At 43.4% G+C, this 286390-nt stretch overlaps 5 protein-coding genes and 1 long non-coding RNA gene across 36 annotated transcripts in view; 3 read left to right on the top strand and 3 right to left on the bottom strand.

Moving 5' to 3' along the window:
* Positions 1-1565: 1565 nt before the first annotated feature.
* Positions 1566-35338, bottom strand: DENND6A (DENN domain containing 6A). 2 transcript variants are annotated; one of them, XM_075714120.1, is made up of 21 exons: positions 35294-35338; positions 35132-35242; positions 31727-31765; positions 31590-31632; positions 27412-27524; positions 25897-25977; positions 25410-25515; positions 24168-24247; positions 22586-22648; positions 21864-21919; positions 21404-21526; positions 21131-21226; positions 16307-16401; positions 14474-14539; positions 14315-14379; positions 13590-13679; positions 6456-6509; positions 6249-6358; positions 5543-5645; positions 3964-4038; positions 1566-3444 (listed from the first exon to the last, which is right to left on the bottom strand). In XM_075714120.1, exons 1-21 carry the CDS (start codon positions 35336-35338, stop codon positions 3313-3315), a joined length of 1746 nt encoding a protein of 581 aa, XP_075570235.1. In that variant the 3' UTR covers positions 1566-3312. The 2 variants fall into 2 exon arrangements, with proteins under 2 accessions (XP_075570235.1, XP_075570234.1); XM_075714119.1 differs by having other exon boundaries at positions 35132-35338.
* A 3790-nt stretch (positions 35339-39128) lies between these two features.
* On the bottom strand, positions 39129-43500 carry LOC142593907 (uncharacterized). Its single transcript, XR_012831197.1, has 2 exons — positions 43277-43500; positions 39129-42626 (listed from the first exon to the last, which is right to left on the bottom strand). It is a non-coding gene; the product is annotated as an uncharacterized LOC142593907 (long non-coding RNA).
* Positions 43501-44548: 1048 nt separating this feature from the next.
* On the top strand, positions 44549-132345 carry SLMAP (sarcolemma associated protein). 28 transcript variants are annotated; one of them, XM_075713473.1, is made up of 24 exons: positions 44549-45638; positions 79668-79821; positions 85235-85307; positions 86689-86725; positions 88207-88269; positions 89706-89801; positions 90085-90156; positions 91022-91162; positions 92800-92937; positions 94230-94398; positions 94484-94534; positions 95114-95164; positions 99482-99562; positions 105780-105836; positions 109255-109335; positions 109601-109660; positions 116019-116141; positions 116913-116987; positions 120892-121212; positions 122482-122599; positions 123979-124150; positions 125620-125754; positions 129292-129381; positions 130417-130454. In XM_075713473.1, the coding sequence occupies exons 1-23, from the start codon at positions 45441-45443 to the stop codon at positions 129373-129375; spliced, it is 2550 nt and encodes an 849-aa protein (XP_075569588.1). In that variant the 5' UTR covers positions 44549-45440; the 3' UTR covers positions 129376-129381; positions 130417-130454. The 28 variants fall into 28 exon arrangements, with proteins under 28 accessions (XP_075569588.1, XP_075569591.1, XP_075569586.1 ...); XM_075713476.1 differs by having other exon boundaries at positions 79668-79815; positions 99500-99562; XM_075713471.1 differs by lacking the exon at positions 129292-129381 and having other exon boundaries at positions 130417-132345.
* A 44688-nt stretch (positions 132346-177033) lies between these two features.
* Positions 177034-249115, top strand: FLNB (filamin B). 3 transcript variants are annotated; one of them, XM_075714611.1, is made up of 47 exons: positions 177034-177397; positions 201047-201295; positions 202267-202364; positions 203269-203416; positions 206527-206645; positions 207400-207477; positions 208278-208440; positions 209734-209931; positions 211648-211785; positions 212993-213119; positions 213675-213811; positions 214186-214379; positions 214734-214847; positions 215381-215524; positions 215872-215995; positions 216254-216414; positions 216963-217053; positions 217311-217480; positions 219701-219818; positions 220538-220800; positions 221407-222004; positions 222233-222406; positions 222800-222962; positions 223349-223509; positions 224640-224807; positions 225416-225505; positions 226331-226454; positions 226723-226879; positions 229006-229195; positions 231080-231327; positions 233058-233132; positions 233854-233956; positions 234854-234994; positions 236579-236707; positions 237206-237379; positions 237529-237687; positions 238077-238280; positions 238888-239040; positions 239365-239487; positions 240053-240319; positions 240757-240894; positions 240985-241100; positions 242937-243069; positions 244137-244313; positions 246769-246987; positions 247938-248141; positions 248851-249115. In XM_075714611.1, exons 1-47 carry the CDS (start codon positions 177049-177051, stop codon positions 249036-249038), a joined length of 7959 nt encoding a protein of 2652 aa, XP_075570726.1. In that variant the 5' UTR covers positions 177034-177048; the 3' UTR covers positions 249039-249115. The 3 variants fall into 3 exon arrangements, with proteins under 3 accessions (XP_075570726.1, XP_075570724.1, XP_075570725.1); XM_075714609.1 differs by lacking the exon at positions 225416-225505 and having other exon boundaries at positions 177049-177397; XM_075714610.1 differs by lacking the exons at positions 225416-225505; positions 233058-233132 and having other exon boundaries at positions 177049-177397.
* Positions 249116-260997: 11882 nt separating this feature from the next.
* DNASE1L3 (deoxyribonuclease 1L3) lies at positions 260998-266611 on the bottom strand. Its single transcript, XM_009491603.2, has 8 exons — positions 266480-266611; positions 264686-264774; positions 263955-264047; positions 263541-263653; positions 262911-263023; positions 262380-262537; positions 261385-261481; positions 260998-261123 (listed from the first exon to the last, which is right to left on the bottom strand). The coding sequence occupies exons 1-8, from the start codon at positions 266609-266611 to the stop codon at positions 260998-261000; spliced, it is 921 nt and encodes a 306-aa protein (XP_009489878.2).
* A 17181-nt stretch (positions 266612-283792) lies between these two features.
* ABHD6 (abhydrolase domain containing 6, acylglycerol lipase) overlaps positions 283793-286390 on the top strand; it is a 10107-nt gene continuing 7509 nt past the window's right edge. Inside the window, exons 1-2 of the mRNA XM_075714367.1 lie at positions 283793-283819; positions 285482-285629. Of these exons, the coding sequence (XP_075570482.1) occupies positions 285511-285629 (119 nt within the window). The 5' untranslated portion in view covers positions 283793-283819; positions 285482-285510. The remainder of the gene's footprint in view (positions 283820-285481; positions 285630-286390) is intronic.

Genomic DNA, 286390 nt, shown 5'->3' on the forward strand with positions numbered 1-286390 from the left:
CTGCCCTGAACTTAGCTGAGGATAAGTGTACTTACAAAATATTTGATGGACATTGTGAAATAAGTTACTGTCTAGACCTCCAAGCTGACATAGTCTTACTATAGCTAGGTCATTAATAGACACCTTTCGTTATTTCAGTTGTTTGAGTACAATCTAACAAACATTTGTTTTAGAAGTGATTGTCAATAATCAGTGTTTCAACATTAACATAAGCGGTTGCTCTGTATAATCATACACAACTATTATTCACAACATACTTTTGATTCATTCTCCTCTGTTCAGATCATGGATGTTAACACTGTTAGAGGACTAGCTGCACCTTTACTACATTTGACTGCACTTTCATGTTTTGGTTCCTGGCATTATTTTTACACTGTTTAAAAGAAATCTGAGAAGTCCCAAAGCTCATGCATGTCCGGTTTACTCTCCTGTTACACTAACTGAAGCAGTTTTAACTTCTTCTGACGACCCAATTGGGGCCCTTTATCTTTAGCATTTCTTTACTGAACAGCTGCTACCTCCTTTCTAGAACCCTTTCTAATCATCCAGGTATTCTCTCCTTCACTTAGGGACTTTTTCTCATCCTGGTCCAAACAACGTGTGTGTGTGTACATACACGGGGTTTTTTTGGGTGGTGGTTTTTTGTTTGTTTGTTTGTTTGTTTAAAGTCAGATGAAAACTGAGGCAAAGTTACTGAAACTAGGAGTTTTGTGCACTGTCCTTTAGCCATCAAGCCTCAGATGAATGAGGGTTAGTACAAGTTCTTTACCTGTATCTTAAGCACATTGAGTTCAGAACAAAACCAAACCAAAAAATAGGGGTGGGAAAATTCCAGCTCACCAAGCTGCCAACTACTTTCTGCAGCTGATGCAATTCCTCTGCTGCAACACTATGAAAGGCTGAAGGATCCCTAGTCAAAATATGCATGCTCGGTGTCACTCACTCAAAAGAAGTGCAGGGAGATCAGAAACCTGCAACAAGGAAAGCCTGTTCCTGTTTTAAGTGACTAGATTTTGCCTAGACTTGTAGTTATAGGTTAAGGTCCTTTTGAACCACCATTACTAAAAGCATTACAAGTCACTGATGAAGACAGCAAACAACCCCATACAACTTTTCTTTTTGCCTTTCTTTTGAACAAGATTTTAATTCTGTTTAAGCATCTAGTTATTCAGGGATTTAAACTAATACCAACTCCATTAAAGAAACTTAAATTGAGCTTTGCTTGCACTCTACTTCCCACTACCATGTTTCTCAAGGGCCTCTCAGATCTGTACAGGAAACAGACTGAAGATTGGATAAATTTTGCTTGGAAGCCAGTTCCTGCCATTTGCTTGCTTGAAGATCCTGCAGTTCTATCACATTACAGCCATGATGCATGATCAAACTACAACACCACTCCATCACATCAGGTATTTCTGGTCACCTAAGGGGTACAGCTTCATAATGTCAGACTAAGCAGCAGTCTCTGCAAGCTGCTGAACAGCTTTGCATACAAAGGAGACGGGAAAAACAGACAGACAAATCACACCCATCATCTAGAGTCACATAACTTCCAAAGAAAAAAATAAAAATCAAACCCTTTATTTCCTTTTACAAAAATACATATTTGCAGTCATGGGATAGTTATCATAGTTGTTACCAGTTTACATGGTTCCAAGAAGCTACACAGTGTTCCAGGTTAAATATTTAAGATAATTTAGTTTAAGAATGGCCACGTATTAATTTCTGGATTAGAAATGCTATTTACCAGGGTGTGCAAAAAAAATTTGCAAGTTAGAAATTAATGCTGAAGTGGTGTAGTTTAAGTAACATAAGAGGGGCATTAACCAATAGAGACATATAAACCATAACAGTATTAAAATACATATTTTCATAAAAATACCATTGTGACACTTTATATCTAAATACGACATTTTTAGAAAGATGGTATGAAATATTTATCATACAAAAGCATATTCTTATAGCAGGATTATGTCGTAAGTTTTAAAAAATTCCATCCAAGCACTTAAAAGCAGATTTTTTTAATTGTGATCCACTTGTCATATAAAAGTGTATGCTGTGTGTACACTATAGCATTAAGTTTATTCTACTTGAAACTGGTCAAAGTACAACACTGCATGTGAAGCAGCTAAATTCTTATATACCGCTGAAACTTGTTCAAGGGCATAAACATCACATTCTTGTTGCTTAATATGCAAGAGGAAATTACTCTTTATGCATGTCTGCTATATGCATATACTGAGAATAATTTCATGCTACAATCTTTTCTTGCCCCAGTTTGACCTTTCCATAGGGTTTTTTCAGCTGAAGCCAACATCATCTTCCTCCAGCCCCATTACCACCTCAAACACCCTACTGGTATAAGTAAAAAAAAAAAAAAACAAACCTTAAAAATATAAAAAATTTATAACCGTAGTTGACTGCTATGATCTCCAACTGAAACAGACTGTGTATCAGCTAACTCTACTGAAATCACTGATTTTAAAATCTGTATTGGAACACCACCGTGTTTATTTCCTGTGATGAATACTGCTTATTTACATTTACACAAGTAATCCACTTTAAATCCTGAATGTCAGCAGTTTAAAACCACCAATTAGTATACAATTACTTTATATTTAAGGCATGTGAGTAAGAGCACCTTAATTAACTGACATTGAATGGAAGAGACTTCTCTTCAGGAGATTTTTGCCAGCTGCCTTCTCTTCTTTAAAGATGCTAAATTAATATGGTTTTGAAAAGATGGTAAAAAGGAGAAAGGAAGAAAGTTAAGAACGAATCTGAATATTTCAAGTGTCCCTGAAACAGTTTTGAAAGCAATGGTTTACCGGTAAAATACCTCAACTATAATGTATTCTGACGAAGTCACATAGTATGCCAGTTGGGCTTATCACTAGATGAAAACTAAAAGGAAAAAAAAAAAGCAGTCAGATACTACATCAACAGGACAGTACAGGATCAATATTGCTTACCCCTGAGTTAACAGGATTGGGTGTAGCAGCACCAATTAGAAAACATTCTGCAATGCCAGCACTGCACTGTGGTCCTATACTGTGGTATAGTCTCATATGCCCACAGATTTTTCTTTAAGAGCACTTATTTCAAACATTATTAGACACAGGAATTCCTTTAGTTGCATTGGTATTTAAGTGGAAAAAACAGTGAAAATAGTACAGTGGGCTATACTATTAGTACAGTCCATTTGTAGTGTTAACACACTATTTAGAGCTGTGTTCCGAAGTTGGTAAGCCACTGCCTTCTGTGAAGCTACATTTGCCTTTTGTTTTCTGTACAAAAAAAGCCCAGTAGAAATCATGTTGTGCCAGTTTTGAGCAAGATGTCCTGTAGGTCATCTGGAAGTGCTAGTATAATATCATTGATGTGTGTCTGCAGCTTTTTCAGTGTGTCAGTTTTCACAGGAAGCTGTTCTCTGTCAGCCTGCAACTGCAAAGGTACAACAAAACATGATTTCTACTAAAAATGCAAGTTTACCTCAAGACAGACCAAAGCGACATATTAGCGAATTTGGCAAATCAATTCCTCATTTGCCAACCAAGTAGGAATTTGGACAATAGCAGGTTTCCTCAAAAACCATGCAACAGCACGACTTAACACTGATTTGGACTTTCAGTAATCACAAGACAGTTTGGTTTTCTGCTTCCCTGCAGATTCAGCCTTGCTCCCACTCAGATCAGTCACAAAGTTCCAACCGTTTTTTTTTAAAAAAAAAAACCAAGATCAGTGCAATGCTTCCAACCTAGCTGGACAATGTTGGGAAGTGAGCTAACTCTTCAGTCATGGCTGAAATGAACCGGTTTTGTTTTAAAAACCTGAATGACCAATTCCTTGAGCTACCTAGATCTTAAAGAATATTTTCATTTAAGTACCTGTAAACACAACTATATAATACTTTTATCTAGTTAAGTCAGGCAAATTTGAGCCACGTTCAATTGAGTTACTTACCAGTTTATTCTTTAACTTTAAGACAAGATCCACCGTTTCTACTTCAGTATGCTTTTGACTCCAGAAAACCAAGTTCTAAAACAATAAAAATTAAGCATTGAAGTATTTATGGCAACAGATATAGTTTTCAAAAGTAGTATTAATTTACACCTACTGTTCAGAATGGGTCTTCTCCTTTTCCTTATTCTCATGCCATTTACTAAACTCATTTTACTCATGTACTGTCTTTACTGTAAACTGCAAAATCTGCCTTATTTGCATGTTTGCCCAGGACTTAGCAAAATGGGAGACTAGGACACAAACACAATACAAAAAAAAAAAAAAATCATGCCAAACAGGCTTAGTTTCAAAACCAGCACCTACAATGCAAAATGGCAGTGAATGTTTACCAAATCAGATCTGCCAGCACAATGAAATATTAAGATAGTGCCAGGAAGCATTTCTTGTTTCTAGGGTATTAAAGGAGATCACATAGTCGATAACTAGTAAAATATATTCATTAAGTGAATTTTCTTATGGAAGTTCTGCTCTTCTACCCCTTTACTATTCACCTATTAAAGACATTTCCTCACATACAGAAAGATGTTAACACTTGGATCAAAAGAAAAAGCTAATAAGGAGCAAAGTCAGTAATATATTTGTGACACATCCCCTTTTCTTTGCAGTAAGTTAGTGTCAAATATAGTTAGATAGATTCTAGGTGATAAAATTGACCTAGCTATTGCCCTGCAAATTATTTGGGCTGCTCTATTTGAACAATCTATTTGGGTTGCTACAATGTACTGTTTGGGAATTGACAGGGCAAGGGATAAAAATCAATGGCTTTTTAAAAATAACCAGCACAATTTTTTTGTTTGTTTTAAAGCTGTGATGTTGACTTTTTTTTTTTGTTCTTCCTATTCCCTCTTTAGCTGTACAATCTCTTCTCCTCTTGCGATACCTTTCTTCATCAGTTGTTCCGACTCAAATTATACTCATACCCACTTCAGCTTCTTGAGTAAAGAATGGATCTTACAACATAAAATCGTTTATGTGGCATTTTGGTTTTTATATATATAAACAGATTTCACTTCTCAGCTTCTAATTACTATGGATCAGTTGTAGGCTTATCTACTATCCGTATCTAATTAGTTATCAATTTTCTATGGTACTCACTGAGTTTATACCTTCAAAGCTACAAACTATATACAACTAAAAATGTGTTAGAACACCAAGGAGAGAAGCTGAATGAAGTAACACTATCAAATAAGAAGAAAACCCCTTTTTGGGGGGAGGGGAGGGGGAGTGCATATTCAATTTCAAAATAAACAACAGAACAAAAAAGGACTAAAGATATATTTTACAAATTATGGCAGTCATTTAAAAAAACCTGAACTGTATTTCATATTGTTCTCTTTTGCTGTGTTAGTTCTAGCTTGTACTTGGTTAACAAATTCATGTTTTGCTAGATCAAACTTGAGAAAATTGTCAACATTTTTATGTTCAACCAATGAAAACAGCAGGAGTAAAACTGACTTGAGGGGGAATATATTTTTGTTACAGGATAATGAATATAATCATAAGCACACATTTTTCTAACCTCATTACATAGTGCTTCTAAATGAAGGGCCTCCAACTTCTGTGTCATTTCTTTCTGCCGGCTCCTAAACCAACCATCGAAGTTGGGCGATTTCAAAAAATGCCTGGTAAAACACCAAAGCAAAATACATTTTATATTTTAATTACAATTTTGGTAACACTCTGTTTGCTATCTCATCAAATGTAAAGTAATTACATTTTCAGTTTGAGGCTGAAGAAGATATTAGGACCCTTTCTCTGTTTACTTTCAAAAAAATGTAATATTCTGAAGTGGAGTATAACAGGTGCTTCTATTAATCAAGACAAGGATTGAGAAAACAATGTAAAGAAAAGGGGTCTGAAAGACAATAAAGATTAGGAATTTTGTCAGGCAGAAAGCACGGCTCAGTTTGAAATATCCTCATTTTTATCTTTGTGCTTGATTGGAAGGAGGAATCAGATTAGAACCAGAAATAAAACCACAAATAATACTAGTATACAGAGACCTGTAGTGTTAGTAGCCTCTTATGAGAACCATTAACAGGTTACAGAGAAACAGATTTAAGCGAGTAAATTATACCAAGTACTATCAATTCCTATTAAGCATACGGTCTAAAAGTAAGTCTTACCCAAATCAATACTGATAATAAGTTTACTCAGGAAAAGAGCATTCTTATTACTGATTTGTCTTCATTTATTTAATTTTTTATGCTGATGAAAGAAATGACCTGTAAAGTCCTATCCAGTCTCCTTTTAAACCTGATGTGAGCTGTGGTCCTGCTTTTTCCAGTGACTTCATGAAGTCATCTTGGCTGAACTGCCTCAGCTGTGGTGGACTCTATGGAAAGAAAAAAAAAAAAAAAATCATCATTAGCAGACCATAATTGTTTTCTCTAATCACCAATTTCCAGCTCATTCAAATTATATTTCCTTACCTTCCATGGTGATATGCATTTTTGCAAAGGCATTAGGCTTGCCACGTAACGTTCCTAGGGAAAGGAAAAAGAAAGGTTGTTTGCATAACCAGTATTAAACATACACAGTCCACGTGTATGTTTACTTATCACTTGTGACCATAGCATTTTCTCTTCTAAGTATTGGTACAGGGTGGGGTCATGCATATTTACCACAAAAGCATAAGAAGGAGCTTATCTAATGCCATTTGTATTTCCCAACTACAGAACTGCACGTCAGCAAGATTCAAGAAGGACATGAGGGAAAGGAGGACAGGAAGCAAACATATACATGGAATATATATATACTGAACTCCAGCCACTAGTAAATAATCTCTCTTTTCTTTGGTGACAGTCCAAGGGAAGAGACCAGCATGGCTGAGTCAAGACCTGCTGGTCAAACTAAAGAGTAAGAGGGAACTGCACAAGCAGTGGAAGCAGGGACAGGTGTCCTGGGGGCAATACAGGGAAACGGCCCGGTTGTGTAGGGAGGGGGTCAGGAAGGCCAACGCGAGGATGGAGCTGAATTTGGCAAGGGATGTAAAGAATAACAAGGGCTTCTACAGGTATATCAACCAGAAAAGGAAGGTTAAAGAAAGCGTACCCCCCCCGATGAACAAGAAAGGTGAACTTGTATCAACGGACAAGGAGAAGGCTGAGGTACTCAACAACTTCTTTGCCTCAGTCTTCACCGGCAACCTCTCTCCTCACCCCTCCCGAATCGATGGACCAAAAGATGGGGAGCAGGGGGGTAAAGCCCCTCCCACTGTAAGGCAAGATCAGGTTCAAGACCACCTGAAGAACCTCAATGTACACAAGTCTATGGGACCTGATGAGATGCACCCCAGAGTCCTGAGGGAATTGGCTGATGTAGTTGCCAAGCCACTCTCCATGATATTTGAAAAGTCATGGCAGTCAGGTGAAGTCCCTGCTGACTGGAAAAAGGGGAATGTTGTGCTCATTTTTAAAAAGGTTAGAAAGGAGGACCCTGGGAACTACCAACCTGTCAGCCTCACCTCTGTGCCTGGGAAGATCACGGAACAGATCCTCCTAGAAGCTATGCTCAAGCACATGGAGGGCAGGGAGGTGATTTGAGACAGCCAGCACGGCTTCACCAAGGGCAAGTCCTGCCTGACCAACCTGGTGGCTTTCTGTGAAGGAGTGACTGCATCAGTGGACAAGGGAAAAGCAATGGATGTCATCTACTTGGATTTCTGTAAAGCGTTCGACACAGTCCCCCACAACATCCTTCTCTCTAAATTGGGGAGATATGGATTTGATGGGTGGACTGTTCAATGGATAAGGAATTGGCTGGATGGTTGCATCCAGAGGGTCATGGTCAATGGCTCAATGTCCACATGGAGACCAGCGACAAGTGGAGTCCCTCAGGGGTCCACACTGGGACCAGTGCTGTTTAATATCTTCATTAATGACATAGACAGTGGGATTGAGCGCACCCTCAGCAAGTTTGCAGACGACACCAAGCTGAGTGGTGCAGTTGACACGCCAGAAGGACGAGATGTCATCCAAAGGGACCTGGACAAGCTGGAGAGGTGGGCCTCTGTGAACCTCATGAGGTTCAACAAGGCCAAGTGCAAGGTCCTGCACCTGGGATGGGGCAACCCCCGATATCAATACAGGCTGGGAGATGAAGAGATTGAGTGCAGCCCTGCGGAGAAGGACTTGGGGGTACTGGTAGATGAAAAGCTGGACATGAGCCAACAATGTGCACTTGCAGCTCAGAAAGCCAACCGTATCCTGGGCTGCATCAAAAGAAGCGTGGCCAGCAGGTCGAGGGAGGTGATTCTGCCTCTCTACTCTGCTCTGGTGAGACCTCATCTGGAGTGCTGCGTCCAGCTCTGGGGCCCTCAGCACAAGAAGGACATGGACCTGTTGGAGCGGGTCCAGAGGAGGGCCACAAAAATGATCCGAGGGCTGGAGCACCTCTCCTACGAGGACAAGCTGAGACAGTTGGGGTTGTTCAGCCTGGAGAAGAGAAGGCTGCAGGGAGACCTTATTGCGACCTTCCAGTACTTAAAGGGGGCCTACAGGAAGGATGGGGGCAATCTGTTTAGCAAGGCCTGTTGTGACAGAACAAGGAATAATGGATTTAAACTAAAGAAGAATAGATTTAGACTAGACATAAGAAAGAAATTTTTTACAATGAGGGTGGTGAAGCACTGGAACAGGTTGCCCAGAGAGGTAGTGAAGGCCCCATCCCTGGCAACATTCAAGGTCAGGTTGGACGGGGCTCTGAGCAACCTGATCTGGTTAAAGCTGTCCCTGCTCACTGCAGGGGGGTTGGGCTAGATGACCTCTAAAGGTCCCTTCCAACCCAAAGCATTCTATGATTCTATGAAACATTCAAGTCCACAGGTACCTTCATATCATGGGTGATTCCAAACAGTAATCCCACTTTGTATCAAGTATTTGGAAGTGATTTTCAGAGTCCCTCATACAAACATTAAATACAGAACTAACCTACAAAACGCTGTATCAGCTGTGGGCATCTCTGCAAAGGCATGGCTAGAGCCCCCAACGGGCTATCTAATGTATGAGTAGTGGAGACATTTCTCAGCAAGGCCACTGCTGAAGCTCAAGGCCTGATGAGATGACAGGAGGCAGCTCCGCCTTGCCAGATCACACAAGCACATCAATACAAGCTGCTATACATTTTCAAAGTGTTTGTATGCAAATGGCCATACATTTTGATCTGTGAACATAATCAGCTTTGGTAACATTATGAAAAGTCTAGTTCTATCTTTTGAAAAAACAAAGGACCCCTCATATACTTTTTCTGGTGGCAGAGAATGTAAAGGGTGATCTCGCCCTACAAATTCAAGATTTATGACAGAAAACATATTAAGTTTCTCACTTTAAGTGGAAGTTTGAGCAAGATAGGGGGAATGCCAGGGAAAGGTTTTAGATTCACCCTACATGTCCATCCTGTCTCAAAAGAACACTAGAGAAAGACAAATTTTAAGGAAAAACTCCTCTTAATGGTTAATATCCTAGGACAAACAAGTGTCTAGGGATGTCACCATTCTTGCAGACAAAAATTGGACCTGATCATGCATGCTCTAAAATGATGAAAAGTTCAGGTCATCCACAGAAGGTGTTCAGAGAGCTCAGAATGGGGCAGCTGATATGTAAATATCCAATGTCTGAGGTATCACTTCCCAACTTTAACCGCTTGCCCAGAGAAATGACTTCACTTCACCAACCCAAAAAGTTCTGTGTGAAGTCCATCATTACTCAGACTTCATACCTCCAAATGCTAGGTAAGAGCATATTAGAACATATTTATCATTATCTTAATGCACAAATTAGAAAGCAAGATGACAAATTTCCATTTCAGTGCAAGTCAAAGGCTACTAATCTGCATGGATTCAGCAACCTAAACACAATATTAATTTGCCACTATAAAGGTATGTCAGGAGCCTGCAAACGCTACAGCAGGATTTCAATTTACAGGACAGTATTATCTATTACATTAGATACAAATTCCTATTTTAAAATCTGTTTCAGCAAATTGAGATCTCTGTCCAGACAAAAAAAAACCATAAATCTGTGAACATTAAGCATTCCAACAAACTCTGCCTGACTGGTTAGAAATGAGACAAAATTTGCCCCCTAACTCTGGTTTAGAGATTTGAACAGATGAAGTACCATGGTTAGAAAGCAAAACACCAGGTATCTGCCATTTCCAGAATAGCATGATGCTGTACAATAAAATATTCTGATCCAATGAAAAACTATTCTCCATGTGATACCCTGATATAAAGTAGATGTATCTCAACATTCAGTGATAGTCTCTCCTTTGTAAAATTGTAAAAACATCTTCTAGAGTCACCTGAATTTGCAGAGTTTCCTCAGAATCTATTTTATTGCACCCAAAAACAGAAGAAAGTATCACCTGATAAATCAAACTCTTGTGAGAATCATTCTTTTACAGGAACAGCATATAGAAACTGCAAGGAGGAAAACAGAAAGTCTTGATATTTACTCTCCTGAAACCATTGTCATGAGACTCTGAGGAAAAGCAAACCAGCTTATCACTAACAGACAAAGATAAAACAACAAAATCAGAAGGAAAATTCCTGAACAGAAATTATGGTTGAAGGAACTAGATTCCATTAGTCTCATCATGAACCTTCAGATTGCTGGACTCATCTCTACTACAGTTTAGAACAAAAAATGGAGGCTCTTTGCTGAGGTTGATTTAAAAAAAAAAAAAAAAAAAAAAGAGAGAAGAAAAAAAAAGGAAAACATAAAAATCTGAAAGCTTTCAATCTTGTTTTGTGATTTCCCCCTCTGGATGTAAAGCTGTATCAGGTTTATGGCCAACCAGAGCAGCACTGAGAAATGGCAGATAATCATGAAAATGTCTTATACTCTAAAGCCAAGGCTTGGGGAAAGAACAGTACTGTGCGTGATCATTGCAGTCACCAGTGATCTAGAAGCTGTATTTACTGCCCCTGAGGAAGACAAAGCATGAGGATAATGAGCAAAGCCTTCTCTAGAATCAGGGGACATAAGTGTGTTGAATTGTCCAAAAGTTTACACCTATACTTGTAAAGCAAGGTTTGATATTTACCTATATATTCAAATTGGCCTTGTTTTGAGCAGTGGGGTTGGATCAGATGTCCCAGTTAACCTACATTCACCTTTGATTTTATGGTCTAGCAAAGAGCTCTGTATATGCGATTTTTCCCCAGGGGTATTTAAGTGTTTGAAATAGCCATCCACACTAAATTTCATTTGCCCATTTTTTTCTGAAAAGCAGTAATAACGAGGAAAACTGAGACCAAGTAAGAGAAAGCAAATTCTGTAGCCCCTGCTACATCATGTTGGCCATTTCCTGACAGAAAATGAGACGAAGTTGAGTTTCATAATAATCCTTTTGCCAGTTCTAGATGCTCTGAATCTAAGTGGAGACGTTACCTTTTTCTCAAGTCTCTTGTAACTTTTGTTTATGCTTGATGTAGGTGCAAGATTTGAAAATCCTGCAAATACTGCAGTAATCTGAGGAAATAGCTGCCTTGAGGCCATGAAACAACTGCCCAAGGATGTTTGACTGCTGAAAGTTGTCTACTGTAGGTAATCCAATGGCAAAAACACTCCAAAAATCAATGAACAAAAAAAGAAAACCAAAACAAACCCCAAACTGTCTACCTTCGGAGACATTGTTCTTTGAAAGTCAGATAGAACATAGGTAAAAATGGAGTTACAAAGATAAATAAGTCTGCAAAGAAGTAAGAGAAGTAAATTAATTGCCTAGAGGACAAGTAATGAAATGCTCTGTCTGGACAAGGCAGATGAAAGGAACAGAGACGTGCTAGATACAGTTTCTCATGCCAAGCATAACAGCAGTGAGTGCACAAATATAACTGGAAAAGGGAAAAACTCTCTAAAAACTTTCATGATTTACATGGAAAAGCACTACCGCTAGAAGACAAAATATTTAAGAGAAAAAATTTAAGCCAGTCTAATTTACCAGTTGAATTGGTTGATCTTTCACATATTAATAGAAAGATTACCTTGTAGTATCCCCTCAGCTATCATAGCAAATTGTTACGAGAGTATACGCTTATAGAGATCTTCTCATGACAAAGTACTTTCCAACTCTACCTTTCCGATATTGACATTTCTTAAGGTCAGGGGAAACGCCCTTACGCTTAAATGAAAAAAAAAAAAAAAAAAAAATTTCAACAGTGGACAAGGATTCCAAGTGTTGAGGAAGGGTTAAAGAAATTTCCTTCTTACCTCATGCTAAAATACACACAGAGTTTTGCTTTGCATTAATGCTACACAGTGCATTGCAAACATCTGAAAATGCAGTCTAGCAACATATACAAAGACGCATCCCTTTTTGAGATCTGAACCTTTTGTCTAGGTATATAAATATTTCACTTTTGACATTAAGCTGTGGCCTTCATAATTTTTATGCTAAGTATGGTAATTAAAGAAATGTAAGACTACAGTATTTTAGAAAAGTCAAGATAAAGCTTCATGGTAAATTTCTGTAGCTCAAATACTATTCACAAAATCACAAAATGGTTGAGGTTGGAAGGGACATCTGGAGGTCATCTGGTCCAACTCCCCTCTTTTCCCCCCTGCTCAAGCATACCTGCAGGCTGCCCAGGATGATGCCCAGACATTTTTTTAGTATCTCCAGGGATGGAGACTCCACAACCTCTCTGGGCAACCTAACCTGTCCCAGTGCTCAGTCACCCTCACAGTAAAAAGGTGTTTCCTGATGGCTGACAGACCGTCCTGTGTTTCAGTTTGTGCCCATTCATTGCCTCTTGCCCTGTCACTGGACACCACCGAAAGGAGCCTGGATCCATCTTCTCGACATCCTCCCTTCAGATATTTATAGACATTAATGAGATCCCCCCAGAACCTTCTCTTCCCTAGGCTAAACAGTCCCAGCTCTCTCAGCCTTTCCTCATATGAAAGATGCTCCAGCCCCTCAGCCGTTTTAGTGGCCCTTCACTGGACTCTCTCCAGTAGCTCCATCTCTCTGGCACTGAGGAGCCCAGAACTGGACATGATACTGCAGGTATGGCCTCACCAGTACTGCGTAGAGGGGAAGCATCACCTCCCTCAATCTGCTGGCAACACCCCTCCTCATGCAGCCCAGGATATCATTGGCCTTCTTTGCTTCAAGGGCATATTGCTGGCTGACGTCCAGCTTCGTGTCCATTAGGACCCCCAAATCCTTTTCTTCAAAGCTGCCTTCCAGCCTGGTGGCCCCCAGTATATACTGCTGCCTAGGTTTATTCCTCCCTAGGTGCAGGATTTTGCACTTCTCTTTGCTGAACTGCATGAGGTTCCTGCCAGCCCATTTCTCCAGCCTGCTGAGGTCCCTCCAAACATCAGCACGACCCTCTGGTGTATCAGTCACTCTTCCCAGTTTTGTACCATCAGCAAACTTGCTGGGGGTACACACTGCCCCATCATCCAGATCACTAATGAAGATGCTGAACAGTACTGGACCCAGTGCTGACCCCAGAGGTACACTGCCAGTTACTGGATTTACTCAATCAAGCTAATGCCAAAAAAGCTACTCCATATTACATATGTAAAAAACCCATTAGTCCGAGAACTCACTAATGGAATAATGAAACTTTCCGTCAATTCCAAAAAATACCGCCGAAGAATCACACTCTGTGCTTCTGTAGGACGTTTCTGTTGTACACCCTTAAAAAAAGAAATAAAATATCACAATAAGTCTGTTACCCCAAAATATGTAAGTAGTTGTGGGGTTTTTCTAAAGAATATTTATTCCAGTGTTTCTGTATTCATTTCCCATAAGCTTACACAGAGCACCCCGTACCCTGAATCATGAAAGGAAAGCAACAGCATGAAGTCCTTTTTGCACAATATTTATCCCTTCAATTGCTCATTTTTTATTTTCATGTAAAGAAATTCAAGGAAAGAAAAATTTCTATAAACAAATTTGTGCAAATCAGTTAAAAGTTTGGAAGCTCTGATTCTTACGCACCTCACGCGTGACATTTCTAGACCAAAGAGACTAGAGGGTGATGGTAGAGGGTGGAAAACCCAAAACAGATAAACTGATCAATCACTTCAATTCTCTGAACTATTAAGCTAACTTCTTGAGTTTTACCACTCATGTTGTTATAGAAACTGCTAACAAGGCAGCAGCCCTTCTTCTACAATGAGGGTGTATACCTACCTATTCGGTTATGAACTGGGGCAAAGGAATCAGAATCCAGTTTCACTCCAGTTATGTAAACAGCTCGGCCTTAAATGAAAACACCATACAACAGTACATAAAACAACTTCCATTAAGAGGAGACTTGCAGCATTACCTTTTGTAACTGTTTAACAATTTCTTCATCTTTGTTCAAGTATGGCTTGTAAGAGGTATAAACACCTAAAGGAAAAAAGCAGCATATAACCAAAGGAAAAATGGCGTATGCTTTTTAAAATTAAAATACTGGTAATTTAACTCTGGAGCAACTTATTACCAGGTTTGGAGTCCAAAGTTTTTAGGTTCTTCAGTTTTTTCACTTTCACCTGCTTTGGAACTTCACCTGCCAAAACATTTAAAGCCATCTTACTTGAAATCTCCATCCCTCTTACTAGACACTACAGTTAATGTGCTATATGTTTCACTGATTTTAGAAACAGATACTTTCATTTATAAGACTATCTAATATTGTAAGAAGCATTAGAAACACTGACAAGCATCCAAGTATATAATCAGAAACATCCAGTAAACATATGAATAACAGAATACAGGTTTTTCACTTTATATAAGGGTTCCCTGTTGAAAAGAAAAAAACCCAACCAAAACAAAAAAACAAAAGGATGACCTTCTGAATCAAAGCAGCCAAAGAAAAATACTGACTATATAGCAGTGAATGACTGTTTCATTAATTTCAAATATTATTCCATCTTCCTTTGTTCCCCTTAGGGTAAATGCTTTCAGGAACAAATCTTCAGTTCCTTGGCCAAAATAAAAATTGCATACAAGAAATTAAAACAGTAGGAATTTAAGTCTCCTTTTCCATAGGCCAAACTAAGTTTTTTTGTTTTGTTTTTCAAATATATCCTTCTCTAGCCAGAAGACCCTAAAACCCCGTTAACAGTTTTGCAGCCTCAGCAGAACCTTCCTCTTAGATCTAGTTGGATGTTCAACTTCAGAAAAGATAATAGTATAAATTGCTATTGAAACCGCAGAGTGGGGAGAAAAGGAAAATAAAAAAACCCAACAAACAAAAAAAAGATCACAAGCCCTCTCTTTGTCCCTAAAGAAATAAAATTTAAATTTTTAAAGGCAGGTCAGACATATCTCTCTAGAACTTCCTGACTAAGCATTTCACATAGCTGCACCAAAACTTTAGAATTTCATACTTGAAACTGTATATCGAATTTGAAGCCAACCTGTGTATATGGCTTTGCAGAGGTTTAATAGTTTAATTAAGATTCTATTTTCCAAACCTTAACTACACAGCAGCTACCTAACTCCTCCCCACACAACCCCAAACCCCCACAAGCATTCTGAAGCATGGACAGGCACGATATTTTAAAGTAAAGCAAAACCTTGCCTAATTATATTGAATACGGTACATAATCCTTAAGCAATTTGGTGTATTCAGAAATTGAATGTAACTTATTCTACAAAAATGAATTTCATGGTGTATTATCCTAACTGGATATTTATGCATTCCCACTTTCAGAACAGAATAGTGAACCTGTCACAGCAAAAAACTGCATTCAGGAATTTCATATAATAAACAGAGTACTGCAGTATTTTATTACAGGCTAGCAATTGACATGTTATCCAAAGATGACATTAAAATTCTACTCAATCATGTAAGGAAATCATCAAACTTGAACAATTAATAATTACTGGAATAGTGCCAGATTAGACATATATTATCAAAATACTGCCAACAAACAACTCTTTATACTATTGTAGCATTCAAACTTAACTTTCACATGGGTTTTACTTTCTGTGCACTTGCTGTGCAGTGCAGATTTATTACATTCTACTCATCCTAAAATTAACATCAGTAATAAATGATGTTTCTCATTTTAATACCTTATTGGTAGAGATACAAAAACCGGACTGTGCAAAAAGTAAAACATTATTACTAATGAGTATTACCACCTTTTGCATTTAATATACTAGATTTGGCAATACAACACATACAGTACTCGAGCCTAATTTCACTTGACAGATTTACATCCATGAGGATTTGGTTAGTATTAAACTAAATTACGTATGTTTATAAATAAATAAGCACACAGTTAGATCTTCTCACACAGGATTGTACAAGATATTTGTACTTTACCTGGAAGTTTAATATCTCCAATTCGGATAATGTGAGGCCAGTGCTGAAGTGTTTTAGCAAAAAAAGGATTCGTCACCCCTAGAATGACAGATGGTCTAGAAAAATAACGACAATGTTTAAAATATGACAGTAAAGGCTTCTGTCTTAATGAATACAAAAGGTCAACTTTAATTCTTAACTTGAAATTATTTTCCTTTTGTATTTAAGAATTACATTTTAAGTTGCATGTAAGAGCACAGTCTGTTTATCAAAGTTTTTAAGTTTTAGAAAACAGCAGGACAGACATATCTTAAAGTCCAAATGGTAGTGTAGAATAATAAGTGACCACATCTGCTTAGACTCTTGGCTCAATTCTGCCCATTCGCAATGATGAAAACAGGGTATTACCTGATTTATTATCTGTCTGTTTTTTTTTTTTTTTTTTAAATGAGCAGGAACCTGACCCATATTTGAAAGACAAATTGCTACTTTTCAAGGTTTGATTATAACAAACTCTCAGGACTTGAATGTGCATGTCAACATGACTGCTGTTTGTATGAGACTTCTCAGTAGAGCTACTGCTCAGATAACATGATTAAGAAAGAGACACTTAATATCCTACTTCCTTTCCAACACTTTAGTGTTCTTTGTTAAAAAGCAGAAGTACAAGCCCATTGTCCTGGTTTCGGCTGGGATAGAGTTAATTTTCTTCCTAGTAGCTGGCATAGTGCTGTGTTTTGGATTTAGTATGAGAATAATGCTGATAACACACTGATGGTTTAGTTGTTGCTAAGTACTGCTTATGCTAGTCGTCAAGGACTTTTCAGCTTCCCATGCTCTGCCAGGTGCACAAGAAGCTGGGAGGGGGCACAGCCAGGACAACTGACCCAAACTGGCCAAAGGGCTATTCCATACCATATGACCTCATGCTCAGTATAGAAACTGGGGGGCAGCGATTGCTGCTCGGGAACTGGCTGGGTATTGGTCAGTGGGTGGTGAGCAATTGCACTGTGCATCACTTGCTTTGTATATTATTATTACTACTACTATTTTACTTTATTTTATTTCAATTATTAAACTGTTCTTATCTCAACCCAGAAGTGTTTCTCACTCTTACTCTTCCGATTCTCTTCCCCCATCCCACTGGGGCAGGGGGAGTGAGTGAGCAGCTGCATGGTGCTTAGTTGCTGGCTGGGGCTAAACCATGGCACAAATTAATAGCATTGTGCCCAAGCTCATAACCTGTCACAGATTTTTCTGTCTGTGCTTAGAATCTGGCTTCGAGGATGCACAGGAGCACCCAGGGAACAAGAGGCAGAAAAAGCAAAGGGCTGCTGCTACAGCACAGGGCTGCAGAATTTGCGATTTATAGAACTAATATGATGAAATACCAACATATTTTTCAGTATAGTGGCTGCCATTTTACAGGCAAACATTAGCTAAGGAGAGTGTGTAACTGCAAGCCTCATTGGAACTGCCATATTAAAAATAGGTTCTCATAATTTCTTCAGAGTGGTTTTAAAAATCCCAAATTTTAACACTTTCTGTACACCATCCTAAAGTTTCCTGTTTCTCAAAGCAAGGTGGGGCAAAAACCAAGTAATCCTTCTTTAAATTTTTATTCAATTCTTCCAGCTATATCACGATGTCACCTGGGCATCAATTCCTATGTTATCCTAAAAACATTTCTGACTTTCATCCCTCCCTCCACTTGCTAAATATAACTATATTTATATATATAAAAACTCATTAGGCATTCACAGATAGAACAAAAAACTGATCACGCAGCTCTATAGCTTAGTATAATGTCTGGGCTGTGGAAACACCAATTTTCATCTCTCCATTCCATCTCAGAATGAGCAGTACCAAATTTTATCAGTTTCTGAGAAGTCTTTTCTTGCTTGTCACTGACTCAGCCTTCACCAGAAAAATCACTTCTTCCAAGTCCTACTGCTGTTCAAGTATGGCTTGACAGGCTGGACCGATGGGCCCAGGCCACCTGTATGAGGTTTAACAAGGCCAAGTGCCGGGTCCTGCACTTGGGTCACAACAACCCCATGCAGCGCTACGGGCTTGGGGAAGAGTGGCTGGAAAGCTGCCTGGCAGAAAAGGACCTGGGGGTGTTGGTCGACAGCCAGCTGAACATGAGCCAGCAGTGTGCCCAGGTGGCCAAGAAGGCCAACAGCATCCTGGCTTGTATCAGGAATAGGGTGGCCAGCAGGAGCAGGGAGGTGATTGTCCCCCTGTACTCAGTGCTGGTGAGGCCGCACCTGGAATACTGTGTCCAGTTTTGGGACCCTCACTACAAGAAGGACATTGAGGTGCTGGAGCGTGTTCAGAGAAGGGCAACGAAGCTGGTGAAGGGTCTAGAGAATGAGTCTTATGAGGAACGGCTGAGGGAACTGGGGTTGTTTAGCCTGGAGAAGAGGAGGCTGAGGGGAGACCTTATCGCTCTCTACAACTCCCTGAAAGGAGGTTGTAGTGAGGTGGGTGTTGGTCTCTTCTCCCAAGTAGTTAGCGATAGGACAAGAGGAAATGGGCTCAAGCTGCGCCAGGGGAGGTTTACATTAGATATGAGGAAAAATTTCTTCACAGAAAGGGTAGTCAAGCATTGGAACAGGCTGCCCAGAGAGGTGGTGGAGTCACCATCCCTGGAAGTGTTCAAAAAACGGGTAGACGTGGCACTCTGGGACATGGTTTAGTGGGCATGGTAGTGTTGGGTTGATGATTGGAATGATGATCTTAGAGGTCCTTTCCAATCTTAATGATTCCTAGTTTTGACTTTCATTATAAATAATCCAGCCACCAAGCCAGGAAACATGAAATTGCTACTCTACCCTTAATTGGTTTAGTGATGGACTTGGTAATGGTAGGTTAATGGTTGGACTGGATGATCTTAAAGGTCTTTTCCAACCTAAACGATTCTATGATTCTATGTTCACCTGAAAACACTGTATTCCAGATATTATATATTTTTCCCTACTCATTTGAATTCAGTTTCACTATTTTCTGCTGCTTCTATAATCCTGTTAATTGATTTAAATTCATTGGGATTTACAAACGTTGTTCATGATTTTTCAGTGTTATCATACATGATTTACAGTCTTTCTTCCAAAACAATGACAAAGACCACTGTCCGTAAAAAGGTCTCAACAGATTCCTTTGTTGTACTCTGAAAAATCAACTTACGTTGTTTTATCTTATGTTCTTTTCATGGTCATGTCATAAGAATCAACATAAGAAACAAACTGAGCCTCAAAAGAACCCAAACAACAGGCATTCTCCTTCTCCCCAGGAATGGATCAAGTCTAGCCTAACTTAACACAACTATTAAATCTTCTTATGCCTATTTTGTGGAAACCAAAAAGCAAGTTTCACACACAATTGGTTTGGACCAATCTATGCAAACTGACATTCTTTTACTAACTGGAGGGTTAAAGTCAAGTAAGGCTTTCCTTTACACACACAGAGGAAAAAATTCTCCAGGTCAAGGTAAACTGGTAGCAAATCATGAGGAATCTTGTTTCACTGTTACTGCTGATATAATAACAAGACTTGGTAAGCTACTTAGTTACTTTTAGGAGCCTTAATCTATCATATTTATCAGAACCAATTCTGGTTTTAAACCACTGATTTCTGAAAAGGGAGGATAAATCAAAACATCAAGATGAAAAATACCGCTTGCTCCCCTCTTGCTAAAGGTAATAAAATACACAGAATCTGCACCATCTGGGTTCCCCTTTCTTAGAGCCACTGCTTTAAAAATTGGAAAGACTGAAATAGGCTTTTTTGTTTCCCATAAGAAAGCCAGAGCAATTCTAGCTCTATTTCAACCTTTCTATTTTGCTACAGAGGAGCAGATGCAATTTTTAAACATGGGTTACTAAAGTTGAACCAAATTCTTCACAGAATTATTTTTAGAAATTAAATTACATACTGCATAACCATTCCCATGGAATACAATCTGAAACATAATGTCTATGTTTGTATGTTTTTCCGCTGCTGTGTCTCTGGCAATACTTTGAGAGGAAAAATACAGTAAAAACCAACAAAAACCAAAAAGCCCAAAACAACCACTGCCTGCTCAGACATTAGAAAAAAATTGTTTATAAAAAGATCAGCGAATCTAACACATGTACTCCATACCCAAATCAAATTGCATTTAAATAGTGTATAATAAGAAACATTGGAGGTGTATGCTCTCAAAGAGTAGGATTAAAAAAAAAAATATATATGAAGGGGAAAAGTGTGTCTTTAAAGCAGTTTCAAACAGAATTGGTTTTGTAGGCTCACGCTCCTTAAAAAAAATAATCTTAATTTCTGAATTATTTACCACATTTTTCTAACAAATTTAGTGAAGAGATATTTACTTTTTAAATTATTGTCTCAACTAGGACACCGATGGGATTAACTTTACAAAACAGCTGTATGGATGTTGAATTCTACAAGTCACTTTGTTTAGCAATTGCTTAAAAATAAAAACAACTATAGAACAATTTCCCAAGGAGCTACTACAGAGCTGGTATTGCACAGACAAAACCTTATGGAAAAGGAAAACTTTTCTTGCTTTCATATTTGCAGTTTTACTTATTCTGTACACAAGTATCCTATGAAGCTCAAGTGTAGTTTAATTATGATGTTTCCTAACTTCTTTATCCTATCTAACTGGAGTGAAAACTTAAAACAGCTAATTACTGCACTCTGTAAGATAAATCTTATAAATAAAGAGTCTAAGTGTATTCTCTTATGATAGAAATTCAGAATAGTTAAGCAGTATCTTAAAACAAATTTATGGTTACGAGTAGCTTTGAGCAACACCTTCACAACAAAGTTTGATTTACTTACGGGGCTTGTGTGCGAGTTGTATATTCTTTGAATTCACTGTCATGTATGGTAAAGTATGGCCTGAAATCACTGCAGTACTTTAACGGTGAAATACAACTGCAAGGCAGAAAAAGCATAAGCTTGTTGTACATATACAGTGCAAAATTTCATGAAACAAACAAGCAAATCTAAAATTTGTAATACTTAGTTATATTCAGATCAAATGAAGTTGCACTCAGCTGCAATCTACAATAACTCACTTGGCCATTAGTTAGGAAGCTCCACTACATTTACCTAACAAGTGCCAACACAGTTTCTGAAGATTCTGATGGTGATGGTGCCATCACGACCAGTGGTTCTCCTAGCAGTACTAGTTCCCAAAGCATCTGAATGTGAAAGAACACTGGACAGAAACACCTAAAAAATAGATTGAGGTATTTTAATACACTTAACATAACCAGAAGAAATATGTACTTGATTAAGAACTGGATAAAAAGGAAGTTTGCAGTAGTATTTTATAGTAATTTGAAAAATACTCTTGTAAAATGGAACATTTAATGAACTTGCCTATTTATTGCAGTTCCAGCCTGCATGTTATCCAAATTGTTTTTTAGCCAGCTTTACGGAAAAAGAATATGAAAAACTATACTAATAAATGTTAGCTTGCAAGCTATGAGAAATGTGTTACAGAACTGTCATAAATCTTTGACCTGTGGGAATACACAATTAAGAATAAATCAGTCCAAACTCCTACCTGAAAAGATCTACTTCATGAACAGTCGGTAAAGCCATGGAGATCTGAGCATCTGCCTAAAAGACATCGCAATGCTTGTTTTTTAGTCATCAGAATACCTAGGTATTAAATGAAATAATTTCCCTTAAATGCTTACAGACAGTAGATGGTATATACCCTAATTATTTACCACTACTGTACTACTGCAGTATGTACTACATTATCTCCACAAGTAACTGTTCTTGTGTGCTAAAAGCAAGATTTCCCCCAACACACACACCACGTATAGGCATGCGACTTTCAGTCCAGGAAAAATATAAAATACTGAAGCTGTTTTAAACAACAGTCAAAAAGCATGTGAAGGCACAGATAGATTTGTTTTATATCCACTCTTCTATGGCTAAAGATTTTTAATTCAGGTTTCATCCTCAAAAAACCCTGGCTTAGTATAGTTTCCCCCATTAAAAGTATGTTAAAGTTCAGTAATTTTGTCAGCCAACTATCCTCTTCCAGGAGCTGGACATCCCTCTTCTAAAGTACCTGGGGTAACTGGGTTAGAATACCTTTTCGATGAAGAATCCAACTCTAGACTCCTCCACTAAAAGTTTCAAAGACTATGGACTTCATTCTTATCAAAGTATATGAGGATTTGCTACCAATCTTTTATGAACAAGTTTGAAGAATGAAGGCAGGTATTTAGCTTTGTCTTGGGACTATATACAACAGAAGTATCTAATCTCTACCTGGTGCATATTCTGTACTATTGGCGTTGTTCCAGGCTTGTCACGGTATGTTGGAATCCGCAACTTTGAAAGAAAAAGAAAGATTTTTTTTTTTCCCCCTTGTATCGAGTTCAGCAGAGAATTAAAATGCTGACTTACAGACAAGATGTAACATTTAAAGAGGATATACCACAGTATGATGCTTAATTTACTCTACAGAACATCCCCATTAACAGTGAATACATAGCTGAAGACTACAGATCATTGCTACAGGAATCAATGTCACACTATGTAGTACTACATTGCAAACTGAGTATTATGAAAATTATACTTCAGTTAAAAAAGACTATTGATAACATTAGTCACACCTATTACAATAATTTCAATAAAAATGTTTAAATGTTGGAGAGAACGATCTGAAATATGGTTATGGGGTTTTAAGGTGGTACAGAATGACTTTTAGAAAAAATCCTCTCCTAAAACATCAGTCATCCTGGTGGGTGTAAGGCAGAATCCGAATAGACTGAACAACATAAACATATTTTTCTGACCTCACAGCCTGCATCTCTAAGGCTTGAGTACTACAAATTTAATCATATTGGAAGCTGGTGTGCACAAATGGATGTAATTTATACACAACAGTTAAAACGGACTGCCCAAGCAGTGTAAAAAAAAAAAAAACAGGGGCAACGTCACTGAAGATGTTATTTACGGCTTTACTCAATTTAGGAATGCAACTTCAACTCTCATGGATAAGAATTACCGATGAGATAAATGCAGGCAACAACCAAACAAGATATATCTGACACTCATCATTATCATCCAGCATCCAGAACACTGCTTTATTAAATTCGTACTTTCAGAACAGCTTCAGAAACTTCTCCTTCCTCTCCCTGGTGATGTACTTGTGTCTAGCCATAAACTTGAGAGTATCTGCTAAGAATGTACTTCCAACTGCAACCTCTGGATTCATCAAATCCATTTACTTGCATTTCAGATGAAGATGCTATGGCTCCCAGCGGCCCTGTTCTTAGCCGCTATTTAACCTCTACAGTTCCTCCCCATGCACTAGATACAAATTCTTTAATAGCTTTCTTCAGACATATTTCACTTTCATTGAAAATTATCAACAGACCAAGAAATTAATTTCTGGGGTGTGTGTCAAAAAAGATTTTTTACTTGCTGAACTTCAGACACAAGAATGGTTTTCATCAATATATTTAATTTGCTTGACTGGAACTTAATTCTCAGTATTTTGAAGTGTTGCTTAATGTTTGATTTGACAAATATAATTAGCATTAAAGTCTTCTAGAATGCATTTTACAGAAGGATAATATAGACACTGCAATTAGTAGTTGTATTGAAATATCACTTTTCAGTATCTACAAAAATTACATGTTAACCTATGCACCATAAAAGATCCTCCCATCCTCCCCGCAGTCAAGGAACCTAATCAAGATCTTCCAGACCTTCACTCTGAGTGGAGTATACATCTATTCCTGCTGTGAAGTCTGAGACACTGAAAACAAGGCAGAATACAGTGAGTACCTATACAGTAAATGGAAGAGAAAACACCCTCAGAGACAAGTGCAGGAGTATTTACCTTCATTATAATACCCATAATAGGCAAATGCAGTATTTTCCCTGGAATTGGTGGTGGCCAACGATCAACATCACTACAAACTTAAAGGGAAAAAAAAGTATAATTTATAATTAGTTGATATATGCTATAACCCATGATATTGTAGTCACCTCTGTGCAATTTAAATTAGTGCTGATAGCCCACAACAGTTCTACTTATCTCTTGATCAGTCTAAACACTAAAGACATTTTACAGCCTTTTTAACATTCTTACTGTATTATTTTGTTAGAACTATAAAGTTTTTCATTTCAAGAAAACGGTATCTTCTTGTCTCCATTTTTTGCAGCAACTAGACTTCAATTAGTTGAAGAAATGTTATATGAGAAACCATGAAAGTGCATATTAAGAAACTTTGAAAAGAACACACACATTTACGTACATTAGCTACTGTAGAACAGATAAACACAAGTAGTTAAGGAAAAAGCTGGCTTTCTAGCTTGCCTAGAAAGTTTTTCAACATTTTGTTGTAAACAATTATGAATATCATTACTAATTCTAGTCGTTTCTGCAGAGCTTATTTTGTTCATGATACAACCTATCAAAAAACCCTATTTATCTACAGGTGATTAAAAATACAATTCCTTCATCAAGAATGGTTTCCACAAATTGCTGCTCAGTGAAAGCACAAAGACACTGATGTTGTACAGGGCAGACACGATACAAAGAACACAGCATTTCTAGGATAAAGAGCAAATAACTTTCCCATTTGGTCCTCTCTGGCCCTTAAAGTTCTACAGTAAGGCTGAGGCACCTGTTACCAGTGCTGCTCTGCTGCTTTTTCCCTTTAGTCAACAAAAAAAAAAAAAAAAAAAAAAAAAAATTCCCGCCCCCCCCCCCCCATGCAAGATGACATTTGTACAGCTGCTTAACAAAAGTTGTCAGAATGCCCAAAAGGACTCAATTTGTGAAGAGTGCAAACTAAGGAGTGCCATCACCTACTTGTGCTGAACAGCTGGTCCTGAAACATGCAACAAACCCCTAGATGTTTTTTAGGGGGGAGCTTCAACTCTCCCATGGAAGATCCAAAACTAGATTTGCTCTGTTCAATGATCTAGAAATCAAGCCAGTTTGCTGAAGTTTCAACCCTCTACCCTACGAGATGACAAAACTGCAAACTAGAATGTGACAGTGTTGTCTGTTATTTCTCCAAAGAAGAATGTGTATTATAGGAGCTCTTCCAGAACAACATAATAGTTCCACTACCTGCTTCCAGGAAAGCTTCACTTTTTTCAAAATATTCTGGTGCTATTTGCTTAAGCATGGTGCGAAACAGATGGACATAAGGTAGTTTGCTGATGAGGACGAGCGACTGGAATAAAGAGGAACAAAACAAAAATATAATTTTAAGTTAACCCTTTCCCTCAGTTCTACTGGAGTTCTACTGGTTATTCTCAGAGAACGTCAAGTGGGATTTTTCTCACACATGCACGCCAAACACATGTTTGACTACAGGCAACTGCAAACAAACAACTCCCAAAATTTCCCAACTTTTATTTTTAAACACAAAAAAAACCCCTTCTGTTCTGACAGTGCAGCTGGAACATAGCATAGCTGATGTAAAATTAGACCAATTTACTATAATCAACAAAGAATTTAGTTAAGAGAGCAAGATACTCCTTCTGTCTCCTCTGAGGTCACTGAAAAACAATTAATTTCTGAATTAATATTTTCCTAAAAGAACTGAAATTACCTTCTGGAAATAGCCTCTTTTTAATGATTTGTCTCGAACTTGTCTGAAATGTACATAGCCATAGTAATATGCTGGATCTTTCTGCAAAAGAAAGGAAAGAATTCAATACAACCTGATACTGTCCTTCTTTATGAAGCATTCAATATGGATTTTAAAACCTTATTTCCCTGTAAGCTCCAAAGTTGATTAGATACAATAAACTAGAAGGATTACTCTGTTTATTGGCATTTTATTTTAATAAGTACTTCAAAGAGAAAACACCACTGTGTGGAAACAGCTGTGCTTTCTGGCTTTACTATTTTCATATCTATATTCTCCTGACACACCATGAAAGCAAAAATAGAATTAATTTCCCGAGGAATAAATCAACAGTCATAATTTTGCAAAGTAGCACTAAAAAGATTTTAGCAGTTAAAAACCTTAAAGCCCTGACTTGAAAAGATAAAACCTAGTCTTTCAATGTATTAGTTTTATAAAAGATTCTTGGAATATTAAGGAAGCATGCTCTCACATTTCAAAAATAAAACATCAGCTTCATCCTTCATACAAACAGGAATTCAAGTATTTGCCACATGAACAGATCTAAATTAATAGATCTAAAAACAGAGAGGAAATGGCCTCAAGTTGCATCAGGGGAGGTTTAGATTGGATACTAGGAAAACTTCTTTACTGAAAGAGTGGTCAAGCATTGGAACAGGCTGCCCAGAGAGGAACCATCCCTGGAAGTGTTCAAAAAAACATGTAGATGTGGCGCTTCAGCGCGTGGTTTAGTGGGCATGGTGGTGTTCGGCTGATGTTTGGACTGATGATCTTAGAGGTCCTTTCCAACCTTAATGATTCTATTCTAGCTTTACTTTCATTAAAAAATAATCCAGCCACCAAGCCAGGAAACATGTAATTAATTATTACTCTACCCTTAACTGGTTTAGTGGTGGACTTGGTAGTGTTAGGTTAAAGGTTGGACTTGATGATGTTAAAGGTCTTTTCCAACCTAAACGATTCTATGATTCTACAGAATCGAGTTCGAGAACCAGACTCCCACTAGCATAGTTTAAGGCCTCAATATTCCATAAGGACATGCTGAGAACAACTTTTTGACCACTACCTCTTTTAGATAACTGCTCCATCTTCAAAAAATGAGGGGTGAAAACAGAGAGAGACATCTCAACTATTTTTTTTTTTTTTTAAAGTTATAAAGCACTTCAGATTTCCATAAGGTAATGGTTTTTACAATTCTGTCTACAGGCTTCTAGTCAGTAACAAAATAGGTCTGCTCTTCAATTTAATTCCTTGCAGTCCAAAACTCGTAGTAAGAAAACTTAAAGAATACTTAACGGAACTAATTATTAATTAATTATTATGACAATGACATGCTACAAAAAGCATTTACTGAGCTTTGTCTTTCAGGACATCCAGTTCAGAGATTTTGTTTTTTAAGCATTAAATTTAAGCGTGAAGACCCATAAATTAACATTACCCAGAAGATATTAACTTAATTTTTTTCTTATTTCCAACCTTTAAGTAAACTGGTAGATCTCTATCCAATTGGTCCAGAAAACAACACAATGAGACTTTCCTTCCAGGAGACCGTCGAAATCTAAAACAAAACTGTGTGTCCCCAAGACAACCTACATAGGGGGAAGAGATAAACAACAAATAGACAGTATTCTGAGTTTGAGCCTTGTTTAACATGAGGACTTGTCTACAGCCAGAGAGGTAAAATAGTTTTGGTTCATTTATCTTGCACTGCTATTGTGCCCTGCTATTGCAACCATTTACATATTTGTATTTTTATAAGTGAACAATTTGGCATCTTTGGCAACAATTAATAGCCTACCTTCAACTAGGAAAAGAAAAGTTCACTCTGCCTCACAGTGAATTTTTCAGACTGTCATGTCCTTAAACAGCTCTACTAATGGCTGTCCTCCTACTGTTTTACACATTTTATTGGTCTGCCCGTATAGTTCTGATTATCTTAACCGTATGTCATTTCCCCATTGAATGACTGCACTTAAGCTTGTTTTGACACCAAACAGTTCTACATAAGTCACACCGTAAGAGCATATTACGCTGATCTCTGGTAACTCCATGTGCAGGCCTAGGACTCAGTATTTTTGCAAGTTGCAAAACTAACTGCAGAAACCTGAGCGAAACTGAGCATTGCTTCCCAGTTATACTGCCAGGGAGTGAAGTTTCCCTTCATTTCTATCAAAATTAATTTCTGAAAGAAGAATGGAACTAAGTATATTGACTGTTTGCAGTCCGAAAATAAATTTGGGCTAAGTTTGTATCAGGTATCAAAGAAACTTTCTCCAGGCAGAACATGAGAACTGAAGTATCAGAACTTGTATCACCGATACTCTCGTGGCTACGTTTGCGCCATTACAAATGTTCTCTGCTGTTAGAAGAGAAGACGCTCCACAAACCCTTTAGCTCAAGTAGAAGCTATATAAGCCAAACAGAATGTGCTGTTCATGGGAACAGTGACAAGGGGGACTGCTAGAATCTTAAGAACATGCAGGTACGTTACTCATTGTAGCAAACCTGTGGAAAAAAAAGTGCCTTTGGAATGCAGTGTTATTAACAGGAATACAATCAATTGAAAGACAACCTTCTGAGCATTGCCAGCCTGTGGTAAGCAGACTGTCTTCCCCGCAACAATATAAACATTCATGTAAGTGACTATAAAAAAAAAAAAAAATCTACTATTAAACTTACAGCTACTGTTATAGCAGTAAGTTTCCAGCTGGCAAAGGACACTTGCTTCTCCATACTGAATCTAACTTCTTCATTAGTGCTTTGCCCTTACAGCTTTTGGATGTAATTTGCAAAGACCTCCAGGAAAAAAAATCATGAAGTCACTACTGATCATCTGGACTCTTCACAGCTGTCCTGTTTTACATCAGCCAGTGCTAACTGACTGAACAGTAAGGCAGAGCTCCATTCTCCAGATAACTATTCTACAGACGTAAAAGCTCAATTTCACCTTCTTCTCTTTCAGCCACATACATACTGCTACAGCAACCACAGACAGCCCAAACCCTCAGTCAAATTCACCAGCTGTGCAACTGGCAGCGTGGCACAGGTGAGGCCACACCTGGAATACTGTGTCCAGTTTTGGGCCCCTCAATACAAGAAAGACATTGAGGTGCTGGAGCGTGTCCAGAGAAGGGCAACAAGGCTGGTGAAGGGTCTGGAGCACAGGCCTTATGAGGAGCGGCTGAGGGAACTGGGGTTGTTTAGCCTGGAGAAGAGGAGGCTGAGGGGAGACCTTATCGCTCTCTACAACTACCTGACAGGAGGTTGTAGTGAGGTGGCTGTTGGTCTCTTCTCCCAAGTAACAAGCGATAGGACAAGAGGAAATGGCCTCAAGTTGCACCAGGGGAGGTTTAGATGGAATATTAGGAAAATTTCTTCACGGAAAAGGTTGTCAAGCACTGGAACAGGCTGCCCAGGGAAGTGGTTGAGTCCCCATCCCTGGAGGTATTTAAAAGACATGTAGACATGGCACTTAGGGATATGGTTTAGTGGTGGACGTGGTAGTGTTAGGTTAGTGGTTGGACTTGATGATCTTAAAGGTCTTTTGCCAACCTAAATGATTTTATGGTTCTATGATTAATACTGGCATGATCAGAGCATTCAGGTCTGAGTCTTAGAACCCCTTGAAGTTGCAGCAGGAAACCCCCACAATGCACCAAGACAAAACCAAAAGTAGCAAAACATTGTATGACGGGATAACCATCCAATTCAAACAGGTACTAAAGCAAGTGCTTAGCAATATGGATCCAATCATAACAAGAAAAAACACAGCACATGCCAATAACAAAGCACTAAATATTTGCTCCAAGTTTTCATAGCTAGTTCCCTCCATCCAAAGCAAAAAAAAAAAAAAAAGCTATTAAAGAGCTATACACAGAAGACCTAGAAGTAAATCACCCTTAATCATTAATATGTTGAAATATCATTCGGAATATGACAGCTTCTTATGTAACAAGCTATTTCGGTATGCAGAATTTGTAAAGATTGGTAAATGTCTATTCTTTCTTCAACTATCCATGAAGAAAAGGCAAAAGCACTATTTTAAAGATACCAGGAAACTTAAAGCTTAAAAACCACAAAAAACATCATGATCTACTACCTGATTCAATCCATTTTCCCCCCTACAATCATAGCCAGTACAGGTCCTAGAATGGTATCTATCCATACTTGTAAAAGACAAAAAAAGTTGTTGAATTAATCTTTTGAGCTATGAAAACCTAAGAAAGACTGACGGTAAATTTAGCTGCAAGCTAATAACTTCCTTCACTGTTATATTACACAAAGATTTCATTTTTATATTACGGCTTACGATGAAAAAATAAATTATAACAGCATACACTCATAGCTAATTTCTAGAACACAGATTTTACGTAGGTAATCCCTCTACAGAATTTGAAACCTCAGCCTACCAAGAACGATCAAGAACCTTAATATGAACATTATAAAAAGCAAAAAGGTGGGGTGTAAAGTTGCTGAAAGTAAACCCTACTTACATATGCCTATTCTGCCCAAAATAACTTTACTGCCAGTCTTATTTGAAAAAAAAAAAAACAAAAAAATTTTAAAAAATCAGCCTCTGTCCTAACACATTATTTTGTACCTTCAATACACCTTTTGAAGGTCGGACAAGATTTATAACCATTGACAATGAGAGTAATAAGGAGATACAGTTAACTCATCTGCTCTTTCAATAATGGAAAGCAGCTCTTCCTCTATTTACGTACACGATATCGAGAACAGAGAAAATACATTAATCTTAATGACATCAAGACAAAGGGCAAAAATTAGGCAAGATACTTAGTAAAATTATGTAAGAGAGAGCTCGTACACATCTTAAAAGCACACATCTGCATCACGCCATATCAGAGTTGTTATGCTGCAGGGCAACAAAAAGCATAGAGTTAAGAGCAGTATAGGGACAAGTCTGTTACTACAGGGTTTGACTTTTCTAAAGAAATAAATGTGAAAGGAAGTGTCTGTACTTCTGCCATATCTTTTTGCAGGTGGTCCAAGTCACCAGCTACATGCCTGCAATTTCTCTTTGGCAGCAGGGCAGCGTAAGTGTAGATTAAAGAAGAATTTAGCAAGCAGAATCACACATAGCAACAGAAGCTTCAAGAATAGAGAAGATGTAAGATAGCCTAGGTTTTCCCTTCACAGCTGTTCTTTCTAAATGCTTTTGAATTTAAAAGTCAGTTTCACTGTTATGAATTTAGAAAATATACATTTACTCCTTCATGAGAAGATGGTTCCATATCCCTTCCCTTTGCTTTATTGAACCATTCAGATTCTGTGCCTATACTTCTCTCTGCAATGACAATACTGTTATTTTGTTTAAAAGTGAGATTAAGATGTTCATTCTTTCTTGCAAAGTATTCTGAAACGTGCATGTATGTCATCTGGAAGGTCTTATACATTCACATGCCTGGTGTTTCATTTACATAAAATAAAAAAAAAACACCCCAGTTTTCTGACCTTACTGCAACATAGTTTTATATTTAACCTTATTTGCAACTTTTCTGTATTGTAATAACAATGAAGATATATTAATATAAGTATTTAATCTAAACCCATAAATTTATGCTGTAAATTCTATGTTTTTTAACATAGCTTAGTCCAACAACAGATGACTACAAAGTGAAGGAAGCACGTACCTGAATTAGAATCTGGAAAAGACAAATAGCAAATATTGGTTTTCTAGAGGATGGGGAAAAAAAGAGAGCGCCATTATATTTCCTGAAATTACAGAACTAAAACCAAATTATATACTTATACAGCAACTATGGCTTACCTCTTTATCTGTGAGTTTTGAATGTGGAGGATATATTACCTACAGAAAAAAAGTATTATTTTATTTAAAAATAAACTGGGTATAAGCAGTAAGCTTCTATTAACTATTTTTATGATACAACCTTCAAATACCTGCCTAGCCTCAGGCTATTTTCAATGGTAAACTATTAATATTATGTTTCTCTTCTTACTTTTTGTATGCTTTTAAGCTTACTTGATCACCTATCTTTACAAGGTATTTTGGATGCCAGTTGGAAACCATACACATACATTAAAAAATTAAGAGTATTTGAGGTTTTTGGTGCAACAGGTCTCAAAGGAGAGCAAGATTACACCCTTTAGATTTAACCTGTACATACGAAAGATGTATGTAGATGATTCCATAGAAAGCCAACACCATGTTATTGTCTGAAATGTGTTGCAATGGATAGTTAGGTGGGAGTAATCAAAATTCAATCACAAAACACCCTCTATATTAATACTAAATCTTGGAGGATGAACATTGGCCCCAAATGAAAGCTGGGAACTATGAAAGCTCAAGTTAAAAAAAAGCCATGACTTTTGTACCAACAGAAAAAAAGTACATTTCTTTCATATATTTTTACAATGCAGAAATCAAAAACAATGCCACACAATGTAAGATATGAAAGCAGCATCATTTAAAAAAAAAAAAAAAGGATGTACAAAAGCAGTGATTGTGCAAGTAAGTGAGAAAAGAACGTACAGGAAACAGGACAAACCTCAGATACTTGAATTTCAGCTAAAAGTTCCTCAAAAAACCCTCAAAACTACAGAAATGGGTGGCTAGCTTGTAAGCAAAGGAAATTCAACATAAGTTCAAAGTTTATATTTCAAAGAAGGCTTCAGTGCTTTCATAGATGGGAACCTCTCTAAGAACAGAAGTTCAATGCAAGAACACCAGCTTAGCCTAGAGTCCTCATAGTAACATACTGCTAACATCCAATTATCTAATTTAATCTTGTTTGACAAAATATAAGTAATGTATCTCCTGATAATGTAACACTATCCACTCTATAGAGAACAACAAATATATCCACTGGCTAGTCTCCTGGCCATAAAGTCCCTCATTCAGTTCTTTTTCCCTCAGTCCTCTATCCAATGATTCCAGGCATACAAAATACTATTAGTATAACTAAAGCTAAAAATAGACATATGGGCGGAACACCCGCATACTGCATTTAGTAAGCCTATCATTATCATCTTTTTTTATTCTCTTAACATTTTCCTATGCTATCTTATGCTAAGCAATACGCTCAAATGTAACTTCTCCAGCAGCTGAATGACGCTGAAATGATCTGTGTCTAGCCAGCCGACTGGAGTACAGACCAGACTTAAGGTCATACTCCTTTTCCTCGCTAGCCGGTGTATCTTCCCAGAAGTCAAAGGAAGAGGAGTAAAACCAGTTGTAGCTGTTACCTCTATCCTGTCACATCCACCCAGTCTTTCTGACCTGCATGGATGGCCATGTCAGAATGATGCGGTGATAATGAAAGTAAGCACAGCCCAGGTGAAGTTTTACCAGATTTCACAATGTTCTGAACAACCTTACTAAAGAAATCCAAATTGAAAACAGCATCAACACCATTCCTGTGAGCTACTGCTATGCCTGCTGTTCATCACCAGAAGGTGTTGAAGGTGAAGCTGCCTATCAAAAGCACAAAAGCAAAGGGGAAAAGACAAGACTGCAAGGTAGACACAAGGCAGCAGAATTAGTGGAGACCATTTGTCTCCATAATCTAAATGTCCTTTACATGTATTTTATGTCCCCCCAGAAATAACAATCTAACTTGCTGGACAGGAAACAAAACAAAAAAGCCCGCTTTGCAGGTGAAAGAAAATTAACTTGAAAAGTGTGGTTATTGGAGGAAACGTAACTTCAGTAACTACTTAGCAACTCTTCCCCTCAAACACAAGTTTGAGTCATAAGAACTTTCTTCTAGAATTGCACATTTGGGCAAGGAGCTGCTTCTTTCCGTCTAAGGAGTTTCCAAGAAAAAAATAAAACATCATCTTTTGTGTGTGTGTGCGCAACAATAGAAATACTTGCTTTGCATTTCCATTTTAATATTCTGTACTGTTAAGTAACCTAATTGTTAAGGGTTCCAATTGAAACTAAAAGCTAATTATTTTTCCTGCAGCAACATAACTGAAAAAACTCTGGCCTTAGTCATGTAGACATTTTAAGTTTCATTTCATGCATCCATTCAACTAAAGTTAATGGGACTGGTACAGACAGGGCAGATGCTACTCCGTGCTTCCCTCTGCCACCGAGCACATTATCTACTTAAGTTATAAAGAAATTCTCGTCTTTGTTGCTAACAACATCTTATAACATCAAGCAAATATAACTTAGGTAATTAGCACACTATGCTGGTTTCTTATTTGCATTTGTCTTGCAGCCAACAATGCATACCAGTTATGTATTTTAAATATTGTGATAGCTAGCTTAGTTAAATTTTAGGCCAGTCTGCCATACACTTATGCTAACACCACTTTAACAAAAAAAAAAAAAAAAATTAAGAAAGAGACAAGAGATTTTTTGCTGCAGAATCATACGGTGAATACGGTGAAACGGGATGTGAAACTGATCCAAACAGTAATTATTCCTTCTAGTTTATTTTTCAGCCCCATCGGTTCCCTAACGCAGTTCCACCACGCAATTTCGTAGATGTTTGCCTGTTGCACAAAATGGCAAAGAGCAGCAGGGAGTTAAAAAAAAACCCCTGCAGACTGCGGCAGCGTCGCTAACGCATCGCCACCGTTTGACTTTCATTTAACGGTGCGAGGAAAACGCTTCCAGCACTGGGATGATTTCGTTGCATACCTTAGCGATCCGGAGGAAACCGAATGATGAAGACTACTTGCATTGACACTATTATTACACCCTTTTAAAAATCTTTTAACACCTAGATGCCACGGAAATTAGCGCTAGTCGTACGTAAAGCAAGCCGGCGATGTATGTCATACACGTCTCGGCACGGGATGAAAACCATTCACAATGGCACGCTGCCGGGACAGCCAGCGGAATGAAAACAGCTGCTTGGAAATAATTCGGCTCACCTCCGGCTGTCGCCGGCGAAGGCTTTCCCTTCCCACAGGACCCTCCCCCCCGCACGCCCCGCCAGACCCCGCCGGAGCGCGCGCCCCCCCCCCCCCCCCCAGCCGCCGTTCGGGATCCCGCACAATCACGCTCCCCTCCCAACACCGCCGGGCTTCCCCCCGCCGCTGCGCAACACCGGCACCAGAGAGGAAGCGCCCGATTCCGGCGGGGCCCTGCCGCGGAGCCGCCCGCCCGCCCCCGCAGGGAGCGCTGCCCGCGAGCCCACCCCGGCGCGCGCGGCGCCCCCGCGCCCCGCCCCCGCCGCGCTCCCGCCGCCTCGCCTACCTCCACGGCCTGGCCCAGCTCCAGGTCGAAGCCCACCACGCACACACAGTGCAGCCAGGCCGAGAAACGGTCCCAGGGCAGCAGCGACAGGCACCCGTCCGGACCGTCTGGCTCCGCCAGCGCTGCTGCTGCTGCTGCTGCTGCTGCTGCTGCTGCTGCTGCTGCGTCCTCCCCGGCGCCGCCCGGGCTCCGCTCCCGCAGCGACATGGCGCTGCCGGCCCCGCGCCGCCCGGCCGCCGCCGCGCCGGCTCCGGCCTCGGCCCAGCCGCGGGGAGCCACGTGACCGCCGGCGCACCGCCTCCTCCGCGCCCCCTCGGGGACTGGAGCCGCCCGAAGCGGGAGAGCCCACGCGGGCGGCGGGGAGAGGGGGCGGGCAGCGCCGGAGAGCCCAAACCATTGCCGCGGGGGGGGGGGGAGTAGGCGCGGAGCTCCCCCGGCCGGGGCACGCAGCGCCACCCCGCGGCCCGCAAGGGACGGGACGGGACGGGACGGGACGGGACGGGACGGGCGGAGCCGCCGCCCCGCAGCGCCCACCCGCGGAAACCCGCCTCGTCCCTCCTGCCTCGCCCACGAACCCGCCTCGTCCCTCCTGCCTCGCCCACGAACCCGCCTCGTCCCTCCTGCCTCGCCCACGAACCCACCTCCTTCCTCCTGCCTCGCCCACGAACCCGCCTCGTCCCTCCTGCCTCGCCCACGAACCCGCCTCCTTCCTCCTGCCTCGCCCACGAACCCGCCTCGTCCCTCCTGCCTCGCCCACGAACCCGCCTCCTTCCTTCTGCCTCGCCCACGAACCCGCCTCGTCCCTCCTGCCTCGCCCACGAACCCGCCTCCTTCCTCCTGCCTCGCCCACGAACCCGCCTCGTCCCTCCTGCCTCGCCCACGAACCCGCCTCCTGCCTCGCCCACGAACCCACCTCCTTCCTCCTGCCTCGCCCACGAACCCGCCTCGTCCCTCCTGCCTCGCCCACGAACCCGCCTCCTTCCTTCTGCCTCGCCCACGAACCCGCCTCGTCCCTCCTGCCTCGCCCACGAACCCGCCTCGTCCCTCCTGCCTCGCCCACGAACCCGCCTCCTTCCTCCTGCCTCGCCCACGAACCCGCCTCGTCCCTCCTGCCTCGCCCACGAACCCGCCTCCTTCCTTCTGCCTCGCCCACAAACTCGTCTCCTTCCTCCTGCCTCGCCCACGAACCCGCCTCGTCCCTCCTGCCTCGCCCACGCACTGCGCGCCCCGCGCAAGGCCGGCCCGGCCTGGCACCGCATCGAGCTCTGAACGAGCGATGCATTGCCTCGTGCGCCTCGCTGTGAGGGAGAACGTTGGCGTTTCTGTCACCACTCCCATTTTTATATATTTTTTTTTAATCAAACAAAACATAAGGAGGACTTTTTTTTTATGAGGAGGGTGGTGAGGCACTGGACCACGCTGCCCAGAGAAGCTGTGGATGCCCCATCCCTGGAAGTGTTCAAGGCCAGGTTGGACGGGGCTTTGAGCAACCTCGTCTAGCGGAAGACGTCCCTGCCCATGGCAGGGGGCTTGGAACGAGATGGTCGTTAAAGGTCCCTTCCAACCCAAACCATTCCGTAATTCCATGATTCTCCTGGCGGGGGGCTCGAGGCAGAGCAACCTTGCCCTAGAGAGCAGGTTGCCCACCTGCGCTGGCGCTTCAGCAGGGCGCTAGCGTGCGGGAACTTCTGCAGCAACGTACCGGAGGCAAATAATCACAACTGTTTTTTCCCGTTTGGCACGTCAGTCAACGGCATCTGGACAAGGTTATCGCTAAGTAATTAATAGGCGTGTCTTACGTCATGTCCTACACGACGCTGAGCATCTGTCTGGAGTCAGATGGAAACATCCCACAGGCTGATGGTTGGACTTTACCCTAGACTGCGCAGGAAACTGGAAAAGTGAAAACATCCAAATCTCTTAAAACCTATTTTAGTGCCTTAGCCAAAACCCAAGCCCTTTATTTAATAATGCAAGATCTTTCAAATATTCTTTTAGCACAGTCCATGTCCCATTTATATTTCAGTAGGAACCATTTTGTGGAGTTGAAAGTACCACATAGCTACTTTATTAAACAACAACAACAAAGTCACCACCACCACTCCCCTCCTGACCTGTAACTCTTCTTACTTAGTTATTTGCACTAGACTTTTGGTTGACTCCTACCAGAACAGCTTCAACCGTAGCAGATGCAGACGGGCTGGCTGCCTGAATTACTACATGCCGGTTTTTCCCAATAGAAGTTGCAAATATTAAAACCAAGATACCACACCTATACATACCTAATAGAAAATTTACGACTCTCTACATGCACTGTTTCCTTAAGACCCATTAACAACATTTGTTTATCTATCAAAACCAAACTGCTGGAAATTAAAGTATGCTTTGATCAAGACAGTAATTTCTGAGACAAAGGAGGAACAAACATGTAACTCAGAAAAAAATTACAATACACAAAATTATCATTGTAATAATTTAAGATATAGCAGCCTTCCGTTATCATAAACCATTAGTGGCAAAGTCAATTTTAGATACAAACGAAGATATGAATGGAGTTAGGTAGCGTGCAATGGGAGTGGCTGCACAGCCAGGCTCTTGCTGTCTCTACTTGCTTCAGGTATTTTACTATGATGGCATGTAAGACTCACGAACTTTTCCAACAGTTAACTCCTGAGTTCTGTAAAAGATTACTATCCAAAATAAGACATGACTAAGACTTAGCTTCATCAGGTTAAACTCAGCAATGATTCTGCAGTGGTATTTAATTTGCTGTTTCCATTTAAGAGCTGAAACAGGGCCTGGCCAAAAGCTTTTATCACTTGGTTTAAGAAAAAGTATCATCTCACAGCTTTTTACGAGCCTTCCCTTGCCTATATTTTTATACTTTCCCTTGTTTACATTCTTGCTATCATGGGCAGAACAAAATTTTAGCTATTATTGTCATGCATTCCCTTCCAGTTTTTGTTGGCCTCTATTTGTAAGTTTTCAGGTGCATAAAAAGTATAAACATATGCAAATAAAAGAAGAGTAATAAAGTACTTGGTAAGACTGATACTCTGCTTATTTTGTTAAATAATAACCAATAACTTAATTCCACTTGATGCTTAACAGAAATAATCTTTTGGCAGGAGAAAGTTTAGAGAAGAGAGACACGATCTTTGAGAAAGAAGTCACTGAAAAAGAGAGGATTCTCACCTACTGGAGATATTTCTAATTACTAGGGAAACATTAGTTCGGGAAGATTTTCACCTAGCCATTTCAAATACATTTTAGTTTTGGTAAAATGTGATGATCTTCCTCAGTTGAGAAAGGATGTCAGTTGTTTAAGAAAAAGAAAAAAAAATATTTCTGCATGTATTTTAATATTGTAACATTTAGAACAACTGAGACTGCTTTCTCCTTCAAGAAGCATAACAGTGCAGGACAAAATACAGACTTCAAAGTTGGGAATTTATTAACTGAGACTGCTTTGCTACAAATTGCAATACAGTCTCATGAAATAGTAGGGCTCTGCATATGGAATTTGGCCCTACAAAGCTCCATGAACTCTGCCTTATTTTGCAGAAAGACAGCAATCTGTTCATATAAATATTCGGCAGGGTTTGGACAAGAGTATCTTCTAGAAAAACCATCCCCTGTGATCTCAGTTGCTGGAATGAGTATAGGCCTATGTGGGACAGCTGGATTCTGAAGAGCCAAAACTGTTCAGCGTTTGAGCCCGTTTTGCTTTCTTCCACCCTCTATCTTCCTCCTACAGCTGCTATCTCTACCGTTCTATCCCGCCTCTCTCAGCGGGATGCTTTCTATCAGGTAGCAGCAAATGTTGGCCAATTTCCATCAGCTTCAGTAGGGAGTGACTGTGCAGACTGTTCATATCCACTGAGTAACACCAAAGAATTGCATAAACATCTTCTGCTCATGTCACCTTCCCCCCTCCACCCCCCGCCTTGAGATTTCAATTTAAAGCAGTACTTTATTTGCACCCAAAAATTAGAACTTGTCTAATAAATACATTTATTTAAAACAAACAACAGAAATGCCACACGTATTTTTAAAACACTTTTCCTTATTTTTCAAACAGCCACAGAAAACATCAAACACTTCAAAAAGTCAACCTCGTATTAATAGAAAAGCAACAAAGAGCTGGTTACATGATGACTATGTTCTACTAAAACGATAAAGCAGTGAAAATGCCAGATATACCAACTTAACTAATTTCATTAGAAATTAAGAAATACTGTATGTAAAATTAGTTCTATATTAGCATAATACTGTATTAATAGCATGTTACTTTATACTTATTTATATATGCCATATACATATATTATCAACACCCTATACAATGTATATGGTATATATACATAGATAGGATATATAAAGTACATTTATAAACAATATGTTATATATAATTGTATAAAAAGAACATATGCATATATTTAATATATAATATAAATTAAATTGTATGTTCTATGTATGCTTACTATGTATATTACATTAATATAACTGCCTGTTATGTTAGCAAGATACTCACTTCTATACTGGGTACGACTATCTCTTAATAAGCTTAATGCAAACTAGAAATAGGAGCAGGGAAGGATCTGAACAAAAACGAGATAAATGGAGAATCCACCTGACAACTGAGGATTAAACCAGCTGAGTTGCTTATTCTTTCAAAAGTAATGCTGAAAGATAATGCAATTGTTCTTTACATAATCACTCAGAGAGTTAAAAAAATCAAGAACAGAAATTAAGTCTGAAACTAAATAGCAATGATAGTGCTACAATAAAAAAAGTTTAACCATCCTTGAATAAACATGGACTGATAATTAGCATAAATTTTCTAATCACTGGAGAAATAAGGTTTTGAATTAATTTTCCAACAAGAGTAGCGGGGAGTAAAGTCCTGTAAGTTTTGAGGAGCTTGGTAAGCTTATAAAGGATTTCGTGTCATCACCGCCACTGGAAGCTGAGGGACTCAGTGCTCAGATACACACATACCAATGTCTCTATCTGTACAGAATCTTTTACAAACTGGTTTACATACAGTGGTTGAAACACTGTACAACAAAGTTCATCGTTAAAACTGAAGTGTAAATCATCTCTTCGATGTGTTACAGGCTTTGTGTTATCTATTAATCTAGGATAATTTGGCTCTTTTTCAATGCTATCATGAAACCAGCAAATAACCTATTAGCAAATACCTGTTGTTGTTTTCTGGTAATGAAAAAAACTCATTCTGAGGACATGATCTTGCTTCATTTACTTCCCATGATACACCAGCATGGACAGAAACACACTGCTAGAGAACACATTTGTAGAATGTGTATGTATTCGGCAGCTCCTAAAAGAAACAGGTATCCAAAAGCTCAAATTGTATTGTTGCTGTCTTGACATACACTGCAACTACACCATTTACGCCTGTGACTGTCCAGCGATACACACTATCATGCATGCGCAGAATATTGTGAGTTTTACCAAGAACTGCAACCAGGTTATTTCAACAAATTGTGGTATCACCACAATGTCACAATAATCTTACCACTCCTTGTTTAACTTACTTTGTGAGAACACTTTTCCTACTTAAGAAAAAAGTGATTACCTTTTCAGTCACTGGGCCTCAAAAGCAACTATAGATCAGCAAATATTTATCTGAGCTAGTTAGTCTTATATGCCATACAGCTAGTCTTCCGCCCCAGTCCTCTAGTGGACACAAAGCGATTGCTGCAAACTACGTTTTTGTAGTGTTAACATTCAAATTGACACATCTAATAGCTCCAGGAAAAGGAGCCTACTGCTCGGAAACTATTCATTACTTTCTGACAGTTCAGATTGATTCTGAATGTCTCAGAAGCTACTTCTGAGGCAAGTTTGTTTGGCAAAAGATAACAACATTAGGATGTAAATAACATCTGCTGCATTTCATCATCCTGAAACAGACAGCAGCTCTTTAGGGGACAAATGTGACAGTTACCTCCCTTCCATTTCCCTTATCCAAGATGGCCATAGCGCAGGCTGTTTCTGCCCTCAGCTATGATGGCTATCATAACATTTTTATGGACTTCCTGCCCGGAAAAAGGATGGCCACCTAAGCAGCACCTTGCTGCCCTTACCTAACATGGCTGCCAAAGCTGACTGCCTCTTCTGGTTGTGTGGCAAACAGTGGTTCGCAGAAAGGAAGCATGAGCTTACACATCCTCCTTACTCCTGCTGAGCACAGTATAGCGGCTGAGCATTTTATACTGAACTCTTTTCATCCACCTGTCGCTTTCCACAGTTCTAAGACGGACATTTTCTGGTAAGCATCAAATACCTCATAAAATACCCATGCAATAATTGTATCCTCATTTCAGAATGCAACCACTTTTAGTATTTTGAACTTAGTCTACGAGTCTACCCCGCTAACTTTTGAACTCATTAGGCAGTTTTGAAATAGAAGTAAAAAAGTCTGAGAGATTACTAAACCCATCCAACTTCTCTGAAAGCTGGCACTCATGCAGAAAAGGCAGGCTCCAATTAATGCCCTCGCTGAAAAGTAGGTAGAACTCTGTTGTTACATGAGCCGCTTGGCAGTGCCAAAAAGTATTAGAAAGGTAGCTGGCACGTACCGTTGCTTCCCCCATGGGACTGTCAAAATGGGATTTCTCCAGGGGATGGAGAAGGGTTCAGGGTACCATAACATGGCAGTGGCTTACAGTTTAAAGGACACAGATACTTAGGGTATTAGTTCATTCTACTGGTCACAGGAAGACTTGAGAAAGATACTGTACAGACCATACAGTAACAAATTTGTTTGAATCTCAATATCTAAAAACTACAAATACTTACAGAGAACAGCAGAAAAAGATATCCACTGCTCCGCTTATCTTTTTTACTTGACTCTTTTAGGCCCTATAGATGGTAATGGTTCTCATCTTTAATTTTACTTTCTGACTTCTTTCTCCATTAAGCATGCATACAAAAATATTTTAAAAGTGCTCTCATAAACATTCTTTTCATTCCAACACCTGTAGTACCCTTTGTTCCCACTTTTTACACCTTTGCAACTCTAAAACGTTCTCAATTATTTCTACTTTTGCAACTCTTTCCTTCAAATCTAACTCCTGATGGACTTAAATTTATTCCCCATTTTCCCCATCCTCTTTTTATACGCCTTTCCTTCCCCTTTTTGATTACTTATGGCACCTTGTGTGCTATAAGCAATAGCCATACTGAATTTCCATTTATTTAAAAAATGAGTAAATTAGAAATATATTTATCACAGTAGTACAGTCTCATAAACAAGCTGATGAAAGCCATGAAGTGGCATGCCAGATAATTTTTTGGTTTTCTCCTGTCAGGAGAACTGAACACTATGGATGTACAGTCCTAAAGCTTCCACCTATTAGTCTTTCTTTTTTTTGTCTTCAGAAATCAAACTTGTCTCTCATCTTAGATTTCATTTCTTTGCTTCCCAGATGTTACAGCCTAGTTCTGCTGTCTTTTTCTCATTGGATCACTGGAAGAAAACAGAAGAAAACTAGGCTGTAATGAATCACACACACACACCCCCCCCAAATCACAGTGCAGTCAATAAGAAAGGGAAAAAAATGAAGACAAGCCTGAGATTTTACTGTGCTATAAGTCTTAGCACAGCAATCACGCTTTCTCTCATACACCGCACTGCCTTACCTCAGTTGTTACTTAGTTCCCTCACATATTGCTGGCTAAACTGCCTGGCCCAGCTCCACTTCTCCACGGCTGCCTGGCCTTTCTGGCATCAGAAAACCCTCCCATATCCCTAATCCTAACACCTTGTCACGGGGTAATTATAGTGCAGGCACGACTCCAACATCTATCTTATATCAAACAATCTCCGCTTGTTTGCTTTATAGGGAATGACGGACTTAAAAATGAATTCGGACCGGAGAGACCTGTTCGGCAGTAGCCTAACGTATGACCTTGAAAAAGGAAGAACCTTTTCTTGGCTTCTAGAAAATGGGGATAAATAGGACGTTGGATGATGCTCCAAGACCTCCCGCGGGAAAACACTGCAGCAGTGACCCCACCTCTGCCCTGCCCTGCCCTGCCCTGCCCCGTCCCCGTCCCCGTCCCCTGCCTGGGCCTGCGGTGACCGCTCCGAGGGTTCCCGCCGCTCCAGCTGCCAACCTGTAACCAGAGACGGCAAAACACGGCCAGGATTTCTCCCTCCCCGAGACATGTCGAATGACACTGCGGCTTCCAAAATTTTCAACCTGGGATCATAAAACGGCAGGAGGACGGGGAAAGCAGGAGGGTGTCGGGGAGGCCCCTGCGCTCTCATGAGAGCTCTGCTGACAACGTGTGACCCCGGTTTCTCCTCAGGGCTCCCCTGCTTACCGCCAGAGGAGCCCCGCTCGCTCCTTCCCTCCCACCCCGCCAGGGCAGAGCTGAGGGCAACAGGGGAGAGGAAAGAGACGGCCCCCGGCCCCGGGGGCTCACTCACCTCCGAGACCTGCCCCGCTCCCACCTGCTAACGCGTCCTAGCTGTGCCCTTTCGCAGCAGCCCTTCACCCCTTCTCCCGCTTCACAGGAGGCCGCTCGGCCCCCCACACCCTCGCCCCTCACGCCTCAGCCCGCCGCCCCCCCTCCCCACCCCCCGCAGCGCTCCCCCCCCCACCCGCGCGCCCGGAAGAGGGCGGCAGCGGCAACGGGGCGGGGCCTCGGCCGCTGCCGCAGCTTCACTGGGCGCAGCGCGCCTGCGCGCACCCCGCTCCCGCGCCTGCGCAGCCGCCCGCGCGGGGGCTGGAGGCGGCCGCCGCGCCTTCCCTTTGGTCAGGCCCCGCCGAGGACGGCTCCTCCCTCCGCCTGCCCTCCCCCCCCGACCCCCGCCCCTCTCCGGCAGCGCCGCGGCTGCTACACCGGGTAGGTTTCCAGTCACTATGGCGGCCGCTGCGCTGAAGGTAAGGGAGGGAGCGGAGCCCTGGTGCGCCCCGTGCCTCCCTCGGGGCCGGGCAGCGCTAGGCCGGGGGGAGGCGCGGGCCGCTGGGGTAGGGACGCGTCTGACCCGGTTTGTTTTCGGCTCTGCAGGTCGGAGGAAAGTTTTCGTGGTCGGCGGCTGCCTGAGAGGCAGAGCTACCGAGCGGGAGGCGTCCGGGCCCGGCCGCCAGGCCTCTCCCGCCGCCGCAGGGCCGGCCGCCGCCGGGCCAGCGGAGCCGCGCTCGGCGGGCGGAGAGCGCGGGGGGCTGAGGAGCGGGCCCTCCTCATGCGCAGCCACCTGCGGAGGGGCTGAGCGCAGCGCAGGGGACGCCGCCTCTCCCGGCCCGCCGCTCCCCGCGCCGGGGGCTTTTGGCGGAGACTTCCTGGAGCAGCCCCCCTGCTCGCCTCCCTCCTCCGCCGGCCCCCGCGCCCCCGCCCGCCCGCCGGCCCGCCGCCAGCAGACCCGCCGCGGAGGGACGCTTGCCCGCTGCAGCCAGCCAGAGCCACCGCGGGCACCGCCTGGGAGCAACCTGTCAGTGCACCTCGTAGGCCGTCCCCGAAGGACCCTTCCCACGCGTTAGTTTGTCCCCGAGAGAAGGGGAGTTTGAAGCCCTGTCCATGCCTTATCAAGTTCCTTATCTGAGTGGCTGCCTGAAACTGTAGACCGGTTCAGCTTTATCTGGTGTAGGGGAGGAAAACAGTGTAGCTGTCATACCCCATCCTAAATCGAGGACCACCTATTCTGCTTTGGTTCAATACACGAAGATGGTGAAATGCGGATTGCCGTGTGAAGCGACTAGATCCCTGTTGTGGAGCGAGGGCTTCGTATTCACCTTCCAACTCCTGATCTGTGCGCTTTGAGAGAGGACGCTAATCCTTCTCCCTCGTCCCCCTTCCCTAAACCTTTCCTTGCTTCCATGTTGCATTGGTCAGAATTTTGGTCAGTGTTGTTTACGGAAGGGGGGGGGGGAAAGGCAGTTGAAGTTACAAACAAAAGTACTTGTATGACTCATCTACTTGGATTTAAGATATTCTATCCTTCTTTCAAGGAGCCTTTGCTTCTCTTTGAAGGAATCAGATGCTTGTTCCTATTCTTCCAGAGGATGATGGATTGAAAGTTGTACATTTTAGACTTTTTTTGAGCCACTGCTGATATTATTAAAAGACATAATGGGGCTTTTTCACTGGATTTTTGCCAGAATTAGTTTACACACTGAAACAATGAGTTGTTAGGCCTCTCATACGATAATGTTTGTCCTGCTTTAATATAAAGTTGCTGTGGAGGTTTGGGTCAAAAATTGTGGAGGACAGTCTGTCTGCATTAGAAGAGGCTCTCTTCATCTCTGGTTGGTGTGGCAACCCAAATCTGTCCTCGATGCCTTCAGCCTTGGCCATCTTCACTTGCCGCCCGAACTCTCATCCGTTTCAGGAGCGTCATGTCTACCTGGACGAGCCCGTCAAGATCGGCCGCTCAGTGGCTCGCTGCCGGCCAGCTCAGAACAATGCAACTTTTGACTGTAAAGTGCTGTCCAGGAACCATGCTCTTGTCTGGTTTGATCACAAGACAGGCAAGGTAAGATGTTTTCTTTATTTAAAAACAATGAACTGCACATTTGTTTTAGCAAGTTCTTGTAGATCACAGATCAGTTTGGTTTTGCTGTTATAAATACAGTTTCACATGGAAGGAGTAAGCTTTGTGTTATAGTTAAAATGATTACTTTTCAGGTAAGTTGATAATTTCTTACTAAGCAGAAACTTTAAATAATATTAAAAGTAGATAAAACTAACAGTTGAAAATGGTGATAAATACTGAAAAATTTGCATGTGTATTATTCATTGCTGGAAATAGGTGATTTTTAGGTGAGTAATAAAAATCTGAAAGCACAGGCTTGTATGAATGTAATGGTGCAACAGTATTTTTTCAAATGCTGAGAAATTACTATTTTATCTGAGCATGTAAATCTCATTGTGAGGATTGTCAAAAGCAGATTTAAAAAAAAAGTGCTGGCTTTGGCACTCTTCCTACTTGCACTTCTGAAATTTTCTAAAGAGTATTTTGTTCTTTGGGTGTGATAGAAGGTTTGTTACTGGCGGCAGGAGTGTAACAAATGGCATAGAAGATATTTTCTCATTGATAGTGAAAACGGTTTTAAAATGTATCCTGTGTTGTCTTAACTATTCCTTTCAAAAGGCTAACTATCTTGTGAAGTGAAATTTAGGGGTTCTGTAGTGCATGTTTTGTCCACTAGGGATTGAACTGGGACAAGTAAAGCTATTTTGCTTAATGACTGTCAAGTTAATTTTAAATATCCAGCAAGAAATTAACAAAGTGCAGATTGCAGTTGCTCAGCACTGTTGGTTTTTTTTTTTTTTTTTTCCCAAAATATTGATGTTATGCCCTGAAACTTCACATGCTCAAAATCAGCTCTGGTTTTTAGCTTCGCAGCATGCTCTTCTCTCAAATGTGGTCAGTGTAGCTCTTGATTTTAAGAATAATATGGTCTGTAATTAATGCAGTATTTTTTAGTAGTATGACACAGCATGAGGAACAGTACAACACAGTCAAAGTTCTTAAACCTTCCATTGTTAACTCTCCTATGTTATGCAATACCTGGGCATGATGGGACAAGACAAGTGTTTAATTTCTTAAGGCTGGGTTATGGCATGGCTTTCAAGTTACCTGTGCATAATTGTGCAAACTGCTATCTGTATTAGTGTTTCATTAAGCATGTTGTTTTGGGGCTGTTGTGTATGTGATGTGCATTCTTGGACACTTCAGAAAACTTAAATGCATGACATATTTTCAGTTAAGCTTAGTTTTTAACCTTTCTTGTTTGTCTTGACAAAGTAAAATGTTCCAATTTATTGTACTGTTTTAAAATTAAAAAGTATTATGCATGTAGCTTTTTATCAACATTTCTCATGATTTATAAAGATTTTAAGACTCCCGTGTGCTCTTTTATGGTTACAAATAGTCTAGCTGTATTACAGATGGTTAATTTGACAAAGCATGGAGCATTGAGCAAGTCTGCTAACTAATAGGCGAGCTTAAAAGACAGCTGTGGGAGGTTTTTTGTTTGTTTTTAAACTTCAGTTAGCTTTGGCTTTTCTAATACAGGTCAAAAAATTATATGCTTATTCATTTTATCTAGCTGATCTAAAATAGCAACTTGTTAGTAGTAAATAAGTGGATGGTATGTGATAGTTCTTGAGATACCGTCGTGAGGATTTGGTGGGGGTCTTGATGAAAATTGCCCAGGTGGATATCTGAATCAGTAGCTATAGTGATCAACTAAAGAGGGGGTTTAAGATCATGCGTAGGAATACATTACTGTAAATTTTGCGTGTTAGATGTTGTGGTACTGTAGAAGGTTTAAAGCATTGATACAGCAGTATGGAGAATTTTGGATTCTGTGTTCGTTTCTTGGCAATATGGGCTGGTTTTTCATCTGGTTGAGTATCTGAATGGTAAATTGTGAGAGAGTTGGGGAGGGAAAAATGCCTTGTTAGAGACAGTAGATATAAAATGCTGTTGTGAAAAGGCCGGTAGATGATGTCAGTAAATACAGTCTTAATCTTGAATCGCAAAAACTGCTTTAAAGAATTCTGTGGTGTTTTCAAAGTACAAACAAAACCATAAAACTATGCTAGAAGATTTGCTTGCAGCAACGTTTATTATCACTGTTTACAGAACTTCTTATAAGTACATCTCATTTAGGAATATGTCATTACCCTATCAGTGACCTGTATTTAAACCTGCATAAATTCTTTTTGCCATGGTATTTGTAAACATTTCTTAAAAGCTTATATGTAGGACTTCTATCAATTCTGGGTTTTATGAAAGATGAAACACCTTGAAATGTTAATTTACTAACAGAGAAAAACCTTGAAATAATTCAAAATAGTTCATGAATGATCTGGGGCTGCAGTTTCATAAGTTGTGGACTTTGGCAATACCAGTTTCTGGCATTCCCAGTCGACTCAGTCCAGTCCCTGTGCTGCCTCTTGAGCTAGCTGCCTTTCAGTTATACTCTAATATTAATTTTTTTTTCTTGATCATTTGCAGTTTTGTTTGGTTTGTTTTAGTGAATCATGTGAGTGATCCTGTTTACTACTAGTCTGTAAACAACTGTATCAGCATAATCTGTAAAGAAGGGTAGAAACCGAAGAGAGGGAACATCAGTAAGCAGTGGCGAGTAAACTAGTATACAGGTTTTTTCTGAGGCAGAGGTAGGCTTAAGCTGAAGTATGTCACGTAAGTAGACCAAGTTGAAGATGACATGTTACTTAGAGTTGAAAGATGTGAATGTTTACTTTGTATAAAGGCACTTCACTTATGCATGGAAAAGGTACATGCTCAAAGGAGATAATATCTATGTAACACCAGCATTATTAAGGATAAAAGTAGGATGAGTCTTCAAGATCACCGGCAAATAGCAATTAAAAGCAGATATTTAAAGTTGGATTTGCTTTTAAAAAATATTTTTAATGTAATATGTAAGCCTAAATATGTGTAAGATAAAGGTGGAAGGAGGTGGGGGGGGGAATATATGGACTCAGACTTTTTCTGTGCTTAGTAATACTTTTACAGACAGCCAGTGCAATGCCTCTTTTTTGCTTGTGTTTGTAGAAACAGTGTAGTATCTCCTTGTGGATTTTTCATACAGCAATAACATTAGAAGCTTATGCTTAGAATTGATTTTTTTTTTTTTTTGAGTAATTACAACTTAATGAATCTTTTTAAGAGATGCCTGAAAAAGTGAGTCACTAGATATGTAGGAAGTGGATGTTGTGCTGAGCATGGAGTGTTCCAAAAAGTGTGAATCAAAGCAAAAGAAAAAGTGGGCTATAGTTCAGAAAATCTAAATATGTCTGTTCAGCTTCTATCACTGCATATGGACAGAAACTCTGTAAAAACTGCTGAATTGAAACAGTCTTAAACTTTTTTGTTTGTTTTCTTGTTTTTTTGTTTTTAAAAATAAGCAAGTTGAAAACCCTTGAGAATTTGTATGTGACTTCTTCCAGGCTGAAATGCTTCTGGCAGATGTGGTGGAAGCTTTTAGTAGAAATCTGAAGTTTCCGACAGATATCCAGACTTTCAAAAATTGGAATTATTCAGTGCATTAGATTGTTGTGCGTTGCTATTATAAGTACCTCTTGTAGAGAATCCATTGCTACAGTTTACTAAAGGTGCTGAGAAACTGCATGAGAAATAAGTATTTTTGTAGACCAAAAGGACTCCAAATAACTGGTCATTTTTAAGAACTGAGAAAAAATGTGTAGGCTCAAGTTTCTGTGTTAGGGTGGTAGCTAATAGTACTGTTTTCATTTAATTCAACGTGGGTATGAATTGAATTGAGCACATTTATAGTATCTTGGTTACAGAAATGTTAACTAGTAAATTGAGAGCCAAATAGTCCACATGATAGTAAATGTAGCAAATTAAATTTATTAAGGCTGTGCTTTATAGCTTCTAGGCTTAAAAGATGTGAGACAAAAGTGTTATAGAACACTTCCTGCAGGGAGCACTCTCTTTAAAGAAAAGAAAACAAACCAACCCTGTGTCCGCACCTCCCCTCCCCCCCCCCCCCCCCCAAAAAAAAAAAAAATCAAAGAACAACAGACCAATAACAAACAAAAACCCAACACCCCAAAACAACTACCCCAAAGGTACAGCCAGGGAATTACAGACTGGCTAGCTTTGAGTCCCTGGGAAAATCATGGAACAAGTTTTGGAACACTTTTCTGGGCATGTGAACAAGATGATTTGGTAATGGTCAGTATGGATTTAGCAGGGATAAATCATGTCTGACGAGTCTGGTTCCCTTGTATGATAAAATGACTAGATTTGTGGGCAAGGGAGAGCAGTGCACGCTATTTACCTTGCCTTTAGCAGGGTTTTGACTGTTTCCTGTGATGGTCTTCTGTCTAAATTAGGGCACTGCAGTCTGAGTGTACAAGCTACTAGATGAGTAAAATAAAACTAGTTTGAGGATCAAGCTCAGTGGTAGCGGTTAGTAGGTGGTGCTCTACCTGGATGCTGGTAACAAGTAGAATACTGCAGGAGTCTGTATTACAACCTGGCCTGTTCAACATTTTTATCAATGACCTGAAGGACATGGTGAAGTACGCTCTAATCAAGTTTGAAGATGACACCAAATCTGGGAGTGCTGGTGTGGTGGAGAATGAGTTGATATGCTTAGGGGCAGGGCTGCCACCCAGAGGGACCTGGCTTTACTGAACGAATGGGCGGACGGGAACCTCAGGAGTCTGAACAAGGACAAATGTGAAGTCCTGAGCTTGGAAAGGAAGAATCCTTTGCAGCTTGTTAGACCATATCTAGGATACTGCATCTAATTTTTGACCACCAATGCAAGAAAAACATTGATAAAAAGGAGTTGAAAGATTAAATACTCTCTTTTCTTGCTGTATTGTACTAGGGATAAAAGTATATTGACCATGTAAGAAAGAAGAGAAAGAATTTGTAAAAAGGAAATATGTTGTTCATTTAACATCACATAAAATGTTTTGTGGAGATCAAGACTTTGGCAAGATTCAAGAAGTTTAGGACATCTTCTCTGGACATCCTGTTTGTTCAGAAGTATTTTTGTGAATCTATCTTACAAAATTTAGTGGGATATGAAAATGGTATTTGGGGTTGCAGGACGTTAATGGGAGATTTTTTCTGCTGCTTCCTATCGAGATTCCCGTGTGATACTCTGGGCTATTTGGTCCTGATCTATGTAAGGGATGTTTAATTTCTCATATATCAGGAGCACTTCTTTTGGTAGATACCATGTCTTATTCATTTTTTCTTCTATTACATCTTTTCAGCTTTCTGTTACGACTGTTGTCTTTGAGAGCTGAACAAATGTTCCATGTTTCAGTACTTTTGATGTTGCTGTATGCTTACAGTCTGTAGTGTCTGTAGAGGAGATGCTTTATCTTCCAAACATTGAATGTTTATTCCAAGTGCCCTGGGAGACTGACCTGGGATCTGCTGTCATACACTAAGGTGAAATTTCAGTGCTTAGATGCTTTTGGTAAGAGGGTCATGTCAGCCAGCCCTTACATACACCTGTTAATATTTTTATGTAAGTGCTTTTCACCCTGAATGAACTATCCAATTTTATGCTGATATAATCATAAGAGTAATATGGGGTAGATAGTTCTTGGTTTCGGCAAACTTCACCACTGTACTTCTTTTAGAACTCAGTGTAGGAGTGCTGGTGGCCATTTATAGTAGAGGTGAGTTACTGCTGACGAGGATTTCCCTGCAGAGATACCATCTAGAGCCACTGCTGCAGAGCTAATACTGTAATTCTTGGAGCTGATCCATTGCAGTCATGATGCATCTATCCTGAGCCAGGAACACCAACACATTGATTAGGTTTTACAAACAAACGAAAATCCCTTTTGTATTTGCAGTGAATTTTTACAAACCTTAAATGAACCAGGTTACTTAGCAGCAATGAAGGCCAGTAAATGTGTTTTCCTTAGATCTCTAGTGGGATGGTTCGGGTTTGCTCCTGGTCCCATGCTTATAAATGTAAAACCTTGCTTCCCTAATACACTTTCATTATCTAAAATTCTTTTTGACTTTGACTTTCTTTCACGTTAGTTGCAGCAATCCATTGATCATTTGCAGGTGGATTTATATTACACTGGAGAAATATTTTTGATTTGGCTTTGCCCTCTCATTTTTCTTACTGAATTTGAACAGTTTTGGTTGTGTTGTTACCTAATTAAAGTAACTGAATTTATGTATGCTGTAAAGGGCCATGTGGGTTAGCAGTGTCTAACTATGTCAGTGTGCTACTTTGGTTGTGTTGATTTGAATCTGATCTAGCTAAAACTGCAAAATATGTAGACAAATACTCAGCTGATTTGTTGCATTTTGGTGTTTGTAATTTCTTTAATAGATAATATAAACTGAAAAGGATTATTGTTTGTGGGACCTGGCAAGTGAAAGGGAAGGAAGAATGCTGTCTCCATCCCTAAAGCTAGCAATTTTACAGGCTATTGCTACTAAATTATACGATTGTTTGTTGTCTCTGGATTTTCTTTTGAGTCACATCAATAATTGCTTCCTGTTAATGTTGCTCACTTGCAGAGAGTTTGGATTATCCAAGAGCTCCACGTTTAGTTCAATATTGCTGTGACAATGGATTAACATTTACCAACTTGTCTTTCTTTCCAGAAACATTTCTGCTTCTAGGAGAATTGGTGGAAGGGGGCTTGCACTATTGTCATGTTTTTGTTGAGTATAGACAAGTGTTTTTTCAGTCTGCTTTAGGAGTGGGAACCTCAGGCAGAGGGATGGATTGGACTGTACCATCCATCTTAAGCCCCTGCAAGAAGACATATCTGTCTGCCAGAGACCCAGAACAGTTTCCTTTTTGAAAAGGAAAATAATTGTGCTGGAGCCAGACACTTAATCGGATACAATTTTTGTGTTATGTTGTACCAGACACACATGCATGTGATTGAGCAAAGTCTTACAGTTTATTTCAGTCTTGAGAAAGTATAAATAAATGATGAACTTCCAGCAGGCTTATAATAGGAAGTCCAGAATCCTGCACTAACACTGTAGTTGAGTGGAAAAACAGAAAATAATAGCAGCAGTTCAGCCTTTTTTACTTTTGTAAACATGTAAAAAGTAAGTATTAAAAGTACTGGGATTAGTCAAGAGTAGTTAAGGGCATGAGGAATTTATAATATCTTTACAAAGTTAAGGAACATTTCAGTATTGATAGTTGAACTAGGGTGCATACTGGAGGGAAATATGTGCTATTCTTAGACCTTTTTAGGTTATAAAATAACAGTAACCAACCATCAAAAAGACTGAAGAATTGTTGATAGGCTCAATCACAAATGTTCTAAGAGTGCAAAATAGTGAGAACTTGTAACTAAATACAAAAATCTTGACAGTATTGTGCTACTGTTAAAATAAATTTGTCCCCAGTTAGAACATCTTGTTCATTTTTGGTTTTCATATGATAATTCGAATGTGTTGAAAATATTTATTGACAGAAAGACTTCAATATAGGAAACATGCAACATCTGAGATATGGAAGCTATATAAGAACAGACAAGTGACCTTTTGTTCTCATATTAAGAGACTATTGAAAATAAAACTAAGAACAAGTTATGCTGTATATTGTCATAACTACAGTTGCAGTAGTTCTGTAAAAATAAAATGAATGCAAGAGCTTAAGATACAAGAGTTGTGGATGCTTGTAACTGTGTATTGAGTAATAACCTTTTTAAAGGAAGGAATGCAAATGCTTGTGTTTCAAATCAAAGAAGAAAAGCTCTGTTATGGGCCAAATAGGTATTTGTACAGCAGGTTCTTTTGAAGACATTTGGTACTAGCTGCTGCTATTTGCATATGCCATTAGTCTTATCTGATATAGCAGTTTTTGCTTTTAACTGGCACTTTTTCAGAGTTGTTCCTTTTCTGGATGTTGAGCAAGATAAGTTTAAACTTAGATTTTCTAAAACTTTGATGTCTTTGATGCAATATTATTGATGTTCTGTGAGAGGTTTTTTGCTTGTTTAACACACCCCTCCAGCAGATTTTGATGACTCTGCTTTGCTTTCTATTTTTTAATTGCTTTTCTTGAAGTGTAATACTTAACTGTATAGGGTAGAAGACAGATCTCTTGGTTTTGCCGTTCTGGGCTTTTAACCTGCCTATCTGTTTGCCTTTTAAATTTCTGGTGATCTTTCCCAGTAATTCCTGGCAAAAGTAATTGCCATTCTTCTCTTTTTTTGGTGGTTAGCTATAATAGCTGAATGGACTTTTGGGCAATAGCATTGCAAATCAGTTTTGGTGGTATTATTACTTGCAGTTTTATTCTGGCAGTGCTGTTTTCTGCACTTACACTTACTGTTTCCAGGTGCTTGAAGAAATAGAGCTTTTGGGAGGCATAATGAATTACTTGTAATTCTTCACATATTTAATTTTGTTATTAAAAAAAAAATAAAAGCTTTTTTTTAATATCTGGTTGTGAAAGACTCCATTCTGCAGCCAAACTGTTTTTTTCAAGTCTTTGATCTCGGTAGGTAATTGCAACTCCTTGTTGTTTTCTTGCTTATCATTACGGGGATTGCTCTTGCTGAATGCCAGAGGACTTTTAAGGCTATGTGAAGTCAGTATAATCATATATTATTAAGGGACAAAGTATAAGTTTGATGAAGTTTCTTTTGTTTCTATGGATTCTAGAACTGTAAGTCATTATGTATCATAGGGTGGTATTTACTTTAAGGGAGATTACAATACTACGAACAAACACAGGCAAATTCTATGACATGGATGTACTGTCAGAGGGTAAGTTAGGTTGGTATGGACCTGTGGAGGTCATCCAGTCCTATCCTCTGCTTTGCAGCAGGTCTAATTAGTTTAGGTTCCTTGTGGACTTGGGATAGAATTTTGGGTGCAAAATTAATCCCTACCAACAAATAAGCTTCTGAGGCTAGGGTCAGGCATATTTGCTAGGTAGGCTAGCTTGTGTTGCTGTTGTCTTAAGTTTTGTTCTGAACTTTTTGGGTGTGTATGTATATATAAATTTAGTATTATGAAATACCAGGGGTATTTCTTTTATAGAATTCCCACCAAAATGGGTCAGATAGAAATTCTCTTAAAATTTACTTGGAGGAAAAGAAGCACTAAATGAAAGATGTAAGAATGTTCCCAGTTCCACACCTAATTCCATAAGGGTGGAAATAACACAACACTTTCACTTACAGCTCTCAACCACTACTTCCTTTTTAAGAACTCAAAGGGGAAATTTTTTTTTTTCCGATCTTCCTCTTTGAGAGCTTTTCCTAGATGGCATATTCCAGTAGTTCTAAGAGAAAGCCAGGAATACAAATCATCATAGAAAGGGCGTATTTGCTTTTGTAATCTGTGTAACTAGTTGATGTTAGGTAAAGCTACTTGGTTGTGCTGTTTAAGCAGTGCTTTTGGTAGGTATATAAATGTTGTCTGTGACTATAAGTCAATGATTTGGTCTATGAACAGAGGGCTTCCTAGCTAATTAAAGGAAGAACTGATAGACTGCTATTATATTAATAGTATGTTACCTGTAACATAGAAAGGCATGTGGATATTTTAAGTCTATTTGAATGCTCTTTACCCATGGTGTCATCCTGATTTTTAGTTAAATTTATGAATTTGACTTAATTAGCAAGTTAGAAGTATGTATGCTGTGTTTGGATAACTTTTAACTTTGATTTAAACAGAAGGTAAAATGGTTTTGGTGGTTTCTGTACTGGAACAAATGCATAGCATTGGCATACATGGACAACTTTCTCTCAAAACTAATTTTTTATTTTGGAATCTGTGTACACATGCTCCCTCACCTACTGAAATCAGTATAAGTTATACATACATCCTATTGCAGAATATTATCTCCTGGTAAATTTTACATTTTAGCTGCAGGTTGATGTGCTCTGACCCCATGTGCCAGAAATGGGCTTGGGAAGGGTTAGTTTGGCAAAACACTGCACCAACACAGCTGTCCCGCTTTCTTTGAGCCATTCTGGGACATCCAGACTGCATTCCTGTGGGCTCCTTAGGCCATCCTGTACTGGGATTTTGCCCACTTCACAGCCTGGTGTAAATGTTTCTGCAGCTGAACAATTTTTTATGCAGATGTGTGGATAGGTGGGTTGTGTTGGTTTTTTTTGTTTCCCCTGGTTGATCAAATGAAAATGTGCTCAATTTTCTTCTCTTTCCCACATAGCTTTATGTTGAGCCTTCCCAGGATAGGTGTTACTGGATGAATTTTAGATGATGACATAATTTTTATAAACTAATATTAAAGGACCTTGATGACTAGTCTTTTGAGATCTGTAACTTGTACTCTTTGATGTATTTTATAATTTAAACTTGCTGTACGCATCTTCCTTTATAATTGCAGTTCCGTGTTTCCAAAAGATTTACAAAAATAATTGCTTTGTAGTATCCTTTAAAAACCTTTTATGAAGGTGTAGTTTTGAGTCTAATGTTAGGGTACCTGTAATCTTGTAACATTATTTCAGTGACTGGATCTGCTTGCTGGTGTCATGCCTCAAATTAATTCTAGAAAGTATGTTACATACTTATGCTTTAAATATTGCTTTAGACAGGTTTTATACTGGTGAGCAAAGCTGAGTGGAAACTGTTCTCTCCTACCCAGAGCAAAAGTTTTCAGACAGAAGGATTTAAGAAATAGTAAGTGCTTGCTTGTGGACATTTGGAAAAGGTAATAATTTTATTTGACTGCTGCACTCATGCTGAGGTGTCCCAAGTATTCTTTTTCATGGGACAGCTGTAGTTGTGGACCAAGTCCTTGTTGTGATACATGAAAGTGCTATTTAATTGTTGACAGTACTCAGAGTTGGTAATTTGTATAGTATTATAGTGATTTAAAATTGAGGTCCATTGTCTGCATCCAAAAGGGAGGTCTTGCCTGCTTGATGTTCAATAAGGTCACTGTTGTTAGTAATAAGGATACTTTTTTTGATACCATCAGGGTTAAAGCTGTTTGCTGAGACACAATACAACTGTGATTTTTCCATTAGGGCTAAAACTGTAAGTTACTTTGCAATTAGAAATATCTGGTGATCTGAATCTCTTTTACCTTTTCTTAAGCTGGAATAAAACCTCAGGAATTGTATCATGAATATCTGCTTGATGGCATATTAAAAAGAAAAAAGAAGAAAAGGAAATGAAAAAACTGACCTCCCAGAATTGAGGCATTTGCATCTGATTTTTTTTTTTTTACAAAAAAACTTGCTGAATTTTTTTATTTTGAAATTTCTGTTCCTGCTTTGATAAACAAACCTTTAGAAAGAACCGTATGACCTTGCATGAAGAACAACTATGATGGGAGGAATGTCTTGTATATTTATTTTATATAATCAGAAGTGGTAATGTTAGTTAAAGTACAGCTTGTTTAAAATGTAAAGCATTGAGATACCTGTCTACACTTGAGGCATAGTAAGGGTATTATCATTTAAATGTCTGAATTATAACAATTAACGTATTTGTTTAACTTGCTAATAGTGTATTAAGCCAAACTTACAAGTTTTGAAAACATTCTCGTTTAAATACTTGAGTTGTTTGTTTTTCTCAAGTATTACGGCTTCATGTTCTGGAAAATAGATGTGGATGACTGTTTTGTATAAAATAAAGTATTAACTTTTTTTTTCGGACATGTTGATATTGCACTTGGGTAAAACTGTTAAAAATGTCCCATAGCAGGAAGCTTCTATGTCTTGCGTCTTCCCACAATGCTAATAAGAAATTGCATTATGAAAACTGTGGTAGAATATGGAGTCTTTGTTACTTTCTGCAAAACTCAGTGCTGCAATTCAGAGACGAATCATGCTAGTTAGTTTCCAATTCTACTCTCTTGCAGGATTTCATTCCAAATCAAAAGGTACTTCTTTCAATATCGATTTCTACGTTCCTCTGTGCTTTCTAGATCCCTTGACAGAACAACTAAAGCTAATATAGCATGAAACAAAATCTTGTCAACTTGTTCTGCATTGTCCAGTAGAAATATCTTTCAGAAAATCCAAGGTCACTGAACCTACACATTTCTGAAAATGTGGGTGGTAATGCTATTTTAGAACAAGATGCTATTGCTAGTGTTAGGGCAGTAATCTAGCAAGTTAACAGGAAGAGTGAAATGGATTAGGTACCAAAAAAGCACAATGAACCACAACATCGGAGTAGATTGTTCCTTGTTTCATTTATCTAATCCTCATGAGACCTAAAGCCTACCTAGCAGTGAGTGCCTCTCTCTGTGTTGTGTTTCTTTGTGGATTTTTGGATAGTAACTTCCTTTTATTAGTAATGTGTATATATTGCCATTAGAAAATATGGTACTTCGGGTTGTGGAATTAAGTTTCCCTTTATTTTTTTCTACCGAGAAGGTAAAAAATAACATTCTGCAAAATACTGATTCTTAGCAAGGTATATGACAAAACTGAAGAAATGAGAACAAATCTGTGGTAGAAGAAGTCATGGGTGCACAGAACTTTCCCAAACCGGTTCTCAAAAGTCAGATGAGCCCTTCTGCATAACTGGTCCTTCATCCGTCCTATCCTCTGCATGCTAACTCTCACACTTGGGCCACTCTTAAAACAGCTAGACCTTAGACTTCAGCTCCCTTGTCTATGCTCTGTACTGTTGGTCCTGTCTTCTTTCCACTCATTGAGAGGAAAAGAATTCCAAGCTTTCATGAAGAGCCTTCTCCTGTTGTGGTTTAATCCCAGCTGGCAACTGAGCACCACCCAGCTGTTTGCTCTCTCCCCCCAGGTGGGATGGGGGAGAAAATCAGAAGAGTAGAAGTGAGAAAACTCATGGGTTGAGATAGAAGACAGTTTAATAGGTAAAACAAAAGCCATGTGCACAAGCAAACCAAGGAATGTATTCGCTACTTCCCACCGGCAGGCAGGTGTTCAGCCATCTCCAGGAATGCAGGGCTCTAACTGTTACTTGGGAAGACAAACAGCACCAGTCTGAACGTCCCCTTGCTTCCTTCTTCTTCCCCCAGCTTTATATGCTGAGCATGACATCGTATGGTATGGAATATCCCTTGGGTCAGTGGGGGTCAGCTGTCCCAGCTGTGTCCCCTCCCAACTTCTTGTGCACCCCCAGCCTACTTGCTGGCAGGGTGGGGTAAGAAGCAGAAAAGGCCTTGACTGTGTGTAAGCACTGCTCAGCAGTAAAGAAAACACTCCTGTATTATCAACGCTGTTTTTAGCACAAATCCAAACCATAGCTCCATACTGGCTACTATGAAGAAAATTAACTCCATCCCAGCCAAAAGCACATCTACCCTGTCTGGTTTTGAGCACCACTTCCCCATTGGAGTCTATAAGGCTGTCTTCCTGAAAGTCATTGTTATTCTAGCTGCCACCTTCCTCTTACTACTGTCCCTTTCTGCACCGTAAGAGAAATTCCCAACAATCTGTGGTAGCATCCCATCTCAGCTGCACTTTTGATTCCTGTCCTCTTTTGTCCACGTGGGTTCAAGGTAAGTGTCATGTGGTGATGGGGCAGCCTGACATAAGTGATTTTAGGGGCTGGAAAGAGGAAAATTAGGGGAAAGAGTTCTGGTTCTGTGTCTCATTCCTTCTAAATACAAGCAACCAGTTCTTGAGGTCACCTTCTCTGATTTGAGCCTGCTAGCCTGATCGAAAGGTGGTCTGCAGGTGCTTAGGTATCATGGGGGCAGGAAGCATATCTGTATGGTCTGTAGAGTAGAGTTTCTTATCAGCACTTAGGTACAAATCACTTTTCAGTACTAGGGATAAACGATCAGGTGAAAAGAGCACTGAAGATACCATGGAGTTTGCATTGGAAATTCTACGAAGATGGGATAGAGACAAGAGGATTGAAGTTGCAAGTGGATGAAGTGATGCAAAAAAGAATATTGAAACTTAAGAACAATTGAAGTCACGATTACACACTTTAGGTTGCAAGTTGCTCTTTTTTTTTAAAAAAAAAAAAAAAAAAAACCAACAGGAAACATGTATTACCACTTCTCCTTTTTAAATTTACTTGTACCATGAAGCATAGGTGCTTGAAGAGCAGAGTTCTGTGCTGTTGAAAAAAATCATCGTAAAGGTTAAAATTATTACTTAAGGTAACAAAGCTTTTCCTTGGAAATTTTCTATGTTAAGTCTGCTATTTGGATATTTCATTTTTAAAAATGCGTATTTTTCTCAGCTTAATTTCTTACTTTCTATCAAAATATTCTTAACATGTTAAAAAGCCATCATTATGAGCAGTGCAGAAATGGTGGTTGTAATGAGCTTCATTTATAGCAAAATGGATATTTCTTGATCAGACAGATTTTTTTGATTGAACTACTCAGAGTTGGAAGATGGGTCATCTTTCATGAAAGATTTTAGGGAAGATAGTTTTGTCTCTTGACTTGCTAATGGCAGCATTGGATGTTTGCTTTGGTGGTTTTGGTTTGTGTTTTAAATAGCAGTGTGGAACTACTTGTGTTCATTTCTATGGTTCTGTCACAGTTAAAATAGTTTATTTCATACTTAATGTAGTTTTGAACCTGTTGCTTCATGAAGAAATCCAGTAATTCAGTTTGCATTGTAGTTGATACTAATTAGAGATGAAAGTTCGTATCCTTGAACTGACACAGTGGTTGCTCTTCATAGCTGCAGAATGTAAAAGTTCTAGTATTTTTCTTTAAAAATCAATGGTAATTGGGGTTTTTTTCTGAGACTCTGCCACAGTAAATGATGATTTTTATCAGCTAATAATTTGAACTTCTCTGTAATACAGTATCTGAAGTGAATGAGAAAAATTCAGGTAAAGCGTAAGTAGTAAAAATATGATCACTTAAGCGAAAAGTCTTCATTTGCTCTGATAGTTACGTATTTGCAGAGTGACTCTTAATGTAGTATAAGGAGGATTAAGTATTGCTTGGAAGGAAATTTTGTGTTTTCCAAAATGAGCAGTCTTAGAAGTTCTTTATTAAATTCCTTATTTGGTTGAATCAAGTTGGTGGGTTTCTCTTTGTGGGTGTTTTGTTTGTTTGAGGTGGGAGGGTGGGTTGGGTTTTTTTTTAATGTCTGGTTTTTTTCTTGGAATAGTTTAGGGAATGAATTCTTCTAATATGCACTGAATTTTCAGTTGAAATTATGGCTGCACATAAATCTGAGAGAAGATAAGCAGTAATCTATTGCAGTTTAAGTGGTATTGAGGTTCCAGCTGATTGACTCACCATGGGCATGCTTCTTTCTGGGCTGCAGAGCAAAATGTTTGTAAATCACACACAGTTGGTAAACATTTAGAAAGAGGGGAATGAAAGAATAAAAGTGATAGTTGTTCCTGAGTGAAGTTTTATAATAATTATTGTCTAACTGACAAAGAAGTAAACGCATTGCATTCTATCATAAGGCCCAGTGCAAGAATACTTCAAACTGTAACTTACCGTGGAATATTACTATTTAGTCACTTCCTTTGCATAAACAATCATAGTCTTCTCTTAAAGTAATAAGCGAAAACTGGATTAATAATTTGCACATTGGTTATTGTATATATGAATGACTGATAAAATCCAGGGGGACTTTCTAAAATTATAGCAATTTATGTCTGTAAGTTATTTTATACAAAATAATTCAGGTATTGGTAGAATAGTTAGAAATAAAGGGTTAAATTCAGTTGGTTTGAAATGCCTACCATTTTTCTTTCAAAATAATACCTGCGAGTTTCCTTGGGATTTTTCCCCTCTACTTCGTTACTCTGAACTATTGATGTGGTTTACACATTTTTGTTTACTAGTTTACTGTTTCTGGTATTTCAGTTTTCAAGCTAAACCTTTCAAAGGGAAGTGAAGAAAAACATCAACGTTCCTGATGTGCCTATTAAGAAACACTGAGGTTATAAAACTCTTGAGAAACAGAGAAGGCAAGCGCTGCTGGGTGGTGGTTGGTGATAAAGTGTGTCATGCTTTGAATTAGTTCTCGTTGGCGCTGGCTGAGTGGATGGTATTGGAAGTCTAGAGACATTCAACTGCTGAGTCTGGAAGTTGCCAGGCCATGCAGTTTGTGCAGTCAGTAGGTAGATAAGCTGCTCAAGTTGTCCAGCTTTGAATTAAGTGTGAAAAGTGCAATTTAACAAGGTAACTGAGGGACCTTGGTTAACACAACATGTTTATTTTATCTAACTTGTACCTAATTTTAAGAGACAGAAAAGCAAGCCATGGAATAAACAAATATAGTAAAAATAGAGTTTGTTTCTCCCATGAGAACTTATTAAGAATCAAATGATGTATTTGTGTTTATGTCCAGAAATGGAGCACCCCTTTGTTTTTAAGGTACCTTCTGTTGAAGGTTGAAACTATAGTATGGGATATTCTGTGGTGTGCTTCTAGTAGCTTATGTGCTTTGCAGATGTTGGGGTTGTGTGGTGGGGGGGACCAGTCCACACTCCATTCCTCCATGTGTCCAGTTTTTTTTTTTCTTTTCCAAAAGAAACCAGAGCATATAAATGGGGAGGAAGCTGGAGATGTGCTGTGGTGCAACTCTTACAGCAGGTGTTTGGGAGAGTAGAACAGCTGAGTGCGCTGCACAGTATGTCTTTCCTGCAGTTGGGTGTGCTGTGAAATAATACTGCTCCACAGCATAGACCTGGCACAAAAGCAGGAACCTGTTAGGATGAAAAATAGTTGAAATACATAGCGAAGAAAGCAGAGAGCTGACTCCTGACACTTCCCTGAAAACTTAGATGGGAGATACTGACTGCTGTCGAGGAATGTGCTATCCAGTAAAGCCAAGAGATGTGTGCAGGCTGAGTTTGTGTGTACGTTACTTCCCAGGAACTGCCACAGAGTCTCTCATTTAAGAATATCTGAAATACAGCCACTTCTTCAGCCCCTAGGAGCTACTGTCAGGTGGCAGCAGAGGGAGGAGATCATTTTAAGACCAAGTAAGAGAAGGACTCACTTCCTGCTTTTGAAGTCTGGTATACAGACTAATTCCTACCTTCTAACAGGAGCAGTGTGAAAAGGTGCTTTCATGTAAGAGGGTCTTACCTTTTACTTGTTACCTGTATCTGCTAGATCATGTAGCTTCAGTGGATATTCACATGGATCTGTGTATAAGCAATCAGGAGAGCTTTTACTGATCTATATATAAATTTTGTATTCTGTTTTTATTATAACAATAACATCTTAATTGCTTTAAGACTGGGCAGACTTTGAAGTGTTTTTCCTAGAGTGGTAAACACTTCTTTAAAATTGTTCTAGCAAAAGTGTCACAAATTTGTTTGGTTTTTTTAATGACAGGGTTGAAAGAGTGCAAAGCTGTAATAATCCAATGGAGCATTCTGTGAACCTGCCTCATCTACAGGGTTTGATATGCCTGGTATTTGCATAGGACCCCAGTGTACTACTTGGCTGCAGAAGAAAACTATTTTCCAGAAAAGGTTAGAAGAAAGAAGCGATGGGGACACGTTTCTCTTGAATTTGTATTTAACCATGTTGCTCCTAATGCTGCCAATTTCCAGTGGCCCAACCTATTTTCCTTTGAAACAAGCTAATCTAAACTAGCATCTAATCCTAATTCAAGTTTATTAAAACTTTATACTAATACTAGACTAATTGTAGGTAGCGTAAAAGTCTCTCTGATTTTTTCTTTAATCAAAGTATAGTCTTGTCTACAGCCATATTAAATTTAAGCTTGGATGACAAACTTCTTGGTATGTCAAAGCTTATTACTTAACAGCAAACATGTTTTTTGTGTGAAGGCTGTGTTTATACTGGAAGTACAGTTTGAATTTTATGTGAACTTAATTTGAGGGTTCATCTGTTTTGGTGATAAACAGTACAGATTTTGTTTTTTCATAGAGTAGATGGGCCAGTGTAGATGGGACTGATTTGATGCACAGTACCATTGCATTGCCACTGTTATTAAATGTCATTATCACTTTGAATGACTAGAGAAACCAAGCTTGCTGAGCTTTCTTCCGTCTTCCGTTGGAACTGTAGATTTTGAAATATTTCTTTAAATGTTTTTTGCTTTGAGTTACCAGTGCATGTCCTTCTGCCAGTTGTTTTTGTTCTTTTAGTAAATGATTCATTCTCCTGGTTTGCTTTAGTTTCTGGACTTTCTCTTTTGTTCTTCTAAGAGCCTAGATAATGAATTGTAGAAGAACTTAATATGTTAAATGTCAAGAATGTATTTCAAGAAAGTTACACCTTTGTGAAGAAAAAGCCTAACTGTTCTCAGAACAGCAATATTTTTGAACTGCTGATTAGACATGGAAAAATTTGCATGTTAATTCCAGTTCTTTTGCAGCATATGGCCAGTTTCTAGCTAGATATTTTTTACCATTGATTAGGAAGTTCAGTTTCTATATTTAATGTGAAAAGGCTTTGACAGCATTGTGATTTTTACACATGCCTGCTTATTCTGGGTAGAATTTCAGTAACTTGCATAATTTCAGTAGCAGGAACACTGAAGTTGAGAAACCTAATTTTAAAATTTGTGAGGAGTAGGAGAATTGTTGATGTGGATATTGTAGCTTAAAAGTAGCTTGTGTTTGAGGCTCTAGACTGTAAAGATGGGATTAATAGTTTAGACAACCCACAGTATACATGCTATAATTAATGGAAACTTCAGTATGAAAAAAAACACCTTCGTAATGTAAACAGTCGTCAATTTTACTTTCTGATAATGTACTTTTTTATTGAATTGGTTTGCTTTACCAAATCTGGGGGACAGTGTGTATAATTCTGTTGCCCTCTAGTGGTTGCAAGTCAGGTTTAAATACTAAAAAGAAAAAACATTTTCATGCTTAGGGAAGGGATTCAATGAGTCTTGCTTGCAAATGATTAGGTGTGTTGTGTTTTTTACAGTAGCAATTGTTCATTGGTCTGTGGAATGGCATGCTAATTCCATGACAATTGAATAACACCAGGATTGTACAGAGAAAACATAATATGCTGTTACATAATTTGATAGCAGGGAATACCACCTTGTTATCATTATTACGATGGCAATTTAAAAAAATCTTCATGGATTTATTGTATAATTTATTTTTTTCTAATCTTATGAGATTATCATTAATGTCTTATTGGTGTGTTGGTTGCAATGTTTGGGGATGTGCCTTTGGCTACCGCGTGGGAATAATGTAGTGGCACTTGTAACCTTTTGATGAGGCTTTAGATTCAACTTTCAGGGGAGGTTAAAAAAAAAAAAGTATTCAAGTCCTTCAGGCCACCTATGTTAATTTGTTCTTTTATGATTCTTGGTAGGCAGCATTTTTTTCTTTTGCTTCATAATTTTCTCTACAACTGCCCCTTTTTTGTCTAGTTCAAAGCATCACAACTGAGTTAATGAGAAAAATCACTTGATGACCCTTCATTCATGGGCAAACAGTATACCAGGTTTTTACATTGAGCAGAACGAGTTCCCTGAATTGGTGGCTGCATGGAAAAGCTTGGTAGTCAAAGGGACTAGTCATCTTTCTATAATTTTTCATATGCTTTTCAGGATTGAAACTGTCTGTACTTATGTCATCTCTCCCCCTCTCTCCCCATCTCATCCCCCCTCCTTTTTTTTAATTAAATCAATTTGGAATAAAAAACTATCAATGTTATCCTATCTGCTTTGTCAAAAAAAAAAAAAAAAAAGGTGGGGAGGAAATGGAAATAACTTTTGTGATGATACTGAAGTACAAAGAATGACCTAAGTGATTCAGTGTATATAGTATCAGGAACTTTACATGGCTGCTTTTAGGAGGTGAACTGTGGCAAATTTCAGTGTACGTTTCTAGCCATTAGAAATGCATATCATCTTGGTAAGAAAAATGTTATATTGTGCTTTGTCAATTGGACAGTGTGGCCTGAAATTGCATATGGATGGTTGGAGGTGTTTCTGGAGGATATTTCTTCTTAGACTGACAATCTAGAACCACTGGTGCTAGAAAGAGGTTGTTTTTGTACTTTGAAAAATGTTTTCCGTGTTTTAGAGGGAAATATGGCACATTTAGTCCAAAAAATTGCAAGACTTGGTAATGTATTTCTGAGAGGTGTGGGTGACTACTCTCTCAAGCTTTACAGCTGAAAGGGTGTGAGATTGCCAGGAGTACTTTGCAATTTCCTTGCCCCTGCTCCTTGTGTCAACTGGCAGATTGGTCATGGGCACTTCTCATGTGTTCTAAGTACTTTTTTATTGACAAAGATATTTTAAAAGGCATTCAGGTTTGGTTTTTTTTAGCTTGTCTGGAGAATAAAATTCATGGGCATAGTGTTGTCAGTGTAATGTCTTTGATGACTTTGTGGAGATGATGGAAAACAGCTAGAAAAAAGACATCGAAATACTTTTGTCTGTGTGCTATGTGGAAAGCTGTACTGGAATAATTACCTTGGCAAGTTTTGCCATGTTAGCAAGCCTTTTAATCTGTTAACCCGAGGTACCACGTATGTGATTTTTGCCCTGGACTAAGACGGGTATGAATCATGAGTCACTGTGTTTGAAATTGTAATTACAATATCCTTGAAAATCTTGTGTGCGCTTTGCCCATTCCTCTGTGTCTGCTGGGGTTGTTCTGATGTTCCAAACTGGTGAGAAGGCTGCAGCACCTGCCCCTTGTTCTGAAGCGAGTAGGACACAGCTAAAGAAATGGCTGACTAATATTCTCGAAGATCACCCAGCAAAAATCAGCTCATACAATCTTTCACATTGCTGGCAGACCCATCGCAGTATGTGGATGCATGCTGTACTTATTTGTTTCCTTAAGCTTAAAAAAAACCCCATCTTTTTTTATTGTAAAATTGTTGACCTCAAAGGGACACCAGAATAATCTGCCTTTGTTCATGAATATCGGCATTCAGTTATTGCTTGCTTTGAAAGTCTTGACCCAAGAATGAGTTGCAAATAAATACAACCTCCTCCCAGACTATTTTCACTCACTTTTGTTGGAGGTATGGCTTGGCAGTGCCTTGAGTACAAATATTAAACTCCCAATTGTCCAATTGCTCCTCTGTGCCGGAAAATGAATTTTCCGTCTTTGGATGGAGCCGCACCCTTCTTGACGGTGTTTGGTTTCCAGTTAATTGCATTTGCCTCTGTATGGAATGCTGAAGTTCAAAACACAGAATGGAAATAAATTAAATTTAGTATTTTTTTTAAAGAAAAAAAAGTTTTGGTCCTTACTTGATGCAGGGAAGTTCTCAGAAAACCATGGAGGAGCATATTGCTCTGGTGATGCCTTGTTTTCAGTATGAGGAAGTGTGCAGTGAACTCTTACTACACTACATCTTGGTACTATTTGTGGTTTGGACCTGCTACAAAAATATCTAGTTTGATATGATTAAAATTAGTACAATGTCATTTGTACTTAGGCAGTTCTTTTGAGTTAGGACTTTTACTTCTGCATCTTTATTGGCTGAATTCAATTTATAGCACCATAACATTAAGCTTATCCTCAGTATGGTCATTTGAACTGTAGTCTAGAAATGTGCTGAACATTATTTTCCGTGTGACACCTGTCATCCATTAATAAATAGTTCAGGAGCAGATGATGTCAGAAAGGAAGAAATCTTTGCTTTGTGCAAAGGAGAGATGAATTAACTAGGCCTGCTGCAGCTGTTAAAAAACAAACAAACAAAACAAAAAAAAACCCAACCAAAGCTGTAGTTGCATTAGAAAAGTCCTCTCACATGGAATATGTCCCTTGCTAAAAGGAAAGGATACAACTTCTTCATAAATTTTTTTAGGATATTTTTAGAGTTTTTATGTAGTGTTACCGTGATGATACCAAACCACTGTTGCATTTGGAGGTGTTTGTGAAATCTGATGTGGGTGGGTTTTGTTTTGTTTTGTTTTCTTTATCTGAATGTGTGATCACTGGGAGTTTTCTCTGTCATAAAACAGCAGTAGTATGGAATTAATGATAGTAGGTAAACACAGTACCTTATGTGGAAGGAGTAGAAATGAGGAAAGGTTGACATAGTTTCAACAACAACTCCCTTTATTCTCTGTAGAGTTGAAAAGTGAAACACGTGAGAAGAGATTCTTCTTTGCAAGAAGTAGAGGAGCTTTGATGTAATGATTAACTAATTGGAGAAACTTAGCAGTGTGTAGCAAGATCGTATAAGCAGCTTTTGCAGTACTGCACCTGCCTTGATGCCTGGGATTATGGTTGAGAGTTGGAGTTTCCTGATAAACTAACGAGCTGCCTCGCACTTCTTGCTTTCTTATAAGTAGATCTCTTGGTTCTTCACCTGGTGGAGTGTCTGGTAATTTTGGCTTCTGTTGTGGTTTTTCTCCAGTTTGCTTGCAAATGAGAAATGCAATTGTTTGCTGATAGAAGTTTTAGTAATGCAAAATTCGTAAATTTCAATTTCATTTAACTGATTAGCAAAAAATTATCTTGTTAATTCAAGATTTTTGAGGAAGCAGAAGCAATGGATAATATTAGTGTTGGATTTTTCATTCTAAGTATTTACTGTGCCAGATCCTGATAGTATTTTAAGATTTCCTTTTTTTTAACATTTGTTTTTCATTTGTCCTCTGCTTTTTCTGTCAGTAGTGCCTATTCTCCAATATTTTCCCACTAAAACAATTTAGTGTTTATTTTAGTAGGTGTTGTAGATCTTTGGTTTTATTTTTTATTTATGCAAGGTTTTAATAAGGTTAGTCTCTTCAAATTTAAAGACCAGGAGAGATTTATGGCTTACCTCTGGTTTTAAATTAGGGCAAAGCTAGGTTCAAACATGACAAATCTCCTTTTTTATGCTGTACTTTTCATTGCTGTAGTTGGAGACAAGACCACAGTTTATTTTGATCTTGCACTTTATAAAGTTGGTCAGAGAACATAACTGTCAAGTTTAACCACTTCTTGATTGTGAATTTAAGAATAAACAGTTTAGTTCTCTGAATAGTCTTAGCATTTTTCCCTAGCGCAGAAATTTAGTACAGGTGCTTTTGCCACTTGAAGGTAAGAGTAAATGGCAATGATAAATTGCCAACCTTCAGGAACATACATTTGAAGAGAAATTAGAGTTATATATGGGAACCTGCTCTTTGCAGAGCTCATAATTCTTTATTTTTTTTTTTACCTGGATACATGCATCCTACAAATACAGTCTTTGTGACTTTGTACACTTCAAGATAATGTTTACTTTTGTAATTGCAAAATTTGAGTATTCATGTTGCCAAACTCTCATTAAATTTATTACAGAAACAACAGTATTCAGCTTTCAGTCTAGTTTTGGAGGAAAGTATTCATGTAAGGGCATCAGGATTGAGGAGTCATGAGACTGATCAGGATCGACTGATCAGCAGTATTTCACACTTAAAAGTTATTATTTTATGTGATTATCCTGAAGAAGTCTGGATTTCTGGGTAATGGCCTATTAAGGTGTTTTGTTTCTTTATTTTAAAACCATATTAAGTTGTAGTATGTTTCCATAATTGATTAATATAGAGAACACGGTAACATGAAGAGAAACCTCAGAAAGTCACCTTGTCTGTATGTTTTCCCCAGGTTAAATGTTTGATGTGGTGATAGAAGTTGATGTAAATTATACAAAGTAATCACTGGTATCACAGTGATATGTGGTACATAGCTGTATAAATGTCTTGCGTAACAAGAGACTGAGCTTCCTTAATGTAACAGAGCAGAACAACTTCTTTGGAACAAGTACAATATCCTTCTAGAAACCTGTTTTTTATCTAGTTTTTACTGGTTTTATTAGTTCATTACACTAGTCAGGCTTTTAATATGGAACAGGAAATTTTATTCAAAGTTTCGGTATGCTGTGTGAGATATCGTTATCTATGACAGCAGTAATACAAAATAAGTCTCTTCATTATATTGCTTTTGCATTCTAATGAGTCAATTTGAGCATCTTGGGACCACATGTGAGTAATCATTTCTCAGGAATCTTTCCCTTGATTGCACTTTATTGTTAATGTATTTTAGCTTAGCACTTAGAGCAACAATATACCTTAAAAATCTCTCAGCATCTTCAGGATGAGAATTTTACATAGAATGAAAATTCTACTTGAGAATTTGAAAATCCAAATATTTTTTTGTTTTCCTCAAGAAAATTGTATATAATTAGTAGTGAGTTGGGGATTTTTTTTGTAGGAAACTTTTCTGCTTTGTCTCTATTCAGAATGGAGTTGCAACTCCTTTTCTGAGGCTGTTAATGTCTTTAGTCTGTTTTGTGATTTACTTACAAAAGGAAGTTTTAAAGCGTGGCATACGCAAAGGGACAGACTTTGATTCAGCTGTGAAGAGAATAGATATAAAATTTTTCTAGTTGTCCTGAAACCATTCAGCATTTGTAGCAGAAGGCTGATTTTCAGGAATTCTTGTGAACTGTGAGGACAGAAGTTAAGTAAAAGAGGTATTCTAAAGAGTAGTAATTAGTAACTATGGTGACAGATGTCTTACTGTAGCAAGTCAGTCAGCTACCAAATTACTTGTAAATTAGAACTTTTCCTCTAGATCTCTTCTTTTTAAAAATAGCCTTTTGCATCAAAACTAGTGACATTGATGTGGAGAGATATCTATTTTTGTATGGTGGTGTCCTATTTTGTGGTAAAACACTTTATCTTGATGTTTTCAGGGAGTATCTTGTCATGCTGCTCCTTTTGAATGTGAATGTATTTCTGGATTATTTGAATAATCTGTGGATAGATCAGCGCTCATGAGTAACTTTTACTGGTTTTGAACTACTTTATTCCACACCTCTGTTTACCACAGAAAACTTTATTCAGTTAGAGGAATGAACATTGTGTACCATGCCTAGGATTGCTTCAAGTGACATCCTTCAGCGTGAGTCTTCTGCATGAATGTACTTACTGCGGAATTTTGAGGAATGAGGTGTTACTGTGTAATAAAGGGTGGTCAGGACTTGTTCTGTGACTGGGCATTTTACTGCACTTTGCAAGTACAGAATGTGATTATTGGCAGGAGTTAAATTTACAACTGTCAAGTTAGGTTACAAATTGTTTCTAGAAAATAGAGTTTGTGAGGTTACTTGAATGCCACCAGTTCTGCCAGAGGAGGGTGAGGGCAAATAGGTTAGCAAGGGGAACCATCCTTTCTGAAAATGTGTCTTTCTATTCTTGTTGGTTGGTTCCAGGTTTTTTTGTAAATAAAAAACCCCAAACCAAACAACAACAAAAAACCCACCCCAAACTCCCCACAAACAACAACAAAAAAAACCCCAAAACCAAGGACTTGTGCAAAGTTTCGGATGAGTGCACAATCATAGAGTAAAAGCACTGTTTTCAGTATAAGCTGTTACTTTAATGTTGGTATCCTACAGTGATCATCTTGTATGAAAACAGTTTTCCCATATAAATTACCATCACTGTAATACTACTACTGTATTTTTTCCAGAAGTTTTGTTCTTCTAGGTGTTCGGAGTGTTGATAGTTCCTTTTAGAGCAAAGTAAATAAAAGAAATCTGAAAGTGGGTTAGTGACGTTTGTACAGTTCTGTACTGATCATTGAGATGTTGGGGGTTCCAGGAATTGTAATGCAGTTTGTTTACTTATATTTTATGAAAGCAAAGATGATGCAGGTCGTCATGGTTTTCTTAATTTACTCCAACTTCAGACAGGTATCTCCTAATACAAAGAACTCCAAATTCTGGTTGTGAAATACACTTTAAGGCCTTAAGATTCTGACATACAGCAATTGACAGAAATCAGATGGTTGACATTGCAAATATAGCCTGCTTTCTGCCGTTCTCTTCTGGAATGCTGCTGCTGCTGCTGCAGGAGCTTTGAGTATATGGTTTAGCAACCAGTTTCTAAAGTATGCTCATTTTTAGCCCAGATCATTGTTATATACCAACCAAATTAAGCAAACTAAAAATGGTAGGAATTCTGAAACCATGCTGAGTTGTTCAGCTGTCCCTGCCATCAAGCCAACTTTGCTGCTTTCTGTGATGGATAAGGAACAGGTAACTAGGATGGTGGTAGGTTCAGCTGCCTCATTTCTTTTGTCCATTACCACATGTGAGTTGAAGACCTGTCTTTAATGGTATAGTGATTGTGAAAGGTGTATAGGACTATGGTTTGAAGTTGAGAGCAACAATGCAATTACAGCAAACTTTTGGAGATAAGCAGTAGAGATCTTCATCCTTATTCTTTTATATATATCCGCAAGCTTTAAATTGTGACCACGGGTTTTTTCTTTTGTTATAAACTAGAGAACTTGGATTGTGATATGGTTTGAGGTCCTAAACTTAAACTTTTAGCCATCTGCCAATCTCTTTAATATGAGTTACTTTGAAAAATGCAACAGTACAGCTCAAGAATTTTATTTGATAATAAATAGCCCAAACTATTTTAATAGAATGCTTTTAAGCTCCACATAGCTTATTCTAAAAATTCTAAAAAATTTAAAAGTGCTGCTTAGTCTTTTTAGTAGCCTTTCTGTTAATAATGACTACTTCCTAATACAAATTTAAAAATCCTTTTAAAGTAAATGTCTGACATCCTGTTTCTCAGTTTTCCTGATGTAAAGTAGATTATGTGGATAACTGCAAATATTGAAGAATAGTATAGAGCTATTGACTAATAGTAATCTTGAGTCCTGAGCTTTTCACCTTCAGACCAGCAAGTTCAGTTACAACTGCTAGCAAATGTGGGGTTTGAATAGTGGTTTAGAAAGTAAATGCTTTTGCCTAATGGGCATGACAGGTAGGAGGTGGTATTAACCCTGCAAACATGCTGTCATGTTTCTCTTTTTTGTGAATGTTTTCAGTATGCCATTATGTAAAGTTCTGATAGATGTAAGTGGATCTGTAGAACTCGCCATTTAAAACAAGCATGACAATGTAGTATGTCAAAAGAAAGGTCTGTGCTGAAATGTTTGCAGGTACAAAACACCCGGACATGTTTGCTCTGTTGAGGAAGGTGACATTTTGCTACTGAGGAACACACTGGAGCAAGTCAAGGTTGTAGGCAAACATAAGTTTTGTGCAGTTCAAGCTGCTAGTGCCTCTCGGTGTTTGGCATTGCCCCTCTATCTAAGGTGGTTCCTCCTCCTCCCCACAAGGCCAACTCGTCTTCCCTTCCCCATCATAGCTCCGTGTCCTTTAATCGCAAAGTCTGCTGAGTTAGCTCAGACAAAAGTACAGCTGAATGACAGGGCCTGTAGTGAACTTCAAAGCACTTGAACTATCAGGACACCATGGCAAGCACCAGAGGGATTAATACTTTACAGCACTTCAAATACATCCAGAAAAGGCTGAACTCTGTTTATACCCAGACTTAGTTATGCTGACACAAAACTGCTTTACTACCACAGTTTATTTTGCTTGACAACAGGTATGAGCAACCAGCAGGGTTGTCCTGGCAGTACAGTCAACAGAACTTCAAGGTGTAAACAGACACAGAACAACTTGGTCAGCAGAAGTGCACGTTCACTGCTGTCCTCTCCCTCCTGCCCCTTGGAGTTACTGGCAGGTTTGGAAGGATAGCACTGAATTCCTGGGAGTAGCTGAGGATTTTAACCTTTTTCATCAGAGCAGCTGGATTTAGATTAGGCTTGCTTTTTCAGTTGAAAGTTAGGGTGATTGTTTGTTTGTTTGTTTTTGTTGAGTGCTATGTCAAGAGAGGTTCACTTTTTCCTTTTTTATTTACTGCAAAGATAGAGTGGTTAAGTTTATTATCCAAAGAAGTTACTGAAAGCTACTAGCAAGTTGTGCTTCTCTCTGGGACCTTCAATACCTATGGTTCCCTGAACTATGGTCCCACTCCTTCAGTTTGTTCAGTCTAACTGGAAAATCCCTTTACAGCTGGTCACTTCTTGTTCCACAGCCTATGCCTGCCTCAGGTAGCTAGAATAATTTTAAAAAGGAGATTTGCTAAGAACTCAAAAGTTAGTGCACTAGTTTTGTTTCTACGTTGAAGGAGCTGGTGTTTAGCAAGGAAAGAGCTATTAGATCCGTGTGTTTAAGAAATGTAAAACTAAATAGAAAAGCAATTTTGCTTGATGCACCCCACCCTGTGAATTATGCTTGCTTATGGAGACAAATAACTTCTATTTCCTTGATAGGTGGGTGGAGTTAGGCAAGTGAGAGGAAAGGAATTTAGGATGTGTCTAAGCAGACCAGAATGAGGAACTCGATCAATTGGATCTGGAGATAATTTAGGATTTGAACTTCTCTATCTTACAGCCAAAGGAGCGACCTGGAATTCAGGGTGGCTTGCACAGTGTACTCTGCTAGCAGACATGCTGCTCTCAAAATGAGAAAATACTCAGTGTTAACACTTCAAGGAAGATAAAATGATCTTTTAATTGTCTGGGAGAAAAAGTTTTCTGGCTGCAGTGTGATAAATGTTGGCCATATTGGTTTGACCCCATTATGTATTATTTTAAAATCTTTGTGCACAATTCAGATTGTGCAAAGCCAATATACTTCGTCTCCTAGTCTCAGCATGAAACAAGTAAACGAACGCAGTTGTGCTACTCAGTCCAGTTTTGGACTGAAGTACTACTCTAGGGAAAATATTCCAAATTTTAGATCCCCATTTACTTGCTGCATTTGAGTATTAGCTTTAGTACCCAGGGAGTGCATTTGTAATGCCAGCATTAATTGTTTAAGGATTGATCATTTAGTTTGCAGTATGAGTAGGGGAAGAATCTGTCATCTTAACTGCAGCATTTTATGGCTTAACTGCTCTAGCTGACAGCCTTGCTGCCCCTTTGTGGTAGTAAACATGGCAGAAACAAAGCTGTCATCTCCTTAGTGGCTATAGTTCAGAATTTGACAAATTAATTTAAATCTTACTGGTTTAAACTAATGCCTCAAAGCCTGTATAGCAGGGCTCTGAAGCACATGGGAGTTATGTGTACTTCTTTCACACAGAAAATAAGAGATGAGGAAAAGAATGGTAAACTAGGAGGTCCTGACACTGGGATTCTCTTTCTACATTAGTAGTCTAGGCAGTAAAAAGATATTGAATTAATAAAATATATTAATGATTGACTTTCTGTAAAAGAGGCAATGGCCTACATTTTGGTGCTTATTATTTCATTAATTCAGCTATGGAATAAGGCTGAAATATGTTTAAATATATGCTGTGGTCTGTGTCTGCATTTTTAGATGTAGAATTTGTTCCTCTTCATGGAGTGAATCTCACATCTCTGCAGACAAACTGTCACAGTTCTCCAGTAATTCTCCTCACTAATTCTGAGCATAATTGTTCTGAAATGCAGTTCCAAGCTGCGTTAGATGGAGTAGCAGTAATGTGCTCTTAAAATGGAAAAGAACGGCTATACATAGTGATAGCAAATGTTATGTGAGTCTGTCTTGATCACCATTTTTGATTTACCACCTTACTGCAGTACTGGTACAGTTCTACCCTAGAAGAGACTTGAGGTTCTTTTGTTCATTGTCTTGTACTCGGGGTCGTTAGGCCATAAGGGTTTTTGAAAAGAAAAAAAAAAAAAAAACCAACACTATTTAAACAGTCAAGAACTCATTAATAGAGGACTTACTCTTTAAACATTGATTTTCCCCCCACCCCCCATTGTCCTGTATGTGGAGAACTTATTCTCCATCTTTACCTTGTAATGAACACTTACGCAACAGAAAGATCTCTGATATCTTTGGCTTTTGAGCGTGTGATTATTAGGCACTGCTGTTATTTTGAGATTTTCATTTTGTTCTGAGAAGGCTAAAATGTTAAACTAGCAAGTTAATTAAAAGTTCCTTTTCGATTATGCATTTGGCTACATTTTAGGTTAATTCTAGAACTTCATGTTAAATTTCTAGTTTGAGCCTCAGTGAAATAACGCTGTATATTGAGAGATGCTGTATATCGTCAAGATGAAGATGAAAAAAGCAGTGCTAGAAGCAAGTCTTGTAGTAAGATACTAAAACAAAAGCTCACCGGTTGTTTGTTCTACCCTTGTGTTGTACTGCAATTAAATCCTGGTAATTAAATCACTGAAAAAGTGTGCTGCTTTCTTTTCAAGATTTTCTGCGCTTCTTTGAGCCCATCTGCTCTTGAGATCCTTCAGAAGTGTCTGATCCTATACCAGAACTGCATATGGCTTGGGAAACAAAACACTTCATGACTTTCTCACTTGTCAGGCTAAGTAAGGAGTTATCTTCAGTCTGCCCCTTGGAAGATGTTAGAGTAATAATCATTAAGCAGAATGTTTTTTCTTGGTTTTGTTACCTGTTTTTATTTCTTTGAAGAAAACAGTCTACCTACTTTTCATAGGTAAAGTTAAAATCTGTCCTTCTAGAGCATAGCAATTTTGTAACTTCCTAATATCAGCTGGGATTCACACATTGTATGTGCATAAGTTTAATGTACTATAATCTGCAATCTCTAGGGAAGAATTTTTCTATTTCATTAATCAGGAGATACTAGGAACTTGTTATGGGGGGGGCGGGAATTGTAGTGCTATCTAACTGCATGAAAGTAAAATGTAGACTGCGACTTAGCAAGATGTGGTACTCTTCCAAGTCATTGACTTGGAAAGCAGTGGAACTTAAATGAGATTTTTATATACCACAGGTCAAAGCAGAGGTGGTTCTTTTGTTCAGTTTGCGAAACTGAGTATTAACTTGAAATATGATAAATACTAAATTTGTAAAATTAATACATAACTCCTTTTAAAACATGGCAACAAAAATCTGTAATTTTTTGAAACTTCCTTAATGCAGTTTCTAAAGAAGATGGACTGTACTGGAGAAGATTGAGTGTGTTGATGAACTGTAAGTTTGACTTTAGAATAAAGTCTCCATAAATTTTGTGGAAGCAGCATAGTAGGATGTCTGCAGTTAACTGAGTTTGTTAATGGGATAGAAATGAGAGAGCATGCAAACTATCATGAGAACGTAAATTACTAAGGAGGAAATGTGGGCTGGGATTTTTTTTTTTTGTATCTGAGAAGGTGTTACAATACTGGGGAGTAAGTTTCTTAAATAGTTGTATGTTATCTTGTATTTTAAGAAAGAGGGAAAACTACCACTCAAACCATACATACATATACATATATATACACATATATAGTTGTGGTCTGAATTAAGGATGTGATATTTCTTAAACAGTTCTCAAAAGCTGGGGTGTTTTGAACGTTCATGAGCTATCCTCTCTGCTCTATATTGGACTAGTTGTTAATGAAGCACAAAAGGGCTGGGACTTTAGTTTGATATGAAGGGAAGTGTGAATTATAAAAGCAAGTGTAATTAGGTCAGTGTATGATGCCCTTTTTCTCTGGCAGTACCAGCTTAAGCACCTCCTCATATAACTTGCATCAGCTCTCAAAACTGGTTTGCAGTGACTAAACAAATGCTTGAGCCAGTAGAACTAAAGAGGTGGTGGTGCAACTCGGCAATGAGCAGCAGGGAAGGGAAAGATTTATAGTTACTCTTTAAGCTGGCACTGCTGCTGAAGTTTGTTGGTTTGTGCTGGAAAGCAGGAAGAACGATTAGTGCTGGTTTCACAGAAAGCACTGTATTATATATTGCTGTGTAAAAGGTGGTGTTTTGGGAACTGGAGACCCCACCAAGGATACTGCATAATTAATAGTATATTAAATATCAATACACTAGCATAAGTACTAGTTACCATATACATGTGTTTGTTTCAGGGCCTGTGCTTGATTTTGTTTTCTAAAGATAACTTTTAGTAATGATACAAAAGTGATGAAGGGATAGACCTTTAAGATAATTTGAACTAGTGAAGACTAGTATGGAAATAACATTTGAATTTGCTCCATGAAGGGGACCAGTGTTGTGGGTTGCTGACCAATTGCTACATTAAAGACGACTGAATTCTTTTTGCTAAGTGGTGAAGTCAGTGCATTTCTACTTAGACATCAGCTTATTAACATGTTGCTGGTTTTACTTCTTTCTTTACTAGGTGCACGAAGAAGAGAGTATTTTAATCTTGTTCGTAAAGACTTCAAGAGCATCACTTTTCTAAAATTTACTTAATGAAATTCAGTAGCATACAGTTAAATGGACGTCAATTTAATGATATTAAATTTAACATGTATTTTCTATGGCCATCTGTTTCTGGGGTTTTTTTGCAGTTTGAATTTGGAGAGTGTACTGGTATTTTATAAGTTTTGTGTTGCTGATGCTGTGTTGCACTTCCTTTCCTGTGGTCACTCTCTTGTATTTCCCTGTGCTATCTCGTCTGTGCCCCATCTGCACATTCTGCAGAAGTGTGTTTACAAGGAACAGTGATTAATCAAAAAGTTGGAGGAATAAAAGGCAAGATATTATGCATAGGACAGAAAAGGGTGGGGAAAACCAAATAAGCACAAGGCTGTTTGTTTCTATTTGCTTGTGACTCACTTTTTCATAACAGAAGGATTTTCAAATGGAGCAGAAGGCTAATTGAAAACAAACAGGAAGTAAAAAAATAATTCTCTCTGCACTGAACCGTGAGAGGGTTCAGTACTTTCAGATAGTAAATTAACAAGCAAATTAATTTGATTGGCTTTTAAACTTAAAACTGTTATAAAAGCTATTATAATATTATATTATTATACTATAATATGTAGTATTTCATAATATAGGGAGTATTATTTAGAGTAGGGTGGGTCTGATTGTTAATGCAGTGAATGCAGCCATAATTTCTTCATCTATCCATAATTTGTGTTTACTGTTCATCTTTATGAACATATGACTATTTGATTATTATTTTCCTTTTCTTCAATTTAAGATCAAAGGCATATCTGTTGGGGGGGGGGGGGGGGGGAATCTTTCATGTGCTGCTTTTCATTCTGTCATTAGATACACCTAGCTGAGCTTTCCTGTGCTGGCATTCCCCTTGATTACTGTATTGAGTCCCATCTTCTGGACCCAGTGGCACTTAAGCTCTCGGGTTAGGAGCACTGTTCTGTCCTACTTGGGATAAGCACGTAAGATACGCATGCTTGGTGTAGTTTTCCAGTGTGAGATCTGAAGAGCCCTAGTGCTGGTCTCTTGCTCCATTTTAAACCCACCTTTTCCCTTGACACTATTATTTTGAGTTATTTATCACTTTTTTTTTGAGGAGTGTGATAATAGAGGTAAATGAAAGCATGGAAAAGTTTGCATGGAATCCTGAAAAAAAGTCATTTGCTTTTATAGGAAAAACATGGGAATATATTCATTTCTGTGAAGGCAACATCTCTCCCTCAGACTTACACTTGCTTTGGGACTTGATGAGATTCCTTATGAATGCAGGGATTTCTACCATCCCATCAGGTTCCTATAATAACTATTGTCATCTTGAACTACTGAAAGTGACTCATTTCAGTAGTTACGCCTGCCTGGTTAGTAACATTCCAGTCCCCTCTTTCATGCCATCTGCTGATCAGGTCTCTGACTGTGACTCTGGTCTTCTGCCAGGTGATTCACTTGTAACCTCTTCTCAGACGCAGCAGTTTTGACTAGAAGTCTTGTGTCATAAGCAGTTTCAGATTCAGTAAGTTGCTAATTAAATTTAATTAACTCTACAAATGGATATTTACAAAGGTACGTGATGATGCAGCAATCTTGAGATTAACTTAATGCTGTGAACTAGTATCACTGAGAGGTAAAAGCATCCTAATTTTTTTTTTCCTTAGTTTCACCAGGGTCTTATATTACAGTTCCCGAATTCCGTCTTCTGCCAAAGCTTCTCCTTGTGCCCTCAGTGCTAGTCTTCCCTACAGCGTGTTTCTGTCATGGAACGTTGGTACCTTCACCTTATGAACAGTTAGAATTCTTGTGTGTTGACCAACATAAATACAAATTCTTACATATGTGTGGCAAAAGGTGTTGTTGCTGACAATGTCTGATCCTTTCCATGCAGGCAGTAGGTTAAGTACACTTTGTAGCAATTACTTGCGTAGTCTATGGGCTAGAATTCAATCATATGTTAAACAACTAAAAATCAAATACAAATATCTCTTAATAATGTGAAGGTGTTGCATCCTGAGGAGGGTGTTTTGAGTTTGATACTATTAGTCCTCTTCTACACTGGAAGGTCAAGCTATATTTTATAGCAAATAAAAATTTTACTGGAGCTTATGTTTCATCATACTTGTTCTGTTTTTTTCCAGCTACTTTACTATCTTTTTGTTTGTTTGTTTTTACAGTTCTATCTTCAAGACACTAAAAGTAGTAATGGTACCTTTATTAATAGTCAGAGACTGAGTAGAGGATCTGAGGAAAGCCCACCATGTGAAATTATGTCAGGTGACATCATCCAGTTTGGTGTAGATGTGACGGAGAACACGCGGAAAGGTAAGGGTATGGATCATTTTTTAATCTTTTTTTAAGTATATTTATTTAGAACATCTTATTACAATCTGATCTTTAAGAGTACATGGTATTCCTGTTGTAAGGAAATAGGTGGGTTTGGTTTTTTTTGTTACCTCTACCCTTGTTTGTGCTGGCAGTGAGTCCTGTGGCCAAACGGTAAGCTGGATCAAGAAACTGATCTGCTGAAAACACTGACTCTATATCCACCTCCCACCCCCCAACGAGATTTTAACTGGGTTGCTTCCATGGCCCACCTTCCTCTGTGGCTGTATTGGTGCTACTGTGTGTAGTGGAAATGCAGATCCAGAAAAGGAGGCTCAACTGGGACCACGTGTTTAGCTATTGCCTCACTTAAATTGACTGCAGTAATTTTAAAAGTTCACCATGGGCATGTGTGCATAATGCTGTGTGGGGTGTTTTGTGTTTTGTTTATTTTATTTCTGTAACTACCTTTCTGTCAAGCCTATGAACCCTAAAATTTCAGCTAATAATGTGGCAGAAGTATGAAACTGCATTTCTTGTTAAAGTACTTGGCATAAGTTTGAAACAGGCTAATTAATTCTTGTCAAGATACCTACTTTTTCCTTCTGCGACTGCTACTGATTTTGGTTTCTTCAGGTACTTTAAAATGAGGATAGAAAAAAGTTGCTAGCTGAAAAATGAGGCGATGGGGTTTTTGTTTGGTTTTGTTTTCTTGCTGTCCTCTTCCCCATATGCATGCTCAAGAGATCTTTTATTGTGGTAATAGCTATATATCTCTGTTAATCAATTAAAAATGCAGCCTCTGTCTTTTCTTTTGCATTTATCTACAGTGTTTCAGGAGTAATTTCTTTCTCTTTCTGAAGACTGGTCTGCATGTGAATTATTAGATTGTAATCAATATTGTCAAGACTTTTTCAGGGTACTTAATGGGTCTGTTACTTTCTGTAAGCATTGAAGTTCTGGCTGTGTTCTGAAGAATCCTAATCCAGTAACACACAGATTTAGTACTAAAATGGCAGAACTGCAATCACTGCTCTTCCACTTTACTACCTTTCTGAACAAGACCTTCATAGAGCTTATCCTTAAAGAGGGATATAGTAGGAAAGAATGAAATGAAATAATAATACTAAATTTAAATGCTGATAGTAAAGTTTAAAAAAAAAAAAAATTAAAAAACCCCAAACAAGCAAACAACACCCCCCTGGCCCCAAACCAAACCCTCTAAAACCCAACAAACCAACCCATAGTACAACAGTAGAATTTTTAAAGGGCATTAAGCGAAGAAAACAAAAATATGAAGCCTGTTCCACCTTTTACTCACAAATTCTGTGTGCCTTTAGCCAGGTAGGTTATAGTTCCCAAAGTCTGAAGTATCAGAGTAAGGTTAATGATACATCTTGAAAGAAACCATTGTTAAACAGTGGAGGTGGTTAAGTATTTTGTCATGGAGAGCTTCTGGAGCTATAGTATTTTTGAGTGATTCATGGTAGTGAAGGTCACATTACATTGTTTCGCTTTTCTCAAAAATGATGTTGTGAAGACTGAACTCTGGGATGTCTAGTTGGAATTGTCTGGGAGTTACTTAAAATGTTAGTTCATGTGAAGTGATTGCAAATATGTATGTATACTAGCAGTATACATGGAATAAATCAAAGGAATACATTGCATCTAATGAACCTGGAACTATTAATTTGACGAGATGCTGTCTTCCCTAAAAGAAACTGAATTTCTTCATGTGTATTTAGGCCTAAAACAATTTTTATTTTAAGATTTAGTTGGAAGAAAAACTGGAGTTCATTTGGTTTTATCAGCAATTATTTGTTTATGTGAAAGTTTGTGGAAAATTCATTGTAAGCAAATTCTTGCCAGGAATTCTTGCCAGTAGTCGTTCTTCCCAGTGCTTTTATGTTAGTTTTACAAAACACGATCCCAGCGACCTGGCATTTGTGTAATGAGTGATCAGGTTGTGCAGCCTTCCTTTTCCTCTTCTCTAGCTTTGAACATAGGAACTGTACTCAACGTTACTCATGAATGTGTTCAGCTAGCTAATGAGGAAGAGCCTACAAGTTTGCTTTCCTCCCTCTTCATGCTCTCCCAAGCAGTGAATGAAGATAGTATCATCATGCTGGGGCATGGAACAACTGCATCACAGTTAAAGTGTTTACCCATGAATACAATTGGAATGCATATAAACAAACTTTTTTCACCAGTTCATTTCAGTAATCTTAGATGTTTCTCTTAACCTAATCTAGTAATGAAACAAACATGAAAGTGGTTTTTAAATTAGTGATTGCCTTTAAAACCATTTTGCATTCTGGTATTTACAGAAAGCCTTAGTTGCACAAGACGTTTCAGCATTTTGCTGCGTGTAATTACAAGGTAATGACAGGATAGGCAGAGTTTACTTGCCTATGTAAATTCTGGATTGTGTAAATATTGCTAGAATACAATTCTTTTTATTTTATTGTTCAGGCTCTGTTTTAGTAAGTCATTTCCTTACAAATATGATCTTGATTTGGTTCATTAAAATAGTGGCACGTTCAGTATGTGATTTTTAAGGATATCTTATATGAGAGCTGATTCCTCTGCTTTCTGTTGCTGAGCTGGTCGTTGTTAGGCCCGAGAGAAATGTTTCCAACCCTCCCGCTTCCTTGTTTATCCACTTGTTATATTATTCACAAGTGCACAGGCCTGCTCATTTCCCTCTCCTTAGTACAGTACTTAGCTATTAATCATCTTACCGTGCTTTTCTCTGTGTTAGTGTGGTTTACGTTCTTTTAGCCCTTCCTAAATCTCCCAGTGGGTGCCAGAGCATTCCAAGAGCTATGGTGGCGACTTCCGAGAGTCGTGGTGGTGACTTCCCCACATGGAAGGAGGCAGCAGGCTTTCAAGTAGGGACAAGTAATACCAGATGATTTAGTACACATGCAGTTTATGCACTTTCTTCTAGTCAAGTTCGGGCTCTTTAATACGTCTTTTCCCGCACGTGCAGCCTGTGCAGATGAGGAAAGGCCGCGCACGCTGCCTGTCAAACACAGAGCTCTGAAAGGGGGATGAGAGGTGGTTTCTTGGCGCTGTTTTGATTATTGCCATGGCTGCTGTTATCACATTAACAGGTGAAAATAAAAATGAGAGCATCAGTTGCCGATTGTCTCTCTATGAAGCAAAAATTTTGAGACAAAAAATTATTTCTTCCCGGTTTTATGCTCCTTGGCGGCGTAGACCCCTCATTGGGGTTCAGAGGAGCTCTCGTGGTGAGGCGTGTGACAGTTAGGCGTTCCAGGACGATGCAGCGGGTTTGTGACTCCAGTTTCGCAGGGCAGGCCGAGCAGGAGATGGGGTTTTGACTCGGCTGGCGGTTAGCGGCGGCTGAGGCGAGAGCCGGGCCCCGCGGCCCCGACCCCCGACCCCCGACCCCTGACCCCTGACCCCTGGCGCTGCCGAGCACCGCGGGCGGCTGCCGGCCTGGGGCGCCCCCTGGCGGCGCGGCTGGGCTCCGGGCCCAGCTCAGCTTTCTCATTATTCTTTCAATTATAATGAACTGATAGCTAAAGGGCAGAGTGCATGGTTTGGTTTGGTTTTTTAACTTTTTTATTTATTTTATAAACCTATCAAAATATTTGGTACTTTTTCACAGTCACTGTCTATTTGAGACCCTCTGCTAAATCCCCTTTATCTCTTAACTTTTTACACAAAGAAAGCTCCTGCAGCTTTGAGGAGATATTTTTTTTTTTTCAGTCTGAGTGGTGATGGAAAAACTTCAGTATTGTGTAATCTCACAGCAGACCCACATGATATATGACCCTAAGGTAAAGCTGTCTGTTGGTCTTTAACTTCAGATACCCTAATACTTTCTTCTTGAAATCACTAATTTCCTCTTTATGCCTTAAGGAAAGATTCTTCATTATGAAAGCTGTGCGGGTATTACATGCTACAGCTAATATTGTTAATGTATTTTTTAAATGTTTTTGGAAGAACAGATTTGTGATTTCTGGGGATGTAAGTCTAAAGCCAAAAAAGACCACAATACCCATGGATTAATCTTTTTTTGAGAATGAGGTCCTGGCTGTTCTTCCGTGGCATGTAAATCTAATACTTTACCAGGTCAGCTTGAAAAAACAAGGTGCTGTAGCCAAGAGGATACTTCTCCAAAGCGTTAGCTTTTAGCACTGAATAAAGGTTAAGAACCAACTCTGTTTAGTTGGATCATTTCTCCTGTATTTTTAGATTCTATTGAGGTAGCTTCCTCAAAGACCTCTCTTGTTTCCCTGGAGTACTGCCGTTGTCCTAAAACACCCGTTGCTCTTTTTTTTCAAAGCCAGATTAACAGTTTTGCTGATATTAATAACCATGAAAGTAGAGCAGCTATTTGTACGTTGGTGGGTGCTTTAGGTATAGCGGTATATGATAGATGACCATATACTTGTTTGTATCTAGCTTGCGGTAGTATTTTTGGGAGCAATGTCTGTCTCTCTTTTCATATAACTGGAAAGAATTTTTACTTCCCAAATCATAGAACCATACAAGGGAAAAAAAAAAGAAAAAAATGCAATTTGACTGTGTGCAATGTCATTAAAAATGGTATCAGCAACATTTTTGGGAAACATTGTGAAGAGAGGTTGAACTTGATGTAAGAATCAAATATTGCATTTGTTCCTCTTATTCCTTAAGATCTTTCTTGAGTTCAAAGAATCTTGAATTTAGTCCTGGAGAAGCAAACATCCTCCTTCTGAAATGAGAGGCCACTTGTCTAGGGCTGTGCATTAGACTACATACTACAAGCGTACCAAAATAGAGATGTATTGTCTTGAATGATGCTGCTCACAGTGTTCAAGAGGATGTACTCAGCGGTTCCTATACTCCTCCTCTGCGTTCCCTTTTTGATGCTTCTATTTGTAAATAACAATTGCTTGGCAAGTTCCAGATGTTGAAGTGAGTGTCTGGCAACACAAATTGGATGTGTTACATTTTAAGTCCCTGGATATGCTCATAGGAATCTTGTCAAAAAGCTAGCTCATTATTTTGTTTATACTTTTGCATTGCCGTTGCCTCGTGCAGGTAAGATGCATTCCTGTTCCCCCATTTTATGCTCACAACACAGAGTTAACTTTTTTAACTTGCTGCAGTAAAGACATCTTGCAGGCGTTGCTGCATGTGGAAGAATTGGAACTGTAACTGCTTCACAGCCAGGACTGAGTGCACAGCATAACCTCTTCAAGTTTCTAATGCTAAAGTTTCCTGCCTCCAGAGGAGGTCTGGGAAGGCAGACCCAGGCACTAGTGCTTGAAGGCATTCATGCCGCTTCTTGTTTGCCTGCCTCAGAGTTTAAGACAGTTTGCTTGGTTACTGTAACATTAACCATTGAACTTATAATTAAACAGTAACGAATCATGATGACTTAGTATTTGTTTCTTTTCAGTTACCCATGGATGTATAGTCTCCACAATCAAACTGTTTCTTCCAGATGGAATGGAAGCTCGATTGCGATCAGAGTAAGAATAAGTATCTATTCATGTGTAGCGAAATTAAACTACTGTTTAATGAGGATTTTGATGGATATTATGTTTCACATCAGCCTAGGAACAGTTTCTCTTCCTGTGATCATGCAAAGAAAGTAACTGAGAGCATGGTTCTTTTGCAGGCATTATGAAAAAGAAATCTCATTTGATTGTTGCTTTTAGAAATTAAGACAACTATGAAAGAATAAAAAAGTTCTATGAAAGAATAAAAAAGTTCTATGAAAGAATAAAAAAAGTTCTTGTCCAGTTAGGCTTCTCTGACTGGCCGTGGTTTAGTGTACTGGGATGGGTGTTAGAAACTGAAGAATATAGGACAAAAGCAAGCAAATGAGCGTTCTCCATCCCTCTTATTTGGGATTATTATTTTTGCTCCATTAAATGCACATAGACTCTACTAAAGTGAGGTTAATGGTGTCTCTGTGCGTACAAGTGACAACATAACACCATTTATATTCTTCAGATAAGTAATGTGTCATTGTAGTGCAGTTATTTGGTGTCACAACGAAAGAAAGCTTTGCCTGGCATAAGGAAAAAAAAATCATGTAGTATGTTGGATAGAATAATGTTTGGAAACTCAGATGAATATTGAGAGGGTTTTCTGTGTATATGTGCACATTCTGGAGAAAATTTCAAAGAGCAGTAGAAACAAAATGTAAACATTTTGTTTGCAGTAACTGAGTGCCAATTACAAATGATATAAGTTTAATCATCGTTCATCCTCAGCAATTGTATGGTTTTGATTGTTTATTTAAATATTCTTTTATCATTAGTGTCCAGAAATATTTGCATGAAGCTTTAGGGTGTCTTTGCTTCTGGGAAGATAAGTCAGAATAAATTAGTATGGGAAATTTTACATATAATTGCATGTCCTAATAAGAAATAGTAGACATGCATGGTGTTAAGTTTTTAGTTCTGATGAAAATGTGCAAGTATAACATTTGCCCTAGTGAAAGTGTACAAGATTCTGTAATTAGCAATTGCTATTTTACTCAGTTTGCTGAATTTGTAAACGAGAGTGGTATATTCACTCTTTCCATATCTGTTGTTTTGTGCGTGCGAATTGGTTTAAGTCTTAATAAATCAGTTTTAGAAAAATAAAATCTTATGTAACTACTGAAATAAAGTTGGTAAAGGGAGTTTTTAGAATAGACCTTTGATTATAATTTGAAAATAGTTCTGTAACTTTGAAAACATTGTATTAACTGGTTTTGCATGTTTGTATATTAACTCTTCATTTTTATCTGAAGAATGAACTTAAAAATAAAAAGCATCTTCATTAAATTAGGGATCTTGTAGATTTTTGCACTGCTATTCTGCACTTTGTGTTCACTTTTTAAATTTTTTTTTTTTTTAGTGTTATCCATGCTCCATTACCAAGTCCTGTTGACAAGGTAATTCAGCAATTTGGTGTTTCCTGCCTTATTCAGCCACGTGCTATTTTCTGACTTGCTGTAAAGATGAAGAAGTGGTGAAGTCCAGTTACATTTAGATATGTTTTCCACTGCCTGTTTTTTACCTATTTAATATTTTGAGTGATGTTTAAGGTAGAGAAGGTGATGCAGTATCACAGTGTGTATTTTAAGGTAGCTTGACTTCTGAATGTAGTATGGCATCTGAAACATGGCTTAGGAAAAAAACTACTGATGTTAAGGTGGTTAAAGTTCCAGGTACAGGTTGACTGACTAACAGGTCTTGGGTATTGCATAATTTGATACTTTATTGATTCTGTGGGACCCAAGAGTAGCTTACGATTTGGTGTTTGGATGAGGTCTGTTGTCCTTGTGCCCTGTTTTTTATGGCGGAGAAGCTGCACTACACAGGCTGGAAACTGCTCTGGGATGTTCCAAAGGAAGATTGAGACCAGACCTCTCTGTTCCTCTTGTGTAGCCAGAGTCACTCACTGTAGAGTCATGGAGTCAGTGATATCTGGTGTAATTTTTAAACTCAATTTTGATAATGTGGGGGACTTGTAGAAAAGCTGTTAATAGATACACCTTTGAGACAAGTGATCAGGAATTGATTGTCTTTCTAGCCTCTAAAAAGAAGGATTAAGTTAAATAGGTTTGAATCACAGTTTTAAATGTGAAGAACAAAATTTTGAGGAAGCTAAGGAAACTTATTTGTGAAATCAGCAGCCTGAGGAGTTCATAGACTTGGCATTTAAGTTGAGGTTTCAAAACAGCGTATGTAGCTTGAATCCAGCGCAAGGGCAGAAATTCTGAGCGGGGACTGCAGGTATAACTTTGTGAAAAACAGCTTCAAAATTATGTCAGTGTGGGAAGAGCCTATAAGAATTAGTAAATAAATAAATTTGCAAAAAAAAAAAAACCATCAAACAACCCCACCCCCCCAAAGTCCAGAACAGTTTCAGTTATGACTGAAGATAATACAGGTATTCCTCAAATCTGAAATAGATACTTATAAAGGGGAGTGATGAAGTTCATGGCTAGTAGGTCAACAGGAAACGTGTATAATGATGATGACATTGCATTGGAATATAAGAGACTATTTTCAATTCTGGAAACCCCCAATTTCTGTTTGTCCTTGGGTTGAATGGCTTTACTGGTGTGCACCTAACTTTTTTTTTTTGTCAGCTTAATCTCAGCTGAAACAAAAGCCTTAAAGTCTTTGGTGTGTTGGTGGTTCAAGAACTTGTAAAGACATTAACACAGTGGGGCCTCAGTCCAGAGCTGGGAAGTTCTGTGATAAAACAAAGAATAAATGGTAGGAGAACAATAAATGATCGAAAATTCCATTATTAGATAATCTTAAGTTTACCTTCATGACTAGATTTAAATGATGAATTTTGCATTCTTTGAGTTTAATGAAAAATCGAAACCACTTTTGATTCTTAAATTCTCTTATTTTTCAGGTTGCTGCTAACACTCCCAGTATGTATTCTCAGGAATTGTTTCAGCTTTCACAGTATCTACAGGTAGGTTTTCTCTTGACAGCATTTAGTTTGGCTAAATATTTAATCTTTATTCAAAACACGTATCTTATGTTCTGTATGTCTGGCTTGCATTTTGTAAACTGCAGCATAAGCATTTAACTACCTTTTCTGTAGTGAAATAATGTAAAACGTTGTAATTGGACATAGTATAGTTCTATCTAAACTTTTGGGGTTTTGCATGCACAGTATAAACTATGACTTTTATTAAAAAAGCCATGAAAGCTCTCTGTTTTATAGAAGGCTCCCTGAACGCTATATACCTGTTTTTCCTGGCCTTTCCCTTCTCCTGCCTCGCTGTCCCCAATTTTCTTTTGCTCACAATATTTTTGTCATCATCTGTTGCTGTGGATATACTGCATATGTGTATAAAAGTTTTGGTAGAACAAAAGAAAGGCGAACCAAGAGGTCATTTCACGTAGTCAAGGACTAGTTTGTTTCTGTGAATATAATTTCTTAGCGTGAATATTTCTGTCTGTGTATCTATTGGAAAATATAAAGGAGGGGACAGTGCTGGCAGCTTTTCCTCATTGGCACCACCAGCCTTTCTGTGCCTGCTCCTGTCATTTTAATAGGTGTGTTTTTTCCTAAGATGCCATGTCACAAAAGGGTTAGACTGCAAAAAGGCAACATGTTGAAGTGTGTGCTAATACATATAAATAAACTCTTGAGGAAGTATCATAAAATCAGCTTTTTGGAAAAGATATGAAAATATTCTTGCTGGTAAATTCTATCTAGGTTTAATTAATGTATAGTTCTACTGATTTATTTTGCCTGGTTTTGTTTGGTAATGGCAATTTGTATTTGTTCACATCAATGATGAGACTTTTGAGACAGATACTAACTTCATATTTATTTGCTGACATAGCAGGAAGCAGCTCAGGGAGATGCTCTTTCTTGGGAGGACAAATACATACTCACCAATCTGTTCATTCTCTGTATCCTGGAATTATTAACGAAGATGCTCTTCTATCTTACTGTCATAAACCAAAAATCAAACATAAATAGTAGTTCTTCTGTGACCTGATTTGAGGATAAACAACTCATTGCATGGGAACTGCCAAGCTGCCTTTTGGTGTTTACAGTTTTGTTACTCAAATTTTTGACAAAAGTCAAAGTGTTTTAAGTCTTGGAAAGAATAACTTGTTACTATGTGTACTCAGTATGTTCCATGAAAAATTGAAGTTTTAAGGGTAGGATAACTTTAGGATAACTGTTACAGGATAACATTTTCTAATTAAAATATCCAAATAAAAGTGTGGATGGATAAAATGGGATGGGCTTCTTTATAGTTTTGAATGTGTGACAATGTTTGCTACTCTCACTTTTTTTTTTTTCCTTGTATTTTGGTATCCTGTCTGTTGCTTCTGTTTTTCTGAGTTGTTCTAGCTGAACTGACTGGTGCTCTACTCTCTTCATAGGAAGCCTTACATCGGGAACAAATGTTGGAACAGAAGCTGGCAACCCTTCAGCGACTACTTGCTGTCACGCAAGAGGCTTCAGATACTAGTTGGCAGGTATCTGCAGGCATCCTTTTCCTTTACGGACTGAAATATGTAGTGGGCTATGAATTTTAGCTATTAATTTACAAACAATGGGGGGAAAAAAGCAGCCGAAAAAATAAAAAGACTATGGCAGTTCTCTTAAACTGTGCAAAAGATAATGTTTAATAAATATGTACCAGTTTGAAATAACTATTAGTAGTAAGTACTCCAACAAAATTAAAGTCTTTAAAGCAGAACTCTACTGGAACTACATAAAGCACATGTTAATACTAAGGTGATACTTGTTTTCTGCTAGGCTTTAATAGATGAAGACAGGCTGCTATCAAGATTAGAGGTTATGGGAAATCAATTACAGGCATGTTCAAAGGTAAGTAGTTCGCTCAAAAGTTGAATGCTAGGAATGCTGAAAGATAGCTCTTTTGAAGTGTTTTGAAATTAGCTACTTGTTGGAAAGCAGTTAGAATATAAACTTTCCAAAAACAAGCCTGTGCAATTTTGATAATCTGACTAGCATGAAAACTTTCGATCTGTTCTGTATTTCATGGAATCACTTTAAATTGGATTTTCCAATTTTCCAGCATTTTTTTAGCCCAAATGGATTTCTTTTGTATATGCATGTAAACATGACATAGTAAAATGCAGAAAAAGAATTTCTGTCGTCAGTGAGAAGCAACCATTCTGTACCGTTTCCTAGGGATGTTTCTTCCCAAGTAGGGATTTGTAAAAAAGGCATTATCAGTGTGCTGTCTGATATTCAGAGACAGAGTAACAAGTATGCCCTGCCTTGATTGCTTTTTAGGCCACCTATGCCTGCCTTAAATCTTTATTTTATTTTCTTTTTAGTTCTTCTCAACCTACATTATAAGAACTTTTTTTGCAGGTCCTGTTTGAGGTCTTTCAGATGTGGCCTCGTAGGTTTCTGGTTTGTCAAACTGTAGGTCTCCTAGGCTTGACATTGTCTAGCAGTGTCCAAAAAAACCCCACAGTTTTCTTGTAATCAGAGCGCATCATTGGACGTATGCTGCCATACATACACTTCAAAAAAATAACTGGTTTACACCCAGTCATGTCAAGAATCTTTTGATCACTGATTTGTCCATAATATTTTCCCATCTACCAGAAATTGCTAAACATTTTGGAATGGAACAGGTCTTATCACAATCTAATATATCTAATCAGCAAAATACTAATTTATATTCTATCTTTGTATCTGAATTATCTTATATGTACAGAATCAAACAGAAGACAGTATACGAAAAGAGCTTATAGCATTACAAGAAGACAAACACAACTATGAGACAACAGCCAAAGAGTCCCTGAGGCGGGTCCTTCAGGAGAAAATTGAAGTGGTCAGAAAACTGTCTGAAGTGGAGGTACTGAAGTTTCATGCCTAATCTTTTGGAAATACTGAAATATTTATAACTGCTGCTACTTAGATCCCTGTTTTGTTGCCTGTAGTATGCCAGTATTTGTTGTATATTAAGTAGTAGTGTTTATTTCTCCTATTGGACAATACTTAAATTGTTAAAAAGTTAATGAGAAATTATTCTTTAAACTCCTCCTTCTTTTTCTGCCTGATTTTAAAATTCACGAAGCTGTCTTACACAAGTTAGTATGTATGGGAAATAAGTGAGGGGAAAGTGACATACATGCATTAGAAAAAATGCTGTTAGACCTTGTTTAAACTGTAAAATTTAAGGAAATGCAAGCTTAACTGCTTATACAAGTTACACTTAAGAATGAGCTTTTAAGATTACAAAGTGTTGGACACTTCTTTCAAATAAGATTTCTGCCCCTGTAATACCTCTCATTACTATCTTTTATTTTGTCTTTCCACTATCATTATTTGCTGTGTTCCCTTAGGTCAAGAAGTATCATAAGACTTAATTTTAAGTGCTCAAAGCGTCTACCCTCTTCCTGCTTTTTAGAGAATGGGGTATATATAATGCTGTAATAAATAACCTTATGAGATTTTGGTTAAATACCCCTTTTTATATTGTAATAGTTCTTGAGAGGTTTGTTAATGGTTGGAGTTTTATGTTTACTTCTAGCTTTCTTCTCCTTTCCAATCCTATACTAAGAAAAGAATCATCTGACTGACTTACACTTTTTCCTCTTTACTTTGACTCTTGGGGGAGAAACATTAATTTAACTTTAGTAAGAGATACACTTGAGTGCTTCCTGCCACATACTTTCCTCTCCACACAAAAGAATTACTGGCTCCTGGTTGAAAGTTGTCCTTTAATAATTATTACATAATGTAGTTTTGAATGCACATTTGTTTAAAGGTGTTTTGGTGGTGAAGAACTAAGAGCTTTATATAAAAAAAAAAAAAATTAAAATTGTGTGAATGAAGAAACAAACCTTGAGCTATGAGGAGGAAACTCTATACACCATTTAGTTGTGCCGCTATCACCAGCTGATGCAAACTGCCGGAGCATTTTTTGCCTCCTGAAGACCCAGATGCCTCTTGAGTAAGGGGATCTTAGTTTAGATGCCCTTCCACATTATGGAGTTGAAAAAAATATTTAGAACATTTCCTGGGAGCCATTTGGCTTGTATAATGTGTTAAATCTTTTGCTGGGTGAAAGGTATGATGAAATCTATTGATTACATTGAATCACAAAATATTATAAAACTTTCACAGTTTACCATAAACCAGAAGAGAATGGGGGAGATGGATTGCACGTTTCAGTTCTTTATTCCTATTAATCACAATTAATTGTATAACCTACTGTGGGTTGTTTGTTTATTTGTTTGTTTGTTTTTTAACGTGCATGAAGCTAATACATTTTCACATAATCTGTTCTTTAAGTAGAACATTACAAAGGTTTGTATAGGTAGCGTTTTTGCCAGGACTTGATCTGTTTGTTTAGCCTTAATGATTAGGAACAAAGCAGTTAAATATGATTACTTACATATACTGTTTGGAAAAAATAGATCAACTTCAGTGTTTGGTAGATTATTAGTCTCTTTTTTTTATTTATTGCATAATAATTCTGTCTTACAGCGGAGTTTAAGTAATACAGAAGATGAATGTACTCACCTGAAAGAAATGAATGAGCGGACTCAGGAAGAATTAAGAGAATTAGCTAATAAGTACAATGGAGCTGTAAATGAAATTAAAGATCTTTCTGACAAGCTAAAGGTAATGACAGACCTTCATCTGACTTAATGATGATACTATAATGCATAGAACAAACAAATACAATTTGATTTCTAATGCAGCAATCAAATAAAGGTTAAGAAACTTTTTAAACAACAGGTAAATGAAATGCATATCATCTTTTACATATTCTTTTGGCTTACATTTAATGTACCTGAAAGTGTCAGCAGTTAAGTAAATTGCTAAAAAGGTTCCCTTTTCATTCACTTTGAAAGTTACCATATTTTTGGAGCTGCAGTATATTTTAATAGAAAATTACGTACGGTATAAAACTTTACATTCAGCTGCTTTTATATAGACAAATAACTTTCAACCTGAACATCTTGCAGTTAATGGGAATGAAAACTAGAATTAGAAATAAACTTGCATTTCATGTTGCCTCTTTGTGCAGTTACAAACATAACTACCCTACCACATAGTAATAGTATGGTTCAGCTTCCAGGGGGAAGGAGCGTGCCATCAGGTTTGTTATTAAACCAAATATCTAGGTATATTAATATTTAAAGGTCCTTTATGCTGGAGAACAAAATAATCACAGTATGATACAGCCTGTTCCAAAAGAGTCTCCAATCTAGATAAGTACAAGATGCAGAGGAGGAAGGTAGTAGTCTTCTCTTTGTGGACCCGAGACAGTTGTTGCATTTGTCTTAGATAAATACTGGAATTTGAACTCAGGTTCTTTGAGTCCTGGTTCAGCACCTCAGACAGAAGATTTTTCTTTCCAAATTAAAATGTTAAATTGCTGGTCTTAAGGCAGTTGGTTTCCCAGTTATGAGTTAATCACTGATGATGATGAGTATACACAGCAGGATCAAAATTGAAACTTATTACCTAGCTTTGAGGGAGGAGAGTCTGTGAAAATTATTATCATGAAATCCAGCAAGGAAAAAGATGTGGCTTTCAATCAAGTTGGTCTGTGCAATGTACATTCAGTTCAGAAGGACTCTTGGGTTTTGATTGGTTTGAGATGCTGGGAGACTTTGGGTGTTTCTTAGTTCTTGGGCCTTGGTACTGTTCTGTAAAATTTAGGTTCCTCAGGCAAAAAGTTACTTAAGATATTTTGAGATTCTTTCTCTCTGTAACTGTGCTTGAAGTGAAATTTGTAGAAAAATAACAGTAGAAAAAATTTGCATTGTTTCTATTTTCTTTATCTGACTAGCAAAGAAAGTTAGTTATGTACATTTAGTTATACAGAAATCATGTTACAGAAATCATTCCTTGACATGTTAATTTTGATTTGTTTGGCTATTTATTTTTAATCTTTTTCTGAGCAGGTAGCAGAAGGAAGACAAGAAGAAATCCAACAGAAAGGACTGGCTGAGAAAAAAGAATTGCAGCATAAAATAGATGAAATGGAAGAGAGAGAGCAAGAGCTTCAAGCAAAAATAGAAGCTTTGCAGGCTGATAATGATTTTACCAATGAGCGGCTAACTGCTTTACAAGGTTAGTCACTAGTGGGGAAGAAACTTTGATTATTTGTTTTTCTTTTAATCTGTGAAATATCTTTTTCTTGGACTTCTGTTTACAGTACGGTTAGAACATCTTCAAGAGAAAACTCTTAAAGAACACAACAGCTTAGGTAGGTGTGATCAGTTTCTTGTTTCAAGCTGGTTTCCAGATTTTCTGCTCAATTACTTTTATTATAATAATCTTGTAGTCTAGGGGTCTGGCAGAAGAATAACGTTTTACAGTTATCCCAGTAGTACGTTGTTCTTGGTTATCCCTCGTTAACATTGAAAGACATGTGGCCACGACGGAATGCCAGTAGAGGGCACTGCTGTTGTGAGTGTTCAGACTTCTGGGCCATTGCTCACTTTAGAGCTCTGTTTGTGTCCCCTCAGCTCCAAGATTTTGCAGGTTTTTATATACATATACATTAAAAAAAAAAAAAAAAGTATTTTTTTTAAAAAATAATATATGTAATAGGCAGTAATTCTTTGGATGATAGTAACCTCTTATACATTTGAACAAACAGGAACATAATCTGTAGTGCAGGAAAACACATTAAATTTTGCCTGTTTTGTTTGATTAGATCAGCTACTTAGAAGGAAGAGGTAGTATGAAAAGCCAGATGCATTTCACAATGCTCTATTTATAAAGAAACGAAACCCAAACCATTTTGCTTGGTTCCAGAAATAATACCCTTTCTTAATCCTAGGCATACAAGTTGACGACTTCATACCTAAAATTAATGGGAGCACAGAGAAAGGTAGTGTATCTTAAGGCTACCTTTTGTATTATGGTTGATGTTTGAAGTTGAACAAATTCAAAATGTTCTCTAAAGTTTCACTTTGAATAATATTCTCTTAAAAAATGAAATCGAATTTGTCCACTCCTCTGACCAGCATTTTTTTTTTTTGCTTAGACTTTCAGTCTAGGTGGTTTTAGAAAGTTCTGTAAAACATAATGAGCCAACTCGGAAGTCGTCTTTTTTTTTTTTCTTTTTTTTTTTTCTTGTTTTTGATGGGCTCTCACTGGAATCAGCAGGATTCTACTAAACAATGTCAGGTTTGTGACACTAGAAAGTGGAATCCAAACTCATTGACTTTTTCCTTCTTAATTCTACTTTCCCTTGCAACACAGACATATATCATTTTTCTAGTAAATTGGATGTGGTAAGTAAAGTCAGCAAAGCACACTTTTCTAACTAACATATGAAAAATGTGAGTATATGAAATATATAAATAGTGCAAGCTAACTTTCTAAAATTCAGGAGTGTATTTATGTAAAACAGGAATGAATACAGATTGAACTGATGGGTTTTTTAAAGATCAATTAGTTAAGGCTAAGTATTTTAACTAATGTGTCTTAACATACACTTGAAGTTTTTTGAATGAAATTGTCTGATAAGCATATGCCTAATATCGCATATAGCAAAGAATATTCCAGTAATGATACTAAATTCACTAAATTGTTCCATTGGCTAAGATATATTTGTCCTCTTATGTTAATTTTAAATTTTTCCTTGATGTAGCTTTCTTAAGCATTTGCTGTGTCTTGCTGGGTAGTGAAAGCTTTGAGGAATGGTGGTAGTATTAGTTAAAAGGATGGGGCACTTATAGAGAACTTGTGGTTTTAACTAATACTCACAGTGTTTAAGGATTACTGTATACAACTTTGAAACAAAATTTTAAAACTGTAGGCTCTGATTCTTAGCTTTTTACCTTTCTTTGTATTATAAATGAAGAGCTGCTTAACTAGGGAGACTAATAGCAAAATAAGAGGCATAACCTAATGCCTATTTCTTACTTGGAGCAGGAGGAGAGATCTGTTAAACACTGACAGGAACTGTACAAAAACCTCCCCTTAATCTAAGTACTAGTTATCCCTTAATGTCTTAGCATTTTAGGCACTTAGCTATGATGCACACTGAGATTAGCAAGCAGAAGACTTAATATCTATTCCCAGTTCTCTGGACTGCCATACTTTATTCTTCAAATTGATCCATCTTGCTGATGCATAATTTTAGGTTGGTAATACTCTTAACCATTCTATCAAGCATTAAGAAATAAATTTGCTTTTAATTTTTCTTTTAAATCTTCCACCTCAGAAAATAGTTAACTTCTTTACAAAGCAAAACTGAGGTACTATATAGGGATTGTGATCGTTCATTCTAATAATGTAAACTGTAAAAAGACTTTGAAAGTTAGGTTGTTGAAGGTTATTAGAAAAGCATGCAATACTGTGGAAAAAAAAGTAGCCTAGAGCTAAATTGAAACATTTAGTAAAGGCTTTCAAGTTTTGAGTGCAAATACATATTGTTTTATAAAGAATTGATAACATCACACTAATTATGATTGTTTTTCACAAACACTTTTTTGTTTGTTTTAAAATTGTTGGTAGGAATGTCTTGTTACTTTTTTATATACTGCTACCTCTTCTTAGTCTGAGTTTAAAAATTGTCTGAAATATTATTGCAAAATTGAATTAATTATTATGTGATTCTAACAAATATCATTGTATCACTGATACGTTTTTATCAAAATTGAAGAAGCAATCCCTTTTTGACTTATTTTGGATTGCATAAGGGTCAAAATGTCATTGGATGGATGTGTGAAAATACAGACTTCTCCATCCTATCAGTAACAGTAAAACTTGTGCTTAAACTTGGGAGTTTTAGGAAGCTGTCTGCCAATTCCTTTTTCTTTTTGAATATGGACAAGATATAACAGCTCATTCAAGTTGTCTTTTTGTGTGTTTATACAGTCTATCACCTTTTTCTGTCGTGCATCTACCATGCTATTTAATTATTCTGTATTTTAGCATAGTTTTCCATTATTCTGTCTGCTCTACCACATTCTTCTGCATCTCTGCTATACCTGGTCCATTGACATTTCTCTGACATTTTATAGCTTGCTGGCCTGTGTTCTCTTCATGACAGTCTGTGCCTTTCTGTATCTTCCTGTCCTTTATGTAGCTCTCATGTAATGGCAGATGGGCAGTAATTTTCTCTGCCAGATTTTTGATTTTGTTCTCTTGAAAGCAGCAGGAGGGCAGTTACTGGGGTTTTTGCTGAGTAGTCTTGCATTATTTTAGAAGAGCTAAGAATTTAGGGTTTATGATGTAGATTTTGCAACTATGGCAGTGAAAGAAGTTGTAGATATTTTGCGTAAGGAAAAGACTTCACAGTTGAAGGCAGAAGTGAGAAATTCAATGGGTTGGGGTTTTTTTGTTTGTTTGTTTTTGGTGCTAAATAGCCCGTAAGGGAATTAAAAAAGTTTCCTCTATTTGTATGCAAAGGTATACATACCTTCCTTCTCCACCCCCATCAGAGGAAAATGGTAAAACCAAATAAAATCAGTATGCTTTTCAAGATTCCTTTTGTGTGTCTCAAAACTTCAGGTCAAGTCCTCAAGGTATGTTTACAGGCATACTACCTAGCTGTTCCAAGGATAAGGATTTTGCATTACTTTTTTCTGTGGATGTCCATAACATTAAAAGAGCTGTAGTCTGAGTAGAGGAACTAGGAGCTCACGTTATAGCCTCTCTAGAGGCTTTTTATAGCAAAGTGTATTAGGACGGCAATGATTAGGCATTCATTTTTTCTCATTGCACATACAGAAATTCTGGTGCAGAAGAGAGTAACTTGCTTATACATCAAGCCACTGATAAAGGTTGCGTAGAACTGAGTTATTTCAATAAGTGGTATGTTTCTTAGTGAGTTACGCCACACCTGGCTTTCCTATTTAAGTTTTGTGAGCCATATATCATATAAAGAAAGATATGAGAAATTTGTATACAGCCACTTAAAGGATCATGTAAAAAGGCTAAAAAAAAAAAAAAAAGAGTTTAAATATGGAAAAGAAATGTTATAGCCATGGTGCTGTCTTGTAAAAGCCCTGTCCTTGTGGGTAAGAAAAAAAGTTTACTTTTTAAAGTAACTTTGAAATATAGTAAAGCTTAGTATTACATACTGGATCTTAAAAGCTAAGCTTCTGATAGCAGAAGCTAATGATTGAACAATTTTGTTAGAATGTAACACATTTTGCCGGTTTGTGTACTAAAAAGCAGCCTTTTCAGACTGCTAGATTCTTGAGGTCAAAAGATTTTTGAGGTCCTTTAGAAAGGGTTAGCACCTTTTTACTTGAAGAGATGCACGATTCTGATGGAGTTGGGAGTTGAACAAGATCACATAGAAGGACTTGGATAAACCTGGGAATTAAGCCCAGTTTTAGGATCTCTACTGTAGAACTGTCCTTTCAAAAATTGTTGTTTCTGTGCAGTGAAACTGTGTTTAAAAGTACACTGAGATACTGAGCGATACTTTTACAATAAATGTTTTTCATTTCAAGACAATATTGGATATGAAGAAAAAACATGAAGACTAAAGAAAAACTTACTAAATGCCCTTTTAAAGCTAATTAAAAAAATGCTGAAGAATATAGGTTAAATACATGTTTCTTATTTCTTCAATGCTTGGATTTGGTATTTGCAATTATCCATGTCTGATGATGAAATAACAAATGGGAGCAACTAGAGGCATCAGTGCTATGGAGTTGCATGCTTCAGTAGTGTATCATCTTATGTGTTCTAAATTTACTGTGATTTAAATATCACTTACGTGTATTAATCTTTTTGCCAAAAATATTAAGTTGTCAATGGACATTTAGTGGAAGTCATTTGTCACCACCTAATGTGAAAGAGCAATACAGCAAATGCCAAATGCAGAATGTTTGGACTTTTAATAATTGGTTCTTACTAAATTTTGTTTAAAAGTTTGTGTTTTTTTTTTAAAAAAAAGCTTCTACTGAGGTAAGGGCTCTCAGTATGCTTAAGAACTGCTATTAGATTTTAGTATTTAAAAGTACCCTTTGAAAATGCAGTTAAAGTACTTCTGATCAGTCCAAGAGAGTAATCTATTTTCTAATATCAGTCAGACATGATTTCAATTATATGTCTTGTCTGCTTGCATATTAACTCAGATTGCAAAAGTTTGCTGTAAATACACAATTACAAGTATTGTTAATATGCCTTTCAAATTTTTTGTTGCATCAATTTGAAAATGATAAGAAGATGTAAACTTAAGTGTTTCTTTCTTTACTAGAGCACTTTCTTTCAAAGAGTGGAGGGGACTGCACTTTTATTCATCAGTTCATAGAATGTCAGAGTGAGTACAAGAGTGTTCATCACATTTGCTTTAAAAACAACAGAAAACCCAGAAAAGGTGGATTAAAAAACAGAATTTGTCACTACTATTTATTATTTCTGGAGTAGCAGAAATTTTCAAAGCATAGAATTGTGGCATTGTGATACTAAGCAGATGCCTGTAGAAGGAAGAGGATATCTTTGCTCTCGGCAAAGCGATGATCACATTGTCTCTTCTTAGCAGTTAATCCATTATTGTCCTCCAACCAGTAAAAGGGTGGTAATGTTGCCACATGATGTTTAAAACTGAGTGTAATTTTTCACCTGTTATGAATGAAGAAGTTGAAAACCTAACACTGTCAGTTTAAGCAGCATCACAAGCAGCAGTAGGACAGAGATAAGGTAATTATGCCTTTTCTTTATTTCACGTATCTGTAATTTATCTGATAGTTAAAGGTCTTACACATTCTTCAAATTTTTGTTCTTTGTAACAACTAAGGAAAACAATACCCTAAATTTTATGTGGAAATCTAAGAGACTCTTAAGAAAAATAGAACATAAATATGCAATACCAGTCTTTAGAAAGATGTGTTATTCTAGAATGAGAAACATGTTTTTCAAAGCAAATGGCTTTTGAAAATGAGTAATAAAGCAGCGCAGTCTGCATATCTGTAATTAAAGAAAAACTTAAGATCTTAATACTTCTTGTCCACTGAGAGAAAAATATCATTAGGATGAAGAGAGAAAAGTGCTATTAAACTTCAAAGAAAACTCCTTTGTAGCATAAGGAACTGGTTTTTGACTTAAGAGTTTACAGAAATTATGCACCCAAAGTTGAGCAGAGAGAAGCATTTATAAGCAGAAATAAGACAGTATCTTTTTTGACATTATGCCCATTGGACTCTTCCCTTTTAAATTTCAATAAGGAAGTGCAACAGACTTGTTTGATTTTATTCCTTGTGATATGGATTGTAGTGCTATAAACTGAATGACAGGATTCTGCTAATGTTTGTCTAAGAAAATGTAAACTCCATTTATTTGAAAAATGTTTATTTTTAAAAGTGAATGACTGGTAGCTGTTTTCTGACAGGCTGAAGTTTAAAATGTAAATTTTGCAAAGATATTGTATGAATCCTTTTTATTCAGTACATAAAAATGAACTGAAGTTAAATGGTTGAGTAAAAATATTTTTTGTCTGGAGTGAAAATGAAGAATACACTGAGTGATGTTCAAATACACATTGGTTGCCTGTTTTTATTGTTTGGATGTTAGCTTAACCTATTTTAGCAAAACTTGTATTAGTATCACCTCTGCAAACTAAATGTGACCAGTCTTGTCACTACTGAGAAGCAAAAGTGACCATCAGGATCTAGTAAAAGATTCTAACATGCAATTGAAGTAGTAATAACAGAGTAAAATAAAGATCAATTTACTTATGCTTCCCCTTTCTTGAGAGATTGAAAGCTAGCGTAAAGACACTGTAAGGCCTCGACTGCCTCGTTTTTGAAAGAATTAATATGAGTTCCGAGGGTTCAGTGTTCTGCAGCTTTCGTGACAGTATAAGTTTTTACTATCTAATCAAGAACAAAAAAGATTCCAAGTCAGCAGCTCGTATTTTTTTTCTGGACTGAAAGTTTGCCTTTCCCAAATTCAAATATGTTTAGTCAGGCCCCACAAAATCATGAGGTTAAAGAACTGCAAACTGCAGGATCTATTATTTTTATTTGGTATGTAAGTGCTACCCTTCAGTCCTCCTCCTGCTCTTTGCTTTCTGCAGCAGTGAGGGTTGGGAACTAGCGGGGAGAAAAATCACAGTTTCAGAGATCACCAGGAACTGGAGTTCTAAGACATGCAGCAGATACTTAAGTATAGAACAATATAATAAAGATTAGCAATATTGAGAAAGAATATATAGTTCATCATATGATACTATGTTTTTTTGCCCAGGGGTTTAGGTATTAGGAACAGAGCAGGTTTATTATTTAAAAAATAATATGATAAAAATCCCAGAAATAGGAGTCGCTCATTGAAGTTGTGTTATATAGGGTTTGCTGTTTTGTAATAGAAGCAGAGGAATTAAAACTATAGGATCTGCAAATCGTAAGAGAAATCTAAAAAGAAAGGAGAATCAAGACAACCATGCAGTTTGTCTAGAAGAGAAGGTTCTGACTTGTACTGGTACAGTGGGGAAAGCGCGCATCTCCCTATTTTTGGGAAAGCACAAGCAGAGAAATGAGGAAAAACACCTTGAGTCAAGGAAGTGGAGTATGTAAGATAGCATGAGAAGGAAAATTAGCTGATTAAGCAATCTAGTATTCTATACAGTTGCTACAGAGGCATAAGGTTAATTGAAAGTGCTTATCAGTTAAGAGCAATGAAGACTTCTCAGGGTACTAAAGACAAATTTTTTTGGTGTGGGAGAAACAACAGGACACTAAAATCTTACTAAAGCTGCACTGCAACTGCTTAACTTGGGTAGCATTGTTTGTAAAATCCAGCTTCTGTGGGTTTTTTTAAGATATTTTTTATTTATTTTTACATTTTTAACCAGAATACGGCTCACAATATTGTCCAGTAACCTGTCCTGATCTACAGCGTCTGTAGAATGTTATGAAATCTTGCTCTGAATGATCTGGGAAGTGTATTACGTTCTGATCATTACATCTGGTTCACTTGTTGCTCATTTCATAACTTTTTTTTTAGTAACCACTGGTGAAAACGAGTGACATCAGCAGCAAAAGTCATGGTACTTTTTGATTAGTACACGATATGAGTTATTACCAAAATGGTGATGGTGTATAGACGAAAGAGAGATTTGGTGCCCTGCTAGCTTCCTATCTTTTGCTCCAGTCTAACGCTTCTTTATTTGTGTCCTTATTTTTTTCCTCATTTTGTGTTTTTTTGCATTTATGATTTTAAATGCAAGTCAATTTTTTGCCTTTTTACTAAGGGTTGGGTTTTTTTTAATTTATTCATCTAAAATAGAGTAGTTTTTGGATGGATTGAATAGTTATTTTCAACTTTTCCATGAATTTATGACCCGCAGGGTGGCAAGTAAAGTTAAAGCTGCTTCATATCTCTTTTTTCAGATAGTTTTAAATTTGTGTGTTGAGGCTAGGTTTCCTTTCTTTGGTCTTCAAGACTGGCCTCCTTCAAAGACTAATTTGATACAAAAACATAAATGTATTGGGGTCATGTTACTTAAGTAATCATTGTAATGTTAACAGATCTTAGCTATCCTATTACACATAGTGATAGGCAACCTAAATCTAAAAGGGAGTTCTTAAATTGAAAAGATAGGAAATGCCTAAAAACCTAAAGGAATGCTGCCTTTGAACTGCGCTCATCAGCAAAAAGCAGCATAGACTATCTTAAAGATGAACTGAAAGCTTAACTTCAAAGCACATTGTTTCAGTAAAAACTATTATTATTTATGATATGTATCAGTAACTCTGTGCTTTCTGTTAAGTAGTGACTGGATAGCATGAAAGATAAAAATTATTTGTGCCAGAAATTAAAGCTAGGATCCTCACCCTAAGTTATATTTTGCTAGCCAGAAATGCACATCTTGATTCAGGGAAAATGTGGATTTTTTTTTTTTTAAAGTTTGACTTTTTCCGAAATAGTAATATGAAAAGATGCAGAGATCTGAAAAAGGGAATTTTTAAAGATACAGGTATGTCTGCTTTTACTTTCTGATTGTTGTCTGGATTTTGCCATTTTTAGTGACTAGGGTGGTAACACAGTGCAGAATAAGCTTCTATGTAGTTCAATGACATCAACATCCAATTTTCTGTTTATTATCTAAATATACACAGGCATGCTGAAATAAACTATGTTTTGTTGGCTTTGAAGTATACTTCTGCTAGCATTCTTAAAACACAGAGAATGCTTACTTGTTTTGTAAGTTAGGAGAGATGTCAGCCATCAAGTGAAAAATAACTGGCTGTACCAGCTTTGGGTCACACTGGGCAAGGGGACTTGTGTGTTACTGCTGAAGTTCTTTGCTGAAGAAATAGTGTCAAGAAGAAAACTGCTGTACAAATGTTGACATTCATAATGGTCATTAGAAAACCGTAAGCCGCCATGCAGGAAAAAAAAAAAAGTTAAGCCTGCAGGTTTTTTTAGCCATAGGAATTGAGAATTCTTAAAAGTGTAAAGAGCTCCTTTCAGGGTTTCAGTTAGGAAAAAATGTGGGTCAAGAAGACTAGTTAGTTTTTGTACTAGAATTCTTCTGGTTTTAACAGTTACTGAAGTGTGAAAACTCCAAGATCCATCAATTCATAACGCTAAGTTTTCCCCTGTAAACTGATTATAGAAGCCTGTTTTAAGCTAACAGTCCAGCATAGATGAGGTGCTACCCCTTCAGATGAAGCAGGTGATAGCTGCTTTGAGCGTATGGCGTTTGCATTCAGCTAATTTTTTCAGACATATGGGCAGAATTCCTCAGCTGCTTTCTTGCTGCCTTCCTCTCCACCCCTCTTCCACCCTCAGCTGAGTCCTGGAATAATCACATATGAAGACTTTTGTTTAGATTTTTTTTTTTTTTTTTTTTTTTTAAATGGAACAGGGCTTGTGATATCAGTCAATAACTCTCACTTATGGCTGCAGTAACTTCTCTCTGCCATGCCTTCCTCAGTCTACGCACAGTGACTCTCCAGCTCTGACAAACTTGAGACTGTTCTGAACTTGGATGATGAGTGATCTCCTACAGTTGCTTGAGACCTGAAGCCCGTCCTGAAAATCCAGTGTGCTGTTCAGTGTATTTCTGAAACAGTATTTGTAAAATGTTATGTTGTAGATAAAAGTAGATGGAGGGAATATCTTTTAGACTGATTTGTCTGGCTGTGGGGGAGGGAAAGGGACAGGACAAGCTTTTGGCCGTGCAAACCCTTCTTCAGATCTCAGGGGTTTTTGTAGGAAAGCTTGTCTACTATCTAGGGTTGAAAAAGGTATCTCTGTGCAAATGTCCTGCCTCTGTCCTTCGATTGTCATGGTTACAGCAACATGCCATTGGAGGAGTACAGAGACTTCTTAGTCTTCAGAGCTACTTGAAGCTGGAAATGCTGACTAAAGCTTGCTATTTTTTTTTAGTTAAAATTCTGAAAATAATTTACTGCCATCCAGCTTCCTCAATCTGAACTCTCCTGTACGCACTGTTTGTCCGGTCTTCCCTGCGTCTCGGTTCCCTGTTAACAGCACATGGGGTAACCAGCAAACTGGGTTCCCTGCCTGATGGTCAGGGATCCGGCAGGGAGAGCACAGAGCGGAGGCAGAGGCAGCTTCAAGCCTGGTGTTTCAGTGGGTGTTAACAGCTTCCAACATTGTCTAAATTGCAAGACCTACTGCATAAAATTGATTATGTGATCTGTAAGATACGTGACCCTCGGTAATTTTGCATGTTGGCATTGCTAGCCGGCTGTTAAGGAATTTGAAATAATGAAATCTCGTCCAAAAAAGAAATTAATGAATTACTGGTTCAGAAGTTCTTTTAGTGTCTTTGATTAATCCAAACCTGTTCTTCCCTTCGTCTTACTGTTTGCCTTCATGTCCTAACTGGAGTTAGGATGAAGTTAGCAATCTAGCCTCAAATTCTGTGTTTTAGATTTTTATTGTCATACATGAATAGACTTCCCTGTCAATGCTATATGTAAACTCAGTTTTTGTGAACCTGAATGTGATGCATGCACAACTTTTTGGAATTTTGTGCAGCTCTGAAAGTTTTAAGCTAAGAAAAGCCATTGCTGTGTACCTTTCATAGGCACTGTTAAAGCAGTTGTGATATTGAGGTGGCTTCTCAATTGCTGTTTCACTGTGGCATATTTCTAGATTTCTCCTGTGTCTGGTGGATATCTATTTCAGGCAACCAGCTCTTACAATTCCTTTTCTGATAACTATAACTTGAGATATGTATTAATTATTTACTGCTCCCAGTTAGATTTAAAAACAAAGAGTTCATAAAAATTCATTTTCCTAACTTTTCATTAGTGAACTGAAGTATTAATTATGTAAGCTAATAAATTGTAGAAGAAATAATTATGCACTTCACCACAAAGTTCCAGTAGGCTTGTGTGCTCTGTTTCATTATTCCATGCCAGAATAAAGTTTTTGTTCAAGCCTGAGTAGGAAGTAATATTATCAGCTTTTAATTTGGTCATGGAATGTAGTCTACGTAGATGTGTGCAGGGAAAAGCTTGCTTAATTTGAGCTTGAAAAGTAACACTTATTTTGTTTGGCAGACAAGATCATAGATGAAGGACATCTAACCAAAGTGGAAGAAACAAAGCTTTTGAAAGGTTAGACTTCTGGATTATTTAACTTCTTTTGAAGCATGTCTTTTATGTCACTTCAGTGCATGTTCTGTCTTAAACTAGCAGTTTCAGTTTTGTTGAATACTCACTCAAGAAAAAAAAAAAATCAATGAAGGGGAGGTATATTGTTTACTGAACTCTGCTCCAAATACTATTGTAGTGTAAAAAGATTTAAAGGAAACAATTTTTGAAGATTGAGTGCATAAAACGCTAGTCTGTTTTGACTGCGATCTTACCTGAATGTGCATTTAAAAAAAATTTTTTTTTGGTAAAGTTATTTAAATCTTTAGTGCCTGCATAAACTTCAAACAGGTTTTTGTTTTTATTGTAGGACTAAATAGAAATAATGTTTGGTCTCATTTTAACTTCTAAATAAAAGTGTATTTTCATTTGACTTTTTTCTACTTACACCCTCATAACTTTAAAATAACTATTAACCTCCTAAACGTGCCTTTTCCAAGTAAAATATAAATGTGCATCTCTAACTCTTTTCTCTTCTGTATAAAACAAGTGAAATACAAGGTTCTAATTAGAAAAGATTTATGTTGTCAAGGAACAGTCATCCTTATCTTGCAGTGCCAAAATCAGGAATGCTAGAAAGTGTGTAGATCAATATTTCCTATGTGCCTAATAATGTGAGATTGTTTGGACTTGAAGGCTGACTCTACTTTTATAGCTTTTTATTAATGTCTAGACATACTAACTCATTTCTTTACCCTCTGTGCTTCTGCAAAATGTTATTGTATTGAATAAATGTTAGCTTATTAAATGTTCTGGTATTTTAGAGACTTTTCAGTTTATCTTCTCGTACCTCAAGGTATGAAATTGCACCTTTAATTTGTTTTCTGTATGTGAACAAGCTATGTCTTATAGCTATGCTATAAGACAACACGCCATATTTGGCAAAAGAATGCATATAGTAACTGTAACGTAACACTTGCATGCCAGTTATCTTGCAAAGCAGTAGGCTATTTTTAGTGTTTGTTAATGTATTCCAACTCATCAAGTAAGTATGATGTCAACACATTTTAATATACTTCATCATTTTGGCTATATTTATTCAGCTCAGTTTTATTATGGGAAATAGGGACAACTGCTGTGAAATACAGTACAGGAAAGAGTTTTGTGCTTATGACTCTGGTTCGAGAATAGGAAGCAGGTTTCGAAACCATTTCTCTTTTTTGACTTCTGCCATTTCAGATGTAGAAACTGATGCATCTTTCCTCTGATGCCTAACCTTGTTCCTTGTTTCAAGGGGAGGAGGATAGGAGGGAGGAAAAAGCTGGTGTACCCGTGGGTAGGAGGGAGGTGGGGGGAGAGAGAATTAATTCAGTGGTTGGAACTTGCACTGTTCCTCCCATTTCGCACAGAGCAAGAAAGCCGTGTTTCCATGTATGACCAGATATGGTAAAGTTAGTTGGGCGCAGATACTGCTAAGCTTAGGGCTTCTGGATTGGCTGCTAATATAAATGACATGGGTAAGGCTTTTAGGATATATTTTTCTTAATACTTTAGAAAGAACGTATTACTTGGTTTAGTAATTATTACAGTTTTAACAGCAATCTTGTGAGCTTGATTGTATGAGAGACATGTAAAATGCTTTGTATTGTAACATCTTTATATAATAGTCAAAAACCTTATTCCTAAAAATAGGGAAGTATCCTTTTTGTTTTAGCAAAGAACCACCTCCAAACCTCAAGTTTTTAACTACTCCAGTCGTTATGAGCTTTGAAGTCTGCTGAAGTCATATGAGATATGTTTGGAATAGCTGCCAGGACCAAAGCCCTAATGCGTTTTAAATGTATGGGTGCTGTCCCCTTCTCCCTCTCCAGTGATTTCAGTCATATTAAGATAGGAAGAGTCTGGCTCTTGATCAGCTACTTGCTTTGTACTTGCCTTATTCTGTTCCATGTACAAGTGGCTGTTATTCTGGCACAGAGAAATAGAAAACTTTTCATGTTAGATGAAGAAAACTTTTTTTTCCCCGCTAGTAACCTGTCTGTGTTTTGTCATCTTGCTAATTTCCCAGTGTAAGTGTACAGGTTGTCTTCAGTTTCCACTTAACTTCTTTTGTTTGGGGGATGTTTAGTTCTGTTTGTTCTCTTGTTATTTGAAAACACAATGCACGCAAGCTTTCTCATTACTCCTTTGGTTTTTACATATTTTCATATACTAACCGTACTGGTATAACACAGTTTGTTTATTGCTGTGCATCTTTCTTACTGTGTCTTCGTACTTTTTTGTCGCATCTGCAGTATCTATATGTGAAGAAATTATTTGTGTTCACTGTGCTTTTCTGCATGAATGGTAGAAGTAAAGTCTGTATACTGAGAGTGTTGTAATGATGCCTTTTTATATCTTCTGTCTTTACCTGGAACTTGAGACTCAGAGGAAACCTCTATTAATCTGTGGATGGGCAGTGATGCTGTCAAACCAAGGCACTGCATAGTCAGCCAAGACAGGCTTCATTATATATAACCTCATGTGCATATTGGTAACATGGTTCCTTGCTGACAAACTTACTAGATTTGTCTACATCAGAGATGGTGTGCCTTTGTTTAATGGACCCATCAGAATTACACCGCAATGGTTATCTCAAAAAAAAAAAAAAAAAAAAAAAAAAAAAAGAAATACAGCCCCATAAAGTATTTAGACTCTGAGTCAGGGATGCTTCTGTATGGGAGAAGGTTGCACTAGTATTATTAAGTCTCCTCACCTTTTGAAAATGTCTGGTCTCTGTTAAAAATATAGAACTGGTGAAAAAAAAAAAAAGGCAAACCAAAACGAACTGTGTGGATTCACTAAGCTGCATATAATAATGTCGTGAGTTGTGTATGAACAGATATCTCATGAAGGTATTTTTGATGGAAAGGACATAGACTGCCTTCTCTTAATACAATTTGAACTGAAAATTCTTTCTAGACATTAGTGTATTAATTTATATTGCTGTGATTCTTTACTGGTTCATACCACATTTTTTTTTAACAGTGCAGTATATACAAGACTTGTTGCTATTATTTTATTTGTCCAAAATACTGAAGCATGGTTTTATTATTAAGAGCAGTTTCTTTCTGACTTGTTACAGTATCTGCATTGTTCTAGTTTTCTTTTCTTATTTGTTCCCTGATTGAATCAGCTTTTGCACAGTTCCAACTGGCAAGAATACAGCTTTAACAAAAGTTCAAGCTGTGCATGAGACAGTTGCATCCCCTGTTAGATGCTAGACTAGATTAGTGACTTTAGTGATGCTGAATCCATTTTATCTCAGACTTACACAGAAATAAGCAACCACCGGGTTTTTAAGTGTTTCTTCAACTATGTTGTTTTCTGTCGACATTAAGCAATAGAAAGAGACTGAAGAAAGCATTTGCTGATTGTAGTTGATTTTCCTTGTCTCTTACAGAGAGTCAAGCAAGAGTCAAAGAATCTGATTTGTCGGACACTCTTAGTCCAAGCAAGGAAAAAAGCAGCGACGACACTACAGGTAAGCGTTTAACTGAGGTTTCTGTAACACCCAATTAGTTTGCTCATGATTAAGTGATTTAATTCATTTTCTAAAAGAGCGGAGAACGTGTGTATTACGCAGAGCCAAACACGAACTTAGAGCAGTATTGTCTATTTTGTGACTTCATAATTAACTGTTGTAAAGTGAGAAGAACATAAAAGCTTCTCTTTACTTAAAGAATGCATATATGAAACAGTCTGCAGTGTACCTGCTCTCTGAAAGGTGTGGGTTTTTTTTTTTTTAGATGCTCAAATGGATGACCAAGATCTAAATGAACCTATTGCTAAAGTAGCTCTTCTAAAAGGTAAACAAATTTATTTTTGTAACTTTAGATGCATAATCTGTATGTATCTCTTTTTGTCTGCCTGTTTTTATCAAATGTGCATTAGAGTGCTGAATCAGGTGTTTTAATCATGGTAGTACGGAAGAGTTGCATTTAAATATCTCTAATGATGCCTTTGGGTGATATGATATAAAAGCATACCTCTGAGTGTTAGTATAGAAATAATTTGTGCTTAAAGCTAGTTTCTGCACTCACCAACACTGTTCTAAGAATTTACATGTTATAACTTCAAGTAGAATTGAGAATTCAGCATATATTTAAGGCTAATAGCTGTGGGGAGGAGGGATTGTTCCACCACTGATGTATTTTAAGTATTGCTGAATTTTACTTGTACAGTTTCCATCACTGTCAGAAATGCTTCTGTTGGTTTGCACCTGATGGGTTAAAAAGAACATCTAAAATCTTTTTTTTTTTGGTTAACACACTCAAGATTTTAATTTGCTGTTGTAACTGTGTCTAGAATGATTGCTGAGCCTTAGCTTTGAGCTTCATAGCTATAAATTTTTTTTTTACTGCTCTTTGCACTGAAAGAATGTACTTAAAGCTTGATTAGCAAGCTAATATTTACATATTCATGAGATGAAAAATTTTGTGAGATATTAATTAGTAGTTACATTTAGCATCCTAAAAGCTAATTTTATGCTTTATGTACAATTAGACATTTGATAAGATCTGTAAAATGATGCTTATGTTGGGATCACAAGTAAAAAGAATGTCACAGTTCTTCATGGTTCAGAAAGACAGGAAACCATAGTGAAATTTAGGAGACCTGTAGAAGAGTTTTTTTTCTGTAATTGTTTACACTTGTCTAATTTTATGACAGCAGGACTTCCAAAAATTGCATGTATTATATATGTTTCCAAACAGCAAAACTAAAATTGAGTTTGATATTTCCAGTGGATATCAGTTCAGCAAAGCCGTTTAAAAAGGAATGTATACTAAGCATGTTCCATTTGGGTTTTGCTCTAATGTCTGCAATTAATAGCAAGTACATTCCGTGACTTCCTATGTTAGAAGGTAGAATCTGGTAATGTGTCCGTAGTGATTATGATAGTCTTATTTTTGATAATCAATTTGGGGTTGGCAGCAAGTTTTATTTGAAAAAAAAAAAACAAACCCAACCTAACGGTTGAAAAGTAGGATGTTCATTAAGTATCAGAACTGCGAGTCCAGAACAGGATACACATTAAGGAGTTTGCTTCCTGTGAGCAGTGTCAGCTCACAGAGTTCGCAGCTGGAACAACCCTTTGTATGTAAACAGTAGAGAAACTGAATTCAGCCAGCTCACGTGAAAATTATTTTAATTCTACTTTTATAGTTTTAAGATACACTTCTGTATTGGCTAATTTTTCAGCCGCATAAAGTGAACTTTGTAATGAGTCTCACAATAGGCAACAGCTTCAAATACGTATATTGTCATATGGGGAAAAATGTCTCATGCCGCAGACTTGACCTCTATGCATATAACGTTTCTGGTATGATATATTAATTAATCAAAGTAGTTAGCTAAATATTTTAAACACCTATACACTTTTTAAAAAAACAAGCAGTCATGGTAGGTCCGCTGATTTAGTGATTTTTTTTTTTTTCCTACCTTTCTGGATTCTCAAAAAAAAAAAAAAAAAAAAAAAAATCAGTGAGAGTGAATGCTGCCATGTATCCAAGTGAAGACTGCTCATAATTAGCAGGATTTCTTAGGTATCTTCTGCAGACACATTAGAAGTAGTCCATGGACCCCTCAGGCTGAAAACCACTGATTCTTGAATTCTCCTTATATGCAAGTCTTCCTAAGTTCTGTCAGAAAGGTTTGTTGAACAGCCCAAGACCAAGATAAGGCTGCTGTGAGCATGCTGCTTCTTGGATTAGAACAGTCTCATGTCATGGCAAGGGTCAGGTGTAGTTATACTTTCTGTGTCCAGGGTATATTAAACTAGCAGGGAGGGTCAATTGAATTCTTAAAGGACTAAAATCAAGTTTTCTGTAGTAACATGGAAGCAGTCTTTTGCTAATGTGGATGTTCTCATTGCTTCATCTGTCCTTACCCAGTTGAAGATTAAAACCGTAACTATTACTGAATTTTTAAGTCAGTAAGTAGAAAAGTACCTATTTGCATAGACCGCTTTGCTGTTGAATTATATATTGTAATCAACTAAAATAATTGCAATAACTTTTTCTCTTGAGGCTATTTATGGGCATTCCTATTTTGCTCTCATGAAACCATTAAAAAATATCTGTACAGTGAATCATTTGCTCTTGTAATTTTTATGAAGAGCCTGTAAACCAGCAGTTTTGTTTGAGGTTTTGTCAGAGATCTGCTTCATATGTCTGACTTTGCCCTAAAAAGGATCTTATTTGCCACAGAAAGACTTTCAAGTGGATTTGTTACGCAGCCATATAATTAAGGAAGAGTGAGAACATTTCTGATCTGGCAGCTGTTTGGAATGCGGAAACGGCTGCTGGAAGAGGCAGTGTTCCTTTTTGTTTAACTGTTGGAATTTACAAAACAAATTAATGGAACAAGAAGATGATGAGACTTTTAACTGCTGTAGTTTCCTCCGAGTGTATTTTCCATCAATAAATTCTGAGTGCATTCGGGATTTGTTTCAACTTTCTACAAGTCAGAATCTGGCAAAGAGGGGAAGGGGAAAAGCTGTCACAGATTAGAACTGCCTTCCCACCCCCCCCCCATGAGGTAAATGACTTTATTAGCCGTTAATAACAGTTCCCTGGACTTTTCTAGACAGGCTGTTTGTGACTACCTATTGCAAAGTTAAAACCAGGTAAATGTTAAACAGATGGAAAGAAACAATAAATGTCATTGGAAGGTTAGTTATCTTGTTCTTATCAACTTCCTTATATTTTCATAGTGACTACAAGACTGATCCATGGAATCTTAATAAAAAGTGTTTTCAGTTGGGGGTTTGCTGAATAGTGGTAGTTTACGTCAGAAATTTTGAAAATCAGCAATGTCTGATTCAGAAAGTCTGGGAACCATTGTTTTATCTTGCAATAGGCAAATTCTTTAATAGGTGATACAGCTTATGTGGATCTTATGAAGCTGAAGAAAACTCAGGGGTTTAATTGCTTTATCTGATGTTGCCTGAGTACTCTGAAAATAGGCATCTGAATAACCTGAGAAATTCTGCAAAATTCTGAAAGTGAAGTACTGTGAGACTTGGAGGAATACCAGCCTGCTCATAAAGTTGCTTCCACGGGCCAGGCACATACAGATAAGGGATCAATTAAGACCACAGCCTATGTGTGGTTCTGTATCATCTCTGTTACCAAACCAGAAGTGTAAAGGCAAACATACAAGCAGAGCTCTGTTAATATCTTTCTGTTTATAAATATTAATTTAATCTGAGCTTTGTTTTTCTTTTGGTTTTATTGAAATTGTATTTTATAGATCCCTAAATTGCAAAATATTCCCTCACACACCATCATATTCTTTAATGATTTGGAAACGGTCATTTTCCCCCCAAACTGACCTGTGGGTTAGACTCCTTTTCTTGGGCCAGCTTGAAGGAGAAGAAATTTTCATGTGCTTTGGGAATGATCTGCATGGATAACAGTAATTTTTTTGAACAATTTTAAGTCTACCAGTAGAGCTGATATTAAGGAAAACCTCAGTGTGTGTGTGTGTGTGTGTGAAACAAAGAGGTGTTGATTAAGAACCTTTGTTGCAATATGGCAAACAATCTGATCACAGATTAAAATTTTCCATGAGCTAGAATAAATGAATGAGGGTTTTCAAAGTGTCGTATTTGACTTTTTTTTTTTTTTTGCACCTTGTTGTAGTTAATGATAGAATTCCTTAGACTTCTCTGGGAACAGTTAGTCCAATGCTGAATAATTCTACTCAAATACTTTATTTAATTGCAGCCTTCTGTATTGGTTCTCAAATCAGGTTTTTGAGATGTGACTTTTTGCTTCTTGAGGGGAACAAGTTCCAAGCCTGATGATATTCAGTAGTTTTATTATTTCTAAATAGAGCAATCCTACTCACTAAGTAGGGTTTTGAATTTTTTTCAAAACTAGAGTTAGCACAAAAATTATGTTTGCTCTGAACTAAGCATTAAAGAAACTTTCAGTTTGAGGAAGACTGAAAAGCTGTTACTTTCTCGTGCTTATATTTCTTGGCTTTTGATTTAGAAGCATGTCAGGCATATGGAAATTCCCCTATTGCATTTGAGTAGGAAAGAGTTTTTACCTTGATTGTGCCTTGGCGAAACTGATTATGTTGTCCCATGAGTTGAGTTCCTCATCTTCTTTGAAAGCAGTATTATCTTTTATGATGTGTGCTTTCATTGATTGGAAAATACTGTCTGGTATTTTCACTGATTGGAAAAGTTCATATAGGGTGTCTATGGTTGGATTTGGGACACTGCTTCTTTATCAGGCGTGATTTGAGCATAATTTGTCAACTTCCTCATCCATTTCTTCTGAACAGTCTCATTAAGGAGGGTTGAAAGTCTTAATTGCCCCAAGTCTTTATCCATGAGAAGCGAAGAACAAAGCATGTTCAGTAAAGAGAAACTTGAATTTGGAACTCTAACAAGCTATAAAAGAAAGTATTTGGATGAAATATGTAGTCCTCTTTGTTCTTTCTGCTCTCATAATTTTGTTCCGAAAAAGTTTAAAAGCACATGTGTGCCCTCAGCTCCACTCGATCCCACCAATCCATTACTGTGAGAATAGGAAAAACATAGCCTGTTTTCTTAGAGGCATACAGTATGAATACTTTAGCATGATTTAATAAACAATTATTTTAATGAAGAAAGCAAAAAAAATTTTATAGTTACTTTATTGGTGACATATATAGTCAAATATGAATGTCAAAAGTATAATGACAAACTAAACTATAGCTTGTATTTATTTTTTTCTTGTAAGTGAAAGGTCCAGACAACCAAAGCAATTTATCTTTTGGGGGTTTTATTGTAAGCAGTGCGCCTTTATCTTAAATCCATATGGTCTAGAGCGGTAGACATTTATTAACCAGTTAGCTGTGTAACACACCTACGTTTTTGTTCTCCCTCTCCCATGATGTACATCTGGACTTTTTTCACTGATTTCCATCTTTTACCTTTCTCACCCAACTGGCTTTATATGAAGTTTTAGCCCTCTACCTTTATAGTTTATTAGTGCTGCTTGTGCCTATTGAAAGACCTGTTTCTGCACAGACACAACTTAAGGAAAAATTAGTGAATGAGAGTTTTCTGGATCCAGTTCCTGGCATTGCAGATACCTGTAGGCTAGAATGTTGTCTTCCTCTTTTTTACTGCATCTAGTTTCTAGCGTGTGCACATTAGAGGACACTGCTATTAGTTACAAATATTATTTTTCCTCTTTTGAACTCCCCCAAAACATCAGCTTTAAAAGTATTTGATTTGTCTGTGACTGCAAGTCATCTCTTATAAGCCCAAGAGGTATTTAATATGCATTTCAGCTAATAGAAAACTTGTGGGGAAGAGCAAATATTTTTATTTAGAGTTTAAATAACATGCGTAGATATCTGATCATGTTAAAGATATACCTTATATTTTAAGACATAGTGAAAAAATTCTAAAGGACAAAATTTAGATTAGTATTCACTAGGCCACCGAATGAAATAAGGAGGGTGGCCTTCTCTTCATTTTCCTAATTTTGTTTTAGAAAATTTCCCGAAGTTTTTCCTTTCCTTGTAGCTATGGCCCCTAGAGGGAGAGGGGGAAGCCAAGCCTTGCATGGTAGCAAGGCGATTGGCAGTAGCAAACCACTTAACAGCAACCCTTTGCATGATCTCTTGGGCTGACTGGCGTTAACAAGGCTCAGTACAAGGCTGGCTCTGTGTGCGTGCTGCTACGCTGCCTGCCAGGGCTGGTACGTGCTGTTAGGAGCCGGACTGTGGGAGGGTGGGCTTGGGAGGTGGGGGGTGCGCAGGGCCATTGCTGGTAAGTGTGTGCTAGGAGAGAAGGTTAGAGTAGCTTCCTTTTAAAAAAACAGGCAAGTTGTAAAGAAGGTCAAGGATTCTCTTACGCTTGTTGTTCATTTTTGACAATCCAGGAATCCTTGCCAATCTATACAGTGTTCTCAAAACTGTAATTCTTGTTTGGTTTTGGTTTATACTGCATGTTATATATAATGGCTGGTTTAAAGTTTGCATATGTTTTCCTCCTTTTAAAAGTATATTAATATTTTTGCTAATATTTACCTAATCGAGTTTTGAGTTTACTTTAACTAACTTCGGATGATTTGAATAAAAAGTTGCTAGTCATCACATGGCAGTGCAAATTAAACTGTTGTACAAATCTGTGATTTAAAGAAAATGTTCTTTTATCAGATGAATTGCAGGGTGCACAATCAGAGACTGAGGCTAAGCAAGAAATTCAGCAGCTGCACAAGGAGCTGATTGAAGCCCAAGAGCTAGCTAGGACAAGTAAACAAAAATGCTTTGAACTTCAAGGTGAGACCCAGATCAACTTGGTTGTGTAGGGTATCCATGAAAATTATATTTATCAGGTAGTCTTAAAAGGGGGTCCAGTTTTGCTGTCTGTTCGATAAATTTTTTTCATAGAATTCATGTCTCCTGCACAGAATGTCAGAAACTTTTGCTTTTTTTCTAAACTCTATATACAGTCAGATTGAGCTCTGACTTTGTGGTTCAAGATAGACCAACATCTTTTCATAGTATTGAATACATACTTGAACTCCATATATTTCATCCTTATAAAATATATTCATCTTCAGGTATTGATTCATCTGTTTTTCAGTCAGATAATGCACATGATGTATTTGGTGGTAGTTGTTTGTTTAGATCATCCTATCAGATATGTAGCTGTATCATTATTCTCAGCAAACTGTGGTTTGGTTTTGAGAGGTAATAGTATAGTCCAGTTTAATTGCATATTTTTCGGTGTTCTTTATGGGATATACTTACAGCTGCTTTTTTTTTTTCCTCCCACACCAGTTTGCATTTAGCACACATGGAATTTTTGGATCAGGCAACAGATTATATTAATTTCAAATTAATTGTAATACTACCACAATAATGGAATGATGTCTTAGTATTAACTTTTTATTAAACTACTTACACAGTTACTAGCTTTGATAACTTACTGAAATAATGGTTGTTTTAATCTTTTCAGTTAAGGGGAAGTTGTGACTAAAATTAATTAGAGCTGAAATACTTCATACTAACAACAACTTTTGGGCACATTCTCACTTTCATTTATAGCACTATTGGAAGAAGAGAGAAAAGCATATCGAGTGCAAGTTGAAGAATCTAACAAGCAAATCAATGTTCTGCAAGGTAGGAATTTTTTTTCACCCCACTCTTTTAGGGAAAATACATAGCTTTGGCTGTTTCCATGGCATCATAAGCACTGATAAAGGAAAATGTTGAGTGTATATTTTAAATCTGATTTCTTTCACTGTATCTTTGAATTTTATTGTGAAATGTTTGTTGTCGATTCCTATGGTTCTCATCATAGCTTAGAAAATGCAGGAGACATAATCTGTAACAGATGCCTCTTCTTCCTCTCTCTTCAGTCTTTCTCAGCTTTGAATGATTCAGGGGTTCTTACTTTATCTTCAGAGCACTCAGAAGGTTTAGTCTTTTTTGTGCTACTCAGTCTCTGCACTTCATTAGTAGAATCCTCTTACATACATTTTTAATCACTCCAGAACTGCATCTAAGCTCAGAGCATGCAGTAAAATTTCTGCAACAGAGACACTGTCTATGCTTTTTGAAAAAACAGTATGACCAATCATGCTCTTTTCAGCCCAAAATAATTATAGCAGAATGGAATCCTGTAATTTATGTAACTTCTGTGTCATGTATTCTGTATCACGTTAACTTGTCAGCCTGTGCGTGTGAGTGAGCGTATTGGTGAAGAGACTGTCTAGCCTTAAAATCAGTAAGGTTTATATTACAACTCTTCCTTAGAGTAAGCATTAGTTTGAACATCTACTCAGCCTTTGATTGTTATGAAACTTGTAGGAGCTTCATACCTTGGTATCTTTGTCAGCATATCATTTGGTTTGGACCTAAAAATAGTTGGAAGGCAGATGACCAGACAGCAGATGGACTGACAATGCTCGCTTTCTTAGGAGATCAAAATAGCTTTAGCAAATTGCTTTATGGGTGGTAGTTTGTTACGGAATGTGGTACTTGTCATATACCAGTTACACTGAGAAGTTTATATAATAGCACTGTTTTATATGAGTGTCAGCAAAGAATATTTACATTTTCTGCCATTACGCCTGTAAGAAAGAGGAACTTGCATAATACTCATCTTCAGAACAAGAGGAGCAATTTAATTTTGAATCTTGTCCTGCTAATAATGAAAATTTTCCAAGTAGAAAGTACTGCCGCAAAAGTTAGAAATTAGGATTTGATAGTTATTTCTGTGCAGAAAAAAAGTCTTTTTTTCCCCCTCAAAAAAAGAGAGAATCAAAGTAGAAGCTTGACAGAGCCAAACTGAACTGCAAGATGCCTCTTGTCACTACTTTTTTGTCTCCTGAACCCCTCTCAAGTGAGGTCTTGCTTATGTTTCCTTCTCTCTCCATGGTAGTTCAAAACATCTGATGTTCGTAGTATGCTTGCTGCTTCCCAGCTTTCAGGGTGTGGCACATCTTGGGGAAAGTTGTCAGGATTCTCTCTTGGCAGCCTTTACGAACTGTAGTGGAGAAAAAAAAAAAAAAACTGGCACCTTCATGCAGTAACGTTTCTTAAAGTCTCTTCATGGAATGAATGTTTTAGGCCAACCAGTGCTACATGGCTTTATATGTTTGTCATAGAGAAGAGAAGGTGCCACAGAAACAGCTGAGGTCCTGTCTCTACATGTGAAGTTCTTTAGATGAACAGATAGGTAAAGCAAGGAAATTCAGGTAACTTGTCACTACTTATTTTAAAAAAAAAAAAAAAGTGAAGCGTTCAGTTTAGATGAGGTAATGGCTTACGTAAGTAAGAGATGTAATGGAAGTTTTCTTTCTAATTGCTCTTTCAAATTATATCCAGTGCTTCAGAAACCATTCCAATATTCTTGGTAGTAATTTTTCTGTGTAAGTTCTTCAACTCCACCAAACTTTATAAACACTTGTATGTGTTTGTATTTTCAGTCATACCGTGCTTGTTTTCATGCCTGAACGTTTAAAGGGAGAGTTGTTCAGCAACAATGCAGACAGAAGGAAAAAAAATTATTTTAAATACTGCCATTATGAGAAGAAAGAATTTACTTGGCTTGATAAAGAAAATAGTATCAGGAAGATACAGTTTGAAAAAAAAATCACTCCTTTGCTCATTAATGGGTACCTGCTGTGTTAGCAAGGTGGTGGTTTTGGTGGTTTAGAAATGTGGTTTCCTAGCATATTGGTTTGGTAGGTTCAAGGCTTCTAATGTGAGGATGCGTGGAAAGGCAATTATTAGTGTGTTGTATTACTGTTGGGTTATTCTCATCTACTACTTTGTTTGCTATTCTGTTAGTATAACCCTGTAGAACCTATTTCCAAACAAATGAGGTGGTAGTAAGCCTCAGGTTGCTCACATATATTTAAAAATCCATCGTGCTGCCAATGTCTTTGTTATGGAACAGATAAGACTGTTTCCTCTTGTACACAACTGCTGTGAAATCTTAACTTATTGTTGTCTATAATAGCTCTTATGTATTACAATATATAACAACTATCATGTTTTTTCCGATACTGTCTTTTTCCTCCAGAGTGTGGAATTGGGTAATTCATAGGTTCTTTAGTTTATCTAAGGAGCTAAATGTCTTGCTGGAGCCTGTTTAGAGGAGGGGAAAAAAGTTGATTTTTTCTTCTTCACTGTACATCAACTAACAGCAAAGTTTCTAGATTGTACCTGTATATGAATTCTACCTATATTACAGTATACGCAGCTACTGAAAAACATCAAGTATAGTTGTCATGAAAGTGCAAGTTTCTCGAGTAGTTTTTATGCTGTATCAGTTTATGGTACAACTTGCTCACATTCTCCATGTTGTCGTCTGTAATGAATTGACAGAACAAAAACAAATACAAGAAATCTATGAAGGTTACTCAGCCTTGGTTATCTTCCCTGTGCTTTCCACTGCCCTTTTTTGCCCTTGGCTTCTGAAACATACAATTTTAAATGTGTAATTCTGACCCTCTGCAGTATGTTATCTTAGGTTTTCAAGTGATGTTAAGAACTTTGCACTTTTCTTCTCAGAGCAATTCTTCACTAATTTAGTAATTGCTTTTTCCCCATGTTCAAAATCAATGAAATACATGTGAACTCTGATGTGTGTTCTTTAAAAAACAAAACAAACACTGAGCAAATTAAACACTTTGCTTCCATCAGTCAGTGTTTTAACTATAAATTTGTTGTTCTTTCTTTCATGCTTCCCTTTCCTCTGTACTGTACTTTTTTTTTTTGCCCCCAACTGTTTTCACTGGATTCTATTTGCATGTGTGTTTATGAAAAATAGTTGTGTTCAGAGAAGAGATGTGTTTAGTAATGAAACAGTTTTGAATGGGAATAATTTATAAGATTTGCTTCATGCAGAAATGTAAAGTAACCTAGCATGTGACTGCTGTGCATTTACAGTAAACTGTAAATGCTAAAGGACTTCTTAGAGTTCAGTATATTCAGTGCAGCTGTCCTTTTCAATTCAAAATTAATCATGCACTTTGAAAAATGGTTTTTGCAAAGAAGTAATTTTTTTCCTTTACTACATGTTGAGACTGGAGTAGAAATTACACTCTGTGCTTCAAATATTTATAGACACCAAGTTAACTGATGAACATGCAAACATTTTCAGTGTAGCTTTGCAACTGTTTGGCTTGTCACAGAAGCTTTCTTGCTTTTCCTCTTGTCCCTGAACCCTGCAGTGTCTTTGTTCTGTAATACTTGGGTTTTTTTATACTGAAGTTCGATTTAAATCTTGGTTTCAGATTTTGGAGTTGCTTTAGTATCACATACATAACACAACCCTGTCTAAGAAAGCTTTGTCCAACCGTAATTATTCTTTCTTTTTGACTCTCTGTAATACATGACCCCACATACATGTCTCTTTAAGGGTACAGCATTTGACAAGATGAATATCTTTTTTGATTGCATTAGGATTCTTTAGTCCTATTAAATATCAACAAGTTGAGAAAGGGAGTAATGTTTTTGAGATTTTCTGTAAATACAGTTTTAAAAAATATTAACATTAATGTATGCTTTCCAGCTCAGTTGCGAAGGTTACAAGAAGATATTGAGAATCTTCGTGAGGAAAAGGAGAATGAAGTTTCAAGCACTCGAAATGAACTAGTCAGTGCTCAAAATGAGATTCTGTCACTTCAACAAGTAGCAGAAAAAGCAGCATCAGAACGAGATACAGATATTTCTGCATTGCAAGATGAGCTGCAAACAGTGCGAGCGGAACTTGAACGGTGGCGGAAAGATGCCTCAGATTATGAAAAAGAAATTGTCAGTCTGCAAGCCACTTTCCAGCTCAGATGTCAGCAGTGTGAGGATCAGCAGAAGGAAGAGGCTACTCGCTTAAAAGGTACTTGTTTAAAAGGATGTCACAGACCAGTGCTAGCAGTAGCAGCCTTCTCAATCTGATGAATGTCAATTGTTCAAATCACTATTTGTCTGTCTCTGCAGTCATTTACTATGTGTGTATTTATATATGTGTATCAAGGCTTGTAGTGTTACAACAGCTGTTTTGTATACTTCGTTATATAGTAATTGCCAATTATGCCTAAATTAGCTTAGGTACCCTTTGATATCAAAAGTAGACTAAGTATAATTCCACTTAGAAAAGATGGAAAACTTGTACTGTTTGAGGGATTGATACTGCCACAGATTTCCAGAAGGAATTACGTAACTGCTGTATAATTTAAGTCTGTAAATGGGTAGCTTCTGACCTTTTAATTTTTCTACCAAAGCTTCACTTAAGACAAATAACTGTATTTTATGGCTTAATAAAACTCTTGATACCATCTCGGTTTTAACATTAAAATGTTAAAATTTAAAATTAAAGCTTATTATGGACACATGATCTAGAGATATACAAATATGTTGTGCTGAGCCAGCATAGGGCTTCTTTTAGGCTCTTTCATTTGCGTTTCACTTTACCTGTAATGCACCCACATCTCATGAGGACTGGTTGAGAGCCACTACTCCAGGCCTATAGCTTCAGGTCTTGGAGCTCGTGCTGACACTTTGTACATGCCAAAAAGAAACTGGCATATGTAAAATATGCTTTAAATTCCAAATCAGTTAATATTTGTGAAGTTGCCAGAGAGGCCTTTTTCCAGTTCAGAATCCAGTCTCTGCTATTGTATTACTAAGACGCGTGTAACATCTACTTTACCAGGGACTGACTTTTTTCAAAGCTCTCATTTTCACCCTTTAGTTATTGCTTTAAACATTCTGTTCCTTGTAGCAGAGACATGGTATACAGTGATTCTAGTTGTTTGCTATTTTCAAGCGTGGGGAATTATTTTCTTCAAATAGACTTTTCCGGCACCATTTCTAAAATACTAGAGTAGACCCATAAACAGACTGTTTTCTACTCCTTTGTGTCTTAGAAAAAGCTCACATAAAAAAAAAAAGCAGTAGCTTGTTTAGTGGCTCGCAGATCTCATAATAGTAGAAGATACAGTAATGTTTTATAGGTGCTTGTGGGAGAATTCATGTGACATGATTATAATCAAATATATTTGAGATTTACAACTGATATCAGCTTTTCCTCCATTTATTAGTTGGTGATACTTGAAGCAGTCATGAAATAATTTTACTCAATTCAATTGAATCTTACTCGTTGCAGGTGAACTTGAAAAGCTGAAGGCAGAGTGGAGTGCTCTGGAAGCTGAATGTGTTACACTAAGGAAGGAAAATACTTTGCTTACATCTGAACTTCAAAGACAAGAGAAGGAGCTTTCTAGGTAAGGCCACAATGGATTTGTCTAGGAAGGTATCATAGTAGCTGAAGAGGGTTTTTTTGGTTTTTTTCTTCCCAAAAGTGGTACTAAATGTCTGATGGTGCATTGTGGAAGTATTTAGACTTAACAGTTATCCTTCTACTTAAAAGATAATAAACCACATAGATTTCCTAACCTAAAATTTTCTCAGCGTTCAGGGTCTGAAAATGATCTCAGTATGGTGTTTCATGGAAGCCTGTCACATGATAAATAGTAATGATGGGGAGAAACAGTATTCTATATCATATTTTGCTTAACAGAAAAATACAAATCTCTTTATCACCGTAGTATCTTTTGGGAAGGATTTTAGAGTGCAGGAGTACTTGTATTTTACTGTATTTCTTTTGCTATTTGAGCACATGACATTGCTGAAGGCTATCTAAATCTTCTGCCTGGAAGTAACTTCCCTCTCTTATCCGTTCATCTGCCATTCTAATGTTGTTTTTCAGTTTCAGATATTGGAATTTAACTCACAAAGCAAATATGGGACAGCAACTTTGTTTTATTGTAGATCTGAATTTTACCATCATGCTTAGATATCTTTTTTTTTCTCTCTCTCTCTTATGGCTTCTTCACTGTTGTAAGGTCTAATTGGAAAAAATTTCCATTTCCCACAGTAAAATATTTCTAGAAGTAATGTGTTATTTTACAGGAATCAAATCTTTCTTTTTCATTCCATCATGCCCTGATTTCCACTTGTATTGTTTCATACGGAAGGTCACACAAGCAAATACAGGGTTTATGGAGATATGCAGGATCTCTCCTGTATTTTTCTTTGTCTCGCACAGGCACAAATTAACACTACTTGGTTATTATGCTGAAGTTTGTAATGGCTTAATTTAGAGTTTTCTATGACTATTATACAATTGTACTAAAGACTTAAAGAATGTCCTAGCTCTTATGCAACTGGAGTGAGCAAAGAAGTGTGTGTGCAAGTAAGTTAAATACCTCTAACAACCTTGGACAGATTTCTTCTCGTTACAAATTTGTTTCAAAATACTTTGGAGTATATAATAAATACTTAGTGAATAATAAAAAATAAAAAGTAAAATAAGAAACTAAAAATTATGAATGAGAAATTATTTAAATTATAGATTATGATTAATTATACACACTAAGCTGTGCACATATATTTAAAAGCAAGACCATGGCCAGCCTTTTGTGTCAGTACTTTGTATAGGGAGACAATGATGATCTGCACTTCTGTGATTGCTCTAAGCTGATATTTCCATATTAAATAAAAACAATGTGTGAAGCTTTGGAGGATGAAAAGTGCTTTAAAAAAATCTCTTGTTTGTTTAAATGTAAAACACATGAAGAATCAATTGGATTTTGTTTTTCAGCTCTCAGAAACAGAGTTTAGCGCTAACCACCGATATAAGTGTTCTTGAAATGTCTCGAAAGGAACTTGAAAATCAGATGGGATCTTTGAGAGAAAAACATCAACGGGATGCAGCTAGTCTAAAAAGCCAACTCAGTGAAGCTGAGAGTCAAGCAAAAGATGCTCAGAAAGAGGTAACATGAAACATTATTTCTGATTAGGGAGAATATAATGCCCAATGACTTTGACTTTTAAGCTAAAAAGAAAAGGAAAAATATAAGGTATCTAGTAATGAAAATTTTTCATATTTTTATTGCAAGTACTTTTATGGTAGCTAACTATATATAAACTGGGGGTTAACTCTAAAAAGGAAGATTTCAGATAAAATGACTTCCCTGTGTTTTGGGAACTCCCTAAAGTTTACTTTCATGCATTACCGTAGTGAGTTTACTTTTAGGCTGTTCAGACAGGTAAACTTTTATTCAGAGTCTTCCTGAACATCATGGTGTAGAGTTTCATTAGCTGTTATGAATCAAAATTAATTCTTGTTAGTCTGTATGATCTTCCTAGTTAGATTTGAACTCTTTTATTTGACAATGGCACTACACATTCTTTGCAAAGGTCTCCTTTCATCTTCCTGGATCACTAGGCTGCTATGCATAAGGAAAAGCTAGCATTTTGAGCACATATTTCATCTGCCTAGCCTCTAAAGATTATGTCTGGAAGAAGGCCATAGTCTCCAACAATTACTCGCTTTCTCTTATGAGCATTTTGAGTGAAGTTTTCCCCAGTCACTAGCTTTAGTTTCTTTTGCAGTCCTTTGCTTTGCTTTGTCATTAATTCATCCATGTCACATTCCTTACCATTTTCAGAATTTGAAAACCCCAGTCTGGTTAGTCTGTGTTTTTGTAATCAGGTGTATTTGTAAAGATGCCTAATCTTTTAAATTTGTGGTAAATGCCAGTACTCAAAGTCATTGGCTCTGTCCTTACTAATCCCTGTCATGAGGACTGCTAGGAAGCTGTAATCGATAGAAAAAATTGAATGTGAGTTTGAAAAAGGTGAAGCTGCCCATACTGTAGGAACATGAGACACATTCACCCAGTATTGTTTGTAGTTGACCCACACTGAGGATTATGGCATGTTTGTAATAAGGCATAATATTTTTTTAATGCCTTTCTTACTCTTATGTTTGAGTTCGCTGTGTGGGAAGAGTGTGTGTTTTACTTCATACAGAATGTTGATTTTTTGCACCTATTTGATTGGTGTAGGTATTTAAACTACAGCCTAGATGTAAGAGCACTATTTAAATGTAAAGGACTCCTTGTTCCCGTTTCTTGTTCTGTCTTCATAGCTTTTACAGTCCTTTCCAATATGATTATGAGTAGTTGTTTGGTAGGAGAGATGAATTAAGGCTTTGCATTTACTTCATATTTCCTTTTTTTAGTAATTGTAGCTCTTCAAAGTCAGCAACAAAATCTTCATTTAGAAGAAAAGGAAATCTAAACTAAGATTTTTCTACCCTGCTTTTATAAAAAGACAGTGTATTGATTCAAGGCAAGTTAGTCTAGGCAGATGACAGGAAAGGAAGCTGTGCACTAAGCAAATGTAAGCATGTGTTGGGTGTCCAGGGGTCCACAGACTGTTTTCTCTTTGTCTGTAGTATGAAAAAACACAGACTGTGCTCTCAGAGCTGAAGGCAAAGTATGAGATGGCCGAACAAGAAAATCAGTCACTTGCAGAAGAGCTCAAGCAATGTAAAGAAAACCTGAAGCTGCTACAAGAAAAAGGAAACAACGTAAGTCTGTACAAAATATGTGGGGAAGTAGGGTTATGACACTGGCAATTCTGTTGATTTGAGGGAGTGTGTAAGTGTCAAATAGAAAAGGACAGACTTTTTTTAAGAAAAAAAAAAAAAGAACCAAAAAACCAACAAAAAACCTGTGTACCATATTATATGCAAAATTCCATTCTGGTACTATCCGTGCAAATTTGCGGGTCATTACACTGTTACAATTACGCATGCAAGTTGTGTGACAGTTTAAATATGGCCTTAGGTATCTGCTCTCTTGAAAACATCTGGCTTAAATAGTAGTGAACCAGAACTAAGCAAAACGTTTTAATTTTGAGAACAATACATGGGTAAAAGCTGAGAAACCTGTATCCAAATGAATTAAGCAACCTTTTTCAAGATACTTTTCTTTTATTAATGTTTATTACGATAGATGTTCCCTCCTTACTCTTGCTCATGCTTCTTAACAGTGGTTATCCCTGATCGGCTCATACTTTAAACAGCGCAGTTGAACTGTCCTTTCTATTCACTAATGAAAATATTCTTTTCTGTTGCAATTAATTGGAGAGGTTGTATCATTAGAATTGAGTTTACAGCTGGGGACAACTTTTTTTAATACTGAGCCTTCTGAAATCCTCCAAATGTTAAGGGTGTGGCAGACACGTTATAAGGTGGTCATAGCCTTATTTTAGGTACCTTACTACCCTGGGGTGGCTGGTTTATTGTCTTCCTGTGCTGCCTCTCTGATCAATGCAGGGTGAACAACTCCTGTTGTGGACAGTATGAAACAGGAGGATAATGGATGTTCTGTAATAGCCTTTTAGAAAACTGTTTCTCTGATTATGAAGAAAGTTTTACGGGTACCTCTGAAGTCAGCTGGCTGCTAGATGACCGAAGTTTGTGTGAATACTCTTGGCCATAGCCAGCTACTGAATGTAAACCTCTAACATAGTAGAGCTGTCAAAGATGTAAAGAATTCAAAGCCCTTCTCGCTTTTTTCAGCCATATTTTCAGGAATACGATGTTACAATTCTCTTGGAACCTGCTCCCTGTTGAGAATTCTTCTGCAATGCTCAGATAATACTGAGTCACTAAAGTAGGCAGAAGTCAAAAACAACCAACCAAAAGCTCCCATTCTAGTAGAAGAGATCACACTGAATAAATAATTGGGAATGTGAGATTTTCTGCTCTGTTAAAAACATTAACCTCAGGATTAAAATGATCAGTGGAAAAAGGGGGATAGTAGAGGGAAGAAATACTATGAAGGGAATTGGAGCACCTGATGAAAGTGGAAAAGCTTGCAAGGTAAGGGAAATTTTAGGAAGAATTTGAGGTGAGTACTTAAATGAAATCAGGAACCACAGCAGTTGCCAAAATCTACTTCCAGAGGAGGAGTTAGTTATGACAGTGGAAACCTGGAGGTCAGGGTATGATGAAGAGCATCCAGCCATATAAGGACTTGCAGGACAGGCTTGCAGTTCAAGCAAGCATTACTCACAATCAGTAATGTAAAACATATCTATCTGGTGGATTATTTGAAGCATCATGGATACTGGGCGAGTTCCAAGGGTAAAATTTTTCAAGTATCATTGTCCCCTTATGCTGGAATCATTATCTGCTACTTCATTTCCAAGGACAGTGTCCCACAGAAAGTGACCTCCTGCTGTGGGATTTGTTCCTTTCTTCAGCCCATCTGTATCTCAGTTTGCATATCTTCATATTCTAATACAAGATGCATGGTTTTGATGAAGGCACCTAGTTAAATGCTCCTCGACAATAAGGAGATTTGTTATAGTTTGATAAGTTTGTGAGCAGGAAAATGTAATTGTTTGGAGGCAATTTCATTTAATGTGGTGGATATTTATCATCTGTTCCATTTGCCAAGATGCCACAGCCATGAATGCATATAACTTAAAAATAAAAATGAAAAAAATCCATAAAATTGTTCAGTGAACTAACAAATGTTAGAAAAGACAAAGCTTCTGTACTCCATTTGGGATATCATTTAAATATTAGGTTTTTATACTTAAGTTTTACTTTGAAAGAAAAAGAAAAAGTATTGTGTTCTGAAATGCTTAGGAGTGTGGTGTACTACTTGTGCTTGCATGCTTGTAGTCACTTATTTCCTGATATGCTTTATATGACAGATTTGTTTATGTGAATGGTTTGAGAACATTAGCTGCTCTGGTTGACTTAAACTTCTGGCGCTTTTTCAAACACTGCTGTGATTATTTCTACCAACATGCTTTCTGTGGGAAGGTGGCACTCTGATTTGTGGCACCAATGACACAAAAATAATCCTGCATGAAAATTACTTCAATAGTTACACATAATTTGTCTATTAAATATTTGCCTTGATTAAAACAAATTTGAATTGAATGGCAGAGTCTAAAATACCTTCTAAGATTCCTGTTTTGAACCATATCGGAGGTTCTATGATTAAGTGACTTCTACAAATTTATAACAGGATGAGATTTTATGTATGAATCACAATGTTTTAGAAAGTCTTCAAACATGAATTTATTATTTATTTATTTGACTGAACAAAATCAAGGTGGCTTCAGCACAAAAAAATTCTTAGGAAAATATTTAGCATGGTTTGAACTTAACCTCTGTGTGTCTGTGTGTGTGCACGAATACATAGACTAGGATACAGAGAAAGCAGATGTCTTCCAAGGACAGCTTAAAAAGAAATTAGGTTCTTTTTTGCTTTTAATTTATCATATTAAGGATAGAGGCTGTCCATCCAGAATGTGAAGTAGTCTACATTTAATTGAATGTAGCTGAGAAAAGGTGTAGATGGTTCTAATGAGGCCATAAGCTAAACAAACCCTGCAGTCTTGCCCAGCTGGTAGTTTGGCCCAGCTGCAACATCTGATCGATTTTCAGAATTGCATTTGGTCACAAGGCTGATGACCTGTCAGAGATGCTGATCTTTGTGGTATCTCTAATAGAAACGTACTGCCCTGCTTTATAGTAACTTAGTGTTGATTGTACAGTCACGTTACAATCGCACAAAAGTGTTTGAACTACTGGGTTTGCCTGTGAACATAGTTGTAATTGATTCACTAATGGAGGAAAGAGATTGTTTTTCCTGGAGGCTGGTGATGGAGAATGGGAAAGGCTAATTTGCAAGGAATGAAGTAGCTGAAAAACTAAGTATCTGATGTGAGTCTTCCTGCCTTAAGAAATCCAGATGGGATTTCCAGTCACTTAGAAAAACTAAAACCAACTATGAATAAGATAACAGGCAAATCAGTTTAAGATTTATGTTGCTTCTAAGTGCTAAATTCCAAGTTGTGACAAGAGGTTTCTTAGAACATTTTCTGCTTACTTCCCTTTATTTTTAGACATCCCTGTTCATTTGAGTAGAATGGTGTACTAACTTTGTATACCAGATTAGATATTGCTGTATTGTGTTAGATGTCTTTAATACATTTCAATTAAAACAAAACTCACTGACTTATTTTCCCCTCTCTAAATCATCTTTACCTGATTGATTTATAGCACAAAGTGATTTTTAATATCCCTTCCCTTCTTTAGCCTTCCATATTACAACCCGTCCCAGCCGTATTCATCGGCCTAATCCTGGCTTTCCTGTATTGGTGTTACGGCCCATTGTGGTAGCGAAAGGTACAAGCACTACTGTTCAGTCAATGTATGTTTGTCCCTCTCACTTGTTTGTGCCATTTCTGTATAAAATAGTGCATGGTGAAATGCTCACAGGTATTTTTTTTTTACCTGAAGCAAACCCTTCATTTAATATGCCATTCTGTTGATACTGATGAGCTGAGCAATCAACTAATCATTTAACATCTGTGTGATTTCTTTAATTCTCACGATGAATTTCATTCTAACTGGTTCTGAATGTGCCTCTTCTAACTTGGTCTCAGTTTGTCTTTAGCAAATGGGCTACCTTTTGCACAATGCTGCGATGCTAGGGCCTGTAAGAAAACTTAATTGCTTAATTAACTATGAAAAATGAAGAGTTTGCCTCTAATAAAAAAATCAACAAGCTTTGGTTCCTATTTATGGACTAAGAAATTCCTCTCTGGCTCTAAACACTTTAATTTTTCTCGCTATTGCTATGAAGAAGATGGAAAAAAAGACAAGATGAGAAATAGGTGGTTGGTTTGTATTCTGAACTCTCAGCTTGCATTTTCTCTAATGTCTCTCAGTGTGTCCTCCTCTTAAAATGCTATTGTTGTCATGAAATGTTGTGACAATCCGTTTGAAATGATGTTGTTAGGATCTGCTACAAACTAACTTCATAGATCTGGATTTAAACATTCAAAAGCTAAGTTAAAGATGTCAGTACTGCATAAACCTGTGTCTAGCGATTACTTGGCACAAGTGATGTTTTAAACATCTTAAGCCCTCGCATGTTTAATAGCAGATTTTTGAGGTGCGTACAGTAATGAAGCTGGAAATACGGAACGAAAGTTCTCCTGATGATCCTCAGTCATGAAGAGTCGTGGAGCTCCCTTTGCTAGAGAAACACGGTTTACTGTGGTGCTCTAAGTCAGGACTAGCCTGCGGTAGGGCTCGTGGGTAACATTTTAGTGATACCTATCAACAGGTACTCAGGACTTTCAGGAACCATGGGGTAAACTGATTAGTATGAATTAGAACAAATATGATATTGATTTTTTTTTTCTCTCCACACAGAGACAATGGCCTTGGATGCCTGTGATGGCAGCTTTGGTTGCTGTAACAGCCGTCGTGCTGTACCCAGGCCTAACCAGAGCTTCTCCATGAGAACTGTTGTTGAATCCATACACCGTCCTCCCTTTAGAAGCTGGCAACATTCATATACTGAGGGAAAACAGATTAATTCTCTTCCTTTTTACCTCTTAATACAGCACAGCTCTGCGTGAGAACAGCAGTAGGGTCATTTGCTTTAAACTGTATAAAATGTATCTGTCTATAAAGAGGGAATAAAATTGTGATTCATCATACTGTGAGCAATATTTTTGCTTACAATTTCATGCAAGTTTTAAATTAGTATGTTGGGATTCTGAATACTATAATGGTGGCCTAAAGTAGGCTTCTTGGTACCAAATTATTTATAATGGCTAGCATTGTGGACTCTTACTTTAGAATCTGATTGCCAGATTTAAAAGGAAAAAACAGATTTCTGATTTGGACACCCAAGCCAAATAACCTTGCATATACTTGGAAAACAGATGCAGTGTGCTCAGTGCCTTTCAGTACGATTTTTATTTTTATTTTTTTTTAAAAAACTAGTATACCATTTGACTTGCTGTTAGTCACTGAGCTGTTGGGAACAAGACTTAAGAAAACTTCCCTTACCACGCCTTTTGAAGGAAGCACATTTTTCTTCGATAAGGATTGCTTTACTAATGATTTTTGGGAATAAACACAGTTCATGTCCAGCCTTAAAGAGAGAGAGATATTGATGGTGAAGACCAGCCTAGAGTATTTAGTGTGCGCGTGTGCGAGTGTAAGCATGTGTGTGTTCTTGAGTGAACTAAGGTATTTCTGGGAGCAAGTACTTGGTCATTTGATGGACATAGTGCAGTGATTCAACTTACGTTAACTTTAGTTTGAATGTAATTTATTAAATTTCATATATTTAAAGAGATGCATTCTTTAAAAGTATGAATACTTTCTCACATACCACATGTATCAATTTATTTTTTCAATGATTTGATACTTTCTGACTTGAGCTGGAGAAGCTCTTTAGATAAGCTTTTGTTGACGTAACTTTATTAAGAGAACTGCTACAGTACGTCTGTGATTAGCTGAAAAAAAATCTGAGATACATAAAATACTGCAAAATTGGAATCATATACCTGATGATTTATTGTCAGGTCAAGATGATTTTAATTTGGTAGTAAAATTTTGTGCATCCTCATCACATGGCTGTAAGTATGATGCAGTGGTCCCCATTACAAAGTTTATTTTCCTTATCTAAGTACTATAACTATTGCTATTTGCTGACTTTTGGTGGGAATCACTGTAGTTAGTGCTGAATTAAATGTAGACTGTAGTTGTCTTGTTCAGCTCTACAGTTCTGTCAAAAAAGTTTATTAAAGACTTAAATAATACGCTAAAGAATGGTAAAGTAAAATGGCTCTGCTAAAGGAAACTTCAAAATAGGGAGGTAATCTCAGCAATTGAATTGGCTTTGAAAAATGTTATGGCAATTGACAGATAGTTTAAATATTTAAACAAATTTAGCATATAATTTACTTTGTGAGGATTTAAGGGTCATTGTCCTTTAATTAAAGCTTCTTTCTTAAGTTACATGGGATTTACTAATGGGAGGATTATTAGTTGGAAAAAATAGTCCACAAGTGACTCGTAGAAAATATTGTCATTTAGTTCATTCATTTCATCCTTTTCAGTTGCAGGAAGCCACCCAACCACAGAACACTCGTATGCCAGTGGTACTTAGTACCTCTTGTATATAGGTTATTGCAAATATTGTTCTGAAATGCTTAACTTCAGAATTACATTTTTTAAAGTAAATAATTGTTTTAAATCTATTTTGTAAAGATATAAAAGTACAATAGTATTTCTGGAGTACAGATTAAACTATTTGCACTAACACACGTGATGTGCATGATTTAATAAAATAACTTTACTCTCCCTATGCATGTTTGAGTTGAATGTCATTTAAAAAAACCAATTCATGCTAAGTTTCTTTTGCTCTAGATACTGCCACAGTTACTAGGCACAATGTCTGCAGCATGTCCAGTAATAGCAGAAGACTTTTTTTTACCTTGTTTTTCACATTTGCACTGGTTTAAGTTGTTGTCTAGCTGATCTCTCTCCTGGCTGTGGTTCTCAGAAAGAAGGGGGAGAGGAGAGAGGAATGAAAGGCTTGGGAGCATTATTGCCATGGCGGGGGGGTGGTGGGAAGCTGAAGGGGGGATTGTGCCAGTGGCAGGGGTTGTGAGACTGGAGGAGCAGTGGCCGCAGATAGCGGGGCAACGGTGGAAAGCCCTTGTAGGGGAAGGGAGCCTGGTGCTGCCTCCTCTCTGCTTTAGCGTCTCGAACTCCCTGTTTGTCCCTCTTTCAGCTACTGTTTCTTTTCCAGATGGTTCTGCACCTCCTCCCTGTCAGTAGCATGTAGACATGGTGTGAGGAGGTGGAGTGGAGCCTGGTGGAGCAGTGGGCCCTCCTGGCTGGCAGCGGGGAAGGTGCTGAGTTCCCTGGGACCAACCTCGGGGCGGGCCCATGCTGCCTGTAGGTGCCCCATACTGAGCAAAGCTGCCTGTGACATTAAGTTCGTTCTTGTATGAAAGACAAATGTTGTGTTTTCAGAAATCTTTAGAGCATCAGAGAGCTTTTTGAGAGCATCAGAGAAATTTGAGACCCAACATGGCTGCATTAAAGGAGAAAGATTTCTAATTTAATTCTGTGCATGTGTGCATATTTCTGGTGTATACACAGGTGCATAGTACACATTGCATGGGGTTTGTGCTTACAAGTACACCTGTGGTTGGTTCCCTAATACAGTGCCTTTCCCAGGAGTTCTTGATGTTTGCATGTTCAAAATGATCAAGAATGAGCTAAAATGCCCGGTTCACTCTTTCGTTGTGAGAATCCCTGGAGAAGGATTGGGTGACTGGGAAGCTGCTGTTCCTCAGTGCTTTGATACTAAAGCAGCAAGCAGAGTTATTTTGCAAGCACTCTATGCACAAACCTCTCTGGTTTTTGTTGCGTTTGTTTATAGTAAATGTGTGTGCTCTTTTACGTTCATATTTAGGGTCTTTTTAGTTGTGAGGCTTGATTAGCTAAGCCTTGGAATTACTGTAATAGCAGCTTTTCTCAAATGTGTAAGATGTTCTAAGTCTACTTGTAAAATAAGTGCTCTGAGCTTGCACTCAACTTTGAGGTTTTAAAAAGGTTCCTTATACTAGAAAAATTAGTCTGAGAGTTGTTTTATCAGTTGCTAGTTCAATTTGGAAGATATAATATAATAAAATATTTGAACACTTCTTCAGTTTTGTCCTGGTGTCCTGACTGAGACACCTTTTTTTTTTTTTTTTTATTAATTCTAAAAGAATTCTACCTACATGGGGACTACAACAGCAGGCTTCTTATTTAAAAATATAAATATACAATATATAAAAAAATACAGTGTAATTTTCCCGTTCCTTGTAGCTGAATTAAATGCATTATTCCAGAGTCTCTGGATTTTTTGGTGCTAAATGGAGAATTGTGAGCCTGCAAAATATATTGCAAAGTTTTCTCATAAAACAGTCTTAGTGAGACTTAGTATCAAATGACTGATGGCTGAAGCAAAAGTAATCATCTGTGCATGTATTTTTGGGGTATATTCCTAAGATATTTTTCTTTTTCTAATCAAGTCTTCTGAAGTATGTTACCTGTTCAAATTTTCAGTGTGCTTTACATAAGATTTTGAATGTCTCCTGCCTTAAATCTGTAGGGTTCTACCACTTGCAAGAATCATTTCTTCCGCTTGAATCTTCTCCATGACAAATCCACTGCCAAGATTCATTCTACCAGCAGCATCTGAGTGCTTTAAAACGCCAGGTCACCACAACGGCTTTTGGGAAGCTGCTGTCATTTGCACTAGCTCCGCAACTGGGGCTGGCCGCTTTCCACCAGGGGCCTTTTTTCCCTTCTGGCTTTACATCTGCCATTAATATTTCATTAGCAACTGTCTCAAGACTTTGAGTCTCCGCTAGTATAGCAGTTGGTCATATGAAAGAATTAGAAGCCATATTCTCTCCCTCTGTCTCTCAAGCTTATACCTCTAGATCTGAAGGGTGATTGCTTCCAGCAAACAGCTGTGCTGAATTCCTCAAATCCAGGTGATTTACTCATCCCAGTCCCTCTTTGTGTGTGCTTCTGGACACAGAATTCCTTTCTTTCTCCTCTGATGGGGAATTGAGCTGCAGTGTGGGTCTCCCAGTTCTTCCTGCCTTCCTGGGTTTTTAGTTTGTGCCAACTTGTTCAAATTAGTGAGCAAAGGTTTGCCCGTAGAGCCAGGTGGTTCTGCTGGGAGAGAGAGTTGCACCTGCTACTGCTTAAAAAACAGTGGGTGCTACCAGTATTGGACTAAAGGCTCCCAGAAGTAGAAGGCAAATTGGCAATTGAAACAAAGGTTTCAGTGGTAAGGGCCATCAGAGCTCACATTTCCATGTCTTGGTAAAGGTAGAGGGAATTCACAGCGGATCACTTTTCTGGATATCACAGTTAAGAGAACTTCACAGACTGATTTCACCATCAGAAGCATAATGTCAAGAAGTTAAGCATGTATTGTAGAAAAAAAAAAAGTCTTGCTTTAAGAACTTCAGAAAAAGAACCAGTTACCTCTAGGTAAGTTACTCGAGCAACTACTATCCTCTCAAAAAACAATGCCAAAACCGAACCCTGTGTTTGAGTTCATCTTGCTTTGGCTCCCAAGCATTGGATTTCAATATATCTCTCTTGGAGGATGATCTGCTCCTGCAAATGTCCTGATCCAGGAATTTGGCATACCATGATCAAAATATCTTCCAATCTACTTTATATGAATGGATTGAACTTTTTAGGTTTTTTTAATTCTTCCATCTAGTTTTTGTTGTCAGCTTTTTAAACTATTTCCAATTTTCTGAATTGTCTTTTTGAAGAGTAGATGCCAGAACAGAACATGACCTTACTAACATCATATGAATAGATAATAAGCTTTATACCCTGCTCTGCTATTCTTACTTGGCTGTTTACTGGAACCCTTTTGGGGATTCACTGACTTCTAGCATTTGGATTTTAATCTTATGAATCAAATTTGTGCATTCTTTGCATCATCACAGCCCCGTGCTATCTGACTTTGCAATATTGTTTGGTAAAAGCCACTGTAGGCAAGCAGTCCAAGACAGCAACCTGTTCCCATTACTGTTCAGCACTTACCAATGTTTTGCCCTCCCCCCCCATACTTTGAGTTTTAACAGGGATGACTACTGAAGCTTTTCTAGATTATTGATCGTACAGTAGTAAGCCAAAACCAGATCCCTTCAGGACAGTAAGGAAAACATTCATAGAATAATTCCTTCACTTAGTTTTTGTAATCTGTCAGTTTGTTTTTAATCTGGATTATTAGTTACAGTGATCATAAAGTAGTGATCGCTTTTATTGGAATGTCAAATGATTTACAGAAGTCTTGGTTTAATAGCACCAATACTTATTCACATTTTGTAAAACTTACAGAAGTGAAATTTTATTTTAAAATGCTTTGAGACACACGAATTATTCTACATTCTTGAATTCTGTACTGATTGCTTCCCATAGATTACTCTGATTTGCTTAGATCTTAAGGTGAAACAAAACCAGTCCTTTTCCCAAGGTCATACATTGTACTCTCTTCCCTCAGCCCTATCACGTTGTTGCCTGTTAATGATGCTTCCCTCTATAAGGTGTTTCTAATTATAAATTATTCATGTGACGATGTTTAAATTTTTCAGTCTACTCAATTTGGGTCAGCATTATTCACAGTGCTGGAAATGTAACACTTCTAACGCACCGAGGGGGTGTGTGCATGTGTATACATCGCTGTTCTGAGATCGCGCTTGCATGCGGTAAGATAGAACATGATTACTTGCATTTAGCAACCATGAGAATGGAGATGTAATTGAGATTCTCAATTAAATAATTCTCAACTGTGGGAATGGAGATGTTAGTATGGAGATGTGATTCTTTTATGTGTTGTGGTTTAACCCCAGCCAACGACTGAGCACCACGCAGCCACTCGCTCACTCCCCCCGCAGTGGGATGGGGGAGAGAATCAGAAGAGTAGAAGTGAGAAAACTCACGGGTTGAGATAAAACCAATTTAATAATTGAAATAAAATAAAATAGTAATAAGAATAATAATGAAAGAATATACAAAGCAAGTGATACACAATGCAATTCCTCACCACTTGCCAACCCATGCCCAGCCAGTCCCTGAGCAGCGGCCGAACGGACAGCTTCCCCCTAGTCTATATGTTGAGCGTGATGTCATATGGTATGGAATATCCCTTTGGCCAGTTGGGGCCAGCTGTCTGGCTGTGCCCCCTCCCAGCTTCTTGTGCATCTCCAGCCTTCTCAGTCCGTAGAGCATGAGAAGCTGAAAAGTCCTTGAATTAGTGTAAGCACTCTTCAGCAACAACTAAAACATCAGTGTGTTACCAGCTTTGTTCTTGTACTAAATCCAAAACAAAGCACTATACCAGCTACTACGAAGAAAATTAACTCTATCCCAGCTGAAACCAGGACATTATGTCAAGTGATATATTGAATGCAGATGTGCTTCCGAGCATGTCATTTCTTCATCGGATCTGATGAAGATGAACAAATCCAAAGCTTGGGTTAAACTAAAAGTAACTTTTTCTTACCTGATCATATTAATCAGTAACTTGAGAGAAAAGGGTTAAGTGATGAATTCATTCTGTTATATTGGAATAAAATTTATCCAAAAGCTAGCCCGTAATTGTTTCAGTACCCTCTGTTAGGCAACTGATTTTTTTTTTTTTTTTTTTTTTTACAAACACCACACACATGCTATAAGTGGTAAAGTACTGCCTTCAGTATGGAATGGATTTACTATTTTAATCTTTTTGTGATGGATCATTTATGAAGTTTATATTCTATTTATATTTCTTGTAAGGAGTTCTTGCTCTGGAAAATACTTTTATTGGGTATGTCATCAGTTTTGATGTGACAAAACTACTTGTCTTGAATAATATAGTGGCTCTTATTTTAAAATGTTCCAAATATGCAGTATGTCCTTTGGGATGAATAAATGGTAAAAATTACAAGAATAAATTTACAACACAACAGAAAGCTTATTTGTATTGTACATAGTCTTTCATTCAGCCTAACTCCAAATTTCAGCACTCCACAATATCCGAATAACCTGCCGCATTCTGTTTTATTGCAGGAGAACACAAGTTACTAGTTAATGAAATAAATTAAAACTTCTTTTTTTAAATTGGAATCTATTTACCTGTTTACTTTGTACAAATGGAGTTCACAGCCATGTGCCCTTTCCTTCTCCGTGTGATGTGGTAAAGCAGTGCTCCAACAGGTCTGCGTGCAAACCCAGGGAGAGAGGGGCTGGAACGCAGGGTGTGAGTGCAACCTCGGTTCGTGTAAGGGTTACGTGTTTTCTAGTGACCAGATCACCCTCAGGGTATCATTCACAGATATCGTCCTTTCAGAAAACCAACAATCCTACAGTCTTTTTAACCCGCACTGTAAATCAGATGCAATTCTGGAACTCTGCTTCAGTGCTGACTCAGGAGAAGGACATTTACTGAGTCACATAGTTTTCAGCAAGTTTTGAGCAGTTTGAGGAAGGGAAGTGTCCTCCCTGTTTGCTGTGTGGTTTGGATCCACCCCAGGGCGTAGTTTAAGTAAGCATGGTTCCACTCCAGGCGGTGACAAGTCCTGGTGTCACAGGGCTCTCTTCTGTTTCTCTGTTTAAAAAGTTCAAATCAGAGTTATCATTAAAACATTCTACCAGATGCATTAGATGTTGGGTTTGGGTTTTTTTTTGGGGGGGGGGGGGCAAAAAAAAAAAAAAGTGTTAAATGTGTCTGTCTAGCTGGTCTTCATGGGATGCTGTTGGTAGCAGAGATCACTCCTAACATCTACCAGTAACTTCGTCTCGAATTCCTGTCTCCCAAATACCAGTGCAGAGCACTTTTTCTTAGACCAAGGAGGCAAACACTGAATTAGTTTATTTCTGAGTAATGCTATAGGTGAAAAGTGGTGAGCAAAAAGGTTTGCTCATTCTTAAAGATTCAGTGTCAATATTACAGGCTAGTTAGGTGTAATATTAAAGGCGTTTGGTTTTCCTATTGTTCATGTAGCGTTCACAGTTGCTTGGCAGTTTTTCTGTTGCAGAACTTGACTGTTATCCAGCTGTAGCTGGGCATTGTAGTAGACGTTTATTGCTCAGTTTTTTCCACTTCATAATTATTGTAATGGCATGTAAGTGAAAATGTAGCCTGCAGCAATTTCACAGTGATTTTTTTAATTGCACTTGCAGACTTGGGTTGGCCAGGTGTTGGTGTCTCTGTGCTACATGTTGCAGCAATTGTACGCCCTTCCTCTGCAGACTTCTCTGAATTGTAATTCTTCCTTAGTTTCCAATTCTTTCAAATTTAAAGGGCCCTTGTCCATCTGCTTAAACAGTAAATGTGAGGTTGTTGCCATGATGCACCTGCAAGGTAGTATTGTGTTTATACATTCTTTAATTATGTCTCGGCCAATAACAAATTATTAACAATCTCCCTTATTACTTTATGTGAAAGACTCCTTATGCAGTGAGTGAGGGTATTCCTTAGCACACCCATGCCCCTGTTCAGGAGGAGGCTTAGTAGACAAATAGCAAAAAAATTTCTGTTGACTTACATGGTGTTTCTAATTCCAAATCTAGAGAGAGTGGTAAAAAATTATTTGCCCCAAACTGATGCTTCCCCTAGTAATTAAGAAACAAATACTGAGATTAACTCCAGCAGAACGAGTGCTTCTGGGAAATTTCTTTGGTGAGAACTGAATTGCTTTGTCAGATGTGTAGGATGTCGCATCTGCTTGGAATGTGGGTCTGCTGGCTATCTTTGCTACTGACTGTCCTTACAAGGGCAAGGAAATTCATCAGTGAAGCCTCTGATGTAATGTATATCAAGATGGAAGATGAGACTACTGTACTGGCAGAGATCTTTCTCAACTGAGGCACCTCAGTTCTTCTCATTTGCGCACGGATTCATGTAACAGTGGTGTGTGTTTGGTTCATCTAACGTAAATGGTTTCCAGTTCCCATGAGATACATTTCACTGGAGATTATTAAAACGTGGTAAGTTTTTTATTCTAAAATAAAGAACAATAATTGGATATTTAGTCATATTTTGCAGCTGTATGGGTTAACTTTTTAACTTCTTGGACCATAAGTAGGGCTTTGGCTAGATCCTGCTGGCTCAGATACTTTAAAATTGCTATATTATTATTTAGATTTTGAGCATATATCGGAGATCTTCAGTCCTTTTTGTTGTGAAGATACTGTGAAAATATAAAGTTATAAGTGTTTAATGTGAAGGTGGCTTCCTGCAGCCTCTGAAGAGCAAGCTTGGGAAGCAGTCTGTTTGTCTTTATGAGTATTACCGTAGGTGTGCAGTGACCCAGGTGCGAGCAGCCATCTCCAATTGAGGAGAAAGAGGATGATGACTCAGGGTAGAGTCACATCCTGTTAATGCTGGTTAGGGACACCACCACTTCACCCTTCCTGGTTCTGACTAACGGAGCTGAAAAGAGGACCCTTGAAATGTGAAAAAGGGAAAGCCATTCCTTCAGAGATCTGCGGCTATCCAAATCTTGCATGCAGGTAGCTTACCTGCTCAAAAGCAGCTCAAGCTCAGCGCTGTATTTATGGAGGTCTTGGGGTCAAGTGGACCGCTTTCCACTGGTTGTAGCTGTTGCTGCCCCATCATTGAGTAGCAGCCATCTGCAGACTCAGGCAGACATAATGGCTTTGCTTGCATCCAGCTTATAACTGTGGTTTTCTCTGCAATCACACAGGCTGAGATGATTTGCTGTGATGTGGGTTCTGATGGGTTTGGATCTAGGGTTGATTTCATTAAACGGGATTACGCCTGCTCCAGCGTGTACAAGTGTCCAAAGTGGGAGAACTGAACCCCAGAAGTTAGCAGTACTCACGTGATCATGCTTTGAACGCTTGCCCATAGTGAAAAGCACTGTCCTGCTCTTGCATCTCGGTATACTACGGTCTGCCTCATGGGGTTGGCTTTCAGCTGGAGTCCAGCATTATGTTAAGTGTATTTATGCAACTTTTGTTTTACCAGTACACATTCAATGAGCCAGCTAAGCTGTGTGTTTGCATGGCTTCTTGAATCAAGCGAACACTGTAGCAGAAACAAGTTGGTGTAGCAGAGCATTGCATAAAACTCAGCTTATCTACACACTCTGTCTTAGCGGAATGAAGCTTTGTGCTTCTCAATATGGTTTTAATGGGATAGGTTCAGGTAAAACTATTTAAAGCTTTTAAAATTCAGCATGTCAGAAGGGTGAAGTTGGAGTTGAGATGTGTGGCGTTTGCTGTGTGCGCAGATCTCTGCTGAGGCATCTCTTAGTTTGCAGGAGGGAATTTAAAAAGCTTCCCCAAATATATTGGCTGCCTCCCAATAACTTTTAAACTGGCATTGAAGCTGGAAAGGATTTTTTTTCTCTTTTGTTTCCGTGCTGCATTGCTTATTGCATGCAAAACTGATTCTTTTAAGCAAGGAGCTTCTACTAACAGCTTGAGATGTCAAAACACAAATTTCAAATACATTTCTCACACATTTCGTGATGGAAAATATTTCCCCTACAACCTTCTGGAGGGAGTCCTTGCTGGTAGTTGCTGCTTCTGTTTTTCCTCAAATATGTCAGGCTGTTTTTGCTGGAATAAGTTACTTGTCATCTTCAGTGTGTAAAAGCCCTTGTATCCGTAGTTGTGTTGTCTCCGTATGCGTCACCCCAGCAGCCCCGTGCTGTATATGGGATTGTTTTGGTTTCATAGACAATAAGCTGCTGTCCTGGGAAGTGTGGCCTGGCCTGTGTCCCTGTGAGGGGTGGCCGGAGCCGGCAGGAGGAAGTTCCAGGTGTCTTGAGAGGAAGGAAATGAGGGGGAAACAGTGTGTTTTGGGGAAAGTTCCCATACAGTCCAAAGGAGAGGCATGGGGCAGGGGGGCATCAGGAAGGGAAGGGCCAAGTGAGCGGATTTGGGAAGGATGGGGGTGTTCCTGGGTTTTACCTCAGAGGAGAAAAGTACTCTTCAGGCCTTGAGAGAGCATCCCCATGTCCTCTGTTCCTCTGCTGCCTCCCCCCCTCAGCCAGCGTGGTGGTGGATAGCCTCTAGCCACCAGCTGCCCTGGGGCAGGGAGGAGCTGGCCCTGCACGACTGGATGCAGCGAAGTGGAAGGTGGTGTTTAGTGCACAGTGCGGGAGAGGGGCCTTAGAGACAGCATCTGCCTTCCTGCCCTGTGCCTGAACCTCATGGGAAGCCTGCTCCATCCTTTTCCCCTTCCTGGCATTGACCTGTGGGTCCACTATGACCCAAGGCTTCCTCTCACCCATGCAAGGCCAGCACCTTCCACCGCTGCATGAGAGCTGGGCCCGCGGGCTTCCCTCTCCCTGAGTGCAGAAGACTTCGCCTGCTTTTTGCAACACCATGGAGGTGATGTGGAGCTTTGCTTGCAGCGTTAAGTAGGTGAACAATAGAGTAAGTAGCTGCCAGTTACGTCCAAGGGGGTTTAATTAGAGACGCCCTCCTAGTCAGTGAGGTCTCCAGGAAGCAAAGTCTTTTTTCTTAGCACTTAGTGCTGCAGGAAACATTTTGGGGTGAGATTTGGTGGAGATCATCTGCAGAGTACAGATGCGTACGCTGCCATGATGGCGCAGTGCCGTTGCAGGTGTGAGCACAGCCCTTGGTAGCAGCGGCTCTACTGGTCAAAGTGCCAGAACTTGTTGTAGGGCACAATGAAGGGTGGACCCGTGCCTGACTACGTCAGGAGAAGGTAAGATCTGTGGACCTTTCCTGCTGTAGGAAAAATGATGTTGGTCTGCGTGGTCTTAGTTATCGCTTTGGCACTAAATTGTGTATTACGAGTGAGATGCCTTTGACGCATCTGTCGCCTCATTCATTGCCTCATCCGTGGAGCTTTGCTTAAGCCATCCCTATGGCTAAGACAGACAAAGATTCTTTTGAAACTTCAAAGAATCTTTGTTCTAGTTTTGTTTTGTCTAATTCTCTCGTATATAGTAATGTACGTAATATATATGGAAAAAATTATCCTCACTTAAATGCTTTGTTTGCTATACACGTGCAAGTGGAAAATGCTTCATAGATGCTTCCTACAATCCCACAGATTCAGACAATGCAATTCACAGTACTGTTTTAATCTACGTTTAATGTTAAATAAAATGAGCTTGTTAATTTTACCAGAAGCAGATGTCAAGTATAGCAGACTCAAAAGCAAAAAAACCCACAAACCAACAAAGCCCCCCAAAACAAAAGAAAAAAAACTTTAGGCAACCCTCGGTGTGTGGCCTAAATGCAGTGGTCCTTTTGACTATGCAGCCCCCAGCTGCGCTGCTAATTGGGCCCTGCTTTTCACCCTCGTTAGCCCTTGGGGTTGTGTACACTGCTCAGAAGGAACTCCCCATTATGAGGCACTGTAATACTCAGTTGTTACAACGATGTATCTCTGTGGGAAGAAAAATTCAGTTCACACCCTGTAAGTCCAAACTATAAGGTAAAAATAATCCCTTTCTATTCTCTCCTAAACAGAACTGCTCCTGGAAAGCAGAAACAAACCCTAGTAATTGCTCTATGTCCCTGGAGTCCTTAACAGAGCATCTGCAGACATGACAGGAACAAGACCTGCTACGGGATCCCTGCAGTTTTCAGCAATGGCAGAGATCAGTTCATGCATTACTGTTTAAGTGCTGTGTGTGTGCTCAGTGCTGTGGCATTACAAAGAAGATGACTTTATTTTCCTGCTGCAAGGAGGTTGAAATCTTAACATCCTGAACGTATGGAAGGAGAGTTTTCTCTGACTGTCCAAAATCTCATAAAATGTAAGCTGGGGGGGAGAGGGGAGGCCACGTGCATGCTCGGTGTTCAAGAAAAAGCTATTTGTGCTTAGTATAATGGCAATATTTTTCAGTTGCAGCTTTCCTGTGTGGAAGTTTAATCCCCCTAATATGGACAGAGTGAGAGCAATGAGAACTACATCACTTTTAACTTAGCCAGTTTTCTAAGAACAAAAGAAATATGTGTCAAGTATGTGTTTTGGGTCACTTTTGCACCTTTTTCATCTTTCTATGTTTCTATTTATACTCTGGCCAGTTCTTACGCTCTCTGACCTGGTAAGAAAGTTAACGTGGTTCCTAAACTTTAAGAGGGAAGAGACTGGTTTCCTAGATTTGATCTGAGCACCATTACCTTTATTAATATAAATAATGACATCATCTTTTACTGCAGAATGGGAACCTTAAACGGTTATGGGAGAGCAAATTTTAGGAACAGTGTCCCTATGAGACACATGTGATTCATCTTCAAGTGTGCATACTGAAGAAAGACGCTGTATCCTGAGCCAAATCAGCTCTGTGAATCTGACTTTACTGCATTTCAAACTGTGATTTATTAGCAGAATTTATTCTTTTTTTTTTTCTTTTAAACTATGTGAAAATTGGTGCTTGCAGCCTGATGGGGAGTGCTAGGCAAAGCGCAAGCAGCTCTTTTGTCCTCTTCTAGCTTCCTCCAGAAGTCTGTTTTTGCACTCCTCCAAAAGCCTTTTGTAAATGATGTCTGAACCATAAAGTAACGGTAACTACTGTCTCATTTCTGGGATTCAACGTGTTAGTCATTCAGAGTGCTGGTGTTCAGGGCACTGATGAGCTGCCAGTAAAGCGCTTGGTTTCCTACCGGAGAAAAGTTTGCTGCTGTCTATTAGAAAATATCACCGCTTTCAGGTTCAGTTTCTTCTACATAACACAGCATGGAGGAAACGTGCATCCTTTTTGGCCAGAGCTGAAAAAGGAAAATGATACACCACAGCATGGCTGCAGTTGCTGCCAAGGGTGAACATCTGCTCTACAGCTTGTCATTCAGCTTCTAAAGACGTCCTGCGAGCAGCCAAGAGCTGGCCTGGCTGGGTTCTTGCATCTGTTTTGTACCTGAATGGGAGATAACTTGCTCCGAAGGGGAAAGCCGCAGACTGGCAGGCTCCACCTCTGTGAGTTGCACATTGGCAGCAACACACTGATCTGTCTGCTGCCTGCTGGAGAAAGAAAATCCTGTTTTCCCCTCACCTGGATTTTCTATGCCATATTTACTTGAAAGTAATAGGTGCTATAGTGAATTGCCATGAGGAAAGTAGACGTACGCTCCCCATTTCCTAGCACCTGCCTTTGTGCAGGGACATGGTCTCAGTGTGCCTCTCTTCTTGCGGTCAGTAAGCAACTTCATCTGTGCTAGTCATGCAAGGACAGAAGACAAAGTTGTTTGGGCTTTTTGTTCGTTTTAAAAAAGTGGAAAAGCGTTTAGCAAGCACTAGTGACTGTTTTCAGTGAGCTTGTTTTCAAACCTGACCTCATGCCATGTTATCGGCCAGTGTCACAGTGCTCCTGGGGAGAACAGAGCCAGGAGAGCCTGGAGTGAGGCTCACTTGTTCTTAAGCCCCCGCCTTTACCTTTCTCCTTTCCTGAAGCTTAGGATAAAGCTCTTCTGCCACCCCTTCTGCCCGAGCCTTGGGGCCCTTCCCTCCTCAATGCAGAACTTTGCTCGATGCTGTTAATGAGGACCAGGAGAGCTGTCTCCTAGATAAGCTGTGCAGCAGCATAACTGTGCTGGAGCACAAATGTGGGGGTGACATGGTCCTAACATCCCCCAGCTGTGTCATTAGCCCGCATACCTGCTGTCCCCTCTCTGAATTGTTTCCTTGGTACATGAAGACAAATGTTATTCCAGGGGCAGAGCCATGTTTCCCAAACCTTTCTCGTGTAGTGGCTGTTGCCACTTCTCCCTGGCTTTAAGGTAGCGCTGGCTCAGCAAGCTTTGGGGTCAGATTCCTGATTTCTCTTGTCTGGTTGTTGCTTTCTCCCATTGCTGCTCGCAGTGCTGCCAAGCTGTCAGCCAGCGGCGGGAGAAGTGCTCATGGACTGACCCGTCGGCCTGGTGCCTGGCTCTGTGAAGGGGTCCAGTGCTGCCAAGATCCCAAACCAGTGCCGGGATGGTTTGGAGGAGGCCACCAACTTGCTTTTTATGGCTCCTGCCATGTTTTCCTTGCGCTAATGCCTAAGTCTCAGACTAAAACCTGAAGACGACCACATCTTCAGATGTTCTGTCTTTTCAGCTCCCTGTGGGAGGGGTAACTCCATGATGCTTATCAAGTGTCTTCACCCTCATCCCAAAGCAACAGGTTTTATGAAAGCAGATGAACCATGCTGGCACCCCAAACATCCTCCCCAAAGGGCTTGGTGTGCCCCTCTGTTGGTGTGGGTCTGCCCGGGACCTACAGGCTGGTGTCCCAGCTGACATGTAGAGCAAGAAGCAGTTTTTATTCCTCCTGCCTCCCAGACCAATTTTGGAGACGCTTGACCCTCATTTGGAGAATATTTTGGATGCCACCTTCATGTGAAGATTCTCAGGAGTGCCCTTGAGATACCATTTATCTACAAGATTTGCTGTGCCTGGTAACTTTAGGGTTGCATGTTTCTTCCCTGGTCTTACTAAGATCCTGGTTAGCCATCTGGAAATCTCATTCTGTGATTATTCCAGAATCTGGAAGACCTTTTGTAACTACTAATCCCAGAAACAGATTTTCCCTTCATCCTGTCTGTCAACACAGCCTTTAACTTATTTTTATGGGCTTCAGCACATGTTTGAAGCATCACTGCCTTAGGATACAGTCTATGTTTTCCGGACTATTTTAGTGGTCTTTATATCTACATATAGCATTTTCTGAAGAAGGGCTATTTAGTGGGTATTTAGTAGGATCTTTTGTGTCCTTCAAAACTCGACTCAACTCCATTTGCACATCTAGAACAGGAATCAATGTGACTTAGCGTGCCATGAGCATGAAATCCTAGGAAATTATGCTTTGCGATGCAATCTTATTTTGTTTCAACAGAATTGAGTAATGTTTTCATTAATAAGATGTGATAAGATTGTATTCAAAAGTACTGATCCAATTGAAGCAAGGTGGGTAAAGCAAAAAGAATATTCTAAGCTAACTGGTGCCATACTAGACTCTTAAGTTTTTGCCTTTTTTTTTTTTTGTGTGTGTGTCTTGTCCACTAGTTTGTGTTTACACACCAAAATAACTTGTGTATGAAGTTTGCTTTATGTGTCTTAACTGCTTTATGGAGGCAGCAGGATATGGCAGGTAGGAATTGATCCTGTGTGCAGCAAAAGCTGTCTGATAGAGTGCCATCCGCATCAGGGTAGGTTAGGGGGGGTCTGTGTTGCGATCTTGCATTGAATCTTGGCCCTGTGTTCCTGCAAGAACATAAGGCCCCAGGCAGAGGTTCAGAGAAACTCAATGGAGGAGGTTCGCAGGACATTTTCCCCATGGCTGGAGCATGCCTACATGGTGGAGAGGGCAGGAGGATGTCTTTCTGTGTACGCAGACCACAGCAATGGGCTCACTTTGAGTCCACGATACTTCCAGGTTTGTTGGCATATGCCTCTTTGTAGGAGGGGGCCCTGGACTCCATGTGCTCCTTGAGTCCATCCTTATGCATTTGAAGAGCATTGTGTAAAGCCTTGCTCTACAAGTCGGGAGTGAAACACGGAGAGCTGCTCCTTTTTCTCTCTTGTTAAGGAAGAATTCTCAAGAAATTTCTTGAGAACAACAGAAAAGCTTGACCTAATTGCTGCTCTAAATTTATGCCTATGGCCCCTGAAAGGCCCAGCAGGATATAAAGCCACCAGTTCCAGTTCTCGTTTTTGCCAGAACTTCAAAGCGTTTCCTTTTATGCAGTAATCTTAAAACTAGTCCAAGAAAACGCTCACGCGATTACTTAGATATTCCAGTTATGCCACCAATATGGAAACTTGCATGATGATATTTTCCACTGGCAAAGCTTCCATCGTTAAATGCGATGGTCTTCTGCTTGCTTGTAGGAAGAAACAACCTCCTTTCCATGGTCTAAGAAATGGTTGCTGCTCATAAGCTGAGCCAAGATGACTGATGGACTAAGAAAATAGGATCATAACACAGTCACCAAAGTCCTATTTAGGGTTTAAATATTTTTTAATCAGTCATAACCTTCTCTGAAGAGAAGCTTTGTATGGACTAGCCAGTACTTATTTAATAAACACTTTGCTGTTTTAGTATTTGAGATTAGAGTTACCATCTTCCAGTTGTGCATCATAACTGTAAGTAGAGATAAAAGCTCATGTGCCTCCATTGATTAAAAGCAAAATTAGTTGGGCTCCTATCCCCCAAGTCTTAGTCTGTTCTTGAAAATGTTGTAAGCCGTACTTCACCTACCTCTGCCATCGTGGCCACATGCAATCTGGCAAGGCATTTATTTTGTTCACAAGGCCATTGCGTAGGCTTAACTTGTGCCTACTCAATGAGCCACGGCTGGCCTGCTCCAGAGATTATAATGATATGATATAAATATATTATACAACTGAGAAGGACATGGTGTGTAGGGGGGGGTGTTGTTGGCTTGTTTTGGGGGTTTTTTGGTATGTGCAGTTATATGGACAGGGTCTGAGGTTTGTTTGCTGGAATGACCTCACAGTAGCACCTGACGTTACAGTCAAGCCGAGGTAGGTTTGTCCCTTGGCTGCTGGGCCCGGGAGAGCCACAGCCAATGCTGTGGGTCCTGGTCAGGAGGAATTCCTGGAATGCCGAACGGCAGCCACCAGGGTCAGCAGAGACTGGTCGTACTTGAAGTGGTTTCAAGGACTACAGGAAGCGTGGTCAAAAATGAAGAGATCATTCAAGGATCGTTTAGATGTAGAGAATTCCTCCTGGTTAAGCAAATATCTTGCTGAGTTTCTTCTGGAAAAGAATTCGATGTGTAAGGCTGTATCTTTTCCAGATTATGAGGGATGGGATGCAAGAGAGAGAAACTTCTATTTCTACACACTTAGAAAGCATGTGGGCCTCAAACGGTTTTCCCAGTTGGAAAGTTTGCTGTTAAGAAAAGGAAATAGATTTTTATAGGCAGTATTTAATTCAAGCATTTGGCTAATTCTCCTGCTGCAAAGGTTTTAGGTCGAAGTCTGATTCATTGATGTGGAACTGGAAAGAAAGGAATTAGGAGAGGAAGTAGACTCTGAAGTTAGGAAAACTCTCTGGTTTCTTGTCCACTAACCATTTTTTTCCTACCCATCAAATGTATATTTGACCTATGTTTCTAATTTAAGTGTTGTAGAGAAACATATTCCTACATGCCTGCCTTTGCTCTTTTTCTGCCCATTGTCATCAGTTCTGCCATGGGTGTGTTCAATTTTGCTCTTTCAGGAAGGGATCCTGATCTTTCCATATTTGGGAAGTTTCTGGACATGACATTGTTGTACCGATGCTGTGAATTTATACATTTATTCCATTAGGTTAGAGAATGGAAAATGGGTGGTTTATTATTCTTATTACTCATTCAAAATATTTGTTAAAATAGCGCCCTGTTCACAATGGGATGTTCTGCAGTAACACAGGCGCTGGGGGAAGCCATAGCCAGTCCCTTCCTTTTGTTGCTACGTGTATGTGTATTTGCATAGGTGCGTGTGTTTCATTCAGGATTCCTACAAGGATCGCTTTGGGGATCCATCTGAAAACTTTTCTTCTGGTAGTAAGGTCAGTCTCCCTCTGTATGTCCTTGCAATCTCCCCGTTGTGTGTGTGACCCCCCCCAACTCCTGGCAGCTCCTGCTATCCACCGCCCCGCTCCCTCCCAGCCTCCAAAACCTTCCCTTTTCCCCTTGTCGGTACTCTCATTGCTAGGTCTTAAAGACCTGGCGGTCGTCAATCTAATGTCACGATATCCCATAATACCATGAATGGTGGCTGTGAGCGCTTTTCCTAGCTGTGTTCATAAAGCAGCTACAAAAAGAGACTATCAGAGGAGACAGGTCCGCATCCTGCCCCGGCTCTGTTACTCTGGAGCTGTGGTGGATTTACTGCTTTCATAAATGCAGCAAAAGGCATTGCCAAACCCAGTGGTTTATCTGGGGCCACCCGTGTGCTATGCAAAAAATAGCTCATCCTCCAAGAAAAGAATGAGGTGGGTTTTTTCCACTGAGTTTGCAGTGATTACTTTGGGAATAACTATGCTGCTCAAAAGAAAGAGAGCTGCTTTTTTTGTTTTGGGAAAAAATTGAGATAAGAACAAGGGGAGGTTAAATGCGGCAAGTCCGCAGGCTGGCCGCAGGGCCGGCAGGCAGCAGCGGGGCTCCAGCCCTGCCCGTGCTCTGGAGAGGAGGGAGCGTGTTGGTGATGGGTCAAGCTCTCCTTGGGGCCAGTAGTTAGTCAGGTGGGAGTTTCCCAGGAGATTGAGGGTGTCCTGGGAGGTCACCGAATAGGGAGAAAACAGGGGGCTTGGCAGTGCAGAGGGCCTCATTGTTTTTCTCCCATTTTTTACCATGTAATTCATGCTTTGCTCTGTAAAGCATTGTGATATAGTTTGTATACATTATGTAAAATAAGTTGTATTCTATTATATTGAAGAAATATGAATATAAAATAAAGTCAAAGGATGGAGTAAAGTAGCTGTGTGGTAACTGGATCCCCAGTCCCTGGTTGCACTGGTTGTCCCATTCCCCAAAGCTGCAAAGCCTCTGGGGCAAAGACTGTGCTGCAGACCTCTGCCATCCCTGGAATGATTTAGGAGTTTTCAACATGAAGATCCGATGATAAATACAGTCTGTCCTGGATGAAAAGGGAAGCATAGATCAAATTCTGTTGCACATTGCTCACCAGTGGAGCCTGTCTCCAAGATCTGAGGTTTTCCTGCTGTTTGTGGCACTATGCAGCTCTTGTGTCTCAGGAGTTTGAAGAAACAATTTTTAACTGTGCTTCAGTTTTTTGAGGCTGGAAAAGCGCTATTATTCTCTAGGCACGACAGATATGTAGGCCCTTTAGGGGTAGTACATGTTGGTAACGGGACAGCATGTGGCAATTTGTAATTTAGGGAAAGCAAAACCCCAAATCTCCAGGGTTTGTATGGTGGGGAGTCTGGGAGGGTGGTGAGGATGGCTATGAGCACCTCGGAGAGGCAACTTGCTATCACAGAAGGTGGAATCTGCCCAAAAATGCCAAGGTAAGTCTTTTATGGGAGCAAAGATGTCATTGTGAGCTGCTAGACACCAAGGCGAGACCCTGCTTCTGCATTTCATCCCTGAGACGCAAATTGCAGCCTGAACCCCCATCACCCGGCATGCGTTGTGGGAGACCCAGCCTCCAAGGGCAGGCGGGAGGAAGAGCCATAAATCCCAGCGGCTCCCGCGCATGGCTGCTGGGGCGGAGGAGTCGGACGTTTGGCTCTGTGAGGGCTGCCAAGGAGGTCGGCACGGGGGGGCTGCCGGCACAAATCCTTCTGCTCTGTGGGAATTTCCCCCTTGAGCGACTGCTGCACTTTTTGACCAGAAGATTAATGGAAGGGGGCCATGGAAAGGGCCAGAGGGCCGGGTATTAGTTCATTAGTCTCCAAGCAAGCATGCAGCCGGTGAGTCACCAGCACCGCTTCCTGCGCACTGACGCCGTGCTTGGAGCTCTCCCAGCGCCGGGCGATCCGGCCCAGCCCTGCGAAGGCTGGGAACGTGCAGGACCAAATCACCGCATGCTGTGACTGCGGGCTGTTAATGCTATAAAATAAAAACTAATCTAGATTAATTACACTGCACATGTTATTCATCTATAATCCTGCTCCTCAGCCTCTTTCCCTCCCAGCACAGCTCCCTGTTGGTTTCTGTTCCTCTCTTAAGGTGTCCTGGCCTCCCTTTGGGTTTCTCCATTTCTTCCAAGGGGTGGGAAGAAGGTGCCTGCTGCTGGTAGCAGTGTGCCTCCTCTGCGCGTTCTGCTGGGGCGCGCCGTATCTGTGTACGGGGAGGCATAAACAGCTGGTCAGAGCTGCTGCTTGGCTTTGATGGTCGCCAGCCGCAGCAGTGGCTTGTGATGCCAGGGAGGTGCCACAGCACAGCAGGCTGGAAGTGCTCCTGGTGTCACACCAGAAGCGATGGTCCTGCGAGGGGATGCGCGCAGGATGCGTCTGCTTCCATGGTTTTACAAAAATTTGCTGCTACACCCTACAGAAACGTGTTGAAAATTAAATTCAACCGTGCAGGGAACCAGCCTGTAGCTGCCACCATTTCTTACTTAGAACCAGAGTGTTGTGTCAAACCAGTCATCTTCCTCGTGTAAAAGTGATGGTGCTTATGTGCAAGCTCATGTGCTGTCACGCACCTGGTGAGCCCTGGCCGCAGCGCTTTGGGTGAGCCGGCCCTTCACCGCGCTGCTAGGGCCGGGAGGGACGGCAGGAGAACTGGAGCAAAACGCCCGAATTTCTCATTCCTGAAACACGTTATCACGCCTGCGGTGCTGCCCCATGGCCAGGGGAGAGAAAACCCGAGCACGGGTCCAGAGCTGGGGGGCTGGGGGCATCCCGGGTGGCCCCTCCAGCTCAGCCCCTGCCGCAGGGGGTCCCAGCTCACAGCCGATGTGGGGTTTGAGCTTGGAGGGACCCACAGCAGTCGGGACTGGGCATCGTCACCTGCCTGTGCAGCAGCAGAAAGCTGCTCTCTGTCCCGCTCTACTTGTAGCAATGCTCCGCTCTGGCAAATTTATTGTTACAATAGGCACTAGGAAATTAAAAGGTGTCAGCTCGATAGACAAGCACGTAGGATAAGGTCTGGTTGCCGTCTGGAGCCTGCGGCAACGTTCCTGATGACTCGAGTGGGAGAAGCCCCAAGACCCCAATCTCCTGAGATGATGAAGAGCTGACTTGCTAAATGCGGACAAAATAAGCCGTACTTTTGTTTAGCTGTGAGTTGTTGCAGGCAAGAAGAGATTTTGAAAGCATCTTTGTACCTCACAGAGGATTGTTGCGCTTTCATGTGATGCCAGTGGGATCAGTGGATGCTCTGGTGGGGTCTTGGGGTGAAGTGCCCGGATGTCTCCAGCCCCCTCAGGAGCAGCAGTGGGTTACAGGCATCATCCATCTATTTTCCAAAATGTTCTGAACTATTCTCTGCTGCAGTAACTTCCAGCAGGTGTTTTTAAATGTGGCGACCATTTGTTCTTTTTCTAGTCCTTGTTTTTGTCTCCTCTTCACCTGTTTGAACATTGCTGCCAACCCTCCAACCAGGACGGCTGGACCACTGGGCTGGAATAATTTTCCTTTTCTTTTTCTGATTTTTTTTTTTTTTTTTTTTTAAAAAAAACACAACTGCATTTTTAAATGACATGTTTATAAGTATGGAACTTGTTTTCAAAACAAAGCGCAACACTAACTTTGCAAACAGCTGTTACAAAAGAGGGCCTGGACTGGAGACCTTTCACATCTGCAACTCTGATCGTGTCCCCGCAAAAGCAGCGGTCAGTGCAGAGGACTTTGTTCTCAGGGTACGTACAGGAGAGGCTCATGAGCGCTGCAAGGCTATAAATGGCTGTGTTTTGAACTACTTGTTTTAGCCTGGTGTCCCTAAGCAAGCTGGGCCCTAGCTCAAGCAGTCACTTGACTTGAAATTGGTGAAAATGCTGGACCCCTTGGGAGGGAAGGACCCCCTCGGGAGAAGCACCCAGGGACCCCATTAGCAGGGAAGGGGATCCATGGAAGATATGATGGCGGTAGTCGGGGTGGTGAGGGCTAACATAGGGTGGCCGCACAGTGCTGGGTATCTTGGCCTAACTGCATGCCGGGGATGTTCCCTGGTACTGGTTGCAGAGGAGGTCTCTACTCCTGGTGCCCATATGGGGTCAAGCTCTTCCACTAACTCAGTCATCCCCAGCACCACTCTTCCTTGAGAAAACATGCAATTTCTTAAATGGTTTAAATAGTGTAATTTGGGGAATCTGCGTGTTACCTTGGCGAAACAGAGCCTGTCAGCACCGGAACCCCTTACCCCTGTGCCTGCTCCCCAGCAAGCGCCAGCCTTGCCCGCGCGTGCCAGGAGGTTGCGGATGCACCTGGCGTTTACTGGCAAAAATAACAACATATGCGCAGGTAAGTTTTCAGTGGCACTTTGTGCGTCTGCTTTAAATTATAGCAAGGGGTCAGCTATGTTTAAATGGCCTCAGAGGTGAGACCAAAGAAATGAGGCTTAAAATTCAAAGCAGCCCAACCTGCCCTGCCGTGGTGTAACTGTCTGAGTAACTCACTGGCGTCGAGCCATCGCCCCGACTCCTGGGAGAGATGCTTTAAAAGCTCTTCACATGGGCAGTTCAAATGATGTGCACATGGGAGAAAAGAAAATAGGCTTTAATTGAAGTGCTGCACATGTATGTGTTTTTAGGATAAACAAAACAGATTGGGCAAATATTTATTTCTGCCTCTACTGCTACAAGGCAAACTTTCCCAGAGCTCTTGACAGAAATAATCTAGTTTTTAACCATGATGGTGAATTTGTAATGACAAGGTTTCATTTTGAATGTTTCAGAATTTCCTGATTGGTTCTCATGCAATTATTTTGATTAACCATGAGGTTTTCAGGCCAACTTGAAAAGGTCTTGTAGGCTTAGGAAGAACCTGGCTCTCTGTTTCTCCTTTCTCACTGGGATTATTTTCCACAGCTTTCTAGCACTTGAAACAAATTCTTTGGAAATCAAAAAAACCTGCGTCTTAGGAATACTTCATATGTCCACCCTTTCTGAGAAGGGTTTCTTTAAGTTTAGAAAAATTCTTGTTCCCATATAAAAAAAAAAAAACCAACCAAAAAACCAACAAACCCCATAGGGCTGTAATAAGAATGAAAAACCAACATATTTTTTTAATGAAAAGATGTATTTTTAACAAAAAGATGAATGCTTCTCATTTCTGTGAGAAGGCAACATCTGAAAACAGAGACTAAGAAGTATTCAGGGCGTTTCTATTAACAAAGGAATGAGATCTCAAACTAGGAACCTCTGGATGTTTCTCTTTCATTTATAAACATTGGAGGTGGCTTAAGAAATTAGGAGAAAAATCCATTAGCTTTGTTTGCTCATGTTTCATGGTTCTATTCTTATAATTTATATTTTTTACCCCTTTTTTAAAGAAGATGTGGAAATCTCAGCCTAGCTTTAGAGGGTGCATGGCAGCAGATCCCCACTGCACCACCTGGCTCTGTGCCCCAGCTGATGGCATCTTTCTGCAGATGGGAACAGTCCTCTGGAGCTCCCGTTCCCCCCAGAAAATACCATCAAGGGCAGGTAACCATAAGCAAAAGCAATGTATAATGTGCTTGGACCTAGCGTACCCTCGGCAGGGTCCAAGTCAGCTGGGACTGCACCTCCTTGAACAGCCCCCCGAATGCCTGCGGCCCACTGGGCTCCTCCTCATGGGGAGGAGACCTCGCTTCTGCTCACAAGAGATGCGTGTGGAGGTCACCCAATCTCTCTATTTTCAGCTGGGGAATCACCAGCATTTAATGCAACCACTTAATTAACATCAGCAAGGGCTAAGGCCGGGGTGGCCCGGGCGCTGAAGCTGCCTTGTGCCGGTAGCCACAAGGGCCCCGCGGGGCGGCCGGCGCGGCTCCACGCTGCCCACCCCGGCACCCTCCCGGGCCACTGGCACCTCCATCCCTCACCTAACTGTAGGGGAAGATGGAAAGCTGATGTCAACCAGGTGAGCCTAAACGTTTGCGATGCAACACTGTGAGACGGCCGCTGGGACAGGTCCCGTGTTCACTATTCATGTCCTAATTAATTTGTCACCTTATAATAATTTAAATGTAACAGCGGATTTAAGCATCATAGTGGCAGAACCCAGAAAGGATGGGTGGTTTTGATACAAGCTGAGAAGCCCATAAATGGAAAAAAAACCCAGTTTTAGCTTTCTGTGAAAGTGAAGCTTTCTGAGTTCAAGGAGTTACACGACCAGACTATCCAAGCTTAGCAAACATATTAGCTAAAGGTAAGTACATTTAGCAGCATATTTTCTTTCACACCGTGGAAAGTGGAAACATAAGCCGTGCGTCTGATGTGATCTCTGTACAGATGGGTTTGAGACGCTGGCTCCGTTCTGAAACATCATTACTTTTACAGTGGACTTTTTAAAAGCGTATTATTGCTGCTAATACTATGTGTATGTATTTTAAAAGTAATTTCCCTGGACTCCAATAAAACGTTCTAACAGAGTTTTGTTCTCTAAATAATTTTAACCCGTGTTTCGCCTTTTGGGGAGTACTTTTGGCCCCCAGGCAATGCAGAAGAAAAATTGCTGGCTAAGTAACACCAGATGCAGGAGAGACTGCTGGCCGCTAGAGAGCTCCCAGATGAGAAGACCTTTCAGGCTGAAATACAAATATGTTTTGTAATGAAAGCAGAAACCCTCTTTTATTTTAGGACACAGGGACCAGCCATGAAACACAGAAAGGTTTCTTGCTTGCGCTGCAGCAAGAGGCGTCATTATCCATAATTATGTTTTTCGTACTTGAAATCAAAAGCCCCAAAGCTGCCCTCCATCCAGAGCAAGGTTTGAAAAATTATCTTAAATGTTGGCCTTTAATAGCGGGGCTGATCTCAGGGGTGAATGAAAAGCTGCTGCAGCCCTCCGATAAGGGTGTCTGTGTGGGGATTACGTGTCGGCCGTCGTCTCGTGCGCCGTCGACGGTGAAGCCCCAGGGTTGCCGTGTGTAACCTGGAATTCCAGCGCTGCAGTCGGAGCTTCCTGCTCGGGGGAAAAAGGGCAGGGGGTCACCTCTCCCTCACTCAAGCTCCTCTTTCATCGAGGCTCCTGTTATTGGGGACAAAATTCACCTTTTGTGTAACTTGGGGTGCTTGAGGGGGCTGGCCAGGGCATGCACCGATGGTCCTTTGGGAATCACCTGGGCAGGAAGAGGTGCTGATGGGTGCACCCACCCTGGAGGGGCTGGCTGAGATTCATGCTATATGGGGCTAAAACGCACTGGGCTCATTCAAGAGCCTGGGCAAAGCCCGTGCCCCAGGAAGCTCGCAAGTGCAGCCCAGATGCAGGGTGTGGGGTGGGACGTGCTGGCATCGGAGCTGTGCGTTTGCAGGAGCCTCATGTTTGTCGTTTGCTCCGAGCGCTTCGTCACCAGTGATGAGGATCCGTACGGACTCCTGCGGATGCATGGGCTGACGCACTGGAAAGGATGCGGAGGTTAAGCAGGGGTGGGAAGCAGCTGGGCTCAGCACAGCGAGTGCCGATGTGCCTGGGCCAGCACACGCGGTGCCCGCGGCGCACTGCAACACCCCAGGGTGCGTCGGCTCTATGAGAAGACCTCCACCACGGCTTGGCCCTGCTGCCTTCCTGCCAGCCCCGTGACATGCTCCTGTCCCTGCCGTGCGTGGCCTTCCCTGTGATGACCTGCAGCCTGCCCACCCGGCACATCCTCCTGCAGAGGAGGCTGGTAAGCGTTCACACTTGTCCCTTTCCCCCGACTGCCACCGCAGCCGGGCGAGAGGGCAGCCCACCTGTGACAGCAACTCCAAGAGCAGGTTTTCACGGCCTTCAAGAGGGCCAGACTTAGCTTAGCTTCCTGGGGGGCAAGAGCCTAAAAACTCCCACCTGCTAACTCTGAACATGGGGCGCACGTGGTGGCAAAAGGTGAGAGCGAGCCTGCAGCAGGGGACAGAAAGCAGCACCTCGGAATGCAGAAAGCATTTCCATCGCTCAACAGTTGTATAGCGAAGCAGCACAACGGGAACATGGAGGTCAGGGCTGACATCACCATATAGCCGTTCTATGTATCTTGCTGGAAATAGCAGTATTTTGAGTTCCTGGTGGCTGGCCCTACCCCATCCTATGCATTAGGGTAGTACCACACGCAGGGGCCGGGGCTGGTGCGCAGGGAGCTGGAAACCCAGCGGGCTGCGAGGGCCGAGCAGAGGCGGCACCTTCCCTCTGCTCTTGCAAGAGCAAACCAACCCCCTTTTATCTTGAGCTGGACCACCAAACCCTGTCCCTGTCCCCAGGAACGCCTCTCCGATCAAAGCAAGGAGGGAAGTGGGTGCCCAGGAACGGGCACAGCCAGGCCAGGTCTGGCTGGGGGCTCCCAGCGGCAGGCCTGGGGCTGGGATGTTTTAGGGCCACCTCCCAGCACGCCCTCGCAGATCTGGGTTTCTCCTTCGCCAGAAGCGATTTCCACCCCCTGCAATTTCCCAGCGGCTTGGTGAGAAAGGGAAAACAGTGCTGTCAAAGGTTTTCCCCTTCCCTTCCCAAGCGTAAGCCCCCAGGGTCTCCAGCAGGGATTTGGCAGCCACAGGAATGCGTGGGAATACTGGAGGCTTCGGGTCAGGTCTTGGGGTGTGTAAGTTGTTAAGAGGAAGATCTCACCGTGGGCTTCTCTGCAGCAAACTCACCCCCAAGTCTCAGAGCAAACCGCCGATGTCGACCCCCCATATCCTGGTTTCACTCAGGTGAGCGTCCTCGTCTTCGGCAACCTGGCACAAGGGCGTGCTCAGCATCCCCGGCAAGGGACGAGCGCAGCGGCGCAGCCAGCCCTGCCGATATTTCGCCTGCCAGGGCGTGAAGGAGTTAAACTTCTCAGATGGAAAACGAACTGAAGATCAAACCAGCAGCCTAGTGACCTCCCGCTGCTGGGACAGCAGCAACTCCCCAGCCCAAGCCCGGCAGTTTCATCCATCGTCTCGGCGGGCCGGCGGGGAGCAGCAGCCGGTAGGTGCGAGGGCTGGCGTGGCTGGGCACCATGCGGGACCTGCCCTCGGCTCAGGCGGGACCCCCCGGGGCTGGGGCTGGGGGGCGATGGCAGGGCGGGATGGTCCGTGGGACGGAGGGAGCGCCGGGAGGGCTGTCCCTGATCTGCTTGCAGAAAAGGGATTGCTCAAAGCGAGCTTGTCCTAAGAACACCTGGGGAAGTGCGATTTCTTGACTTTGGGGACACCCAGTCAGGGGATCCCGAGGCTTCGGGAACAACATGGTTTTGTAATTGAACTCCTTGCATGCAGCAAGGGAGGATGTTGTGGGTTTATTTCTCCCTGATGAGGAAGGAATGATGGCCATATTCTTTAATCCTGTCCTCTGATGATGGGCAGCTATTTACCAATAAATGCAAAAAAGTGTGGGATGTCGGTTTACGGTTTCTAAACAATGAAAGATCTTCTTGGTATAAATGGAAATTGATTTTTTTTTCCTTGAGCTGAAAACGTCGTGGTCTGATTCTAAGCAATATCAGGCATAGCCTGTTTTGCTAAGTCTGTGTTGTCTCCCTGGCTCTTGGGTTTATTGAATGAGAGCAAACACTCACTGCTTAAAAGATAACTGTGTCAGTAATCTGGATGTTTATTTTGCAGTAACAAAGTGGTGTAGTCTTACCTAAGGATTTGCATAAACACTTATCATATCATTTACATTGTAAAATGTAATCATTTTGCATTATAGTAATAATTCCGCTTGTTCAGAAATCAAGGATAAATCAAGTCATGATCATTTCTGTCAAAGAAACAAGGATTACACTTTGTCCAAAGAAAAACAAGTAGAACCACATCCTTATAAAATTAAAACTAAAGTAGTATATCATTCCCCTTGCTCCAAGAATACCCTCAACCCTTATGGCGTTACATATTTTTCCTTAGAAAGAAACCAGAAAATATATTTCCCTAAAATCTGAGTCTCTCTTCTTTTTTTTTTTTTTTTTAAATTGAAATGATCTTGGGATGGTGTCTGAAGGAGGCTGCAGGCAGATGGCTCCTAAGTGGTAATTTCTGACCAGGCGAATGGAATTGCAATCACCAGGTTTCCGAGTCAGAAAAGCTCAAATTGCTCTTTACTGGCCTCCCAGTTGCAACAACCCAATTCCCACAAGGTACTTTCTGGCCAGAGATGAGGCTCTTGATTACAGAAATGCAGATCTCCTGGTAACTGTGCTTGATTTAATCTGTACCACGGAGAACAAGTCAGTGTTATTCTTTGGAAGCATGAAGTCCTCCAAATGCTAATGTGTGGGGAGAAAGAAAACAGCAATTTTTATTATCTTCTTAACACAGGAATGTGCTTTGCTGCGAGTGCAGCCTGTGAGTCCTCCTGCCTTGGCCCCGGCACCTTTCCCAGGGGCTGCTGGCACAGCCGGGGACCCCTCTGCCGACCGGCCGAAAACCGAGCAGGGGAAGCAATAATCCAAGCAGGGGAAAAGGAGGCTGTGGGATATGTGAAGAGAGGAGCTCTGAAAAGTCATTAGTAGAAATGCAGCAGGGACCCCTGCTCCTGAGGGCACCCCAGCCTGCGGCTGCTCAGCGAGGCCAGTGGGGAATTTGGGGGCACCTCCTGGGGCCAGGCAGCAACTGATGCAGGTGACATCGGATGGGTCCCCGGTGTTTCGTCTCTTAGGACAGCTGGGAAGCGATGCTGGGCGCTACAGCGTTTGCCATGCGGCTCGTTGGCTCGACGCCTTCCCGCGACGGCGGGTTTGCCCTGCGGACGCTCCCGTCTGCCCCTCTTTGTCCAGAAGTGAAGTCACAGGGGAAAATGCCTGCAGGCAGATGGTAATGCATCCAAGGGGAGCACAACCTGCCCAGGCTGCTGGGGTTTATTCAGCAGGGACTTGATGCTACTCCCATTCAAGTGGATAATAAAACTCCCATTGATGTTTTTCATTTATTTATGACTTTCTATGGACTCTTGATTACCACTGCAACCGTGCCTGGAGTGTGCGAGTGTGCGGGGGTGCACGGTGTGGCAGTGCAGAGGAGTCTGCTGTATCCTGTTTTTGTAAAGGGCTTTTCCTCTTAGTAGTTGTAGTGAAAACAAACATGTGGGAGAACAATGGGATTTTTTTTTTTTCTATTTTCCTCTACATTTTTAAATACAATAAAAAAGCCTGTTAAAATTAAATAAACCTTGTTAACAAAAAAGGGATACCTGTATGTTAGTGAGGAAAATAAGCGTAACTATGTGAACATGCAATCACAAGCACAAAGGTCATTTGCCTTCTTGATCTCAGGCTGTATTTTTGCAGCTGAAAGCCTATTCATTAAATACCTTGTGAAACCAGGGCACTGTTAAAGCAGAACAATGCCTGTGCCATAGAGCTGTTACCTGCAATAAAGGAGGGTCAGCTTCACACCCCAGAGAAACCCCCTCGTGCGCCGCTGCCGGACTTTGCAGTCTTCTGAGTCATCTCAGCAGGGAGCAAAGGGGAGTCCACAGAAAGGATTTCCTTTCTTCAGATAAACCTGTGGGTATTCTATTTGTTGTGTCTAAAATATTTTGCAATAAGCAAATAAGAATAATTCTAGTTGCTGTAAAAATGGAAGTAATACGACGATACTAATTCTTTCTAGGAGTAAAACTTGGGATCACTGTTCATAGGATAAATTACCCCCAAGGAAACAGGGACTGTGAAATCACCGATGAGGTACAATATAACAGGTGGGACAACCACCTTAAATTGTTCCTATTTAAATTACTTGTGTTTTAGAGAAACATCTGATGTTCGTTTTCCCATATGCAGTGGTGGAGCACCCACCGTAATAAGGGTACAGCTAGTTGTTCACAATGTCAAGTTGCTCCTGTTTGAAAATATATTTTCCTAGGGCGTGGCTTTGCTTAGCTGCAGCTTTCTGCCAGTGAGTCCTTTTCCCTCTGGGGAGGGAGGACCCCTCGCTTCTGACATTGCTCTTCCCCATGCAGGTGCTGCAGCCTGTGACCACGTCTGGCCTTGTGTGCTGGTTTTGGCTGGGATGGAGTTAATTTTCTTCATAGTAGCTAGTATGGGGCTGCAAACAGTGTTGATCATATAGAGATGTCTTCCTTACTGCTGAGCAGTGCTAACAGACACTCAAGGCCTTTTCTGCTTCTCACCCCACCCCACCAGCGAGCAGGCTGGGGGTGCACAAGAAGTTGGGAGGGGACACAGCTGGGACAGCTGACCCCCACTGACCAAAGGGATATTCCACACCATATGGCGTCATGCTCAGCATATGAAGCTGGGGGAAGAAGAAGGAAGGGGGGCATGTTCAGAGTCATGGTGTTTGTCTTCCCAAGTAACCATTACGCGTGATAGAGCCCTGCTTTCCTGGAGATGGCTGAACACCCCCCTGCCGATGGGAAGTAGTGATTTAATTCCTTGTTTTGCTTTGCTTGCGTGCGTGGCTTTTGCTTTACCTATTAAACTGTCTTCACCTCAACCCATGAGTTTTCTCACTTCTACTCTTCCAATTCTCTCCCCCTTCCCACTGGGGCGGGGAATGAGCGAGTGGCTGTGTGGGGCTTAGTTGCGGGCTGGGGTTAAACCACAACACCTTGACCTTCTCAGCAGCACGTTGGGCTCCCAAAGCCCCTTGCTACAGGGTGGGTTTCCTGTGCCATAGCCATCCTCCTCGCCGCTCTCTCCCTTTTCTCTTTGCTGAGTGGCAGATACCACACCTGGATGCAGGTTTCCAGCAGGTTTCCAGTACATTGATATGGGATGAGATTATTCATGTCGCTAACACAGTCCAATATTCTTCTATAGAGAAACTTGCTCTAGACCCAGAAAAATATGACAAACTTTTCTCTTAAAAGAGATCACGCCCAGGGCTCTCCTGATATTACACACTTAGGTTTGCTTTGTGTTTGGGTGTCACCAGTTTATTAAATAATCCCCTGTTGTGGCTGCTGCCTAGAGCGTGGCTGTGTGTGGGCACCAGGGTGGGGACACCTTCCTGGCCCCATCCATCAGTGAGCAGGTGAGAAAGGCTGAGGACATACTGGTGGGACCGGATTTCATCCCAGCGTGTTTCGTTTTTGTTGAGATCAAAGTGCTTTGTGAAATCAATATGAATTTGAAGAGATTATTTTAAGGGTGGGAAAAAGAAATACCGTGCAATAATATCAAAACACTGCATCCAACATTATTCAGGTGTAACATTTCAGATTTATTTTGAAACAATGTATTCTTTCAAGAATTGGTTTGCTTTCGTTCTGTTCTAACACATAATACAAAGTCAAAAAGAACAGTTTTGAAGTGCCTGAAACTGAGGGGAGCAGCTTTTTACCATCCTCCTCCTGAGAGCCGTATGCATTGGGATTTTGGCTCCGACTCATAGCAATGCTAAATTTTGAGCCCCTTTCAAAATAGGGCTCAACCTTTCTCACAGCTCTCTTCATAAAAAGCTGAATGTTGAAGCGATAATGTTCAGAACAAAGAACACTTAGTATAAACATTTCGTTTGTACTAAATAAATTACGCTTGGTCTTACAGTCACGTTTGGTGACAGCTCATACAGCCTGCGCCCTTCCCCTGTAATGCACCAGAATGAAGCAAATATACATTGTTGGGAAAAATTGCTTGTCTTTTGTCAAAGAGCCCAACTGCTGTCAGCAAACATATTGTGGGAATATGAATCTGGAAACAAACAGATCATTAGAGGGTGAGTTAAGGTTTTGTGATTTAATTCTAAACATGTTGAGTGAGGGAACCAGAGATGTGCAATGCCAGGAAAACTCTGCACCAGAAGGGTTTTTTCTCTAATGAAAGCTCGTATTTTTATTGAATACAAAGTGCTTTGGGTGACAAAGATGGTTACATATGGAAAATATGAAGTTCCGTTTGTTCTGGAGAATTATGAAGATCACTTGATTAGAAGTAATGTTGCGCCAATGCAAGTTTTACGTTCTTTCCTTTGTGGAAATTATTCATCCATTTACAGTACTTTATTAACAATACAATACAACAATTTTCCGATGTAAAAAAGCGAAGGTATACAGAGGACCTCTGCTTGCTCAGAAGGTAGATACTTGGGCTTGTGCAGCTGCATCTCTGGTTGGATTAAATCTGTGCTTTGCCCTGTTGCAATGGTAATGGGGTTGAGAAAATACGACGCCTTTCCCGTTCAGAGTGTGCTTGGCGGGGAGAGCCTACACCAGGGTCGTGGCGCTGCCCAGCCTGCTCTGACTGCCAGAGCCGCTTGGGCTGAGGACCGTCGGGAAGCCAGGGAGCCAGAGGAGCTCTTTTGGAGGTCTCCTGAGAGGACTTGGGAATCATCTGTGGAGTCCTGAGAGGCCCCCACAGTTTTCGGTGTTTTAGAGAAATGCAGTCTGAGATGGTGGGAATGCCGCAGGGGGGGGGAGGGAGCCAGGCCCCGTCCCCCAGCATGAGATGCTGCATCCCCTGGGGTGGAGTGAATGACAGCGACCGGGTTTGTGCCTCTTCTGGGCTTTCATTCTCCCAGCGTATCTTCAATGTCCCCCCTCTGTGTCTAGACACGTCACTGTAGAACGGATATCCCGATCTGCCCCTGCCCCTGCCCTGCAGGGACGGTCACAAGGCAGTCTGTGTCCTTGTGTATTTTGGCAGATGCTGGAGCTTTGCTCTTTCAGGGAAAAGCTGCTTCGGTCTCTCCCCTTCCTATAGCCAGCCAGCTACTGTCTTGGCCCTATAGCTATTCTAACGGCAGCCTGAGCCGCTCCGTTGTACTGAAGAGGAGAAGGTTAGGGTGAGGGAGCAGCAGGACATCTCCACCTCAGAGTGCACCACCGAGCCCACATGGACCTGGAAGTCTTCAAAGGCTGCTCCTCTGTCCAGCACCTATCCCCGGAGCACCTTCTTCAAGCAACAGCAGCTCTGGATGCCTCTGCCGGTAATGGTTTCCTATGCGATGCCATGCTAATGAAAACTGAAAATTCCCTGAGGTGGTCAACCTTGTCCACCTGCTGCTTCCCCTCCAGCACTGCCCAAGCACATCCTGGTTTTCCTCAGAATACAGGGATCTGCTTCCTGCCATGCTCCGAGGATGATTGCACCATTAACCTGGATGCAAACAGGATATGAGAAGAGGGGGGAGAAAAATACTCATTTCCCAAAGTCGTTGACAAGATAGCAAAACACTTCTCTTCCTCGGGAGCACAAACATGTTTTTATTGGAGTAAATGCCCCTGCAAAGCTGGCTCACAGCCCCACAAGCTGCTTGTGGCCAGGGGAGACCCTTCCTGCAGGAACGACGGAGCTCAAACTTGGAGGTGGCTTCAGCTGCCTGTGCTGCTCGTGGCCCCTTCGCTGGAGGATTTCCCCGTGCCGAGAGTGCGTCTTCTCTCGCCCAGCCCTTCGGCTGTGCTGTCTGTGGTGCGGTCAGGCTTTCAGTTATTTAAATGCTGAGTTTTATTTGCTGTTAATTTTATAGTGAGGCAGAGGTTGATCAATATTTTCTGCTATTTCCTGCCTTCTCTCACAATGCTGGTTCAAATTGTTATTAACAAACCAACCCCCCTCCAAAAAACCCCAGCCAGCTCTGTGAATCCAGCTCAAGGTAGTGGCTCTGTGGAATACATGGGACGCACAGATGCTCAGCGCAGGGTGAAGAAGCGGCTTTTTGCTGCCCTTCTTTTCCGCCTAGGAGAGAGCGCCAATGCGGGAGCGGGCTGTGAGAGCACGGGAGCACCGCCTGGAGACGTCGGGCTGTAGTGAGAAGATACCAGACATCGGTTTCAGAAAATCTGAAAAATCCTGTCGGGATCTGAGGCTGTGTTCAAAGTGGTAATGGCCGGGATAATGTGTTGTTTATTGCAAACAGGCATCTGCACTGGCCTCAAAGGTTTGGATGTCCGACCGCCCCGCTACATGCATCAAAACCCCTGTTAAGAGTTTCAGCCCCAAATTCAGCCTCCAAAGCCAAATGGTGATGGTATCACATTCGCTTTTCATTTCTGCATGGGCACTGTGCCCGTGCAGTTATAACACAGCTGATTCTGATTTTCATATAGTTCATTGTTTACTTATGACTTACTATAAAGCTGAGCTTGTCTTATTTATGAGCAGCCATGAAGATATGGGATTTCATCCACTGGGTGATGACTCATTCATTGGGTTGGACTCCTTAGCTCCTAATACGTGACATATTTTGGACTATTGGATGAACAGCATTGCTGCATGAGCCCAAATTAAACGCAGTGAATGGAAATAATTAGTCGTTTGTTTTTAAAATCATGTTTGTAGCTGGGTTTGTGCTGGTTCAGCTCCCGTCTCGTTCCACCGATGTGCACAAGGGCAGGACAAGCGGCCGTACAGCTACAACGGAGAGGTGATGAACAGCGTTTCAGGGTCAGATGTCTAAACACGTCAGGGGCGACTTTGCTTTGTTTCTGGTGCATAAGGAAAAGTTTTGCAGTGCTGGAGTATTTGATACTTTCTATGAACTTTAATGACTGCAACATTTCTTGTGCTGCTGCAAACAATTTGAGAAACTAATTTGTAAAATCACTCGTAAAAATCTCATGTTCTTTCTGTAATAATAAAGCTCCTTGGCTGGAAAAAGAAATACAAATCTTCAGAAAGAGCGGCTCAGCAGGAGAGTACTTTAGCTGCTCTCGTCTCAAGCATGCTTTCCCCTCCCGTGGGTGCGTCATGCCCAGTGAGTTCAGCAGGAAGGATTCATGCACAGTCAGAAATATTGCCCCCAGTAACGCTCAACTACGTATGGAAAATGAAAAGTTTTTGAAAAATCATTTCCCCCTCCTCCTGCCCGCAGCTCTCATGGATGGGACAGGTACATGGGAAATGTTGGAGTAACTTTGTCACAGTGAACGGTTGTCACAGCTTACAAGTTTTCACAGCCCTGCCAGCAGAAATTTATGCCTCCATTTCAGCGGTAACGGTGCTTCCCAGAGCTTTCGGCTGGCGGATGGCTGGGAGGCAGTGGCAGGGCGTGTGGGGGACTCGCCATGACATAACCGCATTCCTGTGACATTAGGAGATATTCCCAGGCCGCGGCAGGGGCAGCACATCCCCTTCCCTGCCTCCCACCCAGCCACACCGCGACAGTTCTCAAAGCTCGGGGAGAGCAAACGAACCCTTCCCCTGCGCCGGGTGCGGGAGTTTTCCCCGCTGCGGGTTTGCGGCTGTGTTTATCGTATCGAACTCCTGCCTCGTTTTGCGGGGGGCTTGCCTCACGCTGGGAGCATGAGAGCTGGCCGGTGCCCTGCGCCGAGCGGGGCGACGAGCAGCCGAAAGGGTGGGTTTGGTGGCAGGGCCAGCCGGGGCCCCGTGGGAGCATCCCACCACCCCGGGCAGGGCTGCAGGTGCAGGCGGGGCCGGCCGGGCTGCTGGCAGCATTGTAAAATGTTTGGGGGGGTTGCCCTCCCCAGGCATGAGAGCCGGGCTGCCCCCAGGGACTCCCACTCCCTGCCCCTTCCCACCACCCAGCTCCGCTCTGGGGGCGCGCGCGGAGAGCCGGGCCCCCGCCGGTCCCCTGCGCAGGCAGCCCTGCATCCGCAGGCTCGGTCCTGCATGGGGCACCCACTCGTGGTGGCCATTGCCTCGCCGTGGCCCGGCCCGGCTGTGCGTACGCAGCAGATCTGCGGCACACGGCTTTGCTTCTAATCCTCAGATAATTTACAGGCTTTTATCTAGCCCTGAGCGGAAGCGCCCTTTGCAGAGCCCTCTGGGGCAGTGATTGCCTTTACCATATCCCTTCACCCTCCAAGGCCGGCAGCTAAATGGACTTTGTGCTAATTAGTGTTTCTAAGAACTGTGAGAAGGGTTAGGATTTGACAGGAAGGGAAACCGAACTGCACCAGCCGCTGCTGTCCTGCCTTGAGCCTTCTAGGCCGGAGTACAAATGACGAAGCCTTTTTCCAGTTGCACTTCACCAGTTTGCAACCACTTCATCACGCCCCCCGCTTTGCTACTGGAAACTTGCTGCTGTCAAGGAATCAGGGAGAGGATTTTTGCTTTGCAGAAGGAAAATTTGCTGCTGCTGTGAGGACTACAGAAAACACAGCGGGACAGTGTCTCTCCAGGCTTGCACGTGGCCGTGCGCACCATTGCCAAGGCTGGCGAGGGAGCGGGAGGAAGGCTTCTGTGGGGCCAAGGCAGCCTGTCGCAGGGCAGGGCACGGCTCGTCCGTCTGTACAGAGCTCCCAGGCCCCGGGCTGTGGCTGCGCTGCAGTACCTGTGCCAGCCGGGCACCGGCAGCACCGGTGTGTCAAGAGCCAGATTTGTGCTTTTCTGACAGGAGCGAAGGCTCTGGCTGCGGAGTCTTCCCAGCAACTGCTCCCAGAGAGATGGAGATAATGCGGATGTGCTGGCACGTGCCCCGCTCAGCCCCGCGCTTTAAGACACAGTCGTACCAGGAGCTTGCCAGCCAGCAATGGCTGGTGCCAAAAGGACCAAAGTCCGTGCAGAACGGAGGAAAAATCTTACATACAAAGTTCAACAAAAAGGTGATATATCCAGAAGACCGTTGCCGTGCGGAAAGCAGGAGAGTGGGGCTTCTTGTGGGTACGCCTGGCCCCGCTGGCGTGTGTTGCAAACCTGGGGGGGTGGGTCTGCTCCCCAGGGGAGCTGCTGCCGCCTCCCTCCCTGGGCGCAAGCCTCAGAGAGGCCAAAAAGCAACCGGGGGCCATCGGAGGTGCGCGGGTGGCCACCGTGCTGTGCCGGTGTGAGCAGCCAGCGCCTCTGAGGGGGCAGCACCGATAGCCCACAGCTTTGCAAGGCTCCCGCAGCCCTGCCCAGGCGCCGGCGGGGTCCACGCTGCCACACCTCCACGGGGCTCCCACGTAGCATGACTGGCCCCAGCTGGATTGCCTCCATCCTGCTGCAACCCGTGTTATCACCGTGGCTGTAAAGATAAAACTATTTACCTGAGGCTGCTGTGTCTATATCTCACTCTTCCCTCTCTCTTCTCTACCACCACCATTGCAGCAATGGGGCAGCTGGGACTACGGCACGGTGACCACCTTCAAAAAAGGCTCTCAAGCCATGCCCCAACCCTGTTCCCCTGTTACATTTTGCCCTTGCTCACTCTGATTAGCAGGACTGGGCTTGGTAAGGCTCCTTTTTTTCCCTCTGTGTCATACCAGCCTCTCTGTTGGTGCTTCAACCCGCAGGGAAGCCACAACGCGTACGGCTCACAAAGACAAGGTTCCTTGCTGGAAGCGCTGCGCCAGCTGGCTGATGCGAAGTGCAGGGCCAACTACTGCAGTACGGCTGAACTGCCCTTTGAAATACGCTGTTCTTTGATTGGAAAGGATCTATTTTTACTTTTCGGTCCTTTTCAATCAGACAGCATGTGCGGGCTCATTCTTGATATTACCTCCCATTTCAGATCTCTGTCAAGCACACAAGGAGCAGGAGGTGGCAGCTGCCCAGCTAGCTCCACCAGTAACACCTTTCTGATGCCATCTTCTCCCAGTAGCATAGTTTTTATTGCTTTTTTTTTTTTTTTTTTTTTTAGCTGGTGATTTTGGACCTGCTTTGCAAAATCCAGGAATCACCATTGTGAGACAAGCAGGAACACGGGAATCACAGGTTTTGCCCTACAAGACAAGGGCAGAGCCAGAGCAGAGCAGGGGTCCCCACGAGTGAATCTCACAGTTTTTAAGAGAAGTTTACACCCGGAAAAGCTCCTGGGAATAGGTAAGGCACAGATTGTGCCATGGGGATGGGTGATCTGCTCAGCTTTCTTCCTGCCCTGTTTTCTCCTGTCTGGGGGCTCAGCTTTCTCCGGACAAACCCCACGGAGCCGTCCCTGGACAGCCAGCCCCCCAGTTCCTGCTGGTGGCTGCGCCAGCATGCACAGCCCAGGGTTTCCCAAGCTGCTGCCTTCCTCCTGCCCACCCCTGGGGTGGTGTCTCCCATTATTTTCTGGGACAGCAGCCAACACCCTGCCCTTTTCCCCTGGCTGGTGCTTCTTGCACCCGCGCACCCGCCTCCGCCTTTCCTCCTCGCAGGGTGTTGCTGGGCAGAGCTCAGCCACAGGACATTCTTATGCTGCAATATATTAACAGCAGAACTGACTAACAGTAGTTACGTGGGGGGAACGGTGGCTTGAGGCTGGTGACTGCTGGCCAGGTCCAAGTGCTTTTCTTCCACCCTTTATTATTCCTAATTCTCACCCAAACCAATGTTGGGATGATTTGGGGTCTCTGCCATTCCTTCTGATTCTGCAACATGTTTAAAAGGTTAGCTCCCTTTCGAGCAGCACAATGCCCCCAAGTACATGGCCTCACACATACAAGCATTTATGGAGGAAGTTAAATTCTCTAATTGCTTGCCTGGATCAAGACCAGGCTGCCAGCGCCGCACGGGGCTGAGCAGCAGAACAATGCACAGCCTCTGTGTCCTTACGTGCCAGCAGAGGCTTATCAGCCTGTGTAGGGGCTAATGAAGTAGCTTTCAAAATGAGTCAGTAGACTTAAGGCTGCTTATGCAAGAGTTCTGTCTGGGAATATTTTTGTGAGAAGTGTTTAAAAGAAAAAAAGGAGAGTGACTTCAGCCTTTTGCAGAAAGCAAATCCACTTAAAGTGGGTTTTTGGTTGAATATTCACCGTCATGAGAACACTGCAATGGGGACGGTAGATACGAGTGCTGCACAGCATCATGCCTTTCTTCTGAAATAGCTGGGATGTGCGTGTTTTCACTCACTCCGTGCACTGGCATTCTCATCCGTGCGGCTGCCGCATCCTGGGGTGCACGCCAGGAGAGCCCAATGACCTCCCCCTTTGGCTGCACGGAGGTCAACAGTTTCATTTATGTCACACAGAAGGGCTTTGGTTTGTTTAAAAAATATACACTGTTCCCCTGGAAAGCGTTCCTTCCTCCGCTTCATCCAGCTGTCCCAAGGAGGAGCTTGGCCGCTCAAACACAGCTATTCATCTGTACCCCAGGTTAAAACAACTCCTGAATAGTAACCAGGGAACACCTGGGATTTTGTGCAGTCCATGAGCTCCGGCAGATGTGAGATGTTTTATTCTGATTTTACACCGTTACTCCTGCAAACTCCAACTCGTGGAGTAAAAGCACAAGAAAAGAAGCCCAAACCCTGAGAAAAATGGGTGTACCGTCTTAGGAAGAGAACCCCGCTTACTCTGAATGCAAACACAAGCAGTAGGGAAAGCTGGAAGTAAGCACAGAAAATGTCTAATGAGGACCGTGCCTGTGGTATCTGATACAGGCAGGAAGCTGTGATTAGCCGCACACTGGAGCATTGTGTGGTTTTGTATAGGATCTGACTTCCCAGGTCATGAAATCAGATCCTGAGTTATTTTAAAAATGAGTTGCTATTTCAAATTATTTTTCAACTTCGTGTTTGATATGTCAGGTCACATTTATTTGGGTAAGCTATGTTTCGCTCGGACACCCACAGCACAGCCATCGCTGCATTCCTGGTGCTTGGTGGGTGTTCTGGCTGAGGGCAGGCGCTGCTGTGGGGATGTCTGCGCTGCCAGACATCATCTTCAGGTACCAACACAACTTTTATTTGGATTTTTTCAAAGAGAGAGATGCCTGTCCGTGGCTGTGAGTATACGTTTTTTCACTTAAAACCATCTTCACAAATCAGAAGTAAAATTAAACACCCTGCGGTAGTTTATCAATCAGAAAAATAGATGTACCTAGAAAAATAGATGAACTTTGCAGCATTTCTGTAGGAACAAGCAGCATGGGTATTTTGGACAAAGAAAGGAGGTGAATTCCTGCATGACGCACACTCCCAGGGAATGCCCTGTCCTTGCTCTTCCAGTATGTGCTAAATGGATTCCAGTTTGGTTGTCTCCCTTGATTTCAGCTGCCACAGGATAGCAAAAAGCACGAGCAGCCTTGCTCTTGGGCCGTTTACAGCCTGTGTCAAAACCGGAGCTTTAAATTCCAGCTGCAAGTTTCCTTGGGATCCAAAGCAAGAGCAGCACTGTAAGTTCTGGCAAAGCACTGTGTTTGCCAGATGGATGGCTGCTTTTGGCACCAGTTTCAGCTTCTGGATACATACATAATGCAGCAAGACATATATATACACATATATAATGCAGCAAGACCTCTACGTACAGAAGAAAAATCATATTCTTCCAGACACAGAGAGATGAAAAAAATGCACCAGACAGAACTGCTACTACAAGCAACTATTGCCTAAATAGACTCTCAAATGATACATTTCAATACAAATTCCAGGACAAGTCTTACAGTTTTCAGTGTATTTCTAGAGATTTCTCTGCCTAAAGACACCCCTCCGTCCAATTTGGACTGAACTGCTGCTGCATGCTCTTGTATTGCTGCCTTCCCTGGATAACAGAGGTAGGAGGAAAAAGAAGATGGAAAAACTCAGAACAAGTTTTATCAAATGTCCTAGCCAATATTTGTACAATGAAGAACTCCTTTGCCTTCCATAGAGCTGCTGAATAAGGAAAATGCAATCCATGACGCAATCCATTGAATTCATGCTTTGACTTGAACAACTTGTCTCGGTTTTGCTTCACTTGGTAGCGATCACGGTAACAAAAGGAGAGGCTTAATGACTGCTTCATCAATCGAGAAGAAACACTTCTACTGTCTTTTAAAACCCAGTAAATAGCGTACCAGGAGAAGAAAATGTGCAGTGTGTTTGGAAACCTTTGACATGGGAGACTGGGTACCGCTCCCGGGGACCTGGCTGTGATTGCTGAGCCAGGATCGGTGCTGCCGGCTGTGCAGCAATGCCATTTATGGTCGCTTGGTCATGAAATCCCATTGAGTTATGGTGTCTGTGGCTTCTGAAAAACCAAACTTTTAATTACTTTGAGCCTCAGCTTCTCCGCCTTTAACGTTACTGGCTGAGTCCTGGATTAGCGGACGAGTCTCCCCGTGGTGCTGCGAGGATTAGCATCTGCACAGTGTTTTGAATGTACTATATTTTGTGGCATTTGTTGCACATGGCTTCTGCTGCAGCGCACAATGCTGTCCTGTGTTTGGATAAGGCTATTACGTGCCAAAAACTTATAAATATTTAAAATCTCCTGATAAATTTCTAAAGCTAGCTGGGTGCTATAGCCCGTGGCCCAGTTATTCCTTTTCTAAGCCATTGCCCTGACAACTCCCAAGCTTCGACAGCCCCAGGGTACAAACCCTCAGGGTGCTGCAGCTTTGACAGAAGCCTCTGGAAAGGATGGAGGCATGATCTTGCTGGCTTTTCACCACACGTTTCTGCTGAGATGTGATGCATCGTCAAAGTCATTTGTGTGGGGCTAGTTGTAGTGTGGGAAAAAAACCCCAGTGCTGCTCGTGTATTAGCAGCAACGCTGAAATCTTTGAAAGACGACGTTTCTAGTTGCACAGATCCTCAGAGAGGCGATAGCTGAACCACGATCTGCCAGTGGTAGAGAAAAGCCCTTCCACCTGTGAAGACTCAGCCCTGAACGCTCAGCCACGGCCGATTCCTGCTCTAAGCAAACTGTGCAGATGTTGGATTAACATTTGATATTAATTCCGATTCTCGTCCTCTTACAATCAAAGCAAGCTGTCACTGAATAATGCATCAAGCAGAGAACACGTACAGTGTCCCAAATGGCTGGGATCTCTCATAAATAGCCCATGATTTGGAGGAATCCAAGAACATATCATCACATGAGACTGTGACAAAGTGATTACCCCGAAGCAGAACTCAGACTTCATTAGTCACCCCCTCATGCGCTGCCTGTCCACTGATGTCAGTGAGGGCCCGCGCCGCTCCCCACACCCCGCTGCTTTTGCAAGCCAGGCTTAAACAGACCTTTCCTGAGTGAAACAGCCGGTGGTCAGAGCTGCTACTTCCCCCTAATATCAGGATGCTCCAAAAAACTAATGGCAAGTGTCCACTGCAGAGTCCCACAGTACAGTTCCAGGGCCCCGAAAGATGTGTTAAATAATCTGTGCTGAGATTAAATTTCCATTAAGGATTATCACGGATTCCAGCAAGAGCAGCAGCAGAACTGTAAAAGTCAGCCAACTTTTATTTACCTTTACAGTTTAAACTGTGCTCCTAATTTTTTTATTCCTGCCTATGAAGCAACTCCCTGTACATACAGAGCCTAACACCATATTCTGGTTTGAGAGACATTCTTCAATGCCTTTTTGCTAAAAATAGAGAAGCCAAATGCCATTACAATTCATTCCGTTTGTCAAGGCTGCATTTTCAAACGCAAAATATTCTGAGCAGTTCTATGATAAAACAGTAAGTATGTGGCAGTGGAAGACCTCTGCTGCTGAATAAACAGGGTCTTTTTAAGTCCAGCCTTGCAGTGAATTATCATAAAGAGGGAGGAAGAGTATTTTTATAACAGTGGAAAAAGTTCAGTGCTGTGTTTTTGCAACTGCTTAAAGAGAACCAAAAAAGCAATGACAGTGTTCTTCCTTCCTTCTATCTGCATCTAGTGAGAAAAGGAGGAGCAGGGATGGAAAGATCCTCATCATACAGGACAAATCAAAAGAAAAAAGTATTTGTCCCAGAGCACAGTATTGAAATCTCCCTCTCTCTCTGCATATATACATACGTCCACACAAACATCTACCCGTATAAATATACACATAAGGTATTTCTGCAAGGCATACGTTAGTTCATTTGTAATAATATACAGTACCAAGATGGTATTCCAGCAAGTACAGCTTCATGGGTTAGCTTGTTTTTACTTCTCTGCCTCCTGATGAAACTTGAAACATGTGTTCACTTGTGCTAAAGCGTCTTCCAACTTCATTTCAAAGGAAATCCAGTTTTTCAGGCCAAACATGTCCCCAAGAAGAATCCAGTCATGGAGTAGCACAGGGGGACTCTCTCATCGGTGGAGGAGGCCAAGGCATTGATGCCAGAGGAGCTGCCCGGCGCAGTGGTCGCTGCCACAGCCGGGTGCCACGCTTGTGGCCAGGCAGCTCCCAGACATGGTGCCTCTCCTGGTCCCATGCAGGCGATGGGGTGCACGCAGGGGCTGCCCCCCTCCACTGCCTGTCAACCAGAAACGTTGCTCAGACCACGGCTGGGAGGGTCATCTGTGAATGGGAAGGAAGGAAGGAAGGAAGGAAGGAAGGAAGGAAGGAAGGAAGGAAGGAAGGAAGGAAGGAAGGAAGGAAGGAAGGAAGGAAGGAAGGAGGGAAGGAAGGGAGGGAGGGAGGGAGGGAGGAAAGAAGGAAGAAAGGAAGGAAGGGAGGGAGGGAGGGAGATGTGTTCCAGAGAACTCCCTTAAAGCAGTCTTTGTTTCCCAACAATCGTAAAAGCAATCAGGATGCAAAAGGCCAAATTCTGTCCAAAAGCCCTGTGATGTGCAGGGAAGGGCAGCTGCGACATGGGCTGCTGCATCCAGACCACCAGCATCCCACTGACCCCGCACGGTCCCAAGCAGCAACAGCCCCGACTGTGCCACTGCCCTTCTCCCGAGGCTGGTGGCGTGAGCTGGGCTTACAGCTCCACGCCAGCGCTTGCCTGAGCACTTCACATCTGGTTTTGTGCCTCAGTGCTTCTGGTGGGATGGATGGATGGATGGATGGATGGATGGATGGATGGATGGATGGAGTGGTGCAAATCACTCAAAGAAACCTGTCCTTATGTGTGCAGAGCATGTCATTGCACAATACGTCGTTGAGATGAAAATTTTCTTTGCTGGGTCTATGGAAAAAATGACCTTTATTGAAAATTATTTAAGTTAAAAATTAAGGTCCTGATACTGATTCTGCCTTTTTCCTGCTTAGTTTTTATTCACTTCTTTTGTTACAGAAAAAAATGGCTGAAGCTTCAACTTTCAGTGTGGTGTGGACACAAAACGATATTAAAGAGAGTGTACATTACTAGGTGCGGGAGTGGAAAGGAACCGAAATTAAAATGTTACAAGCAATCAGCTAATCCGGATGTGAAATGGTTGCTAAGGAGTCCCAACCCAGGCCAAAGTCAATAAGCAATTAGCACCTATTAAAAGATGACGTATAGGATGATGGGCAAAAAAATCCTTGAAAAAAGGCTGAGCTCCATGTGTCCGGCCTGCTTTCCTCCAGGCTGGACCAGCCTGTGCCGATGGCAGAGAGTGGCTCCGGGGGCACCACCTGCCCTGGCTGGGGCACCTCTATGGCCTGTCACCGGTTTTGCTCTGTAAATAAAATCCCTCACTTAAACTCAGTTTTTATTCGAATCCTTCTTGCTGCTTGGCTCAATAATTTGAGGAAAGGGCAGTGGCTGCTGTGCCATGAGATAGACCTCATCATTTCAGTATATCAAAGCTGATCTCTTGTTTTTTTGGTAGTTTTAAAACAGGAGGCGATGCTGGTTGGGGAGCGATGGAAGTTTAGGCTTAACTCCCACTTTACCTCACCTTCATCTTTGCTTCTTTCTTATTTGCTTGTGAAGGAATTTATGTAATATAACTTAGATAGCCCGGGGGAAGCAGCTGTTAGGTCACTGGAGAGAAACCGCAGCGCTACGGTTTAGTAAAAGCATTAGAATAAAACTCTTGAAAGAAAATAACTGGAAATCTGTATTCTAATTTTAGTGGAGAGAGGCTACGGTCATTTAATTAGACTAGGCTTTATTGATGGTGTTTTAATGGCTTTGTTTTCTCTGACAGACTCCCGCACCTTTCAGCGCGGCCGGTTTGATGTAGACAGGTACGCGCGCGTACCCTTCGCTTGGCATCGGCGGAGCGGCTCCCGGCAGCGAAGCCGAGACCGTAAGCGTGCGTGGGGTCGGCCCCCGAGGGGAGGGTGAGCGGGTGGGCGCAGGCTTCCCTCGGGGCTTCCCTCGCAGAGACCACCTGGCCGCAGCTTTGAGATGTCTCGGCAAGCTGCAGAAGCAGCATGCGGCAGCTGCGGCTGGGGTAGTTCTGCGGACTCTTTCCTGTCATCAAATGAGTCAGCGGCAAGTCACAGGCCGTATGGCAGCAGGGAGTGGCACGCCAGGAAATCAGTTACAAAAGTGGGGAGAAAGAGAGAACCCCCTGAGAATTCAAGCCTTACTTGATCGCTTTTTCAAGTTTGTGTTTTCTTTAAGCGGCTGATAAAACCGCGTGTACCAGCACGGAGCGGTACCCTTAGCAGCGTGCCGCATCTCGTGCGAGCGCAATCAGCCTCCGCTGACCCGAGCGGCTCCTTGCTGGCCACAGTGCTCCTAACACCAGGCCAGTGCTCCCCTCCTGTTGTATTGCTCGCCCTAGAAAAACGTTGCTGCTCCAGCTGCCTTCCTATTTGTCTGTGGGACTTCCCAAGGGCTGCGGGTTTGGGAGATCTGGTTAGTCTGCACAGCGCTCCCGATGGCTCCAGTGCTTTACAGACGTGCAGAACCGAATCCCTCCCAGCCCAGGGAGCCCGGGCTCAGCTGGCCCGGGCCGCCCACCCATTGCCTGCGTTCAGCCCCAGCCGCCACGGCGCTGGCGGCCTTGCCTCCGCTGCCTGACGGGTGCTGCGCTGCCCCGGCCGCGGCCAAGCGCCATGGGGGCCGCGCCGCTGCTTGCCCGATGTCTTCCCCTCGTGCTTGCGGTGCAAGGGGGCCGGCGCCCCCGCCCCCGCAGCAGCGCCCCGGGGGTCGCGCCGCGCCCCGCTGCCAGGTGAGCCGCGCTCCCGCCCCTGCAGCGCTGCCGGGGGGCCGCTCCCCGGCGCCGGGGCCAGCTGAGGGTCGCCGCGGCGGGAAGGCAGGCAGGGCGGGCTGGCAGCCCAGCCGGGCAGCCCCGCGGCGGGGCCGGTGCGGCGGGGCGCGGGAGGCTGATGCAGCCGAGGGCGTGCCGCTGCCGGCGGATAAAGGCCGGGCGGCGGCGCGGGGCCCGCGCAGAGCCGGGGAGCGGAGCAGCAGCGCGGAGCGGGCGGGCCGAGGCAGCGGGGCCGGGCGCAGGCACCGAGCGCGGGAGCGGGGCCGCCGCTGAGCGCCGCGCTCCCTCCCCGCAGGCGGGCGGGCGCGGCCGGGCGGGGCGCGGGCGGAGCGGAGCCGATCGCGGCGGCGGAGGAGGAGGAGGAGGAGGAGGAGGCGGAGCGGGGCCGCGCCATGAGCACGCAGGCGCGGGGCCAGGGCGGGCGCAGAGCGGCCGATCCCGACGGCGAGATGCCGGCCACCGAGAAGGACCTGGCGGAGGACGCGCCCTGGAAGCGGATCCAGCAGAACACCTTCACCCGCTGGTGCAACGAGCACCTGCGCTGCGTCAACAAGCGCATCGGCAACCTGCAGCACGACCTGAGCGATGGGCTGCGCCTCATCGCCCTCCTGGAGGTGCTCAGCCAGAAGCGCATGTACCGCAAGTACCACCAGCGGCCCACCTTCCGCCAGATGCAGCTGGAGAACGTCTCGGTGGCCCTGGAGTTCCTGGAGCGGGAGAGCATCAAGCTGGTCTCCATCGGTGAGTGCATCCCCAGCGGGCGGTTTGGGGTTTTTTGGCGTTTTACTGCGTTTCTTCCCTGCGCCTTGCAGAGGGTGGACGGGCTTGGGGCACTGGGGGTGCTGCTGGCCGGGCTCCCCGGGGTCCGAAGCTGAGGGAGTGCTGCTTTTTCTTGCTGTAAAGAGCAAGCTTTGGGGGCGCAGCGTAGCGTTGGTCTAAAGCTGTGCGTGTCGTGGGGCTGTCCCACAGCCTGGGTGTCAGGGCTCCTAATGCTCTCCTATCCTCCTGAGCTTCAATCTTGGTCACTGTTTCATAGGTGAGGCTTTGTTTTCAGGTCTTTTCCTGAAGAAACCTGGTGCCGGAGCATGTTCTCTCCGTGTGCAGCCAGCTTCCCAAGGCACTGACCCCTCCAACAGCCCCAGCAGGAGATGTAGCCGGGATGATGCTTGCCCTAGCCTGCGTCTGGCCGGGGGTTCCTGGGCTCCGGCAGGGTGCTGGAGCCTGGCTCTCGTGGGGCGGGTGAGCTGTGCGGAGATAGGTGCTACCATAGGGGGTATAGGAGAGTGAGGAGACTTTTCTTGCTTGCCAGAGCCCCGTCGATGATGCCAGTGTTCCGATTAGCAGGGATGCTTGTCTAAGCGCAGTCGCAGCTTTTGAATAGGATTGCGCTTTCTCCTTAATCTTTCCGCTGTGGTAGGTCACGGGTAGAAAAATGTACAAGGACCTCCGCTAACTCCAGGAGATAGGTGGTTTGAACTAATGCCCACCCTGGCTGGCACTAGGCTTGACTGTCCATGCCATACCGGAGGGTGCAATTGCTAGATAACTGGTGGTCTGCTCAGGAAACTAAAGCTGTTGGCATGCACGTCAAATTGCAGATGATCCCTCAGGAATGCGTGCGGTGGCTGTTTTGGGAATAGCCCAGGTGTGTCCGCAGTACAGTCTGTAAAGCAATAATTTGAATGCCTGAGAGGTCTCTGGGAAGGAATGTGAATGCCTTTTCTAGCTCTTGGCCAGATAACTCTAATTACTGCCTCCTGACGACTCTGACCTCGATGAATTGCACAGCTGAATTTGGGTGAGTGCAGCTCTGCTCAGTTGTCTAAAACTCTTGGCCGAGGTGAAAGCTGTTTCCCTTCAGAGGCTTTAGCTACAATAGCAAGAAAATACAAACTTCTCCAGTTTGGGTGAGACCTGGCCCTCTCTGGAAACCTGTGGCTGGGTGGAGTAGGTGGGTACCCTGTTGTTCCTCTCTACTAACATGTAAAAGCAGCTTTGGACAAATGGAGACTGTTGGGTCCCGAATGGCTGATGATCCTCCTGGGGCAAAACAGCTAATGTACTTGCAGCTGGGAATGGAGCTGGTGCTAATTATTTACTTAGAGATGCCTTCCCTTTGCACGCAGTGGGGTTTGAGTTGCAGCTGCTGACTCCTGGGCTGAGCTTGGTTTTGCTAACGTTGGAGCTCACCTTTCTGCTTTGGTCACTGGAGCAGCTCCTTACTGGCCACAGTGCTAACACCAGGCCAGTGCTCCCCTCCTATTGTATTGCTTGCCCTAGAAAAACATTGCTGCTCCAGCTGCCTTCTTATTTGTCTGTGGGACTTCCCAAGGGCTGCGGGTTTGGGAGATCAAGGTTAGTCTGGTCAGGCCTGGCTTCTAGCGACTTCCTTTCTAGAAACGCTGCTGCAGCAGCACAGCTCCCTTACAGGATTAGACTGAGCTGCGGGGTGGCCGTAATCATTTCAGACATGTCTAACTGTTTTGCAGCTTACTTGCATTGTGTTGGCTATTAAAAAAAAAACAAAAACCAAACCCAAAACCCTGAAAAAATTTGTAGTTGAAGCTTTGGGAGACTGGAATGGCTGTGGCTGCTAGTGCCTTTGCCATATCCCAGCCTCTGCATGAAGGGCTACATAGCCCCATCCGTGCTGTGCCATCAGAGCTGGAGCCAAGTGGTAGCACAGGAGCCCTACTGTACAGTCCTGGATAAACTGAACCACTCCTGAAAAAACATCCTGAACTCGCTTTCCAAAAAAGACGTTCAAAGCAAGCCTTGCGGTGCTCCACTTGGTTGAAGGGGCTGAAGCCCACACCACCTCTCCTGCAGGCGCAGCGTTGGCTGAGATCGCTACCTGTCCCTGCTGTGTTTCTCCCTGCAGGTTCTGAAGAACTTGGGTCTGTCTCTTTGTTTCTAGTTTTTAGCCTCTTCTTTTGTGTTGGTGACCAAAAACGAGGCCATTACAGGGTCTGGAGCTATGTACCACTAAAGGCTTTTAGGTGGAGAACTTCTGTGACCAGGTTGGTCTTTAGGGCCTGGGGTGTTTAGGGCCAGCTCTGAGCCAAATCAGCTGGGAAAACCTGACAGCTGTGGCGGCTGGATTTCTGGCACTAATAATGCCATCAGACCTCTGCTAAGTGGATGCAGTGCCTGTTCCAGTTATTATTTAACTTCCAGGAACGTTTTGGAAGCCATGTATTATGGCTCAGCTACTGCTGCTATACTACAACTGCACTTTTAAACTTTTTCAGTAGCAAGCTTTTGGCATTCAGTTTTTGACCATTTATAATAAGTCTGCCTGTACACAGAGAAATCACTTAAATTTATAGTGTTTGACCACAACCCTTTCTGGATGCGCAGTTAGGAGTCCAACCTCTCCTGCTGCTGTTAACCCTTGTTTAGTCTCTGCTCAGAGTCTTTTGGTAGCTTCAGGATGCTTTTCTTCTGGGCATGAAGTGCCTTCACCTCCGTGCAGATGCGACTGCATGTGTGGTCTACTGTAAAAACAGCCATAAAGCCCATAGGTGCTTTGTGCCATCTAGCAAAGATGGGATTGAAAGCTCTGAAAAAGCTGCTGTGAGGGCAGGTGATTTCATAGAGTTGTCTGCTCAACACAAGGTAGCTGCTGTGCTACTGAAGTGTTAAGTCTAGCTTTTTTTTTTTTGTCTGCTAGACTGAGATAATTGCAGATTCCTGGGTGCTGAGTGGCATGCAGCGTGACAGGCACTGGGGAGTAGGATGCCAGGAATGCGGAGCACAAGGGCTTTGCTCTTGGCCGAAGGAGCTGATTGACTCTGCAGATTACTTTGTATGGGAGCCCCATCGTGCCTCGGTAAAAGCCATAGCAAGTGGCAGAGAAGCGGGGGGGTTGAAGCTAATTTGGCACTGAGCTTGCCCCCAGATACCCTGATACCAGGCAATAGGAGTCAATTGATTTAGCTTAGAAACAGAGGATTTCAGTGTCTGAAGCTTGGCAGGTGGTTTTGGGCTGCCAAGTTGCACCCAAGCTTGCAGGCAGCAGGTCCTAGGTGTGCGCACCATTGCCTCTCTTGGCAGTGTCCCCGTGGCCAGTGCTCACCTGTCAGCCCCGTGTTGCTGGCTGAGGCAGGATGGGTGCTGAGCAGCTGGCTGACTTGTTTGCTAAAACTGCAGTCTTAGACCGCTGCAATCAGATTGATCAAACTGAGAAACGTGTGGTTTCTCTTTTACCAGGTTGCGCTTTTGCCAGATAAGCGAGCTATCTAAACTGCAGGATGTCAAGTGGCGATGCAAGTAAATGGGTGGGCAGGGGCAGCCGGGGCTGCGTGGCAGCTCTGCTGCTGTGGCACTGGGGTCTGGTGCCAGAGTTGGGTGCTTGGTTTTCAGGTTTGTTTTTGTGGTGGTCCTGAGTCCCACTGCAGTGCCTGGAGGGAGCTGAGCCATGCCAGGACAGAGACGGATGAGTGACGGATGGGGTTATAATCATGGTCTGTTGGTACTTGCCTCGTGGAGTCCTTGGTGGTCTTGGGATGTCCCAGCTGCAGGAGTACTTCTGTAAGGGCTGTCTCTTTCTGACTGAGCCTAACCCATGTATCGGGTGGGGTTTTGGCTAATGACCGAGTACTTGATGCATGCACTGTGCTCTGTAGCGCAGACCTCCAGCGTGTTCTAAAGATAAAAGTATCTTGACCTGTGAGTACGAGTACCTCGTGGAAACTTCATTTTAGGAAAATAGTTGAAAACCAACTTTCTCCCCTAGGCTGCTGATACACTGAAGGGTAACAAAGCAAATCTTAAATTTCCAGAGGAAAACATCTCTTCCAAAACTTGGTAAATGTGTTGTTCTGTAACGCCTAGAGCTAGCTGCTTGAAAACTGAAAAAAAGGAAAAAGTGTTTTAAGCCTGTGTACACTTACGGTCTCTCTCTGTCTTGCTCCAGGTGCTATTAACACATCATAAGGAGGTAGTCAAAATACACTTGCATTTTGTCTGCCACTTACCTGTGACTTCCCTGGAGGCTGTTTTCTGGAAAACATCCAGTGTGTCTTGGAAGCCGGTTTCTGCTTCTTGGAAATGTGACACTTAATCCTTCCCCTCGAAAATTATTTTTGATAGACTGGCAGTGGGCCTCACGGCTGGAGACTGGAGGTCGCTTCAGTTTCTGAGGGTGGTTGGTCTCCTCAGGACCTTCTGTTTCAATAGTTGGACTGCTGGTCTAAAGAAAAATTGGCTTTGCATGAGCTATTTGCTCCAAGTTACAGGAAACTTTAAGGTAGCTTACACAGACTGTTCTTGCATTCTTTTACATATGAGCGGAAACTTGTAAAGTGATCAAACTTCAATAAAATTACTTGGGACCAGTTAGACTAATGTGCTAAACAGCTTTTTTTTATTTAAGGCACTGAATGCAATGCCAGCTATTCAAGAAAGACTGAAGTCTTAACTGCTCCATATTCTAATGCCATGTCCTGTCTGACTTGACATGGGGATGTTTAAATCTAAATGGGTCAGGATAACTCTTTTCCTAGCCTACAACTGTAATCTAAGAACGTGGTTAGCCTTGTGTGTGGCCATGCTTCTGTGTTGCCAGTATTGTTCTGTGTCCGCTCCAAGCGATGGGGAGGAAAACAATGATCTCTGAATCCCCCAAGCCGCAGAGGAATTCTGTTTTCTCTCTGCCCCTCAGAAACAGACTTTGATGCGCAGCTAGTTTGGGACCTGAACAAGGGCCTGCCAAGTTTAGACCACTAATACATGCTACGCGAGCACACCGGAGCAGAGCAGTGCGCTGCAGGTGATGCTGTGGGAATGGACCTCTGCTGCGCTGTGACACTTGCCACGTCTCTGCCACCAGCGTCAGGTGGACCTGCCTGTGGACCTGTCTTCCTTTACTGCCTAGCATGGTACACAGCCCACGAACATGGCACCTGGCCTGTAAGTCGTTACAATAATGAAGATGCAAAGCTTAGCAACGCGGGGTTTGGCTCTGGTAGCGCTTGGTACTGGTGTGCCTGACAAGCGTGTTTCAGCAGCCGTTGCTTACAAAGCATCAGCCCTGACTTTGGCTCTTGGTGGGGTAGCCAGGCTTTCTGTAGAGAAACCTGTAGGTTCCTGTGAGATTTTCTCGCTTTCTCTGTGCGTGCTGATAGTAATGTGGGTCCTGTTCTGGAGCAGCCACCCATGGCAGGGGGAGGGTCATCTCTGTGTAGGTGCACCAAGGTAGTGGTGGGCGCACATAGTAGGTGAGGATGTGTTGCTGCAATCTGCTTGAACTTGGCAAGAAAAGCAGAATCTGATGTTCCAAGTGTGTCTGTGCTGGAGGAAGGAAATGCTGTGTAGCTGAGTGTTAACTGTTGGGGGAAGAATCCAAACCAAAATAGATGTAGAAAAGGCTAAGGGAAGGCACTGTCAGGAGATGTGAGCAGTCTTTGCCACAGCCTTTGCCGAATGGCGCTGCTCACAAGGCTTAGTTTGTTGCAGACTGAATTCACGCTAACAGGAGGGGGGAACAGATACGTGCCTTCACGTTGCGCTTGGAGAAATAAGAGCGGCAGTTTTCGTGGAAATACTGTGCTTGTGAAACCTGTGCTAGCTGCTCCTGTATCTTTTCTTGATTGCTCTAGTAGTGTGTGTGTGGTAGAGGTGGATACTGAGCCCCTCTTCTTGCAACTGCTGCCTGGGTGGGGTGCGTGCAGCTGCCCTTGCTCTTCCTGGGAACTCGACCTCAGGTTCAGACTTGAGTCAACCGAGATCTGAGGTTCTCTCTTCAACAGGCTAAGTGAGATCTGCCTCTTGATTTGGATTAATGCAATGAAGCTGGAGTTAGTTTTTTCCCTAGGTCTTGCTGCAGATTCCCCCCCCGCCCCAAGGCAAAAGTTTCTGTAGCTCACGCTCCTGCCTGCTTGTGTTCCTCCTGGGGAAGGACCAGTGCTCTGTAATCTAATAGGGAAGACACTTTCTTCCAGGTCATCATTAGGAGATAAATCCTAGTTCCTGTACTTGAAAGCCTTGCAGTGAGTGTATGTTGTATCACAATCAGAAGGTTTTCTGGGCCCTGACATGGTTTCTAACCTGTCTGTGAGCCTCCCTCAGCTTTCTATCCCTCCTGCAACTAACCTTGAGTTTTGGAGGTGTCTACATAATATCTGGTACATCATAGTGAGGATTGGATCTGCTGTGGTGGGCTTTGGGTTCAGCTAATGGATTGCAGTTCCTTGTGTAACCACTATTCTGCTGTAAGCAGCTGAAGTCTAACATCCATAGCGAGATGTATGCAATATCTAGTTCCTACTGTGCTAGTACATGGCAGCTGTAATACAACCACTGCAAGAATAAACCGGATTTTTTTTTTGTGTGTGTTAGTGAAAACAAGCCAGGCCACTTCAAACAACAGCCAAATGAAGCTTTGCCCAAGTTTCTGGGGAAGCAAGGGTTGCCTTGCGTGTCCTCCCCTGTGCTGAATAACACAGCAGACACTGCCCTGGAGCTGCCTGGGGGTGGGCAGAGGATGGAGCAGCTGAATCCTGTCTCCCCTGGTGTGATGGGCTGGGGTTGTTTGGACCTCCTGCTGATACTGCTCTTGGAAGAAAGCAGCCGTGGCTCTGTAATAGTGGTCTGAGAAGAGTGGCCACGCATACAGCTGCACTGTCTGGTTGCTAATGGGATGTTTCCTCTGAGTTGGGAGATGGTCCTTTGCAGTTCCTTTCAAATCACAGAAGTAGACAGCTAATCTAATGGGAAGGAACCAATGAATACTGAAGGCAATCTCTAACTTTAAAGCATAAATTCAGCTGATATTTCAGAGTTGTTTTCTCTGGGTCACTGAAATATAGCAAGTTTTACTGATCAGGCTGGTAAGTTGGTGCTGGCAGAGCTTTGAACATCCAGGCTGGGATCTTTCCTGCAAAGGCACAAGCTGTTTTCATCTAACAGCAGCAGCAGGTTGCATGCACTCTTCTACAAATGTTACCAGTAATAGCACAAAAATGGCTGTGGACTACAGTGACATCATGGGCTGCGGCTCCTTCTCCCTTGCTTCAGGGCATGCCGTAAATCATGACGCATTTATTTGTCAGAGCGTTGAATTACTCCAGCATGAGCTGGCCAGGCTGCGTGGCGGCGCAGCTACCAAAAGCTGGGTCCTCTGAGGGTGAGATGTGCCCAGCCAGCCACGCTGACACCCAGCCTGCCTGCTGCGAGGGGAGAAATTGGGCAAGGCTGTCGCAGCAGCACGTCGTGGCGTCGCCCAGGTGCGTGCTAGCAGGCGGTGCGTCGCTGCAGCCAGCGCTTGCGTGGTGTGGGCGCTGTGCTGAGCGACCAGCCAGAGGCTGTCAGCAACCCTCTGCTCTCGCCACGCTGTTGGGGAGGCTCTTGCTGTCTTCTGCAAGCCTGGGTGGGGTTCAAGCATTGCAATGCTGGCCACAGGCCCTCCGTGCCGCTGCTCTGTTGCAGAGCAGTAACTGAAAGCAGCGGAGCCACCCTTCCTGCTAGCCCAGGGCTGGTGCATTTCCACCCGCTTTTTGTGCTGAAATCTGGGGAGCACTTCAAACTGCCTGCGAGATGAGCTCTGGGCTGCTCTGAAATGCCAGCTCCTGTGCCTTGCATAGGTGCTGTGAGCACGGCACGCCTGGACCTGGGGGCTGCTCCAGCCTGCCCTGGGGGTGGGATGCTGGTGGCCAGCTTTCCTCCGCAGCTGGCAGCCCACAGCGATTTCGGGCTACCCTGGGCATTTGGGGCTGCCTGCTGGTTTTGATTAGTCTGTGGCCACTCGTGTGAGGAGACAATGTATGTGTCTGTATTTCTGAGCCTATATTAAAGGGCACTGTCGTGGTCGGTGGGCCTGAAATGAGTTGTGGGTGGCAACTGGTGAGCTCTGTTCTGTAAACAAGCTCTGAAAGTGTCCTCTGGAGCCCTGCAGCAGAGGCACAGTGCAGAGCTGCTCTGAGCAAACACCCGTGATATGTGCATCTGAAGGTTATTCAAACACAGTAGAGGAAATACTGTTCCCTTTGGCTAGGTACTAATGTGCTCTATCTATGCTGCCTTTAATTGGTGTAATTAACTGGTTTACATTCCCTTTTCTGACAACAACCTTGCAGCAGTAGGTGCAGCAGTTTTAGTGGACTTCCCATAGGCAAATACTGGCAAGCCAGGTCTCGGAGTTAGTTTAGGTCTCAAGGTTAAAACACTGACGAGTACGTCTGAGAGGCGGCCTTTACCTTTGTGCAGATCCTCCCTTTATTTTAAGGTCAGTGGTAGCAGCAGGTCCCTCTGGGCTTGGACCATAGGAGCAAAGAGCCTGAGCTGGGAGGTATGTGCAGGGTCCGGCATTTGTCTCTGCATCTCCCTCGCTGGGAACTGGCTGTATAGCAAATATACCTTGTATCTGTCACGGTGTCAGACACAACTCTTGCATTAATCTGACTGCTTTTGATTCTCACTACAGAACAGCGAACACTGGCTTGCTAAACAAAGTTGGTGTCTAACTGTCGTCTTGATGGTGCAAGATACCCAGTGTTACTTCACCTTCATAGCTAGACAGCGAATTCCTCTCGGGTTTCCTTCTCTCTGCAAGACTTGGAGTAATTCTGCTTGTCAGTCTCCCAAATTAATCCAAAACCCAGGCACCCTTGAGCCTCCTCCAACACCTGGATGCTCCTGCGGAGCTGCCGTTTGCTGGTGTCACTGCTAGTCACGGTGGCTCTCTGAGCAGTTGTCACTTGCTCAAATGTGGCTTGTTATCAAATTCCCCTGTGTGGGAAGAGTTGGTGTCTGAGCAGACTTAACGTACTGGCTGTGGGAAGACTTAGGATGCTAATCGTGTTGTTTCAGCTTTGTTCCGGCTGTTGATTAACAGTGTGGCTGCATGCAAATATCTGATAGTTTATGTAACCGCTTGAACAAGATCAATGATCTAATTAAAAGGCAAATAGAAACAGCTTTAGTTGTCTCTGAGGAGTATGTCTTTTGGTAACTCTTTTAGGCTTGTGGTAAAAATGCAGCTATGAAGAAATAGAAAAACTGGGCTGGTGACTGCTGGGAAAATTTGTGGTGACTTCCAGTGTCACAGCCCGAGCTCAGCCGTGCCAGACACCGGGACTGTCGGATGTCAGGACAAAGACATGGAGGCTTTTAAACTGGGACCACGGGACCCTCTATAGTGGTGCCATCTTAACGCTCTCTTAATGCTTCGTGGTTATGTAGCCCCACGGTATCTAGTGCTGGCTGAAGGGAGTTTGACATTCTTAACAGAGGATGCAGCATGTGTGCTGGGCGATGGAACAGCTACATCAAGCACGGGTGGCTGAAGGGAGGAGGGTAACTCTTAACCCAGTACAGCTGCTACTGGAGAAGACCCTGGCTGGCAGAGGTTGGCTGCATGTTTCTAAACCAGCTCCTGTACTAAGAGTACTTCCTAACCTGAGCAGTGAGCAAGAGTGAGGAATGCCAGCTCAATCAAGTTGCTAAAGGCCAAGCAAGATGTCTGCTTGAGGGGCCACAAAATCAGGCGACTGAGGGGTGCCTGCAGATCCCCATGGCCCTGAACCGCAGCATGCCCTGGGGCTCCCCAGAGCTGTGTAGAAGCAGGCGCAGCTCGCAGGTAGCCAGTTATAATTTTTTGCATCCAAAAAAGTTAGAAAAGCCTGAGGTGGTCTTCCAGTGGTTCAAGTTCTCCCTCAAAACGTAAGAGTGAAGAAGCACTCATTGCATTAAGCTCACTGCCATGGTAACGTGGGGCTGGCTCAGCCCTGCCCTTGGTGCTGTCACAGCAGATGATTAGTGACTGCTAAGTGAGCATTACTGAGCACGCTAATGACTTGCAGACATCTGCAGTTATAGAGATAGGAGCATGTGAGACTCCTGGACAAGGGTATTGCAAAGACCTTGTCCCGGAGAATTAACCACATCGCAGCCAGGATCCTCATTTGAGTATATCCCAATATACGGCTTTCTGTGAGGAAGCAGTCTGGAGCTACTCCATGAGGGTCAGCTCATGGAGGTGGGCTTGCTCTGCCATGAAAGCACCAGAGGCAGCGGACTCCAATGAGGAGCTGCTAGTTCAGGCCCTGGAAACTGGAGAAGTCTGGGATTTCTCAGGTAGAAAGCTCTGCTGAACAACCCTGACTCAACCAGGGAAGCCCCCTGAAGTTTGTGGCATGAAACCCTACTTCAACAAATCTACTTCAAATTGTGCTTTGGTTTTGTAGCCTAGCTCTGAGTTCAGTGTTTACAACTAAAGGAATACCTCTTCTGATATAGATTAACTGAAGAAAACTATGTACCTTTAACAGATTTTTTTTTAATTGCAAGGAGGAAAAATTAACTGCTTCACCTGAAATGCTGCAACTATTGGTTGAAAACACTGCCTAAGGCGGAGGAAGCTTAAATATTTTAATTAACCAGCTTTATTACTGAAACATAGGCTTTAACAAGCTGCAGAATATTTCATATTCTACATGTAAGAAAAGTAGCTCAGGCTTCTGAAGCAGTATGTGGACAGCAAGAGTATTCAAGCTTAAATGTAGAAACTGAAATGAGCATCCCAGTCTTTGTCTAGGAGTACAACAAACACCTGTGGGGCTTTTTTTTTCCATCTGGATGGAGGTAATAGCATGTTACTAAACATTTTTCATGGTGAAATGGAGGAATTGATAACAAACAAGGTGGCCTAACGCTGTTCCTAATCTGGTAGGTAACTGGAAGGGGAATGGGAGATCAGGCAGAGCAATGTAGCTTGCAATGTTGCTGCAACTATTCCAGCTCTAGCAAAATTGCCCCTAGAGCCAGTGCTTGATTTTTTTGTGTTGTGTTAAAAATGTGAAATACAATAGGCTTGCAAATATGAACAGTGTGAGACTGCAGATTAAAAATGAGATCTTGCAGCTGGTGAGGATTTGGGTAATTGCCTGCACCCTCTGCAGTCAGCATGTGTGTGGTGGAGTGCTGTCCCTGAAGACTCGGGAGAGAGCTGTGAGCTTGCAAAGTTTGGGAAGCCTTGTGTGAAGCCTTTAGCTGGAAGATTTGAAGTCCAGCCTCTGGAGAGGAAAGGTGGTATCCCTCTGAGCACTAGCTAGTTCGGAAATGCTGTTAGCAGCCAGAGCCTGTTATGGCCAAGCACCTCCTGACAAAGTTGAATTAGGCTGATGGTGTCAAATGAGCGGAGCTGCTCCTGCCTCTTGCTAGGAGCAGCCTGCAGGGGGAAGAGCAGGAGGATGGCTCCGTAGCAGAGCCCATGCATGGCACAGCACCCGTGGTGTGGGAGAGCTGGGGCTGGGGCTGGCCAGCCAGTGGCAGCTGGTGTGAGCCGGGGTCCCGCGGGCTGCTCAGAAATGCAAAACTCACACATCTGAAGCGAAGCTTTGCTGTGTGGCAAGCGAGTTTGGGTGGGAGGAGTGGGTATGTGGTCTGCACAAGTGTGTGTCACACAGCTGTGGCTAATATGTGCTCAAGCTGTACCATTAATCCCATATGGTCCTCTTTAAGGTGCTCAGAGACCACCCGTGCAGACCGTGCCTCTGCAGATTCACCGCTCCTGCTCACGAAGGCTCCCCTCAAAAGAGGTCTGTCTGATAGTGGCTGCCACTGTTGGATGAATTACCTGGGCCTCAAGCCAAGCGTCTATTCCTTATGTTAGCGGCTTGTAGCTGAAACCGTATAAACACAGTGCTATCCTGTGTGGGATGTTAAATACACAGGGCTTAAATCTCCACCGTGCAGGGGCGAGCCTTGTGCTGTGTGCAAATGGAAGTGGCTTTACTGCTGGGTTGCGCAAGTATACAAAAATACGTTTGAACGACTTCACTGCCTTCTCCAGAAAGAGGGGGAAGCTTCTTCCTTCAAGAAGCAGCTGCACAACACTGAATATTTTTTTTTTATTTAAGGATTGATGTTGCAGGAGGAAAGTGGCCTTCTTCCTTCTTGGATGGGGATGGTCATGGTTCCAGGATAGGTGTCTCTATGTGAAAGCTCTAGCTGGTTTATACACAAAAAGCATTAAGACATCTTCATAGCGATCATGGAAAAGCAGCAGTGCCAGCCAGGACTGCAGGGATGCGCAGTGGATGCACGTGTTTGTAGCGACCGTGCAGCTGCCCCGAGGCAGGCGCAGGGTCCTCACTGGGTGCACAGCTGCAGACGGCAGCCTGGCTTGCGCAGATGTGTCACGCTCACATGGCAATGCCGTGGGCTCGGAGGCAGGGCGATGGCTGATCTCGGGCGTTGTGCACCGTCAGCAGTGCTGAATGGCAGTGGCCTGGTGAGAGGTGTTCTGGTGGCAGTGTGTGGGTGTAGGGCTGCTTTCGGTGCTGTGTGTTTGTTGAGTGCGTACTTGCGTCTGAATGTCAAAATGAACTGTTGAAATGGCTCAGATGTTGGAGGGAGGTTTCCAAAGTGGCTGTTCCTATCTGCAGTAACAATTGCATGTTACAGATTAATTACCTTTCCTATTGCTTCTCAGGGAAACGGTAGGACAGAGATAGCTGACCTGCTGATAAATTCTGGAATAACTTTGTCACTAAGCTACAGAGGGCTGTGGAGCATCTGTAACGGTATCTCTGCTTAAATGCTTCAAAACAAACCTGTGTGGAGCTGTGCTGTTGGGTGCTCAGAATCAGAGACTTATCAAAACCGAGACAAACCACAAATCTTTTGCATAGCTAAAGTAACTGGCAGGGTGTTTTCTGATGTGTCGCCAACCCCAGACTGCAAAGTATGCTCCGATCCTGAGCTCTCCGCTGCTGTAGCGTGGAGTGGAGATGGGTTGAGCCATGCGGGGCTGCATGAATGGGGATTTCCTTCAAACAGCCCTGTGCACAGTGAATCACAGTCAGTACAGCAATTCTGTTCTCAGATGGAAAAATTGAATCTTGGTGTATGTTGTGGCCAAGGATTTCCCCAAACAGTAATCACTTCTGATAACTTCTAATGTGTTGGTTTTGGCTTCAGGAACTCCATCCATTGCAGCTTTCGTGCCTGGTGTCTGCTGCACAGAAGATGTTAGACAGCCCTATCTGAATGGGTTCATTTATCTCGGCAGGATTTTATATGCTGTTTCTTATAACTATCTTGACCTACCCCCCGTGTGAGTAAACATGCTCTTCAGTAATGCAGGGGTCATTCTGGCATCTTGAAACCTCTGGATTACTCATTGCGCTTTGGCCTCGCCGAGGCTTTTTTTTTTTTTTTGCAGCCGCATCTCTTGCACTTTTTCCATCTCCAGTGCACGGTGGTGCCTGGGGCTGGACCTTCCTGTTGGTCCCCTGCGCTGAAGCTTGGTAACATTCCTTCAGTAATGTAAGATACAAGCAGTGCTAATGACTTGTCATCTACTGCATCTGCCAGTCCCCAGGAGGTCTTTGCAAGAACTAGCCAGGTTTTTAACCTTGATGCAGCCTGAAGTGACCTGGTTAGATTTAGGATTACCTTAGTCCTGCAGAGGTGGTTACAGCACTCTCATGCTTCAGAGACAATTTTTAGTTTTGTTGTGTTACACTTGCAGAATTCTGACTCTGCAGCCATTTTTATCAGTTCAGCCTTGCTGATCAAGGCTTGGCTTTCTAGTTGTGTAAGCACGTGATGTGTTGTGAGGACGTGCTTTTTTGTTTGTGTACATCTATGAAATAACAACCTCGAGTTTATCAGACTCCTAGGCAAGTATTTCATGTGAAGCTCAGACAATTTTGCATTTGACTAAAGTTTTAATGTCTGTCTTAAAGTGAAACTTGTTTGCTGTGAATTGGGTAGTGGTGTTGCTGACTCGGGCGTAGCTGCCTGCTCTGATGGGAAGGTGAAGCCTTGCTGTGCTGTGGCAATAAATGTACAGACCCCTGGGGAGCAGAGACCTGGCACAGGATCATTCCCCTTTCACTCCCATCCCATGCCCGGAGGAGGGGGGTGTAGTTTGTGTTGTGTCACTGAGTTTCAAAAGCCGAGCCAAGCATTTCTCAGCAGAGCGTGGCAAAGGCAGGAGGACTCTTCTTTCCCCCTCCATCATTTAACAGAAATCCACTTCCCTGCATGCTCACTCCCTGCTGCTGGGACTTTCCTTCATCAGTCATTCCCAAATGATTAATCAGCACTCGGGCAGCTTGCGTTGCCCTGTCCTCGCAACTTCCTGGTGCTTCCCTCCTCCGGCGTTCGACCCCGGGGCTGCGGGGGCGAGCAGCAGCGCGGGTGCAATCCTGCAGCCCTTCCCATGGCCCGATCCCACGCTGCCTGGCCCTTTCCGGGGGCTTTCCCAGGCAGCCTGTTGCCCACAGGGTCAACGCAACCGGTCTTCAGGGTGCTGCCAGCCGTGTCCCGCTGGAGGATGGGGGGCTGCCATGTCACCCCGAACCGGTGCGGAGCAGGAACGTGCTGAGCAAACTTGGGCTCCCTTTGCACAGTGAGGCGTGGAGGGGTTGCAAGCCCGTTCCTGCCCCTGCCGCCCAGCTTCCGCTCGTTTCTCCCCCGAAATGCAGAGCTTTGCAGTCGAGGGTGTGGAACTCCAATGGCCGCGTTCGGCAGCGGCACGGGGCGCTTCCTCCGTCCCCGGCAGAGGCGAGCGGGAGCCACCGTGTCCCGGCTGCTCCCGGGGCCGGCACCGGAGGGGGGTGGGATGAGCTCAGCAGCGGGGAATGCGCTTTGCTGGGCGCGAGGGGGGCCGCGCTCACAGGGCCCATTGTCGGGGCGGTTTTGGCAATGATGTCATGGACGGCGGCGTGCCGCAGCAGGCCCCGCGCGCTCGGGAGAGCGGCCAGAGCCCGCTTCTCCACCGGCAGCAGGCGGGCAGGGGAGCCGCAGGTGGGGCGTGGGGGGTTTATGAGAGCGGGGAGCGTTGCGGTGCCTCCCGCCCCCCGGCCGTGCCGGTTAACGAGCTGAGCCGGGGTTTTGGGGGTCGGAGTGTGGCGGTGGCGGGCTGGCGGGCTGCCCCGCGGAGCTGGCGAGGGGCTCGCTCGCTGCGAACAAAGCCGCACTCATGGAAACTTGCTGCTGTACAAAGGCTGGACGTTCAGGCTCCTTCCCCGCCTCGACTAATTAGCGCAGCGTTCCTGCGTGCGGCTCGGCTGGGTGTCTGCGCTGCAGCCCTGCAGCTGCGAGCGGGGACCTGCTTGGCAGTGAGCAGCGGGGTCTGAAACAGCCGGTGTGAATGGCAGCTCTTATCCTTCCGTGTTGCATCCTCGCCTGCTGCCGGTCCCGTCCCAGCAGCGTGGAGCCGTCCTTGTGCTCGCGGTGGAGATGCTCTCCAGGAGCGCTGGCCGCAAGAGTCGGATGTGCGCTAACACCTCCTGCCTGGGGCTGCTCTTGAACACCAAATCGACACGTTTACCTTCTCATACCCGTAACTTGGTGTATGGCTCTTCAGGCAACAGAAACCATAGGTGTATTCAGACTGAAAGTATTAAGGACTACGATCGTAAGCCACCCGCAGTTTGACTTTTTCCCCCACCCACCCTAACAATTCCTAATTTTGGGATTCTTGACTTCTCCTTCCAGCCCCCTTGGGTGTTTTCAGTTTCTCTTGGACAAGCTGGGTTGGTTGCTGTTGCTGTTACACTGCTGGCTTAATCTTGCTTTATGTTATGCCTTTCTCTTCTGGATGTGAGACGTAAGTGGTCTCTGGGTGCCCATTAAGAAGTTGGGCAGAGCTATTTTAGTCTATATTTCACTCCTGTGAGCTCCGCTGGTTTGATTATTTTTGTTCTTTTCTGTAGTAAAAGTCTGTATGATTTTCCTTTCTTGCCAAACCTACACTGAAAGGACTGGATTTGACCTTATTTTTACAGTTGCCTGTCCCACCTCATGAGAGAGCCTTTCCAGAGGCCCAACATGCACCGGTAGACGGTACAGGGCGATGGATGCAATAGTGGCCTGAAGCTCGCTGACTGATCTGAATGGTTTCAAATCCACTTAAAGCAAAAACTGTTGAAAACCTCTGAATTGTCATGTTTAATCTCTCATATCTTGAGTGCCACAAAGGAATCTTACATTTTTTTTTTTTTAATAACCAGACACCTTGCTAAGCATATAGGAAAATGGCTTCTGTCCCCTTGCAAAAAACCCAACCAACCAACCAAAAAACCCCAAACCTAAACCCTGATGGTTTTTTTCCATCCTCCTATCTGTGCCCAGATCAGCACTCTGTTCTTACAACCCTCCAGCGAAACGGCGTTCCTCTTCTGAAAAACTCGCCTTGGAAAAAGCTTAGTGGGTCTGCTGTGTACATGGTGCATCGCTGGCACCTCCTCAGGTGACGAACGCCCTGGGGCTCGCTGGTGAAGCTGCCCGCTGGCTGCGTCTTGGCCGGGCGCAGGAGCGAAGCTGGGAGCGGGCGAGCTGAGAGCCCGCTGGCGGTCAGGTAAGCTGGGTGCCGAGGAACAGCTCTCCCCAAAGGGTCGCAGCGCTGACTGCCAGCACCGCTGAGGAGCAGAGATGCAGTGGTGCCGGAGCACGTTGCTGTTGGAGGCTAGCAGGTCGCAGCTAGGAATCCACGAAGCTGGCTGGAGGTCAGCTGCGCCGGTGCCAGCGCTGTGCAATAAGCACAGCCTGTGCTTTTCGCTGGGTAAGCCGGCTGCACGCAGCCAGATGACAAGCTATGCGCCGAGTCCCGAGAAGCTGTGAGGTGGACCTGGGCTTAAGGGTCACTGGAGGAAATGGTTGCAGTATGTTCTCAAAGCACAGAGGAACCCATGTAATTGATTTAAAGACATATTATCCTTGCAAAGGATGTCACTAATGTCTTTAGCAGGCATGGTAAGCCTGTGAACACATACTGTATGCTTCAGCAAAGAATTTCCTTAGGCAGCTTGCTCAGGTCCGTCTCATCTGCATACTTCTGTTTGGCATGCACGCAGTGCAGAGCAGGGCTTTTGAAGAGCTTGGCTCAGTGTGGAGTTTTCACTGTTGCAGAAGGTGAAGCCCTAATGAGTACTTAGTTTTTCTGTCCCCCAATTGCTATAGCTGTTTAACAATAGGTGGGAATAATTAGAGGTGGGGAAATGCTCAGAAACTTCAAGACACCAGCATTTAAAATTCCTACAGTCTCTACATAAATGATCCATAACTGAGGTGAACTTTGTGCGCTATACAAAGTGCCTTCCATGTCTGAAAATAAGGAGTAAGGGCTGTTGTTGAGACCGCTCCTTTGTTTTGTATTAAGGAGCATGCATCTTGGGTTCTTCCTCCATATAATGCCTAAAACAAAATTTTAAATAGGGAAGACACCAAGATTGGAGAGGGTGACCACTTTTTAGAGAAGCTGGATGCAAAGATCAGTGCTGGTTGTGGTAGAACTTCCACATGTGAAGATCCACAGCAGAACTTCTGAGGTGACTTTGCCCAGATTGCAGTCAACACGGCTTGTTCACAAGGCTCAGCCAAGAAGCTTTAAAAAAAAAAAAATAAAATTCACTACTCAAAAGCTGCTTTTTCAGTCCTTCATTTGTTTCACAAGACTTCACACAGTCTGTATTACTAGCTCGATTTAGTAAGGAAGCTGTCTGCTGTGGTAGCTTATCTTGTTTCCACTAATTGTGTAGCAGAAAATGACTTGCAGCTCTGCTGTAGGGCAGAGTTCAAGGAGTGTTGCCACACTTCAGGTAGTACTTGTGCTTAATCTGAATGCAAAGCAGACTTGCACATGAGCAAAAAAAGATACTAGTCACAAACTTGTTTGTAACACTGGGGTTTTTTGAATTGTAGAATAATTTAGTTTTGAAGAGACCTAATGAAGGTCGTATAGTTCAAGCCATGTACTCCAGGTAGAGTTCAGGGATCTCTGCTGGAGTAGGTGAATTTGCAAGCTTCAAATCAATGCCAGGTTTCATTTCTGGCGCTTGCTCCTGGGGCAGCTGCAAGCACAAATACAGAGGACCAAGCTCTGCAGCGTTGGCAGTTTTCCACTTGGTAGGTTGGTTTGGGAAGTTTTTTTGTGGCCCAAGCCATAAAAATGACACGTTTGTCTCAAGATGGTCAAATGCTGGCTCAGGCCAGGCACACTGCTGGCTGAAGGCTAGGCACTTTAGTGTCTTTGTGCTTTAAGGAGTGTGATATTAACAGTCCAAGTGTAACATATCATATTAATATTTAGTATAGAGCGACAATTATAAATCAGCTTGAGCAGTTAAAACTTGGTTCCTTTTCAAGACTCAGACTGGTGGTGTGTACTGCCGGCCTATGGAATTGCCATAATCCATCTTTTGGGCTGGTCGCCATCTAGTTAATAGGATAATAAAAGGGTAAGAATTACAATCTAGACTCAGAGGTGTGATGGGGGAAGCAAACGAGCTCTGGTTCAGTCTGTTTTCCTCTTCACCCTACCAGGCAGCCACTTAAATCCTAACAGCTGACTAAGAAGCAGGATACTCCTACATAAAACTTAATGTTGTAGGCTATATATAGGCTTTTTTTTTTTTTTTTTTTTTTTTTTTTTTAACAGAAGACTGAGTGCTCGCTTGTTCAATGCTGGTGTTGATTCTGCAGAACAGCTTAAGTCTCGTTGGCAGGTTTTCCCCAGCAGTCAGCGTGCAGGTCCTGTCGAGCTGCATCCCGATGCCAGGACCTCTCGGCAGCAGGCTGGCTGCAGCCTGTCCCTGCAGACGGCTTCTGCCTGCGTGCAGCTGAGCGAGGGCTGCATCTTGCTTCACAACTGTAGCTATTTTGTTGACATTGGGTTGCCATCGGGTACTTTTAGAGGAGGAAAGCAAGTTAGGGTTGGGGCAACTGAAATCAAAACGTACATTGAACAGTGTAGGTGGGAATGAAGGTTCCTGTTGAAGCCAAACTTGAGTGTTTCTGCTTCTTGCTGGTCCTGGACGACATGTCTAGCCATGATAACTTGCAGGCTGTCTAGAAGTGGTTGTCTAATAGCATTCACAAATTCAGAGTCTGCAGCTGAGTATCAGTAGGACTTGCATGTAACAGCCCAAAACCTCTTGAGTTCTAATGGGGGGGGGGGAACCAAACAACAAACCCCACACGAACCACCCCACCCTGCAGCTGTTCTAGATAGCACCTCTGAAGTTGGTTGCTTGTGTTTCCAGCTGAGCTGAAGTCCTCCTGAGTGCTGGTCTGGGGCAGGTGAGAGGTCCTGTGGCACTGCAGCCATGGATTCCTGCTTTATGCCTGGGCTACGCATAAAAATGTGTCCTTTGAAAGTACAAGTCAAATGGCCGTCAGCAGGTACCCTGCTCCGCTGCTGGTGTGGTGGCGTGACTCAGCTGTGCAGGAACTTTGATCTCCAAAGCACGCATCTCCTGCCGGCTACAGTGAAACAGTGAGCGAGTGCGCTCTGGCACGTGTGTAAGTGCATCTTGCAGATGTTAATGTAGGCATTGTAATGTGAATAAAGCAAATTATGCAGATGACCATGCTGTCTCAAAAAAAAAAAAAAGTTACATTAAAGCTGTCTACAATGGTGCCGTAAAGAATTTGTTCAGCCCTGCTAAATTATCCTGGCGGATGAGATACGACAGCTTGCTTCCTCTGAGCCGCAGGAAGGCGGGGATCAGCAGCTGTCGCCTGCCTGGAGAGGGATCCTTTAATCTGCGGAAACTTGCCTGGTGCCGTGGAGTAAACACGGACTCTCCATCTCAGCTGAAAGCAGTTGGTTCCCATCTACCCAACTCACTGAAGCTGAAAGCCAAACACTGCTGATGGTGGAGGTGCATCCTTGAGGGGCTGGGCTGTTGCACTGTGGGTCTGAAGCAGTGACCACAAGTGTGCATCGCTAAGTTGTAAATTTACTATGAGTTCCAGAGGAGCAGTTGAGAAACATGGCTTGAAAGGCTCCGTAAAGCTGTAAAGTATAGATTATGTGAGTAATAAGTACGCATGAAAGTAATTTTTGTAGCAGGAAAGCAGCGTTGCAAGATCTGTTGTTCATGTAATCTGTTTTCCAGCCTGGGATGGCCAGAACAAGTGTCTTGAAGCAGACCAGGGGATGGGGGGGAATCCAGTGGAGAGCTAGCCGAGCTGGGGTACACGACAGTACCTGTAGCAATTGATTGTTGGTGCTTAAGTGTCATTGGAAACGCATTTTTTTTCACTGTTCCAAAACCTTGGCAGCGTTACACTGGCAGTGTGAGCTTGGACCTGGTGGGGGATGCCTGCAAATTTGGTTGTACTAAGAGGGTTTTGGGGTTCTCTGGGCCAACTCTGTGCTCCTTGTGCAGGACCTGTTAATGGATGCTTGTCTTCCTGGGTGCTGCTTGCATGTTAATGCTGGAGAGACCGTGAGGAGAATGCACTGAATGTTTTTAGTCAGTTAATTAAAAAGGCAGCACTAAAGCGGAGACTTTTCTGGAGAGGCTGAATGGTTGGGTGGAGCTGGGCTTTACACCAGCGCTTGGAAGCCAAGCCTGCTTTGGGCTGGACTCTGGTCTCGAACCTGGAGGGTCCTTTTATATCATGATAGAGATGGTGAGCCCAGGCTGGCCAGGGGCTGAGCTGCTGGTGGGATCCCCTGTAGCTAGGCGCAGGGTGCCTGCGGGAAGGGCGTGTGGGCAGCTCTGCTAGGTTCTGATAAGGTCTCCTGTCCTGCCCAGGAGTTCTTCTCCCTCCCTCCTCCCCACCCCAAATGAAAGCAGACAAGCCCTCCTACAAGCAGGCTTGGAAAAAATTACGTCATGAGATCCCAGTGCCTGTCAGGAAGCCGGGAGGCTGCAAAAGTTTGCTAACTTTGCTAACAAAGTGCAGTTGCGGGGATGGCACCAGCCCCAGGGAGGAAGAGCCATCCCGTTCCTGCGATGGCCTTTTCCCGTCATCGGGGCAGCGGCCCCGCGCCTGCTCCCTCTGGACGAGGCTGATGAGACGGGCTATTCTTGCTCTCGATGCAAAGCTGTCTTGTGCGTGGGCTCGTTTTCCCCAGGTCAAGGACCACCGCCCAGCCGTGCCCTCGGAGATGGCGATGGGGTGCTGGAGGAAACTCGGAGCACGCAGCTGGTCGCTGCAGTAATTGCAGCGCATCCGCGTATAGACGTTATTTATGTGCTGTAAATGTGAAACGGGCCGTTCTTCCTCTCGAGCAACGTGTGTGTAGCAGTGTACTCGAGGTGACTCTGTCCTGCTGGCTTTCCTCCCTGGGAATGCTGGATGGCTTTCCGAAATGAGTTTACTTGTAGCACACTAAATCGTCACTGCATCCTTTCTAGTAAAAACGCCGATGTCAGTATAAATCCGAAACTGAAGCTTGGAGGCGTTTCTGGCGCAGGGATGCTCCAGCGCTGTGGTGTGAGCGGGTGGTCCTGCCGTGGGGGTGCGGGTTGGGGGTGCTGCAGGCACGGGGAGTGGGCGGCCGGGGGGGGCTTGCACCCGTGGTCTGGATTTTGCACACTGTAGCCCTTAATTCGAGCTTGCGGAGCTCAGGCACCATGGTGAGCCTGCCAGCAGGGCTTTGGGTCTCTTGTGTAAAATGCAGCTCTTCCTTCTGCTCTGATAACAATTTCTTTCAGGAAAGCTTTCCCTAATAGGTTGTAAGGGAGCATCTTCCCTCCACCCACTAGTTTGCAGCTAAACTGGAAAGAGGGGGGAAATGGCTAACAGCAGGGACTGTTTATTTGTCGCTAGGAGACACAGTGCTTACATGATGCAGAGTTTTACCTTGGAACCTGTAATTAAAACCCAGCAGGGCTTAATCACCTCATAGCTATCTATTGTATATTTCAGACCGGTTGTGAAATCAGCAGTGAGCAGTCAAGTGGCAGACACTTATCATAACCTTGTAAGATTAGTCAAAACTGATGTTTAAAAAAAAAAAAAAAATCTGAGTAGAAACCAGACCTTAACTATTCAGAAAGGCCAAATGCCATTCAAGGTCTGAAGTTAGTGTTATCTGCTCAGGACATACCACCCTATTGTGAAACCGTGTAAATATTAACCGCTTCGCCTGAGCATTGGGTTAAAGGGAACACCCTGGTGCTTACTGTTCTTGGTCACTATTCTGTATAATCACTTGTTTCGAAAGTCAGGAGATCTTTTTGTATTGATAAGATGGTATTGGGTTGCTGCTGCGGTCTCTCTGTAGCTGAAAAGGAGCAAGTAAGGCATGCCCAGTGGATGCTTGGCACAGTGAGGCTTGGCTTGGAGGACTCTGCCTGTAAACATGCTGAATTTGAACTGGAGAAGGCCATCGAAGTACTGAACACTTTTCCTTTGCTAGCTAGGACTCATTAAGATCCCTGTACAATTATTTCAGTGGCATGAAAGTGAGTTTATACCGCTGTAGTTGTCTTTACTCCAGCATCTGCTCTGGGAGCTGGAGAGCAGACAAAAGCTTCCAGGTCACTTGTAACTTCTGTTGACTAAAAAGGGGTTTCTTTAGTAGTTTTCATTGTAATGGAGGAAAGAACAGAGAAATGCTCTGCTGTAACGTGTTGCTGTGAATGAGAGGATCAGCCAGGTTGAAGGCATCCTGTAACATTGCAGAACAACCCTGGTTTGGTTACGCTTGGACAGACTGGAGCTGTTACAAGTATAATGCAACCTGAGTAGCAACTACAAGCTCAAAGTGCATCTGACCTGTGACTCCCTAAAACCAAAGTAAATTGCAAGAGTATTCACAAAACTGTAGAGGTCACTTCATAAGGCCAAACTGATGCAGAAAAGTATCCTGCCCCTTCAGACAGCTTCTTACAACATTCTGATCTTGATGCCCAGCGGCCGCTGGGGTGATAAACTTTTCCTAGGCTAGAGTGTGACATGGTTTTGCCAGAGCTGGCTTTTCCTTTTCTTCTAACTCTCAATTTGTAGTGTGAAGGGATGACTTGTTGTGCAGGCAGGAGTGTGGTGGTGCAGAGGATGTCTGATGGACCTCCACTCCCTGCTTTGCCGTTTGTACCCAGGTCGTGATATATCTGGACTTTGTTGTAATTCCAAACTCTGGCTTTGCTGGATTTCATCATAGCACTTCTTTTTGCTACCATTTTTAATGCAAACTATTGATGTGTGTGTGTGTAGGCACGTTTGTGTATATAAATGCGGTTTCCTAAATGGTGCTTTAGGTATGCCCTGGGCTGTTTTGCCCCTGTTGGGATGCTGTTCTTGTGAATTCCATTGCATGCTGTTTGGCCTCTTTCATAAGATACGAATGCCATTAAAAATATCAGGTGGCAGTTATCATCCAAATGCAAAAATACAAGAGATCTTAAACTGCTAATTCTCCTAAGCTCGATGTTGTAAAAGGGCAAGTCACACCACCCTTGGAGAGCACTGAGCTCTCAAGACAGCTGCAGAACACAAAGTCCTTGGACTCCTCTCTTTCCTCCTGTCTAATGCAGGGCATGAAGGATGATGTCTCTGCCTGAGTAAGTGCGTGCAGACCTGGGTTGCTTCTCTTGTCCTTGATTACCTGGGCATGAGCACAGGCACAGTATTTTAAAAACATGCCTCTTTCCTTTAGGGTGGGAAATAATCAGATGTCTGTCTTTTGTCTTCCAGATAGTAAAGCCATAGTTGATGGAAACTTGAAGTTGATCCTTGGCCTGATATGGACGCTCATCCTCCACTACTCCATTTCCATGCCAGTATGGGAGGATGAAGGCGATGATGATGCAAAGAAGCAGACCCCTAAGCAGAGGCTGCTGGGCTGGATCCAGAACAAAATTCCTTACTTGCCAATCACCAACTTCAATCAAAACTGGCAGGATGGCAAGGCACTGGGGGCTCTTGTTGACAGCTGTGCTCCAGGTAAGTCCTTCACTCTGATGGTCAGTGTTTCCTTGCTCATTCTCCTGGTGGCTGCTCTGCTGTTCTTATGGGAGGAAGTTTTCACCACTGAGCTGGAGACGGCAATGAGGCTTTCAAGAAAACCTGAGTCCAGAGAGTCCAGCTGTGGGAAGCAGTACGTTGTAAATGACTTGGCCAAGAGAAATACTGGCCTAAACCAGAGCATGTGATTGCATTATTGGAGGCGCCACGTCTAAGCTTTGTATTGGGTGCAAGGGACAAAGGCGCAAATGCTGGCTCCTAAATGCAAGAAATACTTGTTCCCACAGCAAGTGCCAACAACCTTTCAACTTCAGGGCGCAGCAGGAGGCTTCATGTGTTCTCCTGAAATAGGATTGCAGAGGGAGCACAGAGCAGCCAGAAGCCGCACACTACCTGAAACGTCAGTGTTTAGCAAGCTAAGGCTGTGCTACTTAAGGCGAGTAGTGTGATGAAGTGTGAAAAGGCATGGTTTCCTCACCTTCTTGTAAAACAGCCTTGCTAGTGTGCTGGTGTTTGTCTAATGCAATCTGGGGTTCTATGGCAAGCAGTTGAAATTTTCTTTTCCAAATTTGCTGCAGGAGAGCCAATGGAACATAAAGAATTGCTACATGTATTTGTGATGAATTTAGAGTGGTCTCTTGCACAGCTTAAATTTAAAGCAGTGCAGCTGTATAGCTCTTCAGTCAGCCACACATCTTTTGTTGACAGGCTAGGTGGGTGGGAGTCTCTCTGAACTGGCTTTAAAGTCTGTGCCATAAGGGCCCCTGGAGATGATGGTTGATGTCTCAGAAGTGTTTCAGTGAGCGGCACATCCTCATCTTGTTTCGGTTACTTCTGCAAAGCTCTGAATGTCTTTCTGTATAGCAGCATAATGTGAGTGGCTGTGGAGTTTGTATTTGGAAGGGAAGCTCCTTTGCAGATAATACCTTACAACTGAAATGTACTTGCAGGCCTGTGCCCTGACTGGGAGACCTGGGACCCGAAGAAACCCGTTGACAACGCTCGGGAAGCCATGCAGCAGGCGGATGACTGGCTGGGTGTGCCGCAGGTAAGGCTGTGCAGGCTGCCTGCGGGAAGCACAGCGGTTAGCTTTGTACTGGCAACTACCTTGAATTTAGGTTGAGGAAGGCAGGTGAAGTTGCTTGGACACTTCCAAAAGTTACAGTTTACTCATCTGAAATTGCCCGAGAAGGGGCAAATTGTAATGAAACACACCGTTACATTTCAGAGCGCTGGTTGTAAGATTTTGTGTAGGGGTGTCTGCTGAAGACAGTGGGCATTGCAGCACGTAGGGTAGGGGGGAAAAGTGCATGTGGAGTGGTCCCTGCTCTGTTAGTCCATGGAGTGAGTTTGTTTTGCTGCATTGAATTCCACAGAAGAACAACTCCCTGGCTTAGGAAATCACCTGCAACGATGACTTTCAAACAGAGAACAATGTATTTGCAAACTGGATTGTTTTCTTGCTGATGAAGTTGGACAGAAGTCTGTCTTGCTGAAGTCTCTGAAGCTGTCAGAGCAGCTTGTGTCATGGAGCAGGAGAAGAGACTGGTCACAGGTTTCACTTTGCAAGCACTGCAGTTCAGAGCTGTAGCACACAGGATTATGAATTACTAATTCTTTCAGTTTCAATTATCCCCATGTTGCTTTTTGAGGGGAACATAGCTACTGTTGTCTTGCCTTGCTACCGTTTAGTTTGTCGCAGTCTCCTGAGAAGCCCTAACAGTCAAGGCACAAAAAGCCCCCAGACCACATTGGGACCATAATGAGCTTCTTGATTTTCTTGCCATGAGATAATAAATGATGTTGTCTGTGTCAAAGGGAAAATAAATGTAAGCAATGGCGTTAGCGTGCGGGAGTTTTGAAATGTAAGACTCTGTGTTATAGCTCTGTTTCTGTGTTGACATGCAGTAACCAAGCACTGGTACAATATACTTAATTGTGCTGTCTTTCAGGTTATTACCCCTGAAGAAATTATCCACCCTGATGTGGATGAGCACTCCGTAATGACTTACCTGTCCCAGTTCCCCAAAGCCAAGCTGAAGCCAGGAGCTCCTTTAAAACCCAAACTGAATCCAAAGAAAGCAAGGGCTTATGGCAGAGGTAAGGACTCGCTGAGCTTAAGCTGCACAGAGCATTTAACTCTTCAGAAGGCTGGGTGGGGTTTTTTGCTTATGTTGAACTCCAGGCCTACTATAACTGACTTCAAAGTTTCACTTGTATACTCTTGGTGTGGTGCCTAGTTTCAGAAATACGTGGATATAGTCCAAAAGACACTCCTAGTTCTAACATGTAAATTCCCCAAAGTCTCTGAACCTGTTCTGCAAGCTGCCAGCCTTGCAGTCCACAGCTGGAAGAAGTAGCATGATATGGGGCTGAAACAGCCTTGGCGTAAGGTAGCAGTATTGCTGCTGACGGTCATTGATCTAGCAGTGAATGCTTCTCATGATAAAGCACCCCTTTAAAGAAGGAAAACCTCTTTACATCTGTGTGTCTCTCTGAGGGGGCTCTCTGTAGAGGCAGAGTCTCCAGTTTCCCAGGCTTGATGGCAGATGTGTATTAGGGTAGGCTAATTCTAAATAAGTTATTTGAATTGATCGGTAGGTGTGAATACTTTGTTTGTACATGCACAAAGGTGGGTTGATAATCCTTCAAACATTAAATACTACCGAGCCTCTGTTGCAAAGGCTGTATTTGCTAATTGGGATGACTTGTCCATAGATGTTTTTGCAACTGTAGATCTACACAGGCATTATTATTTCGAACTTACCTTTTAAATGGATAATTTCCTGTAACTTCTGATGTGATTCTACTCTAGATTGGAATACAGTCACAACTAAATGAATAAAAGATTTTTACCTTCAATATGCTTGGTATATAGCAAGATATCACTTAAGCATTACACTTTGTTCTCCGTTCCATCTCCTTTTTTTTTTAGATCTGGGGGCTGCTGTTTTCCTTCAAGATTTTTAGAATTAGTGGGTTTCAGAATTGCGTGTACAGGAGTGAAATGGAAAGAAACAAAACTTTCCTTATTTTTTTCTGGTTTTTTTTTGGTTTTTTTAACTTGGTTTTCCATTGAAACTTAGTGGAATGAATGGATATAGACACTGCACTGAAGGGCAGTCACTATAGTCAGAAGTGGGTTTAGCACTTACCCTACTTGGGGTTCCTGTCCTTCGTTGGTGCCTTCCACAGGAAACCACGATACATAGACACGTTTGTCAGACCCCAAATGCGTAGACTACCTATACTCCACTTACTGTGTAAATGACTGATTGGCCTGCCTCAATTTGTCAAGTCTGGCCTTAGTCATGTTCTTATTCTTTCAAAAACTGGAATTATTTTGTTGTCTAATTTCATGCATACAGTGCTCTGGAGCCATTGTAATGGAAATTATAAAGAGTGAGCAGCTCTTCTTGAAAGATTGATGTTTTCCCAAAGTTAATTGCCAAAGCATAGTCACTAAATATAATTGATAATTCTGACTGCTAACATATATCAGAACTGAAAGGTGACTCCAGCACCAACGGGCTCGCTACCAAACTGGGCAGGGTCTTTTGGACAAATGAGTAGCAGGTCTTCACGCTTCCAGAAAAAGGTGACTGTCAAATGTGAAGTGGGTCAGTCTTGGCTTTTTTTGTTACTGTTTTTCCATGTAAGTTGCTCATAACCTCCCAGCATGAATCTTAGTTGCGTACCACGCTGGACGCTGCGTGGTTTGCTCTGAGGGCAGCTGTGTGTAGACCTGATGTGAAATGAGCCTGCAGAGGTGCTGTACAGAATCAGGCGATCATCAGTGATGCACTATGAGTTCTCATTTAACTAGCCAAAGCACATCTCTGATAAGAGTAAAATCTAGAAGATTAAATTCAGTCTAAGAAAGTGCTGTGACTAATGCTGTCTTGGCTGAAGCTGTCTTCTGAGGATAAGCAATCCTTCTTGTTGTGCTCGCAGAAGGAGGGATACTTAAATACCATATCCTAATGCTTGTGTGGTGGACTGAAGACACACAGAGCGAATTTATAGCTGTTTAAACTAGATGATAATCTCGGGCTTAGTTTGAAAGGATGAATATGTCAATTGTTAACACCTTATCAGAATGCTCAGATTTCCTAGTAAAAACATGATCTTCCTTGCATTGCTATCAAGTTATTGTTTTCTCAAGATAAACAAGTTCAGGAATTCTGTTGTTCACAACCACTTCCTTTATAATCTATCAGACGTTGCACTTTCCACTAATTGTGCTATGGAGCAGTAGTGCCCACGGTTTTATGAATAAGCCGAGGAGTAATTCCCTTGGACGGAAGGGTATATATGTTTGGGCTAGTCTGGAACTAGCAACTTTGGGAAGTTCTTCCACCCACTCAGTCTGACACCACCATGACAGGTGTCATGACCTGGGGCTACATATAGGGAGATGATGAAACCCTGCTGGTAAATGCATGCTGTAGCAGGCCCTGTGCTGAGGAATAAGGAAACTCTGATTAAAAGTTAAGTGGAAGTGGCACTGAATTGCAGGATTTTAATGGTTTAAAGAGGTTCCTGTGTGCCATTTTTACAGTGTTCTGTACTTTGCCACTCTGGCAAAGCAGTTTGAGCAGCTTTCAAAGAGTAATAAATCTGAGCAGTGTCTGTATAGCGGAGTTCTGAAAATGGAGTAAAATGGGACAGTATAGCTAAGAACTGTCTTGCTTAAATACGTCTTTCACCCTTGGCTCTAGGGTAATGCCTTTACCAAAACGCTTCCCAAAATTTTTCTGCTGCCTCCCTGGTTGCCCTTCCTGTGGCGCAGCACCATTGCAGCATTTATCTGTGTGAAGCAGAGCAGCTCCTAAAAAGCAACTCATGCACATGCTCCACTCACTGTCAGCATCAGCTGGGCACTCGCCAGCTGTGGGGGCGACCCTCAGCATGTTGCTTAGGCAAACGGGGTAACTTGCTTTCACCTGAAACCGGATGCGATGCCAGCTGTGTTCCTGACTTGGCCAGACATCCTGAGATGAGTTGAGTGCCAATAATTCAACCAATTTTTAAAAATGCTTGTATTGTAAGAGTAGGGATTATTGTGAGCATGATGCTCTGGGCAGCTGGGGAAGCTGGTGCTGGGGGCTCTTGTGGGAGGACAGGTTGGACAGCTTGTGGGTAGCCTCCAAACTACCTTTTGGGTTTTGTAGCAACAGCTAATGTGCTGCTCTGCGTCTGTCTCGCAGGGATTGAACCTCACGGCAACATGGTGAAGCAGCCTGCCATCTTCACGGTAGACACCATCAGTGCTGGGCAGGGAGACCTGATGGTCTTCATAGAGGATCCAGAAGGAAACAGAGAGGAGGTACGTATGTTAAGTATTTTGTACGGAAAAGTAAAGCTGGTCTGAACGTTGAAGTTTTTGCAGTAACCTTCATCTTTCACAAGTGAGGTCTTAACAGGTAAGTAATCTAAAAAGAAGTTGCAAAATACTATCTATCAAAAGTGCAAGCCTCAAACTTTTCCTCATAACTGCCTCACTAGATGAACTTCAAAAAAAGTCACTATCAGCAACTAAGCAACACAACTCCAATGTCCAGTAGTTGCAGTGCTTTAGCTTGACTGGCCAAGTACATTCTGACACACTTTTAGATAATGCACATCACTAAATCACTGTCTGCCCTTACTCATTCTGCAAGAATGGCTAAAGCAGCTATTTAGATGCCATGAATCATTTTGAGTTAAAATGCTGGTTTTAATGTTTATAGAAACTTCTCATCCAAGTGCTCCACTTGATCATGTTACAACATTCCAGAAAAATACAGCTGTATGTTGGACGTAGCGTCTCTTCGGTTTTGGCCTGCCTTAGTAGAGCAATTAACAGCAAGGGAGAGGGCTGGTGTGAGAAAAAGGTAGCTTGCTTTGTCTCATATGAAGACAAAACCAATGGGGTTTTTTCCATATGAGAAAAGGAGGTAACAAGTGTCCCTGTTCCCACAGCAACACGTCTCTGGCATTGCTGACTCTGGAAATAGTTTGCAGTATCAAGTGCTACCCAGAAAAGTCTTAGACTGGTGTGTGTAGGCACAGCTCAACGATGGATGTGTTTTCTTTCCTAGGCGAAGATAACTCCATCCAGTGACAAAAACAAGACCTATTCAGTTCAGTATGTGCCAAGGGTTACTGGACCTCACAAGGTAGGTTGTGTGTCAATAACCAGTGTTCTCCTGCTAAATGAGCTGCTCTGCTGGTTAATGTGAGGGTTGCGTGTTTACTGACGGTGTGATAGCCACTCCAGGCATCCTGAAGAAAAACTAACCTGATGTGGCCTTAATTCTCAGTCTGGGCTATTGGGCTGCTCCCTTCTCAAGGGCAAAGGGGGATTATGTGTTGGGAGAAAGTGTGTGGGTGTTTGGGTATCAAGTACTACAGCTGGCTCTCCTCTCACGTGGGGCCACTTCTTGCGGCTCATGAAGCCAGTTTTGTGGGCTGTCACAGAGTCGCAGAAGAAAGTACCAGGTTGTTTCTGTAAGGCGTTTCTTTGCTGATAATATTGTCTGCCATAGGGGTTTTGCAGAGGAGTTTTCCCCACCCAGCTCTGTCCCCAGGCACCTGCAGAAGCAGGTTTGTGATGGGTGATCCCATTGCTTGGCACTTGCCTGAATGGCTGGTCTCCACAGCCAGCCTGAAAAGGTAAATGCAACTTCTGCTGCCACTTCATTGCTGGATGGTGATCTGCTTATTATTGGCACATCCAGATTCAAGCATCCCACTGGTGTGGCTGGCCCCATGTGATCAGTAGCACTTCAAGGAGGTGGCCAGCAGTTACACTGCATGGACAGGATGAAGGATGTGGGATGGATGGTCTCTCTCACCTCTGAGGCATAGACTCTTTGTGCTAGGAACGCAGGCGCTTGACCCCACGCTTGGCTATGCGGCGGTGACACTGAGCTCTGCCTCTGCCCGGTGGGTCAGAGCTGACGCCGTCTCTCTCTAGGTTTCGGTCCTGTTTGCCGGGCAGCACATTTCAAAGAGCCCGTTTGAAGTGAACGTTGACAAAGCCCAGGGAGATGCAAGCAAAGTAACAGCAAAGGGACCGGGACTGGAGGCGACAGGAAACATTGCCAACAAGCCTACCTACTTTGACCTCTACACAGCAGGTAAGCAGGATGAACGAGTGCCGACATCCTGCAGCTTCCTCAGATGTGAGGAGAACCTAAGCCTTGGAGGAATAAACAAACTGAAAAGTGGATGAGGGATTTGCAGCCCCATCAAGTTCAGAGGTGAAATATTAGCCAGGCTGCTCTGGAGGCTTCAGCTGTGTATGAAGTGTTTGAAGTATGGAACTGAGCTGGTGCAGGAAGGTGCTAAGCATTACCCAGAAATTTGCCATGAATTTGCTGAATGGCAGCAGGCAAGTTCCTGGCTGATTTCTTCCCCCAACTCATTTTAAACAGGAATGTGAAATGCCCACCTCTGAAGGATGAACTGTGAGTAAACTGTAAATGCTTAACGTGTTCTGTATTTAGCTCTACAGAAGGAATCTGCTGCAGTGCTACTTTGAGTTCATACTTGACTGACAAACTGGTTTCAACCTCTCTTGTAATTATTCGAGGGCTACTATCTTCACTAGGGCATCTGCATCATGTGGCTCGCTGCTTGCTATTAGGCCAATGCTGTAGCCTAGAGGAATGAGTCAATAAGATGCTACAAATGCTAATTCATTTAGAACAATGTGAAACTACTCAGGGCAGTTACTTGAAGTACTTAAACACCAAAATATGCTGAGTAGCATATTGTAAATTGCCTTCTGCCTGAGGGCGCTTAGAAATAAAATTAAATGTGGTTATAGTGAGGGGAAGTGTTACGTTCAGCCTCTCATTGCGAGATGGGAGTGGTCTGAATCATGTAAAAACATGTCTGGCCTCTGAAAGTGTGTGGAAAACTGTTTTTGTTGCATGATGAGTTGAATAAAATGTGAGAGGAGCAGGTGTCTGAACAAAAGTGAATATGTATAGTCCGGCAGAGAAGGATCGTTGTCCAGACCAGCATGCATGTTGTCCGAGCTCTTAATCTAAACTGCTTCCAAGCTTAAGCGATTGAACTGACTGGTAAAGTTGTGGGCTAGCCTGTGATAGACGTGCTACAGAGTGGTAGCAATAGGACAACCAGGCTCTGTATGTATTCAGTACTATAATACTGTTATGAAACCCTGTGGATGGAGCAGCAGAGCCCTGTCAGTTTGATGATTTCATGGAGGTGCCACCATCCTGTCTTGCCCTCTCCCCACTTGAATGTCTGGTTGCTTGCCAGAAGCAGCTGAATATTTAGTCTGTGCCTAGGAATGGTAGCAGAGGATGGCTGGCTGAGCCCAGACAGCTGGCTGTGATCCTAAACACGTGCACGTTGCTGTGGGAAAGCCAAGGCTCAGCTGGGCTTGTTTCCTTTTGCAGGTGCTGGTGTGGGTGATGTGAATGTGGAAGTGGAGGATCCTCAGGGGAGAAGCCTTGCTGAAGTTGCAGTAGAAGACAAAGGCAACCAAGTCTACCGTTGCACCTACAAACCTGTTCAAGCTGGTCCTCATGTTGTCAAAGTGACTTTTGCTGGGGAGGCAATTCCCAAAACTCCTTGCACTGTTCTCGTCGGAGAGGGTATGCTTTTTAAAAATGCACCTAAATGTCGATGGCCACTTTTCACCTTGGATATAATCACAGAATATGCTTGAATCTTGCCTTGGACATTCTCTGTACCTTTCAGCATCTTGGACCTGATTCAGTGGGTCACCTGGGTATTCACAGGGTAAAACAGTGATCTCTAACAGTAATATGGCTTTTGCTAGAGTTTCCTTTCTGCCTAGACCTCCGAACATTAAGCTGCCCTTTGTATTTTTTTGAAGTGTTTTATGCAGCTGTGCAGTGTCTTGCTGTTTTCCACCTTTGTTCCTCAAATGACTATATTTACTGTTTTCCTCCTTAACTGACACCTAACTTGCTTTCTGTTCCATCCTTACGTGCTCCTACGCTTTTAGATCTCTGCTCATCTCTCCTGAGCTACCCTCCATTTGTGGAATTTTGGACTTCACTGCTAATGGCTTCATAGTTGGTAAGAGGTGTTCAGGATGCTCAGCCATGTTTGCTTTTTGTAAGCTTCTAGCCTGCAGCTTGTCCCAGCCAGAAAGGTTTTTGGTTTTGTTGGGGTTGGGGAAGAAAGTCGCAAGTGAACTGAAGCGGTGTGTGACCCAGTCAGTGAAACTGGCTTAACCGCAAGCTGCCTGACTCATCTGTGTAAGTGCTCTGCGAGCTGTTCCCATTCCATGTTGGGCACGCTCCTGGGTGCTCCCACCGAGTTTTCAGAGCTAGCAGATGGCATGTGGTCTTCGCTTACACTGTCTAGTGTAGGATGCGGAGCAATGTTGGCTGCTGCAGGGGTGAGGGTAAAACTTGTAAGTTGTTGAAACAAGTAAAAACCTAACAGGCTGCTTGGCAGACTTGTGCTCCTGCTGTAAGCACGGCGTGTTTTGGGGAAATGCATGTTGGGTTTACGCTGCTGGGAAGCTGTGGTTATTTGTAAGTCTCTTCAAACCCTTCAGGTCTCTGGAGTTGAAGACCACATGATAGCTGGGATTGTGTCACGAAAACTGTTCATCAGTGTGTGTTACTTATTTTTGTAGCCACTCTGCAGGCCTGGAGAAGCACTTGGAGTAAAGGGGTCAAGCGTAAGCTTAAGCTCAGCTGTATGTAACCTACTGCCCCTACCCATGGCTGCTGTGGTCTGCAGAGGGCTTGATGACTTTGCTTCTGAAAGTGTGAACTGCGACAAACAGGGGGTTTTGATGTGACATCTCTTAACAAAGCATGTGCAGAACTCGGCTTTGCTAATAGCAGTTATTCCAGTCATGTGATTCTGAAAGAACAGCACAATAATACTGTTCACTGGGGCTTATCTGCAAAGGGAAACTTCACCCCATGCTGCAGTCTGCCTCTCAACACGAAAGGCATCAAGAAGATTGTGCCTGGCACAGTGAATATCTGTACATGATAGCCGTGTAAAAGTTTTGTATTGATAACTGGCATCAAATTGGAAAGCAACAGGGCTTCAGCATTTCCTTTAGTTCTAAGAAATGGCCCTTGTAGGGGGTCAGCGTTGCCTGGCTGCATCGAACGCTACTGCCCAAAAGCCATGGCACATAGACAACAGCTGGGCAGACTCCCGTCTGTCTGCCTTAATGCTATGATGTTAAAACTTGTGCTGAAAGCTAAGCTGTGGTTGCCCTGAGTCAACATTAAACTAAAGGTTGTTCCAGGCTGGCTGGGCTACGTGTATGTAGAGAATCAAAGACAGTATTGATGTCTGAAATTCCCTTGCAGCCTGCAATCCGAACGCGTGTCGTGCCACTGGTAGAGGTCTGCAGCCCAAGGGCGTCCGCATGAGGGAAACGGCTGACTTCAAGGTTGATACAAGAGCAGCAGGGAGCGGAGATCTCGGAGTGACTATAAAGGGACCGAGTAAGTGTTTAAGGGAATTTGTGCTGTGGATGTGTTTTGGAGAAGGGGAGGAAGTGGAGACTGAAAAGGAAGAGCACTAAGGAGATGGTGGCCTCATGGAACTGATGGGATTTCCATCACCGTAAAAAGCCAAATTTCAGAAGCATTTTCTGGTACTTGGTGGCTGGTGGGAAGGTTTCGATCTGCAGGGCTGGGCAAGATTACACCTGGTTTTGGATCTCTCCGTTTTAATGCATATTGGTTAGGAAAACTGTGAAAATCCACGCATCTGCCTGCTGTGGCCTCCAAGCTTTATGGGTTCACATTGCATCTTCATCTGATCTGTGGGAGCAAGTCACGCTCCAGGGTCTCTGGCAGGGTGGAAATCCTGCTCTTGTAAAGCTAGGCATGGCTCAGAGCAGCACTCCTGGCTGCACTGGATGCTCGGGCACATGAGCAGTGGAGGGGAGAGGGTTGAGGGAACCCGTAGGCTGACATGGAGACCTTCTGCCAGGATCCATCCCCAGGTCCTTTGCTGTGTCCTGAGCTCTGGATGTGGCCCTCCGTGTGGACCGCAATGGGAGTGCTGGCAGCCGCTGTGTCGGGCAGCGGGTTCCTGAGGCTGCCAGCAGTGGTGGCTGTGCTGCTGCTCTCGGGGAGCTGCTGTGCTTGTGTTGTACTTGTGAGCCAGCCACCTCCCCCCAGCTGGGACGGTATTAAAAGGTGCATTGTATTGCCTTCACCTCCTCCACGCGCACAGTGCTCTGACTGTGTGGCTTAATGCAGTTGGGGGGGGGGCGGGAAGCAACAGACGTACTGATGTAAATTTTAGTGTATTAAGCTTTTCTCCCTAAATTCTTCATCTTGAAGAAAATGAAAAGTAGGCATTCCCTGCATACTTGTGGTTGCAAAGTCTGACAAATGTTAAGCTTTTTTGGTTTAACATATGACATGCATCATACTGCAGACTAAGAAAATAAAACACAAGGGAACCTATTAAGTCCGGTAACTTAAAATACTTTCTGCTGTATTTCTTCTGGAAGTGTTTGCTGTCTTTGTCCTAGAGGGCAACTAGAACTAACTTCCCTGAAAACCTGACTCTTTTTTTTCTGGTGGAAGAAATTTATTCTTGCAAGCTAAAATAAATACTAGAAAACATGAACTTGTCTGAGTAATTGAAAGCAGGATGGAAGCTGTTACATTTAATGCTGAACTGATCTTTCAACAGAGGGCTTGGAGGAGCTGGTGAAACAAAAAGGCTTTATGGATGGTGTATATGCATTTGAATATTATCCAGCTACCCCAGGGAAGTATGTTGTCACAATTACGTGGGGTGGGCACAACATCCCAAAAAGGTGAGTTGGAAGTAGCTTTTTTTGGAGTTTTTTGCCCTTCTGTGGGTTGTGGAGTTGGTGGGCTTTTAAAGCAATGTTGACTTTTGAAGAAACTCTGGGGGGACAAAGTTAATGGCAAGCAGTTGCTGTGACAGTTTATCTACAGCCTGTCCTAGGGCGGCAGCAGCTTATATTGGGAAAGCTTTGAAAGGTGATTCACATCAGTCTTGCTAAACCCAAAATAATGAATACAAAAGACAATAAAACGTGGTGGATCATGCAGCTTGGACTTTGCTGTGGATTTTTGAAGCGATGTGTTATTTTAGTGTCCAGGGCTACAGCAAGCAGTGCAAGCCAAGTATTTGACACTCAGGATTTGTGGTGCAAGATGTAAGCACGTGATGGGTTGGATGACCTTTCTGCTAGAAAGACAGTCTGCTGGGCCCTGTGCCACCACATGATAGCATCTATTAATTTGGGAAATCCATTGTAAAGCCTCATTAAAATGCCTGGGGGAAAACATGGATGCTGTATTTGTCCTCATTTCTAATCCCATGCTTTGTGTTTCTCTTGTAGCCCCTTTGAAGTTCAAGTGGGTCATGAAGCAGGTCCTCAGAAAGTACGAGCCTGGGGGCCAGGACTGCATGAGGGGATTGTGGGCAAATCAGCTGACTTCGTGGTAGAGTCCATTGGCACAGAAGCTGGCTCTCTTGGTATGGTACTTACTTAGTTTACCTGAAATATTTATATATTGCAATACTAGCAATGAACTCATGAGAAACAATAGCTTTCCCAGCAGTAAAAAAAAATATGTCTGTAAGACGTTTTGGTCTAAACACAAACTTGTATTGGAGTATCCTAGGGGCAAGTCCTAGAGACAGGAACATATGTGATGGAGAGTGTTAATCTGTGGTTTTGTGGGGTGAGATCCAGAACTGAATGATGGGATTATCTTCTACAGTGCTGAAGAAGGGTGATAGAGAGCATCAGGCGTGCTTGTGGCTAATAAAAAGGAGTTTGGGGAAGTGGTGTTAAATTAGCAGCCACCACAAACCTAACACGAGGAACCTACTTGTTCCTTTTTCAGGCTTTGCAATAGAAGGCCCTTCTCAGGCTAAAATTGAGTGTGATGACAAGAACGATGGCTCGTGTGATGTGAAGTATTGGCCCAAAGAGCCCGGTGAATACGCCGTGCACATCACATGCGATGATGAGGACATAAAAGACAGCCCTTACATGGCCTTCATCCGACCGGCTTCAGGAGACTTCAACCCGGATAAGGTGGTGTATAAGAGTTCACCCATGGCATAACATGTCTTGATGTAACTACAGCAGGGATGGTTCTGAAGGCTGCTGGTAACAGACTTCACTCTTAAGCTGCCTCTACTTCAAGCTCTGAATTTGCCATGCTCCAGCCAGATATTACTCAGCTTTTTCTAATAACACTGTTGTGGTTTTGATTTAATGTAATGAAAACTTGCTGAATTAGTCCAAATTCTCAACTTTCACGCTAGCCTCTGCTTGCATCCCATGCTTCATGGGTTTTGTGGGAAGGGGAAGGTCTTTAGAAATAAATCACTTAGTTTTACTTCTCTTTCTGAACTGCAAGCTAAGTCTCTTGGGTTGTTTCTTTAGGTGAAGGCTTATGGTCCGGGCTTGGAGGGGACTGGCTGTATAGTGAACAATCCTGCTGAGTTCACAGTTGAAACCAAGGATGCTGGGAAAGCACTCCTGAAGATGTATGCACAGGTAAAAAGCCAAAGGCAGCTACATGAAACTTCAGCAAAAGGGCTTTAATACTGTTGAGAAAAATGCCTTCAAGTATTTCTACTTGCTTACACACCACTTAATTCTGGGCATGTGTAATTCTCTCAAAGCTCTGTGCTTTGATCTTTGTAATGTAGTCAGGCAACAAACCTAACACAAGACAAGGTGACTTCTCCCTGGCGTATGCAATACGTGGCTTTGGTTCCTTACTTGGAGTCTCCTCAGCAAAGCAAGCTGTAATTTCCTGGAGTTGTCATTTAGAAGCACTCAAAGTGTCTCTGAGCCTGTGAATTTCAGGCGAGCTTGTTAAAATATGTGCTGCAGGATGGTGTTAGGAATGAGCAAGTGTTAGATGAGGAAGACTTACAGAAGTGTAATTTGCATGTTTCTTCAGTATTTCTGAGCTGCAGTTCTGGGAAAAAAAAACCCCACATTTTGGAACAGTCTTGGGCTGTTCAAACTGTACAGACATTTTTAAAATACCTGAACCTTCTGCTTGTGTTACTGCTTTTTAGGATGGAGAAGGAAACCCTATTGATATCCAGATAAAGAACAAGCCTGATGGCGTGTTTGCCTGTTCCTATGTGCCAGTTAAACCAATCAAACATACAATTTCTGTTGTCTGGGGAGGAGCCAACGTGCCCAATAGCCCATTTAGGGTAAGTACAGAGATGGGTATTACTAGTTCTAGCCAAGTAGGACATTTGTGCTCACAACTACTTGTCATTACAGCTAGGATGATAAAACCCTTCTGTGAACTGCAAGGAGAGGTGTGCCCTTCTGCTCCCTTTTTTTAGAAATCTGTCCACTTGAAAAAAACTTTCTGTTTTTACAAGCTCACACATTGGAGGTCTGCTATCAGTCCAGCTGCAGTCTGGGGGAGTCAAGGCAATTCACTCTTACCTTGGTACTGTTTTCCTGTCCTCTGTCCAAGCAATGCTCTGACTTGACTGTGATCTCAAGTGTGACACAGATGTGTGATTCTGACCCTTGTGAATCCATGTAGGTCCTTATAGGTCAAGGGAGTCATCCTCAGAAAGTGAAAGTGTTTGGACCAGGCGTGGAGAGAACTGGCCTGAAAGCGAACGAGCCAACCCACTTCACTGTTGACTGCACGGATGCAGGAGAAGGTAAAGGCAGGCTGGGCTGTTGCTATGGTATCAGAACCACAGGTCATGCAAGGGGGCAGATTATGTACTGTTTCATGCTGGTTTTCCTTGTTTCATGGAAAAACCTTGGGAAGCAGCACGTTGCAATGAATTGTGCTGTGGTCTGTTACATCAGTTGACGCGGTGACTTGAACAACTACTGGAAATGCGAATGTGCTGGCTGTTTGGCTAGCAATGTCTGTACTGGCCAGTAGCAAAACCTCCATTTGCTTTTCCTAGGTGATGTCAGTGTTGGAATTAAGTGTGATGCTCGTGTGGTCAGCAATACGGAAGAAGACATAGATTTCGACATCATCCACAATGCTAATGATACGTTCACAGTGAAATATGCACCACCTGCCTCTGGGCGCTACACTATTAAAGTGCTTTTTGCAGGAGAGGTTTGTAATCCTCGTCTGTTTATCTGCTCTTTGATCACCGAGCACATGCCAGTTCACAGTTGGCTGTAGCAGTCTACAGCTGGCTCCTTCCATTCCAGCTCACATGCACTTTGTCTGGTCACTGTTTCTAAAAACACTTTTGTAGTTCTTGAAGGTACACAAATGAGAGGGATTGGCTGGAGACACTGAAGTTCAAGCATGTGGTGTGTTGGGCTGGCATAATGAATGTGGTCTCAGTGATGGGGCAAAGCTGCTTTCTAAAGGATAGAAAACCAAAGTGACTCTCCAAGGAATATGGCAATAAAAATAAGTTTTAATTAAAAAACAACACCACCACCAAAAAAAACCTGCAAACTGTCCAGCTGTTAACTTTGCCCTAGACTTTGAATGATACTACTCAGTAAGGCAGAGCAGAGTGTTTAAGTGAGGTGAAATTTTACTCAAGATGGTGCTGGAGTTAAAGCAGAAGTATCTTAAAATGATTATCTGTCTAGTTTTGGCCAGCAAAGAGTGACCTGGTTATGTTTAGAGCTGTGTTTCTGTTGCAGGAAATTCCTGCCAGCCCATTCAGAGTTAAAGTGGACCCCTCGCACGATGCCAGCAAAGTGAAAGCTGAAGGACCTGGGCTGAACAAAACTGGTGAGAGCTGGTTTGAGATGGTGTGGCCAGTGCTGGACCGCGAGGGGCTGTTGCAGGGTAGCCACTGCCTGGCTGAGCAGTGCTGGGATGCAGCGATGCAGTCCTGGATACAGCGGGGTGGGGTGCCTGGCAATTGAAACTACTCTGTTCCCTTGGCATTTTGCTTGATTGACTGGGCTTTATAGGTGCCGAATGCTTCTTGGGGAGAGTTTCTGTGTGCAAGCTCTGCATAAATTAGAATTAACATTTTTCTTCAGGCGTGGAAAATGGCAAGCCAACGCACTTCACTGTGTTCACCAAGGGAGCTGGAAAAGCGCTGCTGGATGTGCAGTTCAGCAGCCCAGTGCCAGGAAAGGCGGTGGCAGATCTGGATATCATTGACAACTATGACTATTCCCACACTGTTAGGTACACTCCAATACAACAGGTAGGTCCGACTCCTGTAGGAATACAAGAGTGAGCGGCTCATGTTGCCATAGTGCTGTGGCCTCCCTCCCTGATACCCGTGCACAGAGGAATGAGCAGATAAAACTTGCCAGGGTGTCCTGTTCCCCAGGATCCCTTTAAAGCAGATACCCAGGGTTTGCTTCAGCCTGCAAGATAATTGGGATTGGAAAGCAGTAATGCAGTTTTTAGGTGTAGTTATTGATAGCTTGTCACTGTTTTCTTTTCTGGGAACAAGTGAGATATTGAAGCTGTGGCTCACAGCTCATGCTGCCATTCCGCACCTTACCGGTTAAAGAGGAAGGGTAGCGAACCTTCCCGGGGTCTGAAATGGAGCTGGCTGCTGCACCAGCTGCTCTGGGCTGCTGCGGTCCTGCAAAGCTGGGGCTGTGGTGTGCTGCCTCTCAGCAAGCTGCTGTTGTAAAAGGAGCTGTAGTGCAAACCAGAGCAGGGACAAAAAGCACAGCATTTGGGTGATGGTGCAGCAGCTCCCCAGTAGGAAAGTGAACGAGTTGGTGCTGAGGAGGGAAGCTGGGCTGCAGATTAAACACGTCAAAGTATTTGTCTGTATTTGAGGTTTGCCCTTGGGTTGGAAAAAAATTCAGTCTAACTCATTTTGGTTCACAGACAGATGCTTCCTAGCAACACCATTAAAGAGCTGAAAGTGGAAGCTGCTAGTAACTAGAAGTATTTTTCCTTATGCTGTGCTTGCGTGTTTATAAAGGGCCATTAAATGCTGGAATGCACGAATCTCATGTATTTCTGAAGACGTAGGTGTTATAGTGCTGAGATGAAAGTGCTTTGCTGCTCTTGTTCTGCTGAACAAACACATGAGCTACTCGGTCATCTGCACCAACTTCCTTGAATGTAGCTGTGTAAAAGTGGACTGATAGGGAGGACTGCAGCATTATTTATCTGATAATGCTGGATTAGCATTCTTGGAAGCACCATAGAGCTAGCGTTTGTTTTTGGATAAAGCAGTTGCATGATCTCAGGATGTGGCTGGCGTGCCTATTTGGAGAAGCTTTTGCTTGTTCGGTCAGGGTTGGTATGCAGAAAGGAGCAAAGTTGTCTGAACTCCATGCGTGTGTGTGTGTGAGCAGTACCAGATTGCTATGGCTTACATGAAAAGCAGTGGTGAAACAAGCCCGGATGCCCAAACCAGGTTTCCCACTTGGGTCTCCCATCTGGAAGAGTACCTCGGGTCACGGAGGAGCTGTGGACTTAGAGGAGATGCTCGCAGATAGTAGTAGCAGGAAAGCAATGGTTAAAAAAAGGAGATGAAAATAGACTGCCTCGTAATTAGAGTAGCCTTGTTGTCCCTCCAGGCTGTGAGCACGTAGGTCATTCCTGGACCCTGTCTTTCTCAGGTTTGTAAGCAGTAGCTTACAAATGAGACTCTGGACTCTTCAGAGCGGGGGGAGGAAGGACTAGGTAGTTAAATTCCTGAGGGGCCGCGTCAGCAGCAGAGGAGCCTTGGTTCAATGCTGTTTACTCAGCCTTATCTATCTTGTGGTGTTGCTACAGCTACCCGTGTGTGTGTTTTCTGAAAACAACCGAGAATAATCATGGAAGCTATTCACTAGCTTGTGTGAAACATCCATGATTATTTTCACTTGGGAGCTGAACAGGCCAAGAACGAAAAGTAAGCAAACAGTGAATATAGCTAAAATATGGACTGTGGTAGGAGAGAATAAAAGGAGCACACATTGTGGGCTGGAGTTTGCCATGGCTGTGCGGTATTCCAGCCAAAATACACAAGAGCATTAATCTTTCTGACTTGTAGAGCTTAAACCCCTGGTATTTCAGATGCTGTAATAATACGGCCTCTTTGCAGGCTTGGCTTTGGCCTGGCCTCTCCGTGTGGTGGAAGGGGATACCTGGTCCGGAGCGCTGGGACATTCATTCAGGTGTCGGGTCTGAGCACCGGGAGGGTGGGAGACAGCCTGAGCTGGAGGTTTTGCCAGGCAGCTTGAATATAGTCTAATTAAAGGTTGGAAAGAACGGTCTTTTTCTCTCTTCCTGCATTAAATACAAAACACTTAGTACTTTGAAGGGCTGCAGTGGGGTGAGAGCTTGCGAGTCCGGTAAGTTTGGCTGTGGTCAGCTAAAACAGATTAGGTGAGGTGGTTATGTACTGCTCGGATGTTAGCGCGTCCGTGTGAAGTGAGGAACTGAGCTAACTTGTAAATTCTCCAACTAGGGTCCAATGAAGGTTTTGGTAACTTACGGTGGTGATCCTATCCCTAAAAGCCCTTTCACTGTGGGTGTTGCTGCTCCGCTAGACCTAAGCAAAGTTAAAGTCAATGGACTCGAAAACAGTAAGTACATCTGGGCTGGAAGCCCCATAGCCTGCCTCTGAAGTGTCTCCTGAATCTAGGCCAATGTGTCCCGCTGGAACAGAAGTGGGCAAAACAATCTTCTTTTTAACTTCTTGCTACAGTTGGGGATCAGCCAGCTGCAACTTTGTAGCTTAACCACTCTGACTTAGCTGGTCCTCTTGAGGGCTGAATTTCAATTTAGATTTTTTTTTTTTTTTTTTTTTTTTTTGGCAAAGATTACATGGCAATGTGTACAAAGCATGTGTTGGGGTTTGGTCCCTTGTGGTGAACAGAGCTGGTCTCTTCACCAGGCTGGGCACCTGCTGATGAAATCTGGTTTCCTTGGGGCTAGATGGCTGTTTGTTCAAATATATGTAATTGCTACAGTGCAGAATGTCATTCATATAGTCTCTTTGTTTTCTAAAAGCGGAAGAACTTAGGGCTGTGAAATACTGTTGCGTTCCTGAAATGAGCCTCTTATACTGTCAGGCCATGTCTTACAGACTTGTTTAGCGCTCTAGCTTTGTAGCTCAAATTAACCAAAGCACTTGGGTTTTTCTTTGTTTGGTTTGGCAGGGTTTTTTTGCACGCAGAGGGATGCAGACTGAGCAGGACTCTGCCAGTGCTTGCTCCCTCGGTGGTACGTACACGAGAGATTTCTTGGAGCACTGTCTGATGTTGAGTACTTAATGTAGTAATATGGGGTTTGTCTTTTTCAGGAGTGGAAGTAGGGAAGGATCAGGAATTTGTAATTGATACCAAAGGAGCTGGTGGGCAAGGTAAACTGGACGTTAATATTTCCAGTCCTATGAGGAAAGCTGTGCCATGTCTGGTGGAACCGGTTCTGGGTAAGGAGTGCAGCACTGCAAAATATATCCCAAGGGAAGAAGGACTGTATGTGGTGGATGTGAGTTATGATGGCAATCCAATCCCAGGGAGCCCCTATACTGTGGAGGCCACGCTACCTCCAGACCCCTCCAAGGTAAGTGAATGATTTAGGGCTGTAACAGCAACTGATACTGAAAACTGAATTGTGGGCTATTGCATGAGACTTGGCTTGGTTTTGGCCAAACCAGACCCAGGAACATCCTTACTCAGAGCACTGAGTCGTTCCTTTTGACTCATGGAAGTCATTCCTACAACACTGTATTTGAAAAAAACATTGAACTGAATAAGAATGCTGCAAGCTTCCTGCATAATGTGGCAAATACAAGTATTGCTCCTAATTAATAGAAGCTGGCTTCATGAGCATCTTGACTGTATTAATTGAGATGCTTCTTTCTAAGGAAATAGATTTCAAGAAAAACGTGTGTACAGCCATCAAATATTTTAATGTTTCTACCTTTCATATCCCGTGACTATATAAAAGCAGCTGCAGTGAGAGTATGACTATCCTTGCCTAGAAACCTCTTTGGAGGAGAGATTCCAACTTTACAGTAAAACTCGGAGCAGCAAAGGAGACGTTGCTTTCTGTGTATTTTTAAGAGCTTGTTAATTGAGTCCAACATACAAACAAGTCTCACTAGGCAGTCTGTGCTGGCAATAACACAGAAAAATGAGTTTAGCTCAACTGCATATTCTCTTCTAGGTAAAAGCTCATGGTCCAGGTCTTCGAGGGGGCCTCGTTGGAAAACCAGCCCAATTCACGATAGATACCAAAGGGGCAGGAACTGGAGGTTTGGGTTTGACGGTAGAAGGCCCGTGTGAAGCTAAAATTGAATGCTCGGACAACGGTGATGGAACCTGCTCTGTCTCCTATCTGCCTACAAAGCCTGGAGAGTATTTTGTAAACATCCTCTTTGAAGAAGTTCACATTCCTGGTTCGCCGTTTAAGGCAGACATAGAAATGCCATTTGATGTCTCTAAAGTCATTGCCACGGGCCCGGGTTTGGAACGTGGTAAAGTAGGTGAGGCAGGGCTGCTGAACGTCGACTGCACGGAAGCGGGTCCTGGGGACCTGCGGGTGGACATGGTGTCGGATGCTGGTTCCAAAGCTGAGGTCCAGATCGATGATAACAAAGATGGCACCTATGTCATAACATACGTGCCACTCTCGGCTGGCATGTACACAATCAAGATGAGATATGGAGGAGAGCAAGTGCCTAAGTTCCCAGCCCGGGTCAAAGTGGAGCCAGCTGTGGACACAAGCAGAGTTAAAGTGTTTGGGCCAGGAGTGGAAGGAAAAGGTGAGAGTAACTGTTGTAATCAGAGTTTGTAGGACTTGCAATCCTTTATCCTGCACAGAGTATTCTGAGCATTAGAAGTTGTAATACCCTTGTGTGTTCCCATGGTGACCCTCGGACAGGGCTGTTTTATGTTCCCAAATGAGTTGTTTATCATGCTGGTTCACAAAATGTTTTGTCATCGGAAATACATGTGGTTCTTGAAGTGACTCTTCAAAATGTATCCTCCAGGTGTCTTCCGAGAAGCTACAACCGAGTTCACTGTGGATGCTCGACCTCTAACGAAGGCTGGTGGTGACCACATCAGGACACAGATCATGAGCCCGTCTGGCTCCCCTGCAGACTGTCTCATCCAAGACAATGCCGATGGAACGTATTCAGTAGAGTACACGCCATTTGAAAAAGGTAACCTCGGGGTTTTGGTTTGGGTTTTTGGGATTTTTTTTGACTTGAGAGGGGAAAACCAACAGCAAGCAGCTCTTCTGACACTTTCATTTGGCAAACTGCTGAGGTCTGCCAGTAACTTGATGGCACCTTAGCAAGATTTTTGCCAGTAGAGGAGGTAATTCTGCAGGAAGTAGCTCTATTTTAACTTGAACTGACTTTTACGGTAACTTGGCCTCAGAAGAACAGTGCATAGATGGCATCTTGGTTACAAAACACTAGTGAAGTCTTGTGAAATGCAGGAGGAAGCTCTTACCCATATACTGACATTTAAGTCTGTAGCATCTTGTAGAAGTGATGTTAAGTGATGAGAATGTTTAGGGAATTCAGGGGGTGTTTTCTGCCTCTTAACAGGTCCGCACACAGTCAGCGTAACGTATGATGGTGTACCTGTGCCAAACAGTCCCTTCAGAGTGAACGTGACAGAGGGCTGCCATCCATCACGTGTGAAGGCACAAGGACCTGGACTCAAAGAAGCTTTCACAAATCAGCCAAACGCCTTTTCGGTTGTCACCAGGTAACTGGGCCTACTTGATCCTGAAGGAATATCCGAGACAGGGATGAGCGTAGTGGGCTGTGTGGTGCAGGATGCTAAACACAGTACAAATACTTACAGAAAGGCCAAGCTGTGTCCTTCTGATTACTCTATGTGCTACCTCATCGCGTACTGAGCACTCTGCTCTGCAGAGATTAGGAGTTGATAATGATTGAGGATAAAATTCTAGGAAAATGCAAGTGAGGTTATGCTGAACAGCTTTGCATGCCAGAGCATACTGAAGGCTGGACATCAGAAGTCAGGTTACTGCATTTCAATATGGGTAAAAATGCAGCCAGAGCATGCAAAAGCTACAAAGCTGCTGTTAGAAGTAGGTAATTCTAACTATGTGTGCTTCTGTCTTGCAGAGGGGCAGGAATTGGTGGCCTTGGAATAACTGTTGAAGGACCTTCAGAGTCTAAAATTAGCTGTAAAGATAACAAGGATGGGAGCTGCAGTGCCGAGTATGTTCCTTATGTTCCAGGAGACTACGATGTTAACATCACGTACGGGGGAGAGCATATTCCTGGTAAGAGCTCTTGCTCAGTGCCTTTCAGAAGAGGGAAGGCATTGAGCTAAGGACTCGGTGCCTTGTCTGTAGCTCACTCATGCTGGGGTATGTTGAGGTTTTGACTTTCTGCTTTTCCTGAGAAGTCAGGCAGAAACAGCGGTGGTGTTTGTTCCTCACACTGGGCAGGGAAGTGTGGAGCGCTTTGTGCTGTGGTGCAGTAGTTTTTGAGGAAGGGCTGCAGTCTCTTCTCATTTCTGAAATGGCCTCTGTGGGATGTGGAGGAGCCTCGTTGAGACTGTAGCACCTGCAGGGGGGAACAAAAGAGTGGGTACGGATGGGTGGGACAGGGAAAGGGATGCTAGCCCTTGACAGATAACTGGTATTATGCACAAGTGGTGTGTAATGCATTAGGTCAAGAAAATAGCCCTTTGGTATGTGGATGTTTCTGCAGTAAGACGGTCTAATGGGTGAGCTTATCACAGGGATTATATTAAACACTGCAAGTTTTGGTCACTGCAGAAAGCATAGTAACTGTTCCTAAACCAGATGTTTACCCGTGTATGCATTTGCACTGGCTGTTCAGCTGAAGTGAAGTAGGTTTAAGGAATGTTCCAGGTACATCTGGCATCTGCAGTTCATGATTAAAAGAAGGATATTTTGCTTGATACCAAGAATTAAGTGATCCTAAATGCCAGACACATTTTGCTGCAATGTTTGAGTTCTTATGTGCTGTCATATGGCATACAGCTAGGTATTCTTTCCTAGATGTTGTGAGTGAGCCAGTTCTTTCCCATTGGTCCCATTTGATTTGTCAACATACTGAACTTGGTAGAATATAAAGGAAGCAATTGCCTGCATGACGCTTCGTTTGCACTTCTGGTTTCTTTCATGCATTTTTTTCTGAGGTGTGAGAAGCAGATGGATCACAACTGAATTGTTGATTAGACAGTGAAAATGTAGAAGCACCATCATTACACCTCTGGCTTTTGCGGAAGCAGAGAAGTAGCATCGAGGCTGTGGGATTGTCATTTCTGCCTGAGGTTGAGGGATAGTAATGAAAAAGCCCAAGGAAAAGTAGAGAAAAAGATCTTTGGTTTCCTGTAACTGTTAACTCTGTGGTGTTTAACACTTGCTGCGTTAATTTCCAGGCAGTCCTTTCAAGGTTCCTGTGAAGGATGTTGTGGATCCCAGCAAGGTGAAGATAGCAGGACCAGGTCTGGGAACAGCTGTTCGAGCCAAAATCCCACAGTCCTTCACTGTAGATACCAGCAAGGCAGGAGTAGCACCCCTTGAGGTGGTGGTGGCAGGAGCCAGAGGTAAGAATCGAAGTACTCTGTCCAGCTGTGTCCCCATCTCTGCGTTTGGGTGGGTAACATGGTCCTGACCCTGCTTGCAAAGGTGGTGATACCACTTGAATGAGCATTTCCCTCTGTTCCTCTTCATCTGGCATGTGCACCTTGACAGCTGACCCATGTGTCATGCTGTAAAGGGAGGAGAACTGCGTCCTAGGTAGTGCTGCTTTGGGCAGTGTCTTTGGCTTGATCCTAATCTTCAGAGCTGGGAGAAGCGACGTGAGTAACCATCACTGGTGAACAATTGTGGCTTAGACTTAGACATCACAAAGTAAATCCAGAGTCTCATACGTGAATGGTGACTTGGGAAACCCGTGTCACTGAGTTGCAGGAGTCTCTGAAATATGGTGAAACCTCTCAGTGGTCCCCGGAGAGCAGCAAGGCCCTCACGCTATAGCCTTGATGATGTTTGTATTAACCTAGGAAGCTCTGTCTTGGTGGCACAGTATCTCAGCAGCAAGTACCTTTTGGCTGCAAGTCTCACCTTGCTAGGAGGCAAGAGCTGCTTCCCCACTCGAGTGTCAGGTCATGCTGGTGTGGGTGCCCCTCAGGTAACCCTTCTTTAATTTTAGTGGATGAGACGGATTCCCAGGGATGGTGCTCCCCATTGAAAGCGGTTTCAGATGTCTTTAAAGGTGATCCAAAGGGTGACACTGAGACAGGTTTGAACTCTCACTAACTGATAGCAATTTTGGCTCTCGGAAATCTAATTAGCAATGGCAAGAATCATCTAGAGGAGGGAGTGGGAACCAACAGTGTTGCTTTTAGGCTTTGCATGGCGATTATATGTTTCTTTTGTGCTTGTTTTACTGCTAATCCGTCCTGTGTTTCAAAGCCAACTTGTATGAGACTGCTTTGTGTGATGATTTGAACAGATATGTCGTGTAATCTGCTGTAGATTTAGCTTAATGCAAATTGAAATAATTGATCCTGCTTTCTTAGGACTTTGTCAGCTTGCAGGGGTCTCTTGCCTAGGCTGCGAGCCTGCCTTTCCAAATACCTGATTGTGAAAGACTCAGTTGGTGAATGCTATGCATCAACTGGCTTTAGGGCTCAATTCTGTGCAGTGAATCCCAGTAACAATATGCAATCTTGTAAATGACAGTTCAGGCAATTATAACCATTACTCATTTTCTTTCTCGAAAGATCTTCACTGTCTTTTGAGCAATTGCTCTTGACTGTACAGAAAGGCAGATTTTTCTCCAGTATTTTCAGGCTAGGTTTTATTTACAGCAAGAAGACTGGAGCCCAGAGAGTGGTGGATTGCAAATCTATCTTAAGTCAATGGCTCTTGAATACAATATAAGGGAAACTGATCACTGATCCATGCCCATTGCCTTCATTCAAAAATAAAAAAAAAAAAAAAATGAAATTTAGCTTGTTGCAAATTAAATGAGCAATGCATCTTGGAGCTTTGTGTGGCAAATGGCTGGTGAGGAATTGAGTTTTAATAGCGCAGCTGAGAAAATCGTATGTTGCTTTTTTAGGAGTTGTGGAGCCTGTTAATGTAGTGGACAACGGAGATGGCACCCACACGGTGGTGTACACCCCTACGCAGGAGGGACCCTATATGATCTCTGTCAAATATGCTGATGAAGAGATTCCTCGCAGGTAAGGTGAAGAAGATAAACTTAAATGAACTGAAGATTTAATGACCTGATCATGCTCAGCACATGAGCATTATTTAAGGGCTAGATGTGGTCCTTTCTACTTAACCAGTGCAGCCCCTTGTGCGACTTCAGGGTTCAGCGGTGGTTTGAGCTTGCTGCATCTACAGCAGAGACACCGTAGAGGGCGTGTATCCGCACCTCAGTGTGTACTGCAGTAACTATCAGCCATTGACTTAGGAGGAGGGGGCAATAACGGGTTTCCCTTTAAGTCCCTTCAAGGTGAAGGTGCTTCCTACATACGATGCCAGTAAAGTGACAGCGAGCGGACCAGGTCTCAGTTCCTATGGCATACCAGCCAGCCTGCCTGTGGAGTTTGCCGTGGATGCGAAGGATGCTGGGCAGGGACTTCTGGCTGTACAGATCACTGTAAGTAACTACAAAACCAAGCAGAAGTGGAAACATGTTGCTGTAGGTGGGCACGAGTGGCTCCTATCGGAAATGTCCACAGCTGTACCCTAACATACCCAGTGTCCTGGAGAGTGGGCTGCTGGCTGGACCTTAAGATCTGGTACTGGAAAGCCTTGCTCTCTGTGTTTGTGAAGCTCTTGAGGCTGCTTTTATAAGGCTTATGTCTTAGTCATCACCCATGTTGTATTTGGCTCTTGGTTAACCTTACACTCTGCAAATGCCCAAAGTGAGATAAATAGTTTCTTATAAGATTATGAAAATGCTGGAATTTGAAATGGAGACGGCCTTCTAGCAGTGTAGTTCAGCAAGGCCATGAGATAACATCCACACTGAGCATTATATGATGATAAATTAACAAACAAGTCTCCCTCAAGGTTGCCAAAAGTCATAAGCTGCTTAAGGAGATACTACAGGAATGTTTTTATTTGACTTTGTTTTTGCTTTTCCTGAAATTTCTGGTGCCTGGACTCTGAGGCCTCAGCAAAAAGGTCTCTGGTTAAGTGGGCCATCAAGCACATTTCTCAGCTCTGGCATGCCGAGGTCATGGCATGGCTGGTTGTACTTGCCCTTCTGCATTCTTGCTCCTCTGCTGTCCCGCTGTCTGCTCAGGTGCAGCAAAGCAATTATCTTTATTCTGGCATGCAAGTAAGCTCTTAAAGGATCCAAAATCCCATTTGTCAGAGTTCCCAGCCTGGCCATGGCTTTGAAGATCAACTTCATAGAATCATTTAGGTTGGAAAAGACCTTTAAGATCATCAAGTCCAACCATTAACCTAACACTACCAAGTCCACCACTAAACCAATTAAGGGTAGAGTAATAATTTCATGTTTCCTGGCTTGGTGGCTGGACTATTTTTTAATGAAAGTAAAAACTAGGAATCATTAAGGTTGGAAAGGATCTCTAAGATCATCGGTCCAACCATCAACCCAACACCACCGTGCCCACTAAACCATGTCCCAGAGTGCCACGTCTACCTGTTTTTTGAACACTTCCAGGGATGGTGACTCCACCACCTCTCTGGGCAGCCTGTTCCAATGCTTGACTACTCTTTCCACGATGAAATTTTTCCTAATATCCAATCTAAACTTCCCCTGACGCAGCTTGAGGCCATTTCCTCTCGTCCTAAATCCTGCATGGTGGGAGTGTATAGGTGATCCTCCTCACAGCATTTATTTGCTTCTTGTTCCAAGCTGTTGAATGTCAAATGTTTCACAAGCCTGCCTTAAAGAAGTAAGCTCTTTCACACTGTACCTAAAATTTCAAGTCCTTTGCAGCTTATACTGTACCCCAGGCCATGTTAAGTCATAAAATACAGAATGGGGTCAACATGCAGTTCCTTGTAAGCAGGCCTGGAAGACTTTCTAAAACGCCTCACACTTTGCAGCTGATGAGTTGCACTGAAGGCTGAGGCTGGGAGTAACTGTCGGAAACATTACGCACAGTACTGATCTTGGTTGTAGATATGAAAGCTTCATGGTGAAGCTCAGGTCTGTATTGTTTATGCATCTGTTTAATTCCTGTATTCAGTGTAGAAAGAGTAGTTGAAGGGACTACATAGACCTGCTTTTAACTGTAGACCTTGCGGTGTGTCGGGAGCTGGATGCCTCATCCAGGAGGGTTGACGGCAGACTCCAGTAATGCTTCCCCCTGACCTCAAACCTTTTGGGGAGCAGCTGGCCAAAGCTAGCCAGTGCTTTGTCAGGACAGAGCTGCACAGTCTGGCTCCTGATCTGTGCCTGAGGGACCTGGGAAGTGTTCTTCATTTCCAGCAGCAATATGACGATGAAGCCTAAAACTTCTTACATTTAATATAAAGTCATTAAAATGGCTTGCTGCGTCTTATAAACGTTCTTGTACCAATCAAAGAATAGCTAATGATAGCACTGATTGTTTTATAGTGGTCTGATACCTTTTTGCTCCTAAGAGTCTATTCCTGGTACTAGTACTTGACTGAAATATATTTAACCCTCAAAAAGCTGCAGTTCTGTATCTGTTTGAGACTATCTAAGTATGGTTGTGAACAGATATGCTGCCCTGCTAAAGGAATTCATAGTGCCTAAATCTTCTCTTTTGCATTCCTCAGGACCAAGAGGGCAAACCCAAGCGAGTGGACATTCATGACAACAAGGATGGCACTTACACAGTCACCTATGTCCCTGACAAAACGGGCCGCTATACGATTGGCGTGAAGTATGGTGGAGATGATATCCCATCCTCTCCCTATCGGATCCGGGCATCTCCAGCTGGGGATGCTAGCAAGTGTTTGGCCACAGGTGGGTGTTGGCTCCTCTCTTGCTGTTGTTTGTATTTGGTGTAAAGCTGCTTTCTGAGCATGGTACAGTTGATGTAATGGGTGTAGAAGACGCTAGAGACTTGTGTAATCTGGCTGCTTTTACAAGAGGGGTTTTCCTAAAGATAAAGAAGCATCCACCCTGCGCGTCAGCAGGAATCTCTTGCAGTCTCTCGCAGAATCTTTCAAACTGCCTGGGTTGTTACAAACAGCCAGATGCAACCAAAGTCTGATGCTTAATTTGGCCTAGATAAATACTGCTGAGAACTGCAGTGAGGTTGACTTAAAAATAACACATCTGCGCACATTCACTGGATCATGCTCCTTGCACTGCGAGTGTTGTGAGAAGCTTTTTGTTATGAGTACGAACAGAATTAATTCTGAGGATGTAAATAGCTGGCTGTGTGCTTCTGGATTAGCAAAGCCTGTTCAGGCTGGGTGTTACTAGCGGAGGTTTCTGCTGCTTTTCTGTCTGGTCAAGGTTGGCCAGAGTCTGGACAGACTTTTGGAAGGCGTGGGTGGAAGGAGAGAACCTAAAGATAAGACATTACTACAGCTCAGAAATCATTGCTTCAAGAATCAGTGCCTTGGTGTAGGGGAGGGACTCCAAATTTGTTGCTGTAGGAGAACGCTTATAGCTTTGACCCTTACCTGTTCTCAGGATGGGTGGTCACCATGGCATGCTGCCACCTCCCAGCCAGCCGGAGGCTGTGGCAGGGAGAAGCGGTGACAGGAACTAGTTACAAGAATGCCACTGAATGTTAAATCCCCTGATTTTAAAATAAATACATAAATTGGGCGAGACAAAATTGAACAGGGAAACTTGAATTGAACAGGCAATCTGTGGCTGTAGACTTGTGAGAGCGTCTGGGCGTTGTGCTGACCTGCATTGGGCAGTTAGAGCATACCTGGTGCCCATCCGGCAGCTGGCTGCTTTCAAGCCTGCTTAAACAGAAATATATTCCTGACACAATGGAAAACACATAGTGGCAGGTATCCCCTTCGCTTCAAAATTTAAAAGAGGCCTTAATGGCTGAATCTGATACTCTTCCAAATAACTCAAGTTGCTAACTATTCAAAATAACTGTGATGGAGATTACTCTCAGATGCCAGCTTAAATTTCCCCGTTCCAAGAAGTGTCTGTGACTCTCTGCTGTAAATATGAAATACAGTCATTGTAGGAGTAGATGCTGGAATACTGTCAAGGTATTAAAATGGCAGGTTCATTGCCACTTGAAAATGAGCCATTTACCTGGTAGCAAGTGCCAGTCAAAAGCAGGAGTATTAAATATGTACTGCAAGTAAGACTTAATAGTTCTCATTTAAACACAGTGTTCTTCAGGCTGGTTCTGATTGCCACAATTTGGGCATTGTTTCATGATTTTCTTTTTTTTGGGATGTGTGGCAGAACAGTGGAAAATCATTTGTGGGTAATGTAGGAGGAAACATGGCCATGGCTGCTACTGTGCCCTTTTATAGCTGCTTACACGGGGAGGTTTATGTTAAAGCAGTGACAGCTGAATCGCTGGCCGGGGCAGAAGATAGTGCCTTTGGCTCTGCATAAAGGAGTATGGCGATAAGAGTATGGGTTAAGGCATTGCTTTCTTCAAACTTAGCTTTTTTTCCCCACTCTGTTCTCATCCAGCCTCTCTGATTGCAGAGGAGAAGGAAAGCTGGTGGCCAGCTCTTGCATGCTGCTGTGCTGACCAAAGCTACGAATGTCCCTTGTTGTACATCTGCTCCCAAAATCATGTCTGTGGGTCCCCGGGACTGGTGTTTTGGTGCCATGCTTCCCAGGCGCCTTGTGGGCCGCCTGCCTGGGAAAACTGTCCTCTGAACTCTTTCTGTAACAAAAATTGCCTTGTAGGTCCTGGAATTGCACCCACTGTGAAGACTGGTGAGGAAGTTGGCTTTGTGGTAGACGCCAAATCAGCAGGGAAGGGAAAAGTGACGTGCACCGTCCTGACGCCAGATGGGGCAGAAGCTGAAGCAGATGTTGTTGAAAATGAGGATGGGACTTACGATATCTTCTACACCGCTGCCAAACCAGGAACTTACGTGATTTATGTCCGCTTTGGTGGGGTGGACATTCCCAACAGTCCTTTCACTGTCATGGTAAGCCAGCTCTGCTCTAAAAATACCTCCCACTTGGATTCCCGCTGCCATGTTTTATTTAGTGATAGGTTAACTCTGTGTGTAAATGTTTGTTTAGGCATTTATTAGACTAGCAGGAGCTAATGAATCCTTGTTACTTGCAGAGCTTATTTTGAGCAGGCAATACAGTTAAGTGAAGAGGGATAGAAGCCATCAGAGGATGAAGACTTGGCTTCTCTGAACAAATTCGTGTAGTTCCATGTAGTTCTTTTTCTAAATGATGTAAGGGTGGTGGTAATCGGCTTCTACGACTAATTACTTCAGCCGTTGTTGGATACGGTGCTCTGACTTGTCCGTCTCTCACTCTTTGTAATGTTGACCCCAAAATACGGAACGGTTTGCTGACAGACCCCAGGGAAGCAGGCTGTTAGCTCACACTTAAAAATGATTTGCAAGTGCTAGTTAAACTGTTACGGCCAAAATCCCCTCCTTCTAATTATGTTCCTTCCAATGTGCAGTACTTCAGCACGTTTAGGTTTAAAAAGCAAACAAAACCCCAGCCTTCCTGAGGAGCAGACTAGGTGCCTCTCGGGGCTCACAGAGCCCTTCATGTGAAGAACAGCTCGGTGTTGGCAAAACAAGTCTTGGTATTGTAATCTCAGCCGAGGCAGCCTCCGGCACATCTCAGTCCGTGAAACCACACGGCCGTACTTGTGCTGAGCCTGGCTAGAGCCTGTGGGCGAGTCCTTCGGGCTGGGCACGCCGGCTCTTCCTCCCTGCCACCCTTGGCAGATCGCTACCAGTGTCTCTGAAGATTTCCATGAGAAAAACAACTCCCTTGGTCACTGCTCAAAGCTCACTGCAGGAAATGCCTCTCGAGGTCAGGGAACCCACTCCCAGCCAGCCAAAATTCCCACTTCCTAGCTGACTGATACAGTACGTGTTTGACTTGGGTGTCTCAGCTGGGGACGGAGAACATTGAAACAGCAGTATTTCTGTTTTGCATTGGTTTTCTTAGTGGAGTCTTTCCATGCATATATTTCCAGTGGGTTTTGTTAGGGTGGTTTACAGTGGTGTAAAGGGGCAGGAGGAGCTGGGGTGGCTGAGCCCAGTGGAGCTGTGTGCGTGGGTCTCGGCCCCAGCCACCCTTGCTGGGTTAAGTAGGGGAGGTGGGAATTTGCAAGTCATCCTTTTGGCATGCATGGTGGGAAGGGAGGCTGCGCTGGGGGAAGACACGTTCGCTGTCTTGATGACTCTATCCCAGCTATGAATTGGAAAAATAGCTTTGCAGCTGTGGCTGGACGTGGGCTGGGAGCGCCTTCCCATGGCATCAGGCTCCCCTGCCTCCCAGCTCACGCACTGTGCTGTGCAGCGCTTGGGGACTTGCATCGTAGGTTTAAACCTTTCACGACCCTCCCTGTACCAGTACCATGAAAGAGCAGCTCTGAAATTCAATTTCACCGGTGTTTAGGCACTGCTTTCCAGCTTCCCTCCCAAGTTTCCAACAATGGCACGTACCGGCTTTGTCCCTTTGCTGTGCCGCTGGTGGCTGTGCCCGATGCCTGTGGATACGGGCAGTTTCCCAGCTCCCCTGGCTGGATCCAGGTCTTTGCAATAGCGAGAGGACTGGGAGGGCTGCGCGGTGGGAGGAAGGTGTTGAGGAGCTGGAAGGAGCTGTGCATTCTGTACTGTGAAAGGTGGGAATGCCTCCGTACCAGAATAACACCTAACCTGCCTTTACCCCTGCCCAGGCTGTAGATGCAGATGATGCCACCGTGCAGTCGCAGGAGCCAGTGGGCGCCTCCCCCCCCGGATTCCACCCTTGGGTACACAATTTTTACATTTTTCAGCTGTTTTTCCCCCATCTGTGTTCCATTTCAGATGACAGCCTGCTTCTTGGGACTGCTTGAATCGCTCTGGTCATTGTGTTCATTCTTTCTGTTTGATCAATTGTTCTTGGGATCCAGATCTTGTTTTTTCTTTGCTGCTTGAAGGGAGTCTCCAAATAAACTCTCATTTAAACACGAGGAGGATCATTACACCTACAGCTTCTACTTCTGCAATGTCTACTGTTGGCAAAAGCAACCCGAGTGCATCGCTTTGTTTTCTCAGTAAAACAGTACAGTGTCTTGAGTCCAGAGTCGCGTTGTGAAACTTGTTTCTTTTGTCCATTTTGTGTTGCAAACGCTCTGCCCCGTTCAAAAATCACTTTCTCTTCCAGGCCTTAAGCAACTAAATCCTTTCAGATGGAGCCACTCTGGGTCTTGCGTGCACTACATTGTCTTCCATCCCTTTGTGTTCCATTTTTATCTCTAACTTTTTTCCAGCATGTCTTCCATTTGCACCGTGTTTGATTTGCTCTGCTCTGCGGTGTGGCGGTGTTATGAAGGAGAGCTTGGCCGGACGCTGCTCTGGTTGAGCCGAGTCCTGCGGCTGGCTGCAATAATCACCGCACACTCTCTTCTGCTTGTGCTCACAGCGGAGTTGCTCAGTGCTCATTTGGGTCTACTACCCTTTTTGAAGTGACCGTCCTTTTGCTTCTTTTAGGTCACGGAAGAAGCTTATGTCCCAGTTGGAGACATGAACGGCATGGGATTCAGGCCCTTTGATATGGTTATCCCTTTTGCCGTAAGGAAAGGAGAAATAACAGGTACCCGGAGTATGCGTAGCCTCTCGGGGAGCTTTTGCTTTTTGTTGGCTTGTTTATCCATTTGTAGCTAACAGTCTGGGTGGTCTAGGCCACAGTGTGCGGGGGAGGATTGTATCCTGCCAGCAACTTAGTTGTTTAATTTCACATCAAGTGGCACCCGCTGAGGGTGAGTGGGATACGCCCCGCCAATGGTTTGAGTTAAATGAGGGGATTTTTGGTGCTGCTATGGGCCTCAGTGCTAGGCTGTGAGCTGCTGCACTGTGGGACCTGTTGCTGCTTTTTCCCCTCTGGAGCAGCTACGTGCATCCTTGATAAGCTCTGTTAGTTATTTTGTGCAGATGCTGCAAAACAGTCTAGTCCTGCATTCCTGTCATACACCTTCTCCGAAGCAGGTGACCCCTCTTCCACGGGTCTAGCAGCTGAGAGCATCACCCCAGTAACACCCGGGTTGCACTGACCTCCTGCTCACACAGGCTGTGTCCCCTCCTGCCCTCTAGCTCAGCAATCCCACCCCAAGCCCTGGTCCGTCCCTGCTGAAGGGATAGTTGATCTTTCCTTCTCAAAAGAGCTACAGGAGAGGGAGTGGCTTGTGACGAAATAGATCAGTGCCTTTCCTGGGGCTTGCCATGGAAATTTCAGTGGCTGAAGCAAACAGCCGTGCCTGTAGAGTTTGTAAGGTCACAGGACTGTTTGCCAGATGTCTACCACAGCGTTGTATTCATGTAGTTTAAGTAGAAAACATGTCTGGTTAGTGTTCCCATTAGTCTCCTATTTGTGCCTGTGGGTAAGGAATTTAACAATTTAAAATGCTTGTTTAAAATGGCTAGACAATTCTTTGTGGGTGGGAGAGGGGAAGCAGGCAGCTGCTTCTGTAACTCCCATGGTGGCTTTTTGTAGGTGAAGTACACATGCCCTCTGGAAAGACGGATACGCCAGATATTGTGGATAACAAAGACGGCACAGTAACAGTGAGATATGCTCCTACTGAAGTCGGGCTGCATGAAATGCACATAAAATATATGGGAAAGCACATCCCAGGTGAGTCTGACAAAGTGGGTGACACAAATTCGAGTGCAGTGTCCTGCTGATGCATCTCCTCCCGGACGAGGTTTCTGTAGCTTAGTTGTATACACTGCAGTAAGAACAGCAGCAGTTCATCTGCAAGCGGTCCAGAGAGCAACTAAAGCAAAGGAGTAAGTGCCGGCACATGTGAACTTTATCATGGTGGTTTAATAGTACCAGCCAGGCTTAAAATGGATTTTGGTTTTGGAAGTAGCTTTAGTGGCACTTTATTATGAAGAAGAAACATACAATTTTCTAAATAACGTTTTTTTTCCAGTTGAAATTTACTGCCATAGTGCTCAGCAAAACTAGCGGTTACAGTGTACGTTTATCCTTAAAACTGCGTTGGCATAAAATCTCCAATCTGTGGGGAGGACTAAGCAGCTAAAACACTATAGTTACTCTTTCCATCTCATTGCAGTAAAATAAAACACACATGCACACTCTGCTGTAATCTTTCTTTCTTCCTGGCTGCTTCCTAACAAACAGAAACCACTGCCTTTCATTCCCTTTCTCTTCTCTTCTTTTGTCCTCACTTCACCAGCTCCCCAGCTGAAGCTCTGTCTCGCCTGGAGGCTGGGGCTGCCCCGCAGTTCTCCAGACACGCTGGCTGCGCGAGGCTGGGGCGAAAAGGGGCAGATTTGTAGGAGGATGTGTAGACATGAGACAAAATACCTTCAGCACTGCCTGAACTGGGCTGATGGTTCTGTCAGGGTACAGAAACACAGCATAACTTTGACTGAAGCAGGCAGCTCGATAATGTAATGCATGGTGCTGCTTCAGTATCTTCAGCATTTTGTGTGGATAGAGCACCTCCATAAGTGCCAAACTGTCAGATGTATTGGTTCAGAAAGACTATTACCCTGCACCTGGACAGAAGGATGATGTGCCGTAATGTTACCTTCTTGAAGGCTACCATGAATCAAACTTGCTACTGTCTCAGCCGCAAAATCTAGCTTTGGACTTAAGAGCTATCTGTGCCTATTTGAAACCATTATTGGGTGTTGGTGACTGTACTTTTTGTTCTTGTTCACCAGCTTAGCTAATCTGAGGCTGGCAAATATGTCTTTGGATACCCTTCAAATTTGCTAGTTCAGGTTCATTGAGTCAGACAATGGCTGTGCTAGTTCCTAATTCTGATCCACCAAAATTCAGGATCTGTGCCTGAACTGAAAGCCTGCTTCTGAGTCATGTTCTGATTTAATGTGCTAAAAATAAACTTGTAATGAATAAGACCCTTTACAACACCATTGAAGCTTATCTCTGGTAATTTGAGTAACACTTACTTTGTCATGGCTGAATGTGGAACAAATTGTGGAGAAGTATCTTTTGAAGATGAAAGGGGAGGCTTACTAGTTTTTTTTAAGTGCATTACAGTCACATAAAAGTTCTTCAAATATCAAGTAGTGAGAATGGCATTGAAAAACACGGGTATCAGTAAGCATAAGATCCTGTTGGGTTGGAGCAGCTTGATGTCTGTTTTGTTCTTGCAGTCTAGGCTACTCATCCTTAAAAGTGCTTCTTTCGGGTTTTGTTTTGTTTTTTTTTTTTTTCCTTTAGAGAGCCCTCTGCAGTTCTATGTGAATTACCCAAACAGCGGCAGTGTCTCTGCTTATGGTCCTGGCCTCATTTATGGGGTTGCCAATAAACCAGCAACTTTTACCATTGTCACAGAAGATGCAGGAGAGGGTAAGTCTGTTCTTTAAACCCATCCTACCCTAAGCTAGGAAATTCTTGGAAGTGTAATGCGCATCGGCACTAATTTGTATTCAGCTGTCCAACTGTGAATCACTGGTGCAATACAAATGACTTGTGCAAATATCAGGTAAAATGGATTTCATCAAGCTGTAACTTGCAGTAAAAACTGTCTTATTACTCCTTGCTGAGAGCAGTAGATGTACCCTGTGGTACAGGGTGCAAATGATTCATTTAATTAAAAATTAAGTGAAGGCAGCTTAGATCTAGTGCATGATGACTGGATGTGGAATCACTGTTAGGTAAATCTAACAGACTGAATAGAGTTGTGGTCTTAGTGGATTGGCCTGAGCTCTTTTTGCTGCTGTCCTTTGAAAACGTGCATCTAAACTGCATTTTCAGTACCAAGTACTGGATCTTCCTCTTTGGACCAAGTCTTTGGACTTGGTGTGCACAAAGATCTGCAGAAGCGCTGTTCTCTTAATTTCCTAGGTGGGCTGGACTTGGCTATTGAAGGACCTTCAAAAGCAGAGATCAGCTGCATTGATAACAAAGACGGGACGTGCACAGTCACGTACCTGCCTACTTTACCTGGGAACTACAGCATCCTGGTCAAGTACAATGACAAGCACATCCCAGGCAGTCCGTTCACGGCCAGGATCACAGGTATAAAGTTTAGACTTCTGGAAGCACTTCATAATGAAAACTAATATCTGATAGCATGGGGGACCTTGTGGCAGGAACATGAAGTCCTCTGACTTGTTCTGCACTTAACCTTGTAATATTTTCTGATTTGTTTCTCTTTATGTATTCAGATGATAACAGAAGACGGTCCCAGGTTAAGCTTGGTTCTGCTGCTGACTTTTTGTTGGACATCAATGAGACCGATCTCAGTCTCCTAACAGCCACCATTAAAGCCCCATCAGGTCGTGATGAGCCTTGTCTTCTGAAGAGGCTACCCAATAACCATGTCGGTAAGGTCTGACAGTCTTGATCTGAGAGAGTAGTATAGTAGCCTCTACTCCAGTTTGCGTTGCTATGTAAAGTGGCTGGCTTCTCTGCTCCTTCCCAGAAGAGTGTTGTCAAACCAAGTGGTTGATATTTTTGGTACAGTTGGCCAAAGACAGAAGAGTGTGAAGAATGATCTCTTGTGTTAGCTTGCATGTGACGTGCCAGGTTGTGATTGAAGTGCTTTTTGTCAGCATATGTAAATGGCTTTGTGGCCCATTGGAAAGCAACAGTTCAACATGTGCAAAGAGAGTGTTCTTTCAGTATTTAATTTCTTGGTGTGATTAAGGCATTTAAATCAAAGTATAACATACATAAAAAGTGAGTAAGTTTGTCACATTTCTCTGCTTTGTAGGCATCTCATTCATTCCACGGGAAGTAGGAGAACATCTGGTTAGCATCAAGAAAAACGGGAGCCATGTACCAAACAGCCCTGTAACAATCATGGTGGTCCAGTCTGAGATAGGAGATGCCAGACGAGCAAGAGTTTTTGGACGTGGCTTGGTAGAAGGACGAACCTTTGAAATGTGTGACTTCATTGTAGACACAAGAGATGCAGGTTAGTTCCATTGCAAAGGGTCTGTGAGATGATGTGAGACATGCATCCTCTCTAAATGAGAGCATTGTCTCCCTCAGTGTGTGACCACCAGGTCACAAGCTGCAAAGCATCAGATGCAAATAGTGTATTAAGCACGCACAGTCATTATTGTCAGTTACTAACTACAATGCTGTTAACTTCTAAAATGCTTTGCATTGTCTTGGTTGATGTCTTCCATTACAGCCAACAGGGACTGTCACTGAGGCACTGATGAAGCTTTTCTTCCATTTGATGGTGCCGGTTCTAATATCATTGCATACAGCAAGAAGGAAATAAGGAAGATATTTCCCTGTTGGTTTAATGTGGAGCCTTGGCCACAGTCTTTGAAGCTGACTTTTCAACATTAATGAAATAAAAGGGATATGGTCAGAGCATTTTAGGAGCTGAATGCATGCTGTGCCAATCTGACTGATTTGGACTACAAAAATGTCATTTAAGGCATCATGCAACTCCCAGTGCCCATTATGATATATACCTACCAACTAGCTACTGCTGTGGGTTTGGACTATTTTATATCAAATTTATAATAGCACTATGGAATTCTAAGGCTAACTTAGCTGTATTGTAGGCTATGGTGGGATCTCACTGGCAGTTGAAGGACCCAGCAAGGTGGATATCCAAACTGAAGACCTAGAAGATGGAACTTGCAAAGTGTCCTATTTTCCAACTGTACCTGGCGTGTACATTGTGTCCACTAAATTTGCAGATGAACATATTCCAGGTAAGCAGAAGTGTTGGACAACTTTTTGGTTAGTACAACAAAAGTCTTGCCTAGCTGGCCAGCACACTGGAACTGCAGGTGGGCTGTGTGATCTGGCTCGGACTGTAAGTCCCAAAGATTCAAGGAGGTCTTACCAGTACTCTCCACAAGCAGCAAGCATCCAAAACTGTTCTGGTTGCATGGGTGTATTTCACTTGGACCTGACTGTTAGCTGGCTCTAAAATTTCCCCTGTGATCCACTACAAGTCAGAGGAAGCTTCCACTCCTCCCCTCAATGCAGTGTGTAATGAGCGGAGGAGGAATGACTTGCTGTGGTATTTACAGGCAGCCCATTTACTGTGAAGATAAGCGGTGAAGGAAGAGTTAAGGAGAGCATCACACGAACAAGACGGGCTCCCTCTGTTGCAACTGTAGGAAGCATATGTGATCTGAACCTAAAAATTCCAGGTAAGCAGTGCCCTCATCCTCATAACCATAACTTGCACTTGTATAGCGTGGGTGTACCTGAAGCAGTGGAAATACAAACTTCAGTGTTGTTAAGACATCCTCATATTAAGATAGTCTCTTTGGGGGACTCTGTGAACAGTTAAAAATAAGCATAACCATGATCAACGTATGGAGAAATAAATACCAGGGAGGCCTTAATCTATTCTGTGTACAGCAGGCTGGAGAGTTGCCTGCATAGCTCACCCTGTCTCCAGGGTTTTAAGATCATCATGTTGGCTGTTAAGTGTTTGTACTGCTGTCTGGCAAATGTGAATCATATAGGCCAGTCTTAGCTGGATGCACTTATCCAGCCTCTTCATCTGCCTCCATAGCACCTGGTAAGCTGTAACTGGCCAGGCGTGCTGCTCAGCAGCATGCATCAAGCCGAGCGTACAAACCAGCACCTCCGTGCCTCTTCCGTCATTTGTACTCTGTAATCACTTGAGCTCAGGTCCTGCTTCCAAAACCAAAATGGCCAAATCCTTTGTCACTTTCTAATCTGCATTTTTTATTCTCCTCTTGTTAGAAATTGATTGTGGGGATATGACAGCCCAGGTAACTAGTCCCTCTGGAAGAAACTTCGCTGCCGAAATTGTAGAAGCTGACAAAAACACCTACTGTGTCCGCTTTGTGCCACAAGAAATGGGGGTCCACACTGTGGATGTCAAATACAGAGGGCAGCCGGTGCCGGGCAGCCCCTTCCAGTTCACCGTGGGGCCGCTGGGTGAGGGAGGAGCCCATAAAGTGAGAGCTGGAGGCCCAGGGCTGGAGCGTGGAGAGACAGGTATCCCAGGTGAGTCCTCTGCTGTCGCTAGGCTTCAGTGCCTGCCGCGCACAGGTCTGCAGCGCGCAGTGCTTTGGTTTCTCTTGGCCTCTCCTCTGAGAGCTCGAGCAGAGCTAGATGTAACACTGTAGGGATGCCCCAAGCCAGGGGTGGTCAGTGGAGAAACGTGGAGACATAATATTGCTACATCATGCAGATAGAAATCCACGTTTTGGAAACTGACTGATCTTGCAGGGTTGTAAGGTGTGTTATACAGGGCTGATGGGCTAATTCAAGGCTAACAGGAGCCTCTTGGAGAAACTGCTAAGTGTTATCACCCGGGATGATGGGGTGAGGTGCCGTTCCCCATACACATAAGTATGGGATGCTGCACGCTGTGTTAGGAAGAAGCTGCATCCCAGCAGCAGCAAGCTTACTCTTGTGTGTGCTCTCGTGTGCTTCAACAGCCGAATTCAGTATATGGACACGGGAAGCTGGAGCTGGAGGACTCTCTATTGCTGTAGAAGGCCCAAGTAAAGCAGAAATCGCCTTTGAGGACCATAAAGATGGATCTTGTGGTGTATCATACATAGTTCAAGAGCCAGGTACATACCAAGACCTAATCATACTGAAATAACACTGAATGCTACTTCCAAAGAAACTAAGGAGACCCACTGCTTCTTTTCTCCCTGCAGGCAACTATGAGGTGTCCATAAAGTTCAATGACGAGCACATTCCTGAAAGCCCCTACCTGGTTCCTGTCATCGCCCCCTCCGATGATGCTCGCAGGCTCACTGTCACTAGCCTTCAGGTGAGACATAAGGAAACATCTCCACAACTTGCCACAACAGACTGATTTCGTCCTTGTTCTCCGAGACAAAAATGGTTGTCCTTTCTTCTTAGTAATAGCCTTGCCTTGACTGGTGCTTGTTTTCAAGCTCAGCTTGCAGCCAGAGAGAGGTTTTTGGCAGCTGGCCCCTTGGTAACTTGGGCCAGTAGAGCTGGCCCTGGTCTGGCTAGCCATAATTTGAAAGCAGAAGGCTCAACTGAGTGTGTTATTGCTTCGGAATTAAGAATAAGGGGCTCTAGAAATAGCATTGGCGGAGCTAAAGCTTGCTTTCCACCCCATTAGCTAGGGGAAGGCCAAGAAGAACTGAAACATGAACGTGAGCCACCAGTGATTGCGCTGGCACCGAGTTACTCGGTTGGCATGTGGACTGAAGAGCTGGGTTTCCACGGGCGAAGCAGCCTACATGGTTGGGACATTGCTGCAGCCTTGCTGGAGCATTCACGTGGGCAGATGGAGGGGGCCCTGCTGTGAGGTCAGAGTGCAGATTTGCTCTAGCTGATGTCACAAAACCACACAGTCGCAGCTCAGATGAGTCATGAACAGTAGCAAATCTCAGAGTGAGTCACAGCTTTGTAGTTGGTCTGGGCTCATCTGTTAACCTCACCGTATCATTTTTGTGTGTGTGTGGTTATGTGGATTAAAATACAAGTAACATTAAAGGCCTGACTTAAATCTCCAAAGCCAGAAACTTGGACGTGAGACTGAGAATCTGTGTCTAAATATACTGTACCTCAGTCCTCACTGAGTTGTGATAAACAATTAGTACTTCAGTTGAGGCTTTTTTGGATATTTCCCAGCTGTGGTCCCCAGGAGTTTGCCTGGGCTGCAGGACTTCTCCACCTTGGTTGTGTAAATGAGTCAGGACAGCCTGATCTGATAGTATCTCTTCTACCCAGGAGTTACAAGGGCGTTAATTAGTTGCTGTGGTATTGATGTTTCTCTTGTGTTTCATTTAAAGACTCTTTGACAGGAATACTTGCTTCAATTAAGTCCTGGAGAGGCAGATAAAGCTGAGTATTTGGTAACGTAGTGCGGTATGCAGCACCAGCCTCTGCTAAACCCGCATCAGGGTCTTGCTTTATACATTGTACCTCAGTTCTACTCAGTTGCATTTATTTCCCTCTTCAGGATTTAGTTGAAAACAAAATCAGGTAAAGTATGTTCAGCATAAAATGTTACTGCTGGATAGCTGCATGGGCTGCTCTGTTGAGGACCATTGCAGCACGGATGCTGAGCTGCCTCGCCTTCCACCGACGGCCTGACAGCACGGCAACATCTGGTTTCGTGTTTTAAATTACTTTCTCATGTTAAGACGTCTTGTGGTGGCGTTCTAAATGCAGCCTCTTGTGGCAAATATAAACATGCATATTACTCTTTCAGACAACTGGATTATCAGAGGCTTTTCCCCTGAATGAATCTGGAATGAATGAACGGGCCGAAAATGGAGCTATAGCTTAAACATCCTTTAAATCAAGTGCCTGAATACCAGGGGCTGACCTCAGTGATAACGGGTGACTAGTCTCGTAAACCTGCCTCTGCTTGATTTGGCAGTCATCTGGCTTCCAGAAACGGTCTGTTACCATGGGAAAAATCAGCCTAGCCAATGTGGGTGACTCCTAAATTAGCTACCCCTAAAAGGGAGAGCACTTCTGATTTGAGAGTTAATGCAAGTCACAACTTTACGCCTTTTATTGAAATCTAAAAAAAAAATTGTGCTGAAGTGGTTATTTCCTTGCCATAAATCGTGTGCTGTCTGAAATAAGTTTAAATTTGATAATCCGACTGTTGTATTCTCAGGAGTCTGGATTAAAAGTTAATCAGCCAGCATCCTTTGCTATAAGGCTGAACGGGGCAAAGGGCAAGATCGATGCTAAAGTCCACAGCCCCTCTGGAGCTGTAGAAGAGTGCCACGTGTCTGAGCTGGAGCCAGGTGAGCATGGCTTTATGTTGGTCAAAACAAACTGGGTGACCTCCGAAACACACTTGCTGCCCCATAACGAGGGGGTTTAGTCCCTTTGGCTTGTGAACAGTGTACCCAAGGGACAAGCACCTTGCTTGGAGAATGACTTCTTGGTGTCAAGAGTTGTTCAGTTAGGGTTATGTCCATGTTTTTCCTAGATAGCTCATGAAATGACTGAGCCCTAACTTGTGTAAGATACAGATATTTAAGTCTTGGCTTGCCAGTGAAGGTACAGTGATATTAGTCATAAATGAAATAGAATTCTGTTGTAATGAAATACAATACTGTTGAATTTAGCCAGGGAAGAAATTTATTTTCAAAGCTATGCTTCCATCTTTGACTAATAGTTTATTTTTAACTTGCACTCACTCCTTCATACGAAATGTCAAGGAAGCTGAATATAAGCAAACACTACAGAAAGCTCAACACTTGTTTCAGCAATGAGCTTTTCTTTTTCACTTGAAGTCTGAATGAGTTATGGTCTGTACTATGGACAGACAGCAGCTGTCTGGCTGGGGAAGATCAGTCCCTCCTCTGGGTTAACATGCAATCAAGAATGTTAAATATCAGTAAATCGCTAAATGACTTTAATAAAGGTGCGGTGTCTGGTGTCAGAGCAGCATGCTCAGCCCACTGGTAAGATTTGGCTTGCTCTTACCAGCTGCTTTTCTTCTTTGCACTGCTCCCTCAAATGCTGACAGGTTGGGCTGTGATTAAGCTGTCATGTTTAGCACATGTGCGAGGCAAATAACACTAAAACTCACCCTGCAGACTAGATGACAGCTAGAGATCAGGTCCAGGTAGACAAGGTGAAAATGCAACCCGTGACACCTCCAGTGATAAATACAGTGTTTTCCTGCTTAAATATGAGCTTGGCAGCTTACGTAGCTGAGTTTGCTTAAGCTGGGACCAAAATACGTCAAAGCGTTACAGAAGCCTTGCTTGGGTTGCTAACCAGCCCTGGGTTGGGTTTGATTGCTGGCTTATTGTTCTATTGTTGTCTCTGATATATCAGAAAAGCCATTTCTCTCTTGCAGATAAGTATGCCGTTCGGTTCATCCCGCATGAAAATGGCATCCACTCAATTGACGTGAAGTTCAACGGAAGCCATGTGGTGGGCAGCCCTTTCAAAGTGCGTGTTGGCGAGCCTGGGCAGGCGGGCAATCCCGCGCTCGTCACGGCATACGGATCTGGCCTGGAGAGCGGTACCACGGGTAACCTTTCTTTTACAGCTCTGATACAGACCTGTTTGCACTTTGGCTTTCTGAGAGAGACAGAAGCTGTTCCTAGACATGTTTTTACATTACTGTCCCTGCTAAAGCAGCTGAACTAACCCACATTCTCTGCCAACCTGGGCGCAGGCTAATTTTGCTTTCTCGCATGCTCCTCAAGTCTTATAACCATTGATTAGTGAGTCTGCAGGCTATACTGAGTCTTCATGAACTTAAAACCTTTGTAAACCAGTAAGTGCAGCATGAGTTCACTTTAACTGGTTAGCAGCTGGGCTATGACTCTGCTGGTTGGCTTAGCTCTGTGTCGCGGGTCCCGCAGAGCTCTGGAGATGCTCCATCTCCCTTCCACGTGTGAACACAACGTCTGCAAAGGCTGGAGGCTTTTGTGAATGCAGATACTGAGTTGGCTGTCTAGTTGAAGGAGTCTTGTTTAACTTGCATACCCCTGTTAATTAAATGGGTACGAGGGTGTACCCAGTTACCTTTTCTTCAGTGCTTGCACCTCTAAGAAATTTCAGGTTAAATGTAACATGATGTGTAAACTCTAGGGAGTATGGTGGATTGTTCTGTGCAGTGTGCCTTACATCCTTCAGATCCAGTGTGAACACTGACTCTTCTTGGAAATCTGATGCCTAATTATCTGCTGTGGCTGCCCCATCTGATAGTTCTCAACTCAAGAATGTAGGGTTTTGGGGTTTTTTTTTATGGCCTTAGTAAGAAAGTATGAAAACATTCCAGGATATGCACTTCAATTTATTTAATTGTGTGCTTTCTTGGGCCACACACACAGGTGAATAGCAGAGTAAAACTGATCTGTCTTTTTTCCTTTTGATAGGCAAGGTGATAGCTAGTTCGTCTTATCGTATCTACTGCTGTCTTTTGTGGGTTCCATTTCATACCTTTTTCCCCTGGAAAAAAAAAAATGCTGCAGTTAGTCAAAGCTTCTGCTGTTCTGGAGAAACCAAGCAGTTGGTTTTGGAAACAGGCGGATATACTACGTAAAATAAAGATATTGTAGCCTGTGCTGCTTTAATAGGTGGAAACAAAAGCACTCATTAATACTAGCTGCTGATGCATCAGGGACAGGGGGAATTTTTCTCCATCTATAAAGGTGCTTGGGGTTGTTTTTAATCTAAATAGACTGTTTAACTTCAGCAAAGTTACTCTGTGCCCCCTTGTTGAATCCTGGCTGCTGCCAAAAGCTCAGTGCCCTGGGAGCTGCTGAGCAGCGTTTCTGAACAATGATCTAGTGTAGAGGTTTCAATAGCCAGTGGCTGAGCACCTGAAACGTCCCCTTGGGAGGGGTGCGCGTCTGCAGCCTCCCAACAATGCGAGCCTTCATTTGGGGCATAAGGAAAAAGCAGTGATTTTGGAGCAAGAAGTCTTCAGTGAGAAGCTGTAAAGCTTGTTGGCTTTGGAAATTAATTTTCCTCTGGTTGAGTGGTGCATATTGCAAACTGACGGCTTTACCTCCCAGGCAGGCGGTGCCAGTGAGATTTACTGCTGAAGCGCTGGAAGATGGTACAGCCCTCTGTGGGAGCCGGGTTCTTCCAGCATTGCGACACAGCAGCCTCTTGTGTGGAGAGGCTAGAAACTTCTCCCTAGTTTATCAACGCATTTGCATGCTTCGGTCATAGCTGTAGTAAACTTTCCCATAACTGTCCTGGTTTTGATTGAGCTGGAGCACTTTATTCCTCCCCAGCAGTGTCTGATACAACAGCCCAAAGATCATAAATATTTGAAGCCAGAGTTTGACAGTAAATTATTTAGGGGCTGAAAGACTTGCTTAATTTTTTTCTTGTGTTGCTGGCATTGTGTTATTGGCTTAGTATTAGCAGCAGTAATTCAGCTGTGTTAACCAGATGCTGTAATTAAACAAGCTCTTGTTTCCACAAACTGCTTGGAGTGCTGTTGCCGAGCAGTTCAAACACCCGTCTCCTCCAGGAGATCTCCTGCCCCTTGTCTCTTCTTGCTTTCTTGTGGGTTGTTCGCTGCTGATTTACAGTCCAGGCAGTGAGACAGCTCCGAGCTTTCCCAAGCTTAGCTATGCAGGGGGCTGTGTCAGTGTGGGCTCCGATGCCCAGTAGAAAGGCTCTTGTTCTAAGAGTTTTCTCTCGAAGCCAGTCTTTTGATGCCCAGAATCTTTCCATTTTGGTCCTAAAGGGCTGTCATGACCCCTTTTCCTGCCCACCCTGCAGTCACACAACATGAGCGGAGGAGGGAGCCAGGGTGCCGGTGGGGAGGCTGCCAGGGAGCAGAGCCACCGATTGGGGCTGGCCCGTGCGAGGATGCTGGGGGGAGGCACGCTGTCCCTCCCTGCCTGCAGCCTTGCGCAGCCTTGTCTTGCGCCAAATTACCCGTTCCTATGTAATAACAGGCTGCTTTTGTAACATCAGGTGTGAGGAAGAGTGTGTCTTACTGTGCTACGTCTTTCTAGGATTGCAGTCGGAGTTTTTCATTAACACGACCAAGGCTGGTCCAGGTACCCTCTCTGTTACAATTGAAGGGCCATCAAAGGTGAAAATGGACTGCCAGGAAACTTCAGAAGGTTACAAAGTCATGTACACACCCATGGCTCCAGGAAACTATTTAATTGGAGTTAAATATGGTGGACCTAACCACATAGTGGGCAGCCCCTTCAAGGCAAAGGTTACAGGTAAAAAGCTAACCAGTATTTACTGTGTGCCTGAAGTAGTTTGTGTTATTCAGCAAATATGTCCCTCTGAGATAGTGCGGCATTCGGATTTAGATGCCCAAAAACATGAGAGGCGAAACGTTTTTCCCTATTACCTCCAAAGCCTAGATGAGGGATCTCAGGAGAGACTACAGGACCGTTAGTCGTGGAGCTTGCCAGCTTGACTCAGTAGAGGGCTGTAAAACAGCTTCACAGGGGAACATTAAATCCTGAGCTAGCACTAGGATGTTGCATTGGCAGTGGGGGAAATATGACTTATTTACTCACTCCCCCCCCCCCCCCCCAAGCCTGAAACCTGGACGCCTGTAGCGTGATTGATGCCCCTCTTGGTCTCATTTTGGTGCAGGTGTCACCTAACCAAAGGTCAGTAATGTCTGGGAGGCTTTTAGGAAGGTTTAGGTTTTGGAAGCTCTTTCTCTCTTCAGTGCTGTGTCTAAGCACAGACTGGAGTTCATCTCTCCTGCTGCCCCTGAGCTAGCGAACCCCTTCCTGGTGCCCGTGGGGCGGTGATGTTCATGGGAGCGGACGGCAGGAACGGCGCTCCCACGGGCTGGGACATGCTCTGCTTTCAAAATGGGTTATTGCAAAATTGCACCTGCTTTTCTGCCAACTCGAGTAATTTTTGGCATTTGGTGATTGGAGCACAATTAACTCTTCTTAAGCGGCCAGCTTTGCTTAATGAGTCCTGAAGTTCCTGTGGCCCTTTAACCACTCAAGGGCTCTGGGGTGGGATTGTTGCCAGCATTGCTGGAAGATGTCAGCTTAAATACCCAAGTAGGAAATTGCTCCTCTCCAAAAATGCATTTTTGGATGCAGAATGCATGATAGTCATTAGAAGGGTTTCAAAACCTCCTTGTAAATGCCTTTCAGATGGGGTGAATCTGAATGTTGGAAGTCTTTTCTGTTTCCAGGACAGCGACTGGTTAGTCCAGGCAGCGCCAATGAAACGTCTTCCATCCTGGTAGAGTCGGTGACAAGGTCGTCGACTGAAACTTGCTATAGCGCCATTCCCAAATCCACCTCGGATGCTAGCAAAGTGGTTTCCCGGGGAGCAGGACTCTCAAAGGCTTTTGTGGGTCAGAAAAGCTCCTTCTCTGTGGACTGCAGCAAAGCAGGTATGGGTACAGGAACCGGCTGGATGTCGGGGTGGTTTAGCTGGACATGTTTTGCCCTAAACGAGCTTGCAAAGTTAAAATTCAGAGCTTGAGGTGCTGATCTGGTTCTGAAGAAAAACTAAATGCTACACAGTGCTCACGAAATCAGTCCTAATATAGAGGCTGTAAAGATGCCAGTTCGTCTCCAAATGGTTTTATCTGAGCTAGGTGTACCTGAAAGAAACCACAGGGTTATAGCATGAGAACAAACAGGTTGCTGAACTTAAGCAACCCTCATGGTGCATTGTAGCTTGTAATGCGCGTGTTCCTGTAAGCCTTGAGCACTGATCATCATCATCTGGGAGCTTTGCGGTGGGTAGATTACAGGCCAGCTACGTTCCCTGGTCTCTGCTATTAACTTCTAACGAAGTACTTGAAAGGCAGTGCCTGCTTGCTTTCAGGAGCAGTGCCAATGTCTCCTGTACCCTAGTTAGATAGTGGTAGCCTGTCAGGTCTGGCAAAATGCGCAAATAAACCCTTGCCTCTATGAGGCTGAAGGGTTTTTTAAATAAAATTCCTTCATACACCAAATTAGCTTAGCCATACCTCAGACTACGACTCTGTGAATTACAATAACAAAATCCTTGTGTTATGGAGCTTATATATTACGGTACAGCCATGCTTGTTTATTTAAGCTTAGGAATGCTAACAGTCTGTTTTTTTGCTGTAGGTTCAAATATGTTGTTAGTTGGCGTCCATGGACCTACAATACCCTGCGAAGAGGTGTCCATCAAGCATTTGGGCAGCCATCAGTACAACGTAACGTATGTTGTCAAGGAAAGGGGTGACTATATTCTGGCAGTGAAATGGGGTGACGAGCACATCCCTGGGAGTCCCTTCCACGTCACCGTTCCTTAAACTCGCCGAGTGTCAGAGTTGATCTTTGTGTTTGCAGTTCAGATGTAGAGTTATATTGGGTGCAGTCCTGTTGCAAAATGCAGTATCTAGATACACACGGCTCACATTTCAATACAGTCAGAAGTAAACCCTGTAACTTTATTTTTTACAAGCATTTCACTTCTATCCTACTTACCAACCTAATGTCAATCTATTTAATGTCCTCCTCAAATTGTACCTTTGCAGTACTGTCCGGATCACTGTTAATGTTTGGAGAATCATGTGGATAAGTAGACACTAATTTCCTTTGTGGATGTTAAAGACTTTAGATGTTAATTGAAAACTGGAATTTGTCTTTGTAATTGGGTATCTTAACTACTGATTTTATTTGACTGGAGACCTTACATTTTAGTTATGGAATATGACTTGGGCTGTCCCCAGTTCAAATTCTTTTCTGTAAAGAAATGAGGTAAAACTGGTACTATAATAGGTGCCTTTGTATACTTGATCAATTTTAACGCTTAACATTATAAAAAGCTACTAAAAGTGGCTTTACCACTCAAATTTAAAATGTTTTTGAAAATGCTTTGCTAATGGTTTACATTTAGGAAAAGTTTATCTTTTATAGCAAACCAAAAGCAGACTGAAAATGACTTCCTGGAAGCTTTCAGACTTTCTATGTTAACGCTTTGTAAATCTAGACAGGTAGCTTTTTGGCCATGATGCTAGCAATGTGGTTTTTAATTAGCTTGGGATTCTGGTGAAATTTCTGTAACTTTACAGGCAACTCTTCACACCCTTTGATTTATTTTAAGAACAACCCCCGGTTTGGCGAAGTTAAATAAAGCCCCTAAACTTGCCGAGCCAGGCATAGCTCTCCCATGTGACCCAAAATTCATGCAGGTGAGAGCACAGCAGTGTGTTGGGAAGACGATCAGCGCTTTCCCTGGAGGCTGTGGGCCAGGCGAGTAGCTGAGATGGTGCAAAGCCAACCTGGGGATGCGACCCCACATCTGTAGTTGTGTATGGGGCAGGAGGGAGGGCACGTGTGCGAATCTGCCAACAATAGCAATATGAATCAACAAACCCATGTTTGGTGCAAGTCATTTTATTGTATCTCAGTCCAAGGACATGCCTGAAGCGCATTCATCTTTCCTGAAATCCCCTTTGCGCTGCAAAAGGCATTCCTGCTGAGGGTCAGGGAGTGAAAACTTCCATTATAACTTGTCTGTCTGTCCTGGATTACTCCATGCTACTTCCCAAGTGCATATCTGAATTGCTGTCAGCTCCTGGGGCTTTAATAAACTCTCCAAATGAGCTTTAACTCTGATTAGGAGAAGGTAGGATTTGTTGAAAACCTGTTGAAATGTCACTGTCTGTCCCTAGGGAGAAGTTCACGCTTACAGTTCTGTAGTTAGGTGTGGATGCACTACTCTCCCGCACAGTCATTGGGGAAATAAAGGAAGGTTGGGGTTTTTTTTACTGTGCTTTTTTTTGTGCCTTAATGTGAAATGCTCACTACATTGTAAACTAGGAAGTAAAAACAAAATAAACTGGAATAAAGTGCAGGATTGTAAAATTGTATCTTATAACTTATTAAATAGAAATGTTTGCTTCATTAAAACATGCATGTTAAACCAACACTGGATTCTTTTCATATGTAGTCAGGAAAGTTCAAACTAAAACTACAGCATGCAGCAATTTCAGGCAGGCTGAATAACCCCCAGCCCACAAGACATGCAGGCAGCTGTGAAAAACTTGGGCATAACCTCAGTGCCATGCATTTTTTTTCTCTAAAACTTTTTTTTTCCTTTAAAAAAAACCAAAAAACTCTGTCAAAAGTTTAAGCCACGGCATAAACGTACTGGGTGGCAGCAGGCTGAGCGTGAATGGGGCATGACATGGCTGTGCAGGTTTTTGCCTGTATAGACCCGCGGTACCGGGGCAGTGGAGCTGGGGAGCGACGTGTCCCCAGAGGTGCTGGCAGGGTTACAGGTCTGATCCCCGGGGCACTGCCAGCGGCACCCGCCGGCTCCTCTGGGCTCCCTGGGGTCGTTGGCAGAAGGTGGTTCCTGGCACGGTGCTGCACCTGGGCTGGCCGGCTCTGGCGCACGGCCGTGGAAACCAGCAGATGTTTTCCCAAACACTGCTCCTGCTGGAAGCCCCGCTGAAACCTGAGACACAGCGGCTGCCAAGGACTTTCCTGCCCCAGGTTTATCAGATTATTTCCTTTTTATAGTTAACTGTGTTTCATTAGCTTTGTGCTATGTCAGCTTCAACCTCCTATTTAATGTTTTTAAACAAAACAAAAAAAGCCTGGATACAGCTGTTGGGTTGAGTAAACCGGAGAGTCTCGTGCCTGTGTAACTCCTGTTGTCCAGTAAATCTGCTCTTGCCTGGCCTTCTCCCGCCTGTTACTGCTTGGCTTTTTTGGTCTAATCACCCTAGCTGAAATCAATGAGAGTTGTCTGTGAAGTTGGTGGACCCTGGTTGTTATCTTGTCTGAGGTTACCTCCAGCTCCACTTCACGTGAGCAGTTCTGCCCTGCCTGGGTGCTGAGAGCTGTGGGGTGGCTGCAGAAATTAACTTGCCAAGGCCAGCAAGCACCTGACGGTGTTGATTAGAAGAGCTCTCGGTGCAACTTGGCTGTATCAATCTTCTTTGGCAACAAGGTTCAACCAACTCCACGGGCTCCGGCGGCTGAGAACTGACTTTGTGTTGGGCACAAAGCGGTGCTTTGGGGGGACTGTGCTCTGCTTTTGGTCTTTGGCGCTTTGACAGAGGTTTCCATTTGCAGTGCCCACCTTAGCAGGCAGCTGTGGGGCTGGGGTGTCTGTACCAGCTTACTGGTGTCCCAGTGCCTTTTGCTGGTAGACTTGCAATGGTGTGAGATACGTTTTCTTCATTATTTGCAAAGGACTGGCATGGATTTTTGCCTCTAGCTGTGGAATTCCACTATGCTTTTTTTTGGGGGGGGGGCGGTCCTGCCAATTTGGTTGCACTTAAGTTCTTCTTTGTTTATGATCTCTCTCCTTGGTGGTGGTTTGCAGTAGGATTTGGCCACCTAATACCTGTGTGTCCCACTGGGAACGCCTCCATCCCTCCTCACCTGTCCCAAACTGTCCAGTGAGCACTCGGCTAGATCTGGCAGTGCCCTTGGTAGCCAGCTGGACCCTCGCCTGCTGGTGGCTGGTGACCCAGGGCAGCCTGTAAGAAGCCAGGACACCGCCACATAGAAAAGCCTGCTGGGGCCCACTGCACCTCCAGGAGGTTCACCAGGCATTTTGGTGGGTGGTGGAAGGTAAGTCCCTGCAGCTCTCAATGCCCAGAGATGGTAACTCTCAAGAGCATCCCAACCCCCATTAGTGGTTTTTGATGTCAGGTGTCCTTGTTCATCTCAGTGGGCTGGGGAGGGGTCTTTGGAGATGATGTCCTGGAGCTGGAGCTCCTCACAACCTGCACACCCAGCCTGTCCTTCACTCCACCCTGCTCAAGTCCATCCTGCAGCAGTCCCCATCCCTGTGCTGTACCTGTTTCTGCCATACCCCGGGGTCATGCCTGCATTTGCTGCCCGTTGGTTTTCTCCTTTGGTTTGGGGAGCTGTTTGAGTTCCCCCTTCAGACCCCTCTGAGTGTCCCTGGCCTTGCCCCCATCTGTTTCTGATGGCCATCACTGGAGCCAGCATGGCAATGAAAATACCTTGTATACTTGGGCATCGCTCAAAACAGAATTGCATTTGGCCTTGTGCAGCTCTAGTACAGAAATGCAATCAGGAAAGCATCCACCACTTCTGACAACGCCTTGGAGGCCACTCGTGGCGGGAGGCGATGTGGTTGATGGCCCCTCCGTGCACATCGGTGTACTTAAACCTGCTGCCAGCCCTGCCCTTGCTTTCTGCACCGCTCGCAAACGTGGATGGGCGCCCTTTGTTCTGTTGCGCCCGATACAAAAGATGCAAGAGGCCTCGTGGTAGCTGCCCGAGGCAGCTTGTTACAGGCCTGGCTCTATCAGGTGCCCTCTGACAGCAGTAAAAGTCCTGGTTTGCTGTGGGTGTCCTTCACGCTGGGCACAGAGCTGCCTTCTGCAGGGTTCCAGTGCCCACCTGTGCATCATTTTGGGGGAGAACCCTGGGCATGGGCACTTCTGACCGCTGGCTGATCCCAGGCTGCAGCACACCCACTCTGAAGCTTTGCTTTTAGAAAGGCACTAAAGAGTCACGTAACTCTTCTCTAAATATACCCTGCTGCGTCTTCAGGGCTGCCCCCAGGCTTAGGGGCTGCATGCGCAGCAAAGGGGGCATCTCTTCACCCCTTCTTGCTCTCCCCAAGCCCTCCTTCACACATCCCTCGGGAGCAGTGGTTGCAGAAACAGGGTTTCTCTAGCATTTTATGTCTCTCTAGTAACCATATGGCCCTCATTCCATAGGTGGCCGTGTATGTGCTTCATTTTCATCTTTTGAGTGGACTCATTGATTTTTTTTTTTTTAACCAATTGCACACGTAAATAAAATTAAATGCATATTCATAGTGCCACGGCGTGACTTCTTTGCCCCAGCATCAAACTAGTAGCATGGGGATTCACTTTTCAAAGCTGCTTCAGCCTTTTTGAAATAAAGTATTAAAGTACGGTTCCTTCCAAAAGCTGCAATGCGGTGTTTTGGCTCGGGTCCTTGCCTCCGGCAGGGGAGAAGGTGATCCATCCACGGCCTGGTACAATCTGGTCTTCTCCTTCAGCATTTGCATGCCAGTATAAATAGCTCTCATGCCATTTGTCACCTGGCATACTCTTCTTGCAATATAATAAATGCTGGATGATACTGTTTGGGATGTGGCACCAAGTGCCTCGCTTTATTAATGGGCTCAGCCGTGTCCCCCACGACGCCTGTGCTGGGGTGTGCTGGTGAACTTGCAGCAGCTGGGCCGTCCGGTGACCGGCAGGGCTGAGCGTGGGCAGCGTGGGGGCTGAGGGTACGTCTTTGCCCTTTCCAGCATCGGTGTAAGTGATTAATAAATTAGATATATCTTTAAATTATTTTAATGAAGTGTTAAATCTTTCAATTATTTCAAATTTTAAATTAATCTTTGGTTTATTTTAAGTATATATCTAAAATATATATATCTTTAATATGTTAAAGATAATCCAGTGTACTTAATTTTTCTGGAGGTGTTATTGCAGCAGTGAGTCTCCAGTCCATGCCAGGCCTGGGACTGTGTGGAGTACTTTGGATCTCCCTTCACCCACCAGCCAGCACGGAGCTGCTCTGACGTTTATCGGGTGTATTAGCATTGCGGGGGTGGGGGCTGTTGCTTAGCAGGACTCTGGTTTTGGTCAGATTATGCAAACCCTGTAATAAGTTTTCCCTCTAATTGTCTGTGGAAAGCGAGATTGTGAAGTTTCCAATCCAGAACCTGCTTTTTTCTCTACTCAGTTTTAACTTCTAAATGTATTTGGTTTAAACTGATTCGATTTTCAAATTTTTTTTTTACCCCACATTGAAATGTACTTGCAGTACAGACAGTGCACCTTTCTTACTTAAAAAAAAAAAAAAAGGAAACAAGCTATGTATTAATCACATTTAAAAGCCTGTCCAAAGGAATTATAGACTCATAGAATCGTTTAGGTTGGAAAAGACCTTTAAGATCATCCAGTCCAACCATTAACCTACACTACCAAGCCCACTCTAAACCAGTCAAGGGTAGACTAGAATTATGTATAAACAGACATCACTTGACAGAAACTGGGATGGAGTTGCATGAAACTGTTAATTCAGGGAATGGCACAATGCTTTTTTACCCGGTGGTGTTTATTTGTTGAAAGAAAGACTCTTTCCAAAGCATTTGCTATCGTGACAGCTGGCTGTGCCGCTCTCTCCCATGGGCCAAACGAAACTGGTTACCCAGTTTGGCCTCTGCCAGGTTAGGGACATTTCTGGACATGCTGGCACACAGGGGACGGGGTCTTGCAAAGCTGCTGTCGGCGTCCCCAGGTGTTTATTCTATGCTCTGTGCCAGCTGGCTTGGAGGATCTTATTTTTCTTATTATTTTTCTTATTATTTTTCATTTCCTGTCTGCATTCACAGTAGCAGACAGGCGTGTCTGAAGTTTTGTCACCGGCAGTGGCGGTGCGGGATGTGCTGCCAGAGCACCCAGCCCTGCTGTATTGCTGTGGGCCAGGAGCAAACCTGCGTGGTACCCACAGTTCTCAACATCAAACTCCCCAACTCCTGTAAACAAATGTTTATTTTAAAAAATAATTTTTTCCTGTGTTACAGTAACTTAGAGGCGTTTCCATCCTCATCCTGCCACGAGGTGCCACATCTTCACAGCTCCATCCGAGCCAGAGAGGAAGCAGAAGGATGGGCTACAGCAATTTTTTTTTTTTCTCTGCAGCCTGCAGTAATCGTTAATATTCAGCAGGTCCCTCTGGCAGAAGGTTATCAAAACAACCCTGCTGCCAGCTCTCCCTCTCGAACGGGGCTGTTTCCCCAGGGCCTCCTGGGAAAATGCTTTTAAATGGCTTTTCAGGATTTCTCAGAATTTCAGAGTTAATTTTCATAGTTGTTAATTTACATTGCACACTTTGAAAAAACAGTGTCAGTAAATCAGGCTGGCTCTATAGCTCGTGTCGCTATTAATTTGACCAGGATTTAAAGCACATTCTTTATATAACACAAATGAAAGGCTAATATATGTGATTGAAAAAAAAAAAATTTGATAGGCAAAATATGATTTAGCAGGACCCAGAGGTATGGTGACAGCTCTTTCCTGTGATGAACTGCCTTTCTGCAAGACCTTGGTACTGCAAATATTTACATCCGTGCTTAGCTGGAAGCCTGTGAATCCTTCGAGCCCCAGGGAGGAGCTGGCCTTGCTAGGAGGGTATTTCTTTCTGACAGTGATGTCCTGCTAGGGTATTTTTTTTTTGCAGGGTAGGATTTTGTATCTGGCTTCTCTGAAAATGGCTGGGGTCAGGCCCCCGTCCCAACTGAGATGCACGGAAAACGGTCATGTCTCAAATGCCAGCATTTGCAGAGCTTTTCAGGGAAGGTTTCTGGTTCTTTTGCCAATGTGGAAATTAATTCCTATAAATCTGTCTCCCAACTAACAGAAAATACCCTGCAAACGCCGACAGCTGAGGCACTATATTTAAAATGATAGATGAAGTATTTAACCTTGTTTTTCGCACCAGCTAAAAAAAAAACAGACTGCATAGAAAGTGTGTTCATAGTTTTATACCAGGTGATAGTGGAGAGCTTGTGTCGCTTAACCCTTGGGACGGTAGAGAGGAACGTGGGCTAAACCCGGCCCTGGGGGGTGCAGAAAGAGCCCCCGATCCAAATCGCAGTTTCCCCCAGCACCAGGGAATGGGGTCAGCGGCATCTGCCGCAGGCGGGCACGGCAGAGGGGACAGTGGCATTGGTGCCGAAGCAGCCTCGTATCGCTCTCCAAATCAGGTACAAACCACCACAGGGCGGAAGCGGCATCACTGCAGGACATCCCGAGGGAGCGGGCAGGCTGGAAAGTCCTGATTGCTGCTAGACTAAACCAGCCACCCTGATACTCTTGGTGCAGGTATGGCAAGGGACACCAAGGACGGATCCACCTGGGTGGACATGTCCCGTACCCTGCCAGCACCTGGTCCTGGCATCTGCTGCCTGCCAGCGGGGCAGTCTTGTACAGGTCATCGCAGCGTGTTTCCTAGTTACCTAACTGTGGGCAATGAATAAAAAGGCCTGGAGCCAAAAAACGTGCTACCTCTTTGTCGCGAAGCTCATTTACAAGCACAGTGAGACTGGGACACTCTGCGGTCAGCTGCGGGCCAGCTCTTGGCAGCGAACAGAAAAGGTCTGTAGGGAGGCATTTACGGGGATGCGGGTCTGTGAGCTCCCGGCGAAGGATGAAATTGTGTTTCCCGACCGCAGCTGTGTTTGCTAGCTGCGCTGCGGAGTCTGGGTCCTAATCCCGCGGGCCCCCCGCCCAGCTGCTGGGGTTTATGGCGGTGCCAGCAGAGGGTGCCCTGATAATGTTTAATGCGTGCACGGCCCCGCATCGCGGGCTGGCGGGACACCCTTGCAGGAAGGAGAAACCTGCATTATCCCGGGCAAAGGGCCGACAGAGGTTGTGGAAATATTTTTCATAACCCATAGGCGGAGGGGGGAAAAAAAAAAAAAAAAGTGAATTTTCTATTTGCTTTCCTTTTTGAATAAAATCAGGGAAAAGATGACCGCTGTCTGCACCTTCTGCTCTCCATCTCCTTGGCTTGCTCGGCGGAGAAAAGCCCCACCGGGGACCACTGGGCACTGTGATACAGGGAGGTTGAAAACGAGCTCCCCGTGGGTGCCATGTGAGCACCGCCCAGGGAGCCCCTGCTCTGCTCTTGGGCCTTTCCCGCGGCAGATGCTCCATCAGTGAGTGGCCAAGTCCAGCCTGGGGCACCAAGCTGCTCCCCGCGATCCCTCCGGATGCCGAGGGAGCCAAGAAGCAGCCAGGCTTGGACCAACTGCTGGTTTCGGCAGTCCCACACCAGTAGGCTCTTCGATTTTTCTACCTTTGATATTGCTATCAGTGCTACTGGCTATGCTGTGCAATAGCACAGCACAGCCTTTCTTGGGGCTGCAGCTCAATTGCTTGCTGCACGTCTGTATGTGGCCACACAGCTGTACATGTGCACATCTGTATGTCCAGACACAGGAATGCACACAGGTCCCAGCCCAAACCCCATCAGTGGCAGCTTTGGCACCTGCTTCTGTTTGCCCGTCGCCTATGTGACGGGGAAACAGTGGGAGCTTTGGAGGGTTTTCAGGCTTGAATTGCTTGTGTTTGGGTGTATTTGCGCACAGTTAAACTTTCAGGAAAGCAAAGCAAATGTGGATGTTAAACCCAAACGAGAGAGGCTGGGCTGCACATGGGTATTGCCATGCCAAAGGGCTTCAGAGCCGGGGACACTTGCCCTGATGCAGAGAGGGGACAGTCCCTGGTCCTGCTGGCCCCTACCCTTCTGTGCAGTTCAATAAACAGCACATCCCGGCATGTTTGTCTGATTGATGGTGGTTTAAATATCATTTCTTAATGTTCCCCTAGTGCCACATGTTCAACCACAGCGCGTGCTGGTTTGGTCTGTGTTTGGGGATATACAGATCCCGAACGAACAAGCCGCGTAGGTCCCTGTGGGGTTTTGTACCAGCTCTCCTGTGTCCTCATGGCTGCCAGTACCTAAAACAAGGCAACTGGAGGCACGTAGAGCCTTGCCCAGGGCCTAAGGGTCTCTTGCCCTGTGGCACATGCAGAGACATGTCAGGGCCCTCAGGGGTTAGTGGGGGAGCAGTGCCAAGGCCAGGAAGGGGACACCAGCCCTGTTCAGATGAGACGAAGGTGCCGCTGAGTCGAAGGTACAGATGGACAAACCTAGCCAGCGGAGATGATGGAGGTTATGGAGAAATGGCAGTCCTGCCTCAGGCTGCTGCTCTGGGTTCCTGGGGGTTTCCCTGCCCAGTGACTCGCTCCCCCAGGGCAGCAAAGCCGTATTCATGTGGGTTTCTGCAGGGCGAGGGGCAGCCCTGGCTCCATCCCTGGTGCAGGGCAGCGGGGACCTGCTGTGGGGCTGGGGAGGGGGGGTGTCTGTGGGGCTGCGGAGACCTCAGGTCTGTGGGAAGTGAGGGTGCATCCAGCACCCTGCATTGGAGAAGGGCTTCCCAAGGACTCAGACTTGAGGGATCTCAGCACTTTTTGTTCAGCCGCACCCTGTCTGCTTTGTGTTCTCACCTGGCCAGGGCTGCTGTGGAGGAAACAGTTTTCGGCTTCTGAAGAGCCTCTTTGTTTCTCTCTCTCTGCGCCATGATCTGAGACCTGGCTTGCATGAGACAAAGTCTCTCCAGGCCATTTCAGATTCCCAGTGTAAAACTCCTGTTTGATCATAAATAAAGCTCAAGGAGCCTCATTCATCTAAAGAGAAACTTTGTTCCGGCTGCAGAATACATCGAGGCTCCTGCAGGCTGGAACAATTGAAAAACCCCTTTGCCATTGGCACAACTGGGTAATGATTCCACAGTGGGGAAAAATCTAGAGAAGACATAAACTGTTAAACATTTTAGGATGTATATACAATATTGTCTAATGAATGTATGGAATATACACAGGAATATCTATAGAGACCAACTGTGCTGACTGTACGAGCTTTGGACATCTCCCAGTCCCTATCAAACATTATGAACCAAGAGCGGATGCCGTCTGTCTGCTTTGAGTCCCACAAAAGTGTGTCCCAGCTCTTCACGGAGAGGCATCATTTTGCATTAAGATGTCTCTCTGCTGGTCAAATGCTCAGCACCCCTGCAATAGCATCTCCAGACCAAGAGCTGCTAACATCATGCCTGCGGCTGCAGCCGCTGCAGCAGCTATTCTCTGGCCACGTCTCTTATCTTCAGATGCTGGGTAAAGGATTATATTCCATGTCACATATAAGCTTTTTCAGTAAAACTTAGTCATATTTCTGTATTTTTCATGATTGAATGTATCTTTTATTGCTTTTCTGGAGCGTGATTTATTCCTTTGTGCATTGCTTCTTTCTGAAAGCCAAAAGAGAGTAGGGACTTATGTAGGACTGGGATGTGAGGCTAGAGACTTAGACTGATTTCAGCCTTCACATGGACCATTGCTGCTGTCAGCCAGACAGTGGCATTTCTATAAAAATCCCAATGTAAATATTTGTTCTAAATCAGGCTCTTTCCTTTTGCCTTGGCTGGAGTATAACCAAGGGAGCTTATGAAATGCTCTATCGTTTCAAGATTAATTGCTATTGAAAGTCAGGGTGTTTGTTGTCCGCCCTGCACGCCTTCCCCTGGGGATAATCTCCTCTTTATTTAGTTTCTTTTCTCAAATTCTTTCTCCCCAGACAGTGAGTTTTGCAAAGGCTGAACTATTTTCCTCCACTAAAAAGGGTATCTCATTTGCTAGCCCTCCCTGCCCCACCAGACAACAAACTGGGGGGCATTGATGAAGGGAGACGAGTATTTGCCTCCGCTAACAGTTGGATTATTCCTACTTTTCAGATGCCATCTGTGTGACAGGGTTTAGTTTGCACTAAATACAGCCTGTGGGTTGAGCTGAGAAAACAGATTGCTGCACCACTATGTTAAATAATCATCATTAAAGTCTGGTTCATTGGAGAACTTCAGGCTGCCATGGAGGTTTTTTTGCAGGGGGCGATGCAGCTTACTTCCACACCAGGATGCTGAAACCAGATTTTGATTTAAGTTTTGCTCATGCTATCCGTTGGCAGCACTGTCACCTGGGATCCGCAGGACTTCTCACCAGTGGTTTGCAGGCAGGGTAATGGCAGCTGGCAGGCAGGCAGGGGTGGGAACCACCAGCCCTCTGTTCCTGTTGCTCCCTGGCTGGGTTAGTGCAGAAAAGGGGCTCTCACTGCCTGTCCCTCTGTCTTTTCTTTCTGTCTTTCCCCAAGCCCTCAGTGCTGTGAGCAGTTCCAAACCCAGACTGAGCAAATACTCTTTGTTAGCAACATTTTACATTGCAAATCACCAGGCACAGACCTGCGTCCCACTGGTTGTGGCTCTGAAGCATCCACACACACGCGTGATGCAGAAAGGTCCTTTTAATCACTCTTCCCCTGCAGAGGGGTGGCAGAACTCCAGAGCCCACGTGAACGCATGAAGATCCCTGCCCTTCAGCCCTTACAGATAAGCAGACAAAAGTATTTTATCCTTGCAGTAGCATTTTAGATTTGGGATCAGTACATGTCTAGTGTGCTGCTTCTAGCTGATTTATTTTTGCATACAATCAGGAAAATAGCCTGAAGTTTTAATTCACCTTCTTACCCAAAATATCTGAACTTCAACAAAATATTTGCGCGGGTTTTTTTTCCACTAAATATTGCACTTGCTACGAGTATATCTACACTAGTCTTCTACAAGATCTGTTGGCATCCGTGTATTTCCACACCACATGAGAGGACTCAACATGCTCATCAGCTCGAGCGGCGGCTGTTTCTTGGTGTCCTCTTCTTTGAAAACTGCGATTTCAGCCAGTTGAAGAAGCCGCCTTTTGCTTTTACCTCAAATTCTACAGGGAAGTGATCGCTCACCCCCAATGCCTGCAAGACAACGGCACAGAGGGGTTGGGAGCCGGCCACCCATGCTCTTTCCAAACCCTGTCCCAGGAGGTTTCACCGTGGTGGCAGGGAGGTGGGTGTGCGATGGTGGGTGTGGGGAGGTGCAATGCAAGCATTGCATCACTTCGGGAGGATGCAACAGTTTTATGGACAAAGCCATGTTCAAAAATGCCTGGATACCATTGGCTTTGCACTCCTGCATTAGCCCTTGCCACACTGCTGCAGAGGCCATGCTGTGCCTACCTGCTCCTCGGTCATCTGAAAGTCCTTCTGGAAATCAAAAATGTTGACAGAGTGTGGCACGACAGCGTGGATGAGCTTCTGCCCGCTGACCACGATCCTGCAAGGAGCAAGAGACTAGGGTGCTGTTACAGGGTGCCCAACCAGCGGTGGCCATGCTGCACCGAGCCAGTGGCCTTGATGGAGTCACAGCTACATATGGTTTGTCCTTTCCCATGGGCTGCCTACTTAGAGATGCCAGCATGTGCTTTCGGCTGAGTTTGGCTGATTGCTTTCCTTGGGACTGAGACACCTAAATACCTTGGCATGTGTTGGCCTTGGAAGCCAATGTTAAATGACTTGTATCTAAACCCACCCCAACAGTACTGCAAAGCTCAAAGCTGTACTTTGGATACAAAAATCATAGGACACCAATGACTGGAGTCTCAGTGAAGTCCTGCTTTGATCCAGAAGCTCGTTCTGCAAGACGTTTAAGTCTTGGCTTACTCTGGGCTTTAATAAGCTGATGTATTTATTGTCCCTGCTGAGGGAGCTGCAGATAGCAGCAGGACTTGCCATGTGCCAGGGGAAGGCAAGGCATCCCACCTCCTGCTCAGAACCGGATTTTGCATTTGTTAATCCAAATTACAAATGCAAGAGCAAAAACCATGGCACAAAGCCAGCACGGAGAGGCAGCGGCGTCTTCTGCCTGGGTGTCTGCAGGGCTCTGCAGATGAGAAGTGGTGTAATTGCCTGTCATTTGTCTCCACCTAAGCCACAGCAATGGCTGGTTCTTGCATGACAACTTTCCCTTTCTGCAAAACTGCTTGCCAAGAAGCCTGTGAAGTGCTTTGTGCTCCTGACTAGAAGTATTCAGATCTCATTTCTCCCGGACACTGTTTTATCTTTGAAGGTCTCATATACTTTTTCTTTATCCGACAGTCACTGACACCTTTCCATATACTTTTTTTTCCTCAGAAAATTGTAAACAGGGAACGGTTTGACAGGGAACTCTTTACCTGTCATATGGGCAGCTTGTGCTTTTCTTCACCGTAGTGTCATTTTTGTCACCAATTAGCCAGACAAATTCAGAGTAAGTCCTCAGCCGGATGTTCTTCCACTGCTTTTGGGGAACATAGCTACAACCAGCATTAAAGTCCCCCATGAAGACGAAGTTCTGGAAGGTAGGAGGGTTTTCAAAAGTAATCATGATGACAGCTCTTCAGAAGAAGACTGGCAAGGACTTTTAGGGTCAACAGATGCTCCCAATAGCCCATAGAGCTCAAATAGCAAGCGCTCATTGAGTGCAGTGGGGCTTCTCCTTTCTGCTGGGTGCACCACCAAGACATGCTGATAAAACAGCAGTTTTATTGGGAGATCAAGTTTGCCAATGAAAATGTGGAGAGCTCGATGAAAATACATCAAAGAGATACTCAAAATCTGGGGCTTGTTATCAACAGTTTTAAGGTTGTCAGGCTGTGAATAGTGAGTAGCGTGCCAGGTGACTCGGCACCAAAGCTGCTGTTAGTAACATAGATGTGTCAACTAACCTCAGTTTTCCAGCGCTGTTTTATGTCTAAATACACATCATAGAGCTCATCAATCTCCCGTACTGCTGTGTCCGGTGTGGTGTGCAGAGGGATGATAGCAAACTCTTTGACAGCTTAAAAACAAGGCAAAAGAATAGGAAAAAAATGTAATGGTTAAACACATGCCGAATTACAAAGAAACAGAGATTGACTTGGAAGCAAGAACGTTTTTCTGAAGAAGAAACAGCTTCTGTTCTGGCTGTGGGTCAGAGGTGTTTGCTGTGTAATTGCACAGTGCTTCCCATCAGCTGCCCAGCCGATGCTAAGCTGTGAGGTGGTGAGGTGCTATGGCAGGGCAAGGCAAACCCTGCTCTGACAGCCATGGCGAGAGCTGCTCGTGGGGCCGTGCCAGCGGCATGGAGCACATCCACTAAACCACTGCTCGTGGTGGCAGCAGAGGCTTTCCTGGGGCTGCCGGCTGTGGCGTGCACTGAGCTGCGGGCGATGCCGGGGGCAGCAGCCCCAAAGGAAAATGTTGCTCTTGTAAGGAAATGCAGCGTGGGGTCAGGATGCGGCCCCGGCACGCGCCAGCACCGCCTTGCTCTGTGAGACTTGCCAGTGGCAGAACAATTTGTTTCTGAAACATCTCACCGGTTTTTGGAGACTGGAACCAGATGGCAAAGGGCTCTCTGGAGAAGACATCCTCGTCCCCAAGCTGGGTGTCAGGGTACTGGTAGGTTTGTTTCACCCATACCAGATGTTGCCTGCAGCAGAATAAATAGGCCAGGGGATGTCATGCTCATGGCTTGCCAGGATGTGTCTAACACTGACTCCGTGCTCTGACCTGGACCCTGGGCCACGGTCCCAGACGGATACAGCCAGGCTGGTGGCTGTGCCTGGGACAATCCCCACACCCAGGCACAGCCCATCCCTCCTGCACAGCCTGCACTTCTCCAGCTCCCTTGGAGCAAAGCCGTCACCACCATGTCCAGCCTGCCTCTACAGGGCTGCGATGTGGGAGGGCAGAGTAAGGGGCTGGCTTGTTGGTGAGGGGAGCTCGCTTACCTGTAGATGAAGGCGTACTGCTCCTTGTAGCTCTTCCTTCCCAGCCTCTCACTGACCATGCAGCTGTATTCCTCCTTCGGCCCCTTCAGCTGACTGGAAGGAAAGTGGTGCTCCTGAGTTTATTTCTGCATTCACAAGGGGCTGAGGAGGAGATAATTTTGCCCATGCCCAAGGGTATGGGACATTGCCTGCCTGACCGCAGACACAGGTGGTAGAGACAAACCCTTCGCAGGACCTGTGGTCTGGACCTGTGCTCCATGGCTGGCTCTTTCACTCTACCCCCTCCCTGCTTATTGCAGCCTCTGTCTCTCTTTCAGCTGGGTCCCTCATCCAGCCAGGTGTACGCTGCTCTTTCCTCTGGCCTGGCAGTCCAGGCAGGCAATCCCCAATCTAAAGCAATTCCTAACCCTGCAGAAAGGCAGCTGCCCTGCCGCAGCCTGGTACTAGCCAGGCGAGGGCCTGTCCCCCACTTCTGTCTTCCTTTGAGAATTAATCTTCAACAAATTGAATCTAACTTGGTTATTTTGATTTAAAAATACATGTCCTACAGTGGTCTGGAGCTGGCTTTGCTCCTGGCCTGCAGCAAGGCTGCCCGAGCCTGGTCCCTCCTCGACAGCTGGGACAGAGTCCAGACCCTGAGCTTTCGGCTCAGGAAGGTGGTGCTGAGCAGAGCACGGGCTCTTGCCAAGCATCTTTCCCAACATTTGCCTACTTGCCCATGGCCACCCTACCTGGTGAGCTTCTCCACCAGGAGAGGACAAACTCGGTTCTTGTTCTCCTTTATTTCCATCAGCAACATGATATCACAGCGAGAAATGATCTGCAAGGGGAAGGAGCAGAAGCAGGTTTGCACCCAGTGGGTTTTGAAGGATTAGGAAGAGGTTAGACAGAAGTGGTTACTGGTGCGGGGAAGTCCTTTGTGGAAGAAGCAGTGCCCAGCCTGGGGTCATGGGAGGGGGGCAGTGGCCAGAGCGAAGCCCTTCTGCTTTCAGGGCTGCCTCACGCCTGCACACGAGCTGGGAGAGGGAACTCGAGAGCAGAGCGGGTTTGGGTTTGTTGAAAAGCTTTTGCACCTGCCCCTGAGGAGGAAGTGTGGAGGGAAGGGGCAGCAAGAGCGGCTGCTGCAAGCCTGCTCTCCCGCCACTGCTGGGGTGCTGCCCCTGCTCCCCCCCCCCCCAGCTGGTCACGCTTTTCTCTCCTCCCTGCCCCTTGCCACACAGGTTTTCTTCTCTGCTTCGGACCGGTGCTGCGCACAAACATCCCAACTCACTGGGTGCCCAGATAGATGTGGCAGGAGGATTTGGGGAGCATGGAGGAGAGCCTGTTTGCATCTAGCATTGATCCACTGCAACGGTTTCCATCCTTTTTCTGGTGTATATACCCCTAAGGTCCTATCGCTCTTCCATGCCTTCTGAAAGCTATGTGTGCTGTCAACATTCGCCTGTCACAGCCACCTCTTGCAGACCTCTCTGAAATAGCCTGTAAAGCCCAAAGCGACCCCCGGTCTGAAAACAGGGTCCCGGCACCTGTGGGCTGCAGCGCTGCAGAGGAGCCGCAGGGTGCTGGGGAGCTGGGGGAGGCTGCCCCAGCCTGGCTCAGCTCCCATGGCCGGTGCTGGGATTCCCCATGGGAAAGCCTGGCTCACCCCACAGCCCGGCATGCTCAGGGGCTTCCTGCTGCCCCCAGTTTTGTCACTCTTCAAACTTTGCAGGTGATATTCATGGGAAAAAAGCCCCTTTATGCCCCCCCCTGAAACTTGTAAGAAATTAATATATTGCCCATAGTTTAGTACATATTGCCCATAGGAAGAACGATCCAGAAATGCAAACCCCAACAAACCTCTCTCCTCCAGCTGTTTGCAACGAAAGGATTAAAGCCCAACTAAATGGTGGCGGTCCTCGCTGCTGCCATTCGGCACATGCAGCCATCCCGCTAACACCGAGCACCACATCCTCCATTACTGTGGCATCTCGGAGGGGACTTGCAAAAGCTGTAAGTCAAAAACATGGTTCTTTTAAAAAGCTGAGTTATCTTCAGCTGCTGCAGAGTAAGCCTGATGGTGAGGGTTTATTTACATAAATTAGCAATCAGGCTTTTCAATTTTGTAACACACTCTAATATGATACTCTTTGCTGTCCTGAGAATACGTTTAATTAGACAAGAATATTTCAGAATACTTAGCCCATAAGTAAGGTAAATAATGTATCACAAAACAAAGCTCTGTGGATTCAAAGTGAAAATTATTTTTACCGTGCACAGAGGTTTTCCTCCTTTACTAACTCCACTTCCAAAGGAAACAGTAAATGTTGTTTCTGTTATATTCCCATGTGGGCTAAAATATCAGCAAACACCCCACTCAACCACAGGCTGATTTTTACTTTAAGAGTATAAAATGATTTAAATTATTAACTCTTTTTTTTTTTTACTTGAAATTCAACTGTGAAAAATAAATAAAGTGCAAGATTATGGAGCTAAGAAATCCTCAGACAGCTCAATGTCTGTCTCATCCAGGCAAACGAACGTACCTTTACCACAGCATCAACGACTTCAGGTCTGGCTATTTTTGTTTCTCCAAAAGACCTCACATTGAAGGAGCAGATTTTTAGGCTTAGAGTTGGGTTGAAATTGAAGAGCAAAAGCAAGATGAAGAGCAACATTTTCAGGGACTTGGACAAAATGAGTCGCTGCGAGTCTGGCTATAAATATATATGTGTGTGCGTGCGTATGTGTGTGCGTGCGTATGTGTGTTTGTGCATCCGTCCCTCTGCGGCCACTTGGGAGGTCAAACTGAGCAGTCAGCTGTGTCGATCACAAACATGAACAGGAATCACCGTTTCCTCCTTTCCCTCACTTACATTTCCCAGCACAAAGCAGCATGAAGACTTTGAACTTCTGCCTTGGGAGAAAACCAGCTCTTCCAAGCCGACCTCTCCATCCTGGAGGAGCAACTGCTCCACCAGACCCCAGCATCCCTCTCCACAGGGAGGCATCCACTGTGGGATGCCTGCCATGCCTGGGCACCAGCCGGGACCACCCTGGGCAGTGCCGGCCCGGGACTGGGCTCCCTGGGCCACCCCAGGTGAGAGCTCAAGAGCCTGCAGCACCAGGAGGTGGATGGGGCAGATGGCGAAAGGGTCTGGGAAGCAGCGATGGGGGCGAGAGGGGTTTCTGGAGGGCGCTGGTAGTGGGCACAAGAAACGGCAGTGAAAGGCAATGGTGGTGGGACACCCTGGACACGGATGTTTTGACCACGTCCCTGTTTTGTTCTGCTTTTGCCTTGGTCAGAAAGTCATGCTGTGAGAAAGCGATAAACCGTCCAGCGCTCCAGGCCATGTGGTTTTACCCACTTCTCCCTTCGCCCAGAGCTGTGATGTGCCCTGCTGCAGGACGGTTGCTGTGGGATGGCCATATTCATTTGCCCACGGTTAACAGGGCCCACTGGCTCAGCTGCCGCGGTGCAGCCTTGGGGAAGTTATGTGATGCCCCCAGCGCTGCCCCCCAAACTCCCAGCCAAGTGTCCCCAGCACAGCAGTCTCAGGCTGGTGACCCAAGGTGCGTGCACATGGGTCTGGCTCATGCCGCTTGGCAGAAGGGGACACATGGGTTTGGCCAACACAACACTCAAGTAAGGATGCTGCAGCTGGGGCAGTTTTGCAGGGAAAACGTCCCCCTTCCCTCCCTTCCTCCTCCACCGTGTGCCAGCCCTCGCCCAGAGATGCTTTTGTGGGCCCCCAGTCAGGTATAATGGTGGGAGGTATAACAAGAAGTCAGGCAAAATGGTGTCTTCAAGTGTCTCAGATTTTTCTCCCTGTGCTTACAGGGTGCTTTCACATCCTCTCTCCTTTTCCTGAGAACAGCCACGAAGGCTGCTTGCACCCTGCCTGCAGGGCCACCCGTGCAGGTCCAGATCAAGAAGCACCAGCGCATGGCTCCCAACACTGTCTAAATCAATTGAACAGGGTCAGATGGAGCTGGCACAAAACACAGTGCATGGAGGAGCTCCCAAAAATGCAGCACAGCAGACCAGAGTGAGATCTCAGGCTTGCTGGGGAGGCAGCTGCGTCTCTCTGGGGTGCATGCTGCAAGCACGGGAATGGGCACCACAAATCCATTTTGGCTAGGCAGGGATTTGGAGCAATTGCTGCTAGCGAGGGGTGTGCTGCCATGCTGCCCTGGTGCTTGCTAATGAACAGGTACTTGGGGAGCAGGTGTGAGACCCTCTGAAATAATAGGGGTTGTACGGTGCTTTCTTTCCACTGGGTCTCTAATGAGCCAGTCTCAGGTAGGACAGGCTCTGGAGGATTCCTAGTTTTTACTTTCATTATAAATAATCCAGCCACCAAGCCAGGAAACATGAAATTGCTACTCTACCCTTAACTGGTTTAGTGATGGACTTGGTAACGTTAGGTTAATGGTTGGACTGGATGATCTTAAGGGTCTTTTCCAACCTAAACAATTCTATGATTCTATGAAACTAATAAAGAGGGAGGGAAAGCGACAGCTTTAGAGGTTATAAATCTCCCACCTGACCTTGCTAAAAGTGCAGCATGAGCCAAGGGTTTGTGACAGCAGCTGCAGCCTCAGGGTCAGAGTCATGAAAACCCAGAGCTCCCCCCAAAACCAGGCTCACTTTTTCTACCCTGGCATCAGAAAACAAATGTTTGTTGTGGTGCCTATGAAGGTTTTAACCCTGAACCACAGGGACCCACCTTCGTCGATGCCATGTTTGTCCTGAGGACTGCTCACTTATCCGTCTCCCCTTTCCCCTCCACTGCAGGCATTATCAGCAGGACAGGCAGCAGTGAGGCAACCTGCGTGGGGGACACGGGGACCTCACGCTCCTTTCAGTGCCCCTTTATCTCTCTGTTTACTGCACTTTCTGTGCATGTACGCTTTGCTCCTTATCAAGCTATAAAACCCGCTCGATGTGGACTTGCAAATCCTGAAGTTCAGGGCTGTCCTGGTCTTGCACAAGAGGGGTGAAGCTGCTGGTGAAACCAACCTGGGTTGGGTTTTTGCCCCTACTCAGAATGATGCTGGGTGACAGACACCACATCCAGCTGAGCAGCACCTGCGGGACAATTCTGTAATAAAGCCGCTCCTCAGCCTCTCCCTGTTCTCAGGGGAGAAGAGGCAGGTGATGAGGCTGCATGCAACGCCAAAGCCAGCTTGGTCAAGGCTTAGAGCAGTGAGTAGGTGCTGCCCAGGCCCTGCCTGCTCCTCCTGAGGGTCCATCAGCCAAGCTTTGCTGACAGCCTGTGCTGGCTGCACGGGGTGCTGCGGCTGGTGTGTTGCTGCCTCTGGAGCAGCAGTTCAGCCCTCTGTCATCTTTCTGCTCCCAGAAATGCGCTGGGGGATGGATGGGGTGGGATGCGTCCCCGTATTGTAAGCCTGCTTAGGGTCCCCATGGGGCAGCGGGGGCACGCGTCCTTTTGGCCACAGCCCTGGCTGCGTCACGGGGCACCCGCAGCTTTGTTTTTGCTGGCAGAGATGGACTGAGAGGATCTGAGAGACATTTCCTGTGCTTCTCTTGGGAGGGTTGCAGGGAGAGACTGCAGGCGAGCCCACATCCCCTTCTGCTCTGGCAGAGGAAGCCTATTCTGGGCTTGAAGGGCAGCGAGACTCACGGGGTGCTCTGTCGGGGGGAGCCCCTGTGGGCCACGAGGTTACCCTGGGGCTTTGCTCGGCACCTGAAAATAACACTGAAGCTTTATTTCTCCTCCTGTGGGCAAAACATAGTGTCCATGTGCTCGTCGGGGGGTTAGCACTGCTGGGGACACCAGCACTGCTGTGCACCTTCTGCAAAGGGTGCCGAGGCTGGCCCAGCCTGCCCAAGCCCCGGCGCGTCACGGTGTCCCTGCTGCCCTGTTCAGCACCCCGATAAGCCTGTCCCCCCAAAGGGGAGCATGCGGCTCTGGGGAAGCACCAGCAGCGTAGGCAGAGGGTGGTGCTGGGGTGCGAGAGGGCAGTGCGGGGACCAGCACCTCCAGACCGCTGTTCCCCAGATGACACCACAGCTCTAAGGTGTTGGGTGTTTCTTAATTTTTATCATTTTTACCCAGATTGCCGCTCTGTCCACATCCGCTGCAGCGAGGGGAGGTCTGTGAGAGAAGCAGGAAGGGCCAGCCCCAAAGTCACCAACGTCACCATAAAAGTAGCTTCCTTTGGGCAAATGAAATGACCTTTGGGCTCTCAGTGACCTTATCACAACCATCAGGCAAAGTATTTTACCACAGCCTCCTGGAATTTCAAGTTAATAAGTAGCAAAGCACTCAGGCCATTTTGTATTGCTAAAGCTCACAGCTGGGCTGCAGACCGAATATGGTCATTTGGGAAGTAGCTCCAGTGTCAACCTAATGGCAATAAGTGTCCTGGTGTGACCCCCTAGAAATTCAGTATACTTGAGGGTAAAAATATGTGGTGTGCGAGATACATGGTACATTTTGAATCAATAGGGACTTCTTTGATGCTTAATCTTTATTTATAATTCTGGAAGGTACATGTTCTACTTAATAAATTACTGTCAGGGCACAATTCCTTTGCTGGTACAGGGCTCGGATAGGGTTTTCTTTATCAACTTAATACGTCGGTATTGTGCAAGTAGTGGTTTAAAGCGTCAAAGCCTGCCCGCTAAAGCAGTTCAAGGAAAAATGCCTCATCTTATTTTCAGTTTCTTGAGTAAGGCCACTTAGCTGAGATGTAGGAGAGCACGTGGCAATCTGAAATAAAGGCTTTGACATATGATGATTAGACAAGGCTTTGAAGTTACCCCTCTGTATTGGGTTTGCTTGGCAAGGTTTTGGTAGAGGGGGGGGCTACAGGGGTGGCTTCTGTGAGAAGCTGCTAGAAGCTTCCCCTATGTCCGATAGAGCCAGTGCCAGCTGGCTCCAAGACAGACCCGCCGCTGGCCAAGGCTGAGCCAATCAGCAACAGTGGTAGCACCTCTGGGATAACATATTTAAGAAGGAGGAGAAAAACCCCAAAAAAACAAACAAACAAACAAACCAAAGCCAAAACCAACAACACTGGGACATGAACTACAGCTGGAGTGAGAATATTTGAGAGGAACAACTCTGCAGACACCCAGGTCAGTGAAGAAGGAGGGGAGGAGGTGCTCCAGGCACCGGAGGAGAGATTCCCCTGCAGCCCCTGGTGCAGCCCCTGCTGAGGCAGCTGTGCCCCTGCAGCCCATGGAGGTCCATGGCGGAGCAGATATCCACCTGCACCCGGAGAGGGCCCCATGCTGGAGCAGGTGGATGTGCCCAATCATAGAATCATAGAATCGTTTAGGTTGGAAAAGACCTTTAAGATCATCCAGTCCAACCGTTAACCTAACATTACCAAGCCCACACTAAACCAATCAAGGGTAGACTAGACTAAACCATGTCCTGAAGTGCCACATCTACACGTTTTTTGAACGCTTCCAGGGATGGTGACTCCACCACCTCTCTGGGCAGCCTGTTCCAATGCTTGACCACCCTTTCCGTGAAGAAATTTTTCCTAATATCCAATCTAAACCTCCCCTGGCGCAGCTTGAGCCCATTTCCTCTTGTCCTATCATTATCTACTTGGGAGAAGAAACCAACACCCACCTCACTACAACCTCCTTTCAGGGAGTTGTAGAGAGCGATAAGGTCTCCCCTCAGCCTCCTCTTCTCCAGGCTAAACAACCCCAGTTCCCTCAGCCGCTCCTCATAAGGCCTGTGCTCCAGACCCTTCACCAGCTTCGTTGCCCTTCTCTGGACACGCTCCAGCACCTCAATGTCTTTCTTGTACTGAGGGGCCCAAAACTGGACACAGTATTCCAGGTGAGGATCCAGGCAATCCCTCCCTGCTCGTGCTGGCCACACTATTGCTGATACAAGCCAGGATGCTGTTGGCCTTCTTGGCCACCTGGGCACACTGCCGGCTCATGTTCAGCTGGCTGTCGACCAACACCCCCAGGTCCTTTTCCGCCAGGCAGCTTTCCAGCCACTCTTCCCCAAGCCTGCAGTGTTGCATGGGGTTGTTGTGACCCAAGTGCAGGACCCAGCACTTGGCCTTGTTAAACCTCATACAGTTGGCCTCGGCCCATCAGTCCAGCCTGTCCAGGTCCCTCTGCAGGGTCATCCTACCCTCCAGCAGATCGACACTCCCACCCAGTTTGGTGTCATCTGCAAACTTACTGAGGGTGCACTCAATCCCCTTATTCAGATTGTTGATAAAGATGTTAAACCAGACTGGCCCCAAAGCAGAGCCCTGGGGAACATCACTCGTGACCAGCCGCCAACTGGACTTAACTCCATTCACCACTACTCTCTGGGCTCGGCCACCCAGCCAGTTTTTTACCCAGCGAAGAGTACGCCCGTCCAAGCCATGATCTGCCAGCTTCCCAAGGAGAATGCTATGGGAGATGGTGTCAAAGGCTTTGCTGAAGTCCAGGTAGATGACGTCCACAGCCTTTCCTTCATCCGCCAGGCGGGTCACCAGGTCATAGAAGGAGATCAGGTTGGTCAAGCAGGACCTGCTTTTCATGAACCCATGCTGGCTGGGCCTGATCCCCCGGTTGATCTGCACTTGCCTGTTGAGTTCACTTAATATGAACCGCTCCATAATCTTTCCCAGCACCAAGGTCAGGCTGACAGGCCTGTAGTTCCCCGGGTCCTCCTTCCAGCCCTTCTTGTAGATGGGCATCTCCTTGGCAAGCCTCCAGTCATCAGGGACCTCCCCTGTTAACCAGGACTGCTGATAGATGATGGAAAGTGGCTTGGAGAGCTCCTCTGCCAGCTCCCTCAATATTCTCAGGTGGATCCCATCTGGCCCCATAGACTTGTGAGTGTCCAGGTGGCATAGCAGGTCATTAACTGCTTCCTCCTGTACTAAGAGGGCTCCATTCTGCTCCCCATCCCTGTCTTCCAGCTCAGGGGGCTGAGTACCCTGGGGATGACTGGTCTGGCTATTAAAGACTGAGGCAAAGAAGGTGTTAAGTACCTCAGCCTTTTCCTCGTCCTCGGTGACAATGTTCCCCGCCACATCCAGCAAAGGATGGAGATTCTCCTTGGCTCTCCTTTTATTGTTGATGTACTTCTAAAACTTATAAAAAGGAGGCTGTGACCCTGTGGGAAGCCTACACTGGAGCAGGCTCCTGGCAGGACCTGTGGAGCAAGAGGAGCCCACGCTGCAGCAGGTTTGCTGGCAGGACTTGTGACCCCGTGGGGGACCCACGCTGGAGCAATCAGCTCCTGAAGGACTGCACCCCGTGGAAGGAGCCCATGTTGGAGCAGTTCGTGAAGAACTGTAGCCTGTGGGAAGGACCCACGTTGGAGAAGTTTGTGGAGGACTGTCTCCCGTGGGGGGGACCCCACGCTGGAGCAGGGAAGAGTGTGAGGAGTCCTCCCCTGAGGAGGAAGGAGCAGCAGAGACAACGCGTGATGAACTGACCACAACCCCCATTCCCCGTCCCCCTGCACCACTCGGGGGGAGGAGGCAGAGCAAATTGGGAGTGAAGTTGAGCCTGGGAAGAAGGGAGGGGTAGGGGGAAGGTGTTTTAAGATTTGGTTTTATTTCTCATTACCCTACTCAGTTTTCACTGGTAATAAACTAATTTTTCCCCAGGTCGAGTCTGTTTTGCCCATGACGGTAATTGCTGATTGATCTCCCTGTCCTTATCTTGACCCATGAGCTTCTTCATTATATTTTCTCTCCCCTGTCCAGTTGAGAAGGGGAGTGAGTGATAGAGCGGCTTTGGTGAGTACTTGGCATCCAGCCAGGGTCACATCACCCCATCCTCCATAAGTATATTGCAGCCACCAAATAAGGAGGTTTTTGTGACAATAAATACAGCCTTGTTGTTAGCAGTTAAAGATGTAAATAAAATGTGTGTAATATATGCATTAACTTTGAGTAGAGCTAAGAAAATATTATTTTAAAGCTGTTAACAGGCAAGTAGGTCTTGTTTCATAACATTTTAAAAGTCAGGAGCATTTGTTCCCAGGTTATGCAATGAAGCCACTGAAGAATGACGGGGCAGCTGCCCGGAGTGATGCCCAGAGGAGGTATTTATGCCTATGCTCACTGAGAGCTGCTGTTTGCAAACTGAGGTAAGCTGAGACATTACCCCTGCCCAGGGGGTTGAATTTTGGCAGCTGTGTGTCATTAAAGTTGCCCTCTGCTCAGGGCATGGCAAGGCGTTCCTCAACAACAGGTCCCATGGGTGGGCTGTGGGGCCATGCCAGGTTCGTGGGGCACCCACCTACCCCGGTGCTCTCCCATGCCCACGGTTCCCTGGGAATTGCTCACAGCATCATGCCGCAGGGCCAACACTGTATGAGTGGAAATAGATGGGAACAAGTCACCCTGGAAAGATGATTCACTTCGCCAAAGCTGTGTGCTGTTACTTGTTATGGTTGCAAACAATCCCGCCATGCTCCCTGGGAATTCATCACCCAACAGTGGAAAATAACATGGAAGCCTTTCACTAGGGGGAGCAACGCTGCTCCTCAGCTTGGTGAGGTAGAAGCTTGAGTTCTCCACAGCTACCCTGGCCTGAATCCAACCAGAGTTTCCACCTTCCTGTGGAAAACAAGACAGTTTATGTGAAAGTCTTGTTGCCTTGTTTCTGGGGACATAGGACAGCTAATTCTGATTATTTTTGATTTATTTTTCCCTGTGGCTACTCTGATTTAGAAAGACATTTTGTTTCTAACTAGATCATAAGTCATCCTCTGCCCTGCTCACAGCATCAAAGCTGTGCTCCTGTGCTGGTGGGAAGCCCGGCTCCTGACGCTGGCATTAGAATGAGGAATTTTCGGCTGAGGGACAGGATAGCCGGTGCTGGGCTCCGAAATGCCAGCAGCCTCTGGGGGCGATGCAGGTGCGACTTGGTCCTCGCCAGCTGCCACAGCTGTGTAATCAGTTGCATCTGTGGGCTGAGAGGAGAAACAAAATGCACGGGGCAGGTCGGTGCAGGTACTGGCCTTTAATTTGAGCTTGCCACACTAACAGCCACCCCAAAAATGGCTTTGCAGGGTCCTCAAGGAGATGCCCAGGGAGCTGCTGGGGCTTCCCCTCAAGGCTGGGGCTCATCTGCTGCCTGTGGGGACAGGGATCCCAGCCATGCCCTGCACTCCACCGTGGCCCCCCGTGCCACCTGGAGAGCCCGAGGTCTCCTCCACTGTGCTGGGATAGAGGAGCAGCCTTGGCCCCCACCTGGCAAATTCATCACGGTGCTGCCAACCGCCTTGCCGGGGCCAAGACCCATTGAAGCCATGGCTTTGCCCCGGCAGTGGCTGGCTCAGGAGAGCCCTGAAGATCCTCATTTCCCCATCAGCACCAAAGCAGACACTCAATAACTCTTCCCCGTGCCTGCACTCTGAGATTGCAAAAGCAGGTTCCCCAGTTAGCTCATGCCATGTTTTGACATAAAACCACTGCACGTCTCTGCTTCAGCTTCTCTATTTTAAGAGCCATTGTTTGCTATGACTATTTCCAGGGGCGTTCCCACCAGGTGGCCTGGAATGGGTTACCCACTGGGTAACCCATCCCCGGTGTGAGTCAGTGCTGCCCCGCATGTGTCCCACAGGAGCCTGGGGCCATGCACAAGAAAGATGAACAAACAAATATGACTGCAACCAATGTTTAAAGGCTTATGAAATACCTCCTGTGTCTGCTTAGATCATCTTAGTGGGAGCTCATCTTTGCTTAGGCTAGCTTGACTGGGAAGCTCTTCCAAAAAAAAACCCCAGAAAAGCTGCACGAAGCTGTGTCTTGTCTTCACCGGGCCACCTAAAAACCTTGATTTTGGTTATAAATCTCTTCTGACAGCTCATGTTATCAAAAGTTTTTGGTTATTGTAGTAAACTCTGACCTGGAAAGCCCTTTACACCAGTTCTCTTGGCTCTCCCAGATTGCCAGACCAAAGGGACATCCTTTATTAAAGCACAGATGCAGTGAAGATTTGACCCAATTTGCTTGCATTTACTCAGGAGCTGATCTCATTTCCAATTTAACTAAGTTTGCTCATATTTTGGGGCATATCTTAAAGGTGCATACCAAGCTGATATGTGACCCGGGGGAATGAAAGTAAATTTGCTTATAGCAAAAGGATTTGGGTGACAACTTTAAGAAAGCAGAGGTAGTGTTTTCCTCAATCCTGCCAATGGCAGGGAAGAATGCTGAAAGGAACAGGAAGACTCATCTGATTAACAGGTGGCTCAGAGGCTGGTGCCATCAGTGCAATTTTGGTTTTTTCAATCATAGGGAGGTTTACACAGCACCAGGCCTGCTGGCGGCTGATGGAGATCAGCTGTCTCCAAAGGGGAAAAGGATTCTTGCCCATGAGTTGGGGGGACTCATTGAGAGGGCTTTAAACTAGGTTTGAAGGGGGGAAGGGGATATAAACAGGCCCGCTAGTGAGGAGCCCAGGGGTGGCATGGCAACATTGGGGGTGAAATAGATAGCCTGTCTCAAGTGCCTCTACACCAATGCACGTAGTACGGGCAACAAACAGGAGGAGCTGGAAGCCCTTGTGCAGCAGGATGGCTATGACATAGTCGCCACCACAGAAGCGTGGTGGGACAACTCTCATGACTGGAGTGCTGCACTGGATGGCTATAAGCCCTTCAGAAGGGATAGGCAGGGAAGGAGAGGTGGTGGGGTGGCTCTGTATGTTAGAGAGTGTTTTGACTGTATAGAGCTCGACAGTGGTGATGATAAGGTTGAGTGCTTATGGGTAAGGATGAGGGGGAAGGCCAGCAAGGCAGACATCCTGTTGGGAGTCTGCTATAGACCACCCAACTAGGATGTAAAGATAGATGAAGTGTTCTACAAGTGGCTGGCAGAAGTCTCTCAATCACTAGCCCTTGTTCTTGTAGGGGACTTCAGCTTGCCGGACATCTACTGGAAATAAAACACAGCAGAGAGGCAACAGTCTAGGAAGTTACTAGCGTGTATGGAGGATAACTTCCTGATGCAGCTGGTAAGCGAGCCTACCAGGGGAGGTGCCTCGCTTGACCTGCTGTTTACAAACAGAGAAGGACTCATGGGAGATATCATGGTCAGAGGTCGTCTCAGGCTTAGCAACCATGATATGATAGAGTTCTTGATTCTTGGCGATGTAAAGAACAGGGGCAGCAAAACTGTTACCATGGACTTCCAGAGGGCAGACTTTGGCCTGTTCAGGACGCTGATTGGGAAAGTCACTTGGGAGGCAGTCCTCAAGGGCAAAGGGGTCCAGGAAGGCTGGGCCTTCTTCAAGAAGGAAGTCTTAAGGGCGCAGGAGCAGGCTGTCCCCGTGTGCCGTAAGACCAACCAGTGGGGAAGACGACTGGCCTGGCTGAACAGGGAGCTTTTGCTGGGACTCAAGGAAAAAAGGAGAGTCTACCACCTTTGGAAGAAGGGGTGGGCAACTCAGGAAGAGCACAGGGATCTTGTTAGGTCATACAGGGAGGAAATTAGAAAAACAAAAGCCCAGCTAGAACTCAATCTGGCCACTGTTGTAAAAGATAATAAAAAATGTTTTTATAAGTACATCAACAATAAAAGGAGAGCCAAGGAGAATCTCCATCCTTTGCTGGATGTGGCGGGGAACATTGTCACCGAGGACGAGGAAAAGGCTGAGGTACTTAACACCTTCTTTGCCTCAGTCTTTAATAGCCAGACCAGTCATCCCCAGGGTACTCAGCCCCCTGAGCTGGAAGACAGGGATGGGGAGCAGAATGGAGCCCTCTTAGTACAGGAGGAAGCAGTTAATGACCTGCTATGCCACCTGGACACTCACAAGTCTATGGGGCCAGATGGGATCCACCTGAGAATATTGAGGGAGCTGGCAGAGGAGCTCTCCAAGCCACTTTCCATCATCTATCAGCAGTCCTGGTTAACAGGGGAGGTCCCTGATGACTGGAGGCTTGCCAAGGAGATGCCCATCTACAAGAAGGGCTGGAAGGAGGACCCGGGGAACTACAGGCCTGTCAGCCTGACCTTGGTGCTGGGAAAGATTATGGAGCGGTTCATATTAAGTGAACTCAACAGGCAAGTGCAGATCAACCGGGGGATCAGGCCCAGCCAGCATGGGTTCATGAAAAGCAGGTCCTGCTTGACCAACCTGATCTCCTTCTATGACCTGGTGACCCGCCTGGCGGATGAAGGAAAGGCTGTGGACGTCATCTACCTGGACTTCAGCAAAGCCTTTGACACCATCTCCCATAGCATTCTCCTTGGGAAGCTGGCAGATCATGGCTTGGACGGGCGTACTCTTCGCTGGGTAAAAAACTGGCTGGGTGGCCGAGCCCAGAGAGTAGTGGTGAATGGAGTTAAGTCCAGTTGGCGGCTGGTCACGAGTGATGTTCCCCAGGGCTGTTTTGGGGCCAGTCTGGTTTAACATCTTTATCAACAATCTGAATAAGGGGATTGAGTGCACCCTCAGTAAGTTTGCAGATGACACCAAACTGGGTGGGAGTGTCGATCTGTTGGAGGGTAGGATGACCCTGCAGAGGGACCTGGACAGGCTGGACTGATGGGCCGAGGCCAACTGTATGAGGTTCAACAAGGCCAAGTGCTGGGTCCTGCACTTGGGTCACAACAACCCCATGCAACACTGCAGGCTTGGGGAGGAGTGGCTGGTGCAGCGCTGCATTCCCCTTTGTATCTCTGTGGCAGTTGTACCGCATCCCCTTTACATCCCTGCTGTAACCCCTGTTGTATCCACCCTTGTACCTCCTTGTTGTAACCCTGTTGCAGCCATATCACATTCCCTTTTTTATCCCTGTTGCATCCCCATTGCAACCCCATTGTACAACTTCGGTAGCCTCAGTGCATCCTCCTTGTATCCCTGCTGTGTCTCCTTTGCAAACCCCCTTACATCCCTGTTGCAGCTGCATTGCATTCCCCACTGTACACCCCTGCACCCCTGTCATATATCCCCTTGCACCCTGTTGTATCCCCACCCCCCCTTGCACTCCCTTTTGCACTGCCTCTGGAACTGCTGCATTGCATCCCCATTGCAGCCATGTTGCATTGCCTCTTGCACCCCCCAACTGCAGAGATATTGCACCCCCCAAGCATCCCCACTGTATCCCTATACAGCTGCCTTGCATTCCTCTTGCACCCCTGCTGTAGCCCCCTTGTACCCATGTTGCAGCCTCATTGCAGCCCACTCCCACCCTGTTGTACCCCTGTCATATCCCCATTGCAGCCTCCTTGCATCCCCTTTGCAACCTGTTGTATCCACCTTGCAGCCTCTTTGCATCCCCCACCGCCCTCCTGTTGCATCACCCCTTGCGCTCCCCCATTGCAGCGCCGCTGTGTCCACCTTGCAACCCCGTGGAAACCCCATTATGTCCCGCAATTATATCCCTGTTACATCCCCCTTGTCCCCCTGCTGCAGCCCTGTTGCAACCCCCATTGCAGCCCCCCTTCCACCCCTGTGGTACCCCTCCTTGTATCCTCATGGAAGCCCCCTTATGCCCCCCCTTGCACCCTTGCTGCAGCCCTATTGCATCCCCCGCTGCAGCCCCCATTCCACCCCTGTGGTACCCCTCCTTGTATCCTCATGGAAGCCCCCTTATGCCCCCCCTTGCACCCTTGCTGCAGCCCTATTGCATCCCCCATTGCAGCCCCATTCCACCCCTGTTGTACCCCTCCTTGTATCCTCATGGAAGCCCCCTTATGCCCCCCCTTGCACCCTTGCTGCAGCCCTATTGCATCCCCCGTTGCAGCCCCCTTCCACCCCTGAGGTACCCCTCCTTGTATCCTCATGGAAGCCCCCTTATGCCCCTCACTTGCATCCCTGTTGCATCTCCCCTTTGCACCTCCGCTGAAGTCCCATTACACCCCCCCACCTTGCAGCCCCTTTGCACCCCCATTTCACCCCCTCCCCTGCACCCCGTTGTCCCTCCCCTCTCTCCTCCCCCTTTCACCCCTCTGTCACCCCAGCTGTATCCCCTCTACCCCCGCCCCTTCCCCATCCCTCCCCCTGCACCGCGCAGAGCCGAGCTGCATCCCCGCCTCGCCGCCGCCCCCGGCACCGCCGCGGAGGGAGGGCGCAACGGAGCCGCCGCGTTTTGCCGCTCGGCGCTGGCATTGCGGCCCGGCCCGGCTCGGATCGGCACGGTGAGAGGCGGGGGTGGATGTGGGGTTGACGGTAGCAATGCCAGGACCGGGGGGGAACGGAGGGGGGGGGGCCCGGACGCCGGCGGCGTCCGGGCCCCCCCCCCTCCGTTCCCCCCCGGGGCATCGCTAGGGATGGGGAGGGAGAGCGAGCGGATCAGGAGCAAAGCCAAAATGCAAAAAATAATTTAAAATACATTTTTATATATTTAAGATTTAATTAATTCGCCTTAAAATCCGCCCCCCCCCCCTCCAAAATAATCAGAAAACCATGCACGAAGGGGAGGAGAGCGGCGTTGCATCTCAGCCGCTGCTATTTGGAGGATGCCGTCATTTTGCTGGACGAGGATGCTTTTGGAGGGGAGGGGGGGGGGGCTGTGTGCTGGGAGAGGGGACCCGGAGGCTCCCCATCCCTCCCCACCTCTTTCCTACCCCCAGCCGCCCCGGGGAGTGCTGAGTCCGGGCGCACTCGTGACATCAGATGTGCCGTGCATCCTCCGCTGCGTGCCTGCGTGGCAGGATGGGGATGGCGACGGGGTCCAGAAGGACGACGGGCACGTTATAAATTTCCAAACCAGCAGCTGGCTGGTGGCACAGCCTGCTCCGGTCGCGTTTTTCGTCTGCCTCGTCCCCAAGGCCGGCTGGCAGTGACGCTGACGGCTCATCCCTCGCTGTTCCCCAGCCCAGGGTGCAGCAGTCAGACTCTCCTGCTCACATTTACAAGCTGTGTTGCACGGATACAAATGGGTCAGAGATGCACGTTTTGTGGAATGGCGCTGCAGAAATAATGATCTCATTTCTGCCTTCTATAAATAAATGAAGGTGAAAGGACACATTTCGCACTCCCAGCCCTTCGAAGGCTGGATTAAGACCAAGAACTGGCTGGCTGATGGACAGACATGTTTCAAATATTAATAGCTCTTAAATTATAACTTCACTGTGACTGGCATCTAAAAGATAATACTGCGCAATAGACCACTGCGGAATTGTAATATTAGTTATGCGCCGTTTATGGTCAATATTATTTTTCAGGCTGTTGAGGATGGCAAAGGGGAGGTGGTTTCCAAGGGAAATGGCTTACTTGCATGTTTGGGGTTTTTTTTTCTTACAGTTAGTGGTGTGAGTCAGGGTTTCTGGGGGCCCCATCTCAGCCGCTGAGGCCTGTCAAAGGCCCCTGTTTCTGCAGTGGGATCTTAACATTGGTCAATGTTTTTTCTTCTTCTTTTTTTTTTTTTTTTTTAATTAAAGTATGCCTAAATGCTCTGCTTAGCTTTCAGCTACTCAGAGTTTGTAAACCTATTGTCAGTCAGACATGGGCTGCTCTGGGAGCAGGGGGCAGCAAGTGAAACACCCGGCACAGGCAGCAGCCCTGGTTTTACAGCCCAGTCCTGGTGAGCGCAGCCCGATACAACCTTTGTGCTTGAGTTTTGGCACGTCTGGTCAGTGAGCGCACGTACACATGCGATTCCTGCACCGTGAAAACCCTCCCTGGCCTTGCACGGGGCTGCCCAGAGCGTTAGCTCCTGCTCTCCCCTTCCAAGCCAAGCCCCTCTGCCTTGTGAAGGCTTTTGTGCTGCAGCCCCCCAATGTGCCCCCCCCGCTTCCCCTTGCCAGCTCTTGCCCTGTCAGAGAGGTCGGCTCTGAGACCTGCTCTGCGAGAGATGCTGATCCTGGTGAAGAGCCTCCAGGTCTCCCTAGGTAACAAACCCAGCTGCTTTCACATTTCTGGGATTGCTTTTGCTTTTTTTTTTTTTTTTTTTTTTTGAGCTAAATGCAATTTTTTTATCCCACACACTGGGGTATACTGCTGCTGCTGCTGCTGCATCTTACTTGGGGCTTGGAAAAAATCAGTATACACACCTGAGTTGCACTGTTGGGTCTCCTCTAGCCTCCCTGGTGTGACCCAATGATCTTGATAGAGAAAAAATACCAATGCGGATTCAAACCTTGCTCACAGTAATTTATTGTGCCTTTGGCTGGTGGCCCCAGGGACTGTCATCAGCATGCTGTCCTCCATAGCAACCGGCAGCCCCCTCCCACCTCTTGGCCCCTCTGCAGGTGATGAGGCACCTGCTTGAATTTGGAATTTGGTGCAGGGGAGGAAGTGGGAGACAAGTGGAGATGTGGAGCCTGCCCTTAGCGTCTGTCCTTGGTCCACCCATCCCGTTACCTGGGGTGGCTTCTCTGGGGGGTCCTCCCAGGCAGGACGCAGGGGCGGTGGTGGTCAGTGCCTGCGGCTCGGCTGCCGGTATGGGAACCGGTGCTTCTGTGGTTCGGCATCCCGTGCCCTGGCAGGCGTGCAGCCTGCTCAGCCTTATTGCTGCCGTGATCTCAAAGCATTTATCAGACTTGCCTAATTGATGTTTGCAAGTTAATGTGTGAGGTACTTGGAGATCCTGCCAAGAAGGCAGTAGCAATGCTTGAGGCCGTTGGCTGTGACTCTTGGTCCCAGGGCGCCTCAAAGAGATGGATGAGCTGTGGTCTGAAGTCTTACAACTGTTACCGCAAGGCTTGTTTTTATTTTTAAGCCCGTGATGTCTCTCTAGTTGGTATCAGAGGACTGTGCCAGGCTCTGGGGCGATGCTGCCTGCTTCCATCCCTGGCGCCGGTGCGGCAGGGAGGGTGCGGGTCCCCTGGGCAAAGCACCACTGCAGGGGGTTGGCACCGCAGGTGCTCCCGTGCGGCTTTGGGGAGCCAGTGTCCCCGCAGTGCTGCTGGGTGCAGGGGTGGCTTTATGGGGCTGGGGGTGCTGGGGGCAGGGTGACAGTGGCTGCCCCCAACCGCAGACTGCTGGTGTTTCCCTTCCCGCCACCTCCATCGGAGGTAACCATAGAAATCAGCGGCGATGCTCTGCCCACGCTCGGCTGCGCTGCAGGGCTCCCCAAGCACCCTCCCCTGCCGGCACCCATGGCTGGGGGGGGCACCGAGTGGGGCTTGCCGGGTGCGCGTGGCTGGCCTTGGGCGCTGGGGCTCACGTGGTGAGTGGCAGCTGCCGTGGCCCTGCCGAAACGCTCCGGCACAATGGGGCCAGGAGCCCCCCGGGGCACCCACGGCCCCACAGCCGTGGCAAGGGGGATCTCTCAGGGATTTTCTGGCTCAAAGCAGCCCCGGGGCACTGTGCGGCGGGGGCTCCGGTGTTCCTGCTGCACCTCCAGCTTGAATTTCCACCACCAAAAGCTGCCGGTGAGTTCAGGCCACCATTTTCCTGCCTCTCCAGTAATTTTCTGTGGCTGCAGTACGCTTCAGCCCAGCTCTCACAGGGAAGGCTCGGGGGGGCACTGAGAGTGCTTGGAAAATTACATTTAAGACGAAGAGGAAGGAGATAGGAAGCAGCTTAGCTGGCTTTGTTCTAATAGCTGTAATCACCCAAAGTGCAACCATGAGCCCTGTTTCACGGGGTGCTGCACAGCCCTGCCGCTGCAGGGGCTGCTGGCATTGGCTTTCGCCGCCTCGCCAGCTTTCACTTCGTCTCCAATGGCAGCTTGCACTTTGTTCCTGCTTGGAACAAGTGTCCTCATTTGGCTTTATCATACAAAAGACTGTATTTACATAAACAGGGGAAAGGCTAGTCAGAAGGTGAAGATGAGGCGTCTTGAAGGGAAGCCGGTGGCTTAAATATCCCAAACTCGCCATGTTGCCCGGCTACGAAGTCTGAAAGGAGGAAAAAAAACCCAGGAGTGCAATTTTAACCTTTTTTTTCCTCTTCCAAGAGCGTTTTCAGACACCACCACTGCCCACAGAGAGCAGGACCCGTGCTGAGAGGAGGAGGGAATCTCTGCAAAGTAAGCTGGGCTTTTCAAAGGCTTTCTTCTTCTTGTTTTGTTTTCCAAGAGCGGGGAGGCGGTGGAGGCGGTGACCCCACGCCGGGGAGCGCAGGGGCTCCCACTGCCCTGTGCTTTTCCCATGCTTTCTACTAGCTGCAACCTTCTCTTGTTACAGGTCACCGATGGGGATGACGGTGATTTTCTGTGCGGAATTTCTTCCGTGTTTTAGTGACATAGTGAAAGGCAGCAAATGCTCTCAGGTGGGCTCCTGTGCAGCCCTGCTCTCATGGACAAGGTTTATCTGTTGCACAAAATGTTTATTTATGAACAAGCCGTGCAGAGATCAAAGATCTTTCTACACAATGTTAATTAAACGAGTAAGGGCATATTGTTGAGGCTTGAAGAAGGAAATGAGGTTTAGCTTTGTTAAGGAAGTGCCTGGTGGAAATATTTACAGTTTTCCTCAAATTCCAGTTATTCCTATTTTCCCTAGGGCAAGAGGGCAAACCTGGCTGTTGCTTCAGACGTTCTGTAAACTGTTTTTCTTGGTTATGTGTAATGTGGGGGTTTGGTGTGATCCAGTGTGACAGTGTCAGAAGGGGAGAGGATGTGACTGTGGTGATTCGGTTCTTGCTTCACAGCATAACGTCCAACATACCATGTGCCGCCATGAGTCTTGTAGGAAACAGAAGTAAATCTGCCTGGCCTGGCATGGAGAAATGTGCATTGTAAACATCTCATTTTAGAAAAAAATGTGTGACAAAAGACCTAGTGCCGAGGAAAGGGCAAGACATAAGTTGGTTAGCAGTGGGAATTAGAGGAGATGTGTGTGTGACAGGGTTTAATCTCTTAATGAGAAAAATATATCCTGGCTGCCTGTGGTGGGGCAAGTTCAGGGACAAGCACGGCATTGCATGAGAGCTCACCCTTGCACACTGTGTCCTCTGCCTGCTGCCCCTGAGATTTGTCCAAAGGATGCTTGGGAGCTGGGATGGGACCTGTGATCGACAGCCAGTGCAAAATGCCCACAGGGCAGGAGCAAGGACATGGGGACGGGGATGGATTTGTCTCAGATAAGGGCTGGTCACCAAAGAGTGCCCTGCCAGGTTGTTTCCTTCAGTTCCCAAGCCCATTAATAGGCTCTGCTCCCTTGATTAGTTGGTGCCTGTGCGGAGCAGTAATGAGAGCCAGGCTCAAGCCATCAATTCTAGGTCAGTGGTTGTGTGCTGGGGATTTGGGATTGGGCAAGGGGAGGGAAGCTGGAGCTGGACTCCTGCATCCGAAAAGCAACGTGGAGCCTGCGTTAAGGCAGCCCTGCCTGCACCCATTGGAGGGGAAAAGCTGCCTGCACCCATGGCAGGGACTGTGCTTCCTCGTCTGCAAAGTGCCCCAAGGGCCATGCCGCACCCCATCACCCAGACGGGTCCATGCCTGTTAGGAGGCTCATTGCCTGTTTGAGATGTGCTGTCCTGAGAGGGTAACATTGCAATAATTAGATCCATTAAGGAGCCAGAAGAAATAATGGAGTTTTAAAACTGAAAGAGACTTTGCTGTGCTCCTGAGTGGTATCCTTTGCCTCTCGCAGAGACGCTTTCCTCTCTCCCTGGCAGCAGAGATCTCATTTGGCATCGACCTGTCACCGTTTCCAGTGTTTAATCTCTGATCCTTCCCTAAATGCAGGCAGGTGAGGCTGGGAAGTGAAGAGCAGCATGGACTCGGATGTGCTGAACATGTTTGTCATTGCCGGCGGCACCCTGGCCATCCCCATCCTGGCTTTCGTAGCCTCCTTCCTCCTCTGGCCCTCAGCGCTCATCCGCATCTACTACTGGTGAGTTCATTAACCCGGCCGCTCTCATTTTAGTGCAGGGTGGAATTACTGCTGGTCCCTACACCCTCACACGCACACAGGTGCACAAAGAGCTGGTGGGCAGCAAGGCGGACAGAGAGGTGTATTCCTGCCTGTGATGGCAATAGGAACAGGTAAGGTGGGGTTTTCCAGGGGCATACCGGCTGTGTGTAGCTTTAAGCATCTCTGGGAGAAGAAAATGGCATTTTCTTACTGCTTTTTTGCTGCTGAGGTTTCTGTCTGCCAGGGCAGCCTCAGCTGGGCTGCAGGACATCTCCAAACTTTTCGGGGTTGTTTCCCCCAAGGACAGGACTGCGGCTGGGAAAAGCATCACCACTGCTGCCCGTGCCCCAGCCTGGCAGCCCCGGCAGGCTGGTGACCTCCCACTGCCTCAATGCAGCCGTCAGGCTCCCTGGGCTCACGCGTTCTCTCCTGGTTAACAGCCTGCTTGGCAGGCAGGGACTTACCTCTCACTAGTAGTTATGGACCAGGCTTTTCTCATTCTCTGCCTCTCTTCTGGGCTGGAGCGTCAGAGAAGGTGGAGTGATGCTTTTCCTTACCCCCTTGCATCTCGTCCTTTCCAATTAACAGCAGGCAGGCACTCCATCCTTCAGTCCTCGTCTGTCCCTGGAAATCAGTGATAAGCATGATCTGGCGGCTTTCCTATCTCAGTTTGTTGAAGAGGAAAGCTGGAATAATGCTCCCTTCAGAAGCCGGGACGGCGTCTCACCACCCGGCGTGGG

The sequence above is a fragment of the Pelecanus crispus genome, chromosome 7 (assembly GCF_030463565.1).
Source record: "Pelecanus crispus isolate bPelCri1 chromosome 7, bPelCri1.pri, whole genome shotgun sequence".
NCBI lineage: Eukaryota > Metazoa > Chordata > Aves > Pelecaniformes > Pelecanidae > Pelecanus > Pelecanus crispus.

What these genes read in the sequence shown, in the direction of transcription:
- DENND6A (XM_075714119.1), bottom strand. Translation starts at nt 35,338, where the DNA reads ATGTCGCTGCGGGAGCGGAGCCCGGGCGGCGCCGGGGAGGACGCAGCA. An exon ending in ACTGTGTTGGCACTTGTTAG is followed by an intron (nt 21,227 to 21,403) that starts GTAAATGTAGTG and finishes TCTGCCTTGCAG; the next exon opens with TTGTATTTCACCGTTAAAGT. An exon ending in GACTGGATAGGACTTTACAG is followed by an intron (nt 5,646 to 6,248) that starts GTCATTTCTTTC and finishes GTGTTTTACCAG; the next exon opens with GCATTTTTTGAAATCGCCCA.
- SLMAP (XM_075713471.1), top strand. Translation starts at nt 45,441, where the DNA reads ATGCCTTCAGCCTTGGCCATCTTCACTTGCCGCCCGAACTCTCATCCG. An exon ending in TACCAAGTCCTGTTGACAAG is followed by an intron (nt 86,726 to 88,206) that starts GTAATTCAGCAA and finishes CTTATTTTTCAG; the next exon opens with GTTGCTGCTAACACTCCCAG. An exon ending in ATCTTTCTGACAAGCTAAAG is followed by an intron (nt 92,938 to 94,229) that starts GTAATGACAGAC and finishes TTTTCTGAGCAG; the next exon opens with GTAGCAGAAGGAAGACAAGA.
- FLNB (XM_075714611.1), top strand. Translation starts at nt 177,049, where the DNA reads ATGAGCACGCAGGCGCGGGGCCAGGGCGGGCGCAGAGCGGCCGATCCC. An exon ending in AGTCAATGGACTCGAAAACA is followed by an intron (nt 219,819 to 220,537) that starts GTAAGTACATCT and finishes TGTCTTTTTCAG; the next exon opens with GAGTGGAAGTAGGGAAGGAT. An exon ending in TCACTGTCACTAGCCTTCAG is followed by an intron (nt 241,101 to 242,936) that starts GTGAGACATAAG and finishes TTGTATTCTCAG; the next exon opens with GAGTCTGGATTAAAAGTTAA.
- DNASE1L3 (XM_009491603.2), bottom strand. Translation starts at nt 266,611, where the DNA reads ATGTTGCTCTTCATCTTGCTTTTGCTCTTCAATTTCAACCCAACTCTA. An exon ending in CTGGTGGAGAAGCTCACCAG is followed by an intron (nt 264,048 to 264,685) that starts GTAGGGTGGCCA and finishes CTTTCCTTCCAG; the next exon opens with TCAGCTGAAGGGGCCGAAGG. An exon ending in ACAAGCTGCCCATATGACAG is followed by an intron (nt 261,482 to 262,379) that starts GTAAAGAGTTCC and finishes TGCTCCTTGCAG; the next exon opens with GATCGTGGTCAGCGGGCAGA.